This window comes from Heptranchias perlo, chromosome 4 (assembly GCF_035084215.1).
Source record: "Heptranchias perlo isolate sHepPer1 chromosome 4, sHepPer1.hap1, whole genome shotgun sequence".
Taxonomy (NCBI): Eukaryota; Metazoa; Chordata; class Chondrichthyes; order Hexanchiformes; family Hexanchidae; genus Heptranchias; species Heptranchias perlo.
Genome location: NC_090328.1, coordinates 14,194,071 through 14,482,428, shown reverse-complemented (window position 1 = coordinate 14,482,428; position 288,358 = coordinate 14,194,071). Strand labels below are relative to the sequence as shown.

Sequence of the window (288,358 nt, the reverse complement as noted above, 5' to 3'; positions counted from 1 at the left end):
AAGCTCTGCAAATTTTGCCTTTTTAAGTATATATCCAATTCCCTTTTGAAAGTTACCATTGAATCTGCTTCCATCACCCTTTTAGGCAGCGCATTCCAGATCGTAAGAACTCGCTGCATAAAAATAATTTCTCCTCCTCTCCCCTCTTGTTCTGGAGCCAGAGAGACATGGGTTCAACTCCAGTCCAGGCTGGCAAGATGAAAGTCTCCTCTCTCCAATGGCCATAAAGGCCCAAAGTGAAATGAATTTGATGTTGTTTTATGGTAAGTTCTAGTAGATACAAATTTACAGCGCAGAGCTGCCGATGATTTATGATTAAATGGGCTATGCCAGAATAGGAAATGGAACATTCAAACCGGTACAGTACGGATTGTGTTATCGGGGTTAAATAGCACAAGCTTTATTCTGTATTCTAACTTCTGCTAAACCTGATCTGCGAGGTCTTAGTGCTGACGTTTTGTTATAGATATGGAAAAAGGATCCATTCCCCAGCACTGACATCCTTCAGCTTATGAACAGAAATACATATCATCAAAAATTGCATTCATTAATCATGTTCCAACAATGCAGTTTTTTTAAAGATTGCTTCATTTTACAATCAATGAAAAAAATGCACTGGGAAAGTGAGGGTTGGGTAATGAACCACATGACATATGTTATACTTGCCATGTAATTTAAATAAGTCATCATTTAAAATGGTGTAAAGTTGGTCTGGGAGCTATTAAATAGGACTGAAAGATACAAAGCAAACAATTGCCTGGAAATATGATTGTTTTCATTAGCCCACCGAGATCCTATTTCCTTTTTAGCTTTATAGTTTCCGTCATATTTTTATAATAATATTATAAAGTAGTATTAAGGACGGCTGAACGCTGAGCTGTAACGTTCAGGAAGATCCCAGGTTTGATTCCCAGTCTGTGCTGCATTCGCTGACCTCAGTCAGAGTGACAGTACCGTTCGTTCAATTGGTCACTGCACTCTATGAATGGGGAGCATCGGCAAGATTTATACAACTGGTTGCTATCCAGCGACCCCTTCTGCAAGTGCCTTCATGTGGGTGTTGAGTGCAAACAAATAGCCTGTCAATGGTCACACATGGAGAGTGGCCATTGTGGCAAGATCCTGAAGGGTGGCAGTGCCAGTGGAACCAGCAAGGAGATGTTAAAGAGAGGAGGGAGAGGAGATGACAAGGGCAATAGAAGGAAGGAGAAAAGAAACTTTAAGCAAAAAAATCAATCCTGCGATTTGCTTTACCACAGAAATCCTAACAGAGACTTCAAATATTTAAAGTGATAAAGAATCCTGTGCTGCTTAATGCTAATTAACCTAACACAACAGGCCCAAAAATTACTTAAAATAAGAAGGGTGAGCTCAACAACACTCTCCGTTGTTAGTGGCGAAATCGAGGGGCAAGTTCCGGCATTCGCACAGGCGCAATGAAACGCGGAAATTCGGAACTTGCTCCTCCTGGTTTACCAGCAATATGACAGCTTCGAATTAAAGGGATATCGCCGGCTGCAATCAGTAGAATCAATGAACCAGCGCCAACTTGGAAATATATCGTCGTTCCTTTATCGTCACTGGGTCAAAATCCTGGAACTCCCTACCTAACAGCACTGTGGGAGAACTTCACCACACAGACTGCAGCAATTCAAGAAGGCGTCTCACCACCATCTTCTCAAGAGCAATTAGGGATGGGCAATAAATGTTGGCCTTGCCAGCGACGCCCACATCCCATGAACGAATTTTAAAAAACTTGCTGATCTGGCCAGCTGGAATGTAACTAATATCACCACAAAACAGGTATGCTTAAAAATACCAGTTCTAAACTAAGTTTTAACAGCACGGTAAGTCTTAATGACTGCCAAACAACTAAAAATGATCTTCTAAAAATGTGGAGTCCCATTACTCATTATTTTAATTGTTTTTGGTCAAATTAAAAAAATGTTTTTTTCTTTTCCCTTCTCTTTTATTTAATTCGATTATTTCTTACCCTCTCTTTTTTTCACTGTCTATAATTGTTTTTACAAATGATTTTGGTGTTGTACTTTTACTTGCTGGATTTTATGTTGCAGCTTGCAGAAACTGTTCGCAGCATGTTAAAAATGTTGCAATCTGATTGATCGAAGGGAGAGTGAGATCCTTTCTCTTCTCCCATGGGTCCTAGCTTCGCTGGAGCTAACGCTGGGCTCTCCTCCGCTTCCCATTCGAGGAAGCACACCCAGTAAAGACCGCGGTAAGTTAGTGGGTTAGTATAAGTCTATGGAACGGCCAGTGCTGTTGTTCGCCATTCCGAGCAATTTCTGGGCGAACATGTTTTAGACTTTATCAAAAATTCTAATGGCTGCAATTTTTATTTTAATTTGCTCTTGGGACACTGGTAACTCAATGTTTTTTTTAATGACAACCCAACAGATTTCATGGATGTAATTCCTGGTGCTAATCCACAAATTACCAGATTTTAAAAATTCAAATTTATAACTTGTCACAATGGGATGTGGACTTGCAACATCTGGGTTATTAACCCAATATTAGAGCCGCTAAAAAAGAACTTGCATTTATATAGCACTTATCACAACCTCATTGTAGCCATTGAAGTACTTTTGAAGTGTAGTCACTGTTCTAATGTAGGAAACACAGCAGCTAATTTGCACACAGCAAGGTCCTACAAACAGCAATGAGATAATGACCAGATAATCCGATTTTTGTAAGTGATGTTGGTTGAGGAATAAATATTGGCCAGGACACCGGGGAGAACCCCCCTGCTCTCCTTCAAAATAGTGCCATGGGATCTTTTACATCCCGCTGAGTGGGCAGACGGGGCCTCGGCTTAACGTCTCATCCGAAAGACGGCACCAACTCTAAATAAGCCTTCTGCTATTATTCTAAATACCATCCCCTGAACTGACTACACTACATCAGTATTTAGACAAGTATACAAATGTGAGTATCAAGCTATTATTCACAGGAAGTGTCGATCTGCTCACCCTCTGTCACAAATAATTACATTCAAGAAGTTGTTCTGTCAGAACCAAGATTTATAATTGACTAGAACATTTTGTAACAGAAGAAAGTAACTAACCAGTGCATACCAGGACAGCTATTTATTTTCCCGACAGCAGTAAATTTTTACATACCCTACTTCTTCTATGTTGAGATATTAAGCCATCACATTCTAGTTGAATAGTAATATTTTTATATGCAAAAGAAAGGCTTTACTGCCAAATGCACTTACTCTGATATAAGTGTTATTGCTATTACATTGCACTTCAGTATCTAAGAAGGAATCTTATGTTTGCAGATCACCATACTGAGATGCAGAATGTTCTGGCGAGAGTTCAAAGCGAATTGCACAGAAATTCAGGGCTGGATTTTACTGTGAGGATTAGCGTGTTTGCATTTTCCCCACTGTCGGTAGCCTTATTTTAATAAATGAAAATGACTGATTGTGTTTCAGTAGAAGTCCAAATCCACCCAATTCAGCAACAAGTCATCAATGAATGTTGCAAAGCTATGTGGCCAGATGATTAGTGTAAGGGAGATTAATAGCACTCAAAGGAAACTGGACAAATTAAGTGGATGGGATAAGGAATGGGACATGGATTGTAATGTGGATAAACACAAGGCAATGTGCATTGAAACAGGAAATCTGAAACATAGCGCACAATGAATGGGTCCTATTTTGGGTTGTCCATTAGCAAAGGTGGAAAAGGAAAAGGATTTGGGTGTAATTATTGATCATTCACTGCAAGTACCCAGTCAAGGTGAACTGTTATCAACAAGTCTAATCAAGGATTGGAATCACGTCAAGTATTTTCTTTTCAAAACATATTATTTGAATCCTTGTATAAGTCAATGCCAGATTTCTCATTATTGCTTATATTGGGGGAAGATTTCCTCTGTGCAGAATGCGTTAAAAAAGAAATTGGAAACATATTCTTCGGAAATACCTTTACAATTTTGAAGGTTGTGGGTTCAAGCCCACTCCGGAGACTTGAGCATGAAATCCATGCTGACACTCCAGTGCAGTAATAAGGGAGTGCTGCACTGCCGGAGGTGCTGTCTTTTCAGATTAGACGTTAAACCGAGGCCCCGTCTGCCCTCTCAGATGGACATCAAAGATCCCATGGCACTATCTCAAAGAAAAGCAGGGGAGTTCTCACCGGTGTCCTGGCCAATATTTATCCCTCAACCAACATCACTAAAAAACAGAATATCTGATCATTAAAACATTGCTGTTTGTGGGGCCTTGCTGTACGCAAATTGGCTGCCGCGTTTCCTACATGTGACTACCCTTCAAAAAAGTACTTAATCGGATGTAAAGAACTTTAGGACGTCCTGAGGTTGTAAAAGGTGCTGTATAAATGCAAGTCTTTTCTTTTTAAGTAGATAATGTAACTTAGAAAGAAAGAACTTGACTTTGTATAGCACCTTATCATGTCCATCAGAAACGTTCCAAGGCACTTCACATACAGTGAATTACTTTGAAGTGAGGCGAATCTTATGTCAGCAAATGCAGAAGCCTATTCGCACACAGCAGAGCCCCACAAACAGCAATCAGGTGAAAGGCCAATTAATCTATTTGATGGACTGCAATTATAGAACTAGAGTGTAAACTAAAAAGTCTCTTGTGAGGTCCAATTTCTATTGCTCCATTTGTCCTGTAATTCGGAGGTCAAAACTGAACACAGTACACCTGATGAGGTCTCACCAAGGCCAAGTACAACATCAACATCATCTCCCTTACTTATAAGTCGCATCTCTAGAAATACATCCCAAAATTTTTATTGCTTTCTCTCACAGATCAAGTATGACAGGGTGTAGCAACAGTAAAGGATGAAGATTAGGATTTTGGATCCGGAGAAGGACACAGAATCCTTGAAGCAAAATATATTGAATTACTTGAGTTCAAAGGGAATTGCAATGTGGCAGGTAATTTTGGCTTGGCAGACAAATCAAGACTGATATTTGTCAGAAACTCCAGAGAGATTCTGATTTGCCATCTGTTATCAACACAGCTTTATCATAACAGTGAAAGTGATATGAGCCAACGTTTACTTTATTGACTCCATGCAGGATACTGGAATCAGTCAGTCCACACTGTATACCCAGCAGAGCATAGCTTTGTGGGTGAAAAATGGCAATGCATATCTTTCCCTAGAATTTGTTGGAAGCTGGAACAAACACAACAAAAATGTTTTTTTATTAATTTAATGTCCACCCCTAGTTGCTCTGAGAAGGTGGTGGTGAGTCTTTTCCTAGAACAGCTGGCAATCCTTATGCTGAAGGTGCTCCCATGATGTTGTAGGGAATTGCAGAATTTTGATCCAGTGGACGATGAACAAACTACAATATATTTCCAAGTCATGATGGTGTGTGGCCTGGAGGGGAACTTGGAGGTGATGGTGCTGCCATGACATTGCTGCTCGTCCTTCTTGGAGGTAGGGATTGCGGGGCTGGGAGGTGCTGTCAAAGTAGGCTTGGATATTCCCTATGGTCTATTGATTAGTTACATATAAAACTATGAGTAGCTTCCTCAAATCAGTTTATCACAGCCAGAGAATATATAATTCAATTGCGATCTCGGTGGTTTTTTTCTCGTTAGCCATACTCATCCACTTTTGTTTTTTTTACTTACTCGGTAGCTGCCCATAGTGAGGAGGAAACCATCCCCACAGTCACCAAATGAAACAGAAGATGACCTGGATTGTTTTCAGTTTCCACCAGAAGGTCAGTCTTTTACAAAACTCCTTCGACAACATAGAGAGACCAGAATTAATCACAAGGAGACCAGAATCCATCAGAGACCAGAAACAATCACAGACAATAATCAGTCACAGAGAGACCAGAATCAGAGAGAAACCAGAATCAGTCACAGAGAGACAAGAATCAGTCACATAGAGACCAGAATCAGTCACAGAGAGACCAGAATCAGTCACAGAGAGACCAGGATCAGTCACAGAGAGATCAGAATTGGTCACAGAGAGACCAGAATTGCAGAGAGACCACAATCAGTCACAAAGAGATCAGAATCAGTCACAGAGAGACCAGAATCAATCACAGAGAGACCAGAATCAATCACAGAGAGACCAGAATCAGTCACAGAGAGACCAGAATCAGTCACAGAGAGACCAGAATCAGTCACAGAGAGACCAGAATCAGTCACAGAGAGACCAGAATCAGTCACAGAGAGACCAGAATCAATAACAGAGAGACCAGAATCAATCACAGAGCGACCAGAATCAGTCACAGAGAGACCAGAATCAATCACAGAGAGACCAGAATCAGTCACAGAGAGACCAGAATCAGTCACAGAGAGACCAGAATCAATCACAGAGAGACCAGAATCAGTCACAGAGAGACCAGAATCAGTCATAGAGAGACCAGAGTCAGTCACAGGGACCAGAGTCAGTCACAAAGAGACCAGAATCAGAGAGAATCCAGAATCAGTCACAGAGAGACCAGAATCAGTCACAGAGAGACCAGAATCAGGCACAGGGAGACCAGAATCAGTCACAGAGACCAGAATCAGTCACAGAGAGACCAGAATCAGTCACAGAGAGACCAGAATCAGTCACAGAGAGACCAGAATCAGTCACAGAGAGACCAGAATCAGTCACAGAGAGACCAGAATCAGTCACAGAGAGACCAGAATCAGTCATAGAGATACCAAATTCAGTCACAGAGACTAGAATCAGTCACAGAGACCAGAATCAGTCATAGAGAGACCAGAATCAGAGAGAAACCAGAATCAGTCACAGAGAGACCAGAATCAGTCACAGAGAGACCAGAATCAGTCACAGAGAGACCAGAATCAGTCACAGAGAGACCAGAATCAGTCACAGAGAGACCAGAATCAGTCACAGAGACCAGAATCAGTCACAGAGAGACCAGTATCAGTCACAGAGAGACCAGAATCAGTCACAGAGACCAGAATCAATCACAGAGAGACCAGAATCAGTCACAGAGAGACCAGAATCAGTCACAGAGACCAGAATCAATCACAGAGAGACCAGAATCAGTCACAGAGAGACCAGAATCAATCACAGAGAGACCAGAATCAGTCACAGAGAGACCAGGTTCAGTCACAGAGAGACCAGAATCAGTCACAGAGATAGAGTCATAGTGTCATAGAGTCATACAGCACGGATAGAGGCCCTTCGGCCCATCGTGTCCGCGCCGGCCATCAGCCCTGTCTACTCTAATCCCATATTCCAGCATTTGGTCCGTAGCCTTGTATGCTATGGCATTTCAAGTGCTCATCCAAATGCTTCTTGAATGTTGTGAGGGTTCCTGCCTCCACAACCCTTTCAGGCAGTGAGTTCCAGACTCCAACCACCCTCTGGGTGAAAAAGTTCTTTCTCAAATCCCCTCTAAACCTCCCGCCTTTTACCTTGAATCTATGTCCCCTTGTTATAGAACCCTCAACGAAGGGCAAAAGCTCCTTAGTATCCATCCTATCTGTGCCCCTCATAATTTTGTACACCTCAATCATGTCCCCCCTCAGCCTCCTCTGCTCCAAGGAAAACAAACCCAATTTTCCCAGTCTCTCTTCATAGCTGAAGCGCTCCAGCCCTGGTAACATCCTGGTGAATCTCCTCTGCACCCTCTCCAAAGCGATCACATCCTTCCTGTAGTGTGGCGACCAGAACTGCACACAGTACTCCAGCTGTGGCCTAACCAGTGTTTTATACAGCTCCATCATAACCTCCTTGCTCTTATATTCTATGCCTCGGCTAATAAAGGCAAGTATCCCATATGCCTTCTTTACCACCTTATCTACCTGTTCCGCCGCCTTCAGGGATCTGTGAACTTGCACACCAAGATCCCTCTGACCCTCTGTCTTGCCTAGGGTCCTCCCATTCATTGTGTATTCCCTTGCCTTGTTAGTCCCTCCAAAGTGCATCACCTCGCACTTTTCCGGGTTAAATTCCATTTGCCACTGTTCTGCCCATCTGACCAACCCATCTATATCGTCCTGCAGACTGAGGCTATCCTCCTCACTATTTACCACCCTACCAATCTTTGTATCATCAGCGAACTTACTGATCATACCTTTTACATTCATATCCAAGTCATTAATGTAGACCACAAACAGCAAGGGACCCAGCACCGATCCCTGTGGTACCCCACTGGCCACAGGCTTCCAGTCACAAAAACAACCTTCGACCATCACCCTCTGCCTTCTGCCACTAAGCCAGTTTTGTATCCAAAGTGCCAAGGCACCCTGGACTCCATGGGCTCGTACCTTCTTGACCAGTCTCCTGTGCGGGACTTTATCGAAGGCCTTACTGAAATCCATGTATACCACATCCACTGCGTTACCCTCATCCACACGCCTAGTCACCCCCTCAAAAAATTCAATCAAATTAGTCAGACATGATCTTCCCTTGACAAAGCCATGTTGACTATCCCTGATTAATCCTTGCTTCTCCAAGTGGAGACTAATTTTGTCCTTCAGAATTTTTTCCAATAATTTTCCTACCACTGATGTTAGGCTCACTGGCCTGTAGTTCCCCGGTTTTTCCCTACTCCCATTCTTGAATAATGGTATTACATTAGCGGTTCTCCAGTCCTCTGGCACATCCCCTGTGGCCAGAGAGGTTCTGAATATATGTGTTAGAGCCCCCGCAATCTCCTCCTTTGCCTCACACAGTAGCCTGGGATACATTTCGTCCGGGCCTGGGGATTTATCCATTTTTAGGCCTGCTAAAACCGCCAATACCTCCTCCCACTCGATGTTAATATGTTCGAGTATATCACAGTCCCCCTGCCGTATTTCTATGTCTACATCGTCCTTCGCCATAGTGAAAACAGATGCAAAAAATTCATTTAGAACCCCTCCTACATCTTCCGGCTCCACACACAGATTGCCATTTTTGTCCCTAATGGGCCCTATTTTTTCCCTAGTCATCCTCTTACCCTTAATATACTTATAAAACATCTTAGGATTTTCCTTTATTTTGCTCGCCAGTGTTATTTCATGGCCCCTCCTTGATCTCCTAATTTCTTTTTTAAGTATCCCCCTGCACTTTTTGTACTCCTCTAGGGCTTCCTCCGTCCTTAGCCTTTTGTATCTGCCAAAAGCCCTCCTTTTTTTCCTAATCCATTCTCGTATATCCCCTGACATCCAAGGTTCCCTGGAGAATCAATCATAGAGAGACCAGAATCAGTCACAGAGAGACCAGGTTCAGTCACAGAGAGACCAGAATCAGTCACAGAGAGACCAGAATCAATCACAGAGAGACCAATATCGGTCACAGGGAGACTAGAAACAGAGAAAGACAAATTAGGAAAGCAAAGAGAGGCCATAAAAAACTGTCAAGTAAAATTAAGGAAAATCCAAAAGTGTTTTTTAAATACAAGAGGATAACTAAGGAAAGAGTAGGGCCTGTAAGAGACCAAAAAGGTAACCTATGTGTGGAGGCGGAAGATGTGGGTATGGTTCTTAATGAATAATTTGCGTCTGTCTTCACAAAAGAGGGGGACAATGCAGAGACTGTAGTTAAGGAGGAGTGTGAAATATTGGATAGGGTAAACATAGTGAGAGAGGGAGTATTAAGGAAATTAGCATCTTTGAAGGTAGATTAATTGCCAGGCCCGGATTAAATATATCCCAGGCTGCTAAGAGAAGCAAGGAAGGAAATAACGGAGGCTCTGACCATCATTTTCCGATCCTCTCTGGCTACAGGCGTGGTGTCGGAGGATTGGAGGACTGCTAACGTTGTACCGTTGTTTAAAAAGGGAGAAAGAGATGGATCGAGTAATTATAGGCCAGTCAGTCTAACCTTGGTGGTGGGCAAATCGGTGGTGGGGAATTGATTCTGAGGGACAGCATAAATCGTCATTTAGAAAAGCACGGGTTAATCAAGGACAGTCAGCATGGATTTGTTAAGAGAAAGTCATGCCTGACTAACTTGATTGAATTTTTTGAGCAGGTAACAAGGAGGGTCGACGAGGGTAACGCGTTTGAGGTAGTGTACATGGATTTTAGCAAGGCTTTTGACAAGGTCCCACACGGCAGGCTGGTCAAAAAAGTAAAAGCCCATGGGATCCAAGGGAAAGTAGCTTGTTGGATCCAAAATTGGCTCAGTGGCAGGAAGCAAAGGGTAATGGTTGACGAGTGTTTTTGCGACTGGAAGGCTGTTTCCAGTGGGGTCCCGCAAGGCTCAGTACTGGGTCCCTTGCTTTTTGTGGTATATATCAATGATTTGGACATGAATATGGGGGGTTGATCAAGACGTTTGCAGATGATACAAAAATTGGCTGTGTGGTTGATAGTGAGGAGGAAAGCTGTAGACTGCAGGAAGATATCAATGGACTGGTCAGGTGAGCAGAAAAGTGGCAAATGGAATTCAATCCAGAGAAGTGTGAGGTAATGCATTTGGGGAGGGCAAACAAGGCAAGGGAGTACACAATAAATGGAAGGATACTGAGAGGTGTAGAGGAACCAAGGGACCTTGGAGTGCATGTCCACAGATCACTGAAGGTAGCAGGACAGGTAGATAAGATGGTTAAAAAGGCATACAGGATACTTCCTTTATTAGCCGAGGCATAGAATATAAGAGCAGGGAGGTTATACTAGAACTTTATAAAACATTGGTTAGGCCACAGCTTGAGTACTGCATACAGTTCTGATCACCACATTACAGGAAAGATGTGATTGCATTAGAGAGGGTACAGAGGAGATTTATGAGGATGTTGCCAGGGCTGGAGAATTTTAGCAATGCAAAAAATTGGATCGGCTGGGGTTGTTTCCTTTGGAACAAAGAAGGCTGAGTTGAGATTTAATTGAGGTATATAAAATTATGACGGGACTAGGCAGAATGGATAGGAAGGACCTATTTCCCTTAGCAGAGGGGTCAGTGACCAGGGAGCATAGATTTAAAGTAATTGGTGGAAGGATTAGAGGGGAGCTGAGGAGAATTTTTTTCACCCAGAGGGTGATGGGAGTCTGGAACTCACTGCCTGAAAGGGTGGTAGAGGCAGAAACCCTCAACTTATTTAAAAAGTACTTGGATGAGCACCTGAAGTGCAGTAAGCTACAGGACTACGGACCAAGTGCTGGAAAGTGGGATTAAGCTGGATGGCTCTTTTCCGGCTGGCATGGACACGATGGGCCGAATGGCCTCTTTCTGTGCCGTAACTTTCTATGATTCTATGACAGAGACCAAAATCAGTCACAGAGAGACCAGAATCAGTCACAGAGAGACCAGTTTAAGTATCAATTACATTTATCCCATCAAACCCAATTCATAACTTACAGAAGAGGAACTGTATAAAACGCTGGTAAGGCCACAGCTGGATAATTGTGCCAGTTCTGGTCATCACATTACCAGAAGAACGTAATTGCTCTGAAGAGAGTGCAGAGAAGATTTACAAGAATGTTGCCAGGGCTTGAAAATTGCATCTACGAGGAGAGATTGGATAGGCTGGGGTTGTTTTCCTTGGAGCAGAGGAGGCTGAGGGGAGACTTGATTGAGGTGTACAAAATTATGAGGGGCCTAGATAGAGTAGACAGGAAGTACCCTATTGGAGAGTTCAACAACTAGAGGACATAGATTTAAGCTGACTGGTGGAAGGGTTAGAGGGGACATGAGGAAAAACATTTTTACCCAGAGGGTGGTGGGTGTATGGAATTCACTGCCCGAATTGGTGGTAGAGGCAGGGACCCTCAACTGCTTTTAAAAGTACCTGGACGTGCACCTAAAGTGCTGTAAGCTGCAGGGCAACGGATCGGATGCTGGAAGGTGGGATTAGAATGGGCACCTAGTTGTTCTTCGAGCCGGCACGGACACGATGGGCTGAATGGCCCCCTTCTGTGCTGTATCTTTTCTATGGTTCTATGGTTCTAAGAGCAAAACAATGGCAGTAGCAATGTTTGAAATAAAATGAGAGATTATCCAATTTCCCTTGTCATTATTGTGTTTTTTGCCAACTTTCTTTGTCCTTCTCTCTTGCAGGCATTGACCTCTGTTGGGGTCAGCTCCTTCCAGCACCTCATCCAGGTGGCCATTCTGCACGTGTGAACCTAAGCAGCAAGCATTGACCAGTTATTTTACCATGGAGGACGTCGCAACCAAGTCCGATCTTGTCCTCACCAGGCAGCCACACACATGCACTCCAGGTGTACGTGAATAGTGATCCGGAGTGGAAACCATAGCTGATTTTTTTTCCCCTCTCTAGCCACCTGAGATCAGTTAATTAAGCATAAACCAGGGTCTGAGGGAGTGCTGCACTGCCTTTCAGATGAGATGTTAAACCGAGGCCCCGTCTGCCTCTCAGGTGGATGTTAAAGATCCCATGGCACTAGAAGAAGAGCAAGGGAATTCTTCCCAGTGTCCTGGCTAATATTTATCCCTTAACCAACATCACTAAAACAGGTTATCTGGTCATTATCGCATTGCTGTTTGTGGAACCTTGCTGTGCGCAAATTAGCTGCCGCATTTCCTACATTACAACAGTGACTACACTTCAAAACTACTTCATTGGCTGTAAAGTGCTTTGGGACATCCTGAGGTCATGAAAGGCGCTATAGAATTACAAATTCATTATTTCTTTCACCAACAGGGATCAAGACACCTTTCACACGTAATTTTAATCTACATTAGCTGATCTCCCATAATATTGCAAATGGTACGTCGTTGGAGAATATCGTCACTCTCATACTTATCTCTGATGTCTTTATGTTGCTGTTTCCCTCTGACTCTTCACTTCTTAATTAATTTTCTATCTCTCTCACTCCCCTCTTCTTTTCGCTTCTCTCTCTCTCTTTTTATTTAGCTTCTTTCCTCTCAAAGGGGAGGTGGGGGATGTTCTGGTCCGTTGGGGAATGGAGCCACTAACAACTGCAGGCTGCATTTGTGATGGGGGTTTTGGGAAAAATGAACCATTTGGCAGCTCCCTTTCCCATTGCTGCAAATCACACACGTTCACCCCCCGCCAACTCCCTCGATCCCATTGCATCTCCTACCCCTTCATCTTCCTACTACCTATTCCCTGACCTACCACATTCTTATTTCTATCACTACCTTGCCTTTTCCTCTTTGAACAACGTGCTCAACCACTGTATCCTCCCCTCCTCCTTGCTCCGCTGTCACTCACCTCACCCTCAATCATCCATTCACCTACTCCCCCCCCCCCACTCAATTCCCCCAAGTGCAAGGGTTGGAGACTTGAGTCCCCTCACTCTCAACCAGTTTCCCTCCTCCCCCCTTTCTCCTACCTTCCCTTACTATCTGTTTCCCTTAAAGTAGCTTTGTTTGCTTTTACAATTCAATTTTGTTTTAAAGAAATAAAAGTAGAATGAGGAAAAAAATGACCTGTCTGCCTCCGTCTCTATTTATATGTGTGAGTCTCTCCTCTGTCCAAGAATCTGTACTGGGGCCTTAGCTTTTCACCAAAGTTGTTAATGAATTGAATGAATAGACAGTTGTATATCAAAGTTTGCAGATAACACTAAGTTAGGAGGCACAGTAAGTTAACATAAGAACATAAGAAATAGGAGCAGGAGTAGACCATACGGCCCCTCGAGCCTGTTCCGCCATTCAATAAGACCATGGCTGATCTCCTACCTCAATTCCACTTTCCCGCCCTATCCCCATATCCCTTGATTCCTTTAGTGTCCAAATATCCATTGATCTCAGCCTTGAATATATTAAACGACAGAGCACCCACAGCCCTCTGGGGTAAAGAATTCCAAAGATTCACAACCCTCTGAGTGAAGAAATTTTCTCTCATCTCGGTCCTAAATGGCCGACCCCTCATCTTGAGACTATGACCTCTAGTTCTAGACTCTTCAGCCAGGGGAACAGCCTCTCAGCATTTACCCTGTCAAGCCCTCTAATAATTTTATACGTTTCAATGAGATCATCTCTCATTCTTCTGAACTCCAGAGAATATAGGCCCAATATACTCAACCTCTCCTCATAAGACAACCCTCTCATCCCAGGAATCAATCTTATGAAACTTTGCTGTATATACTTGCTAGGAAGGATAGACTTGCCTCAAAGGCAAGTCTATCAAACAGACTAATGGAATGCTGGTGTTTGTCTCAACAGGGCTGGAATAAAAGGAAGCCTTGGTCAGACCCTGTCTAGAGTACTTGCTCAGTTTTGGTCACTGAACCTCAGGAAAGATATATTGTCCTTGGAGGGGTACAGCGCATATTCACCAGAATGATACCAGGGCTTAAAGGGTTAAATTATGAGGACAGGTTGCATAAATTCGATTTGTAGTCCCTTGAGTTTGTGAGGGGTGATCTAATCGAGGTCTTTAAAATGATAAAGGGATTTGATAGGATAGATACAGAGAAACTATTTCCTCTGATGGAGGAATACAGAACAAGAGCTGAATTAGAGCTAGGCTGTTTAGCAATGAAATCAGGAAGCACTTTTTCACACAAAGGCTAGTGGAAATCTGGAATTTAAATTTTGTTAGCCACAAAATGGTGCCTGAATCCCGGGAGCACTAATTTGTAAAATCTACCTATCATCTCGACCTCTTAGCATTTTAAACACTTGGATCATGTGCTTCCATTCTCCATTGAAAACAAATTCAGTTTTGTGAGCGTCTGTTCATAACGTAGAGAGCTAAGTTCCAAAATCATCCCTGTTGCTTTTCTCTGAACATCTGATCGACCTTTTGAAGGTAAGTTCCCACGGCACTATTTCGAAAAAGATCAGGGAATTTTCCCTGGTGCCCTGGCCAACATTTTCCCCTCAACCAATATCATCAAAACAGATTGTCTGATCGTTGACACATTAAAACAGTGATTAATTTTCAAAATGTAGTTCATTAGCTGTAAAGAGCTTTGAGACATCTTGTGGTCGTGAAAGGCGCTATATAAATTCAATGGATAGACTGGAGAAGCTGGGGTTGTTCTCCTTAGAGCAGAGAAGGTTAAGAGGAGATTTAATAAAAGTGTTCAAAATCACGAAGGGTTTAGATAAAGTAAATAAAGAGAAACTGTTCTCATTGGTGGAAGGGTCAAGAACCAGAGGGTACAGATTTAAGGTGATTGGTGAGATGAGGGAAAAGTTTTTTACGCAGCCAGTAGTTGTGATCTGGAATGCGCTGCCTGAAAGGGTGGTGGAAGCAGATTCAATCGTGGCTTTCAAAAAGGAATTGGATAAATATTTGAAGGGAAATAATTTGCAGGGCCATGGGCAAAGAACAGGGGAATGGGACTAACTGGATTGCTCTTACAAAGAGCCGGCACGGGATCGATGGGCCGAATGTCCTCCTTCTGTGCTGTAATCATTCTATGATTCTACGATTCTATGATTCGAAGTATTTCTGTCTTTCTTGAAGTTGTCCAAAACTTGTGTATAACGGTATTTACTGAACCATTCTGCTGGAATGCCGTGACCAGTAATTCAGCTCCAGAAAACCCAGCAATTCAATGCCTTAACATCTAGGGCAGTGCTGACCAGACAGTCCCATCAGTGTTCTGTGCTGGCAGGTTTCAGTTGGTGCAGAAATATCCCTGTGCACAGCTGTGGGGGCCCCGAAGCCTTGCTTCTTGCCAACTTGTGCTAAAATCTCCTGATTTATATAAGTGGGTGTGCCTAATAGGAACAGAGTGCAGATTTCTCTGTCATTTGGTTGGCAATCTCTTAAGCATGTGATGGGTTCCCATGTGTGTCAGACTCCAAAATATTATCAAAAATTATAGAGCCCAGGAAAGAAAGAACGTTCATTTATATGGCGCCTACCATGACCTCAGGATGTCCCAAAGCGCTTTACAGCCAATTAAGTACTTTTGAAATGTAGTCACTGTTGTAATGTAGGAAACATAGCAGCCAATTTGCGCACAGCAAACTCCCACAAACAGCAATGTGATAATGACCAGATAATCTGTTTTAGTGATATTGATTGAGAGATAAACATTGGCCAGAACGCTGGGGAGAACTCCCCTGCTTTCCTTCGAAATAGTGCCATGGGATCTTTTACATCCACCTGAGAGGGCAGATGGGACTTCAGCTTAACATCTCATCTGAAAGGCGGCACCTTCACCACTAAAGTCAACCTAGATTGTGTGCGCAAGTCTCTGGAGTGGGATGTGAACTCTCAAACCCTCTGACTCAGAGGTGAGAGTGCTACCCGCTGAGCCACAGCTTATACCAAGGGGAAAGGTATATCACTGAAGCAGATACTCTGCTGTCAGACAGAACGATCCTTATGGACCCTGCCCAACAACTTGCATTTATATAGCGCCTTTAATGTAGTAAAACGTCACAAAGCACTTCACAGAAAGCGTAATCAGACAAGAATTGACACCAAGCCAAAGAAGGAGATATTAGGAGGGGTGACTAAAAGCTTGGTCAATGAGGTAGGTTTTAAGGAGGGTCTTAAAGGAGCATAGAGAGAGGTGGAGAGGTGGCCCACTAGCTAGCACTGAGTTCCCTGTGATTGTGCTGTGCAAGATGGTTTATTTTAAAACTTTTCCCTGCTGAATTTTGTTGCATTCTTCAATGAAGGGCAAAACTCTGTGGCAACAGCTTTATGACCAACAAGATGCTTCCAACTTGGCATGTCCTTAGAAAAGCCCCTTGATTGTTGATTACCTTCAATGTTAGGTTTCCATCCCAGATTTTATCAGACAAGAAAGGAGGCACTTTATATTAAAATACGTTCCTCCACACTGACGTTCCTCATTAAAGAACTTACACCAGACATGGGGGATGGGGGCAGGGGACTGGTTGGTGGATGTGTTCTGGAGTGCAGGTTATTCAATGGAGTTTATTCAGCAGTTATTTTGGCCACACAAATAGTATAGATTGCAAAAATAAACTTTTTATATAGATTTTTCAGCATGTAGTAATGTGGGATAAGTCAACCTTACTAATCATCAAATAACAAAATGTCTGCAAACTTCCACTGGTTATGAAAAACTTTGCCTTTGCTGCAAAGGTCACCCTCCAGTTGACAAGGTAATCTATCTCCCATTTCTCTTGCCAACCTCAGCCTTCATTTTTATATTGATAATACTATTTAATGTTGTCCCTCACATATCAAATTAACCATGGATTTGACTGAGAGATAATTGTCGGGTTGTTAAGAGCAATTTCCAATTAGTAATGTAAATAGCAGGTATACATGATGGAAAATTCTAATCTACAACACTTAAACTTTGATTAATGAGACCCTTCCAAATACAAGTGATTAAGTTTGGGAGGACTCTGTTTAAACCATATGTTTCACTAAATAGTAGCAGGCCTTTTTGTATCACACGCAGACACAGAGCCATTTAACATCACGAGCTGCGCACTGCTTGCCTCTTACAGACCGAGTCCGGCAAAGAAACAATAAAAATGTTTGGAAGCAAAAATTTACTTCAAGTGGTGACAAGAGAAATGTTGTAAACCCCATCAACAGAGAAAAAAGCGGGAACATTACTGGGGTTGTTCTCCTTAGAGCAGACAAGGTTAAGGGGAGATTTAATAGAGGTGTTCAAAATCATGAGGGGTTTTGATAGAGTAAATACGGGGAAGCTGTTTCCACTGGCCGGTGGTTCGCTAAACAGAGGACACAGATTTAAGGTCATTGGCAAAAGAACAGGAGGGAGTCGAAGCCAAGTCCCATTCCCGGACTAGCAATGGGGGCACCACATATGCCGGCCAGCAGGCCCGTGCATTTCTTCTTATGGCCACGACAGCCTGCCGGTAGATTCCCAGGCCGGGGCGGAGGAAACTCCCAGCTGGTGAGGCCCCTCTCTTGCCACACGTCCCGCTGATACGGGAGACCTTGTTTAGGGGCGACAGGTATTCCCACAGAAACTGGTAGGGAAGGCCGGGATCCGGTGAATCCGGCCCTTGTGCCTCAGTCCCGCCAGACTTACAATGGGAATGCTCCAACAGGGTCCTGGATTTTTGGGCGCCTCTATTTTTAGGCTAATGTTTAAATATTAATCGTGGGGTGTTGTGAGCCACTGCAAGAAAACAAATCAAAATAATTAAGTTGAGAAGCAGTGGGGCAACATGGTGGTGTATGCACTGGAACACAAACACTCAGAATATAAATTCAACCTCCCAGGCACATGGTCACAAGGTTTGGACGAGGGCCCTTATCAACTTGCCAGAATACCAACCCTACCATCTTCCCATTCCTATACACCTAAACAGGCAGACAACACTTGGGTTTAATCTGAAGAATGACATCTCAGCCAGTCCCTCCGAACTGCATTGCAATGTCAGCCTGCACTTAAATCCTGGTATTGGGGGCTGAAACCCACAACCATCTGACCCAGTGTGTTAGCAACTGAGCCAAGTTCAAACTTTTGTTTCTGATCTGAGCCAAATTGGGCAGTGAGACGCCAGTGGGGGGTATATTGGATTAGGCCGGAAATCGGGCGCGGGTACCGCGATCCGTGACTAACCCGCGCCCGGTGCTTCTTGCGCGGGCAGGACGAGACATTCGTCCGGCCTGAACACTTACCTGCAAGCAGCATTAAAAAAATCAAGCCTGACACCAGGATTCGAGGACATGGGCACTTTCCACCAGCAGGGGGAGCCTGAATCTCTTATAGGGAGGCTGTCTCTCTGACAGGCAGCCAAAATCTCTTAAAGGTAGCCTGTACCTGTTATTTGATGAAAATAACAATCTGCTTTCTGCACGGAGTCTGAATGGAGATCGGACGTCGCACATGTAAAGCACAGGTGCAGGTCCCGTCCCTATGTTTACAAACTGATGAGTTGTGTTAAAACATTGAATAAAGGTTGCGCACTACTAAATCCCACATCCTCCAATCTGCACGCCAGACCTCACCAATCTGCCGATATGAGTTGGTACCAGGCCTGCGAGAGTGTGTGAACCAAGGTTCTCTGATGATGCACTAGAGGCCTTGGTGGAGAGGTGGACAGGAAGAGGGACATCCTATATCCGCAGTGAGTGGAGGGAGGAGGGGGCAATAGGCCCTCCAGACATATGCCCAAAAGACAGTGGGAGGCAGCGGGGGACGAAGTCAATGCCAGGCACACAGCACCATGAATATGGACGCAGTGCAGGAAGACGTTCAATGCTTTGAAACGAGTGGGCAAGGTGAGTGAGGTCAACTGTCAGGTGACATCACCTACCAACTGCACCACTGGCCGCATCCACTGCTCCACGCACTACACATCACCCACATACCAACAAACTCTTTCCATCAGTACTCGACTCTGCCAATCAGGTGCCTCCTCTCACCCTTACACATTACCACTGTTGCAAGCTGCCCACTCACAACTCACAGGCCACACACACTGGCAGCTATTCAACCATGGGCACATAACCCAGACACACGTCCCGCTTTCTTGCAGGAGAAGGTGGCGCATAACAGGAGGCAGCAAGTGGCAGTGGCATTTAGCCCCTCGAGCCTGTTCCGACATTCAAGGAGAACATGGTGGACCTGTGACCTCAGTCCATATACCCGCCTTAGCCCCATATCCCTTAATGCCCTTGGTTCACAGAAATCTATCAATCTATCAATCTCAGATTTAGAATTCACAATTGAGCTAGCATCAACTGCCATTTGCAGAAGAGCGTTCCAAACTTCTCCCACCCTTTTGCGTGTAGAAGCATTTCCTAACTTCACTCCTACACGTAGGCTATGTCCTCTTGTCCTAGTATTCAAGTATAGGAGATCTCCAAAAACAGTTACAAATGCATCAGCAGCCAGAAGCAACTAACCTGTAAATCCTGCATGGTCCCTTTAAATAGCGCTGGTGAGGGATCCTCTAGGCACTATATGACACGTTCAGATGGTTGCACGCTGATTGTATGGATTTTCTCCTTATTTTACACGCTGCCAGCGTTCGTTATTTGTGCATGCGCTACTACCTTTACCAAGATGGCGTCCGGCACACGTTACGCTAAAAACATGTGTGCGCAGCCAAGAGGCCATCTTGGCACTCCAGAAGGCTGCGTAGCGCCAAAACGACGGGCACTAAACAGCCCAATTTCTAGCCCCAGGTGATCCCCATACAAGGAGAAGGGGAAAAATCAGATGCAGCATTATTGCTGGATTCTTATTACCTACTTCTTGGTTGGTAGCGAAAGTGGGCATTTGCGGCGGCCTATCATAAGCAGTCTTTGCTCTCGGTGCCAAAAAAATGGGACCCAGACATGATCAACAATCGATCATAGGTGAAAAATTCAAGATGGGCATCTTTCATTGTCTTCAGAAGAAAACTGAATTGTAAATTGTCATGTTTTTATTTTGTACATTTCATTTTTGAAAACAAATCTAGGGAGGAAAGACTTCCATTTATATAGCACATTTCACACCTTCAGGATGTCCCAAAGTGCTTTACAGCCAATGACGTGCTTTTGAAGTGTAATAATGTAAAAAACGTAGCAGCCAATTCGCACACAGCAAGGCCCCACAAACAGCAATGTGATAATGACCATATAATCTGTTTTAGTGATGTTGGTTGAAGGATAAATGTTGGCCAGGCCATCAGGAAGAACTCCACTGCTTTTCTTCAAATAATGCTGTGGGATCTTTCACATCCGTCTGCGTGGTCAGACGGGGCCGCAGTTCAACATCCCATCCAAAAGATGGCACCTTTGACATTGCAGTACCCCCTCAATACTGCACTGGAGTGTCAGCCTAGATTTTGTGCTCAAGTCTTTGGAGTGGGACTATGAACCCTCAAGCTGCTGACTCGGAGGCTAGAGTGCTGCCACTGAGCCATGGCTTATACTCGATTTAGTGGACAACATTCAGGTTTGAGCTCACAAGTAGCACGTAACATTTGTGCTACATAAGTGCCAGAAAATGGCCAGCACCAACAAAAAAGCTCAGCCACCTTCCTCTGACCTTCAGTGGCACCAACTTCACTGAGTCCCTCACCATCAACATCCTGGGGGGAGGGGTACCACTGACCAGGAGGAGACTGGGGCAACCGAGCACCATCTCTATTGGTTTAATTAAAATAGAGGCTCCTCCTTCTCTGCAAATGCCACATTTAATAACAAGGCTAACGACATCATCAGACAAGGTTAAACCTCAAAAAGACAATCAGCTGCCTGACATTGAGCATCAGTAATGAGCTGCCCAGACAGAGGAGTGAGATGTGACTGAGGAGGCAGAGAGAAGGTGTAGTCAAGGTCTCTGGAGAAGAAGCAAGACCTCAAGTGGGACTCGAGTGGGAGAGCAGGGAAGAGAAGGACAAAAGGGATAGAGGAAGAAGTTGTTCCTGAAAGGCGGCTGCACTGCATTGCTTTTTTTGGAATTTGCGGACATACTCTGTCTGTTGGAGGTGGACGTTTCTTTATTGTTCTGGCCCACAAGAGGCTGAAGAAGGGGGAGGAAGGAACTAACCTGTAGAAGGATTACCTTCTGCTGGTTGCTGCTGCTGCCACAGCGAGGTAGACCAAAGAGGGGAGTTCAAAAATAACAACTGGATCAACCATACCAACATCATGACTACAGGAGCAGAGTAGTTCCTGACCCCTCAAAGCCTCTTCCCCATCTCCAAGGCTTAAGTCATAAGTATGATGGAATGCTCACCATATCAGAACAATACGCAAGAAGCTTGACACCACAAAAGACAGAGCAGTGTGCTTTATTGACACCCTTGCCACTCGACTGAATATCCATCTTCTCCACTGCTGACACGGTGTAGCTGTAGTATGTACTTTCTCCAGTGCTTCTGTGTTGTCAAATGTAAGGAGTCTTACAACACCAGATTATAGTCCAACAGCTTTATTTGGAATCACAAGCTTTCGGAGCTTTCCTCCTTCATCAGGTGTGTGTAGGATTCCGTAAATGCACAGCATATATAGTCAGAGAACAATGCCTGGTGATTACAGATAATCTTTCCAACTGCCCGTTATCACACCTCGATTACGCTCCTGTAAAGTGCCTTGGGATGCTTTACTATGTTAAAGGATTATAGAAAAGCAAGTTGTTGTTGTTGTTGGCTCTACGGGATGAACTGCAGCAACTCTCCAAGCTTATTTCAACAGCACTTCCCAGCTCAGCGACCTCTGCCAATGAGAGAGACAAAAGCCAGCAATGTCATGGGAACACCATCACCTCCAAATTCCATTCTAAGTCATGCACCAAAATGGCTGGAGTGGAGTCCCCACTTCCAAGTCCCCAGTCACCATCATCCCTCTCCCAGACCAGTGCAACATCATTCCCACCACTCTGCTGGACAGCAGGTTGGTGAGCAGATGTGCCACGTTGTAAAGCCATGGATAAGGTATCTGCCAGCCTGTTTAAGGCGACAGACATATTGGCATCCAGAGTCTGCACGGCCATTGTCACGGCCTGCATGGACTTACTTGTGATCCGTGCTTGAAGCTCAGTGGAGGCTGCCAATCTCTCCATCGCAGACATTCTCACACTTACCTGCATCAACAATCCACTAGCAATGGAGTTGGACTCCTCCATCCTCTCCGCTGTTGTGGAGAGCTTGTGTGACGCGTTTTCCAGTACCTCGCAAAGGTGCAGTTGTACCTCTATCATTCTCCTTCTCAATGATAGCCCCCGGGGTTCAGCATCTGTGTCCAGCTGAGCAGATTGGAAAGGAGTGCGCCCCCCAACGCAGACTCTCCACAGCTGCCACCAATGTCTGCTCATGCTCGCTTGTGAGTGGTGAATCACCAGGTGACAACCCAACTAACTGTCTAATAGGACCCACTGAAGTGCACAGTTACATCATTGATAAAATCAATTCATCATGTGTGTGAAAGATTTTAAAATTCTGTCACCAGCCATCTGCAGGTTGCCAGTCTCTCCATCTCTGACCGATAGGCGTGTGACGGTCCCACTTATTTCCATTGCCCACTCCTCCACATCTATCAGCTCCATTATGTGTGGTGGACCACCTCCAGTTCTGGTCCTCCACCCAATGTTTTGCGCTCTCTTCTCCTACAAGAGGACAAACAACAGACCTGTGAGTGACTGAAGGTGATGTATTCACCCTATGAATGCATTGCTTTCGGTGTGGCTGACCGTGAAAGAGATACATCAGAGGGTGACTATTAGACAGATACATCACATTGCATCAGGATTGGGGTGAGTGTCAGCGGTAAATGGGCAGTTGAGGAAGGGCATAGACAGTGAAGGATGGTTGCTGCTACAGAAACTTAAGTGGGTATGAGGAGTGATGTGAAGGAGTGGGCACGCCAACACAGAATGAGAAGGGGTATGTGTTGCACAACACAGGATGTGGGTGAATCAGTAAATGTACTCACTTTTCCTGACCTGGTCAGGTCATTAAAATGCTTCCAAGACATGGACACTGTACTCCTTCTGCTCACCTCCTCTGCCACCTCCAGCCACGCCTTCATGGTAGCAGAAGCAGGTTTCTTCCTCATATCAACTGGGTACAGCACCTCCCTCCTGCTTCACACACCAGCCAGTAGAACCTCAAGGGATGCGTTGGTGAACCTGGGTCCCCCTTTGCTCTATGCCCTTCCATCTCGATGTTTCATCCTTTCTCCTTCAAAATCTATTTTTGCATTAAGTAGTGGAGTTCACATCATGTCATGCGAGTGTGCAGCCTGCCCACTGTGCAGCTTGGAGATACGGAACTGGAAGTAAAATTAAGTGCCTTCAATTGAGTTGCGATCGCTCAATCTGACATGCTAAAATTATTTCCGGGTTTCCCGTGCGATTATTTACCCACTCGCTGAGTTCCTGCCACCGTGCTACAATCACGGCCCTGATCACTATCTAGGGACTCCTGGAGTGCATGCTTTTGGCTGCCTGGTGAGGACAGGATCAGGCTTGGTTATGATGTTCCTCATAGAATCATAGAATCGTTACAGCATAGAAGGAGCCATTCAGCCCATCGAGCCCATGCCGGCTCTTTGTAAGAGCAATCCAATTAGTCCCATTCCCCCGCTCTTTCCCTGTAGCCCTGCAATTTTTTTCCTTTCAAGTACTTATACAATTTCTTTTTGAAAGCCACGATCGAACCTGCTTCCACCAACCTTTCAGGCAGCGCATTCTAGATCATAACTACTCGCTGCGTAAAAAAGATTTCCCTCATGGTAAAATAGCTGGTCAATGTTCACTGTCTAGGTTCACATGTGCAGAATGGCCAGTTGCATGAGGTGCTGGAGGGAGCTGACCCCAGCAGAGGCCAATGCCTTCAAGAGAGAAGGAGAAAGAAAGTAGGCAAAAAATAAAATGAGGAAATGGGAAAAATGGAGAATCGCTAATTTTATTTCAAACATTGCTACTGCCATTGTTTTGGTCTTCTGTAAATTATGAATCAAGTTTGTTAGGGTTAACTGTAATTGATGTTTACACTGGTCAGTCTGTGACTGATTCTGGTTTCTCTGTGATTGATTCTGGTCTCTCTGTGACTGATTCTAATCTCTCTCTGACTGATTCTGGTCTCTCTGTGACTGATTCTAATCTCTCTCTGACTGATTCTGGTCTCTCTGTGACTGATTCTAATCTCTCTCTGACTGATTCTGGTCTCTCTCTGACTGATTCTGGTCTCTCTGTGACTGATTTTAATCTCTCTGTGACTGATTCTGGTCTCTCTATGACTGATTCTAATCTCTCTCTGACTGATTCTGGTCTCTCTCTGACTGATTCTGGTCTCTCTGTGATTGATTCTAATCTCTCTGTGACTGATTCTGGTCTCTCTGTGACTGATTCTGGTCTCTCTGTGACTGATTCCAATCTCTCTCTGACTGATTCCAATCTCTCTCTGACTGATTCTGGTCTCTCTCTGACTGATTCAGGTCTCTCTGTGACTGATTCTGGTCTCTCTGCGAGTGATTCTAATCTCTCTCTGACTGATTCTGGTCTCTCTGTGACTGATTCTAATCTCTCTCTGACTGATTCTAATCTCTCCCTGACTGATTCTGGTCTCTCTCTGACTGATTCTGGTCTCTCTCTCTGACTGATTCTGGTCTATGTGACTTACATGGTCTTTTTGTGACTGTCCTCTAAGGATTTTTGACTGTGAAAACTTAAAACAATTCAAGACATCTCCTGTAACATTAGGTGACTGGGGATGATTTCCTCTCGTTACTATGGGCAGCTACAGCATAAGTAAATGAATAAAGATTTCCTCCGGTCTATAATTCTGGTGAAATCATAAATGCAGTCCTAAAGAACAGGTTTACAATTTCACTAGAAATGCTGACCAGAGGAAATCGACCTATATTTGTTTACGCTCTCACCACACAGTGACTTGAACAAGCCTTCCCCACTAACTCGAAAGAAGAAAGACTTGCATTTATACAGCACCTTTCATGACCAATGAAGTACTTTAAAAGTGTAGTCACTGCTGTAATATAGTTACAGTCAATTTTATATTTTTTATTTATTCATGGGATGTGGGCGTCGCTGGCAAGGCCAGCATTTATTGCCCATCCCTAATTGCCCTTGAGAAGGTGGTGGTGAGCCGCCTTCTTGAACCACTGCAGTCCATGTGGTGAAGGTTCTCCCACAGTGCTGTTAGGTAGGGAGTTCCAGGATTTTGACCCAGCAACGATGAAGGAACGGCGATATATTTCCAAGTTGGGATGGTGTGTGACTTGGAGGGAAATGTGCAGGTGGTGTTGTTCCCATGTGCCTGCTGCCCTTATCCTTCTAGGTGGTAGAGGTCGCGGGTTTGGGAGGTGCTGTCAAAGAAGCCGTGGTGAGTTGCTGCAGTGCATCCTGTAGATGGTACACACTGCACCGTTGGTGAAGGGAGTGAATGTTTAGGGTGGTGGATGGGGTACCAATCAAGCGGGCTGCTTTGTCCTGGATGGTGTCGAGCTTCTTGAGTGTTGTTGGAGCTGCACTCATCCAGGCAAATGGAGCGTATTCCATTACACCCCTGACTTGTACCTTGTAGATGGTGGAAAGGCTTTGGAGAGTGAGGAGGTGAGTCACTCACCGCAGAATACCCAGCCTCTGACCTGCTCTTGTAGACACAGTATTGTATGTGGTTGGTTCAGTTAAGTTTCTGGTGAATGGTGACCTCGAGGATGTTGATGGTGGGGGATTTGGTGATGGTTTTTGCCATTGAATGTTAAGGGGAGGTGGTTAGACCCTCTACTTGTTGGAGATGGTCATTACCTGGCACAAATGTCCATTTGCACCTAGCAAGGTCCCACCAACAGCAATGTAATCTGATAATCTGTTTTGAGCAATGTTGGTTGAGGGATAAATATTAGTCAGAACACTAGGGAAAACCTCCCCTGTTCTTTGAAATAGTGCCAAAGGATCTGTCACCAGAGGCCTAGGTTTAACATCTCATCTGAAGGATGGCACCTCCCACAATACTGCACTAGAGTGTCAGCCTAGATTTTGTGCTTAAAGGCTCTGGAGTGGGACTTGATCCCACAACCATTTGGACTGCAGTAGGCGAGAGTGCTACCCGCTGAGCCACAGCTGTCGCTACTACTTAAATTTGTCCGGGTGCAGCGCATGGACAAAGCAGACATGTGTGGTGATGAGGTGATTAGTGCTTTACAGGTGTGCTTAACAAAACAGCGCAGTTTGAAATAACAAGGGGGGAAAAAAATCAAATAAAACTCCCAAAGAACAAATCGGTTTTATAATATGGGCGTGACTGTTTTCATATTCAATCCGTGAAGTCATTTTCTTGCACTCCACTTTCCTCTTTAATTACCTATGCCATCAGGAAAGAAGTTTTGACATTTGCATTAAGCTGCCTAATTCAGCCTGTGATTTCAGCAACATGTTGGACATCGCTTTTCTAATGCTCGCATTTGATTTAAGTCATGAAAGAGAATGAAACATAAAAATAAATCATTTTGCTATTCCAAGTACCTGTCGCTCCATTTCTGCTTATGTAACCTTTAACACCTTTCTCTCGAGTAATTGATCAGAGCGGTTCTGGCAGTGATTTGTATCGCAGCTTGATATTACCTCTAAACACACATGGTCCGTTGCTATCATCGATCACGTTACATCATTTCGGCAAGAAACGTTAGTTATCGTAAGGAATGCAGTTTCTGGACTTCTATAGTTAATAACAGTCCTCCTTTACACTGAACATTGAACGCTTTTCCTAACTGTGTGCAACAACAGGCTTTAACTAGTCAAAGGCACTTAAATGAATGCTGATGGCGAAGAGGCCATAATAATCCCAGGGTTTAATTTATTCGTATCGTATTTACATCGTCAGGCTTAGCTCATATGTGCACATCACATACACTGAGAAAACTTGGCACAGGCTAGAGATTACTTTCTTTCCTAGCAAGTATAAATTAAACACACCAAAACCCAGTTATCAGTTGGATTTTGGATACACAATACAAATTCTATTTAGTTCAAAACTCTTTGCAATTACATAGAATTTACAGCACAGAAACAGACTTTTTGGACCAACTGTGCCGGTGTTTATGCTCCACGCGATCCTCCTCTCATCTTACTTCATCTAACTCTATCAGCATATCATTGAATTTAAGCCAATAGATTTGAACTGACTTGTAAAGGTTCAGTACTGCAAACTGGCTACTCCCAACCAACGCTATCGAACAATTATACAAAACATCTGTGTTTACTTACAGAAATCTGCCCACATAATTGAAATAGAGTTCACCAGTCAAATATTGTGGAGCTCGATGCTGTTAACACACAGCTATCAAATTATGTCAAGCTGATATGCTGTTTATCAGGATATTGCCTCACCCATGGTCTGCTACTGATACATGCACAGGAAATATGCAACTGAATTCCGTATAGATACTTCAGAGCTGTCAACAGAAGGGAAATGTTATGAGTGAGATTCATGACCACAGCGATTCAGACAGATTGCAGGTCCATTTAAACGTGCTTCTTTTTCAGAGTGAGATATATTAGAGTATATATGTGATGGATCTAGGGTCTGCCTTGCATCACTTCATAAGAAATTCTGGGCGAGAATTTCTGTTCCTTCTCGGGGTCCAAGTCAAACCTAGAGTCATCAGCAGGGCCAGTAGTTGTCATGGTAAAAATTGCAACAGAGTGAGATGGGCCCTTCTTCAGCCCATTCCCTCCACTCCGACGTCAGGTTGAGAGAGTGTCTGCGGGGGAGGGAGGAGGAATTTTCCTGGCTCCCCCTGGAAATCCCACCACATCATTGAATCATACAGCACAGAAGGGGGCCATTCGGCCCATTGTGCCTACGCCGGCTCTTTGAAAGAGCTATCCAATTAGTCCCGCTCCCCTGCTCTTTCCCCATAACCCTGCAATTTTTCCCCTTCAAGTATTTATCCAATTCCCTTTTGAAAAGTTACTATTGAATCTGCTTCCACCGCCCTTTCGGGCAGTGCATTCCGGATCGTAACAACCCACCGTGTAAAAAAAATTTCCCCTCATTGCCCCCCTGGATTTCTTGGCAATTATCTCATATCTGTGTCCTCTGACCCCCCTGCCAGTATTTTAAATGCTAATATAATCTGAACTTGCTGATGTCAGACAGTTCGGCGAGCCACATTTCGTAGGCATAGGCTACACCTAGGATAAACCCCAACCGGTTCCTTGAAGAGTTAAAGATCAGTCTGGTTCTTGTCAAGGTTTCGATCCCAGTGTTCTTACAAACCCATCATCAAGTTTAGGATTCTCCAAAGCAAGGTACTGAAAAATCTACACCTGTAGAATTTATGTTTGCCTCATACAAAGAGTATACTCTCACCTCATTGGGACACCCTTCACTTATCAAGACAAGAGAGCTTGGATGCAGGCTGGCAGAGCCAAGGGTTAGTGACTCCCAAGTGTGTACAAGGGCATAATGCTGGGAATTTAGCTAGATAAAATTGCGCAGTTCACCAGTACTGATCACTAATAAACTCCCTGCTGCTTCTCCTGCCAGGACCCCACCCCCTACCCATGAAGGGCTGGCACAAGCAGAGGGCCGAATGGCCTCTTTCTGTGCTGTAATTTCTACAGTTCTCCAATTCAAGACTCTTTCTTCTAGTTTTGAAATGCTAGGGATTGGATTGAGGGAATCTTGAGGCAGAGATTCATCTACTTCACTGCTGGCTACAGATCTGCTCCACCTTGGCCTAGAAAGGAACATTTTCCACCTAGTATGTGAATGACATCCCCCTCCTCCCCATCAGCAGTAGAACATAAACTAAAAAGGGGGAATATAAACAATTGTATCAAATACATAATAATTACACATAATGGAAACTGTAAAATTGTCCTATTGGAACATACCAGGGCTGATAAGGCAAGTCTGCTTCTCAAAACAATTGTATGATTTTTTCTTATTTTCTGGCAATACAAAGGTTGTACAGTTGGTAGTGAGTGAAGACCGATATAATGTAAACAGAAGGATTTCACAGTTTGTTCTGAAATTAAATGAGAAATTGAAAGGCAGCCAATATAAATGTCTTGAAGGAAAACAAAAGCACGCGAAACGGTTGACTATTTAATGCCCATCACCTTCTCTTTTTCTTTGTATTTCTGTGAGGTTCCAAACACTTTAGGTTTGAAGTAAACTTTTCTTATTATCAAGACTGATCGCTCCAATTAGAACTGGAACCAGCAGAGAGTGGCAAGACGAGAGATGCATATAAATACTTTAGACCTCCATCCCAGGAACGTAAAGAGTTTAGTGACATGCTCCACATTCAGCTAATTAGGGTGAAAATTAGCTTTAATGCCTGTGGAAAGTTGCTGGGCACAACTGAGCCCGTGGACAGTGCCAAATTTGCCTTTTATTGCATTAAGCGCTTAAGTAGTGAATTTTGCAAAATGCTAAGAATTTAGGCTACTCTTGGAAGTCTTTCCCAACCTCTCAAAAAAAAAGCACTCTGTGTTCTTGTTTTTTTTAATGCAACAGAGATTAAAATAGTATTTTAATCTTTTGCAGCTATAAATACAGCTGTGTCGCTGACAGAATTGATGTTACAACTTGGCGAAGTTGGACATGTTATTTTCTTTTATTTTTTTTTGTTTGCTGTTGCCGCAGCATTTCCTTAATAATTTTACGATGTACAAATGTTCATATGAACTCACATAAACCAACTCTGAACTACAGGGAATTAAATATTGTGATGTACCTCAGAACACTGTAATTTTGGATGATTTGCATTACCTGCATAGAAATACATAGAAGGATACATCACGGAAACAGACCATTCGGCCCATCCAATCTGTGTCGGCGTTTACCTTTCACACAAGCAAATAGTCCTAATCACATTTTCCCACCCTTAACCCCTTTCCCTTCACCCACTAAAGTTAAACTAAGGTTAAACCCAATATAACCTTGAAACAAATGGCATAAAATGCTGGAAACTCACAGCAAGTCAGGTAGCCTCTGTAAAGAAAGGAAAATGTTAATATTTCAGGAATGTTGACGTAATTTCTACCTCAATCACTAATCCTGGAAGTGAATTCCACAGCCTCGCAACTCTCTGTGTGAAGAAGTTTCTCGTGACCTCTTTTAAATCTCTTACGTTTAATCTTGTGTCTATGACCACTTGTTCTTGGCTCCTCAACTACTGGAAACAGTCTGGCTCTATTTACCCTGTCTCGTTCTTTTATAAATATAAACACACCTATTGTATCGCCCCCACAATCAAGTATTTCTTCATATTTTTATTTTCTTGTGAATCTGTGTTGTACCCTGTGTAAAGCCCCAATATTCTTCCTATAATGTATCTCCTTCCCTCACACAGTATTCTAACTGAGGTCCTTTTAAGGTTTTATAGCGGCTTACCATTAACTTTTGACTTTTATATTCTACGCCACTTGATAAAAGCTATATCTTACGTGAAAGCCCGTATCCTGTGTGCAAATAAGTTCCTCCTCCCAACCCTCAGCAAAGAACAGTTTGTTTTCTGAAGTTGTCTATATTTCTGAGTTTGTAAACCCGTTGGGGTAGAAATTCGAACATGCCCACTCAGGGGGATCAGCCCCTGCGTCTGAATGGTATGTGTGAGGCGCCCCGGGCCTCATTTCCATGAAACGGGCAAGCTGGGGAGAGAAAGAGGCAACTTACCCAACCAACTGTGGTCGAAGATCAGGCTGCTGGAACGCTAGCAGCAGCCCTTGGGTAAGTGAGTGGGGCGGGGAGTGGGGGGGACAAGACCAGGGTGAGTGTGTAGAGTGAGATAGAAGAAGGTATGAAGAAACCTTGCGTGACGTCTCCTCCAGCGTTGCCACTGGCTACAGCGATGACTCGGCCCCTGCCCGTGATATGGGGAGAGGAGATGCAGGCAGCCTTTGACTTCTCTGGTCACCGTCTGCTGCCTCATGTTCTGCGCGATCTTCTCCTGCAAGGAGAACAGATAGGCGTTTCTGTGGCCGCAAATGTGACTCCAGGATGGTATGTTGCCACCCTGGTGCTAGGGTCAAGGATGTCGCGGAGCGGCTGCAGGACATTCTGGAGTGGATGACCTCACATTTGTCTACATTGAATTCCATTAGCCACAGTTTTGCCCATTCACCTAATCTAACTTCAATGGGATGAGAGAGAGACTGTCCACAGTAAACTGGGCAAATCTGTTATTGGGTAAAACGACTGATGATCAGTGGGAAATGTTTAAAGAAACATTTAACGTGATACAGAATCGGTTTATACCCCTGAGGGGCAAGAACTCTACTTGCCAAAAAAAACAGCCATGGACAACTAAAGAGGTAAGGGACAGTATAAGACATAAGGAAAGGGCATACAAAAAGGCAAAAATGGCACAGATCCTGGCGAATGGGAAAGATACAAAGATCAACAAAGGGTCACAAAACAGATAGTAAGAGCTACAAAAAGAGAGTATGAAAAGAAACTTGCAAGGGATATCAAAACCAATATGAAGAACTTTTATAGTTACATTAAGAAAAAGAGGGTGGTCAGGAGCAGTGTTGGCCCCTTAAAAACTGAAAGTGGGGATATTGTCATTGACAATGGGGAAAAGGCGGACATGTTGAACAATTACTTTGCGTCAGTATTTACAGTAGAAAAAGAGGATAGCATGCCGGAAATCCCAAGAAAACTAATATTGAATCAGGGACAGGGACTCTATAAGATTAACATAAGTAAAGCAACAGTAATGAAGAAAATAATAGCACCAAACAGTGACATTCCCAGGACCAGATGGTTTCCATCCCAGGGTTTAAAGGAAGTAGGTGAGCACATTGCAGATGCCCTACCTGTAATCTTTCAAAGTTCTCTAGATTCAAGAACTGTCCCTCTGGATTGGAAAATTGCACATGTCACTCCGCTTTTTAAGAAAGGAGAGAGAGGGAAACCAGGAAATTATAGACCAGTTAGCCTAACATCTGTTATGGAGAAAATCCTGGAGTCTATAATTAAGGTTGACTGAACACCTCGAGAATTTTCAGTTAATCAGAGAGAGCCAGCATGGATTTGTGAAAGGTAGGTCGTGCCTGACAAACCTGATTGAATTTTTTGAAGAGATGACTAAAGTAGTGGACAGGGGAATGTCAATGGATGTTATTTATATGAACTTCCAGAAGGCATTTGATAACGTCCCACATAAGAGACTGTTAGCTAAGATAGAAGCCCATGGAATCGAGGGAAAAGTATGGATTTGGTTAGGAAGTTGGCTGAGCAAAAGGCGACAGAGAATAGGGATAATGGGTAGGTACTCACATTGGCAGGATGTGACTAGTGGTGTCCCGCAGGGATCTGTCTTGGGGCCTCAATTATTCACAATATCTATTAACGACTTAGATGAAGGCATAGAAAGTCTCATATCTAAGTTTGCCGATGACACAAAGATTGGTGGCATTGTAAGCAATGTAGATGAAAACATAAAATTACAAAGCGATATTGATAGATTAGGTGAATGGGCAAAACTGTAGCAAATGAAATTCAATGTAGACAAATGTGAGGTCATCCACTTTGGATGAAAAAAGGATAGAACAGGCTACTTTCTAAATGGTAAAAAGTTAAAAACAGTGGATGTCCAAAGGGACTTAGGGGTTGAGGTACATAAATCATTGAAGTGTCATGAACAGGTGCAGAAAATAATCAATAAGGCTAATGGAATGCTGGCCTTTATATCTAGAGGACTGGAGTACAAGGGGGCAGAAGTTATGCTGCAGCTATGCAAAACCCTGGTTAGACCGCACCTGGAGTACTGTGAGCAGTTCTGGGCACCGCAACTTCGGAAGGACATATTGGCCTTGGAGGGAGTACAGCGTAGGTTTACTAGAATGATACCCGGACTTCAAGGATTAAGTTACGAGGCGAGATTACACAAATTGGGGTTGTATTCTCTGGAGTTTCGAAGGTTAAGGGGTGATCTGATCAAAGTTTATAAGATATTAAGGGGAACAGATAGGGTGGATAGAGAGAAACTATTTCCACTGGTTGGGGATTCTAGGAGTAGGGGGCACAGTCTAAAAATTAGAGCCAGACCTTTCAGGAGCGAGATTAGAAAACATTTCTACACACAAAGGGTTGTAGAAGTTTGGAACTCTCTTCCGCAAACGGCAATTGATACTAGCTCAATTGCTAAATTTAAATGTGAGACAGATAGCTTTTTGGCAACCAAAGGTATTAAGGAATATGGGCCAAAGGCAGGTATATGGAGCTAGATCACAGATCAGCCATGATCTTATCAAATGGCGGAGCAGGCACGAGGGGCTGAATGGCCCACTCCTGTTCCTATGTTCCTATGTTCCTAGAAAGAAGGGAGCGTGTTAGTGACAGCCTAGTGAGCTGTTTTGAGCACATGCCTGTCATGGTCGAATAGTGCAGATGTTGCACGTAAGATGTGTGTTGTGGAGAAGTGAGGGCTGCAATAGTGTTGAGAGTAGGAGGTGCAGAGTGTGTGAGTAGGAGGAGATAAAGATGGAGTGGAGTGTGGTGCAGTGATTGTAGAAAGTGAAGAGAAGCTGGGGAGGGTTGTGAGTAGTGAGGATGCAGTTAGTACAGGTGTGAGGAGAGAGTAATTGAGGTGAGAGGTAGGATTCTTACCTTGACAATGCTGCTGAGGTCATTAAACTTTTTTCAGCATTGCAGATATCCTAGGAGATAAGATCCTGGCATTGACCTCCTCTACAACCTTTTCCCACTGGCAATGGTGGTGTTGCCTAGATGGTTTGCTGCCCCACCCCGGGAGGAACAGGATCTCCCTCCTCTGTGCACCGCCTGGACCAGGGCCTCCAAAGCAACATTGGACAACCTGCTCTTGCAGCCATTTTTCTCCTTCACCAGAGGAAAATAGTTTCTCAGTATCTACGCTATCGAATTCTTTTAACGTTTTAAACACCTCGATCAGATCACCCTGCAAGCTTTATACACAAGGGAATACGAGCCAAGTTTCTGCAAGCTGTCCTATTAATTTAACCCGCCAAGCCCCAGTATCATTCTGGGGCAGGGAAGTGTCCTGGCCAATAATTGTCCCTCAGGTAATACCACTGGTCATTCGTCTCATCTGTCGTGGGATCTTGATGCATGGAAAGTAGCCATCCTGTTTGCAGTCATTAACAATTTAATTGTATGTTAAATGATTTGAGAGATCTGGTAAGGTGTTACGTACTTTCTTTATAACCAAGTTCAGAGAAGGTTGCTGATTATCTTTCTAATAGAAACTCTCACTTGAGAATGACTTCACAGTTCAAATCAGTTCGGTTACACATTTGCCATAGGAACTGAAGCCAATCTGCTGTTCAAATAACCCATTCAGCGTCAAGTTCTTATCCGGAAAAATAGCACAGGACATTTATCTCCAGGGAAACAGTGTAAGGAAGAGGCTAAACGGCTTTAATTCAGTGAAGGCATAGTGAGCAGGCAGTAGCCAGTAGAACTTCTGTCTCACTGTGCACTGTACTTGTAGGCTAGTTTTATTAAATTCATAACACAAAAATCTAATTACAAAGGATATTCAACTTTGGCCAGTAATTTGCCAGAGCCTTAAATTAATTATTGAAGTAGTTTTAAGGTAATTGGCCAAAAAGCCAGGGGGGAGATGAGGAGAATTTTTTTCACGCAGCGAGTTGTTATGACCTGGAATGCGCTGTCTGAAAGGGCGGTGGAAGCAGATTCAGTAGTAACTTTCAAAAGGGAATTGGATAAATACTTAAAAAGGAAAAATTTGCAGGGCTATGGGGAAAGACTTGGGGAGTGGGACTAATTGGATAGCTCTTTCAGAGAGCCGGCATAGGCACTATGGGCTGAATGGCCTCCTTCTGTGCTGTATGAGTCTATGATTCTATGATTCTTGTGAGATTTTATTAAGATTGAAACTACAATAGGCTAAAAAAATCCACAACACTTAAATGTACCTGTACTTGTAAAGTCTATGCTCTGGTATCTTAATCCCCCAGTGTGACCAAGGCCCTGATTTTAAAAGGGGGGGGGTTTGGTGCTCGCGAGCCTCGAAGCAGGTGGCAAATCCGGGGAGTCCGAGGACATGGAGGCCCCCTCCCGATCTGAATGGACCGGCCTCATTACTGCAACTTTCATCGGATCTACTACCTGGCCAGCAGGCAGGAGCGGAAAATCGCAGACAGGAGGCCTCAGCCAGGTATCCACGGGATTAAGCTTACTTAATAACATCTTTAATGTCCCTCAGTCATGTCATTAATTCCCACATGTGTAACCACCACTGGATTTTCTACCAGTCCTAATACTAATTTGTCTATTGATATTTCTAGCCATTGTTCCTGGTAGGCAAATTACAAGGAGGCAGGATTTGGTATGGGCTGGCAGCTGTAATGGGAGTTGACCAGGATGCACGCCAACATTTCAAGAATATACAACACAGAGGGGGTCGAATTGGGCCATTTAGCACCTGTTTTGTAGGCACTATGCGGACACCCAAGTCCAGAAAATGGCGTCCGAGATGCGCACGGACACTTCCGACATGAAGTGCGCAGGACACGTTCTTGGGAAAGGCGTTTGCGCACGCGCACCTAACGACCACCGGCAGCATGTAGAGTAGGGAGATTATGATGTGAATCAGTGTGCAACGCTGATTTGAAGCAACTGGTGGAATTTTGGAACTCTCCACTCCAGCCAGCTGAACACGATGTTAAACGGCACGAAGGACCGTCCACCAGCGTTTTTTAAAGGGATCATGAAATACACACAGGTGAGTTGCTGGATTATTTATTCTGGCTGCTGGTGCAAATGTACGTGTTTTTGGAAGTTTCCTATACTTGTATAAAGTTTCAATATTCTATAGAGAGTGGCCTGGCTGGTTTTGCAGTACTTTTAGTGGCATTTAAAATATAAGGCTGAAAAAAGCTGCTTCCGGAGATGGGTGGCCTGTTAGGACTTCCTCTGGGAATTGAACATGACTGGGAGAATGAAGAGAGGCCATACAGAACAGGACAAGCTGCTAGAAGAGGGAGGAGGAGGAGGAGGATGCACAGGACACTCAGCAGGAGGCCATATCCACGGAGGGTCTTCAGGAACTAATTCTCTTACCTCAACTTAAGCAACGAGCAGTGCATCAGATGCATTCGGTTCACAAAAGAGGTTGTGACTGAAATTTGTCAACTGCTGCAGCCACAACTGCAGCCTCAAAGTAGGGCAAGGACAGGACTGCCTGTGGTTGTCAAGGTAAACGTGGTGCTTAATTTTTATGCTTCTGGCTCCTTTCAGATTGTTGCTGGTGATATATCTCGCAGTTTGCAGTGCTGCTGTATAAGGGAGGTCACTGAAGCTCTTTACGCAATGAGAAACAGATTCACTTCATTCCCTCTTGCCAGAGACAAGCAGGAGGAGTGAGCATGAGGGTTTGCTCGCATTGAAGGCTTCCCCATGGTGCAGGGTGCCATCGACTGCACACATATTGCCATGCGTGTTTCTCATCTGAACGCGACCATATTCATGAACAGAAAGGGATTCCACTCCTTCAATGTGCAGCTAGTGGGCGACCACACGCAGCGCATCATGCAGGTCAATGCCCGCTATCCTGGCAGCAGTCATGATTCCTTCATTCTGCGGCAGTTCTCTGTTCCACCTGTATTTCAACCAGCATGACAAGTCAAAGGCTGGCTACTGGGTGACAAGGGATATCCCCTCATGACATGGCTCACGACTTCAGTCGGGAACACATGCACACGTGCATAGCAGACCTACAACGAGAGCCACACTGCCACAGGAACATCATTGAGCACACCATAGGCATCCCCAAACAACGCTTCCACTGCCTGGACCAGACTGGAGGAGCGCTGCAGTACTCAGCTGAACGGGTATCAAAGTTTGTCGTTGTAGGAGTGGGACCAGCTACCGAGAGCAGAGTGGGGATAAAAGGAGTGAGAGCGGAGGCCCGAGAGCAGGGCGGGGATATAAAGGAGTGGGACCAGTGATCGAGAGCAGGGCCGGGATACAAAGGAGAGGGATCAGTGACCGAGAGCAGGGCGGGGATATAAAGGAGAGGGACCGGTGACCGAGAGCAGAGCAGGGATATAAAGGAGTGGGAGCAGTGACCGAGAGAAGGGCGGGGATATAAAGGAGTGGAACCAGTGACCGAGAGCAGGGCGGGGATATAAAGGAGAGGGACCAGCGACCGAGAGCAGAGTAGGGATATAAAGGAGTGCAACCAGTGACTGAGAGCAGGACGGGGATATAAAGGAGAGGGAACAGTGACCGAGAGCAGAGCAGGGATAAAAGGAGAGGGATAAGTGACCGAGAGCAGAGCGGGGATATAAAGGAGTGGGACCAGTGATCGAGAGCAGGGCGGGGATATAAAGGAGAGGGAGCAGTGACCGAGAGCAGGGCGGGGATATAAAGGAGAGGGACCAGTGACCGAGAGCGGGGCGGGGATATAAAGGAGAGGGACCAGTGACCGAGAGCAGGGCGGGGATATAAAGGAGAGGGACCAGTGACCGAGAGTAGGGCGGGGATATAAAGGAGAGGGACCAGTGACCGAGAGTAGGGCGGGGATATAAAGGAGAGGGACCAGTGACCGAGAGCAGGGCGGGGATATAAAGGAGAGGGACCAATGACCGAGAGCAGGGTGGGGATATAAAGGAGAGGGACCAGTGACCGAGAGCAGGGCGGGGATATAAAGGAGAGGGACCAGTGACCGAGAGCAGGGCCGGGATATAAAGGAGAGGGAGCAGTGACCGAGAGCAGGGCGGGGATATAAAGGAGAGGGACAAGTGACCGAGAGCAGAGCAGGGATAAAAAGGAGAGGGACCAGTGACCGAGAGTAGGGCGGGGATATAAAGGAGAGGGAGCAGTGACCGAGAGTAGGGCGGGGATAAAAAGGAGAGGGACCAGTGACCGAGAGTAGGGCGGGGATATAAAGGAGAGGGACCAGTGACCGAGAGCAGGGCGGGGATATAAAGGAGAGGGACCAGTGACCGAGAGCAGAGCAGGGATAAAAAGGAGAGGGACCAGTGACCGAGAGCAGAGCAGGGATATAAAGGAGTGGGACCAGAGATCGAGAGCAGAGCGGGGATATAAAGGAGAGGGACCGGTGACTGAGAGCAGAGCGGGGATATAAAGGAGAGGGACCAGCGATCGAGAGCAGGGCGGGGATATAAAGGAGAGGGACCAGCGACCGAGAGCAGAGCAGGGATATAAAGGAGAGGGACCAGTGACTGAGAGCAGAGCGGGGATATAAAGGAGAGGGACCAGTGACCGAGAGCAGGGCGGGGATATAAAGGAGAGGGACCAGTGACTGAGAGCGGGGCGGGGATATAAAGGTGAGGGACCAGTGACCGAGAACAGGGCGGGGATATAAAGGAGAGGGACCAGTGACTGAGAGCAGAGCGGGGATATAAAGGAGAGGGAGCAGTGACCGAGAGCAGGGCGGGGATATAAAGGAGAGGGACCGGTGACCGAGAGCAGGGCGGGGATATAAAGGAGAGGGACCGGTGACCGAGAGCAGGGCGGGGATATAAAGGAGAGGGACCAGTGACCGAGAGCGGGGCGGGGATATAAAGGAGAGGGACCGGTGACCGAGAGCAGGGCGGGGGTATAAAGGAGAGGGACCGGTGACCGAGAGCAGGGCGGGGGTATAAAGGAGTGGGATCAGTGACCGAGAGCAGGGTGGGGATATAAAGGAGAGGGAGCAGTGACCGAGAGCAGGGCGGGGATATAAAGGAGAGTGACCGGTGACCGAGAGCAGGGCGGGGATATAAAGGAGAGGGACCAGTGACCGAGAGCAGGGCGGGGATATAAAGGAGAGGGACCAGTGACCGAGAGCTGGGCGGGGATATAAAGGAGAGGGACCAGTGACCGAGAGTAGGGCGGGGATATAAAGGAGAGGGAGCAGTGACCGAGAGTAGGGCGGGGATAAAAAGGAGAGGGACCAGTGACCGAGAGTAGGGCGGGGATATAAAGGAGAGGGACCAGTGACCGAGAGCAGGGCAGGGATATAAAGGAGAGGGACCAGTGACCGAGAGCAGAGCAGGGATAAAAAGGAGAGGGACCAGTGACCGAGAGCAGAGCAGGGATATAAAGGAGAGGGACCAGAGATCGAGAGCAGAGCGGGGATATAAAGGAGAGGGACCGGTGACTGAGAGCAGAGCGGGGATATAAAGGAGAGGGACCAGCGATCGAGAGCAGGGCGGGGATATAAAGGAGAGGGACCAGCGACCGAGAGCAGAGCAGGGATATAAAGGAGAGGGACCAGTGACTGAGAGCAGAGCGGGGATATAAAGGAGAGGGACCAGTGACCGAGAGCAGGGCGGGGATATAAAGGAGAGGGACCAGTGACTGAGAGCGGGGCGGGGATATAAAGGTGAGGGACCAGTGACCGAGAACAGGGCGGGGATATAAAGGAGAGGGACCAGTGACTGAGAGCAGAGCGGGGATATAAAGGAGAGGGAGAAGTGACCGAGAGCAGGGCGGGGATATAAAGGAGAGGGACCGGTGACCGAGAGCAGGGCGGGGATATAAAGGAGAGGGACCGGTGACCGAGAGCAGGGCGGGGATATAAAGGAGAGGGACCAGTGACCGAGAGCGGGGCGGGGATATAAAGGAGAGGGACCGGTGACCGAGAGCAGGGCGGGGGTATAAAGGAGAGGGAGCAGTGACCGAGAGCAGGGCGGGGGTATAAAGGAGTGGGATCAGTGACCGAGAGCAGGGTGGGGATATAAAGGAGAGGGAGCAGTGACCGAGAGCAGGGCGGGGATATAAAGGAGAGTGACCGGTGACCGAGAGCAGGGCGGGGATATAAAGGAGAGGGACCAGTGAACGAGAGCAGGGCGGGGATATAAAGGAGAGGGACCAGTGACCGAGAGCAGGGCGGGGATATAAAGGAGAGGGACCAGTGACTGAGAGCAGAGCGGGGATATAAAGGACAGGAACCAGTGACCGAGAGCAGAGCGGGGATATAAAGGAGAGAGACCAGTGACTGAGAGCAGAGCGGGGATATAAAGGAGAGGGAGCAGTGACCGAGAGCGGGGCGGGGATATAAAGGAGAGGGATCAGTGACCGAGAGCAGGGCGGGGATATAAAGGAGACGGACCAGTGACTGAGAGCAGAGCGGGGATATAAAGGAGAGGGAGCAGTGACCGAGAGCAGGGCGGGGATATAAAGGAGAGGGATCAGTGACCGAGAGCAGGGCGGGGATATAAAGGAGAGGGACCAGTGACCGAGAGCAGAGCAGGGATAAAAGGAGAGGGACAAGTGACCGAGAGCAGAGCGGGGATACAAAGGAGAGGGACCGGTGACCGAGAACAGGGCGGGGATATAAAGGAGAGGGAACAGTGATCGAGAGCAGGGCGGGGATATAAAGGAGAGGGACCAGCTACCGAGAGCAGGGCGGGGATATAAAGGAGAGGGACCAGTGACCGAGAGCAGGGCGGGGATATAAAGGAGAGGGACCAGTGACCGAGAGCAGGGCGGGGATATAAAGGAGAGGGACCAGTGACCGAGAGCGGGGCGGGGATATAAAGGAGTGGGACCAGTGATCGAGAGCAGGGCGGGGATATAAAGGAGAGGGACCAGTGAGCGAGAGCAGAGCGGGGATATAAAGGAGAGGGAGCAGTGACCGAGAGCAGGGCGGGGATATAAAGGAGAGGGACCAGCGACCGAGAGCAGAGCAGGGATATAAAGGAGTGGGACCAGAGATCGAGAGCAGAGCGGGGATATAAAGGAGAGGGACCGGTGACTGAGAGCAGAGCGGGGATATAAAGGAGAGGGACCAGCGATCGAGAGCAGGGCGGGGATATAAAGGAGAGGGACCAGCGACCGAGAGCAGAGCAGGGATATAAAGGAGAGGGACCGGTGACTGAGAGCAGAGCGGGGATATAAAGGAGAGGGACCAGCGATCGAGAGCAGGGCGGGGATATAAAGGAGAGGGACCAGTGACTGAGAGCAGAGCGGGGATATAAAGGAGAGGGACCAGTGACCGAGAGCAGGGCGGGGATATAAAGGAGAGGGACCAGTGACTGAGAGCAGAGCGGGGATATAAAGGAGAGGGACCAGTGACCGAGAACAGGGCGGGGATATAAAGGAGAGGGACCAGTGACTGAGAGCAGAGCGGGGATATAAAGGAGAGGGAGCAGTGACCGAGAGCAGGGCGGGGATATAAAGGAGAGGGAGCAGTGACCGAGAGCAGGGTGGGGATATAAAGGAGAGGGAGCAGTGACCGAGAGCAGGGCGGGGATATAAAGGAGTGGGAGCAGTGACCGAGAGAAGGGCGGGGATATAAAGGAGTGGAACCAGTGACCGAGAGCAGGGCGGGGATATAAAGGAGAGGGACCAGCGACCGAGAGCAGAGTAGGGATATAAAGGAGTGCAACCAGTGACTGAGAGCAGGACGGGGATATAAAGGAGAGGGAACAGTCACCGAGAGCAGAGCAGGGATAAAAGGAGAGGGATAAGTGACCGAGAGCAGAGCGGGGATATAAAGGAGTGGGACCAGTGATCGAGAGCAGGGCGGGGATATAAAGGAGAGGGAGCAGTGACCGAGAGCAGGGCGGGGATATAAAGGAGAGGGACCAGTGACCGAGAGCGGGGCGGGGATATAAAGGAGAGGGACCAGTGACCGAGAGCAGGGCGGGGATATAAAGGAGAGGGACCAGTGACCGAGAGCAGGGCGGGGATATAAAGGAGAGGGAGCAGTGACCAAGAGCAGGGCAGGGATATAAAGGAGTGGGACCAGCTACCGAGAGCAGAGTGGGGATAAAAGGAGTGAGAGCGGAGGCCCGAGAGCAGGGCGGGGATATAAAGGAGTGGGACCAGTGATCGAGAGCAGGGCCGGGATACAAAGGAGAGGGATCAGTGACCGAGAGCAGGGCGGGGATATAAAGGAGAGGGGCCGGTGACCGAGAGCAGAGCAGGGATATAAAGGAGTGGGAGCAGTGACCGAGAGAAGGGCGGGGATATAAAGGAGTGGAACCAGTGACCGAGAGCAGGGCGGGGATATAAAGGAGAGGGACCAGCGACCGAGAGCAGAGTAGGGATATAAAGGAGTGCAACCAGTGACTGAGAGCAGGACGGGGATATAAAGGAGAGGGAACAGTGACCGAGAGCAGAGCAGGGATAAAAGGAGAGGGATAAGTGACCGAGAGCAGAGCGGGGATATAAAGGAGTGGGACCAGTGATCGAGAGCAGGGCGGGGATATAAAGGAGAGGGAGCAGTGACCGAGAGCAGGGCGGGGATATAAAGGAGAGGGACCAGTGACCGAGAGCGGGGCGGGGATATAAAGGAGAGGGACCAGTGACCGAGAGCAGGGCGGGGATATAAAGGAGAGGGACCAGTGACCGAGAGTAGGGCGGGGATATAAAGGAGAGGGACCAGTGACCGAGAGTAGGGCGGGGATATAAAGGAGAGGGACCAGTGACCGAGAGCAGGGCGGGGATATAAAGGAGAGGGACCAATGACCGAGAGCAGGGTGGGGATATAAAGGAGAGGGACCAGTGACCGAGAGCAGGGCGGGGATATAAAGGAGAGGGACCAGTGACCGAGAGCAGGGCCGGGATATAAAGGAGAGGGAGCAGTGACCGAGAGCAGGGCGGGGATATAAAGGAGAGGGACAAGTGACCGAGAGCAGAGCAGGGATAAAAAGGAGAGGGACCAGTGACCGAGAGTAGGGCGGGGATATAAAGGAGAGGGAGCAGTGACCGAGAGTAGGGCGGGGATAAAAAGGAGAGGGACCAGTGACCGAGAGTAGGGCGGGGATATAAAGGAGAGGGACCAGTGACCGAGAGCAGGGCGGGGATATAAAGGAGAGGGACCAGTGACCGAGAGCAGAGCAGGGATAAAAAGGAGAGGGACCAGTGACCGAGAGCAGAGCAGGGATATAAAGGAGTGGGACCAGAGATCGAGAGCAGAGCGGGGATATAAAGGAGAGGGACCGGTGACTGAGAGCAGAGCGGGGATATAAAGGAGAGGGACCAGCGATCGAGAGCAGGGCGGGGATATAAAGGAGAGGGACCAGCGACCGAGAGCAGAGCAGGGATATAAAGGAGAGGGACCAGTGACTGAGAGCAGAGCGGGGATATAAAGGAGAGGGACCAGTGACCGAGAGCAGGGCGGGGATATAAAGGAGAGGGACCAGTGACTGAGAGCGGGGCGGGGATATAAAGGTGAGGGACCAGTGACCGAGAACAGGGCGGGGATATAAAGGAGAGGGACCAGTGACTGAGAGCAGAGCGGGGATATAAAGGAGAGGGAGCAGTGACCGAGAGCAGGGCGGGGATATAAAGGAGAGGGACCGGTGACCGAGAGCAGGGCGGGGATATAAAGGAGAGGGACCGGTGACCGAGAGCAGGGCGGGGATATAAAGGAGAGGGACCAGTGACCGAGAGCGGGGCGGGGATATAAAGGAGAGGGACCGGTGACCGAGAGCAGGGCGGGGGTATAAAGGAGAGGGAGCAGTGACCGAGAGCAGGGCGGGGGTATAAAGGAGTGGGATCAGTGACCGAGAGCAGGGTGGGGATATAAAGGAGAGGGAGCAGTGACCGAGAGCAGGGCGGGGATATAAAGGAGAGTGACCGGTGACCGAGAGCAGGGCGGGGATATAAAGGAGAGGGACCAGTGACCGAGAGCAGGGCGGGGATATAAAGGAGAGGGACCAGTGACCGAGAGCTGGGCGGGGATATAAAGGAGAGGGACCAGTGACCGAGAGTAGGGCGGGGATATAAAGGAGAGGGAGCAGTGACCGAGAGTAGGGCGGGGATAAAAAGGAGAGGGACCAGTGACCGAGAGTAGGGCGGGGATATAAAGGAGAGGGACCAGTGACCGAGAGCAGGGCGGGGATATAAAGGAGAGGGACCAGTGACCGAGAGCAGAGCAGGGATAAAAAGGAGAGGGACCAGTGACCGAGAGCAGAGCAGGGATATAAAGGAGAGGGACCAGAGATCGAGAGCAGAGCGGGGATATAAAGGAGAGGGACCGGTGACTGAGAGCAGAGCGGGGATATAAAGGAGAGGGACCAGCGATCGAGAGCAGGGCGGGGATATAAAGGAGAGGGACCAGCGACCGAGAGCAGAGCAGGGATATAAAGGAGAGGGACCAGTGACTGAGAGCAGAGCGGGGATATAAAGGAGAGGGACCAGTGACCGAGAGCAGGGCGGGGATATAAAGGAGAGGGACCAGTGACTGAGAGCGGGGCGGGGATATAAAGGTGAGGGACCAGTGACCGAGAACAGGGCGGGGATATAAAGGAGAGGGACCAGTGACTGAGAGCAGAGCGGGGATATAAAGGAGAGGGAGAAGTGACCGAGAGCAGGGCGGGGATATAAAGGAGAGGGACCGGTGACCGAGAGCAGGGCGGGGATATAAAGGAGAGGGACCGGTGACCGAGAGCAGGGCGGGGATATAAAGGAGAGGGACCAGTGACCGAGAGCGGGGCGGGGATATAAAGGAGAGGGACCGGTGACCGAGAGCAGGGCGGGGGTATAAAGGAGAGGGAGCAGTGACCGAGAGCAGGGCGGGGGTATAAAGGAGTGGGATCAGTGACCGAGAGCAGGGTGGGGATATAAAGGAGAGGGAGCAGTGACCGAGAGCAGGGCGGGGATATAAAGGAGAGTGACCGGTGACCGAGAGCAGGGCGGGGATATAAAGGAGAGGGACCAGTGACCGAGAGCAGGGCGGGGATATAAAGGAGAGGGACCAGTGACCGAGAGCAGGGCGGGGATATAAAGGAGAGGGACCAGTGACTGAGAGCAGAGCGGGGATATAAAGGACAGGGACCAGTGACCGAGAGCAGAGCGGGGATATAAAGGAGAGAGACCAGTGACTGAGAGCAGAGCGGGGATATAAAGGAGAGGGAGCAGTGACCGAGAGCGGGGCGGGGATATAAAGGAGAGGGATCAGTGACCGAGAGCAGGGCGGGGATATAAAGGAGAGGGACCAGTGACTGAGAGCAGAGCGGGGATATAAAGGAGAGGGAGCAGTGACCGAGAGCAGGGCGGGGATATAAAGGAGAGGGATCAGTGACCGAGAGCAGGGCGGGGATATAAAGGAGAGGGAACAGTGACCGAGAGCAGAGCAGGGATAAAAGGAGAGGGACAAGTGACCGAGAGCAGAGCGGGGATACAAAGGAGAGGGACCGGTGACCGAGAACAGGGCGGGGATATAAAGGAGAGGGAACAGTGATCGAGAGCAGGGCGGGGATATAAAGGAGAGGGACCAGCTACCGAGAGCAGGGCGGGGATATAAAGGAGAGGGACCAGTGACCGAGAGCAGGGCGGGGATATAAAGGAGAGGGACCAGTGACCGAGAGCAGGGCGGGGATATAAAGGAGAGGGACCAGTGACCGAGAGCGGGGCGGGGATATAAAGGAGTGGGACCAGTGATCGAGAGCAGGGCGGGGATATAAAGGAGAGGGACCAGTGAGCGAGAGCAGAGCGGGGATATAAAGGAGAGGGAGCAGTGACCGAGAGCAGGGCGGGGATATAAAGGAGAGGGACCAGCGACCGAGAGCAGAGCAGGGATATAAAGGAGTGGGACCAGAGATCGAGAGCAGAGCGGGGATATAAAGGAGAGGGACCGGTGACTGAGAGCAGAGCGGGGATATAAAGGAGAGGGACCAGCGATCGAGAGCAGGGCGGGGATATAAAGGAGAGGGACCAGCGACCGAGAGCAGAGCAGGGATATAAAGGAGAGGGACCGGTGACTGAGAGCAGAGCGGGGATATAAAGGAGAGGGACCAGCGATCGAGAGCAGGGCGGGGATATAAAGGAGAGGGACCAGTGACTGAGAGCAGAGCGGGGATATAAAGGAGAGGGACCAGCGATCGAGAGCAGGGCGGGGATATAAAGGAGAGGGACCAGTGACTGAGAGCAGAGCGGGGATATAAAGGAGATGGACCAGTGACCGAGAGCAGGGCGGGGATATAAAGGAGAGGGACCAGTGACTGAGAGCAGAGCGGGGATATAAAGGAGAGGGACCAGTGACCGAGAACAGGGCGGGGATATAAAGGAGAGGGACCAGTGACTGAGAGCAGAGCGGGGATATAAAGGAGAGGGAGCAGTGACCGAGAGCAGGGCGGGGATATAAAGGAGAGGGAGCAGTGACCGAGAGCAGGGTGGGGATATAAAGGAGAGGGAGCAGTGACCGAGAGCAGGGCGGGGATATAAAGGAGAGGGACCGGTGACCGAGAGCAGGGCGGGGATATAAAGGAGAGGGACCGGTGACCGAGAGCAGGGCGGGTATAAAAAGGAGAGGGACCAGTGACCGAGAGCGGGGCGGGGATATAAAGGAGAGGGACCGGTGACCGAGAGCAGGGCGGGGATATAAAGGAGAGGGATCAGTGACCGAGAGCAGGGTGGGGATATAAAGGAGAGGGAGCAGTGACCGAGAGCAGGGCGGGGATATAAAGGAGAGGGACCAGTGACCGAGAGCAGGGCGGGGATATAAAGGAGAGTGACCGGTGACCGAGAGCAGGGCGGGGATATAAAGGAGAGGGACCAGTGACCGAGAGCGGGGCGGGGATATAAAGGAGAGGGACCAGTGACCGAGAGCAGGGCGGGGATATAAAGGAGGGGGACCAGTGACTGAGAGCAGAGCGGGGATATAAAGGACAGGGACCAGTGACCGAGAGCAGAGCAGGGATAAAAAGGAGAGGGATCAGTGACCGAGAGCAGGGCGGGGATATAAAGGAGAGGGAGCAGTGACCGAGAGCAGGGCGGGGATATAAAGGAGAGGGATCAGTGACCGAGAGCAGGGCGGGGATATAAAGGAGAGGGAGCAGTGACCGAGAGCAGAGCGGGGATATAAAGGAGCGGGATCAGTGACCGAGAGCAGGGCGGGGATATAAAGGAGAGGGAGCAGTGACCGAGAGCAGGGGGGGATATAAAGGAGAGGGACCAGCGACCGAGAGCAGAGCAGGGATATAAAGGAGTGGGACCAGAGATCGAGAGCAGAGCGGGGATATAAAGGAGAGGGACCGGTGACTGAGAGCAGAGCGGGGATATAAAGGAGAGGGACCAGTGACCGAGAGCAGAGCGGGGATATAAAGGAGAGGGACCAGTGACCGAGAGCAGGGCGGGGATATAAAGGAGAGGGACCAGTGACTGAGAGCAGAGCGGGGATATAAAGGAGAGGGACCAGTGACCGAGAACAGGGCGGGGATATAAAGGAGAGGGACCAGTGACTGAGAGCAGAGCGGGGATATAAAGGAGAGGGAGCAGTGACCGAGAGCAGGGCGGGGATATAAAGGAGAGGGATCAGTGACCGAGAGCAGGGCGGGGATATAAAGGAGAGGGAGCAGTGACCGAGAGCAGGGCGGGGATATAAAGGAGAGGGACCAGCGATCGAGAGCAGGGCGGGGATATAAAGGAGAGGGACCAGCGACCGAGAGCAGAGCAGGGATATAAAGGAGAGGGACCAGTGACTGAGAGCAGAGCGGGGATATAAAGGAGAGGGACCAGTGACCGAGAGCAGGGCGGGGATATAAAGGAGAGGGACCAGTGACTGAGAGCGGGGCGGGGATATAAAGGTGAGGGACCAGTGACCGAGAACAGGGCGGGGATATAAAGGAGAGGGACCAGTGACTGAGAGCAGAGCGGGGATATAAAGGAGAGGGAGCAGTGACCGAGAGCAGGGCGGGGATATAAAGGAGAGGGACCGGTGACCGAGAGCAGGGCGGGGATATAAAGGAGAGGGACCGGTGACCGAGAGCAGGGCGGGGATATAAAGGAGAGGGACCAGTGACCGAGAGCGGGGCGGGGATATAAAGGAGAGGGACCGGTGACCGAGAGCAGGGCGGGGGTATAAAGGAGAGGGAGCAGTGACCGAGAGCAGGGCGGGGGTATAAAGGAGTGGGATCAGTGACCGAGAGCAGGGTGGGGATATAAAGGAGAGGGAGCAGTGACCGAGAGCAGGGCGGGGATATAAAGGAGAGTGACCGGTGACCGAGAGCAGGGCGGGGATATAAAGGAGAGGGACCAGTGACCGAGAGCAGGGCGGGGATATAAAGGAGAGGGACCAGTGACCGAGAGCTGGGCGGGGATATAAAGGAGAGGGACCAGTGACCGAGAGTAGGGCGGGGATATAAAGGAGAGGGAGCAGTGACCGAGAGTAGGGCGGGGATAAAAAGGAGAGGGACCAGTGACCGAGAGTAGGGCGGGGATATAAAGGAGAGGGACCAGTGACCGAGAGCAGGGCGGGGATATAAAGGAGAGGGACCAGTGACCGAGAGCAGAGCAGGGATAAAAAGGAGAGGGACCAGTGACCGAGAGCAGAGCAGGGATATAAAGGAGAGGGACCAGAGATCGAGAGCAGAGCGGGGATATAAAGGAGAGGGACCGGTGACTGAGAGCAGAGCGGGGATATAAAGGAGAGGGACCAGCGATCGAGAGCAGGGCGGGGATATAAAGGAGAGGGACCAGCGACCGAGAGCAGAGCAGGGATATAAAGGAGAGGGACCAGTGACTGAGAGCAGAGCGGGGATATAAAGGAGAGGGACCAGTGACCGAGAGCAGGGCGGGGATATAAAGGAGAGGGACCAGTGACTGAGAGCGGGGCGGGGATATAAAGGTGAGGGACCAGTGACCGAGAACAGGGCGGGGATATAAAGGAGAGGGACCAGTGACTGAGAGCAGAGCGGGGATATAAAGGAGAGGGAGAAGTGACCGAGAGCAGGGCGGGGATATAAAGGAGAGGGACCGGTGACCGAGAGCAGGGCGGGGATATAAAGGAGAGGGACCGGTGACCGAGAGCAGGGCGGGGATATAAAGGAGAGGGACCAGTGACCGAGAGCGGGGCGGGGATATAAAGGAGAGGGACCGGTGACCGAGAGCAGGGCGGGGGTATAAAGGAGAGGGAGCAGTGACCGAGAGCAGGGCGGGGGTATAAAGGAGTGGGATCAGTGACCGAGAGCAGGGTGGGGATATTAAGGAGAGGGAGCAGTGACCGAGAGCAGGGCGGGGATATAAAGGAGAGTGACCGGTAACCGAGAGCAGGGCGGGGATATAAAGGAGAGGGACCAGTGACCGAGAGCAGGGCGGGGATATAAAGGAGAGGGACCAGTGACCGAGAGCAGGGCGGGGATATAAAGGAGAGGGACCAGTGACTGAGAGCAGAGCGGGGATATAAAGGACAGGGACCAGTGACCGAGAGCAGAGCGGGGATATAAAGGAGAGAGACCAGTGACTGAGAGCAGAGCGGGGATATAAAGGAGAGGGAGCAGTGACCGAGAGCAGGGCGGGGATATAAAGGAGAGGGATCAGTGACCGAGAGCAGGGCGGGGATATAAAGGAGAGGGACCAGTGACTGAGAGCAGAGCGGGGATATAAAGGAGAGGGAGCAGTGACCGAGAGCAGGGCGGGGATATAAAGGAGAGGGATCAGTGACCGAGAGCAGGGCGGGGATATAAAGGAGAGGGACCAGTGACCGAGAGCAGAGCAGGGATAAAAGGAGAGGGACAAGTGACCGAGAGCAGAGCGGGGATACAAAGGAGAGGGACCGGTGACCGAGAACAGGGCGGGGATATAAAGGAGAGGGAACAGTGATCGAGAGCAGGGCGGGGATATAAAGGAGAGGGACCAGCTACCGAGAGCAGGGCGGGGATATAAAGGAGAGGGACCAGTGACCGAGAGCAGAGCGGGGATATAAAGGAGAGGGACCAGCGATCGAGAGCAGAGCGGGGATATAAAGGAGAGGGACCAGTGACCGAGAGCAGGGCGGGGATATAAAGGAGAGGGACCAGTGACCGAGAGCAGGGCGGGGATATAAAGGAGAGGGACCAGTGACCGAGAGCGGGGCGGGGATATAAAGGAGTGGGACCAGTGATCGAGAGCAGGGCGGGGATATAAAGGAGAGGGACCAGTGAGCGAGAGCAGAGCGGGGATATAAAGGAGAGGGAGCAGTGACCGAGAGCAGGGCGGGGATATAAAGGAGAGGGACCAGCGACCGAGAGCAGAGCAGGGATATAAAGGAGTGGGACCAGAGATCGAGAGCAGAGCGGGGATATAAAGGAGAGGGACCGGTGACTGAGAGCAGAGCGGGGATATAAAGGAGAGGGACCAGCGATCGAGAGCAGGGCGGGGATATAAAGGAGAGGGACCAGCGACCGAGAGCAGAGCAGGGATATAAAGGAGAGGGACCGGTGACTGAGAGCAGAGCGGGGATATAAAGGAGAGGGACCAGCGATCGAGAGCAGGGCGGGGATATAAAGGAGAGGGACCAGTGACTGAGAGCAGAGCGGGGATATAAAGGAGAGGGACCAGTGACCGAGAGCAGGGCGGGGATATAAAGGAGAGGGACCAGTGACTGAGAGCAGAGCGGGGATATAAAGGAGAGGGACCAGTGACCGAGAACAGGGCGGGGATATAAAGGAGAGGGACCAGTGACTGAGAGCAGAGCGGGGATATAAAGGAGAGGGAGCAGTGACCGAGAGCAGGGCGGGGATATAAAGGAGAGGGAGCAGTGACCGAGAGCAGGGTGGGGATATAAAGGAGAGGGAGCAGTGACCGAGAGCAGGGCGGGGATATAAAGGAGAGGGACCGGTGACCGAGAGCAGGGCGGGGATATAAAGGAGAGGGACCGGTGACCGAGAGCAGGGCGGGTATAAAAAGGAGAGGGACCAGTGACCGAGAGCGGGGCGGGGATATAAAGGAGAGGGACCGGTGACCGAGAGCAGGGCGGGGATATAAAGGAGAGGGATCAGTGACCGAGAGCAGGGTGGGGATATAAAGGAGAGGGAGCAGTGACCGAGAGCAGGGCGGGGATATAAAGGAGAGGGACCAGTGACCGAGAGCAGGGCGGGGATATAAAGGAGAGTGACCGGTGACCGAGAGCAGGGCGGGGATATAAAGGAGAGGGACCAGTGACCGAGAGCGGGGCGGGGATATAAAGGAGAGGGACCAGTGACCGAGAGCAGGGCGGGGATATAAAGGAGGGGGACCAGTGACTGAGAGCAGAGCGGGGATATAAAGGACAGGGACCAGTGACCGAGAGCAGAGCAGGGATAAAAAGGAGAGGGATCAGTGACCGAGAGCAGGGCGGGGATATAAAGGAGAGGGAGCAGTGACCGAGAGCAGGGCGGGGATATAAAGGAGAGGGATCAGTGACCGAGAGCAGGGCGGGGATATAAAGGAGAGGGAGCAGTGACCGAGAGCAGAGCGGGGATATAAAGGAGCGGGATCAGTGACCGAGAGCAGGGCGGGGATATAAAGGAGAGGGAGCAGTGACCGAGAGCAGGGCGGGGATATAAAGGAGAGGGACCAGCGACCGAGAGCAGAGCAGGGATATAAAGGAGTGGGACCAGAGATCGAGAGCAGAGCGGGGATATAAAGGAGAGGGACCGGTGACTGAGAGCAGAGCGGGGATATAAAGGAGAGGGACCAGTGACCGAGAGCAGAGCGGGGATATAAAGGAGAGGGACCAGTGACCGAGAGCAGGGCGGGGATATAAAGGAGAGGGACCAGTGACTGAGAGCAGAGCGGGGATATAAAGGAGAGGGACCAGTGACCGAGAACAGGGCGGGGATATAAAGGAGAGGGACCAGTGACTGAGAGCAGAGCGGGGATATAAAGGAGAGGGAGCAGTGACCGAGAGCAGGGCGGGGATATAAAGGAGAGGGATCAGTGACCGAGAGCAGGGCGGGGATATAAAGGAGAGGGAGCAGTGACCGAGAGCAGGGCGGGGATATAAAGGAGAGGGAGCAGTGACCGAGAGCAGGGCGGGGATATAAAGGAGAGGGACCAGTGACGGAGAGCAGAGCAGGGATAAAAAGGAGAGGGACCAGTGACCGAGAGCAGGGCGGGGATATAAAGGAGAGGGACCAGTGACTGAGAGCAGAGCGGGGATATAAAGGAGAGGGAGCAGTGACCGAGAGCAGGGCGGGGATATAAAGGAGAGAGACCAGTGACCGAGAGCAGAGCAGGGATAAAAAGGAGAGGGACCAGTGACCGAGAGCAGGGCGGGGATATAAAGGAGAGGGACCAGTGACTGAGAGCAGAGCGGGGATATAAAGGAGAGGGAGCAGTGACCGAGAGCAGGGCGGGGATATAAAGGAGAGGGATCAGTGACCAAGAGCAGGGCGTGGATATAAAGGAGAGGGACCAGTGACCGAGAGCAGAGCAGGGATAAAAGGAGAGGGACAAGTGACCGAGAGCAGAGCGGGGATATAAAGGAGAGGGACCGGTGACCGAGAACAGGGCGGGGATATTATGGAGAGGGAACAGTGATCGAGAGCAGGGCGGGGATATAAAGGAGAGGGACCAGTGACCGAGAGCAGAGCGGGGATATAAAGGAGAGGGACCAGCGATCGAGAGCAGAGCGGGGATATAAAGGAGAGGGACCAGTGACCGAGAGCAGGGCGGGGATATAAAGGAGAGGGACCAGTGACCGAGAGTAGGGCGGGGATATAAAGGAGAGGGACCAGTGACCGAGAGCGGGGCGGGGATATAAATGAGTGGGATCAGTGATCGCGAGCAGGGCGGGGATATAAAGGAGAGGGACCAGTGAGCGAGAGCAGAGCGGGGATATAAAGGAGAGGGACCAGTGACCGAGAGCAGGGCGGGGATATAAAGGAGAGGGACCAGTGACCGAGAGCAGAGCGGGGATATAAAGGAGAGGGACCAGTGACCGAGAGCAGGGCGGGGATATAAAGGAGAGGGACCAATGACCGAGAGCAGGGTGGGGATATAAAGGAGAGGGACCAGTGACCGAGAGCAGGGCGGGGATATAAAGGAGAGGGACCAATGACTGAGAGCAGAGCGGGGATATAAAGGAGAGGGACCAGTGACCGAGAACAGGGCGGGGATATAAAGGAGAGGGACCAGTGACTGAGAGCAGAGCGGGGATATAAAGGAGAGGGAGCAGTGACCGAGAGCAGGGCGGAGATATAAAGGAGAGGGATCAGTGACCGAGAGCAGGGCGGGGATATAAAGGAGAGGGAGCAGTGACCGAGAGCAGGGCGGGGATATAAAGGAGAGGGAGCAGTGACCGAGAGCAGGGCGGGGATATAAAGGAGAGGGACCAGTGACCGAGAGCAGGGCGGGGATATAAAGGAGAGGGACCGGTGACCGAGAGCAGAGCGGGGATATAAAGGAGAGGGACCAGTGACCGAGAGCGGGGCGGGGATATAAAGGAGAGGGACCAGTGACCGAGAGCAGGGCGGGGATATAAAGGAGAGGGACCAGTGACCGAGAGCAGAGCGGGGATATAAAGGAGAGGGACCAGTGACCGAGAGCAGGGCGGGGATATAAAGGAGAGGGACCAGTGACCGAGAGCAGAGCAGGGATAAAAAGGAGAGGGACCAGTGACCGAGAGCAGGGCGGGGGTATAAAGGAGAGGGACCAGTGACTGAGAGCAGAGCGGGGATATAAAGGAGAGGGAGCAGTGACCGAGAGCAGGGCGGGGATATAAAGGAGAGGGATCAGTGACCAAGAGCAGGGCGGGGATATAAAGGAGAGGGACCAGTGACCGAGAGCAGAGCAGGGATAAAAGGAGAGGGACAAGTGACCGAGAGCAGAGCGGGGATATAAAGGAGAGGGACCGGTGACCGAGAACAGGGCGGGGATATAAAGGAGAGGGAACAGTGATCGAGAGCAGGGCGGGGATATAAAGGAGAGGGACCAGCTACCGAGAGCAGGGCGGGGATATAAAGGAGAGGGACCAGCTACCGAGAGCAGGGCGGGGATGTAAAGGAGAGGGACCAGTGACCGAGAGCAGAGCGGGGATATAAAGGAGAGGGACCAGCGATCGAGAGCAGAGCGGGGATATAAAGGAGAGGGACCAGTGACCGAGAGCAGGGCGGGGATATAAAGGAGAGGGACCAGTGACCGAGAGTAGGGCGGGGATATAAAGGAGAGGGACCAGTGATCGAGAGCAGGGCGGGGATATAAAGGAGAGGGACCAGTGAGCGAGAGCAGAGCGGGGATATAAAGGAGAGGGACCAGTGACCGAGAGCAGGGCGGGGATATAAAGGAGAGGGACCAGTGACCGAGAGCAGAGCGGGGATATAAAGGAGAGGGACCAGTGACCGAGAGCAGGGCGGGGATATAAAGCAGAGGGACCAATGACCGAGAGCAGGGTGGGGATATAAAGGAGAGGGACCAGTGACCGAGAGCAGGGCGGGGATATAAAGGAGAGGGACCAGTGACCGAGAGCAGGGCGGGGATATAAAGGAGAGGGAGCAGTGACCAAGAGCAGGGCAGGGATATAAAGGAGAGGGATCAGTGACCGAGAGCAGGGCAGGGATATAAAGGAGAGGGACCAGTGACCGAGAGCAGAGCAGGGATAAAAAGGAGAGGGACCAGTGACCGAGAGTAGGGCGGGGATATAAAGGAGAGGGACCAGTGACCGAGAGCAGGGCGGGGATATAAAGGAGAGGGACCAGTGACCGAGAGCAGGGCGGGGATATAAAGGAGAGGGATCAGTGACCGAGAGCAGGGCGGGGATATAAAGGAGAGGGAGCAGTGACCGAGAGCAGGGCGGGGATATAAAGGAGAGGGACCAGTGACCGAGAGCAGAGCGGGGATATAAAGGAGAGGGACCAGCGATCGAGAGCAGAGCGGGGATATAAAGGAGAGGGACCAGTGACCGAGAGCAGGGCGGGGATATAAAGGAGAGGGACCAGTGACCGAGAGTAGGGCGGGGATATAAAGGAGAGGGACCAGTGACCGAGAGCGGGGCGGGGATATAAAGGAGTGGGATCAGTGATCGAGAGCAGGGCGGGGATATAAAGGAGAGGGACCAGTGAGCGAGAGCAGAGCGGGGATATAAAGGAGAGGGACCAGTGACCGAGAGCAGGGCGGGGATATAAAGGAGAGGGACCAGTGACCGAGAGCAGAGCGGGGATATAAAGGAGAGGGACCAGTGACCGAGAGCAGGGCGGGGATATAAAGGAGAGGGACCAATGACCGAGAGCAGGGTGGGGATATAAAGGAGAGGGACCAGTGACCGAGAGCAGGGCGGGGATATAAAGGAGAGGGACCAATGACTGAGAGCAGAGCGGGGATATAAAGGAGAGGGACCAGTGACCGAGAACAGGGCGGGGATATAAAGAAGAGGGACCAGTGACTGAGAGCAGAGCGGGGATATAAAGGAGAGGGAGCAGTGACCGAGAGCAGGGCGGAGATATAAAGGAGAGGGATCAGTGACCGAGAGCAGGGCGGGGATATAAAGGAGAGGGAGCAGTGACCGAGAGCAGGGCGGGGATATAAAGGAGAGGGAGCAGTGACCGAGAGCAGGGCGGGGATATAAAGGAGAGGGACCAGTGACCGAGAGCAGGGCGGGGATATAAAGGAGAGGGACCGGTGACCGAGAGCAGAGCGGGGATATAAAGGAGAGGGACCAGTGACCGAGAGCGGGGCGGGGATATAAAGGAGAGGGACCAGTGACCGAGAGCAGGGCGGGGATATAAAGGAGAGGGACCAGTGACCGAGAGCAGAGCGGGGATATAAAGGAGAGGGACCAGTGACCGAGAGCAGGGCGGGGATATAAAGGAGAGGGACCAGTGACCGAGAGCAGAGCAGGGATAAAAAGGAGAGGGACCAGTGACCGAGAGCAGGGCGGGGGTATAAAGGAGAGGGACCAGTGACTGAGAGCAGAGCGGGGATATAAAGGAGAGGGAGCAGTGACCGAGAGCAGGGCGGGGATATAAAGGAGAGGGATCAGTGACCAAGTGCAGGGCGGGGATATAAAGGAGAGGGACCAGTGACCGAGAGCAGAGCAGGGATAAAAGGAGAGGGACAAGTGACCGAGAGCAGAGCGGGGATATAAAGGAGAGGGACCGGTGACCGAGAACAGGGCGGGGATATAAAGGAGAGGGAACAGTGATCGAGAGCAGGGCGGGGATATAAAGGAGAGGGACCAGCTACCGAGAGCAGGGCGGGGATATAAAGGAGAGGGACCAGCTACCGAGAGCAGGGCGGGGATGTAAAGGAGAGGGACCAGTGACCGAGAGCAGAGCGGGGATATAAAGGAGAGGGACCAGCGATCGAGAGCAGAGCGGGGATATATAGGAGAGGGACCAGTGACCGAGAGCAGGGCGGGGATATAAAGGAGAGGGACCAGTGACCGAGAGTAGGGCGGGGATATAAAGGAGAGGGACCAGTGATCGAGAGCAGGGCGGGGATATAAAGGAGAGGGACCAGTGAGCGAGAGCAGAGCGGGGATATAAAGGAGAGGGACCAGTGACCGAGAGCAGGGCGGGGATATAAAGGAGAGGGACCAGTGACCGAGAGCAGAGCGGGGATATAAAGGAGAGGGACCAGTGACCGAGAGCAGGGCGGGGATATAAAGCAGAGGGACCAATGACCGAGAGCAGGGTGGGGATATAAAGGAGAGGGACCAGTGACCGAGAGCAGGGCGGGGATATAAAGGAGAGGGACCAGTGACCGAGAGCAGGGCGGGGATATAAAGGAGAGGGAGCAGTGACCAAGAGCAGGGCAGGGATATAAAGGAGAGGGATCAGTGACCGAGAGCAGGGCAGGGATATAAAGGAGAGGGACCAGTGACCGAGAGCAGAGCAGGGATAAAAAGGAGAGGGACCAGTGACCGAGAGTAGGGCGGGGATATAAAGGAGAGGGACCAGTGACCGAGAGCAGGGCGGGGATATAAAGGAGAGGGACCAGTGACCGAGAGCAGGGCGGGGATATAAAGGAGAGGGATCAGTGACCGAGAGCAGGGCGGGGATATAAAGGAGAGGGAGCAGTGACCGAGAGCAGGGCGGGGATATAAAGGAGAGGGATCAGTGACCGAGAGCAGGGCAGGGATATAAAGGAGAGGGACCAGTGACCGAGAGCAGAGCAGGGATAAAAAGGAGAGGGACCAGTGACCGAGAGTAGGGCGGGGATATAAAGGAGAGGGACCAGTGACCGAGAGCAGGGCGGGGATATAAAGGAGAGGGACCAGTGACCGAGAGTAGGGCGGGGATATAAAGGAGAGGGACCAGTGACCGAGAGCAGAGCAGGGATATAAAGGAGTGGGACCAGAGATCGAGAGCAGAGCGGGGATATAAAGGAGAGGGACCGGTGACTGAGAGCAGAGCGGGGATATAAAGGAGAGGGACCAGCAATCGAGAGCAGGGCGGGGATATAAAGGAGAGGGACCAGCGACCGAGAGCGGGGCGGGGATATAAAGGAGAGGGACCAGTGACCGAGAGCAGGGCGGGGATATAAAGGAGAGGGACCAGTGACCGAGAGCAGAGCGGGGATATAAAGGAGAGGGACCAGTGACCGAGAGCAGGGCGGGGATATAAAGGAGAGGGACCAGTGACCGAGAGCAGAGCAGGGATAAAAAGGAGAGGGACCAGTGACCGAGAGCAGGGCGGGGGTATAAAGGAGAGGGACCAGTGACTGAGAGCAGAGCGGGGATATAAAGGAGAGGGAGCAGTGACCGAGAGCAGGGCGGGGATATAAAGGAGAGGGATCAGTGACCAAGAGCAGGGCGGGGATATAAAGGAGAGGGACCAGTGACCGAGAGCAGAGCAGGGATAAAAGGAGAGGGACAAGTGACCGAGAGCAGAGCGGGGATATAAAGGAGAGGGACCGGTGACCGAGAACAGGGCGGGGATATAAAGGAGAGGGAACAGTGATCGAGAGCAGGGCGGGGATATAAAGGAGAGGGACCAGCTACCGAGAGCAGGGCGGGGATATAAAGGAGAGGGACCAGCTACCGAGAGCAGGGCGGGGATGTAAAGGAGAGGGACCAGTGACCGAGAGCAGAGCGGGGATATAAAGGAGAGGGACCAGCGATCGAGAGCAGAGCGGGGATATATAGGAGAGGGACCAGTGACCGAGAGCAGGGCGGGGATATAAAGGAGAGGGACCAGTGACCGAGAGTAGGGCGGGGATATAAAGGAGAGGGACCAGTGATCGAGAGCAGGGCGGGGATATAAAGGAGAGGGACCAGTGAGCGAGAGCAGAGCGGGGATATAAAGGAGAGGGACCAGTGACCGAGAGCAGGGCGGGGATATAAAGGAGAGGGACCAGTGACCGAGAGCAGAGCGGGGATATAAAGGAGAGGGACCAGTGACCGAGAGCAGGGCGGGGATATAAAGCAGAGGGACCAATGACCGAGAGCAGGGTGGGGATATAAAGGAGAGGGACCAGTGACCGAGAGCAGGGCGGGGATATAAAGGAGAGGGACCAGTGACCGAGAGCAGGGCGGGGATATAAAGGAGAGGGAGCAGTGACCAAGAGCAGGGCAGGGATATAAAGGAGAGGGATCAGTGACCGAGAGCAGGGCAGGGATATAAAGGAGAGGGACCAGTGACCGAGAGCAGAGCAGGGATAAAAAGGATAGGGACCAGTGACCGAGAGTAGGGCGGGGATATAAAGGAGAGGGACCAGTGACCGAGAGCAGGGCGGGGATATAAAGGAGAGGGACCAGTGACCGAGAGCAGGGCGGGGATATAAAGGAGAGGGATCAGTGACCGAGAGCAGGGCGGGGATATAAAGGAGAGGGAGCAGTGACCGAGAGCAGGGCGGGGATATAAAGGAGAGGGATCAGTGACCGAGAGCAGGGCAGGGATATAAAGGAGAGGGACCAGTGACCGAGAGCAGAGCAGGGATAAAAAGGAGAGGGACCAGTGACCGAGAGTAGGGCGGGGATATAAAGGAGAGGGACCAGTGACCGAGAGCAGGGCGGGGATATAAAGGAGAGGGACCAGTGACCGAGAGTAGGGCGGGGATATAAAGGAGAGGGACCAGTGACCGAGAGCAGAGCAGGGATATAAAGGAGTGGGACCAGAGATCGAGAGCAGAGCGGGGATATAAAGGAGAGGGACCGGTGACTGAGAGCAGAGCGGGGATATAAAGGAGAGGGACCAGCAATCGAGAGCAGGGCGGGGATATAAAGGAGAGGGACCAGCGACCGAGAGCAGAGCAGGGATATAAAGGAGAGGGACCGGTGACTGAGAGCAGAGCGGGGATATAAAGGAGAGGGACCAGCGATCGAGAGCAGGGCGGGGATATTAAGGAGAGGGACCAGTGACTGAGAGCAGAGCGGGGATATAAAGGAGAGGGACCAGTGACCGAGAGCAGGGCGGGGATATAAAGGAGAGGGACCAGTGACTGAGAGCAGAGCGGGGATATAAAGGAGAGGGACCAGTGACCGAGAACAGGGCGGGGATATAAAGGAGAGGGACCAGTGACTGAGAGCAGAGCGGGGATATAAAGGAGAGGGAGCAGTGACCGAGAGCAGGGCGGGGATATAAAGGAGAGGGATCAGTGACCGAGAGCATGGCGGGGATATAAAGGAGAGGGAGCAGTGACCGAGAGCAGGGCGGGGATATAAAGGAGAGGGAGCAGTGACCGAGAGCAGGGCGGGGATATAAAGGAGAGGGAGCAGTGACCGAGAGCAGGGCGGGGATATAAAGGAGAGGGACCAGTGACCGAGAGCAGGGCGGGGATATAAAGGAGAGGGACCGGTGACCGAGAGCAGGGCGGGGATATAAAGGAGAGGGACCAGTGACCGAGAGTGGGGCGGGGATATAAAGGAGAGGGACCGGTGACCGAGAGCAGGGCGGGGATATAAAGGAGAGGGATCAGTGACCGAGAGCAGGGTTGGGATATAAAGGAGAGGGAGCAGTGACCGAGAGCAGGGCGGGGATATAAAGGAGAGGGACCAGTGACCGAGAGCAGGGCGGGGATATAAAGGAGAGTGACCGGTGACCGAGAGCAGGGCGGGGATATAAAGGAGAGGGACCAGTGACCGAGAGCAGGGCGGGGATATAAAGGAGAGGGACCAGTGACCGAGAGCAGGGCGGGGCTATAAAGGAGAGGTACCAGTGACCGAGAGCAGGGCGGGGATATAAAGGAGAGGGACCAGTGACTGAGAGCAGAGCGGGGATATAAAGGACAGGGACCAGTGACCGAGAGCAGAGCAGGGATAAAAAGGAGAGGGACCAGTGACCGAGAGCAGGGCTGGGATATAAAGGAGAGGGACCAGTGACTGAGAACAGAGCGGGGATATAAAGGAGAGGGAGCAGTGACCGAGAGCAGGGCGGGGATATAAAGGAGAGGGATCAGTGACCGAGAGCAGGGCGGGGATATAAAGGAGAGGGACCAGTGACCGAGAGCAGAGCAGGGATAAAAGGAGAGGGACAAGTGACCGAGAGCAGAGCGGGGATATAAAGGAGAGGGACCGGTGACCGAGAACAGGGCGGGGATATAAAGGAGAGGGAACAGTGATCGAGAGCAGGGCGGGGATATAAAGGAGTGGGACCAGCTACCGAGAGCAGGGCGGGGATATAAAGGAGAGGGACCAGTGACCGAGAGCAGAGCGGGGATATAAAGGAGAGGGACCAGCGATCGAGAGCAGAGCGGGGATATAAAGGAGAGGGACCAGTGACCGAGAGCAGGGCGGGGATATAAAGGTGAGGGACCAGTGACCGAGAGCAGGGCGGGGATATAAAGGAGAGGGACCAATGACCGAGAGCAGGGCGGGGATATAAAGGAGAGGGACCAGTGACCGAGAGCAGGGCGGGAATATAAAGGAGAGGGACCAGTGAGCGAGAGCAGGGCGGGGATATAAAGGAGAGGGACCAGTGACCGAGAGCAGGGCGGGGATATAAAGGAGAGGGACCAGTGACCGAGAGCAGGGCGGGGATATAAAGGAGAGAGACCAGTGACCGAGAGCAGGGTGGGGATATAAAGGAGAAGGACCAGTGACCGAGAGCAGGGCGGGGATATAAAGGAGAGGGACCAGTGACCGAGAGCAGGGCGGGGATATAAAGGAGAAGGACCAGTGACCGAGAGCAGGGCGGGGATATGAAGGAGAGGGACCAGTGACCGAGAACAGGGCGGGGATATAAAGGAGAGGGACCAGTGACCGAGAGCAGGGCGGGGATATAAAGCTGAGACCAACTCAAACACAGGCAGAAGTTTGAAAGAGTGACATCAGAGGGCAGCAGGGCGGAGACTGGTTGATGTGTGATACATTGTTTGCTCTCTAAGCTCGGGGATTGGTTTAAACCAGGAACTTATAACTTGCTAATACTTTATTAAATTAATAACTTAAACTAGATAAATTAATTGGTTTAAAAAAAACTAAAAATAAAGCAAGTGAATTAATCCATTAATTAATACATAAAAACTTTAATTAAATAAATAAATAAAACAAGATTAGTTGGAGATGGGAGTGCAGATGGTATGACATAACTGCAGCATGTGGGAGTTTGTTAAAGGTGATTGGCAAAAGAACCAAAGGTGACATGAGGAAATATTTTTTACACAGTGAGTGGTTAGGATCTGGAATGGACCCTCAGAGGGAGAGGTGGAGGCAGATTCAATCATGGCCTTCAAAAGGGAACTAGATGAGTACTTAAAAGGAAAAAATTTGCAGGGCTATGGGGATAGGGCGGGGGAGTGGGACTAGCAGGTTTGCTCTTGCATCGAGCCGGCGCGGACTCGATGGGCCCAATGTCCTCCTTCTATGCTGTAACCTTTCTATGATTCTATGATCCTTGTGGAGAGCAGCATGATCCCAGGCAACCGTATCTGCAGTAAATGTCTGAAGCTCGAGGAACTTCGGCTCAGAGTCGTTGAGCTGGAGTCCGAGCTGCAGATATTGCGACGCATCAGGGAGGGGGAGAGTTACCTGGACACTTTGACCCAAGAGGCAGTCACGCTCCTTATATTAGGTAGTGGTTTAGATTTGGTCAGTGGTCAGGGACAGGAGGACTTGACTGTGAGTCAGGAAGGTATGGGAACCCCAGATGCAGTGATGGAGGAGCCTAAGCCTTTGTCCTTGTCCAACAGGTACAAAGTACTTGCTACCTGTGTGGATGATTAATGTTGCCAGAGGATTGGAGGACTGCTAAAGCTGCACTATTGTTTAAAAAGGGAGAAAAGGATAGACCGAGTAATTATACGCCAGTCAGTCTAACCTCGTTGGTGGGCAAATTATTGGAATCAACTCTGAGGGACAGGATAAACCGTCATTTAGAAAAGCACAGGTTAATCAAGGGCAGTCAGCATGGATTTGTTAAGGGAAGGTCGTGTCTGACTAACTTGATTGGATTTTTTGAGGTGGTAACGAGGAGGTTCGATGAGGGTAACACGATTGATGTAGTGTACATGGATTTTAGCAAGGCTTTTGACCAGGTCCCTCATGGCAGACTGGTCAAAAAATGCCCATAGGATCCAAGGGAAAGCGGCTAGTTGGATCCAAAATTGGCTCAGTGGCAGGAAGCAAAGGGTAATGGTCGACAGGTGTTTTTGTGACTGGAAGGCTGTTTCCAGTGGGGTTCCACAGGGCTCAGTACTAGGTCCCTTGCTTTTTGTGGTACATATTAATGTTTTGGACTTGAATGTTTGCAGATGATACAAAAATTGGCCGCGTGGTTGATAGTGAGGAGGAAAGCTGTAGACTGTAGGAAGTTATTGATGGACTCGTCAGGTGGGCAGAAAAGTGGCAAATGGAATTCAATCCGGAGAAGTGTGAGGTGATGCATTTAGGGAGGGCAAACAAGGCAAGGGAGTACACAATAAATGGGATGATAGTGAGAGGTGTAGAGAAACAGAGGGACCTTGGAGTGCATGTCCACAGATCCATGAAGGTAGCAGGACAGGTAGATAAGGTGGTTAACAAGGCATACGGGATACTTTACTTTTTTAGCTGAGGCATAGAATATAAAAGCAGGGAGGTTATGCTAGAACCTTATAAAACATTGATTAGGCCATAGCTTGAGTCCTGCGTTCAGTTCTGGTCACCACATTACAGGAAAGATGTGATTGCACTAGAGAGGGTACAGAAGAGATTTACGAGGATGTTGCCAGGGCTGGAGAATTTTAGCTATGAGAAAAGATTGGATAGGCTGGGGTTGTTTTCTTTGGAACAAAGGAGGCTGAAGGGTGATTTAATTGAGGTATATAAAATTATGACGGGACTAGAAAGACTGGATAGGGAGAACCTATTTCTCTGAGCAGAGGGCTCAGTGACCAGAGACATAGATTTAAAGTAATTGGCAGAAGGATTAGAGGGTTGCTGAGGAGAATTTTTTTTCACCTAGAGGGTGTTGGGGGTCTGGAACTCACTGTCTGAAAGAGTGGTAGAAGCAGAAACCCTCAACTCATTTAAAAAGTACATGGAAGTACTTGAAGTGCCGTAACCTACAGGGCGACGGACCAAGCGCTGGAAAGTCGGATTAAGCTGGATAGCTCTTTTTGACCAGCACGGACACGATAGGCCAAATGGCCTCTTTCTGTGCTGTAACTTTCTACGATTCTATGATGAGAACAAAGACTGCAGGGAGGATGGGCAAATTGACCATGACATCGTGGTACAGGAAGCCATTCAAGTGGGGGGAGTAAAAAGCAATGTGGTAGAATTAGGGAATAGTAGAGTCAGGGGGACAGATACTGTTTTCTGCAGCTACGAGCGGGAATCCCGAAGGCTGTGTTGCCTACCCGGTGCCAGGGTTATGGACATCTCCTCACAGCTGGAGAAGAACTTGGAGGAGGAGGGGGAGGATCTAGTTGTCATGGTCCATGTAAGAGCCAACGACATAGGTAGAACTAGGAATGAAGTTCTGCCAAGGGAGTTTGAGGAGCTCGGTTCCAAATTAAAAAGCAGAACCTCCAAGGTAATAATCTCTAGATTACTACCTTAGCCACGTGCAAATTGGTATAGGGACAAACAGTTTAGATGGTTAAGTGTGTGGCTGAAAGAGTGGTGTGGGAAGCATGGGTTTTAATTCATGGGGCACTGGCACCAGTACTGGGGGAAGATGGAGTTGTTCCGTTGAGACAGGCTCCACTTAATATTGAGCTGGGACCAGTGTCCTGGCAAATTGAATAACTAGGGCGGTGGATAGGTCTTTAAACTGATAAGAAGGGGGGAGGGTTCAGGTAAGGTTAAATTTATAACTCAAAAGAGAAAATTCAAGGCTGTAGAGTAGTGATTTGGGTAAAAACAAGTAGGATTTGTCAGGAAGGGACAGAGAGTTTAACAACAATCATGGGGGACTTTAATCTTCATATAGACTGGGCAAACCAAATAGGGCATTAGTGACTATGGTCACATCAGGGAAAAAAATTAAGAAGTTATAATTAAAGGCGCTATATCTGAATGCACGAAGCATTCCTAACAAGATTGATGAATTAATGGCACAGAGATCAATGGGTTTGATTTAGTAGCCATTAATTAGATGTGGTTGCAGGGTGAACAAGGTTAGGTACTAAATATTCCAGGGTACTTGACTTTTAGAAAAGACAGACAAAATGGAAAAGGTGTGGGGGTTGGGGGTTTAGCCCTGATAATAAAGAATGAGATAAAGACAGTAGTGAGAAAGGATCTTAGTTCAGAAAATCAGGATGTCGAATCAGTGTGGGTGGAGCTAAGAAATAACGAAGGGCAGAAAACGCTGGTGGGAGTACTTTGCAAGCCCCTAACAGTAGTTATAGTGTTGGACAGAGTATAAATCAAGAAATTAGAGGAGCATGTTAAAAGGGTAATGCAATAATCATGGGGGACTTTAATCTTCATATAGACTGGGCAAACCAAATTGGCAAAAGTAGTTTGGAGGACGAGTTCATGGAAAGCATCCGAGACGGTTTTCTAGCATGATATGCCGAGGAACCAACTAGGGAACAGGCTATTTTTGATCTAGTATTGTGTAACAGAACAGGGTTAATTAGTAATCTTATAATGAAGGATCCTCTGGGGAAGAGTGATCATAATATGATAGAAGTTCATATTGAGTTTGAGAGTGATGTAGTTAAGTCCGAAACTAGGGTCTTAAATTTAAACAAGGCCAATTATGGAGGTATGAGGGGCGAGTTGGCGAATGTAGATTGGGAAATTAGATTAAAAGATATGATGGTAAAAGATAAGCAATGGCGAACATTTAAAGAAATAATTAATCATTCTCAACGAATATACATTCCCTTGAGGAATAAAAACTCAATGGGAAAAATGATCCAACCGTGGTTAACTAGAGAAGTTAAGGATAGTATTAGCTTAAAAGAAGAGACTTACAATGTTGCCAAAACGTGTAGTAAGCCTGAGGATTGGGAGGGTTTTAGAAATCAGCAAGGGTTGACCAAGAAATTGATGAAGAGGGAGAAAATTGAATATGAGAGTAAAATAGCAAGAAATATAAAAACAGATTGTAAGAGCTTCTACAAGTATGTAAAAAGGAAGAGATTAGCGAAAGTAAACATGGGTCCCTTACAGGCAAAGACAGGAGAAATTATAATGGGGAATGAGGAAATGGCAGAAACGTTAAACAAATATTTTGTATCTATCTTCACAGTAGAAGGCACAAAAAATATACCGGAACTATGAGGAACCAAGATTCTAATGAAAGTGAGGAACTTAAAGTAATTAAGATTAGTAAAAAAAAAAGTACTGGAGAAATTAATGGGACCAAAAGCTGATAAATCCCTTGGACCTGATGGCCTTTATCCTAGGGCTTTAAAAGAGGTAGCTGCAGAGATCGGTTGGTTTTGATCTTCCAGAATTAGCTAGATTCCAGAACGGTCCCTGTGGTTTGGAAGGTAGCAAATGTAACACCGCAATTCAAGAAAGAAGGGAGAGAGAAAAAAGGAAACTATAGGCTAGTTAGCCTGATATCAGTAGTAGGGAACATGCTAGAATCTATTATTAAGGACGTAGTAGCAGGGAACTTAGAAAATCATAATATGATTAGGCAGAGTCAACACGCTTTTATGAAAGGGAAATCATACTTGACAAATCTCTTGAGTTTTTTGAGGGTCTAACTAGCAGGGTAGATAAGGAGGAACCAGTGGATGTAGTATATTTTGATTTTCAAAAGGCATTTGATAAGGTATCACACAAGAGGTTGTTACACAAGAGTAGGGCTCATGGAATTGGGGGTAATATATTAGCATGGATTGAGGATTGGTTAAAGGACAGAAAACAGAGAGTAGGAATAAACGGGTCATATTCGGCTTGGTAGGTTGTAACAAGTGGGGTGCCGCAAGAATCAGTGATTGGGCCTCAGCTGTTTACAATCTATATCATTAACTTAGATGAGGGGACCGAGTATAATGTATCCAAGTTTGTTGACGATACAAAGCTAGGTGGGAAAGTAAGCTGTGAGGAGGACGCAAAGAGGCTGAAAAGGGATATAGACAAGTTAAGTGAGTGGGCAAGAAGATGGCAGATGTGGGGAAATGTGAAATTATCCACTTTGGTAGGAAGAATAGAAAAGCAGAATATTTTTCAAAAGGTGAGAGACTAAGAAATGTTGGTATCCAAAGGGATTTGGGTGTCCTTGTACATGAATCATAGAAAGGTAACATGCAGGAACAGCAAGCAATTAGGAAGACAAGGCGGTTGGAGTATAAGAGTAAGGAGGTCTTGCTGCAATTATATTGGGCTCTGGTGAGACCACACCTCTAGTATTGTGTACAGTTTTGGTCTCCTTACCGAAGGAAGGATAATACTTGCCTTAGAGAGGGTGCAACAAAGGTTCACTAGATTGATTCCTGGGATGAGAAGGTTGTCCTATAGAAACATAGAAAATAGGAGCAAGAGTAGGCCATTCGGCCCTTTGGGCCTACTCCGCCATGGAGTGATCATGGTTGATCGTCTAACTCAGTACCCTGTTCCCGCTTTTTCCCCATATCCCTTGATCCCTTTAGCATTAAGAAATATATCTATCTCCTTCTTGAATATATTTAATGACTTGGCCTCCACTGTCTTCTGTGGTAGAGAATTCCACAGGTTTACCACCCTCTGAGTGAAGAAATTTCTCCTCATCTCGGCTCTAAATGGCATACCCCGTATCCTGAGACTGTGACCCCTGGTTCTGAACTCCCCAGCCATCGGGAACATCCTCCCTGCATCTAGTCTGTCTAGTCCTGTTAGAATTTTATATGTTTCGATAAGATCACCTCTCATTCTTCTAAACTCTAGTGAGTATAGGCCTAGTCAACCCAATCTCTCCTCATACGTCAGTCCTGCCATCCCAGGAATCAGTCTGGTAAACCTTCGTTGCACTCCCTCCATGGCAAAGATATCCTTCCTCAGATAAGGAGACCAAAACTGCACACAATACTCCAGATGTGGTCTCACCAAGGCCCCGTACAACTGCAGTAAGACATCCCTGCTCCTGTACTCAAATCCTCTTGCAATGAAGGCCAACATACCATTCGCCTTCCTAACTGTTTGCTGCACCTGAATGCTCGCTTTCAGCGACTGGTGTACAAGGACACCCAGGTCTCGTTGCACCTCCCCTTTTCCCAATCTATCACCATTCAGATAATAATCTGCCTTTCTGTTTTTACAACCAATGTGGATAACCTCACATTTATTCATGTTATAAAGCATCTGCCATGTTCTTGCCCACTCACTTAACTTGTCTAAATCACATTGGAGCCACTTTGCATCCTCCTCACAGCTCACATTCCACCTCAGCTTTGTGTCATCTGCAAACTTGGAAATGTTACATTCAGTTCCCTCATCCAAATCATTCAGATATATTGTGAATAGCTGGGGCCCAAGCACTGATCCCTGCGGTACCCCACTTGTCACTGCCTGCCACCCGGAAAAACACCCCTTTATTTCTACTCTCTGTTTCCTGCCTGTCAACCAATTCTCAATCCATGCCAGTATATTCCCCCCAATCCCATGTGCTTTAATTTTGCACACTAACTTCTTGTGTGGGACCTTATCAAAAGCCTACTGAAAATCCAAATACACCACATCCACTGGCACTCCCCTATCTATTCTACTAGTTACATCCTCAAAAAACTCCAGTAGATTTGTTAAGCATGATTTCCCTTTCATAAACCCATGCTGACTTTGTCCAATCCCGTTAATGCCTTCCAAGTGTTCTGTTATCACATCTTTTATAATAGACTCTAGCATTTTCCCCACTACTGATGTTAGGCTAACTGGTCTGTAATTCCCTGTGTTTTCTCTCCCTCCTTTTTTAAATAGTAGGGTTACATTTGCCACCCTCCAATCTGTAGGAACTGTTCCAGAGTCTATAGAATTTTGGAAGATGACCACCAATGCATTCACTATTTCCAGGGCCACTTCTTTTAATACTTTGGGATGTAGATTATCAGGCCCTGGGATTTGTCAGTCTTTGGCCCCATTAATTTCCCTAGCACTATTTTTTTTTACTAATACTGATTTCCTTCAGTTCCTCCCTCTCACTAGACACTTGGTTCCCTAACATTTCTGGGAGGTTATTTGTGTCCTCCTTTGTGAAGACAGAACCAAAGTATGTGTTTAATTGCTCTGCCATTTCTTTGTTCCCCATTATAATTTCCCCCATTTCTGACTGTAAAGGACCTACATTTGTCTTCACTAATCTTTTTCTCTTGACATATTCATAGCTTTTACAGTCAGTTTTTATGTTCCCTGCTAGTTTACTCTCATATTCTATTTCTCCCCTTTTAATCAATCTCTTTGTCCTCCTTTGCTGAATTCTAAACTGCTCCCAATCCTCAGGCTTGCCGCTTTTTCTGGCAATTTTATATGTCTCCTCTTTGGATCTAATACTATCCCTAATTTCTTTTGTAAGCCACGGTTGAGCCACCTTTCCTGTTTTATTTTTGCGCCAGACAGGAATGAATAATTGTTGTAATTCCTGCACACATTCTTTAAATATTAGCCATTGCCTATCCACCGTCATCCCTTTTAGTAAAGTTCACCAATCTATCATAGCCAACTCGCACCTCATACTTTCGTAATTTCCTTTATGAGGAGAGACTGAGTAGAATTGGCTTATATTCTCTGGAGTACAGAAGAATGAGAGGTGATCTCATTGAAATGTATAAAATTCTTAGAGGGCTTGACAGGGTAGATGCTGAGAGGCTGTTTCTCCTGGTTGGAGAGTCTAGAACTAGGGGTCATAGTCTCTAGATAAGGGGTCGGCCATTTGGGACTGAGGTGAGGAAACGTTTGTTCACTCAGAGGGTTGAGAATCTTTGGAATTCTCTACCCCAGAGGGCTGTGGATGCTCAATCGTTGAGTTTATTCAAGACTAAGATTGAGAGATTTTTGCACACTAAGGCATCAAGGGATATGGGAATAGGACAGGGAAGTGGAGTTGAGGTAGAAGATCAGCCATGATCTTATTGAATGGTGGAGCAGGCTCGAGGGGCCCTATGGCCTACTCCTGTTACTATTTTTTATGTTCTTATGTCTGCTGCATGCTGCACAACATGGCCATTATGAGGGAACAGCCCATGTCACCGCCTATCAGGCAAGAACCTGAGCAAGAGGAAAAGGCGGAGGAAGAAGTGGAGGAGGAGGAAGTGGAGGAAGAGAAGGGAGACTACAACGTTGACAGGCCCTTTCTGGCAGGGCTCTACATGATCAGATTATTAATGAGCGATACCAGTAACCTCAATGACACCTCCCCGTTCACCAAAAGTCCCCCACTCCTTACCTTTCCTCTTTCACATGACCATCAAATCGTCATCCTTATGATTACACATTGGCTCCTCTCTCAGCTCATTGCAGAAATAAAAACCACCACCAAATGCAAATTCAAATGCACATTTATAAATTAACACATGAATTATGCAAACAAACTGAGACTATTCACCCTTGTGTATTTCCTTAGTGCCTGTCTTTCATATGCCTTTGCCTTTCCTAATGCTGCTAAGAGGTGTATCCCCAGTGGTTGGAGCATGGGTGGTGGAAGGCTGCTGACCTTCAATTGAGGACTATGCAGATGGCCTTGGAGGACGACCTCGAGCAGCTCTGGGTTGAGAGGGCCTGGCTTCAGGCTGTACCATCGCGGCCTGGGCTGCAGCAGTCCAGGCTGGCTGGCTGACAGGCAACAGCAAGAGCACTGGCAGAATGGCAGGGGTGAAGGCAGGAGCCGGGGCAGGGGGGAAAGGATATTGCAGGTGCCAGCTCGCCGGAGGATGGTATCACACACTAGTTCTGCTTTAGAGGATTCAGATGATGACTTCGATGGGCCAAGCATGCTGGAATGCTGTCATCCTGAGAGAGGGCAGCAAGTTCGTCTTCCATGGTTCCACTGCCACTCTCTCAGGACGGCACCTCAGCAATCCTGGTGATCTGCTGGAGAACAGATTGCTAGACTGTTGTGTTGTCCTGGAAGCCCCTTTCCACTGTGGAACCCAGAGCCACGATAGCAGCAGTCTGAGCTCCCAATGCAGCGGTCAGACCTTTGATGGAAGATGTTTGTGCTGCAATGAAAGCTGTGACATCGGTCATCAGACACTGGATCATGGTGGGTTCCACACGTGTGCTGATTAGGTTCCATGTTGGAAAGGATAGGCTCCAAGCTCTGCGCAAAACCCTGTGCCAAGTTGGAGCTGGACTCCTCCATGCCCCTTGACATTGTGCGCAGGCTTTCTGGTAGGCTTTCCAGTGCACCAAGCATTTGGTTGTGTACGCCCATTAGCATTCTTCTGTAGCCTGGCCCATTGAAGTCATCATCTGAATCCTCTGCAGCAGAACTAGTCATCCTCTGACGAGCTGGCACCTGTGATATCCTTTCCCCCCCGCACCTGATCCTGCGCACTTGTGCCTGGTGTCTCACCGTGTGCAGATCCCTCCTCTATCCTAGCCTCTAAAGTACACGCAGTGTCAGTCTCTGAGCTGGTGGTTGCGAGTGTAAGATCGAGTGACGCTGTCTCTTCATCATCACTGTCTTCTTCCTCTGCCTCCTCTGACTGGGAAGGTTCCAGTTCTGGAATATCTGAAATGACAAAGGGACACAGGTTGAGTTGTGGTGTGGGGAGAGGAGAAAGTAAGACGACTGTGCTCACACCATCTGCAGCACGTGAGTCAGAAAAGATTTTGGGATGAGGGAGAAGTTGGAAGAGAGAAGGAGGATTAGGTATGCAGAGAGACCCTCATCATCGATACCTCCAGCACCGCCAGTGGCTTCGGCCTCAGCGATAGTCCTTCCGATGATGGCCAGCACTATCTCCTCCAGTTCTTTCTTGCTGCCTACTGTTGTGCCCCACGTTCTCCTGGAAAAAAGAGGGAAATGTGTTGTGAGTGCCCTGCAAGATGTTTGGGTGATTGAATAGCTGCCAGTGTGTGTGACCAGTGAGTTGTGGGCATATGGCTTGCAACAGTGGTAATGTGTGAGGGTGAGATGAAGTGTATGATTTGAACGGTTGAGTACTGATTGAAACAGATTGTTGGTAGGTGGGTGATGGGGGGTGTAGTGCTTTGAACAGTGTATGACGCTAGTGGTGCAGTTGGTAGGATATGCCACTTGAAACTTGAACTCACTTACCTTGACAACTCGTGTTAAATCATTGAACTTCTTCCTGCGCTGCATCCATGTTCTTGGCGCTATGCTCCTGGCATTTATCTCCTCCGTTACTTCCTCGCACTGCCTCTTGAGCATGTGTTTGGAGGGCCTCTTTCCCCCATGCGGATACAGGATGCCCCTCCTTCTCTCCACCTCTTGCACCAAGGCCTCTAGTGCATCAGCAGAGAACCTTGGTGCACGCTCTCTCGCAGGTGCAGCCATTCTTCAATATATTGCAGCACGGTTCACTTCACAATCGACTTCCACCACTTCTTGCAGCCACAGTGCACCTTTAAGAGGTGCAGGCTGCCTTTATGAAGCACGAGTCACTCGTGATATCGGGGCCCCCTGCTGATGCGGGCAACCAATTAACAATGCAGGAAGAGCTGGCTGCCGCAGCAATCATTTAAAATAGCACGCAGCACGAATGTTACGTGCTGCCTGCATTGCAACGAATGGGCTCAGGTTAATTATGTACTGCGTTCCCAGCGCCTGTTTTCAGGGGTTATCTAATATAACGCCCAAAAACGTTGCAGACTAAAGTTGCAAAATATACAAAATAAACTTTGACGAAGATATCCTTCCTGTAGAATCAACAAGAGAGTATCAACTCGTTATAAAGACAATGTCATTAAATGGCAACGGAATTTGTTTTAGTGCGGTAACAAAAACAGCTAAGAGAACAAACCAGGATGTGACCGTATGTAACAGCAAAGTGGTGGAAATTACCTGACTGGCCTGGATACAAATTTCTTAAAGGGTCAGTATCCCATGTAATTATTACCTGCGGCTGATGGGATGACAGTAATTGTTATTGGTCTATGGATGTTGAAGAGCAAAGTAAGCACTGTGCTTTAAAGCATTAGTATTAAAACATGGCTAGGGGCAATTTGCAGCCTACTTCCCATTTACCTGTGGCCCTGGTCAGACTTACTCCTCCCTGGGCCTCCTATTATGGCCTGCCTAGCTGTGGGATGTTGACCAAGTTAGGATTTATCGCTATTTCATGCCTTTTTCTTGCTGTTCAGCAAAAGAAGACAAGGGAATTCTATTAGGAGGTAGGGTTATTCCAGCTTCTACAAAGTGAAAGAGCCCTATTAAAAATAGAATTATATAACAGAACTATTGATCTATACTTTATTTCTTTTCATAGAATCATAGAGTACGGAAGGAGGCCATTCGGCCCATCGTGTCTGTGCTGGCTCTTTGAAAGAGCTATCCAATTAGTCCCATTCCCCTGCTCTTTCCCCATAGCCCTGCAATTATTTCCCCTTCAAGTATTTATCCAATTACCTTTTGAAAGTTATGAGTAAATTTGCTTCCACCACCCTTTCAGGCAGTGTATTCCAGGTCGCAACAACACGATGCATCAAAAAATTTCTCCTCATCTCCCCTCTGGTTCTTTTCCTAATTACTTTAAATCCGTGTCCTCTGGTTACCGACCCTCCTGCCAGTGGAAACCATTTCTCCTTATTTACTCTGTCAAAACCCTTCATAATTTTGAAAATTTCTATTAAATCTCCCTTAACCTTCTCTGCTCTGAGAATAATCCTAGCTTCTCTGGTCTCTCCACATGACTGAAGTCCCACATCCTTGGTACCATTCTAGCAAATCTCCTCTGCAACCTCTCCAAGATCCTAACATCCACAATACTCCAGCTGAGGCCTAACCAGTGATTTATAAAGGTTTAGCATAACTTCCTTACTTTAGTACACTATACCTCTACTTATAAAACCAAGGACCCCTTATGCTTTTTTAACAACCGTATCAACTTGTCCTGCCACCTTCAAAGATTTCTGTATGTAGACCTCCAGTCTCTGTTCCTACACCCCCATTAAAATTGTACCATTTAGTTTATATTGCCTCTCCTCATTCCTCCTTCCAAAATGCATCACTTCACACTTCTCTGTATTAAATCTCATCTGCCATGTGTCTGCCCATTTCACCAGTCTGTCTATGTCCTCCTGAAGTTTGTTACTATCCTTCACGTTATTTACTACATTCTTGAGTTTCATGTCATCCGCAAACTTGGAAATTATGTCCTGTATACCTAAGTCCAGGTCATAAGAACATAAGAAATAGGAGCAGGAGTAGGCCATACGGCCCCTCAAGCCTGCTCCACCATTAAATCAGAGCGTGGCTGATCTTTGACCTCAACTCCACTTTCCTGCCCGATCCCCATATCCCTTGATTCCCCTAGAGTTCAAAAATCTATCTATCTCAGCCTTGAATATACTCAACAAGTCAGCATGCACAGCCCACTGGGGTAGAGAATTCTAAAGATTCTCAACTCTCTGTGTGAAGAAATTCCTCCTCATCTCAGTCTTAAATGGCCGACCCCTTATCCTGCAACTATGCCCTCTAGTTCTAGACTCTCCAGCCAGGGGAAACAACCTCTCAGCATCTACCCTGTCAAGCCCCCTCAGAATCTTATATGTTTCAATGAGATCACCTCTCATTCTTCTAAACTCCAGAGAGTATAGGCCCATTCTACTCAATCTCTCCTCATTGGACACCCCTCTCATCCCAGGAATCAATCTAGTGAACCTTTGTTGCACCGCCTCTAAGGCAAGAATATCCTTCCTTAGATAAGGAGACCAAAACTGTATGCAATACTCCAGGTGAGGTCTCACCAAAGCCCTGTACAATTGTAGTAAGACTTCCTTACTCTTGTACTCCAACACCCTTGCAATAAAGACCTACATGCCATTTGCTTTCCTAAGTGCTTGCTGTACCTGCATGCTAATTTTTTGTGTTTCTTGTACGAGGACACTTAAGTCTCTCTGAACACCAACATTTAATAGTTTCTCACCATTTAAAAACATTCTACCTACCAAAGTGAATAACCTCACATTTCCCCACATTATACTCCATCTGCCACCTTCTTGCCCACTCACTTAACCTGTCTATATCCCTTTGCAGACTTTTTGTGTCTTCCTCACAGCTTACTTACCACCTAGCTTTGTATCATCAGCAAACTTGGATACATTACATTCGGTCCCTTCATCTAAGTCATTAATATAGATTGTAAATAGCTGAGGCCCAAGCACTGATCCTTGCGGCACCCCACTAGTTACAGCCTGCCAACCTGAAAATGACCCATTTATCTCTACTGTCGGTTTTCTGTCTGTTAACCAATCCTCTATCCATGCTAATATGTTACCCCAACCTCATGAGCCCTTATCTTGCGTAACAATCTTTTATGTGGCACCTTATCATTAATATATTATTAATATGTATTAAAAAGAGCAATGGCCCAATGCCTAATCCAGGGGGACACTTCTCTATAGTTCCCCCCAATCTGAAAAACAACCGTTCTCCGCTACTCTCTGCTTTCTGTCTCTTAGCCAATTTTATATCCACGCTGCCAATGCCCCTTTAATCCCATGGTCTTCAATTTTGCTAACAAGTCTATTACGTGCTACTTTAACAAACGCCTTTTGAAAGTCCGTATACACAACATCAACTGCACTACCCTCATCAATCCTCTCCGTTATTTCATCAAAGAACTCAATCAAGTTAGTCAAACATGATTTGCCTTTAACAAATCTATGCTGGCTGTCATTTATTAACCCATGTTTGCCTAAGTGACAATTAATCATGTCCCAGATTACTATATCCAAAAGTTTCCCCACTACCGATGTTAGGCTGACTGGCCTGTAGTTGCGGGTTTATCCCTCTCCTCTTTTTTGAACAGAGGTGCTCTGTCACCATCCCATATCCAAGGAGGATTGGAAGATTGTGCCCAAAGCCTTGGCTATTTCCATCCTTACTCCCCTCAGCAACCAAGGATGCATCCCATCCGTATTGGGCAATTTTTCTACTTTGAACATTGACAACCTTTTAAGTACCTCCTCTTTATCTATTTTTATCCTATCCAATTTCTCTATTACCTCCTCCTTTTCTGTGACATTGATAGCGTCCTTTTTTTTGTGAAGACAGATGAAAAATACTCATTTAGTATCTCAGCTATGCCCTCTGCCTCTACAAGATCATGTCCTTTTGGTCCCTAATCGCCCCACCCTTTCTTTGGATATCCTTTCATTATTTATATGTTTATAAAAGACTAGTGTTCCCTTTTATTTTACCCGCTAATCTATTCTCATACTCTCTTTGCCCCTCTTTTGCCTTTTTCAGTTCTCCTCTGCACTTTCTGTATTCAGATTGGTTCACTACTGCATTATGAACCTGATATTTATCATAAGCCTCCTTTTTCTGTTTCATTTTAATCTCTATACCTTTAGTCATCCAGGGAGCTCTAGCTTTGGATGTTCTTCCTTTCCCCATCGTAGGAATGTGTCTAGTCTGTACCCGAACTATCACCTCTTTGAAGGCCTCCCATTGCTCATTTACTGTTTTACCTGACAATCTTTGATTCCAATCCACCAGGGCCAGATCCCTTTTCAACTCACTGAAATTAGCCCTCCTCCAGTTGGGTACTTTTACGTTTGATCGTCCCTTGTCCTTTTCCATAACTACTCGAAATCTAATGATATTGTGATCACTGTTTCCCAAATGCTCTCCCACTGAAATAGACTCCACTTGCCCCACGTCATTCCCCAGAACTAGATCCAATATTGCTCCCCCCTTGTTGGGCTGGAAACATACTAATTAAGAAAGTTCTCTTGTACACATTTAAGGAATTCTTCCACCTCTTTGCCCTTTACGTTGTTATTTTTCCAGTCAACATTAGGATTATCACTACTCTATTGTTCCTGCATCTTTCTGAAATTTGCCTGCAAATTGGCTCTTCTATCTCCTTCCCATGATTTGATGGCCTATAGTACACACCCAGCAGCATCACAGCTCCTCTTCTGTTCCTTGACTCTACCCAAATAGATTGCCTTTGAACACTCTAAGCACATCATCTCTTTCCAGGGCCATAACAATATCTTTGATCACCTACAACTTTCATTTATATAGCACCTTTAACATAGTAAAATGTCCCAAGGCGCTTCACAGGAATGTAATCAGACAAAAAATTGACACTAAGCCAAAGGAGATATTAGGACAGGTGACTAAAAGCTCGATCACAGAGGTAGATTTTAAGGAGTATCTTAAAGGAGGAGAGAGGTAGAGAGGTTTAGGGAGGGAATTCCAGAGTTTAAGGCCTACAAGGGGGAAGGTACGGCCGCCAATGCTGGGGCGAGCGGAGTGGGAGATGCACAAGAGGCCAGAATGGGAGGAACACATAGTTCTTGGAGAGTTGACCCTACTACTACCTTTACTTGTCTTTTTCCCATTTTTCCATAGTCTATTTCCTTTTATTCCTCTATTCCATATCCCTCTTGATAAGTCTTCTGCATGCATATTATCCTCATCATTTTCTCCCTTCATTATTAGCTAATCCTGGTGGATTTTATTTTCCCAGCCCCCCCTTCTCGTCCTAGTTTAAATAGCTTGTTACTTCTCTATTTAACCATTTTGTCAGCACATTAGCACCTTTTCAAAATTTTAACATTTCTATCATATCCCCTCTCAACCTTCTCTTTTCAAGAGAGAAAAGCCCCAGGGTAGTCAATCTATTTTTATTAGAAATGCACAAAGCAATAAGCTGGATAGGCTAAATGGACCAAATATATTCACCTGCCTGAAGCTGTTTCTATGTTGCTAACCTCCCTGTTCAGAATGTAGCTCATCCTTGCGGAATAGCTCCTATCTATCCCATCTGGTTTATCCCTTTGTTTTTGAATAAGGTGTTATATTAGCAACCCTCCAGTCCTCTGGCACAGCTTTTGTCCAGATGTTTGTAAGATTGTGTTCAAAACATCTGCTATTTCCCTTTCTGACTTCCCTCTAGAATACTTAACATCAGAGCCACTGCCTTTTCCACTTTAAAGTTTTACCAATTGTTTCAGTATTACTTCCATTTCTAGTTATGCTATCTAAATGTTTCACATCCTCCTCTTGTACCCTTTCATTTCCACTGTTTGCCTAGTTTTTCACTGAGTCTAAGTTCTCATTCAGCATTTCTACCATTCCTTCATCATCCATAAGGTTTCCCTTTTCATCTCTAATCGGCCCTACCATTTCTATAACTACTTTTACTTTTTATGTTTCAAAAAAAAAGCCTTTACTACATCACTTTATGTTAACTCCAAGTCTTTCTTCATACATTCCCTTAACTTTTCTAGTCTTTTTTTTGCTTCCTCTCTATATTTCAACTTTTCTTTTGTATTATTAGTCCTGGATTTGTCATACCTCTTAACTTATTTAAATATATACATATATTTATAATATATAAATAATGATATATACACACACACACACATATATATATAAAAAAATCTACCCTAACAATCACCTGTTTTGAATGCTTCGGATTGTACACTCTTATTTGCCAGTTTTGCTTTTCAGTTTATCTAAACTGGTTCCCATTTTCTCTCCTTGAAATTGGCTTTCTTTTTACCCAAGTATCTTCACCTTTGATTGTTCCCTCCCCTTTTCAATTTTTAAATTGAACCTAATAATCTCCTGTCTCCACTATTACAATGCTCTCTTTGTCAACTTAAACTCATCAAAAACTCTGCAGCCCATATCCTACTCTGCGTTAAGTCCCGCTCACCCGTCACCCCTGTCCTTGCTGACCTCCATTGGTTTCCGATCCCTCAGCGCGTCAAATTTAAAATTCTCACCCTTGTTTAAATTCCTTCATGGCCTCATCCCCTCCCTATAACAATCTCCAGCCTACACCACCACCTCCAAAACTCTACATTCCCCCAACGCTGGTCTCTTCTGCATCCCCCTCCCTTCACCCCATCATTGGGGGCTATGCCTTCATGCATGTAGGCCCCATGTTCTGGAATTCCTTTCCTAAATGTCTATACCTCCCTTAAGACCCTTCTTATAATCCACCTCCTTGATCAAGCCCCTCCTAATGTCTCCTGCTTTGGCTCGACGTCTATATTTGCCTGATTACACCACTGTGATGTGACTTGGGATGCTTTTCTGCATTAAAGGCGCTACGCAACTGCAAGTCTTTGTTGCTGATATGGTCGCTGGTTCCTGGATGTTCCCCATCGCTTAAATTACCTGCTTGCCCCAATTTATCTCCTAAAATTAAATCCAGCAATGCCACTATCTTTTGACTATACTGATTTAAAAAGCAGTCTCTGATACACTATAAAATTCTGTCCTTTGTCACTTATGTTTACTATCCAATAATATACTGGGGTAAAGATAAAGCCACCTATTATTCCTGTATACTATTCTAAATGTTTACATAGACAATAAAGTGAAATAAAAGTTAACTGTGATCAGAGTGCACCTATTCATTTTAAACAGCGTATATTATGTTCTCAAAATCATTAACTTGTTTGCTTTGAAAAAACAGAAACTACAAGCGAGATTGCATTTATATAGCACCTTTCACGCCCTCAGGACGTCCCAAAGTATTTCACAGCCAATGAAGTAGTTTAAGTGCAGTCACTGTTGTAATTTACGAAAACGTGGCAGCCAGTTTGAGTAGACAGTAATGAGATAAATAACTAGATAGTCTGTTTTGGTGGTGTTGGTTGAGGGATAAATGTTGGCCAGGGCATCAGGAGAACTTCTCTGCTCTTCTTCAAATAGTGCGGTGCAATCTTTTATGTCCACCTGAGAGGGCAGGCAGGACCTCACTTTAACATCTCATCGGAAAGATGGCACCTTCAACAGCGCAGGACTTCCTCACTATTGCACTGACAGTGCTACCACTGAGCTAAGTTTGAAACTGGTCATTAAAAAATAAACATGGTTTTGAAACACAGAAAATAGGTGCAGGAGTAGGCCATTCGGCCCTTCAAGCCTGCTCTGCCATTCAATATGATCATGGCTGATCCTCTATCTCAATACCATATTCCCACTCTCTCCCCATACCCCTTGATGCCTTTTGTGTTTAGAAATCTATCTAGCTCCTTCTTAGTGGTCAAGGTCAATACCTCTGGATGTTATCGGGAGATTAGACCAGTGTAAAATAAGGAATTCTATTGCAAACATCAAGCAAAGAGAAGATAATCTGAAAGGGGAAAACAAAAGACAACACTCATTTGTGCAGGGTTAATCTGCAGTTCATTTCTTCTAACTGTACAATAAATCAGCACTAGATGGTGCAAAACATACACGATGGCCATAGTACAAAAAGCACGATCTACAGAAAAGGAAAGGTCATCTTTATTCATATTACACAACTTTATACTGGTTAAACATTTAATCTCTTCGCATAGCTTACATTTACGCAGACATCTGATATTGGAGCTTCTAACGGTTTGAAATTACCCGTATACATTGATATTACAAATACCTCACTCAGAAGTATTTCAGTATTGGTGAAGAAGTTGAACATACAATTAAATTAAAAGATCACAAAAATATATTCTCATTTTTATCAACAATGGATACTATAGTTTATAAAAACAAAACCATCACAATAAAGTGAGCATCACCAGTTCATCAAGGACATCAACCTGAAACGTTGACTCTTTCTCTCTCCACAGAGGCTGCCTGACCTGCTGATGTTTCCAGCTTTTTCTGTTTTTATTTCAGATTTCCTGCATCTGCAGTATATTGCTTTTGTGACAATAAAGAGCCTACTACATTAGTGTCAGCTGAACTTTCTGTACACTTCAGCAATTCTGCAGTTTCTTCAATCCTGGGGAAAAAATAAAAAGTTCAATTAATACGAATCCTCCCTCCCTCTCTCGGATTTTGCATGCTTTAGAAATATGGCCAAGTCAAATTAGTTTTTGGTCGTGAGTCAAGGTGTCGTGAGAACAAAACCAGAAGTATCTAACCATAATGGTTTATAACTATTTTTTGAACAAATATCTTCTGGGTCAGCATACATCAAATTCTGCAGTTACGGAACACTTTATTTTGTCTTGAAGGTAGTTCCAAACAGTATGTCCTTCAAATTTTATTACAGAACTGTCTTGTAAGGTGGCAGATGCTTCTCCTCATGTGCCATAAAAGGTACATGGTTCATGTGGCTGCACCATTTCACCATGCCAATCTTTTTTCTCAGGAATTGCCTCACCTCAGCCAATGTCTCACCCATAAATTTATCAGAAATTTCACTGGTCTGATACCAATCTGTTTTTCCCCCCCGAGAATCAGGTATGTTTGAAACCTGGTGGTCTAATGTCAGATTATAACAAAAAATGAATGGTGCAACAAACTTCTGTTGTACTATTTGATTTCTTCCACAGGGTGGTGCTGTGTTGAAACAGAATTGCAATATACTGCAAGGCATCAGCGAGTTGTGTTTTTTTTCCATTCGTTCATGGGATGTGGGCGTCGCTGGCAGGGCCAGTATTTATTGCCCATCCCTAATTGCCCTCGAGAAGGTGGTGGTGAGCCGCCTTCTTGAACCACTGCAGTCCGTGTGGTGAAGGCTCTCCCACAGTGCTGATCGGGAGTTCCAGGATTTTGACACAGCGACGATGAAGGAACGGCGATATATTTCCAAGTCGGGATGGTGTGTGACTTGGAGGGGAACGTGCAGGTGGTGTTGTTCCCATGTGCCTGCTGCCCTTGTCCTACTAGGTGGTAGAGGTCGCGGGTTTGGGAAGTGCTGTCGAAGAAGCCTTGGCGAGTGGCTGCAGTGCATCCTATGGATGGTACACACTGCAGCCACGGTGCACCGGTGGTGAAGGGAGTGAATATTTAGGGTGGTAGATGGGCTGCCAATCAAGCGGGCTGCTTTGTCCTGGATGGTGTCGAGCGTCTTGAGTAATGTTGGAGCTGCACTCATCCAGGCAAGTGGAGAGTATTCCATTTCACTCCTAACTTGTACTTTGTAGATGGTGGAAAGGCTTTGGGGAGTCAGGAGGTGAGTCATTCATCGTAGAACACTCAGCCTCTGACCTGCTCTTGTAGCCACAGTATGTGTGTGGCTGGTCCAGTTAAGTTTCTGGTCAATGGTGACCCCCAGAATATTGATGGTGGGGGATTCGGCGATGGTAATGCCGTTGAATGTCAAGGGGAGGTGGTTAGACTCTCTCTTGTTGGAGATTGTGTTAACTACAATGACATTTCAGTACGTGTGCTACCCAGTGGCTATAATCGAATACTACAGAAACGTGGCCAACATTGTCTTCAGGCTTCAAAGTAATTTCAGTTTATCTAAAATTGTATACACAGGAGGAAGAGCAAAAGAAAGATGCCCATTTTTGTCTGATTATGCCTCATGACATTTTTCTATGTTAAAGACACTATATAAATGCACGTTGTTGTTGATATGGTTGCTGTTTCCTGGATGCTCCCCTACCCTAGGATTACCTGGCACGTGCTGGTAACCACAGCGGGAGTTAATAGCGGTCAATACAATCAAAATGGGCTATCAGTCAAAATGGCATCTATGCAAATGACATGAGAAATTTGTAGAGTAAAACAAAAAAGTAAACTCAAAAAACTTCAATGATAACTTCTCCCCATTAGTCCTAGACCCACAGAAGAGAATTTCAAACTTGTGATAACATAACATTGATCCAAGAGATTGCACTTTTTCTACTGCGAGAAACAAGAGAGGACCTGTTGATCACAGGAAAAACTGAGGGTGCATCCCCGAAAGAGATCTTGTATACTAGAGGATTACTGCAGAAAGTGGCTGCAGGTGATTTCCCCTGCTGGAATGACAGCAATCCTCAATAGTATATGGTGGTTAAATAAATGACGAAGAATTTGATTTTAACCTGACACGCTTTTTGATAGGAAGAAAGAAAGAGGGATAAGGAAAGAAAGAGAGAAAGGAGATAGAAAGAAAGAGGGAGAAAGGGATCGGGAGAAAGAAAGAAGTTGCATTTATAAAGTCGTGAAAAGCCCCAGGATGTCCCAAAGCACTTCACATCCAATGAAGTACTTTTGAAGTGTAGTCGCTGTTGTAATGTAGGAGAAACATAGCAATTAAGGACAATGCTCTCATATTTCCGAAAGCTTTTCCTAATTTCTAATTGTAAACAAAAATGTGATAGATATTTGGAACACAATATAAAATTGGAAGCTTTCATGGAGAAAAAGGGAATGGAATACTCTCCATTTGCCTGGATGAGTGCAGCTCCAACAACACCCAGGACAAAGCAGCCTTTGGTACCCCATCCACCACCCTAAACATTCACTTCCTTCACCAACGGCGCACAGTGGCTCCAGTGTGTACCATCCACAGGAACCACTGCAGCAACTCGCCAAGGCTTCTTCGACAGCACCTCCCAAACCCACGACCTCTACCACCTAGAAGGACAAGGGCAGCAGGCACATGGGAACAACACCACCTGCACGTTCCCCAAGTCACACACCATTCCTTCATCGTCGCTGGGTCAAAATCCTGGAACTCCCTACCTCACAAGCACGGTGGGAGAACCTTCACCACATGGACTGCAGCGGTTCAAGAAGGCGACTCACCACCACCTTCTCAAGGGCAATTAAGGATGAGCAATAAATGCTGGCCTCGCCAGCAATGCCCACATCCCATGAATGAATAAAAAAGACATGAGGTGAGGTAAAATCCCATTGGTGGAGAGCTTTGGGAACCACTGGTCCAAAGTCACCTGTTCCTCACACATCATTGAAGGTTGAGAAAGTGGTTGAAAAAGTATACGGGATTCTGGGCTTCATAAATAGAGGAATAGAGTACAGAAGTATGGAAGTCATGATGAACCATTATAAAACACTGGTTTGGCCACAACTGGAGTATTGTGTCCCGTTCTGGGCACTGCATTTCAGGAAAGATGTGAAGGCCTTAGAAAGGGTGCAGAAGAGATTTACCAGAATGATTCCAGGGATGAAGGACTTTAGTTGCGTGGATAGACTGGAGTTGTTCACCTTGGAACAGAGACGGTTGTGAGGAGATTTGATAGAGGTATTCAAAATCATGAAGGGTCTAGACAGAGTAGATAAAGAGAAACTGTTCACATTGGCAGAAGGGTCAAGGACCAGAGGACATAGATTTAAGGTGATTGGCAAAAGAACCAAAGGTGACATGAGGAAAAACTTTTTTACACAGCAAGTGGTTAGGATCTGGAATGCACTGCCCGGTGGGGTTGTTGGAGGCAGATTCAATCATGGCCTTCAAAAGGGAGCTGGATAAGTACTTGAAAGGAAAAAGTTTGCAGGGCTACAGGGAAAGGGTGGGGGAGTGGGACTAGCTGGATTGCTTTTGCATAGAGCTGGCGCGGACTCGATGGACCGAATGGCTTCCTTCCGTGCTGTAATCTTTCTATGATTCTATGATTCATAATTTCAGTGACAAAAGGAAAGTACTTACATCTTGCTTATTCTTTCCACCTTATGTTTCATTGTTTCTGTCTGTAAAATACAAGATATGGCTTCAAATGGGGAAGCATAAAAATCTCTTACAAACATATGTAAATGACGGACAGGGAAAGACCAGCTCATCCATCAAGCAAAATATTGTTAATTTTCTTGTACTAACATTAACTTATACAATTAGCTTTATTTCAACATTGTCTAACATAGTTGAACTATAAATAGAGGAACGTGGGGATTACAAGTGTTAGATGTTGGTCATTTCAGGAAGGAGCCAGAGTGTCTTATGTTCAGGGGTATGCCTGCATTGCCCAATATCTAATTATATGATAGCATAACCCAGAGACGTAACAATAGGACTTCGTAGGATCCCTTGTGATCTGAACTTGATATTGAGTCTTTTCCACATGCGCATCTCCAATCTTTTTGGTGACGGACAGAGAAATACTTGGTGAGACGAGGCCATTAAGTGGCTTTACTTCATAGACAGCAAATGAAAGTACAGAATAACATTCAAAGCAAATTCCACTTAGCGCAATTTCACTTCTCTCCTCGAAAACATGGGGAAAAAATAATTAACTATATGCCTTGTCCCTTTTGAGAGCTAGCTAACTTGTTTTTGTCATTACTTTTCTTTCAGGCTATTTCTAACTGCATTTTCAGCACATTAAAAATGCAGAGGTCTCAACATTCCAACGGTATTGTACCTGAAGGTAGCACTATGAATATAATCAACCATAATTTGCTGTGGCAGGGCATCTAACGGCACCTGCCATTAGTTAGACTTGCCCTTGCTCGTTTAGGTTTTTCAAATTTTTGCGTAGCAAGTTGCTGAAAGTGCGAGCTGATAATGGCACAGTGAGGGAAACAGGGCATCTGGGACATGAATGAACAGGGGAAGCAACTGTGTAACTTCTTAACCAATCAGACTGAAGGACTGTAAAACTAACAGCACAAGGACTGAAAAGGAAATGTAAATTAGAGTGGGTGAATTCAATGTCAAATCAGGTACAGAAAGAGAAATAAAGAGAGAGAAAGAAAGATTGGATTAAGAGAGAGAAAAAAAGAAAGGAAAAGTTTAAAAAAATAATTTAAAATTTGACATTTTAAAAATCTCCAACAATTCAAAGCTGAAGGAATGAGACTCCACACTTGTAATAGTTAATTTTCATGCCAGAGGGGTTGACTGGCAGTAATTAACACTTATCACGTTGTTGAAAGGGTATTTAGACTGAAATGAATAAGACTTAATTTTCTGTGGTGAGTTGATTTCCTATCTACCGCGCAAATACAGCAACTTCACGCCGTTCAATATATTTCAACAGTCAGACAGCAAGATGCCGTTTTCGCGAAGCTAACAGCGGAGCAGCACATCTCAGACAGCAGCCTTTGGATCTCCGCGTTTAATCGCGCATCTGCCCCTCGCCTGAAGTTGCTGTAGCATTTGCGCATAAATAACGGCGAGCGCTATTAGCCTCACCATTATTTTGACAACAAATTCTGGCCCAATGTTACGTAACAAAGCCAGGAATCAGGAGAAAGCATTAACTTACCTTTGGATTCATGAAGCAGGGGAAAAAAAATTCAAGATCTATTTAAGAAAAGTAAGGAACCAAAAAAAACCAGCAAAATGCCTAGCTTCAGAAAACACAAAATCGAAAACTAGTATAACAAACCAGTTAAAAGGCAGCTAAATTCTAGAGTCAAACATGGCCTATACAAAGAGGCAAAGCTCGAATATCAAAACAGAGCTTAAGAGCTTACAATGAAAGTTGTAGAGATAACAATTTGAAGTTATTTAAAATAAAAAGTCCTCATTCCCTGCTAAAGCAAAAATATGGTGCATGTACGGCGCCTCCCATACTGAAGGAAATTATAGGCAACTGCACCCCTACAGAAACAAAGTTCCCACGATGACCCCTCCTATACATGCTGAAGCAAAAATAGTATACCAGAACCCCGCAAGCTAAAAATCTAACACCCAACTCCAACCAATCCTACAAATGAGACAGAAATCTGGCCTTCCATAAGAACATTAGAAATAGGAAGGGTAGGCCATCCAGCCCCTCGAACCTGCTCTGTCATTCAACAAGATCATGGCTGATCTTCTACCTCAACGCCATTTTCCTGCACTATCCCCTTATCCCTTGATGCCTTTAATATCTAGAATCTATCAATCTCTGTTTTAAATGTACTCAATGACTGAGCCTCCACAGCCCACTGGGGTAGAGAATTCCAAAGATTCACCATCTTCTAAGTGAAGAAATTTCTCCTCATCTCAGTCCTAAATGGCCTATCCCTTATTCCGAGACTGTAACCCCTGATTCTAAACTCCCCAGCCAGGGGAAACATCCTCCCTGCATCTACCCTGTCAAGCCCTGTAAGAATTTTGTATGTTTCAAAGAGACCACTTCTCATTCTTCTAAACTCTAGAGAATGCAGGCCTAGTCCACTCAATCTCCCCTCATACGACCAATCCAGCCATCCTAGGAATCAGTCTGGTGAACCTTCATTGCAGTCCCTCTATGGCAAGTATATCCTTTCTTAGGTAAGGAGAACAAAATTGTGCACAATAATCCAGGTGCAGTCTCACCAAGGCCCTACATATTTGCAGTAAGACCTCTTTACTCCTGTACTCAAATCCTCTTGTAATAAAGGCCAACATACCATTTGCCTTCCTAACTGCTTGCTACACCTGCATGTTAGCTTTCAGTGACTCATATACAAGGACACTCGGGTCTCTTTGAACATCAACATTTCCCAATCTCTCACCATTTAAAAAATACTCTGCATTTCTGTTTTTCCTACCAAAGTGGATAACTTCACATTTTTCCACATTATATTCCATCTGCCATAAGAACATAAGAACATAAGAAATTGGAGCAGGAGTAGGCCAATCGGCCCCTCGAGCCTGCTCCGCCATTCAATAAGATCATGGCTGATCTGATCCCAACCACAAATCTAAAGAACACAAGAAGTCGGAGCAGGACCCGGCCACATAGCCCCTGGGCCCTCTCCGCCACCCACAGGGCATTCACCGATCCGAACTCAGCTTCATGTCCAATTTCCTGCCCGCTCCCCATAACCCCTAATTCCCTTTACTTCTAGGAAACTGTCTATTTCTGTTTTAAATTTATCTAATGATGTAGCTTCCACAGCTTCCTGGGGCAGCAAATTCCACAGACCTACTACCCTCTGAGTGAAGAAGTTTCTCCTCATCTCAGTTTTGAAAGAGCAGCCCCTTATTCTAAGATTATGCCCCCTAGTTCTAGTTTCACCCATCTTTGGGAACATCCTTACTGCATCCACCCGATCAAGACCCTTCACAATCTTATATGTTTCAATAAGATCGCCTCTCATTCTTCTGAACTCCAATGAGTAGAGTCCCAATCTACTCAACCTCTCCTCATATGTCCGCCCCCTCATCCCCGGGATTAACCGAGTGAACCTTCTTTGTACTGCCTCGAGAGCAAGTATGTCTTTTCTTAAGTATGGAGACCAAAACTGTATGCAGTATTCCAGGTGCGGTCTCACCAATACCTTATATAACTGCAGCAATACCTCCTTGTTTTTATATTCTATCCCCCTAGCAATAAAAGCCAACATTCCGTTGGCTTTCTTGATCACCTGCTGCACCTGCATACCAACTTTTTGATTTTCTTGCACTAGGACCCCCAGATCCCTTTGTACTGCAGTACTTTCCAGTCTCTCGCCATTAAGAAAATAACATGTTCTTGCCCACTCACTTAGCCTGTCTATATCCCCTTGAAGCCTCTTTGCATCCTCCTCACAACTCACATTCCCACCTAGTTTTGTGTCATCAGCATTGGTTTGAGTGCGGCTGACCGTGAAAAAGATACCTCAGAGGGTGAGTATGAGACAGAGCCATGACGTTGTCTGAGGATTGGGTTGAGTGGTAGTGGTGGGGTGAGTAATGGGGAGGTGAGGGGGTGCTGAGGAAGTGCAGGTAAGTTGAGGATGAGCTTTGAGTGGGTGTGAGGAGTGATGTGGTAAGAGTAGTGTTGGCAGTGCAGAATGAGTTAGGGGGTGGGGGTGGTGATGTGGAAGACGGAATGTAGAAGAATGGTAAGTGTACTCACTTTGGCTGACCTAGTTAGTTCACTGAAGCGCTTCCTGCACTGGATCCAGGTGCTGGAGATGTTGCTGCTGCTGGTGACCTCCTCTGCCACCTCAAGCCAGGCCTTCTTGGTGGCAGAGGCAGGCCACTTCCTCCTGTCTTTTTTTTATTCGTTCACCTCCTGTCCTTTATTTTTCTTCGTTCATGGGATGTGGGCATCACTGGCAAGGCCAGTACTTATTGCCCATCTCTAATTGCCCTTGAGAAGGTGGTGATGAGCCGCCTTCTTGAACCGCTGCAGTCCGTGTGGTGAAGGTTTTCCCACTGTGCTGTTAGGAAGGCAGTTCCAGGATTTTGACCCAGCAACGATGAAGGAACGGCGATATATTTTCAAGTCGGGATGGTGTGTGACTTGGAGGGGAACGTGCAGGTGGCGTTGTTCCCATGTGCCTGCTGCCCTTGTCCTTCTAGGTGGTAGAGGTGTGTTTGGGAGGCGCTGTCGAAAAAGCCTTGGCGAGTTGCTGCAGTGCATCCTGTGGATGGTAAACACTGCAGCCACTGTGCACCGGTGGTGAAGGGAGTGAATGTTTAGGGTGGTGGATGGGATGCCAATCAAGCGGGCTGCTTTGTCCTGGATGGTGTCGAGCTTCTTGAGTGTTGTTGGAGCTGCACTCATCCAGGCAAGTGGAGAGTATTCCATCACACTCCTGACTTGTGCCTTGTAGATAGTGGAAAGGCTTTGGGGAATCAGGAGGTGAGTCACTCGCCGCAGAATACCCAGCCTCTGACCTGCTCTTGTAGCCACAGTATTTATATGGCTGGTCCAGTTAAGTTTCTGGTCAATGGTGACCCCCAGGATGTTGATAGTGGGGGATTCAGTGATGGTAATGCCATTGAATGTTAAGGGGAGGTGGTTAGACTCTCTTGTTGGAGATGGTCATTGCATGGCACTTGTCTGGCGCGAATATTACTTGCCACTTATCAGTCCAAGCCTGGATGTTGTCCAGGTCTTGCTGCATGCGGGCACGGACTGCTTCATTATCTGAGGGGTTGCGAGTAGAAGACATCCCTCCTCCTCACCCCATCAAGTAGCACCTGGAGCGAGGCATCACTAAATCTAGACGCAGTCTTTCCACTGTGCTGTTTGTGTTTTTGCTCCAGGAGCAGCCATTGGAAGACTGCCCATTTAAATGGAGCTCCTCCAGCTGACAGCCTGTGATGCGGATGCACAGTCCGCCCGCTGCGCAACTTTCGGACGGCAAACCCGGAAGCCACGTTAAGCGGCTCCAATTTACCCGCGATCGCGTGGAGAACGGACAGATTTTTTTGGGCGGTTTACCCATGCGCCCAATTGTGCCCCCCGCTGCCATCCCGCCTCCCCGCTAATATCAGGGCCAAAGAATTTGTTTAATTTCTCTGCCATTTACCTATTCCCCATTATAAATTCTCCAATCTCTGTCTCTATGGACCCACATTTGCCTTTGCCAGTCTTTTCCTTTTTATATACCTACAGAAGCTTTTACAGTCCGTTTTTATGTTTCTCGCTGGTTTACGCACATATTCTATTTTCCCTTTCTTTATTAATTTCTTGGTCCTCCTTTGCTGAATTCTAAAACGCTCCCAATCCTCAGGCTTACTACTTTTTCTAGCAACTTTATATGCCTCTTCCTTTGATTTAATACTATCTTTAATTTCTCTTGTTAGCCACGGTTGGACCACTTTTCCTGTTGGGTTTTTGTGTCTTAAAGGAACATATATTTGTTGCAAATTATGTATTAATTCTTTAAATGCTAGCCATTGCCCCTCTACCGTCATACATTTTAATGTAGTTCCCCAATCAACCACAGCCAACTTGCGCCTCATACCTTCGTAGTTTCCTTTGTTTAGATTTAAGACCCTAGTTTTGGATTGAACTACATCACTTTCAAACTTAATGAAGAATTCTATCATATTATGGTCACTCTTCCCTAAGGGCTCCTTTACAACAAGATTATTAATTAACCCTTTCTCATTGCACAATACTAGGTCTAAAATAGCCTGTTCTCTAGTTGGTTCCTCAACATAGTGATCTAGAAAACCAACTTGTATACATTCCAGGAATTTATCCTCCACAGTATTAGTACTAATTTGGTTTGCCTAATCTACATATAGATTAAAGTCCCCCACGATTACTGTATTACCCTTGTTACATGCACTTCTAATTTCCTGCTTTATACCGTGCCCTACATTACCACTACTGTTTGGTGGCCTATAAACAACTCCCATCAATGTTTTCTGCCCTTTGTGTTTCTTCGCTCCACCCAAACTGATTCTACATCTTGATCTTTTAAGCCAAGATCCTCTCTCACCATTGTACTGATCTCATCCTTTATTAACAGCGCTACCCCACCTCCTTTTCCTTTTTGCCTGTCCTTCCTAAATGTTGAATATTCAGTTGCCAGCCTTGGTCCCCTACAGCCACATCTCCGTAATGGTAATTAGATCATACCCATTTACTCCTACCCTTCTAAAGATTACTATCCTTGAGGTCCTGTTTGTTAATCTCTTTCCTATCTCCTTAAACTCTGCCTGCAGGATCTCATCCCTCTTTCTACCTATGTCGTTGGTACCGACATGGACCACGACCTCTGGCTGTTCACCCCCCCCCGGCCCCCCTCCCGAGAATGTTCTGCAGCCGCTCAGTGGCATCCTTGACCCTGGCACCAGGGAAGCAACATGCCATCCTGAAATCACGTTTGCATCTGCTCCCCTAACTATGGAATCCCCTATCACTATTGCACTCCTGACCTTTCTCCTCCTCCCCCCCCCCCCCCCCAGGTACAGCTGGGCCAGCCATGGCGCTATGGTCTTGGCTCTGGCTGCACTCCGCAGAGGGACCCTCTCCCCCACCAGTATTCAGAACTGAATACTGGTTGGAGAGCGAGATGCCCTCAGAGGACTCCTGCACTACCTGCCTGCTCCTCCTTGTCTGTCTGGCGGTCACCCAGTCCCTCTCTGCCTGCACTCTCTTAAGCTGCGGGGTGACCACCTCCTGAAACGTGCTATCCACGAAACCCGGAGCTTGAGTTCTTCCAGCTGGCGACACTTCCTGGACCTGTGGTGGTCCAGGACACAGGAAGCATCCTGGAGTTCCCACATGGCACAAGATGTGCATTCCACGGGTGTGAGCTGCCCTGCCACACCTCGATTTATTAGATTAACTAAACTTAAAGACCTAAAAAAAACACTCACTGGTAAAAAACAACCCTCACCTGCTAGCAGCCAATCAGCTCCTTCCCTTGTGCTGACGTCACTCTTAATTTTCTTACCTCGCGCCTTGAAACCCCAAACTCTTTATACTCTCCGCCTTTTATCACTGATCCTGCACTCCGCACTCTCGCTCCGCCTTTTATCACTGATACCGTGCTCCGCGCTCTCGCTCCTCCTTTTCTCGCTGATCCTGCCCTCCGCTGTCTCCTTTTATCGCTGATCCCACGCTCTGCTCTCTCTCCTCCTTTTATCGCTGATCCCACGCTCCGCTCTCTCTCTCCTCCTTTTATCGCTGATCCCATGCTCCGCTCTCTTCTCCTTTTATTGCTGATCCCGCGCTCTGCTCTCTCCTCTTTTTATCGTTAATCCCACTCTCTCTCCTCCTTTTATCGCTGATCCCGCGCGCTGCTCTCTCTCCTTTCATCGCTGATCCCCGCTCCGCTCTCTCTCTCCCCTCTCTCGCTCCTCCTTTTCTCGCTGATCCTGCGCTCCGCGCTCTCCTTTTATTGCTGATCCCACGCTCTGCTCTCTAGGAAGATAGGAACAGGAGTAGGCCATTCAGCCCCTCGTGCCTGCTCCGCCATTTGATAAGATCATGGCTGATCTGTGATCTAGCTCCATATACCTGCCTTTGGCCCATATTCCTTAATACCTTTGGTTGCCAAAAAGCTATCTGTCTCACATTTAAATTTAGCAATTGAGCTAGTATCAATTGCCGTTTGCGGAAAAGAGTTCCAAACTTCGACCACCCTTTGTGTGTAGAAATGTTTTCTAATCTCGCTCCTGAAAGGTCTGGCTCTAATTTTTAGACTGTGCCCCCTACTCCTAAAATCCCCAACCACAGGAAATAGTTTCTCTCTATCCACCCTATCCGTTCCCCTTAATATCTTATAAACTTCGATCAGATCACCCCTTAACCTATTAAACTCTAGAGAATACAACACCAATTTGTGTAATCTCGCCTCGTAACTTAACCCTTGAAGTCTGGGTATCACTCTAGTAAACCTACGCTGCACTCCCTCCAAGGCCAATATGTCCTTCCGAATGTGCGGTGCCCAGAACTGCTCACAGTACTCCAGGTGCGGTCTAACCAGGGTTTTGAATAGCTGCAGCATAACTTCTGCCCCCTTGTCCTTTAGTCCTCTAGATATAAAGGCCAGCATTCCATTAGCCTTATTGATTATTTTCTGCACCTGTTCATGACACTTCAATGATTTATGTACCTCAACCCCTAAGTCCCTTTGTACATTCACAGTTTTTAAACTTCTTACCATTTAGAAAGTACCCTGTTCTATCCTTTTTTGATCCAAAGTGGATGACCTCACATTTGTCAACATTGAATTCCATTTGCCACAGTTTTGCCCATTCACCTAATCTACCAATATCCCTTTGTAATTTTGTTTTCATCTACACTGCTTACAATGCCACCAATCTTTGTGTCATCGGCAAACTTAGATATGAGACTTTCTATGCCTTCATCTAAGTCGTTAATAATTATTGTGAATAATTGAGACCCCAAGACAGATCCCTGTGGGACTCCACTAGTCACATCCTGCCAATATCCCTACTCTCTGTCGCCTTTCGCTCAGCAAATTTCCTAACCAAGTCCGTACTTTTCCCTCGATTCCATGGGCTTCTATCTTAGCTGACAGTCTCTTATGTGGGACCTTATCAAATGCCTCTGGAAGTCCATATAAATAACATCCATTGACATTCCCCTGTCCACTGCTTTAGTCACCGCTTCAAAATATTCAATCAGGTTTGTCAGGCACGACCTACCTTTCACAAATCCATGCTGGCTCTCTCTGATTAACTGAAAATTCTCGAGGTGTTCAGTCACCCTATCCTTAATTATAGACTCCAGCAATTTCCCCACAACAGATGTTAGGCTAACTGGTCTATAATTCCCCAGTTTCCCTCTCTCTCCTTTCTTAAAAAGCGGAGTGACATGTGCAATTTTCCAATCTAGAGGGACAGTTCCTGAATCTAGAGAACTTTGAAAGATTACAGTTAGGGCATCTGCAATGTGCTCACCTACTTCCTTTAAAACCCTGGGATGGAAACCATCTGGTCCTGGGGATTTGTCACTCTTTAGTGCTATTATTTTCTTCATTACTGTTGCTTTATTTATGTTAATTTTATCGAGTCCCTGTCCCCGATTCAATATTAGTTTTCTTGGGATTCCCGGCATGCTATCCTCTTTTTCTACTGTAAATACTGATGCAAAGTAATTATTCAACATGTCCGCCATTTCCCCATTGTCAATGACAATATCCCCATTTTCAGTTTTTAAGGGACCAACACTGCTCCTGACCACCCTCTTTTTCCTAATATAACTATAAAAATTCTTTGTATTGGTTTTGATATCCCTTGCAAGTTTCTTTTCATACTCTCTTTTTGTAGCTCTTACTATGTTTTGTGACCCTTTGTTGATCTTTGTATCTTTCCCATTCGCCAGGATCTGTGCCATTTTTTGCCTTTTTGTATGCCCTTTCTCCTCCTTTTATCGCTGATCCTGCGCTCCGTTCTCTCTCTCCTTCTTTTGTCACTGATCCCACGCTCCGCTCTCTCTCTTCCTTTTATCGCTGATCCCACGCTCCGCTCTCTCTCTCTCCTCCTTTTATTGCTGATCCCACGCTCCACTCTTTTTATTGCTGATCCCACTCTCCCCTCTCTCTCTCTCCTCCTTTTATCGCTGATCCCACGCTCCATTCTCTCTCCTCTCTCGCTCCTCCTTTTATTGCTGATCCCACGCTCCGCTCTCTCTCTCCTCCTTTTCTCGCTGATCCCGCGCTCTGCTCTCTCTCTCTCTCCTCCTTCTGTCGCTCTACTCTCTCTCTTCCTTTTATTGCTGATCCCGCTCTCCCCTCTCTCACTCCTCCTTTTATTGCTGATCCCACGCTCTCTCTCTCCTCCTTTTGTCGCTGATCCCGCGCTCTCTCTCTCCTCCTTTTGTCGCTGATCCCGCGCTCTCTCTCTCCTCCTTTTGTCGCTGATCCCGCGCTCTCTCTCTCCTCCTTTTGTCGCTGATCCCGCGCTCTCTCTCTCCTCCTTTTGTCGCTGATCCCGCGCTCTCTCTCTCCTCCTTTTGTCGCTGATCCCGCGCTCTCTCTCTCCTCCTTTTGTCGCTGATCCCGCGCTCTCTCTCTCCTCCTTTTGTCGCTGATCCCGCGCTCTCTCTCTCCTCCTTTTGTCGCTGATCCCGCGCTCTCTCTCTCCTCCTTTTGTCGCTGATCCCGCGCTCTCTCTCCTCCTTTTGTCGCTGATCCCGCGCTCCGCTTTCTCTCTCCTCTTTTTATCGCTGATCCCACGCTCCATTCTCTCTCCTCTCTCGCTCCTCCTTTTATTGCTGATCCCACGCTCTGCTCTCTCTCTCCTCCTTTTATCGCTGATCCCACGCTCCGCTTTCTCTCTCCTCCTTTTATCGCTGATCCCACGCTCCGCTTTCTCTCTCCTCCTTTCATCGCTGATCCCGCGCTCCCCTCTCTCTCCTCCTTTTATTGCTGATCCCACGCTCCATTCTCTCTCTCCTTTTATCGTTGACCCCCCGCTCTGCTCTCTCTCTTCCTTTGATTGCTGATCCCATGCTCCACTCTCTCTCTCTCTCTCTCTCTTCCTTTTGTCGCTGATCCCACGCTCCATTCTCTCTCTCCTCTTTTTATCGCTGATCCCACGCTCCATTCTCTCTCTCTCCTCCTTTTATTGCTGATCCCGCGCTCCGCTCTCTCTCTCTCCTTTTATCGCTGATCCCACGCTCCATTCTCTCTCTCCTCCTTTTATCGCTGATCCCACGCTCCATTCTCTCTCTCCTCCTTTTATCGCTGATCCCACGCTCCATTCTCTCTCTCCTCCTTTTATCGCTGATCCCACGCTCCATTCTCTCTCTCCTCCTTTTATCGCTGATCCCACGCTCCATTCTCTCTCTCCTCCTTTTATCGCTGATCCCACGCTCCATTCTCTCTCTCCTCCTTTTATCGCTGATCCCACGCTCCATTCTCTCTCTCTCCTCCTTTTATCGCTGATCCCACGCTCCATTCACTCTCTCTCCTCCTTTTATCGCTGATCCCACGCTCCATTCTCTCTCTCCTCCTTTTATCGTTGATCCCGCGCTCTGCTCTCGCTCCTCCTTTTATCGCTGATCTCACGCTCCATTCTCTCTCTCTCCTCCTTTTATCGCTGATCCTACGCTCCATTCACTCTCTCTCCTCCTTTTATCGCTGATCCCACGCTCCAATCTCTCTCTCCTCCTTTTATCGCTGATCCCGCGCTCTGCTCTCTCTCTCTCTCTCACTCCTCCTTTTATCGCTGATCCCCCCTCATTAATGCAAAAAATCAGGCAACAGTACTTCCCCTCTTATCCTATCTCCCCTCCAACCTTTTTCCCCTCTCCCTTCCTCCCCCTGAGACAAAAAAAACACAACAAACCCCACCCCTGCTGATGCAAAAATAGCTCCCCAGCACCACAGGCAAAATTCAAACTCAGGACTACCCCTGCTGGCTAAGGCAAAATCCCACTTGCCTTTTCTCCTCCTCCTTTCCCCCTCCCCTCAATCTCCTCCCTGACACTCTGTCCTTTGCTTCACCCCTTATCCTCCCTCCCTCCTCCACTCCCCTCCCTTCTTCTCCATCTCTACTCCCTTTCTACACTGTTCCCTCACCCCTTCGTCATTCTCTCCTCATATCTACTTTCTCTCTGATCCAGTCCTCTCTTCTCACCCCCTCTAATCCTTTGCTCCTCTCCCCTCCAACCCTTTTCCTCCTCTTCCTTTTCTGTCTTCAACTTTTATCCCCTCTCCCCTCCCATTTCCTTCTCCTCCTCATCCCCACCCCCTTCTCCTCCTCCTCCACCCCACTCGCGTTCCCTCATCTCCACCCCACTCCCTTTCCCTCCTCATCTCCACCCCCACTCCCTTCCCCTCCTCTCCATCCCCTTCTTCTTGCCACTCCCACTCCCCTCTTCCTCTAACTTCTTTCCCACTTCATCTCTTCCATCACCCCACCCCCAGTCTTCTTCCTCCTGTCCCCATCCTCTTTCCCAATCATTCCTCCTCTCCCATCTGCTTTCTCTTCCCTCCACCACCTTGGTTCAATTATCTCCTTACCCTCTAACCCTGCTTGACCTAAAAATGTCCTTGGCCTTGACTCCCTGTGTGCAATGTCACAGGAAATCATATTTTATTTTTATCTATATGTGTGTGCATCAAACTAAGATATAAATGTTCAGTGATTTTTTTTTTGCTTCTTGTTTAAAAAGACAAGGTTGAATGAATGCCCTTGAGTTGACAAGCTGTGTTCAGAATATTTCTTAGTCTATTCACCTTGAATGTTCAGTTCATAATCTAGCATCTTAGAACTGGTTCCACTTTTGACATAAACACCCTGAATAAAAGTGCATTTAATATTAGCATGGCCTCCTGACCTTATAAAGAACTGAAGGAAATCTTTGCCAATTTTGCTTACCTTCGTGACTTCTGTCAGACATAATGAATTGATGTTCACTGCTTTGGGCGATTCGTCTGCTGATAGCAGAGAGTTGTATCCAGATGACTGATAACTAAGACTCTCTGGCGTCTCAACTCTCATCTCTTTATCTGCAAAGAAATATTCATCTTTGGTCAACCTCTGCTTTTCGGCATGCCTATGCAGGGTCAGATACCAGACATTGTGATTTACAGTGCACAGAAAAAGTAGGGCAGGCATTGTTTAGAACTGCAGACATTACTGGTTCAGCTCCAATATCGGGTCGTTTATGCCTCTTGCCAATATTTAGAGTGCAAACTCGGTTGACACCTCCTGCATAGCATTGCGAAATAGGATTACCTCCAGAATTCCAGCCTTATCGTAGTTTGAGCCAAGGATGACACTTTACAGAAGTATGAATATCTAAGTTTGTGGAGTACAGGCAAACCATAAGCACTACAATTGTGTTATAAAGCAAGAGCACAGTGACTATAATGGCACATATATCTTTCACTGTAAACCACAGCTCTTCCTACACATTGTTGTAGACATTAATGCTAAGTCTGTCTAGGATAAAATCCAATCATTCCTGCAATGACTTGTTATTAGCAAGTTATGCATTTCCTTAGTCTTCAGATACAATACAAAAGTACAAAACCATTAATAAATAATAATAAACTTTAAATTATGTATGATGAAATGCAATTAATTATAATAAAGGTGGCTCTTTTAGTGGATCAGTGATTAAATGTACCATATGGTGTGGTACTTAGCATAAAAATCTAGAAGATTCCAGGTCCATTTCTTAATCTGTACAGTGCTTGCATACCTCATCCATGGTAGCTAAGGGGAGAGTGAGGCTGTTATACTGCTTTTCATGTCATCAGCTTGGAGAGGGGGAAGGGAAGAGGAAAATTAACCAGGGTTCCTACTCCTGATTATGGCCCTAATGGAAGTGTATTTGGGGGAGCTTTGGGTAAAGACAATTAGGCTCAACTGTGACCACCCCACCACCCCCGCCCCTCTCTCCACGGACTGAGCTTTAATCTAATATATACCTGCTGTTTTTATTTTCAATACTGTGAAACAGCATGACTTGGAACTGTGAAGAATCACCAACATGTATAATGAGTAGTATTTCATCATTTTGTGTTCAGTGAAGCACATTACTTTAACTTGTAGGTACAATACATTTTTATACCCACTTTCATATTTGGTATTCCCCTTTTTTCCAATCACTATTTTCAGTCAAAGAACATGGGCAGAAAATCTGTGCCCAGACGACAGCCAACACTGCTTCTGATTTGACTTCTGGGAGATGCACAAGAGCCTCCCTTCCTATGGGAAGCCATATCCTTGACTCAGTAGCTCCTTACCTACCCCCTCCTTCTGCCCCACATGGTATGAGCCAACTTCTGAGTGTGCTGTGGGGGACAAACCCGAATTCTGCACTCCACAGTACAACATAACCCTTTGGCCATCACAGTGCTGGTTTACCTGTAGAATTACGGTGCATCATCTGATATGAGGTACATTCTTCATTGCCAATGGTGGAAACAGAAGATATATCATTCTGGAGAGATGAAAAAAATATATAGTAACTTGAAAACCATTATGGGCAAATGCCAAAATATGTTTTTCTTTTCAGCTCTTAGATGCTGAGAGGTTGTTTCCCCTGGCTGGAGAGTCTAGAACTAGGGGGGCACAGTCTCAGGATAAGGGGTCAGCCATTTAAGACTGAGATGAGGAGAAATGTCTTCACTCAGAGGGTTGTGAATCTTTAGAATTCTCTACCTCAGAGGGCTGTGGCTGCTGGGTTGTTGAATATGTTCAATAGGGATATAGACAGGTTAAGTGAGTGGGCAAGAAGGTGGCAGATGGAGTATAATGTGGGGAAATGTGAGGTTATTCACTTTGGTAGGTAGAATAGTAAAACAGAATTTTTTTAAATGTTGAGAAACTATTAAATGTTGGTGTTCAGAGAGACGGGTGTCCTCGTACAAGAAACACAAAAAGTTAGCATACAGGTACAGCAAGCAATTAGGAAAGCAAATGGCATGTTGGTCTTTATTGCAAGGGGGTTGGAGTACAAGAGTAAGGAAGTCTTACTACAATTGTACAGGGCTTTGGTGAGACCTCACCTGGAGTACTGTGTACAGTTTTGGTCTCCTTACCTAAGGAAGGATATTCTTGCCTTAGAGGCAGTGCAACAAAGTTCACTAGATTAATTCCTGGGATGAGAGGGGTGTCCTATGAGGAGAGAATGAGTAAAATGGGCCTATACTCTCTGGAGTTTAGAAGAATGAGAGGTGATTTCATTGAAACATAAAAGATTCTGAGGGATCTTAACAGGGTAGATGCTGAGAGGATGTTTCCCCTGGCTGGAGAGTCTAGAACTAGGGGTCATAGTCACAGGATAAGTGGTCGTCCATTTAAGACTGAGATGAGGAGGAATTTCTTCACACAGAGGGTTATGAATCTTTGGAATTCTCTACCCCAGAGGGCTGTGGATGCTGAGTCACCGAGTATATTCAAGGCTGAGATAGATAGATTTTTGGATTCTAGGGGAATCAAGGGATATGGGGATTGAGCTGGAAAGTGGAGTTGAGCACGAAGATCAGCCATGATCTTATCGAATGGCGGAGCAGGCTCGAGGGGCCGTATGGCCTTCTCCTGCTCCTATTTCTTATGTTCTATTACTGACCTGCTTAGTGGCAATTTTACTGAAAATTGACATTAAAGTTATGAAATTATTCATGTCTGCACAAAGCTTTATTGTGTGGTGTTTTGGAGAAAACTGCATGCTTTAGAAATTATTGGAAAGATTATGTTTTATTTTAATTATATATTTAAAAAGCATTGTGTATAGTACATGTCGCACTTTAAATATGCCCATAGAACAAAAAAAATGTCAGTTTACCAATTGGTTCCTCCACTTTACCACTTTTCATTTACTTCACAGTCTCCCATCACATAGAATCATACAGCACAGAAGGAGGCCATTCGGCCCAATGTGCCTGTGCCAGCTCTGAGAGAGCTACCAATTAGTCCCATCGTTCTCAAACATTTATCATATTTTTTGACTCACTGTGAGCAACACCACAGTGGATCCACTAGAAATTATATTCAGTCTGGAGCACACTAAATCTTGGTTTGAAAAACTGCACTAAAATGTTAAACACATAAAATCGCTTTCTCCTAATAATACTTTATTCTTTTAAATAAAATCATTCTTCATGTGCTGCTATGATATTTGTGTCAGTGTCATCGAAGTGGCTCTTAAAAATCCTCAAATAAATGGAGGCTTTGTTCTATTCCCACGAAAAGCAAAGAAATTTGTAGCAGGAATATATGAAAAACAGCAGTAACTATTTCAATGAATAATAGTAGCAGCACACAGTACTGATCTTCCTGAACAAGAGATCTGCATGATACGTACAGGATGCCTTCATTCAAAGAATAAAGATGACTGTATAAGGTAGTCAATGTAACTTTCTTCTTGGTTAATGCTTTGAGGAATGTGGAGAAGCAAAGGACTGTAACTGGATCGGTAGATATGGGGTGATGATGGTGTTAAGAATAAAAAGCAAAATGCAAACATTACAAAATGTCTAAACAGAGAACAGAGGCTGTTGAAAGATGAATCTACAATGTTTAGAAAGAGGAAAGAACAAACATGCATTTATATAGCATCCCAAAGCACTTCAATGACGCATGTTTTAAGTGTAGCCACTTGTAATGTAGGCAAAGTTAGTTTCTATACTAACATAGTGACAAGGGGAATAAGCTCTTAGTATCAGAAATATGTGCAGCAAGTGAAAATACTGGCAATATTAATATCATGGAAACTGAAAATGGACAGGAAAGGGATAAAGAGTGTTTTGCATATATACACCTATGATGCAGGCATTGTTGTTGAGTGGATACAAGGGCAGAAATTAGTAATAATAAAGGCAACAAACAGAATTTTGCAATTGACCAGTAGCTCATTCTGAACAAACAGGCATGTAAGAAACTTTGCAAGAAATTGTCATGATAATTGTGAGGGCTTTCAGTGCCTCAAAATAAAGTGCAAAGATCAGGAAAAACCAGAAAGGGTGAAAGTGCAAGTAATTTCATAAAGATATTTAGTGACTGGTTTTACAACACACATCAATCAGAATCCTAGAGCTGTTGCAATATTAGATTTAGTGTTCAGCAGTTCAGAACTTAGATTCAGGTGGACAGTTTGGTTTTAGTGATCAGTGTATAGATTATTAAAGGCTAAAGTCAAAAATTACAACACAAAGGTGTACAACTTTAGAAGAGCATGCTTTGGAGCTAGGGGGGATAAAGTGAGAAGCAGAACTAGAAAATAAAACAGATGAGAAAGGAAATTCAATAGAAATATTTAAAGACAGGGAAAGAAAATTCTCATGAAAAATGAAATATGGCAAGATCAAAAATAACATATTTTAAGCAGAGCTCTTGTTGTAGCTTAATAGGCTTACACAGGGAGCAGCTGAGCCATAGCATGGAGCTCCCAGGTTTGATTTCTGGGCTTTGCTGATCTAGCTGATCTCACCTGGCCTCATTGCCCAAGGACTAGGAAGTTTGGGGGGGCGGGGGGGGGGGGGGTTAGGCAAATCAACCAGACTTCTCACTCCTGGTCACTATCCAGTGAGCCATCTTAGAAGTGTTCACACTGGGTAAGAACAGGTTCAGGCTTAGTTGTGATGCTGTCTGTAGTCAAATAGCTAGCCTATTGTCTAGGCTCACAAACAAAGCACATCCAGAAATAAAACTCTGACTCACCTTTTTGGAATGCAGCAACAGCTGAGTTTCTAGCAGAACAACACGGCTCACCAGATTGTTCCAGTCCTTCGCATCTATAATCACTTTTCCAGCTGTCGCACATTCTAAAGCCTGCAGCTTACTCTGTACCACATCCAGTACCTGGAGCTTCTCCTGGCATTTGGCAATCTGATGCTTAAGCATTCCGATCTCTAGTGCCTGTGACTGTCAAGCAAGAAACAAATAGCTCAACTTAAAAAACATAGCAAGTTTTGATAACAATAGTTTAATTGTTGTTTATAGTAGCAATAGTTAAAACTGCATCTTCGCAACTTCTCGAAGTTCCCTCAACAAAAAATTGATACCATATTTGTGGGTCACATATACATCAGGAAGAAGATAATCTCATATTTCATTTGTGCTCCAGCTCAGATAGCTGCTACTATAATAGTACACAACTAAAATCACAGTTCTGGGTAAGAAATGGTAAGGTTAATCTACTACTACTATTACAACTACAAGAAGTTGCATTTGTACAGCCCCTTTAATATAGAAAAACATTCCATGGCGCACTAGAGGAAAAAATTGGATGCTGAGCCAAAGAATGAGATATTAGAAGAATGTCAAAACAAAAAGGTCACAGAAACCAAAAGCCTTTCACACAGAATTTCATGGAAATTATAACGTGGAAACAGGCCGATCAGCCCAACCATTCCATGTTGGTGTTTATCCTCCACGCAAATAGCAGTCCTAATCTCACGTGCCTGTCTTGTTCCCATATGCCTCTTCCCTTCAACTACTTATTCTTAAATGTTGACATATAAATTGACATTAACTACAGTAGTGCACTCCATAGCCTCACCACCCTCTGCATAAAAATGGTCCCCCTGCTCCCCTCTTTCTAGAAACAGTCTGCTTCTATCCATCCAATCCCATCCCTTCATAATTTTAAACACCTCTATCAAATCACCCCGTAATCTCCTCTGTTCTCACAAAAAAAAGCTCCAATTTTTCCAAATCTTTCTTCATATTTATAGTTCCTCACACCAGGCAGCATCCTAGTGAATCTGCACTGTACCCTCTCTTTTGCCTCAATATCCTTCCTATAGTGTACTTGCATGTGAATGGACATTCTGAAAGGAAATGCAAAACAGACAGTGATTGTTGATCCCCAACAATGTCGAAGGGATCAGTGATAGGTGGTGTGAGTGGGACAGGAAGGAGTTGAAGTTTGGCCCCAGGTGTGCTGGGTGGGAAGATTAGCGAGAGAGGAAGATGGAGCAGTTGGGGTTGCTGTAAAGAAGCAGCAGCCTTGTTGGGCTCTTCAGGGAATGATGAGAAAGGCACAGAGGTTAGCTATAGGCTTATTAAAGTGGAATTCAAGAGCAGGAAGGCAGAAAAGTAGTGATGTATTGAGGTAGGGATTTGGCAGGGCAAAGTATCTGAGATGGGATAAATGAATGATGGCATGGCTGAGTGAGGGAGGGGAGGAGGACAGATGGGGCGGAAAGAGAACAGCAACAAAAAGGGAACAGAAGTAATGGGCTCGAGTCCAGAGTGTCAGCCAAAATACACACGCAAATGGCCCTAAAGTAAATTCGTGTTACGTAGGCAAGGTAGATATTAGGCACAAAATGTCATGGTTGTAAACAGAGTTTAGGGAGGAGATGTATAAAACAATCCAAAGTTAAAGTCTTAGGCTCTGTGCTGGGATGAAGTCAATTTGTAGACAGTGTAGCTTCAGCTTGGAGTATCCACAAACCAATGACCAGGTATGAAGTCAACTGTGGCGAGGGCATGGATCCAGAAGTTGTTCAAGGGGTACAGTATCAGCAAAGGAGCTGGGAAGAGGTTGTCCAGTGGAATCAGAGAGGCATTTAGTGCAAAATGAGGATAAATGATCCAGGAACTAAGTTTAACAAATTAACTTCTTTGTGCTTACCATACTGATTTACATATAGACTGTCAACCAGAGCATTGCTGAAGCATTTGTAAAGCTTCATTTTCAGTTTTCACTGATTTTTAATTTTATTTTCCAATTAGTTTTTACCTTCTTTCACCTGAAAATCAACAGGCTTTCAACTCATCTGACCTGTCCAAATCTCATTTACTTCTGTATGTCCATTTCAATTACACTTAAAATTGCACCTGGATCATTTATCCTCATTTTGCACTAAATGCCTCTCTGATTCCACTGGACAAAGTGAATGAGAGTTTTTCTTGAGTTTCTTTTGTAATGTTGAATTGCATTCCTCCAAATTCTTACCCAGAAAATATAAATTTTTCCCACCAGAATTTAAAAATAAAAATCTCACAGTAAACATAAAATTAAATCAAAGATAACTGAGCACTCAATAATGGAACTTGAAAATGCTCAACGTCAATGTTAAATTTCAGAAGGCTGAAAAATCCTTCATACATTGTGATTTCTGAAGCGAGGAACCTACTTAACACTATTTTCAAGGTATAAGCCTTGAAATTATGACACCACGCTCCCGGTGCGGAGTCTCGCTTGACAGGAGTGCAGATTAGAGAGTCAGGCGTGGAGGTCAGCTCGCTGATTCGCTGCATTCATGATTTTCCAACCATTAAAACTGTGTAATCAGAACCAAAGTCTGCAGCATCATTGACATAATACTCTCGTTAAGGTTTTGAGGAAATTGCCTATGGATTACTTAAAGCTTTATCAACAATTTCTAATAATACTACTTACAGAACAAGTCAAAATAAGTTGTAGTAATCTTGCATAATGCACTGGTCATACTCCATCTCAAATACTCAAGTTCTGGTCACCTTCCTCAGTCTTCCCATCCTCCTACAACCTACAGGCTTTTAAAACCCAAGCTTGACACCCAAGCTTGACAAGCATGACTAACTGCCTTATCTGGTCTTTCCTCCTATTATTTTCCCCCTTGATGTTGTATCAGATTTGCCCTTCATTTACTTTGTTCAATAAAAAAAAACACTTACTTCATATGAAGTGGGTTGTTCAGTATATTCTCTAAGAACAAGAGGTTTGTCATCAATAACTTCATTTTCAGGACTGGATGAAGTGAGAATTGTTTTCATATCATCACAGGATAAATGACGTTCTACCAGAGGTTTTATCTAAAAGGAAATGGAGACATTTATTCCCCTTCACTTTCACACACACAACACACAACACACAAAACACAAAACACAAAACAAAACACACAACGGTGCTACTTCTAAAGGGCTGATCCATGGTTTGGCACTCCCAGCACTGAATGGCACTTGCAGGGAGTGCTTGTTGAGAAATCACAGGCCTGCAATGTCTGATTTTTTTTTGTTCGCTAATTTAAATGGATGGAAAAAATCAGGCACTCGGGCCCACAATTTCCTGGGCAGCACAACTTCCGCGCACCGTTCTGTGCCGGGAACGACCAACCATGAAATCTGCCCTCATGTTCTTCAGTAATATACAACTTAAATACAAATTTAAGCATTTAAAATTCAATAGTTTGCTACAGAATTAGGTTTATTTTTTTTAAATTCAGAAGAGAATTTCCACATCATAAATTATTACATTAGAAGCGTTTGACACAAAACAGTTGCATAAAGAATATCAGCTTAGTAGTATAGCATAATTTGGGGGAAAATACCATAGAGAGCACATGAAGTAACTGTGACAGATCCTTATAGATGTATACCATAAGAGACGGCACACGAACTAAGATTATCTGTATATTTAAACGCTGTGCATATAGCATGTGTCCATCATATCATGTCTTTCATAAGAGACATATTCCTTAGTCAAGAGCTTGAGGCTCAATTTACAGCTGCATTCTGATATTAAAAAAATCCTTTCCCTCTTAAGGGTGCATCCTGGGTCCCTTCCCAGGGTCCAAGTCCTTCCTTAATCAGCCCACCTGAATGTGCTCCGACCGAGTCCTTTTGTGGCATGACCGCTTCCTAAGGCGACTTGAATTTTTCTTACCCGTCCCTGACCATGAACATATTCTAACAATTCTACAACCAAAGCTGATTATCTTTAACTCAGAATACAATTTTATTGACAAATACAACTGCAACAGGTATCTGTTGTATAGTGTGTGTTTCATCAAAAACTTGCTTGGGAATCTTGTACTTACCGGATCTACCTGTAGATGGCGGTGTGATACAAGTTTTCAATGTTAAAGGGTGTCACACACTGCCTATCAGATATATCCAGCCTGCTGTCCCACAGCAGCAGCAGCTATTTGTACAGGTATGTATGTGGTCAGTTTGTTGAACTGCAGCTAATCTCTGTTGGTTTTGTGATCCATAGGCCTAGAAATTTGGTCGTGCTCCGCCTGTTTCACATGCGTAAAATAGGCACCTAAGGGTCCAATATGGCAGGCGGCACACTTATGGCACGGAATACCACTCTCCTGGGACTCCACCTCAGCTCTGCACAATAACAAAATGCAGGAGTGATGCAACGCTCTGGTACCTCCTTTCAATGCTGGTTCCCAGAATGTGTGTGTATATATATATATATATATATCTTTGCATTAAGTAAAGTTTGCCTCTCTCCAGTTAATTTGTGTGGGTTCAATATCTCTTAAATTTTTCCATGTCTTCTTTCCAATAAATGTATGTAGAAATTTAAGATATTTAAAATATTTCTTTGTAGATAAAAATTTATTAAAAAGCCTTTTATAATTTTCTCCTTTTTAAGAATCTGGTTTTTATCACTCGATTTGTACCACAAATGATTATGGAATTGTAGTGGGTAGACTGGATAAATGAAAAAATTATTTTAGTACCAAAGATATAAATATTTTCATTTTTTGGCCTGTTTTTAATGTCTGGAGATTAGCTTTGTACCCATTTGAGGTTATTTTTGCAGATTTTCCCTGTGTTTAAAGTTTCGCGTTGTGAAAATGGTGCCTGGCTGTTGCTGGGCAGATTACATTATGTTTTTGGTGCCATTCTGTCTACTGGCTGCTGCTTCCCTACCAATCCCCAGATGTTTTCTGCTGGATAAGGAACAAACCGAATCCTCTCAATTTGTGTGGTTTCAATATTTATTTTTGAAGGTTTACACTCCTGTACATAAGTGTATAAATTTAATATATTTTAAAATAATTCTTTGTAGATAAGAAAAATTTACTAAGAAACATTTTTTATATATGCTCTAAATTTTTATAATCTGCTCCTTTGTCACCCGAGTTGTGAGTGGCACAATTATGGAGTCACATTGGGTGTAGTTAATTAATTAATTTTAGTACTGAATTATGATTTCAAGCTGTGATGCAATTATCTGCCCACAACCCTACATTGCCTGAAGACTACACTTGGTCTTAATTCTCCATGTGCAACGCCACAGGAGATTAATCAGTATAATATATAGGCTGTAGCCAAGCTAATACAGAGTTTGACCTGATTTCTGACACAACAAGCAGGGCAACACCTGCTACAGTTGCAAATACCTTTGGCACTCACTATTCTCCCAGTCATTATAGAGGCAGACAGTGCTTCCAGATTTTCAGGGTTTCTATCCTTACCATAGTCACAATAAATGCATTATATAACAAAAATTAAGCACAAATTGGCAAAAAAGCCAGGGGGGGGGGGGGGGGTGGGGGGATGAGGAGATTTTTTTTTTAAACTCTGCGAGTTGTTATGAACTGGAATGCACTGCCTGAAAGGGTGGTGGAAGCGGATTCAATAGTAACTTTTAAAAGAGAAGTGGATAAATACTTAAATAGGAAAAATCTGCAGGGCCACGGGGAAAGAGCATGGGAATAGGGTTAATTGGATAGCTCTTTCAAAGAGCCAACACAGACAAGGCGGGCTGAATGGCCTCTTTCTGTGCTGTACGAGTCTATGATTCTAAATACAATTAAGTAAATTTCTACTGAAGGTTTTCAGCTACATGAGCTAATATGCCTATCTTTCTAAAACAATGCATCCTTCTAATTAATGCAAGTTATGCTATAGGAGATCTGCTAATTATATATATATTTTATCTGTATTATTTAAATCAAGATGTTTGCCCACACTTTCTGTTTGTCACTTTCACAGTATCACAATGTAAAGTAAAACAGCAACAAACATAACTGAACAGGTCGAGGATTGTAGGAATCAAAAGCAAGAAAAAGTAGAAATCTACCAGTAAGAAATTTTAAGGACTTGTATATTAAAAAAAATTGAATGACCTGTCAGGAAAACATACCAATAATAGAAATGAGCGAGTGAATCAATCAAGATCACTCAAAATACTTTTTGAAAAAAAAAATGGGTCTGCCATTTTAAACCCCCTGCCCAACTCAAACCGGTCAACTATGGGCTCAAAATAAGATTTGTAACATAAAAAGACAGTAAAAATGACATATTTCCCTATAGCATGATTAAACTAACATATAAGATTGTCCTTTATGTCTTAGAGTACCTTAATTTATGATTTTATGTTGAGGCCTTGACCTCCCTCAAAAGCCTTGGCTCGCAGTTGCAATTTTTCTCAGAGCTATTACTCTGTTAGCTGAAGAGAGTTATCAGGATGCACCAGCATGTTTTTCAGTGCAAGCGGAACTATGCCAAATCTCTTGCTGTAACAAAATTTCTGAGTTTTTGTTTTCCAAATGATTTGAAAACAAATTGGAAGACAAATTTAATAAGCTTTTTGTAGTATAAGTTTCACATTAAAACTATATTCAATTTCTGACTTTTTCATTTTACAGAGAGTCTAGCTCAGAGGGGCAGGCATCACCTGTGCTTTCTGTGGTTTATACTTATAATTCTAAAACATTTATTGTTTATATAAATATTTGATTATGTAGCCATGCTACCTACTTCATCCCTTTCCAACTCTCCTTCTTCCCAGTATAATCATATGCCAAGATCTTTTCACTCTTCAGTGCTGCCAAACCACACTACATCACCCCCTCCGATACTGCCAAAACCCAGGATCTTCTAACAACAACAACAACTTGCATTTATATAGCACCTTTAACTTAGTAAAACGGCCCAAGGCTTCACAGGAGCGTGATAAAACAAAATTTGATTCCGAGCCACAAAAGAGATATTTGGACAGGGGGACCAAAAGCTTGGTTAAAGAGGCAGATTTTAAGGAGTGTTTTAAAGGAGGAGACAGAGATAGAGAGGCGGAAAAATTTAGGGACGGAATTCCAGAACTTACGGCCTAGGCAGCTGGAAGGCACGGCTGCCAATGGTGTGGCGAAGGTAGTGGTGGTTGCACAAGAGGCCAGAGTTGGAGGAAGACAGAGTTCTTGGACGGTTGTAGAGCTGGAGGAGGTTACAGAAATAGGGAGAGGCGAGGCCATGGAGGGATTTGAACACAACGGTGAGAATTTTAAATTCGAGGAGTTGCCAGACCGAGAGCCAACGTAGGTCAACGAGCACAGGGGTGATGGGTGAACGGGTCTTGGAGCGAGTTAGGATATGGACAGCAGAGTTTTGGATGAGCTGAAGTTTACGAAGGGTGGAAGGTGGGAAGCCGGCCAAGAAAGCATTGGAATAGTAAAGCCTGGAGATAACAAAAACATGGATGAGGGTTTCCGCAGCCAATGGGCTGAGGTAGGGGTGGAGACGTGATATTACGGAGGTGGAAATAGGCGGTCTTGCTGAAGGAGAGGATATGGAGTCAGAAGCTCAGCTCATGGTCAAATATTAGTATTCCAAAATCTCCCCTCTCCACACTACTGTTAGGCCAAGAACTCCCTCCCCAATGTTACAAAACCACAACACCTCCTCCTCCTCCTCCTCCTCCTCCTCCTCCAGTGCTGCCAAAACAAAATCGTGCTCCTGTTCTACTGTAACCTCCAACTCACTGCTAGTAACACCACTGGAGATCAACTGGTAATGTAAGAAAAATGGAAATGTGTGCATGACCAATTCCACAGGAGTTCAATTTGCATTGATTTAAAAGACATCGATCACAAAGTTCTGTTTTTCAAGTTAACTAATTCGCTCAAATACCACCTGCATTCATTAGACAGGGAAAAGCTATTAGCAACTGCGCAAAACAAATCTTTTCAACAGCCATGTTATTTTCTCAGCCAACCAAATTAAATTTATAACATAATGCAAAAAGAAGATAATTCATACCAAAATTATTTATTTTAAAACTATCAAGTTGGCTATAAATTATTTTAAATCCCTCAAAATCATGTTTTTCTTCAAGATGGCTGTTTATGTTTCAGAAGCCTGGGATTGGAATTGCAATGCTGGCTCATAGGCTTAATTGTTCTGTTGGACTTTGCTGGCAGTCTCTTAAAATTGTGTCTTTTACACATGCATGGCTACTGGCCCAATTTTCCATGCATGCACGATCATTGCGTCAGACTCCTCTTGAACAATGCCATAGGAGATTTATTAGTATACTTCAATAATCTTTTTTTAAATTAAAGATAAAATACCTATTTCAAATGCAACCAATGCAACTGAACCAAACAGTGATAGATAAGATTATTGGAGGTGCTAGTATCAAACCTCATTAGAGAGAAGGCAAGGTGGTTGCGATGAAGATTAAAATCATTGAGGATGAGGAGTCACTCAGTGCAGAGATTGAGAGGGGAAAGAAGGAAGATATCTTGGCCAGAAACTTAGAGTGGGGCTTGGAAACATGGTAGACAAGGATTTTAAAGGTGAAGCAAGAGGGGTAGAACAAGGTGAGGTGCTCAAAGGAGAAAGGACCAGCGGAAGGGGAGAGACCAGGGTGCAATTTACGGATAAAAGCCACACCACCACCGTGGGAGTATGGTATAGCCAGATAGAGAGGACTCAGTAAGAGGCAAGGTATTACCACCCGTAAGCCAATTTTCACTTAAAGCCAGGATATCAATGCAATCATCCACAATGAGGTCATGGATGGCAAGGCCTTAGTTAGGCTGCAGTTGGAGTATTGTATACAGTTCTGGGCACTTTATTATGGAAAGAATATAAAAGTTTCAGCATAGATTCACTAAGCTGTCACCAGTGACAAGGAATTACAGTTATGAAGAGAGATTTAAGAAGTTATGGATTTTTATTCACAAGGACGGAGACAGATAATGAAGGGTTATAATAAAATAAATAACGGTAGATTGTTTCTACTGGTTGGTGAGACGGTAATGAGAGCGCATAAATTTAAGATAATAACAAAAAGAATTAAAGGGCAGGTTTTAAAGAGCTTCTTTACACAGAAGTCGATTAGGATTTGGAATTCTCGGCTACAAACAATTGTTGAAGCAGTCCATAAATTCTTTTAAAGGGAATTATATAGTTATAAAATTAAAAAGGATCAAGTAGGTAAGTGGATATGGATAAGGTTGCTCACGTAGTGGAAAACACAAGGATGGATTTGATGGGACAAATGACCTGTTTCTGTGCTGTAACAGTCTCTGATTCTGTAAGTAAAATACACTCGGGTACTTACTGTTATATTTGGTTCAGATGGCAAGTTATCAGGAAATAGTGTTTCATATTTTGTTCGTGATTGAACTTTTACAGGAAAACTTGAATTTTTATTTGGTTGTACCTTGACCTAAAATAAACAACAAAATAGAATTGTTTTCTAATGGTTAGTATCCTGCTATATTAAAGTTACTGTTCCACTTATAAGTAGTGACATTGTGGCATACATGCACTATATATATTTTTAACAGGGTTATACATATTATAAAGTGAATAATAATTGCAAGAGGAAAACCAAAGTATTTGTTAAATAAAGTTGTTGGCTTAGTGCGGTCTTCAACCCATCATGACCACCATTGAGGAAATGCAGAGCAATTTTTTAGCACAATGAAAATGTTGGTTATATGAAATGCATTGTAGATGTTAGTCTCTAATCTGCCACAACATGGTTATATTTAGAAACAGCCATGTAACACTTGGAGGGGAAGGAAAGTCAAAAGTTCAGGGAATACATTTTGTTCAAACTATCAATACATGCAGCAAAGCTTCACACCTCTATCTATAGAACTCTAACCCAGACACGTGATAGTCTATTGGTTGAAGGAAGTTGCGGGATACACTCCGGCTCCTCCTGGGCACAAAAGGAAATTTTAAAAGTTATATAATACTTATATTGTGAGACATTGACCTCAATTTTAACTCTCCACAGAAGCCGGGCGGGGGGATGGGGGTGGGAGTAGTTAAAATGAAGCGGGAAACTTACCCACTTCTTTCCCACCCCGATCTGACTGACTGCAATTTTAAATTGCAGGCAGCAAGGACACCCACCCCAAACTGGCGGGGTCCTCTTTAAATATGCAGAATGGACTCCAATGACATCACCATGACCTGGTGTGCTATTTTAACCTGAGGCCTGAGCGGGGGTGCAGTGTTGGCTTCCCCCCCTGACCAAACCTGTCAAAAGCTGGATAGAGGGGCCAGAAGAGGCCCAGTAAGATAAGTTTCACTTTTTTTGTTAAGTTTCTATTTTTGTCCAGGAGGAGCTGGAGTGAATCCTGCATACTTGATGGCGATTGTGTTGTCAGCCACTGGATTTTCACTTGTGAGGTAAGTGACGTACTGCCGCAGCCATAGGGTAGGGTCAGAGTAACTGCAAAGATTGCAAATTTAACCTGTGCAGTGCCACAGATGAAAATAAGCAGTTTTGCCACGTCCATCTCAGCCAACAATTTCCACTTCCTGAAGTTGTATGACTGTTACACTTAGACTATGGACATTGTTTCTTGACAGTTCAGCTGTTTAAAACAGTGAGCAGTTCAGCCATACAGACCAAGAGTGTCCCAGTTTTAATCCTCTGTCTGTGCTGAGTTAGCTAATATCAGCTAGGGTGGTGATGGAGACACTGCAATTGGCTTCAGTGCCCATTAGTTAAGGAGTGGAAAAATATAAGCCAAGGCATCTGCTCCTCATTGCCACCTGGCACCCCTACTGGAGCTATAATTGTTTACATGAAAGATATGATGCACAAAGGAAAACAGGCCAGGGTGCAAAAGGAGGAAGGACATAGTGACAAAACGACTGCAAGCACAGTATAAACTCATCTCAGCTAAGAGACGGGCCGAGCAATGGATGGATTGTAGCAACAAAGCCTTCAACTGCCTATGTCCCAAACCCAGCGCTAAAAAATGTGGCCTACAGTCCCCAGCAGCTGCATTCCCTGCCATAACACCCACCACTTCCCATTTGAAAGAAAAGAAAGCAGAGAAGTAAGAAGAGAAACATATATGTCAGTTGAAAAGAGAGAGTTACATAGGGCTCAATTTTAGGGGGCAACTGTGGGTGTGTGGGTGTATGGGGATGGGGGGGGGGGGGGGGCGGGCTCCGAAAATCGCGGAAATCCCGGCAATTAAAGCCGGCGGGATGACAGTTAAAGAGCCAAATGTAACTCATTGAGGTATTTAAGGCACTTTACCTGTGACAGATGAAGTACTTGTAACGATTTTTAACTTACCTGGGTGGCTTGCCCACCACTTCTGATTCACGCCTGGTGAAACCAGGTGTGAAGGGCCAGATCAGGGAAAAAGAAACTAAATAAATTATATAAAACACCATAGAAGGAAGTTAAAACACAAAATGAACCTAAATTTGCACTCTGCTCCGACGTCCCTCTCTAATCTCCCCCTCTTCACCCCCCGCCAATGTCCTCCCGATGTCCCCCTCTTCATACCCCGATGTCCTCCCGATTTTCCCTTCACCCCACTGATCTTCCCCTCTTCCCCCAATGTCCCCCTCATCACCTCCGATCTTCCATTCTCCCCTTGATCTTCCCCTCTCCCACCCCCCCCTCCACCCCTGATCTTCCACTCCCCCCTCCCCCTGGTCTTCCATTCCAGCGCCGGATGACGTCTCGCTCTCTCTCTTTCTCACGCCCCCCCCGCCCTGAAAGCAGCCAGCCTGTCAATCAGGCTGACTGCTAGGCGCGAAACCCAGAGAGGACGTTAATCATCAGCAATCAACGTGCGATCGTGTCGGAAACAGTAAGTTTTGTTCATGCGGGTTTGCCACACGCACCTTCACCCCCCCGCTGCCAACCCGTCACCATTGCAAAATCGACCCCATAGAGTCTACAGCACAGAAACAGGCCATTGGTCCCAACTGGTCTATGCCAGTGTTTATGCTCCATATGACGCTCTTCACACCCCTCTTCATCTAACCCCATCAGCATACACTTCTATTCCTTTCTCCCTCATGTACTTCCCCTTAAATGCTATTCACCTCAACTACTCCTTAGTTCCACATTCTTACCACTCTTTGGGTAAAAATGTTTCTCCTGAATTCCCTATTGGATTTATTAGTGACTATATTATATTTATGACCTCTAGTTCTGGTCTCCCCCACAAGTGCGAACAATTTCTCTATGTCTACCCTATCCAACCCTTTCATAATCTAATGTACATAATCAGGTCATCCCTCAACCTTCTGTTTTCTAGAGAAAAGAGCCCCAGCCTGTTCAGGCTTTCCTTATAAGCATATCCTCAGCGAGAGAGAGAAAGCGAGCAAGATAGAGACACAGACAGAAAGACATATGGAACCAGAACAGGAGAGACCGGGGTGGGGGGGGGGGGCGGTGCGATGCGATCAGCAATATGAACACAGCACAGTAAGGCAAGAAAGAAGCCACGTCATCAGAGCTACTGTGAGCAACGCCCCAGAATATACATTATAACTCTCTGAAAAGTCTTTACTTTTAAATACTTGTTAGCCAAATACCTTGTGGAGGCTGCTCAATTCCTTGTGCTTCTTTGTTACAATACTTATTATGTCACACGAAAGCTGCATCTTTCGTTCTGCAAACCCACAGTGTAGAAATTGGTCCTTTAACAGTAATGGTTTATACTGGAACTGGTCTCGTAGTATCTATAAAAAGGCATATTAACAAGAGATGGTAAATATTATACTTCAAACTGAATTATTAGTTTGCTTAACAAAAAGTTTGTGCTAAAATTAGAATTTCAGGACTTCATTCAGGTATATTTCTGCACATTGAAGTAACTAGTTTAAAATTTCTGTAGCATAAACTGGCTATTTAAGTATCTTTCAACAACAGCAACTTGCATTTATAAAGCACCTTTAACATAGTAAAACATCCCAAGGTGCTTCATAGGAACGTTATCAAACAAAATTTGACACTAAGCCACATAAGGAAATATTAGGACAGGTGACCAAAAACTTGGTCAAAGAGGCAGGTTTCAAGGAGTATCTTAAAGAGGAGAGAGAAGTGGAGAGAAGGAGAGGTTTAGGGAGGGAATTCCAGAGTTTAGGGCCTAGGCAGCTGAAGGCATGGTCGCCAATGGTGGAACATTGAAAATCAGGGATGTGCAAGAGGCCAGAATTGGAGGAGCGCAGAGATCTCAGAGGGTTGTAGGGCTGGAGGAGGTTACAGAGATAGGGAGGGACAAGGCCATAGAGGAATTTGAAAACAAGGATGAGAATTTTAAAATCGAGGCATTGCCGAACCAGGAGTGAGCACAGGGGTGATGGGTGACCGGAACTTGGTGCGAGTTAGGATATGGGCAGCAGAGTTTTGGATGAGCTCAAGTTTATGGATGGTTTAAATCGGAAGAAGGGAGGCTGGCCAGGAGAGCATTGGAATAGTCCCCCTATTAACTAGAGGTAACAAAGGCATGGATGAGGGTTTCAGCAGCAGACGAGCAGGGGCGGAGACGGACGATGTTACGGAGATGGAAATAGGGGGGCTTGGTGATGGAGCAGCTATGGGATCGGAAGCTCATCTCCGAGTCAAATAGGATGCCAAGGTTACGAACAGTCTGGTTCAACCTCAGACAGTGGCCACGGAGAGGTATGGAGTCGGTGGCTAGGGAACGGTGTTTAGGGTGGGGACCGAAGACAACGGCTTCGGTCTTCCCAATATTTAGTTGGAGAAAATTTCTGCTCATCCAGTAGTGGATGTCGGACCAACAGCGTGACAAATCAAAGGCAGTGGAGGGATTGAGAGAGGTGGTGGTGAGGTAGAGCTGGGTGTCATCAGAGTACATGTGGAATCTGACGTCGTGTTTTCAGATGGTGTCGCCGAGGGGCAGCATGTAGATGTGAAATAGGAGGGAACCAACAACAGATCCTTGGGGGCTCCAGAGGTAACTGTGTGTGAGTGGGAAGAGAAGCCATTGCAGGTTATTCTCTAGCTACAACTGGATAGATAGGAATGGAACCAGGTGAGGGCAGTTCCACCCAGCTGGTCAATGGAGGAGAGGAATTGGAGGAGGATGGTAGGGTCAACTGTGTCAAAGGCTGCAGACAGGTCAAGAAGGATGAGGAGGGAGTTTACCATGGTCACAGTCACATAGGATGTCATTTGTGACTTTGATAAGAGTCATTTCAGTGCTGTGGTAGGGGCGGAAACTTGACTGTAAGGGTTCAAACATGGAGTTGAGGGAAAGAAGAACACAAATTTGGGAGGCAACAACAGGCTCAAGGACTTGAGAGGAAAGGGAGGTTGGAGATGGGCCGATAGTTTTCCAGGACAGAGATATCAAGGGTGGGTTTTTTGAGGAGGGGGAGATGACAGCAGATTTGAAGGGGGTGGGGGAAACAGCACCCGAGGAGAGGGAACCGTTAACTATATCAGCTAACATGGGGGCCAGGAAGGGGCCATCACAAAACTCCAGGCATGAATATGCAAATGAAAACATAAGACTATAATTCTATAAGTACAATATGAATGAATCATGTCTCCTGGCATATATTTTCCATCACTAAATTTCAGCACATGCTTTGCAAATATACAGATGGGACATACACTAGAAACATATCAGTACCATTCAGATTGTTCCATTTTTTAAAAAAGAGAGACTTGGAGACAATGATTTTTCCAAGAAAAAATGTTTGATGTCAAACATCCATTCTGACAAAAACAGATTAGTTTCTGGGCATATTTAATTTATCAAAATAGCGTAGCATTTTTTTTGTTCTACAAACTTTAGATATATTGTGTAAAAATAAATGTCACATCAAAAGAAAGATCAAACACTGAAAAAAAAGTTTTTTTTAAATTGAAAAATGTTTTTCAGTTTTATCTTTGTATAGACTGTTGAATCTGCATGACATTAACATTTTGTTTTTAATTAGGAATACTCATAAAAATAATGAGCCCTTGCAATAAATATAAGCAATTACTTGTATACAGATTGCATTGGATTTAATTAAAGAAAGGACTGTAATTGAAGGATAATAAATGCAAATAGAGTCCTTTGATTGAGCCTGTAACTGAAAAAAAATAACACTTCTTTAGTTAGCCGTTGCAGACATACAATAGGATTCTGTACCAGCTCATTGGTAGGTGAGTTCAATCACCATTTAAAGCTCAAGATTCATAGCTTTATTAAATTTGCAGAAAACTCAAATAGATAGAATTCAGTGGAAATTTCATACTCACATTGCCACTAACCTTGTCTATCACAATTTATTAAAGATGATTTGGATGTGGGCATACAGAAAATGTAATATTTGCTGATTATACTAAATTCAGAATCAGAAAACTGTGAGGCAGATATATAGTAAATGCAGCTCAATATAGATAAATGTTAAGTAGTCAGACATGTTGGGAAAAAAGTACAAAAAATGAAAATACACCTTAAACGATAAAAAATTATAAATGGGAGTCAAGGAATAGATAAATCTAGGGATGCAGATACACAGAACTTTGATAGCAGGATGGCAAACAGGATCAAGCTTATTCACCAACCTCCCAGAATTTTGAAAACTTCTATTAGATCCCCCCTTAACTTTCTCTGTTCCAGTGAAAAATAGCCCAAAATTATAACCTGATAGGACTAAACTGCATCAGGCAGGCTTAGGGCATACAAGAGAGGGCTGAAGTTCCCACCTCCATTTTCCTGTGCCAGCCGCCTGTTTTTCAGGGCGGCCAGCAAATCAAAAGTGCCCCTGTAGCATTCATTTCCAGGGTTAGTGGTTGAGGCAGAAAATTTGTCAACATTCAAGATTAGATTTGATAGCTGGATGCAGGAAAAGGGGTTGAAGGACTATGGGAACAGGGTGGATAAATATGATGAGAATTATTTGCTTACGTGGAGGATAAATGCCGACACAGACTGATTGGGCTGAATGGCTTATTTCCGTGTTGCAACTTCTATGTATTAGGAATGGGAGGATACGTTTAGTGACAAAATTGAAAAACAAGCTCTATTCTTTGGAGCAGAGAAGGTTAATGGAGCCGAGCCGAGCGGAGGGAGCGTCCGATAAAAGGCGGGATTTCAGAGCGCTGAGAACAGCTGAGAGGAGCCGAGCGGAGCGGAGGGAGCGTCCGATAAAAGGCGGGATTTCAGAGCGCTGAGAACAGCTGAGAGGAGCCGAGCGGAGCGGAGGGAGCGTCCGATAAAAGGCGGGATTTCAGAGCGCTGAGAACAGCTGAGAGGAGCCGAGCGGAGCGGAGGGAGCGTCCGATAAAAGGCGGGATTTCAGAGCGCTGAGAACAGCTGAGAGGAGCCGAGCCGAGCGGAGGGAGCGTCCGATAAAAGGCGGGATTTCAGAGCGCTGAGAACAGCTGAGAGGAGCCGAGCCGAGCGGAGCTGCGACCGAGTTCGAAGTGACGTCAGGAATCAGATCGGGACGCGACACAGGGGAGGCACCTGATTGGTGAGTAGGTTCAGGTGAGTATTTCTACTTATCTACAGTAACTAAAGTAAAAGGAAAGGGAAGGTCTGCAGGTCTTATAGGAAGTAGCGTTTATTTTTTAGTGAATCAAGGTCCCTAGTGTAGTTAACATTCTCTAAATTGAGAACAATTTAAAGGAGTAAACTCCTTAAAGGGAGTGGTAAGTAGTTTTTCTTTTTTTTTTCTCTTGACATTGTAGTTGTTCTTAAGCTAATTTAAGGGTTAAGTCATGGCAGGAGATCCCAGAGCCGTGTCATGTTCCTCTTGTGGGATGTGGGAATTCAGGGCTCCTTCCTGTATCCCTGATTCCTTCACCTGCGGGAAGTGTGTCCAGCTGCAGCTATTGTTTGACCGCTTGACGGCTCTGGAGCTGCGGATGGACTCACTTTGGAGCATCCGCGATGCTGAGAAAGTCGTGGATAGCACGTTCAGTGAGTTGGTCACACCGCAGATAAAAATTACTGAGGGAGATAGTGAATGGGTGACCAACAGACAGAGGAAGAGTAGGAAGGCAGTGCAGGGGTCCCCTGCGGTCATCTCCCTCCAAAACAGGTATACCGTTTTGGATACTGTTGGGGGAGATGGCTCACCAGGGGAAGGTGGCAGTGGCCAGGTTCATGGCACCGTGGCTGGCTCTGCTGCACAGGAGGGCAGGAAAAAGAGTGGCAGAGCTATAGTGATAGGGGACTCGATTGTAAGGGGAATAGACAGGCGTTTCTGCGGACGCAACCGAGACTCCAGGATGGTATGTTGCCTCCCTGGTGCAAGGGTCAAGGATGTCTCGGAGCGGCTGCAGGACATTCTGGAGGGGGAGGGTGAACAGCCAGTTGTCGTGGTGCATATAGGCACCAACGATATAGGTAAAAAACAGGATGAGGTCCTACAAGCTGAATTTAGGGAGTTAGGAGTTAAACTAAAGAGTAGGACCTCAAAGGTAGTAATCTCAGGATTGCTACCAGTGCCACGGGTTAGTCAGAGTAGGAATGACAGGATAGCTAAGATGAATACGTGGCTTGAGAGATGGTGCAAGAGGGAGGGATTCAAATTCCTGGGCCATTGGAACCGGTTCTGGGGGAGGTGGGACCAGTACAAATTGGACGGTCTGCATCTGGGCAGGACTGGAACCAATGTCCGAGGGGGAGTGTTTGCCAGTGCTGTTGGGGAGGGTTTAAACTAATGTGGCAGGGGGATGGGAACCGATGCAGGAAGTCAGTGGGAAATAAAGTGGTGACAGAAACAAAAGGCAGTAAGGGAGAGTGTACAGAACATGACCAGACAGATGGTCTGAGAAAGCAGGGCAAAGACCAAGGGAAGTCTAGATTAAACTGCATTTATTTCAATGCATAAGTCTGATGGGCAAGGCAGATGAACTCAGGGCATGGATGGGTACATGGGACTGGGATGTTATAGCTATTACTGAAACATGGCTAAGGGAGGGGCAGGACTGGCAGCTCAATGTTCCAGGGTACAGATGCTATAGGAAAGATAGAGCAGGAGGTAAGAGAGGAGGGGGAGTTGCGTTCTTGATTAGGGAGAACATCACGGCAGTAGTGAGAGGGGATATATCCGAGGGTTCGCCCACTGAGTCTATATGGGTAGAACTGAAAAATAAGAAGGGAGAGATCACTTTGATAGGATTGTACTACAGACCCCCAAATAGTCAACGGGAAATTGAGGAGCAAATATGTAAGGAGATTACAGACAGCTGCAAGAAAAATAGGGTGGTAATAGTAGGGGACTTTAACTTTCCCAACATTGACTGGGACAGCCATAGCATTAGGGGCTTGGATGGAGAGAAATTTGTTGAGTGTATTCAGGAGGAATTTCTCATTCAGTATGTGGATGGCCCGACTAGAGAGGGGGCAAAACTTGACCTCCTCTTGGGAAATAAGGAAGGGCAGGTGACAGAAGTGTTAGTGAGGGATCACTTTGGGACCAGTGATCATAATTCCATTAGATTTAAGATAGCTATGGAGAAGGATAGGTCTGGCCCAAAAGTTAAAATTCTAAATTGGGGAAAGGCCAATTTTGATGGTATTAGACAGGAACTTTCAGAAGTTGATTGGGAGAGTCTGTTGGCAGGCAAAGGGACGTCTGGTAAGTGGGAGGCTTTCAAAAGTGTGTTAACCAGGGTTCAGGGTAAGCACATTCCTTATAAAGTGAAGGGCAAGGCTGGTAGAAGTAGGGAACCTTGGATGACTCGGGAGATTGAGGCACTAGTCAAAAATAAGAAGGAGGCATATGACATGCATAGGCAGCTGGGATCAAGTGGATCCCTTGAAGAGTATAGAGATTGCCGGAGTAGAGTTAAGAGAGAAATCAGGAGGGCAAAAAGGGGATATGAGATTGTTTTGGCAGATCAGGCAAAGGTGAATCCAAAGAGCTTCTACAAATACATAAAGGGCAAAAGGGTAACTAGGGAGAGAGTAGGGCCTCTTAAGGATCAACAAGGTCATCTATGTGCGGAACCACAAGAGATGGGTGAGATCCTGAATGAATATTTCACATCGGTATTTACGGTTGAGAAAGGCATGGATGTTAGGGAAGTTGGGGAAATAAATAGTGATGTCTTGAGGAGTGTGCATATTACAGAGAGGGAGGTGCTGGAAGTCTTAACGCGCATCAAGGTAGATAAATCTCCGGGACCTGATGAAATGTATCCCAGGACGTTATGGGAGGTTAGGGAGGAAATTGCGGGTCCCCGAGCAGAGATATTTGAATCATCCACCGCTACAGGTGAGGTGCCTGAAGATTGGAGGGTAGCAAATGTTGTGCCTTTGTTTAAGAAGGGCGGCAGGGAAAAGCCTGGGAACTACAGACCAGTGAGCCTGACATCTGTAGTGGGTAAGTTGTTAGAGGGTATTCTGAGGGACAGGATCTACAGGCATTTGGAGAGGCAGGGACTAATTAGGAACAGTCAGCATGGTTTTGTGAGAGGAAAATCATGTCTCACGAATTTGATTGAGTTTTTTGAAGGGGTAACCAAGAAGATAGATGAGGGCTGTGCAGTAGACGTGGTCTACATGGACTTCAGCAAAGCATTTGACAAGGTACCGCATGGTAGGTTGTTACATAAGGTTAAATCTCATGGGATCCAAGGTGAGGTAGCCAATTGGATACAAAATTGGCTTGACGACAGAAGACAGAGGGTGGTTGTAGAGGGTTGTTTTTCAAACTGGATGCCTGTGTCCAGCGGTGTGCCTCAGGGATCGGTGCTGGGTCCGCTGTTATTTGTTATTTATATTAATGATTTGGATGAGAATTTAGGAGGCATGGTTAGTAAGTTTGCAGATGACACCAAGATTGGTGACATTGTGGACAGTGAAGAAGGTTATCTAGGATTGCAATGGGATCTTGATAAATTGGGCCAGTGGGCCGATGAATGGCAGATGGAGTTTAATTTAGATAAATGTGAGGTGATGCATTTTGGTAGATCGAATCGGGCCAGGACCTACTCCGTTAATGGTAGGGCGTTGGGGAGTGTTATAGAATAAAGAGATCTGGGAGTACAGATTCATAGCTCCTTGAAAGTGGAGTCACAGGTGGATAGGGTGGTGAAGAAGGCATTCAGCATGCTTGGTTTCATTGGTCAGAACATTGAATGCAGGAGTTGGGATGTCTTGTTGAAGTTGTACAGGGCATTGGTGAGGCCACACTTGGAGTACTGTGTACAGTTCTGGTCACCCTATTATAGAAAGGATATTATTAAACTAGAAAGAGTGCAGAAAAGATTTACTAGGATGCTACCGGGACTTGATGGTTTGACTTACAGGGAGAGGTTAGACAGACTGGGACTTTTTTCCCTGGAGAGTAGGAGGTTAAGGGGTGATCTTATAGAAGTCTATAAAATAATGAGGGGCATAGATAAGGTCGATAGTCAAAATCTTTTCCCAAAGGTAGGGGAGTCTTTAACGAGGGGGCATAGATTTAAGGTGAGAGGGGAGAGATACAAAAGGGTCCAGAGGGGCAATTTTTTCACTCAAAGGGTGGTGAGTGTCTGGAACGAGCTGCCAGAGGCAGTAGTAGAGGCGGGTACAATTTTGTCTTTTAAAAAGCATTTGGACAGTTACATGGGTAAGATGGGTATAGAGGGATATGGGCCAAGTGCAGGCAATTGGGACTAGCTTAGTGGCATAAACTGGGCGACATGGACATGTTGGGCCGAAGGGCCTGTTTCCATGTTGTAACTTCTATGATTCTATGTGTTCAAATTTTTGAAAAGGCTTCCTGGGGTAAATAGTAAATGGATGGTGAACTGGAAACAAAGGGAAATACATTTTGAATTAGTGGGGAAGATAAGGTAGGGGGCAAAAGCAGAAAAATGGGATTAGCGTAGGTAACCCCAATATGGGGCAAGTTCCAGTAAAGGTACAATGGATTCAAATGGCCTCCCTTTTAGGTTGTATTTCTACAAGACAGCAATTCATTTTCAAATTACAAAAGTTAAGAAACTGACAAGAGACTGTTCCCTGACAATCATTTGGTAACTTATGTAAGAAATATATACCGTACAGAACAATCAAGTTTCACTGACTCACATTAGCTGCAGTCCAAAAATGACAATGTGGACCTCACTGTAAATAGTTAAAACTTTTTCTAATATTCCATTTTTATTTCCCAGGTCAATGTACGCTGTTCTGTTCATGTACTACCAACACATGCACGTAACCAACAGGGCAGAATTATTCAGGAGAAGATGATGACAACTTTCTGTAATTTTAAGTGCCCCGAGAGGAACCGTTCTGTGCCAGTGACCTTTCACAATTGAAAGTTTAAAAGCTTGTACTGGTGGCAGCACAATTTCATCATTTCATATTAAGGTAATTAATGACTCAAAGTTAAAAGCATACAGAATCTCACTAATGGAGCATGTTTTGACAAATTGGTCTGTATTACTCTGAAAAACGACTTTGCCAGTAAGGGATAAATGCAATAGCCTTTGTAAATGTATTCAACTTAAACAAGAGTCTCAAACTTGGACACTCATAAGAGCATTCTGTTCTAAAACAGCATTCATTACTAATCAAAAGAAAAACATTTGTGTTCAGTTCAACTCAAATACATATAACATTTAAGAAAGATGAAAGTGCTCTTGTCCTGTAGACGCAGATAACTTTATTGAAATCTTCAGTGCTAGTTTCTAACTAAAAGAAATATAAAATTTAAACATGGAATTGTTCTGGCCAGGCAGTACTAGTTCCAAAATAACAAATTGCTAAATTATGCCACTGTTAGAAATTCAAAAATTCTGCAGTTATAGACTGGTTGCTGACATTCCATCAACCAGCATTGAACAACTATATTCTACCGGCACAGCAGCACGCACACTAGCTTCTGCATAATTTACTATTTCTATCTATTTAATCTGCTTATTTCATTTGCAATGATAAAAAGTATGTGACATAGAACAAGGTATACAAAAAGAATCAGTGGATTCAAGAAAAATAAACAACCATTTAGTAAAGCTGTCACAAATCCTCAAATCCTCTAAAAGGACTTATTTGACTTACTGAAGTAGTTATACAGGATGTTAATGATGAAAAGGATTCATTTGCAGTCACTTTACGCTCCATATTTGACAACAGGTATTTCAGAGACATGTAAACAGGGGAAATACTTCGACAGACACAATGGCCTAACCCAGTTACTAAGTATTTTAAATCTATGAAAATAAATCAGCAACTCCTCATCAGAAATAAAAGACAATGTGCAAAAGGGAGGAGAGAGGAAAATACATACATAAAAACGATATAGAAGCATTGGAGAGGGTGCATAAAAGATTCATAAGGAAGATACCAGAACTGAGAGGATATCCTTATCAGGAAAGGCTGAACAGGCTGGGACTCTTTTCTCTAGAAAAGGGTGATCTGATAGAGGTCTTTAAGATAATGAAAGGGTTTGATAGGGTAGACGTAGAGAAAATATTTCCACTTGAAGGGGAGTCCAAAACTGGAGGTCATTGACATAAAATAGTCGCTAATAAATCCAATAGGAATTCAGGAGAAACTTTTTTTAACCAAACAGTGGTAAGAATGTGGAACATACTACCACATGGAGTAGTTGAGGCAAATAGCATAGATGCATTTATGGGGAAGCTAGATAAGCGGAGGGAAAAAGGAATAGAAGGATATGCTGATAGTATTAGATGAAGTAGGGAAGGAGGAGGCTAGTGTACAGCACATACGCCGGCATAGACCAGTTGGGCCGAATGTCCTGTTTCTGTGTTGTAGTTTCAATGTAAGTTAATATAACATATACTTAGTTCTTTATTAACCTATCTATATAATAATGTATTAAAAATCTTACATCTGTGCACACTTCCAGTCATTAAAAATTCCAATGTCCACATTTGTAACGCCATTTCTGGCAGGAGGGTATAATTACAGTACAAACAAACTTGCATAGGCAGCTTCCATTATAAATGTAAACATAGAAATTTATAATGGAAATATAAAAATAAGGACAGAATACATAATTTTAAAATGGAGACTGTATTACTTCTGCATGTCCCGGTTAAATTATCCTCCACCCTCCAATCCTGAAGACTATACTCGGTCTTGCCTCTGGTGTACAATGCCACAGGTGAAATGAGAGTTTGCTAACCCATCAGATCACTCGGTCCCAATACCTACTTCACAGTGAATTGAAGTATCAGCTTGGCTCAGTTTGTAGCATCCTTACCACTGAGTCAAAAGGTTGTGGGTTCAAGCCCCACTTCAGGAATAATCTAAGTTGCAACTCTGGTGCTACATTGGTGCAGGTGCAGTTCTTTGAGTGAGATATCAAGTTAATATCTTGTTTCCTGTGATTCAGGTGAACAGTAAAGATTTGAAGAAGGACCAACAGTCCCCTCTTGTCAAGTCCACCAAAAACAGATTAGCTGACCATGCATCTCATTGCTGTTTGTGGAAACTTGTCATGTGCAAAATAGCTGTCACATTTGTCTTGGAGATGTGATAAGACACTATATAAAAGCATTTTTTTTTGCACTTACTCAGCTTTACATAATTTAAAGGGGGTTACGTCACCTAGATTGCCATAAATCACTAAGGGATAGTTAGAGCTTATGTTGCACTCAACTTTTATCCAGTAATCTCCATTCATTAACTTCAATAATCATCATGTTCATAAATGGCTTAATTACCTTGAAATAACATAGCCCCTTCAAGACATATTGTACAAGAGAAAACTTAGAAATTTTTCATTTCCAAACTACACTAAACCATGCGTGAGAGTGAGTGTGAGTGTGAGAGAGAGTTTGAGAATGAAGGAGAATGTGAGAATGAGGGTGAGTGAGAACGAAGGTATGAGTGTGTCTCACCATTAGTAAACCTTTATGCATACATATACTACATTTGCTAGGGGGGAACACTCCCCAGTAGCTCAGTGAGTAAATGCACAGGCCAGGAATGTCCCAGGTTTAGTCCTTGATTTGGGCAAAGTGAGCTGATCTCAGCCAGGGTGGCAGTGAAGATATTATAAATGGCCACAGCATCCCCAAGCTAGGGGAGGATGGAAATAAAAATGTCAGACCTTTTGTTCCCAACTGACAAACTTACTTGACTCATGTATCGACAGAATTAGGCTCCAATTTTATGCCCTTCCTCCCCCCCTCTCCCTCTCCCCCATCCCCAGTCAAGTAGCCTGCCAACGTTCACTGTATTTTTCCTTGACTTACATTGCAGTACAATTGCACGATTGCTGCAGCCCTCCAATACCTCATCTAAGCAGGCATTCTTCATGACTCTAAACTGTAACTGTAGGCAGGCTATTTAATTATTGAGGCGTCCGAGACAACCACACTTGCTCACTTTGTAGCAGCATAGAGATGGATCGTGATCAGGAGCTGCATCCATCTCTGATTTTTCCTCTTTCCCAACCCAGGCCAGTAAAATTGGCTGAGATTAGCTAACTCTGTACAGATTGGTGACTTTCCATGTTTGTAAGATCGAGTGGGTGCATTCACCCACTGCCAATCAGGAAGCACAACACCTACTGCCTTTGGTCACGCATAACGAAAGGCTATTTTGAGAGAGGTACCAGAGATTGCGAGCCCACCACCTTCAAGAGAAGTGGGGGGAGAAAGGAAAGAAAAGAAAACTGGAGGAAAAAAATAATTCAAAGGGCACCAAAGAATAGCAGATGTAACATGCACCTGTATTTCCACATAGAATATTGTCCTGATCTCAGCACATGCTCAGGATTTCATTATCATTTAAACATGTATACAGAAGTTAATTTACAAATAGACTAAACAAATTATCTTTCTAAAATTTATTATATTTAGCACCCACAAGCTTCAGTGTTTAAGTTGGCTCACCAGCAAAAAAAAAGTTGTACCTTATAAACAGCATCAAGAAAACGCAAGTCGTTTTTTCCTGTAAGTTCTACTCCACATGCTATTAGCTGCTCGGTCACATATGTGGAATATGAGGTGAAAGCATAGCTGATGATTGGCAGAAAGGCAGCAGGATCACCCTTAGCAAGACTGCAAAAAATAAAATAAAATTGTAAGTGCATACAGTTTATATTCCGCCAGCTGACTTCCCACACTGATCTCACTGAACACAGTCAACTGCCTGGATCTAAACTGTCTGGTAATTTGCACTTCATTCAGAAATGACAATTTACATAATCAACCTGGTGCTGTAACTACATTGAGCATGAGTTTTTGTGTGCTCAAATGTGCCAAGTGATCTTGGACCTGACCGTGACAAAACGTTCAGGTCTGGAAATAAAATCTACATGTGTACTCAATAATTGCAAAATCAGATTTCTACCACTGGTGTAATTTATTATTTCTGATAAATTTATATTGGTGTCATGTAAATGTTTTCAACTGTATAACAATTGTAATTTTATGTTAGCTGAGCATTCTTCCTGACCCCATGCTATATTATATGTGCGTGTTCAAAAAATGAACACTGCAGCTATGCAGATTGGGTAGTTCAGAAGGGACAATGGTAGAATGCAACAATAATGCAGTCAGAGTGCAGTTCTGACAAAAGATCTTCGACCTGAAACGTTAACTCTGTTTCTTTCTCCACAGGTGCTGCCTCACTTGCTGAGCTTTTCCAGCATTTTCTGTTTTTATTTCAGATTTCCAGCATGTGCAGTATTTTGCTTTTGATTGGAGTAGTGCAACAATTGACCTCAGTGCCTGTAGGCTAGTGGGGGTATGAAGAAAATTAGCCAAGGTTCCCACTTGATTGTTGTTTTTTTTCCCCTTCACTCCTACTTTGTGAAGGCTCAAACTTGTGCTGTGGCACAGTTCCATAGGCACCATTCAGTATGTCTTCATGTGTGAGCCTAGAGCTGGGGTGCCTGCCATCCGTAGGCTGAATCTAGCCCACGCTGCAAATTTCATCCAGTCTATCAAGCAGCTTCTCATTCAAAAGAAAATTCCCATGCCTCTGAACTGATCTCTCCCATTCTCAGTATATGTCATGCATGAATGACGCAAGCAAATATACAGCCATCAAAAAAAAGAAAGGCCTTGAAATTGTGCCTGGATAATAGGTATGGACGTTTAACTCATTCGCCTTCAATTTCTCTCTCTATTGTTTTAGTAGATATTTTGACCCTTTTATCTTAAGCACAAATCTGCCCCACAACATAATTCCAAGGCCAAAGAATTCAAACTCAAGATACTAGAGGTTAGAGCTTTGAAGTGCACTAACACTGCATTAGAAAGGCCTTGAAATTGTGCCTGGATAATAGGTATGGACGTTTAACTCATTCGCCTTCAATTTCTTCCACTAAAAAAAGAAATTTTACATTAGGGCAGTAAACTTGAACTCAATTAGCATAGGAAGATCGTTCTGTTGAAGAAACAAAATATAAAATTTAAAGGACCATGTATATCATTAAAAAAATCTAAGTTGATATATAATTATAGCTGTATGCTTCAACTTTGACATCAACTGAAAGCAAACCTCCACACGGAACAACAATTTAACCAGAATGGATGCTACAATAAAATGGCTATACTCAGTAGTTCTGCTCTAATTTATTTTGATATTGGATATTTTGACATTTTAATATAATTGGTCCACTGCATTGGCAACAGTTGTCTTATAAACTTAGTCTAAATATCCAATTAAAATTTTACCAACTCTTTTTCTGAAAGTATTACATTTGCTACTGTGGCTGGCCTTTAGTTCAATCTGAAGATCCAGTTACTGAGCAATAAATTTCTACTCTGCAGTCATTAACTATGTGTATAAAAGCAAAATCAACTTCAAATGATGTGAACTTCAAAGGCATTAGATATTTGATGTTTAATTCTGTCTATTTTATTTGTAGTGCTGGTTAATGTAATCCTGAGCTTATTTACAAAAACTATCCTATAATTATCAGAGGCCGTAATCCTTCCCCCTCCCTCAACAAAAACATTCTGAGGCTAAGCTATGAAAGGGAAAGTTGTCAGCGAAGTTTTGGCTTTGTCTAACGTGAATGATACCAGCTGACATTTTCTTTACTAGAGCCAAACAGAAAGCATCTGCCATAAATACACTACAGGGACATCTCTATTAACAGAAACAACCAGAATCAAATGATTAACCCCCTATTGTCCAGACGGTACATCTGCTACTCCAGCTGCTAAGTGATACCACGCAACAGTAAATCAAGCAAAATATTGCGGATGCTGGAAATCTGAAATTGAAACAGAAAATGCTGGAAAGACTCAGCAAGTCAAGCAGCATCTGTGGTGAATCTGTTCTGACGAAAGGTCATCCACCTGAAATGTTAACTCTGTTTCTTTCTCCACATATACTGTCTGACTTTTCCAGAATTTTCTGTTTCTATCCCATGCAACAGTAAGATGTTTGTGAAAAAAAAATCAAAAGCTCCTCCTAGTGACTAAACGCATTACACCTTATTATTGTTGTAACAAAACCACAAAGACCTGAAAGTCCTAGATTTGATTATTTTTCTGCCCTGAATTACCAGATCTTCATTGGGACAGCTACTGCAATTCACTTCAGTGCCTCTGGGCTGGAAGGGGGGAGGGGGAAGAAATCAATCTGGGTTCCCACTCCTGATTGTCAACCAGTAAGCTCTACTGCAAAATGCATGTGTACGGACTTCAAGTGATTAAATGGTCTGCCGGCACTCGCTGTCTATACACACTACGAAGAATGGGCATCTAGATGAGGTACTGGAGGGTTGCCAGCACAAGCTGTTGCCTTCAAGAGGATGGGAAAAAACTGGGTTAAAAAATGTAACTAACTTATCTAAACCCTGGCAATGGGAAGTTCTCCTTAAGCAAATAAGGGCACCAGAATATTAAAAAAACATAGGCCATTTGACCCATGAAGCATTTCCTTTCACAAACCACATGAAATCTACCGTACCTTCGACTTTACCCCAAGGTAAAGCACCACTTCCTGCCGCAAAGATAGTTGACTAAAACTCTGTATCTATATACCTCCATTACTCAAGCCTGGCTAGTTGTTTTTCACAGATGACATTTTTAGACAAGAAAATTTGATTGGCACAAAGATCATGGAGCTCCATGGAATATTTAATCAGTTCAAACTATCCATATGACCTTCCTACCTGCTTCTAAGCACATATTTCATAAACAGAAACATAAAACAAAAGTAAATTAGCAACGATAAATTTGTACAATATATTGATTATATATCCAGTACAGGGATGGATTTCTTGAGCAGTATGTAACTGATCCTACAAGGGGGCAGGCAACCTTGGACCTGGTCCTGTGTAATGAGTCAGGATTAATTAATAATGTCCTAGTTAAGGATCCCCTTGGAACGAGCGACCACAACATGGTTGAATTCCATATCCAATTAGAGGGTGAGAAGGTTGATTCTCAAACAAGCGTACTGAGCTTGAATAAAGGAGACTATGATGGTATGAGAGCGGAATTGATTAAAGTGGACTGGGAAAATAGATTAAAGGGTAAGACGGTACATGAGCAGTGGTGTTCATTTAGGGAGTTATTTTAAAACTTTCAAAATAAATATATTCCACTGAGGAAAAAAGGGTGTAAAAGAAATGACAGCCACCCGTGGCTAAGTAAAGAAATCAAGGATAGTATCCGACTAAAAACAAGGACATATAAGGTAGCCAAACTTAGTGGGAGGATAGAAGATTGGGAATTCTTCAAAAGACAGCAAAAAGTAACTAAAGGATTGATTAAGAAAGGGAAGTTAGATTATGAAAAGAAATTAGCAAAAAATATAAAAACAGATAGCAAGAGTTTCTATAGTTATATAAAAAGAAAAAGGGTGGCTAAGGCAAACATAGGTCCCTTAGAGGATGAGACCGGGAAATTAATGGTGGGAAACATGGAGATGGCAAAAATGCTGAACAAATATTTTGTTTCAGTCTTTACAGTAGAGGACACTAAGAATATCCCAACACTGGACAAACAGGGGACTCTCGGGGGGGAGGAGCTAAATACGATTAAAATCACTCAAGAGATGGTACTCAGTAAAATAATGGGACTCAAGGCGGATAAATCCCCTGGACCTGATGGCTTCCATCCTAGGGTCTTGAGGGAAGTGGCAGTAGGGATTGTGGATGCTTTGGTGATAGTTTTCCAAAATTCCCTGGACTCAGGAGAGGTCCCGGCAGATTGGAAAACTGCTAATGTAACACCGTTATTTAAAAAGGGTAGTAGGCAGAAGGCTGGAAATTATAGGCCAGTTAGCTTAACATCTGTGGTGGGTAAAATTTTGGAGTCTATTATTAAGGAGACAGTAACGGAACATTTAGATAAGCATAATTTAATAGGACAAAGTCAGCATGGCTTTATGAAGGGGAAGTCATGTCTGACAAATTTGCTTGAGTTCTTCGAGGATATAACGTATAGGGTGGATAAAGGGGAACCAGTGGACGTAGTGTATTTAGACTTCCAGAAGGCATTCGACAAGGTGCCACATAAAAGATTATTACTTAAGATAAAAAATCACGGGATTGGGGGTAATATTCTGGCATGGGTGGAGGATTGGTTATCAAACAGGAAGCAGAGAGTTGGGATAAATGGTTCATTTTCGGACTGGCAACCAGTAACCAGTGGTGTTCCACAGGGGTCGGTGCTGGGTCCCCAACTCTTTACAATCTATATTAACGATTTAGAGGAGGGGACCGAGTGCAACATATCAAAATTTGCAGATGATACAAAGATGGGAGGGAAAGTAGAGAGTGAGGAGGACATAAAAAACCTGCAAGGGGATATAGACAGGCTGGGTGAGTGGGCGGAGATTTGGCAGATGCAATATAATATTGGAAAATGTGAGGTTATGCACTTTGGCAGGAAAAATCAGAGAGCAAGTTATTTTCTTAATGGCGAGAGACTGGAAAGTACTGCAGTACAAAGGGATCTGGGGGTCCTAGTGCAAGAAAATCAAAAAGTTGGTATGCAGGTGCAGCAGGTGATCAAGAAAGCCAACGGAATGTTGGCTTTTATTGCTAGGGGGATAGAATATAAAAACAAGGAGGTATTGCTGCAGTTATATAAGGTATTGGTGAGACCGCACCTGGAATACTGCATACAGTTTTGGTCTCCATACTTAAGAAAAGACATACTTGCTCTCGAGGCAGTACAAAGAAGGTTCACTCGGTTAATCCCGGGGATGAGGGGGCGGACATATGAGGAGAGGTTGAGTAGATTGGGACTCTACTCATTGGAGTTCAGAAGAATGAGAGGCGATCTTATTGAAACATATAAGATTGTGAAGGGTCTTGATCGGGTGGATGCAGTAAGGATGTTCCCAAAGATGGGTGAAACTAGAACTAGGGGGCATAATCTTAGAATAAGGGGCTGCTCTTTCAAAACTGAGATGAGGAGAAACTTCTTCACTCAGAGGGTGGTAGGTCTGTGGAATTTGCTGCCCCAGGAAGCTGTGGAAGCTACATCATTAGATAAATTTAAAACAGAAATAGACAGTTTCCTAGAAGTAAAGGGAATTAGGGGTTATGGGGAGCGGGCAGGAAATTGGACATGAAGCTGAGTTCGGATCGGTCAATGCCCTGTGGGTGGCGGAGAGGGCCCAGGGGCTATGTGGCCGGGTCCTGCTCCGACTTCTTGTGTTCTTTAGATTTGTGGTTGGGATCAGATCAGCCATGATCTTATTGAATGGCGGAGAAGGCTCGAGGGGCCGATTGGCCTACTCCTGCTCCAATTTCTTATGTTCTTATGTTCTTATGTACAGACACGATGGGCCGAATGGCCTCCTTCTGTGCGGTAAATTTTCTATGATTAGACCACGAATTAGAATACTATGGGCATGCCCATTATAGAAAACACAATAAAGCCACAGCATAAAGCATATTCACCAGAATGATGCTTGGGATGGAAAGCTATAGTTATGAGGAGAGATTTGGAATAATGGGACTAGCACCACTGGAACAAAGGTTTAGAAGAGATTTAATAGAGGTTTTTAAAATTATGAAGGATTTTGATAGGGTGAAAAGGGAAAGATTATTTCCTCTGGATGGGGGTGGGGAGAAGGTGTCAGTGACAAGGGTTCATCAATTTGAAATAGTCACCGAGAGAGTAAGGAAAAAGGTTGGGAGAAAATTCTTTACGCAGAGGATTATTGGTGATTTATGCTTTGCCACAGGAAGTGATTGAGGCAGAAACTACTGCACCTTTTACAGAAAAATTGGACAAATGTCATAAACAAAGTAAGACACGAGGCTATGGAAAGAGTGTGGGACAGTTGGATTTGTTTTGGATTACTCTAGCAAAGAGCCAGCACAGTTGAGATGGGCTGAATGGCTTCCTGCTCTGTTGTAAACTTCTATGCACCTATATTTAAAAAAAGGAATTAAAGATTGCAGCATGAACTGCTTCTATTGGGCGACTATTCTACATATCCACTGCCCTATTGAAAAACATTCTTTTCATATCGCTTGGGCTGATTATATTCGACAGCCCTGGGATCAGTAATTTTATATAAACTTCTTACATTTGCATTATCTGTGTCTGTCGACATTTTAAATACCTGGATTATGTCTCCTTTCAACTTTTTTCAGTTCAAAAAAATGATTTCTAAGTAAAACACACTAAATTAGTTACTATACATAACTCTTGACCAACTGGAAGTTGGACAGTTCTCAAATGGATTTTTTTTGCATGGAACTTTATCCAGCAGAAACCGCAACTTGTATTTTGTCCCTTTTTCAAATTTAGATTTTTTTTTGTTCTCATTAAGGTGAGGAATGTTAGTGCTGGAAATCTACTTTGAGTGCCTAGCATCAGCATTAAGCATTCTATGGTCTAAGAACCACCTGGTCATCATGCCATACCATGAGTGGGCCAATGACTTATCAATGGCTGGAGATTACTGAAAAGGTAGCTTGCAATGTAATCATTTTCAAGTCACAAGAATGAAGAAGTTTGAAAAATATGATAAATAGATAGAGAACAAAGTTCAGATCTCACGGAGACACAGACAGGAAATCAAGCTGGCTATTGCCATGCTCCTTTCATAAAGCGAATTATAAGATTTCCCAAGAGAGCCTTTCTGCGAAATATGTAAGATATTGCTTTATGGACTTTGATAGCGTCTGATTTCAAGTTCAAATTCCTGGTTTCGCATACAAGAATGCATCCAAATGTTTGGATTAGTACCAGGAGGACAAATTTCTTCCACTTGACACTATTGGTGGAAGGTTTCCTATAACCCATTACAAAGGCTAATAAACTTTATCTCTTTCTGTTCAATAGCCAGGCGATCAAGAGAGGCCTGGTGGATCTGTGTACAGCAAGGCAGTCTAAACTACAGCCCATGGACTATTTCTGCACCATAAGCCCCATGTTATCCCAAATCCTTATGACACTGGCAAGGCTAACATTTACTGCCCATCCATAGTTGCCCTGAATTCTTTATAGTGATTTGATACATCTGAGTAGCTTGCTAGACCACTTCTGAGGGCAGTTAAGAGTCACCCATGTTGGTGTGGGACTGGAGCCACAGATAGGCTGGACTGAGTAAAGACAGCAGTTTTCTTTCCCAAATGAACATGTGTGAACCAGTTGGGTTTTTACGACAATCTGACAGCTTCATGGTCACTTTTACTGATACCAGCTTTCTATTTCCAGATTTTTTTTTTAAAAAATGAATTCAAATTCTCAAACCGGCGTGGTGAGATCTGAACTTCTCTGGATTATTAGTCCAGGTCTCTGAATTTCTAGTGCAGTAACATAGCCACTACTTCACTTGCTTGTCATAAGGGTTACTCTTGTCAGTTTGGTAATAAAGGCATATTTTTGGAGCAAAACATAATCTGCATCTAAATCACAAAAGTTTGTGGGTTCAAGTTCCACTCCAAAGACTTGAGCACAGAATCTAGGCTGACACTTCAGTGCAGTACTGAGGGACCACTGCACTGTCGAAGGTGCCATCATTCGGATGCCACGTTAAACCGAGGCCCCGTTTGCCCTCTCAGGTGGACATAAATGATCCCACAGCACTATTTGAAGGAGAGCAAGGGAGTTCTCAGCGTGCTGGCCAAAATTTATCCCTATAACAGATTATCTGGTCATTATCGCATTGCTGTCTGTGGGATCTTGCTGTGCGCAAATTGGTTGCAATGTTTCCTGCATTGCAACAGTGACGACACTTCAAAAATGCTTCATTGGCTGTAAAGCGCTTTGGGACGTCCTGAGGTTATGAAAGGCGCTATATAAATGCAAGTTCTTTGTTTCTTTCTTTCTATATTTGATCCGAGACTGCTCAATACTAACCCTGGCTGCCTGAAATGCCAAACTGTTTCATTTCCAAGCACAAACATCACTCACATCGAAGAGCATTAAAAAAAAAATGACCCTAATTTCTTTTTTTAAAACTGCTGGCCCATTTAAACCATCACACTGATGTATTATGGTCTCTTACCCATTATAATCAATATCTCGAGGATAATTCAAGAAACGAAGTCCTTGTTCTAATTTTCGAAGGGATCCCTTCAAATCGCCAGTTGTCATCTTGGGCCTGCAACGTGAGCAACAGGGTCACTTAAATGAGCTAAAAATATGTGGGGCCATCTTACCTTATTGCAATTTATTAAAAGTTGTTCAGGAACTCAGTCACTTTAGCTAACCAGTGAACTCCACAGCTCTTCAGCAGTACTGATAAGCAAGGTGGAAATAAAAAAGATATAAAGAAAGGCGTGTGTGCGATCACATCTCAGAACATCCCAAAGCACTTCACAGTTAATTACACCGAGACTACATCACAGAAACAGGCCATTCAACTCAAATGGTCCATGCCGTTGTTTATACTCCACACGTGCCTCCTCCTTAATTCATCTAACCCTATCAGGATACCCTTCTATTTCCTTCTCCCTCAATGTGCTTATCTAGCTTCCCCATAAATGAATCTATGCTATTTGCCTCAACTACTCCTTCTGGTAGCATGTTCCACATTCTTACCACTGTTTAGATAAAGAAGTTTCTCCTGAATTCCCTATTACATTTATTAGCGACTATTTTATATTTATGACATCTAGTTTTGGACTCCCCCACAAGTGGAAACATTTTCTCTACATCTACCCTATCAAACTCTATCATTATCTTAAAGACCTCTATCAGGTCACCCCTCAGCCTTCTCTTTTCTAGAGAAAAGAGCCCCAACCTGCTCAGCCTTTCTTGATAAGTATATCCTCTCAGTTCTGGTATCATCCTTGTGAATTTCTTTGCATTCTCTCCAATGCCTCTAGCACAGTGGTTATGTTTCTGGACTTGTAATCCAGAGTCATGAGTTCAAATCCCGCCACGGCAGCTGGGGAATTTAAATTCAATTAATTTAATAAAATCTGGAATTAAAAAAAACTAGTATCAAATGGTGGCCATGAAACTACTGGATTGTCGTAAAAACCCATCTGGTTCACTAATGTCCTTTGGGCAAGGAAACCTGTCGTCTTACCTGATCTGCCTATATGTGACTCTGGACCCACAGCAATGTGATTGATTTTTAATCGCCCTCTGAAATGGCCTAGCAAGCCATTCAGTTGTACAATCTCACTACAGAAAGTCACAATAAGAATAAAACCGGATGGACTACTAGGCACCGGACACGACAAAGGCAAACCAAGCCCAGCCGACCCTGCAAAGTCCTCCTCACTAACATCTGGGGACTTGTAACTTCTACCACCTAGAAGGACAAGGACAGCAGGCAGATGGGAACACCACCCATGTTGCAAGTTCCTCTCCAAATCACACACCATCCCGACTTGGAAATATATCGCCGTTCCTTCATCGTCGCTGGGTCAAAATCCTGGAACTCCCTACCTAACAGTACTGTGGGAGCACCTTCACCACACGGACTGCAGCGGTTCGAGACGGCGGCTCACCACCACCTTCTCAAGGGCAATTAGGGATGGGCAATAAATGTTGGCCTTGACGTCCACATCCCATGAATGAATAAAAAAAAGTCCTTTGGATAGCAGTGACTGTTGTACTGCGGGAAAACACATTGGGATCTTTAGCTTCCACCTGGACCAAGAGGACAGGGAAAGGGGATCTCGGTTTTAGCATCTCACCTGAAAAGGACGGCATCTGGAGCACGCCCTGAGTACTTTGCTGGGGCACCCTAATTGCAAGCTCAAGTCCTACATAGGAGCTCCTTCCGCGAACCAAAAATGTGTCTTCTAGACACTGGGAATAACGTAACATAATAAGTGTCTTACAGATACCGGGAATAACATAATATAAGTCTTATTATATTATGATATTCCTGGTGTCTATAAGTGTCTTCTAGACACCAAGAATAACATATCACAATAATAATGAGTGTCTTCTAGACACTGGGAATAAAATTTAATAAGTGTCTTAGAGATACCAGGAATAACATAATATAAGTCTTATAGACACGAGGAATATCATAATATAAGTGACTTCTAGACACCAAGAATAACATAACACAATAATAATGTCTTCTAGACACCGAGAATAACATAACACAATAATAATGTAACCAGGAATAACAATAATATAATAATAGAAGTATCTTATAGACACCAGGAATAACATAGCATAAATGTCTTATAGACACCGGGAATAACATAATAAAATAATATAATATAATGAGCGTCTTACAGACACCAGGAATAAAATTATATAATAATAATGTCTTGGGAATAACATAATATAGTAATAATAATGTCTTATGGACACTGGGAATAAAATATAACACATGTCTTCTAGACACGAGAATAACATAACATAATAATAGATAATAATGAGTGTCTTATACACACTGGGAATAACATAATATCATACAGGAACATTGGAACAGGAGTAGGCCATTCAGCCCCTCGTGCCTGCTCCACCATTTGCTAAGATCATGGCTGATCTGTGAAATATGTGAGTGTCTTATAGAGTCAATGAGTTGGTAAAGTTCCTTTTGTTTTTGTTGCAACTTTGTTGCTTATTTTAGCATCTTTCAGTTTGATTGGACCACAAGTTTGTTTATTATATTAGTGGTGCCCTTGAAGGGGGGCACTTGTGGTGCTGACTCTTATTAGGTTACATTGGGGTGACTCAGTGTCACCCCTATTGGTCCAATTAAAATAGGACCACAGTAGTGCTCCAACCCAAGAGCAATAGAGGTAAATGGAGGAGGAAGGGACGGGGAGCGGGGTTCAAACCTAACAATAGAGGTAAATGGTGGAGGAAGGGATGGGGAGCGGGGTTCAAACCCATCAATAGAGGTAAATGGTGGAGGAAGGGATGGGGAGCGGGGTTCAAACCCATCAATAGAGGTAAATGGTGGAGGAAGGGATGGGGAGCGGGGTTCAAACCCATCAATAGAGGTAAATGGTGGAGGAAGGGATGGGGAGCGGGGTTCAAACCCATCAATAGAGGTAAATGGAGGAGGAAGGGATGGGGAGCGGGGTTCAAACCTAACAATAGAGGTAAATGGAGGAGGAAGGGATGGGGAGCGGGGTTCAAACCTAACAATAGAGGTAAATGGTGGAGGAAGGGATGGGGAGCGGGGTTCAAACCTAACAATAGAGGTAAATGGTGGAGGAAGGGACGGGGAGCGGGGTTCAAACCTATCAATAGAGGTAAATGGAGGAGGAAGGGATGGGGAGCCGGGTTCAAACCCATCAATAGAGGTAAATGGAGGAGGAAGGGACGGGGAGCGGGGTTCAAACCTAACAATAGAGGTAAATGGTGGAGGAAGGGATGGGGAGCGGGGTTCAAACCCATCAATAGAGGTAAATGGAGGAGGAAGGGATGAGGAGCGGGGTTCAAACCTATCAATAGAGGTAAATGGAGGAGGAAGGGATGGGGAGCCGGGTTCAAACCTATCAATGGAGGAGGAAGGGAACGGGAGCGGGATTCAAACCTAAGAGCAATAGAGGTAAATGGAGGAGGAAGGGATGGGGAGCGGGATTCAAACCTATCAATAGAGGTAAATGGAGGAGGAAGGGAACGGGAGCGGGATTCAAACCTATCAATAGAGGTAAATGGTGGAGGAAAGGATGGGGAGCGGGATTCAAAACTATCAATAGAGGTAAATGGAGGAGGAAGGGATGGGGAGCGGGGTTCAAACCTATCAATAGAGGTAAATGGAGGAGGAAAGGATGGGGAGCGGGGTTCAAACCTATCAATAGAGGTAAATGGAGGAGGAAGGGAACGGGAGCGGGGTTCAAACCTATCAATAGAGGTAAATGGAGGAGGAAAGGATGGGGAGCGGGATTCAAAACTATCAATAGAGGTAAATGGAGGAGGAAGGGATGGGGAGCGGGGTTCAAACCTATCAATAGAGGTAAATGGAGGAGGAAAGGATGGGGAGCGGGGTTCAAACCTATCAATAGAGGTAAATGGAGGAGGAAGGGAACGGGAGCGGGGTTCAAACCCATCAATAGAGGTAAATGGAGGAGGAAAGGATGGGGAGCCGGGTTCAAACCTATCAATAGAGGTAAATGGAGGAGGAAGGGATGGGGAGCAGGGTTCAAACCTATCAATAGAGGTAAATGGAGGAGGAAGGGAACGGGGTTCAAACCCATCAATAGAGGTAAATGGAGGAGGAAGGGATGGGGAGCGGGGTTCCAACCCATCAATAGAGGTAAATGGAGGAGGAAGGGATGGGGAGCGGGGTTCAAACCTATCAATAGAGGTAAATGGAGGAGGAAAGGATGGGGAGCGGGGTTCAAACCCATCAATAGAGGTAAATGGAGGAGGAAGGGATGGGGAGCGGGGTTCAAACCTATCAATAGAGGTAAATGGAGGAGGAAAGGAACGGGAGCGGGGTTCAAACCCATCAATAGAGGTAAATGGAGGAGGAAGGGATGGGGAGCAGGGTTCAAACCTAACAATAGAGGTAAATGGAGGAGGAAGGGATGGGGAGCGGGGTTCAAACCCATCAATAGAGGTAAATGGAGGAGGAAGGGATGGGGAGCGGGTTCAAACCCATCAATAGAGGTAAATGGAGGAGGAAGGGATGGGGAGCGGGGTTCAAACCCATCAATAGAGGTAAATGGAGGAGGAAAGGATGGGGAGCAGGGTTCAAACCCATCAATAGAGGTAAATGGAGGAGGAAGGGATGGGGAGCAGGGTTCAAACCCATCAATAGAGGTAAATGGAGGAGGAAGGGATGGGGAGCGGGGTTCAAACCTATCAATAGAGGTAAATGGAGGAGGAAAGGATGGGGAGCAGGGTTCAAACCCATCAATAGAGGTAAATGGAGGAGGAAGGGATGGGGAGCGGGGTTCAAACCTATCAATAGAGGCTAGGCGGGAGGAGAGATGGGGATGATGGGTGACCACCTGACTGATTCAGTTCTCTTTCAGGAGCTCTGCACCGTACCTGGCAAAGACAAGAGCAACAGAAGTAACATTTAAAATTTAAAACACACAACATTATAAACCTGTCAATGGAGACTCCAGCTGACAACGGTGGTGACAAACTCCCTCCTTACCTCACTTGCTGCTTTTTTCCCCTTCCCCTTCTTGACCTGGTTTGAACGTTAACGGGCTCTCTCCGTTTCTGAACGGGACTGGCAGTTACTCGCGCCGCCGTTTGAATGTGATTGACAGGTTCTTTCTCCCCCCACCCCCCGCGCGCCCGTTCTGAAGGAGGGGGTCCTCGCGCCGCCGTTTGAATGTGATTGACAGGTTCTTTCTCCCCCCACCCCCCGCGCGCCCGTTCTGAAGGAGGGGGTCCTCGCGCCACCGTTTGAATGTGATTGACAGGTTCTTTCTCCCCCCACCCCCCGCGCGCCCGTTCTGAAGGAGGGGGTCCTCGCGCCGCCGTTTGAATGTGATTGACAGGTTCTTTCTCCCCCCACCCCCCGCGCGCCCGTTCTGAAGGAGGGGGTCCTCGCGCCGCCGTTTGAATGTGATTGACAGGTTCCCTCTCGCCAACTGCCGCCTCGCGCTCCCCGTCCTCCAACAAATAAAAACCCTCTCGTTTTTCCGCCTTTCGCGCGCGGACCTGGCGTCCGGTGTCCGCTCGAGCAGCTCGTGGTTCCGCGCCGCACATTCAAGAGCCACAAAACTGCTAGGTATCCAGTTTTTTTGTGCATCTCAAAACTTGTTTAATTATCAACAGTTCGGGTTTCGTCCTCTTGTACAGTTTTTAAAAAAAAAATAAGTCGCTCCTCACGTTGTCAGGATATTTCTTTCGTTGATCGAATTTGCCCCTTCTACTTCAAAAATAGGGATATTGCTCCTGATACCACAAACTTGGAATGTATATATTATATATATATATATATATATATACATACACACACACACACACACACATTTAGCTTTATAACTGGGTAGTCACATTTATGCAGATATGCCAACCTGGAAATACAATGCAAAAGCTAACAAAGAGCTTCAGGGAAAAAGAGCTGACACAGATTCATAAAGACTTGCATTTATATAGCGCCTTTCATAACCTCAGGACATCCCAAAGCGCTTTACAGCCAACTAAGTACTTTTTTGAAGTGTAGTCACTGTTGTAATGTAGGAAACACAGCAGCCACTTTGCAAACAGCAAGTTCCCACAAACAGCAGTGTGATAATGACCAGATAATCTGTTTTAGTGATGGTGGTTGAGGGATAAATATTAGCCAGGAAACTATGGAGAATTCCCCTACTACTTCAGTACTGTACTGGAGTGTGAGCCTGGATTTTGTGCTCAAGTCCCTGGAGTGGGACTTGAACCCACAACCTTCTGACTCAGGTGAGAGTGCTACCCACTGAGCCACAGCTGCCACACAGAAGGCAGCCATTCGGCCCATCGTGCCTATACCAGCTCTTCGAAAAAGCTATCCAATTAGTCCCACTCCCCTGCTTTCCTCATAGCCCTGTAATTTTTTCCCCTTCAAGTATTTATCCAATTCCCTTTTGAAAGTTATTATTGAATCTGCTTCCACCTGAAAGCTGGCAACTCAAGACCCCTGATTTTACATATATGCCCACCATCTGAGTTTTGAGGCACCATCAGCATTGGCATCATTTGCTGATTTTTTTTTTAAAAAATCAGTGCAGACAAGGCCCCTCTTTTCTCAGTCCCTCTCCTACTGCAAATAAACCAGAACAGACCATTCTCCCCTCAACACTGCTCCTGCCACTTAATGGAAAGAATTAGGTCTCTGAATATGTAGGCAGAGATTCTCAAGACAACCAGAGTGCATGACTTCAGTATTCAGAGGCATGAATCCCACTGAGTGGTAGGAGTGGCTTTGAGGGTAGAAGGGCCTGTCCAGTGCATTAGCAGCAGCAATCGAGTAGGAGTGGGAAGGAGGGAAAAGGAAAATGGATGGCAATGAAGGAGAGGGAAAACATAAATGGATGGCAATGAAGGAGAAGCATAAGGATAAATGGATGGCAACAAAGAGGAAAGGGAACAGAACAACTTGCATTTATGTAGCACCTTTAACCGAGTAAAATATCCCAAGGCCCTTCACATGAGCATAATCAGACAAAAATTGACACCGAGCCAAAAGAATGAGACTTTAGGACAAGTGACAAAACGTTTAGTCAAAGAGGTAGGTTTAAGCAGGGTCTTAAAGGAGGAGAGAGAGGCTAAGAGGTTTGGGGAAAGAATTCCAGAGCTTAGGGCCGAGACAGCTGAAGGCACAGCCACCAATGGTGTGGCAAACGGAGTGAGGGGTGGACAAGAGGCCAGAGTTGGAGGAACACAGATTTCTCGGAAGGTTGTGGGGCTGAAGGAGGTTACAGAGATAGGGAGGGACAAGGCCATGGAGGGATTTGAAAACAAGGATAAGAATTTTAAAATCGAGGCGTCGCCTGACTGGAAGCCAATGTAGATCAGTGACCACATGGGTGATGGGTGAATGGGAGCTGGTGCAAGTTAGGATACAGGCAACAGAGTTTTGGATGAGTTCAAGTTTATGGAGGGTGGAAGATGGGAGGCCCTCCAGCCATGCATTGGAATAGTCAGGAGAGAAAAATGAAGCATAGAGGGAATGGAGCAGGAGCTGGAGCAGTTCCTTGGGGTGAAGGTGGAAGGCGAGCACCTTCATTAACTGAGGGCAAAAGGTAATGGAGAATACCAGCATTAAAGGGGTGGTGGAAGAGGTGAATTGGAGGGGAAGAGTGCAGTTTGAACTCGGGGGGGGGGGGGAGGAGCGCAAGGTTGAATTGAGGGGAGAATGGAAGAACAGTGCCAGTCTGATTTGCAAGAGTTGGGGAGAGTGTCTCTGTGAAGGCTGGGGAGTTGGATGGGGTACTATACTTCTATACTTCTCTAAAATGGGGTGTGGAGTTGAAATAGGGGAGTGACTGTTGAAGTAACTTCAGGGAAATGATGGTCTGGTTGGGGTATTGAAAATCCCAATGTCACTTTATTTTTTTCCCTTTTATTTAGTTTAAAAATCTATTAATTACATGAAGTATAAAATGCTTAAAATGAACCAGAATGCACCATTTTTATTGTGAAAGTTCAGTATTTCTAGGGGAGCATGCTACCAGCCACCCCTGCCCCCTTAGAAATGCACCACCAATTTGTGTCTTTAGTATTTGCATTTCTCCTTTCAGCCTTTCATGTACTCATGTTTTGTTTCCTTCAATATAAATGAAGCAATGTTTTACATACCTTCAGTTTAAATTACAACACCTGTGTGACTACTTGATTTCATATGTCATGGGCTTATAATCGCAGCTATTCTTCAGTTGTCATCTTCAGATGCTGTGCCAGCTGTTTGAAGCTGTTGGTCAGCGTCTGGAGGTTTCCTTGGTTGGCATAGTTTTGAAAGCAGGAACTTAGGGCCTTCAGCTGCCTAGGCCCTAAGCTCTGGAATTCCCTCCTTTAACCTCTCTGCCTCTCTACCTCCTCCTTTAAGACGCTCCTTAAAACTTACCTCTTTGACCCAGCTTTTGGTCACCTTTCCTAATATCTCCCCGTGTGGCTCGGTGTCAAATTTTATTTGATAATCACTCCAGTGAAGATCCTTGAGATGTTCTACTACATTAAAGCCGCTATATAAATGCAAGCTGTTGTTACAAACATACCCCTGAAAACTTTGTAAACCAGGTTGGATCACTCTTTAGATTTTCAATCCTCACCGCATCAAATTCCAGTGAGGATTCAGAGCAAAGTGAAATGAGGCCTCCAAGGTCTCGATTATTATGTTAAAGGTGCTATATAAATGCAAGTTGTTGTTGCTCTAAGTCCTGAATCTCTTTAGTGCTGGTGGGAAATCATTTTGCACCAATGCCAAAATTGCAGTGTAAATGCACCCTAAGGGAGCAGGGCATAATAGCAGGCAGGTCACTTTTAATCTGTAGACTGTAGGGTAATATAATTAAAATAGTTTGGTGGACCATATAACCAGAAAATATATCATTTTTTTAAAAAAAATCCAAAAGCTTGTTCAGATACAAGAGAAAGAACTTGCATTGCTGCAAGAATAGCTGCACCTTTCATGTCCTCGGGACATCCCAAACTACTTTTGAAGTTTAATCACTGTTGTTGTGCACAGCAGTCAATTTGCACACAGCAAGGTTCCACAAACAGCAAACATAAGAACATAAGAAATAGGAGCAGGAGTAGGCCACACAGCCCCTCAAGCCTGCTTCACCATTCAGTAAGATCAAGGCTGATCTTCGACCTCAATTCCACTTTCCCGCCCGATACCCATATCCCTTGATTCACCAGAGAGTCCAAAAATCTCTCAATCTCAGTCTTGAACATATTCTCTACCCTCTGGGGTAGAGAATTCAAAATATTCACGAGAGAAGAAATTCCTCCTTCTCTCAATCCTAAATGTCCGACCCCTTATCCTGAGACTATGACCCCTAGTTCCGGACTCTACAAAGAGAGGAAACAGCCTCTCAGCATCTACCCTGTCAAGCCCTCTTAGAATCTTGTGCATCAATGAGATCACCTCTCATTCTTCTAAACTCCAGAGAATACAGCAATGAGGTAAATGACCAGATAATTTGTTTTTAGTGACCCAGGTTGAGGGATAAATATTAGCCAGGACACCGGGGGAGAACTCCTCTTCGAAATAGTGCAGTGAGATTTTTGGATCCAAATTAGAGCCAGACCTTTCAGGAGCAAGATTAGAAAACATTTCTACACACAAAGGGTTGTAGAAGTTTGGAACTCTCTTCCGCAAACGGCAATTGATATTAGCTCAATTGCTAAATTTAAATGTGAGATAGATAGCTTTTTGGCAACCAAAGATATTAAGGGATGTGGGCCAAAGGCGGGTGTTATGGAGCTAGATCACAGATCAGCCATGATCTTATCAAATGGCGGAGCAGGCACGAGGGGCTGAATGGCCTACTCCTGTTCCTAACTGAGAAATGCAGACTGGGGTGGGTGGGGCCCTCAGTCTAACATCTCCTCCAAAAGGCAGCACCTCCGACAGTGCAGCGCTCCCTCAGTATGGCACTGCCAGTATCTGTTTGGAAACTTGTGCTTAAAGCCCTGGAGGGGGGGGGGGGGGGGGGGGAGGAAGGTGGGACATGAAACCACAACCTTCTGATTCTCAAGAGAGGGAGAGGAGAAAAGTGCTGCCATTAAAGATCACGTGAGCTACGAGCCCCGCCCCCTCCCTCCCTCCCTCCCAAATGGCCGTGGAGAGCGATTACGTCACTTCCACCAACAACAAACGTCCAGCGTGGTGGCGTCACCGGCTTTACGTCCGACAGCGCTTGCACGCCAAGTCGCTTAAAAAAAAAGTTAATTAGACGCAGGAGGGGGTTTAAAGTGAAAGTCTCGCCGCGGGTTTTTAATATGTTGATTTTATTTCCCCCCCTCCTCCTCCTCCTCCTCTTCTTAGTGCCGCACTCGGATGGATTTGAATGAAGACTTTTAGCAGCTGATCTATTTTGTTTTAGGTCGGTTGTAATTTCATCCTCTATCCTTTCTTCACCCGGACCCTTTTCTTTTTGTCCCTGCCTCCTCCTCCTCCTCCTCCTCCTCCGCCGCCGCTGTTATTGTTGTTTTAGGAGCCGTCGTGGAAATCGGAAAAAACTGCGGCTCCAACAGGTAGGTGGAGTCAACAAGCGCCCGCTGAGCCTACCTAACTTTGACGGCGCCTGACGTCAGGCGATTGACAGGGGGCGGCGGTCACTCAGAAGCCGCGGCGGGCGCAGCGGCAGCCAATCAGCGGGCGACCGAGTGGGAAAGGCGGGTCCTTTGTAACGCGTAGCAAGTTAGGTTGCGCAATGGGTTCGAGCAGTGGGGGTGTGAGAGGCTTTTAAATTGTTAAGGCTGTTGTTGGGGGGGATGTGAAGAGAGGGGTAAATTTAACTACAAATTGGTATTTATTTTAAAAAAAACTTCATGTGCAGCTGAAGAAACCCAACATTGCATCTCTGAACGTGCCATCTGCAAAGTTTTAGCAAGTTGATGCTGTTGCTATGATTTTGGTGAAATGTTTGGAATTGGGACTATTGGTGTTTTATCCAACTTGGGCGAGGGGGAAAAAAAACAAATGCATTGATTTTATAGAAAGAAGTGCGAAAAAAGAATATGGATACACGCAGCAGCAGCAGGCCAGTCAGTGATGGGCTTGTTTTATTTTTCAGTCTGAAGACGGGTACAAGCCCAAAATGTCAACTGTCTTCTTTCCACAGTTGATGACTGATCTGCTCTCTGTGCTTCCAGCTTTTTCTGTTTTTTGTTTTAGATTTCCAGTATTTGCAATGTCGTGCTTTTTATTTAGATTGAGTTACAGTGTATGGCCTAGCGACAGCATTTTGAGGTGTGTGTATATAACACAGGGTGGTCAGTGGTGCTGGGAGTAAATTTGAAGTGATTCTAAGAAGCACGTTAAGCCTGAATGTGATGTTTCTTGTAGTAAATAAGTCTGGTGACAAATGTTGAAACTACAATGCTGAGGTTATTTAATCCACTTCAGGAAGTCAGGGAATCATAGAAAGTTACAGCACAGAAGGAGGCCATTTGGCCCATCATGTCCATGCCAGCCGGAAAAGAGCTATCCAGCTTAATCTCACTTTCCAGCACTTGGTCTATAGCTCTGTAGCTTACAGCACTTCAAGTGCACATGCACATCCAAGTACTTCTTAAATGAGTTGAGGCTTTCTGCCTCTACCACCCTTTCAGGCAGTGAGTTCCAGACCCCCACCACCCTCTGGGTGAAAAAAAGTATCCTTAGCTCCCCTCTATTCCTTCTACCAATTACTTTAAATCTATACCCCCCCGGTCACTGACCCCTGTGCTAAGGGAAATAGGTTCTCCCTATCCACTCTATCTAGTCCTGTCATAATTTTATATACCTCCATTAAATTTCCCCTCAGCCTCCTTTTTTTCCAAAGAAAACACCCCCAGCCTATCCAATCTATTCTCATAGCTAAAATTCTCTAGCCCTGGCAACATCCTCAAATCTCCTCTGTTCCCTCTCTAGTGCAATCACATCTTTCCTGTGATGTGACCAGAACTGTATGCAGTACTCAAGCTGTGGCCTAACCAAAGTTTAGAAGTATTCTAAATATCAAAAATGATATGGTGATGTAATTGGCACACAGCACAAAAACAATGTTTAAAGGGGACTGCACAGAGTCTGGTGTAATGACCCCTTTAAACATGTGGTACCAGTTAAATATCTCATACATTAATGACCTGGACATGGGTATACAGGGTATAATTTCAAAGTTTGCAGATGACCTGAAACTTGGAAATGTAGTAAACAGTGTGAGGATATTAACAGACTTCAGGAGGACATAGACTGGTGAAATGGGCAGACAGAAGGCAGATAAAGTTTAACGCAGAGTAGTGTGAAGTGATGCATTTTGGTAGGAAGAATGAGGAGAGGTAATATAAACTAAATGGTACAATTTTAAAGGGAGCTTAGGAACAAAGAGACCTTTGAAGGTAGGACAAGTTGAGAAGGCTGTTTTTTTTTTAAAAAAAAGCACATGGGATCCTGGGCTTTATTAATAGAGGCATAGAGTACAAAAAGCAAGGAAGTTATGCTAAAACCTTTATAAAACACTTATTAGGCCTTAGCTGGAGTATTGTGTTCAATTTTGGGCACTGCACTTTAGGAAGGATATCAAAGCCTTAGAGATTTACTGGAATGTACCAGGGATGAGGGACTTCAGTTATGTGGAGAGACTGGAGAAGCTGGGATTGTTCTTCTTAGAACAGAGAAGGTTAAGAGGAGATTTGATAGAGGTGTTCAAAATCATGAAGGGCTTTGATAGAGTAAATAAGGAGAAACTGTTTCCAGTGGTAGAAGGGTCAGTAACCAGAGGACACAGATTCAAGTTGATCGGCAAAACAGCCAGAGGCGACATGAGGAAACTTTTTTTACATAGTGAGTTGTAATGACCTGGAATGCACTGGCTGAAAGGATGGTGGAAGATATAATAGTAACTTTCAAAGAGGAATTGGATAAATATTTGAAGGGAAAAAAATTACAGGGCTATGGAGAAAGTCCCATTCCTCTGCTCTAAGTGGATAGCTCTTTCAAAGATCCGGCACAGGCACGATGGGCCGAATGGCCTCCTCATGCAGAACCATACTATGATATGACAAAATTGATTATTTTACCTACCAGGGTCTACAAGTTGTTTAACTTTATATACAATGTGCTACTCATGTTTAAGTTTGAAGAAATATTTGTCTAGGTGAAGAGAAGTAAATGTAGGCTTTACCTTCTCTTCATGTACAATACTGTAGATGAACACTTTCATTAAATGCAGTGATTCAGCTGATACTGTAGTGGGTGGGGGAGGAGTGGAGATGGCCCTGTCACTGATCACTGGTGTGGGAGGTGAATTGACCTTGTCATTTTGTGAATATATAGTTTTTTGTTAATTCTCAACTACTGATGGAGTGTATTCACTTTAGACTAAACAGTTTCTCTTAGTGTGTAGTTTAACTGTTATTCGAAGGGGACAGTTTTGAACACTCTTCTCTGTAATTCTATCCTATTCTTCATTTGCTTGGTGAGGGCTGTGCACAGTCTGGCTTCTAGGCCAATCGTTAGAAAGTACCATGGCGTGCCTTTTTGCAAATTTTCCCCCTTCAATCCTTCCCACCCTGAACCCCACTCCACTCCCACCCCCAAATCCCTGGCTGGGAGCCAGCAAAACTTTCACTGGTCACGTCATTCTTTTGCATGGCTTACGTCAAGAACTGAAGTTAGACCAAAACCTGTGCTCTCCCCTGGCATTTACTGTTGGCTGCTAATATACAGTAGCAAAGTGTTTTGATAGAGTAAATAAGGAGAAACTGTTTCCAGTGGTAGAAGGGTCAGTAACCAGAGGACACAGATTTAAGTTGATCGGCAAAACAGCCAGAGGCCCAGATTTTGTTTTTTGTGTGTACATGCCACCATGTGAAGATCTGACTTCAACAGGATTCATTCTAACAAACATTTCCCAAGCAACTGTCAAAGAAATATTGTTACTCAGCTGTAAGGCACGTAACAGCACATATTATATGTAATACAGTTTGTAAACTAAGATGCATAAGAGCAAATTAGCATAATATACATAAGCTGTTTTAACATACAATATTATTCATATTCTGCTTTAACATTCTGTTTGATATACATTGCAAAGCACAAAAGTTGAGACTTTACCAATTGCAAGGCAAATGTTAGTCATTTATATATGTCCTCCTGTGACGACAGATTGCATGGTTGCGACTGTTCCTCCTGCGGGTACCTCGCCTCCATGAACAGCAGCTCCTATCAACATCGTTTCAGCTGCCTGGGAGCCACCTCTGATGTCTGTATTTTAGGAGGCAGAGGCCAGGATGGAATCATGAGCGCCAATCTACTGTAGAGTGGCGGAGACTCGTCCTTATTTCGTTGCTCCCCCCGCCCCTCCTTGGCGAATCCCTTCTGCTGGATATTGTGTGTCACAGTTTAACAACTGTATTACATACAAATATGTGCTGCTATGTGTCTTACAGTTTAGTATAAATTTAGTAAACATAGTTGCCAAAAGAGCCAGAGGCGAGATGACGAGAAATCTTTTTACTTAGTGAGTAATGATGATCTGGAATGCAATACCTGAAAGGGTGGTGGAAGCAGATTCAGTATTAACTTTCAAAAGGGAATTGGATAAATACTTGAAGGGGGAAAGTTTGCATGGCTATGGGAAAAGGCAAGGGAATGGAACTAGTTAGATAGCTCTTTCAAAGAGCTGGTACAGGCACGATGGGCCAAATGGCCTCCATTTTATGGTTTGTTTAACAAATGTTTGCTAAAATGATTCTCCTGGTTGTTCTGTGATTCCTGCTGGTTCAGTAATAGTCTGTTGGGAGTGTTTGGGCTCGTAGGCTGAATCCCAGAGCATCTTAGTCTAGGCTAAAATTCTGTCACCCTCAGTGACTTGCCCCTCCAAGTTTTGTGGTTCAATTGGCTTTGGCTTTTTAGCTTAACTAAATTGTGACTGGAAGAAAGTGGCGGAAACTGTATGAAATCAGGTCTCTTGGTGAAGCTTTAACGTGCACCATGTGATTGTGTAATGTAGTCCTGTGGAGAAAAAACGTGGTATTCTTGCATTACAGTAGAGGCCACAGTGATTCTGTAAAATGCTGTAGTGAAAAGGAGACTGGACTCTGATTGTTGCAGTGGGTTTGATGCTGTACTTTCACCTCTAGGACAGTGACTTAAACCCAGCACAGATTGATGGGATTAAAGTCTGCTTTGTTCGCTAGCTGTGAGGATCCTCTGTGAACTGAATTTGGGCAGTTTCAACCCAGTTCCTAGTAGGACTTGACTTAATTTGGGACAAATTGTCAATCTCATTGAGGAACCACAGGATAATTGGTGCGGTAAGTGGAAATTGTCACTCTAGCCCATAGTAAGCAATCTTACAACACCAGGTTATAGTCCAACTGTTGGACTATAACCTGGTGTTGTAAGATTGCTTACATTTGTCCACCCCAGTCCATCACCGGCATCTCGACATCATAGCCCAATAGTGTAAGACTATTTCGACCTGACACCAATTGGGTTATAGTGCTGATCTTTTATTTGAACATAAGCAAGGATTAATACATGCAAGTATTTAAGCGGTAATTATCCAAGAACAGGGAATTATATTGCCCCGTTGTCCTCTGGGTAGAGATCGTAACTTTGCCACTGCCTCAAATCCTGCCTGCTTCCTGCTCACTGAGCTGGCTTCTTTTTCTGCACACACTTCTCTACAACTAGGTGTTGGTTTGTGCTGGGTTCATATACACCCCTTTTAGAAACCCCACCCCTGAGTCATCAAAACTGTCGTGGTTAGCACCACCCCAACTTTAATCTCCCTTCAACAGATAATGGTCATCCTGTTTGTCTAACTAATTTAACCTGATGTTCCTTGCCAGGCATTTCAAAGGAACATGAAGTGTCTTAGACCCATCCCAGATGGTTAAATATGATCATGGGGATGGTCTATCGGCCAGTTTCTGTCCTTCCATTGTTCTGGTCAATCTCCAACATTAGCATATCTTCGAAGACATGGGATGCTTTCCACAGTCTATGTGGAATGGGGTCAATCCATCTGCTAGTTGTGGAAAAATACTGAGTCTCTTAGAAAAACATTAAATGCTGGATAGATGACTGAATAAATGCAGTAACTTAAACTAAACTTCTAATACATTTTAAAAGCCCTTATTATAAAAGATATTCCCTTACAACTAGTACCCTTCTGGGGTTAGGTCAGAGTAGACGGAGTTTCACTGTTCATTTGCAGCTGACTTGGGAGTGCTTTATTCTGACACCGCATGCCCAATGTGGTTTAATTCCTCAGTGCTAACATCCCTTATCTTTCTGAGCATAAACATTCATCACCTTGCTCCCTCAAAAAAAAATAAGGTATACTTGAAAAGGCTTATTGTTGGTTTTAGGGCCTCAGTGAAGTAGTGGTATTTTCCAAAACACCACATCTGCAAAGTTCAAAAAGGCAAAGCCAACAGTTTTTGCATGCAAATGTGCACAGACTAAATGAGCCACCAGGGATTAGTAGGTTGGATAAGCAGAGCTCACGAGCTGGATAAAGCCAGCACATTGCAGTTTGCACACCCTGGATTCAGAAGGTACAGAACAGATGGGAGTGGATTACAAAGCAATAATCTGATTGACGTGTTCAGATGACATCACAGATATCACATTCTTTGCCATATGAATGCTGAGATTGAATTATTGTCTCTCACCCTCTGCTGCCCATTTAATATTTTTATAACTTGTGATTTTTTAAAAATCAGTTACTAGTATTAACAACAATGTCAACATCTTGCATTTATACAGCACCTTTTTATATACTAAAATGTCCCAGGGTGCTTCATAGGAGACAAAATTTGACACTGAGCCACGTAAGGAGATATTAGGACAGGTGACCAAAAGCTTGGTAAAAGAGGTAGGTTTTAAAGGAAGAGAGAGAGGTTTAGGGAGGGAGTTCCAGAGCGTGGGGCTGAGGTAGCTGAAGAGGCACGGCCGCCAATGGTGGAGCGATGAAAATCGTGGCTGCGCAAGAGGCCAGAATTGGAGGAGTGCAGAGATCTTGAAGGGTTGTAGGGTTGGAAGAGGTTGCAGAGATAAGGAGGGGTGAGTCCATGGAGGGATTTGAAAACAAGGATGAGAATTTTTAAATCGAGGCGTTGCTGGACCGGAAGCCAATGTAGGTCAGCGAGCACAGGGGTGATGGGTGAATGGAACTTGGTGCGAGTTAGGATACGGGCAGCAGAGTTTTGGATGAGCTCAAGTTTGCAAAGGGTGGAAGGTGGGAGACGGGCCAGGAGAGCATTGGAATAGTTGAGTCTAGAGGTAACAAAGGCATGGATGAGGGTCTTGTAATACGATACAGAATATTGTATCCCATATGAATACAAATATTTGAAAAAGCTAGAATATTGCAACAGTATTTTGACTGTCACTGTCAAATAAGATTTTATTTTTCTCATTACTTCAGGCTTGATATTTTTATCAGGGTCAACAATCTGCAGAAAAATACACAGGTTTAATTGTGCCACCATAGGGTTTGTTTAATGAAGTAACTGGAATTGATGCATGTGATTCACACAAGTATCAGAATAGATTGACTGGGATATTCCCTCATAATAACTTGTGGGTTATTATAAGAACGTAAGAAATAGGAGCAGGACTAGGCCATACGGCCCCTCGAGCCTGCTCCACCATTCAGTAGGATCATGACTGATCTTCGTCCTCAACTCCATTTTCCTGCCTGATCCCCATATCTCGAGTCCCCAGAGTCCAAAAATCTACCTATCTCAGCCTTGAACATATTCAACAACTCACCATCCACAGCCCTCTGGGCTAGAGAATTCCAAAGATTCACAACCCTCTGTTAAACTTGCATTGATTGCGTCACAATCTTTGGCACTTGGGGTAAACATAGAAATACATAGAGGGGCACTGACTGTGTTTGAACCGCAACTCCATGTTTGAACCTTTCCAGTCGGGTTTCCACTCCTGCCATATCACTAAACAGCCCCAGTCAAAGTCACAAAGGACATCCTTTATAACTGTGACCATGATGCACTATCGCTGCTCATCCTTTTCATCCTCTCTGCAGCCTTTGACACGGTTGACCATACCGTCCTCCTCCAACTCCTCTCCTCTGTTATCCTGCTGAGTGGAACTGCCATTGCCTGATTCCACTCTTATCTATCCACTCGTAACCAGCGAATCTCCTTCAATGGCTTCTCTTCCCACCCTCTCACCATTAGCTCTGGAGTCCCCCAATGTTCTTTCCTTGGCTCCCTCCTATTTCTTATCTGCATGTTGCCCCTCGGTGACATCATCCAAAGACATGAAGTCAGGATCCATATGTATGCTGACAACACCCAGCTCTACCTCACCACCACCTCTCTCGACCCCTCCACTGGCTCTGTGTTGTCAGACTGCCTGTTCGACATTCAATCCAGATGAGCCCCAATTTCCTCCAATTAAACATTGGGATGACCGAAGCTAATGTCTTTGACCCCTGCAACAAACTCCATTCCCTCGCCACCGACTCCATCCCTCTCCCTGGCCACTGTCCCAGACTGTACACAACTTCGATGTCCTATTTGACCCTGAGCTGAACCTCCAACGCCATATCCTCGCTATCACAAAGACCACCTACTTCCACCTCCGCCCCTGCCTCAGCGTATCTGCTGCTGAGACCTTCATCCATTTCTTTGTTACCTCCAGGCTTCACTATTCCAATGCTCTCCCGGCCGGCCTCCCATCTGCTACCCTCCATAACTTGAGTTCATCCAAAACTCTGCTGCCCATATCCTAACCCACACATAATCCCCCTCACCCATGAGCCTATTGCATGCTAACCTACATTGACTCCTGGTCCATCAACAGCTTGATTTTAAAAATTTCATTGTTGTTTTCAAATCACCTCCACGGCCTCGCTCCTCCCTATCTCTAACATCCTTCAGCCCTACAACCTCAAATGGTCTTTACATCAGCAGTGAGTTGATGCTAGCCATTTCTGTCCTGAGCTCTTCTTGATATTTCATTCGTGTTAAGATTATGCTTCTTTACATCTCAAAATTGTTCTACCAGAGTGCCTTCTTCCCTGAGATGGCCAGAGCAAGGTTTATGTCGGTAGCATCTGTCATTCATTGTCTGTACATGACCATAGAATTGACATTACAGAATTTCATCTTCTGTATCTTCACAATTGGCCCTCCAGAACTCTTGCCAAGCATTTTGAAGATGCAACCTTTCCAAGGCTAAATCATGCCTCACCGCAAGTGTCTCCACTTGGAGGAATGCTTGATTAGCTAAGGCTCTTCAGCTTCAAAAAGACTTCTCGGGGAGGAACTTGCAGTGATTATATAAAATACAGAATGGGGCAGCAAAAATAAATTTCAGATTGGCAGAGCAGGTGCAGGATTGTGAAGGGCAAACTTAGAACAGTGGTTAGTATGATGAAATATGTTCCAACAGCTGCTGGAATAGGTTGAGGCTTGGACACTGGACTAATTTAAGAAACTGATGCTGTAATTGGAAGACAATAGAGTTGGTATTCTGGAAGGATAAGCGTAGATGGGCTGATAGTCCTTCTTCATCAGAGAGCCTACCTTGTTAATTGATGAAATGAACTATGTGATTATGGTTTATACTAGGGCGACAAACGAGCTGAATCAATTTTTAAAAAAAATAATGATTCAGCTTTCATTTGCCACGTAAACATAAGGAAGTAGGGCTAGATGGAGATCATCTTTCTGGTGGCTTTTGTTTGTGAATTTTCTAAAGTTCGGCTGGTATGAGTATAAATGAGCTCCACGGGAGAATTAGTGATGATGATCAGCCCTCCAGTCTTTCTATCTCCATGCTCTTTTTAAGCAGTTTCATGCGACACACCCGGGGCATGGTTTGTTGTTGCTCTAAAAAAGAGCAATTTTTATTTTTAAGATGTGTTAAAACATTTTTAAAATGAATTAGGTACCAACACACTGACAGGTCAGACCTATAAAAGGCAAGCTGACGGCAGTCATGACTTTTTTGTTTTGTGCTACCACCCTGTTTCCTTCCTGCCATCCATTTAGATGCTAATCCTGAAATATAAACAAGGCAGATTAACTATCAGGGGAGAAAGTCTTCCATATCATGAGCCATTTTCCAACGTGATTATGTAGCATAAACTCGGAACTACTTCGGTTCTGGATAATGCCATCTGCATTCTATTTACGCATGACGCTTGTTCTGTTTTGGTACGATAAATCATATGGGGCTCAGAAAATGACAGTGCAGTAGAATCGGGTGAAGTTTGATCTCCCATACCTCTAGATTATTATTCACATAATGTACTCTCCCCCGAGAAGCATTATGTTGTTAAAACATATTTTGTAGTCCGACGTGCATTGTTTCCAGCATTATTCACATCTGTCAAATTGAACATTATTTAACTATGTAAACCCATATTTTCCCACGCCTGTTAGGTGCAAAGTACTTGTTTCAACAGGAGTTAAGAACGGCATCAGGGATTGTGGTCTTTGTGTTTCTGTTATGGAAAATGTTGTAAAATATGAGCTGTAGTGTTAAACACCACTAAACATGAAATCGCTTTATGATATTATGGACTTTTACATTAGTTTCTTAGGTCTCCCTACTTTTATAGACTTTCATAGAAAGGTAATAAGTGTACATAATTAAGTGCTGAATACTACTATTCTTTTATTACTAAATTCCGCTGTAGTAATTGTTAAAAGAAATAAGAAATCAGTTTCTTTGGCTTTGACAATTATTGCCACTCTTACATTAACACTGATCGATTTTGTGTACATATCTGTGCATAAATAGCAGTATAACTTGGGAATCTGGTTGACTATCAAGTACAATAAAGTAATAGATGTGAGACCAACTGGTAGGTAGTTTTGCACTGCTTGAGACTGGGTGTAGTGTAACTTCAGGCCCGGGGCATTGCCAGATTGTAAAAAATGCTGGGCAGCTCTGGGAACTTGTACTTATTTTTCAGTTGTTTTAATGTTGGGACAGACTCAACAGTCCCACCCACGCTGTCCTAATATTAGATTTGGCTGCCCAGGGAGCTGAACTCCACACATGTGCATGTTTAGGGCTCCTTTTTTGAACAGCTCGGTGAGAAGCACAGTTGCAAAATAACATAGGTCTGCTGACTGTATATCACACTGTACAGATACCGGTGTAGTCTAACTGCAGCCTAACATGACGTTACTGGACTATTAAAATCAAAAATTAATGAAAGGATGTTTATTATTTTATTTCACTGTTTTAAAAGATGATATGGCCTATCCCAACTTATTTATTCAGAAAAAAACCTCTAGTTTCCCCCTCCCCATCACATCATTCAAAAATTTCTTAAATGATTTCAAGAGTTTTGCCTCCATTGTCATAGCCAGTAGTCCATTCCAATTGTCAGTCATTGTTTGGGTGAAGAAGAATTTCCTGGCATTGATCCTAAGTTTCAGTTTTACATAGAATTTACAGCACAGAAACAGGCCATTTGGCCCAACTGGTCTATGCTGGTGTTAATACTCCACACGAGTCTCCTCCCACCCTCTTCATCTAATCCTAACAGCATAAATTTAAATTTAAACCTTCTTCTCTCATTACGATGGTTTAATTTGAAGTATTGTTCCAGATTGCCTTCTAATCACCTACTTTCAATACTGAAAAGCCAAACTTTCTCTATTTTTTCCTCCATTCTTTGATGCTAGGGATCAGCTCCATGCCTCTTCTCTGTACCACATTTGGGGTTCATATCCTGGTGACGAAAACTCAACACAGTACTCGAGGTGTAGTCTGACCAGAGTATGACATTAAATAGTTTGAGAACTGCAAAAATATTTCTGCACCAAAATAGTTTATTCCACATATACTATACATCAAGAAATATCATGTTCTTTCTAATGTACTGTGTTAGTTTCTGGAAAATATTTTTTAATAATTGAAAAAGTTTAAAATTCTAATATTTATATGGTAATATAGATTAAATTAGCATTTTTAATAAAAGCATTTATTTGTTCTTTTTCCATTCTGGTAATAGTACTACCAATATAAATCTCACAAAGTCATACACTCTGGTTAAAAATAATCAGGTTGCTATTCTATTCCTACATAATCTACATAGTTCAACCTAGCATTATATAATGCTGTGCTTAAACATCAACTTGCACTTTTATATAGCACTTTTAACCTAGTAAAATGTCCCAAGGAGCTTCACAGGAGCGATTATCAAACAAAATTTGACACTGAGCTACATAAGGAAGTATTAGGACAGGTGACCAAAAGCTTGGTCAAAGAGGTAGGTTTTAAGGAGCGTTTTAAAGGAGGAGAGAGAGGCGGAGAGGTATAGGGAGAGAATTCCAGAGCTATAGGCCTAGGCAGCTGAAGGCATGGCCGCCAATGGTGGAGTGATTAAAATCGGCAATGCGCAAGAGGCCTGAATTGGAGGAGCGCAGATATCTGGGAGGGTTTTAGGGCTGGAGGAGGTTATAGAGATAGGGAGGGGCGAGGCCATGGTGGGATTTGAAAACAAGGATGAGAATTTTAAAATCGAGACGTTGCCAGACCGGGGATCAATGTAGGTTAGCGAGCACAGGGGTGATGGATGAACGGGACTTGTTGCGAGTTAGGATATGGGTAGCAGAGTTTTGGATGAGCTCAAGTTTATGGAGGGTGGACGATGGGAGGCTAGCCAGGAGAGCATTGGAATAGTCGATTCTAGAGGTAACAAAGGCATGAATGAGGGTTTCAGCAACATGAGCTGAGGCAGAGGTGGAGACGGGCGATGTTACGGAGGTGGAAGTAGGCGGTCTTGGTGATGGAGCGGATAAGGGGTCGGAAGCTCATCTTGGAGTGAAATAGGACACCAAGGTTGCGAACGGTCTGGTTCAGCCTCAGACAGTGGTTAGGGAGAGGGATGGAGTCGGTAGATAGGGAACAGAGTTTGTGGTGGGGATGGAAGACGATGGCTTCAGTCTTCCCAATATTTTGTTGGAAGAAATTTCTGCTCATCCAGTACTGGATGTCGGACAAGCAGCATGACAAACCAGAGGTAGTGGAGGGGACGAGCGAGGTGGTGAGGTAGAGCTGAGTGTCATCAACGTAGATGTGGAACCGGACATTGTGTTTTCGGATGATGTCGCATAGGGGTAGCATGTAGATGAGAAATAGGGGGCCAAGGATAGATCCATGGCGAACTCCAGAGTTAATGGTCCCGGAGCGGGAAGAGAAGCCATTGCAGGTGATTCTCTGGCTACGACTGGATAGATAGGAATGGAATCAGGCGAGGGCAGTCCCATCCAGCTGGACGACGGAGGAGAGGCCTTGGAGGAGGATGGTATGGTCAACCGTGTCAACGGCTGCAGACAGGTCGTGGAGGAATAGTTTACCATGGTCAGTCACAAAGGATGTAATTTGTGACTTTGATTAGGGTTGTTTCAGTGCTGTGGCAGTGCCACAGTTAAAGTTAAACGACTGAATTTTTTAAAACCTGGAATACAAGTGTTTGCATCAAACAACTGCAAAGAGTTGGTGCCTATTCACTGATTGCAATGGAAGATATCATCAGCCAGAATGATGCAGTCGGTACAGTAAGAAGCTGTTGAGCAGTTCAACAATGTTTGAGGCTCAAGTTTTTATTTTATACATGGTGAAATGCTGTAAAGCATGAATGAAATGCAGCAGGCAATTGATACATAGCAGGGTCCCATAAACGGCAATAACGAGATGAATGACTTGTTAGAAAGAAAGAAAACTTGCATTTATATAGCGCCTTTCATGACCTCAGGACGTCTCAAAGTGCTTAACAACATATGAAGTGCATTTGAAATGTAGTCACTGCTGTAATGTAGGAAATGTGGCAGCCAATTTGCACACAGCAAGGTCCCACAAACAACAATCAAATAAATGACCAGATCATCTGTTTTAGTGATGTTGGTTGAGGGATAAATGTTGGACAGGACACCGGGGAGAACTCCCATGCTTTTCTTCGAATACTGCCATGGGATCTTTTACGTCTACCTGAGAGGGCAAACGGAACCTCAGTTTAACGTCTCACCTGAAAGATGGCACCTCCAACAGTGCAGCACTCCCTCAGTTCTGCACTGAAGTGTCAGCCTGCATTATGTGCTCAAGTCTCTGGAGTAGAACTTGAATCCACAACCTTTTGACTCAGACGAGAGGGTTTTTTTTTCATTCTTGGGATGTGGGTGTCGCTGGCAATTGCCAGCATTGATTGCCTATCCCTAGTTGCCCTGAGATGGTGGTTGTGGGCTGCCCTCTTGAACCGCTGCACTAACTGTTTGATCATGTGTATGTGAGCCTTCTCTGGAATATTACTTGAGCACATTTTAAGCAAGAATGAGGGGGAAAGCAATCCCCATGCATACAGCAGAAGCAATCCAGCAGTATGTACCTGTTTGGGTTTCTAAAATTGCATGAGCAGTATTGTCATGCAAAACAACTGATATCCTTGGTCACTGCATACTGATCAGTAATTTGCTATACAGTTTTCACTCTATGTTCCGTGGTTAAAACGGAAGCATGCAAATCCTATCAGTGATCAGCAAAATGACGTGTATCTATAATCCTCATGTATTCTGAACTTTGATTTATGCCATGATGTGGCGATGCCGGTGATGGACTGGGGTTGACAATTGTAAACAATTTTACAACACCAAGTTATAGTCCAGCAATTTTTTTTTTCGAGGGTTTCATTTCCACATCGTTCACCTGAGGAAGGAGGTAGCCTCCGCAAGCTTGTGAATTTAAAATAAAATTGCTGGACTATAACTTGGTGTTGTAAAATTGTTTACAATTGATTTATGCCGTCAGTGGTCAGACCTACAGCATTAGTCTCTTTCTATTGTGTTTGTGCTTTTATGTTAACACGCTTATTTTAACCCGGTGCTGTATCGGAATGGCAATCTACTTCTTGATTCCCAGGACATTACTGTAGTTGCACAGCATTTGCATTCATATTTGAACTAAAGTAAATTCATGTTTGCCATGATTCCTCCTTGGTGTTTTGAGTGCCTAGTTATTTTCATTTTGTGTTCTTTTTCCATCACTTGGATCAACTGTATGTGTTCTCTGCAGGTCAGGGATGCACACGAATTTTGGTGGGGGTCCTTTGGGTTAAAAGAATACTTTGTAAGAGTTTTGATGTGGAGATGCCGGTGATGGACTGTGGTTGACAATTGTAAACAATTTTACAACACCAAGTTATAGTCCAGCAATTTTATTTTAAATTCACAAGCTTTCGGAGGCTTCCTCCTTCCTCAGGTGAACCTGACGAAGGAGGAAGCCTCCGAAAGCTTGTGAATTTAAAATAAAATTGCTGGACTATAACTTGGTGTTGTAAAATTGTTTACAATTGTAAGAGTTTGCTTGAGGTCTATTAGCAGTATATATTAAAGCTGCGTTAAAGATTTGCATGTAGCGCAACCTGTTGAAACGTTTGGAGAGCTGCAAAAAAGTCGAGTTAGGGACTTGGGCCTACCGTTTGGACTCCTGGGTGTAGAAATTACTCTGGGCCCATTGTTGGCCCTCGGGACTCATCTGCAAACCCGTGGCGAGCTGCAATCGCTGGTCACGCCTCCACGGGAAGCGCGACGGGAGAAACTAATTTTGGTCTGCCTGCCTCGCTGGCAGTGACCCCCAGGTAAGTCCTGGGAGTTGGGCTTGGAGCAGACAACCTGTGATTGGTGGCCGCAGAGGCTGCTGAAGAATCGTGAGCGATACCTGCCTTGCACGAATGGGTCCTTTAAAGTGTTAGGCTCCTCAGCCCACCTGCTGCTGAAACCCTCAACGATGCTTTTGTCACTTCCGGACTCAACTATTCCAGTGGTCTCCTGGCCACTCCCCATCCTCTACTCTCCGTAAACTTTAGCTCATCCAAAACTCTGCTTCCCTAACCTAGCCCTTGCGAAGTCCAGCTTACCCATCACCCCTGTCTTCTCTGACCTACATTGCCTCCCGTTCCCCCGATGCCTCAAATTTAAAATTCTCTTCCTCCACGTTTAAATACCTTCATGTCCTCGCCCTTCCTTAATTCTATTACCTCCTACACCCCCCTCCCCCTTCCCCTTCCCCCGAACTCTCCGTTCTTCCGATTCTGGCCTATTGTGCATTCAATACCTGTGACCCACCATTGGCTTCCTTGCCTTCAGCTGCCTCATTCCCACGTTCTGGAATTCCCTTCCTAAACCCCTACACCTCTGCACTTCCCTCTTTGTAACCCTCCTTAAAACCCTTCTCTGACCACAGGTCACCCCCATCCTTTTGGCTTGGCATCCTTTTTTTTTATTAAGCCTCTGAATGTTTTTTTCTACGTTAATGGTTCTATATATATGCAAGTTGTTGTTGAGGGGGTGGGTTATGAGAGAAAGGACTGAAATTACTTCTTGTAAATATTCATAAAACATAAATATTGTGTGTTGACCAACTTTTGGGAAGATTTCATGTGAACTAATACACCTTGCTGGGACTTTATTGACTATTAGTTGCTGTACAGGTGACCTTTAATATTAGTTTCACTGTAACATAAACCTGGATAGTGCAAAGGATACCATTTTTTCCTAGGTATCTTTAGATCCTCTTTTAGTATCAGGAGTTCAATTACAAAAGAACTGGAGGACACCTCTGCTGCTGATGAAGTATCCAAATCCTACCTGTCTCCTACAAAATCCTTCCTTCTGTTGTCTTTGCCATAAATAATTACTTCTTTGCATGATTTTAGAATTCCTTTTTTAAGTGGCGTATCTGCCAAACCTTCTTTTGAAGCCAACATTTCAGCTTCAGTTTCAATGAAGCCTTGAGGCTCTGAGTCTGTTGCAGCCCTATTAGTGCTATTTGTACTTTGAACCTGATATTCAGTAAGGCCTGACATTCTCTAATTGGCTTCCCAGGCAGAAGTGTACGATAGTGATGAAGTGCTATGTGGAAATTCTTAGCAGATGGGGAGAGGTATACAAATTTGCGTACTATGCATGTTAACTGGCTGCTGAGCTTAAATGTGATTTGCTACCTCTGATCATCGCAATTTCATTTGCAGGTTTATGTTGATGTAATGGGTAAACTGTTGCAATTCTCAAAGGGGAACTCGAGGTTCCAAACAATTTCTATTTAATGCAGACACATCACTCCTTCAGTATCTAGTTCCGTGCACCATCAACGATTAAAAGTTCTTGTATGCAGGAAAAATAAGCTTCCAAGTGGATGTTTTCCAAGAGAGCTCACCTTGATTACCATGGAGGGAACATTAGCAGCCCTTGTCTTCAGATCGTTAATGTCATGCTAATTGCTATTGGTTCCAGACAAATCTCACCATACTGTATTTTAACTAACCTCATTCTCCCCCTGCCCCACTCCCCCCATCACAGTGTAAGATACTAACACAAAACTCTTCTGTCTAATCGCTTGCAAAAATCTGTTTTTTAATACTCCTAATTGGACAAGTTCCCCTTAGGACAACATGGTGTTGCAGTGCTGTGGAGTGTAAGAGGCAGACGTGAGTTTGTAGCTCAAGAAACAGCAAGTTCCTGATTTTAGCAATAGTTTAGGGGAAGATCCCAGGCTAATCTCATAGAATTAGTGTCCTCATTGCCTATAAAATCATAACTTTTAAATTAACTTTTAAACCCTATTAAATTAAATGGCTCAGTCTCTGAGATGGAAGGTTGTGGGTTCAAGTCCCACTCCAGAGACTTGAGCACGTAATCTAGGCTAAAAGTTAAGTTTAGTACTAACTGAGTGCAGCACTCCATCGGAGGTGCCGTCTTTTAGGTGAGACGTTAAATTGAGGCCGCGTCTGCCCTCTCAAGTGGACGTAAAAGATATTATGGCACCATTTCGAAGAAGAGCTGGGGAATTCTCCCTGGTGTCCTGGCCAACATTTATCCCTCAACCAACATCACTAAAACAGATTATCTGGTCATTATCACATTGTCATCTGTGGGAGCTTGCTGTGCGTAAATTTCCCTCCTTCCCTCCACAGTCTTCAGGTTTTTAATATCCAAACTTGGTATCACCTGATCACTACTCCCTCAATTTACCTTGTCTTCTGTGTCACTCTTCAACCTTTTAGTAAATTTGCATCATGGGCTCTTTGACTTGGATTCTCAATTTTTTTTTATATAAAGGAAGGGAAATCAATCCAATCCACCCTATTCTTTTATTAAAGAAATTAAGCTGAAGAGTGGCCTTGGCTGGAGTCTGAGAGTAGGACACCAACCCATCCTGTTTTTGAGCAAATGGCACATAGCTTGGGTGACCTAAAGCATGAAGGTTAAAAATCAAATGTTAAAAAATTCAGAGGCAAAGGCTTCTCATAATTAGCAGTAATAAGCTGTGTGAAGTAGTAACAGAGGGTTGTTGATCTCTGAAGCACAAAGTGACTTCTCAGCAGAAAGCATTAAGTTTAGGAATTGACTGTATTTTCTACTTGAAGTGATAACAACACATTAGAGCTGGAGATTAGATTTTCCAGATTTTTTTTGCATTAAATAAAAACGATCATGGGTCTAGACTTTTAATTAGGACTACGAAAAGAAATGGATTTAGGGAATATTATGTAGTATTATTCTAAGATACATACCCCTAACCTGTTTGGGAAGTATCTTAATTTCAATAGTGTATTAAGCTAGTCATACAGACCAGAAATGTTGAATCTCGGCTCATTTATGTATATTATATTTTAAAACAAATTTCTGCAGTGTTGTACTGACATGTATTAACGAGCTCCTTGAACACAGCACAATATGAAGTTCAGTGTATGAGTTTGAACACTTTATACCATCATTGCATTGTTCAGCCTACAAGATTTATTTCCATGTATGGGTATAACAAAATACACCATTCAAATGGCAAGCAGCTTGAGGCAGAACAGTGATTCCATAGAGGAACAGCAAAACAATCAACAACAACTTCAATTAATCTGAAAGTTTTAAAATCACCAGAAGGTCATAACATTTTGAAAGAATGAGGCACAGGAGCTTTCTATTGTTGAGGAACTTGTCCCATTTCCAGATGTGCCATATGATATAATTCTATTGTCTCATGGGATAGAAGTAATCTATTTAATAGCTGGGGTGGGTCATATTTTTGATTCAAGGAGAAGCAATAATGAAATGACCAACTTGCGTAGTATTTTTGCTGCTTTGTGATGCAGGACAATTTTCCTGATCACTGCTCGCCACGAAGAAGGCATTAGGAAGGATGAAGAGACGGTCATGAAGGCCCCGATTTTAACTGAGGGGACAGTTTTGCAGCAAAAATAAGGCCCGGGGTATTTTAACTCCTGGGCCTTGTTTAAATGCCGCTGTCCAACTTCCCACCCATTTAGGGTGGGTGGGATGTGGCACAAATTTTATTGGGCTCTAATTTGCTGTAGCAGGGCATCGAACAGTGTCGGTCATTAGTTAAACTTGCCCTTGCATGTTTAGATTTTAAAATGTTTTTGGGTGGCGGGTTGCTGAAAGTGTGAGCTGATAATGTCGCAACAAGGGAAACAGGGCATCTGGGACCTGAGTGAACAGAGCAAGCAACTGTGTATCATCTTCACCGATCAGATTGAAGGATTGTGAAATCAACAGCACAAGGACTGAAAAAGAAATGTAAATTAGAGTGTGTGAATTTAATGTCAAATCAGGTACAGAAAGAGAAATAGAGAGGGAAAGGAAGATTGGATGAAGGGAGAGGGGGAAAAAAAGAGAAAGGTAAAGTAAATTTTAAAAAAAATACTTGTAAAAATTAATTTTCATGCTAGAAAGGTTGACTGGCAGTAATTAACTACGATCACGTCGTTGGAAGGGTACTTAGACTGAAATGGACAAGACTTAACTTTCTGCGACGAGTTTAGTTCATATCTACAGCACAAATACAGGAACTTCATGCCATTCAGTGCGTTTCAATGGTGAGGCAGACAGCGAGATGACATTTGCGCAAAGCTAACGGAGCGGAGCACCTCGGACAGCAACTTTTGGATATCCGCGTTTAACCATACATTTGCTCCTCGCCTGAAGTTGTTGCAGCATTTGCGCATAAGTAACAGCGAGCGCCATTAGCCTCACCGTTATTTTGACAGCAAATTCTGGCCCAATGTGTTTAATTGTCTATTTGCACCCACTTACGAAAACCTCAATAAGAACACATTGATGCAGTGAAAGAAAAATAGAAAATGCTGGAAGCACTCAGCAGGTCGGTCAGCATCTGTAGAGAGAACTGATGAGTTACGCTTTCGGGTCTTTGATGAAGGGTCCACATCCAGAACATGAACTCGTCAGGTTCTTTCTCCACAGAGGCTCCCTGACCTGCTGAGTGTTTCCAGCATTTTCTGGTTTTTGTCTCAGATTTCCAGCATTTTGCAGTTTTTGTTTTGCTTTTTGTTCATGCTGTTGCAGTGGTTATTCCAACAGACAGATCCATCAAAACAGACTTGCAACTCCATCGTTCTGCCCTTATTTGGTTTGTCCATTAATTAGATAAATTAAGGGTTGTAATCCTCTGCTGGACATACACAGTCTGTTTTCTGCCATGTGCTGTTGTGAAATTGTTGTGCGGTTACTGGAAAATGTTCTTCTAGCACAAGAAGAGCGGTCTTGTTTAGGAATCCAGTCAATATTGTATAAAGGCAAAATCTTTTTTGTAGAACAAGTCAGTACAGTCTTAAAACACACACAGGCCCTTTATCCTTTGTCCTTATCCTCATTTTCCCTACCCACAGGACTTCAAACACATTGGCCTTAAATTCTGCAGGGGTGTTCCCAGGTTTCTGCCTTTTTTTCATAAGTTCTGCCAGTCTCCCATTTTTTTTTTAACAGGAGCCCTAGAGAGCCCTGCCAAAATATCACGGGAACTTTCCCAAACCATCTTTATTGTTGGCCATTACAGGTCAAGTAAGGCAGTACTCTCTTGTGGAGCCTGGGTGTTACGTTTACTATATTCCGGTCTCATTTTAAATCTTTCTGTACTGCAGTGTTTAGTGGAGTTACAGCAGTATTTCCCACATGCTATCTTACTCTATCTCCACACCTCCTCTATGCCAACCTTTTCCAATCTTGCTCCTTTAGCGGCCTTTCATGCTGTATTCCCAGCTGCCCTCTTGGACTAGCTTCACTAGTCGATATGCTAATGCCTTGGAACAAACTGAATATTGGCTAATAGTTTTTAAACTTCAGTTTAAAAGAAATATGTATAAGAAGGAAAATATTAAATAGTACCAATAAATAAATCACTCTGAGCACGTGAGGCATTAATCCTTGGTGTGTGCTGAGTTGTCAATCTCAATGTAAGCAGCAGTGCTGTGCTACAGTTCATCTCAGTGTCTCCGACTACTCCCACTCTCCCTAGAAATAATCAGCCAGAGTTCCTGGTATTTGGTGAATCCTGCTAGGAATCTCTGTGGATGACAGGTGCTCAGCTGTGATGGTCCCTATGGTCAAGTAACATACGGACACCCCCCTGACCAGCCTCACACATCAAGAATGGCCACCTGAGATAGGTATCAGAGTAATGCCTCAACCCATGGAACCGTACTTTAGAGAGGGCGGTAAGGTTTTAAATGTGAATAGATGCAACTTTCATCAGACTCATGTGTAATTTTCAATTGTTGTCATGTGTGAAGATAGTGTCGTTGAAATCCGGGGGAAAAAATACAATTGTTACAGGTCATTATCCCATTGTCTGCCAGGTTGCGAAGACTATTAAGATTGTTTCCGTGACTTCCTCAAGGGTGATTGCTGACTTTCAAAGGCTTCTACCCCACTTCTAGCTGCTAGTCTTTAGCTTGGGCTCCATGAGGGCCACATATTCCAGATGCTGAAAGATACAACTTGAGACGACACCCAGCCGTGCCTCTCCTCCACCACTCTCAACCCCCTCGACTGCTTCTGTGTTGTCAGACTGCTTGTCCGACATCTTGTCTTGGATGAGCCGCAATTTCCTCCAGTTAAACAGCGGGAAGACTGAAGCCATCATCTTTAACCCCTGCCACAAGCCCCGTACCCTTGCCACCAATTCCATCCCTTTCCCCACCCACGCTCTCAGTTTCAACCTCTGTATCCTATTCGACCCCAAGCTGAGCTTCCAATCCCTTCTCCATTACAAATACAAATTCAACAAAAAAAAACAAACAGGGAAAAAAAACAGAGAAAAAAAAACACAGAGAGAGGCAGAAACATCCGGAAGGCAGAGAGAGCCAGCAAATGACCCATTATATTAAAAACAGACAACATTTGTTCGCTGGTGGGGTAACGTGTAGCGTGACATGAACCCAAGATCCCGGTTGAGGCCGTCCTCATGGGTGCGGAACTTGGCTATCAATTTCTGCTCGACGATTTTGCGTTGTCGTGTGTCTCGAAGGCCGCCTTGGAGTACGCTTACCCGAAGGTCGGTGGATGAATGTCCATGACTGCTGAAGTGTTCCCCGACTGGGAGGGAACCCTCCTGTTTGGCGATTGTTGCGCGGTGTCCGTTCATCCGTTGTCGCAGCGTCTGCATGGTCTCGCCAATGTACCATGCTCTGGGGCATCCTTTCCTGCAACGTATGAGGTAGACAACGTTGGCCGAGTCACAGGAGTATGAACCATGCACCTGGTGGGTGGTGTCATCTCGTGTGATGGTGGTATCTGTGTCGATGATCTGGCATGTCTTGCAGAGGTTACCGTGGCAGGGTTGTGTGGCGTCGTGGACGCTGTTCTCTTGAAAGCTGGGTAGTTTGCTGCGAACGATGGTCTGTTTGAGGTTGGGTGGCTGTTTAAAGGCGAGTAGTGGAGGTGTGGGGATGGCCATAGCGAGGTGTTTGTCCTCATTGATGACATGTTGAAGGCTGCGGAGAACATGGCGTAGTTTCTCCGCTCCGGGGAAGTACTGGACGACAAAGGGTACTCTGTTGGTTGCGTCCCGTGTTAGTCTCCTGAGGAGGTCTATGCGATTTTTTGCTGTGGCCCGTCGGAACTGTCGATCGATGAGTCGAGCGTCATATCCCGTTCTTACTAGGGCGTCTTTCAGCGTCTGTAGGTGTCCATCGCGTTCCTCCTCGTCTGAGCAGACCCTGTGTATTCGCAGGGCCTGTCCATAGGGGATGGCCTCTTTGACGTGGTTAGGGTGGAAGCTGGAAAAGTGGAGCATCGTGAGGTTGTCCGTGGGCTTGCGGTAGAGTGAGGTGCTGAGGTGCCCGTCTTTGATGGAGATTCGTGTGTCCAAGAAAGAGACTGATTCTGAGGAGTAGTCCATGGTGAGCTTGATGGTGGGATGGAACTTGTTGATGTTATCGTGTAGTCTCTTTAGTGATTCCTTGCCGTGGGTCCATAGAAAGAAAATGTCGTCGATGTATCTGGTGTATAGTGTTGGTTGGAGGTCTTGTGCAGTGAAGAAGTCCTGCTCGAACTTGTGCATGAAAATGTTGGCGTATTGGGGTGCGAATTTGGTCCCCATGGCTGTTCCGTGTGTTTGGGTAAAGAACTGGTTATCGAAGGTGAAGACATTGTGATCCAGGATGAAGCGGATGAGTTGTAGGATGGCTTCCGGAGATTGGCTGTTGTTGGTGTTGAGTATTGATGCTGTCGCAGCGATGCCGTCATCGTGGGGGATACTGGTGTATAGTGCCGAGACGTCCATCGTGGTGAGAAGTGTTCCTGGTTCAACTGGTCCGTGGGTACTGAGTTTTTGTAGGAAGTCTGTAGTGTCGCGACAGAAGCTGGGGGTTCCCTGTACGATGGGTTTCAGGATGCCCTCGATGTATCCAGAGAGGTTCTCACACAGGGTTCCGTTGCCTGATACGATGGGACGTCCGGGTGTGTTGGCTTTGTGTATCTTTGGGAGGCAGTAGAAGTCTCCCACGCGGGGATTACGTGGGATGAGAATGCGTAGGATGCTTTGAAGGTCTGGATCGAAGGTCTTGATCAGTTTGTTGAGCTGGTGGGTGTGTTCTTTGGTCGGATCTGCGGGTAACCGTCTGTAGTGTTCCTGGTTGCAGCTGACACCTCTCTGTCTGAACACGGTGATTGCCTTGGCAACGGGCAGTTGCAGGGGCAGTCTGTAAACACCATGTATTATTCAATTATGTATAAATGCGTAGGCTTCAAGGAGATCTTGAAACATTTACCTGAGGAAGGAGAAAATCTCCGAAAGCTTGTGAATTTAAAATAAAATTGCTGGACTATAACTTGGTGTTGTAAAATTGTTTACAATTGTCAACCCCAGTCCATCACCGGCATCTCCACATCATCATTACAAATACCACGTACTTCCACCTCTAACATGATACACTTCCATCCCTACCTCAGCCCATCTACTGCTGAGCTCTTGTATGCCTTTGTCCCCTACTGACTCGACTACTCCAATGCTCTCCCATCCACCACACTCCATAAACTTTAGATCGTTCACAACTCTGCTGCCCACATCCTGTCCCACTTATACATCAACCCTGTTCTTACTGTCCTACATTGGCTCCCAGTTCAATAACGCCTCAAATGTAAAATTCTCACTCTTGTGTTTAAATCCCTTCATGGCCTTGTCCCTCCCTATCTCTGTAATCTCCTCCAGCCCTACATCCCTCTTTCCCCCCCCCCCCCCCATAACTCTGCGCTCCTCCAACTCTGGCCTCTTCTGCATCCCGCACCCCCTTTGCTCTAACTTTGGCAGCCGTCTTCAGCTATTTAGGCCCTACCGCTCTGGAATTTCCTCCATAAGCCACTCTGCATCTCTACCTACCTCCCTCTCCTCCTTTTAAGACCCTCCTTAAAACCTACCTCTCACTAAGCTTTTGTCAGCCCCACTAACAGTTCTTTCTTTTGGCTCGGTGTCCATTTTTGTCTGCTTAATCCTCTGTAATACACCTGGGGGGATGTTTTTCTATGTTAAAGCGCTATATAAATGCAAGTTACTGTTATTGAGACTACATATTATCTACCAAGGATTAAAAGAAGACTTATCTGATTGAACCAAAGAAACTCTAAGCGTTGAAGGCAGCATTCTGAGAAGGATATATTAACCTTTTGTACAAATATTGCGCTCCTTGTTATTTCGTCTGTGTTTGCTTCTGCAAATCATTTTTAATTAAAAAATAAATCTTACCTGCAGTTTAGTCTGCATAAGGAGGTTATAATATTTTCTGCCTTCAAAACTGACTGGAGGCATAGTGGACCTCTTACATATTCTCCAGTAAGCAGTATATCATATTTGGGGTTGTCAGATCTGGCCTCCACTACCTCAGAATGGCACAGACTAAAGAAGTCAATTTCAGTTTGCTTACAGAAAGTGACTTCAAGTAGTTTACACAAAAATGTTATCAAAACTGCCTTCAAGAAAGGAGGGGTATAGGGAGGGAGAAACATAATGATACGTTTAACAGTTTTATTCTAATTAGTCTTTCGACCTTCCCTGCCTCTAGCTATCTCCTTTTGCTTTTTTTTCTACAACGGCCATACGGTATCTGCCCCAAGTAGTCAATCTTGAGTGAACCTAGACAGTGAGTGTCAACAACTATTTGATCTTGGAGGGCATCACAGCGGCCCAATCCCGCTCTCACCTGATGTTCACACGTTTCTACCTTTTCAAGCAGGGCCAATGACAGTGAATGGGAGTGGGAACCCAAACTGATTTCTGCACTTGCCCCAGCTCAAAATGGTGCAGAGGTCATCTGTAGCTCTTCCCCCTCCCCCCCCCCCCCCAAATCTCAGCTGAGATCAACTAACTCAGCATAGTTTGGGTTTGAATTTGGGATCTTCCTGATCTACTACTTAAAATTTACCTTTTTCTCTCTGATACATTACAACTGTAATAGATTCACAACTATAGTTCAAAAGCCACTTCCATCCCCTCCAGGTGAACATGGAGAATTTATGCCTCAGTTTTTAAACTTGTTCATCTGTAACGCCTCCATACTCATTGATGATAGATGAATGACTTGGCTTCATCAACACATTAACAAGCAATAAAAAATTAAGTGTTGTGCCCATAGGAAATTTAACTAAAGACAGGAATATCTAGTTTCCATCATTTTACATGACTGAAAGTTTTCTTGTAGTGGTCACAGAGCCAAATTATAAAGTGTTTAATTTACTGAATTTGATGCACGGTTTTAAAATACAAAAAGTACTTGCAGCAGGAACTTCCTGTTCACTGATTGTATCACCTCCTCCCAAGAGGAAGTTCGAATGGCATTTTTAAACACCTGCTTCAGCAGCACACATTCTTCTTGTATCAACAGATTTCCAATTGTGAATCTGACCCTGTTTCTTTCTCCCAGAAAAATTAATAATCATTTAGGTCACTCATAGAAAAGTTTCAAATAAACCTCTCTACTAAGTGAATTAGTGTATCAAATATCCAACTTTTTAAAAGAAAATAGAAATCCTGAGGTTTTATTTTATGGCTTTGTTGTGGTTTTCAACCTATGGGATGTCCTGCTGGGAAATGGGACCTTTTCTATTCTAAGCACCCATATCAGCATCAAACACTCCCAGTCAGATGTAGCCCAGTTAAATACAAAGCAAAGCTCCCTCTTCACAGTCCCAACCTCAGAAAGCAACCCAGACTGCTCCATTTCCCACACCAACATCTTTTTCATAAGAGTATAAACTCAGTATTTTTTTGTTTCTCTTTCCCTCTCCCTTCCCCAACTTTGCTGTAACAAATCATGGCCTTGTGTTATGGTCAGAACCATTATATTTGCTTGAAATTGGCACAGTGGGCGTGTCCACCATTTAGTATGGCACAGAAGCATACAGATCAGGAAAATCCCTGATTTCTACCCCTGGTCTGTGTCAGCCATGGCTCCAAGGTAGCATTCTCGCCTCTGGGTCAGAAGGTTGTAGGTTCTCACCCCACTCCAGACACTTGAGCACAAAATCTAGGCTGACGCTCCCAGTGCAGTACTGAGGGAGTGCTGGACTGTCGGAGGTGCCGTCTTTCAGATGAGATGTTAAACCGAGGTCCTGTCTGCCTTCTCAAGTGGATGTAAAAGATCCTATGGCACTATTTTGATATCCTGAGGTCATGAAAAGCGCAATATAAATGCAAGTCTTCTTTCTTATTCTTCAGTATCCCCAGAGCTGGAGATGGGCGAATTTGGCTAGGATTTTTATGCTTCTGATCCACTACTTGAAGTGATCATGTGTGGATGTCAGGTGAGGCCAGGAGACTATATGGTGGGCATGACATTAGAAGAAGAGATTTAAAAAGATGTAAGGACATTTAAGATAGAAAAGGGGGAGATAATTGATAAACTAATGAAACTTAGAGAGGATAAAACCCCAGGTCCAGATGGATCGCATCCGTGTAAACTAAAAGTAGTTAGGGAAGAGATAGCAGAGGCACTATTACATACCTTTTCTAATGAATTTTTACATGTAATAGTGCCAGAGGACTGGCTGATACTAATGTGATTCCTATAATTAAAAAGGGAGATAGAACCAGTCCAGGGAACTATAGACCAATTAGCTTAATGTTGGTGGTAGGAAAGATAATGGAATCCTTACTCAAAGAAACATCTAGAAACCAAAAATATAATAAAGAATAGTCAACACGGATTTCAAAAATGAAGGTCATGCTTGACCAACCTTATTGAATTCTTTGAAGAATTAACAGAAAGTGTAGACAAGGGCAATGCAGTAGATGTAATATATCTGGATTTTCAAAAGGCCTTTGATAAGGTGCCGCATAGAAGTCTCATGACTAAGGTCAGAGCATGTGTAGTCAGGGGACAAGTAGCAGAATGGATAGCAAGCTGGCTACAAAACAGAAAACAGAGAGTAGTACTCAAACTGGCAAAAGGTGGGAAGTGATGTTCCACAGGATTGGTGCGGGGATCACTATTGTTCACCATACACATAAACGATTTGGACTCAGGAAAAGGAAGTACAATTTCAAAATTTGCAGAGGACACCTAATTGGGGGGTATTGTTAATACTGAGGAGGACTGTGACAAAATACAGGAAGACATTAATAAACTTGCAGAATGGGTGTGTAATTGGCAAATGAATTTCAATGTAGATAAGAGTGAGGTGGTACATTTTGGTAGGAAGAATAAGGAGGCCACATATTCCTTGGAAAATAAGAGTCTCAATGGGGTAGAGGAACAGAGGGATTTAGGGGCACAGATACACAAATCACTAAAAGTAGCGATGCATTTTTTTAAAAAGCAAACTTAGCACTGGGGTTCATTTCTAGAGGGATAGAATCGAAAAGCAGAGAAGTTATGTTAAACTTGTACAGAACCTTGGTTAGACCATACTTGGAGTACTGTGAACAGTTCTGGTCGCCACACGATAGAAAGGATATAGAGGCACTGGAGAAGGTGCAAAAATGATTTACTAAGATGATACCAGAAATGAGAGGTTATATCTATCAGGAAAGATTGAATAGGCTGGGGCTCTTTTCTCTAGAAAAGAGAAGACTGAGGGGTGACCTGATAGAGGTCTTTAAGATTATGAAAGGGTTTGATAGGGTAGATGTAGAGAAGATGTTTCCACTTGTGGGGGAGACCAGAACTAAATATAAGATAGTCACTAATAAATCCAATAGGGAATTCAGGAGAAACTTCTTCACCCAGAGAGTGGTACAAATGTGGAACTCGCTACCACAAGGAGTAGTTGAGGTGACTAGCATAGACGCATTTAAGGGGAAGCTAGCTAAACACATGAGGGAGAAGGGAATAGAAGGATATGTTGATAGGGTTAGATGAAGAAGGGTGGGAGGAGGCTCACGCGGAGCATAAACACCGGCATAGACCTGTTGGGCCGAATGGCCTGTTTCTGTGCTGTACATTCTTTGTAATTTGGTTGCGCTGTAATGGATCCCAAGATTGAACAACTCACCAAAACTCTCTCGTTTCAGGCTCACACACAGGTACGATAGGGTAGTGGTTGTGGTACTGGACTAGTAAGAGATCATGAATATAAATCTTGGCATGGCAAGTTATGCAATTGAATTCAATAAATCTGATAGCACCAGGAAAATGACCATGAAAGTTACTGGATTGTCATAAAAACCCATCTGGTTCACTTAGTTCCTTCAGGCAAAGGGACCTTCCACCCCTACCTGGTCTGCCCTACACTTGATTCCAATCCCACATTACATGGTTGACTTTTAATGCTTTCTGAAGTGACCTAGCAAGCCACTCAGTTGTAACAAAATTCCTTCAAGAAGGCAGCCCACCACCATCTTCTCAGAAAGCTAAGGATGGACAATAAGTGAACCTTGCCAGTGTAGTCCGCTCCCAAGAGCAAATTTTAAAAATACCCGAAGAATTGTCACTTATCAGTAGATTGCCCCCAGAGGTCTAACTCTACCCAAAAATGAGTTGCACTTTCAGAAAAGGTGGGAATAAATGGAGAAAATTGGAGGAGAGGAACAAAGCAAGATTTGTTCTTGGAACTGAATTTATGACATTTCAGGAGTGAGGTACGTTAATGTAAGGTTTGCAGTAATAATCCCATTTGCTACTTCTCCAAGAGTGATTATCAGCAAACATCACACCGGAACATCACATAATACTTGCCACAGTTGCTGCATCTTTATCTTTTTCAGTGGTGCTATTGTAGCCTTTCCTTTGCACAAACTGTGTAGAAGTGAGCTTTCTTCTCTTTTCATAAATATGGATAGTAATTAGAAAAGACCATCCTGAGCCTCCAGCTCACCATGGAGGAAAATTATCTCTTGGTGTTGTGTGTAACAAAATGGTAAACCCATTCCTTATAACATACATACAGCACAGAGCAAATATTCTCCCCCCCCACCACCCCACCACCACCATCACCATCATGCACACTGCAGTTGGTTAGGGCCACTTTCTGTACCTTCACTAACCTTTTTTCTTAACCATTCTGTCCATCATGTGCTTAGCCTATATATGTCAATCCATATGCCTGCTGAATAAAGATTGCAGTGTATATGACTTGCCTTAGTTATTGTAATTTATTAGTACAATATTAGTATATGATGTAAATTCTCATTTAAGTTTGTTTATAATCCTTCAGATATTTTTGCAGTTGCACTGAGAGCTGCATACTTTGACTGCTCTGCCTGAATAGCTATTTATCAGTCTCCGAGCTTAAGATGTATACAGTGCTATACCTTTTTTGGCTTCTAGCCCTTGCACCATCATCGAACCAGTATAGTTGCTTTAGTAAACACTGCTGAACCCTCTCTCTTTCAGGAGGCGAGGTCTCCAGAGTGATGCATTGGATGAGTGCAGAGGCCTTTCCACTGTTTGGCATGTAATGTACCCCAGTGTGTTTATGGAAATGTTAGTGTTTGGTAACAGAGTGTGTTTTGTTTGGGAAAAGTGCTAATTTATAGAGTGCAGAAATCATTTGTTAAGCTATTCTCTATGATGTATTGTAGGTTACTAAGCTGCAAGCAGTCAGTGATGGTGCAGTAGCTGCGAGCTGCTGGCTAATAAACTTGGCATTTCAAATAGCAGAGTAGATGTAGAAGAAATATTTCATTGTGACTACCATACATTGTTATTTGTTATTGTTAATCACTAAACTGCTAAAGTACTAGAGTGCTTGGCGAAGATCCATTAAATTGTTCCTCATTTAATATTTTTCACTGACCCAGGCAGATGTATTGTTAATTAATGTTCTACTTGCCTTTGCATTGAAAAGGACATTGAACCTTATGGTACTGGGCTTACATTCATAATTAGTTGTTGTTACCAACATAAAACCCCATATCATATAGATCTTTGCCAATTTTTTTTACTTAGAGTACAGAGGAGTTTTCATTGTGACAAAGATTCTGTATTGCTGTTACCATTACAGAATTCCAAATTTAAAATAAAATCAATCCAGTTTAATCTTTTAGAAATGCTTTTGTAAATCACTCTCGTTAAAAAATTTGAAATTGGTAGCTGCCGGTTTTCATCCAAAAATCTTTTCATATCTACAAAGAAAGAACTTGCATTTATATAGCACTTTTCAGGACCACAGGATGTCCCAAAGCGCTTTATAGCCAATGAAGTACTTTTTGAAGTGCAGTCACTGTTGTAATGTAGGAAACGTGGCAGCCAATTTGCATACAGCAAGCTCCCACAAACAGCAATGTGATAATGACCAGATAGTTTGTTTTAATGATGTTGATTGAAGGATAAAGATTGGCTAGAATACGTGGTAATATCTTCCCTACTCTTCTTCGAAATAGTGCCATGGGGTCTTTTACATCCACCTGAGAGGCAGACGGGGCTTCAGTTTAACGTTTCATCCCAAAGACGGCATCTCTGACAGTGCAGCACTCCCTCAATACTGCACTGTGTCGGCCTAGATTTTTGTGCTCAAGCTTCTGGCGTGGGACTTGAACTCACAACCTCCTGACTCAGAGGCGACATGCTACTCACTGAGCCATGGCTGACACTTTTAATGCTCTTTTTATATGCAAATTTCAGCATTCGAGTCATATAGGGACAACTTTGACTTAATGGCTTTTAAATACAACCTTCTGTAGCTTGTATAATAAAAGAGATGTGTTTTTGACTACATTTTTACTTAATGTGAACCTGAGGAAGGAGGAAGCCTCCGAAAGCTTGTGGAATTTAAAATAAATTTGTTGGACTATAACTTGGTGTTGTAAAATTGTTTACAATTGTCAACCCCAGTCCATCACCGGCATCTCCACATCATCGATCCTATCATAGGAAGAGTAGTAGGCCACTCAGCCCCTTGAGCCTGTTCCGCCATTCAGTTAGATCATGGCTGATCTGTATCTTAACTCCATCTACCCGCCTTGGTTCCATAACCTATAATACCTTGCCCAATCTATCAATCTCAGTTTTGAAATTTTCAATTGACCTCCAACATCGACAGCTTTTTGGGGATAAGCGTTCCAGATTTCCACTACCCTGTCTGTCCTCACCCAGCATCCACATGTGTACATTTTCCAGAAGTCTTCACTGGATACCTATCAAGAGCAGGATATTGTATTGATTCCCTCCCCTCAAGTTCAGGTAACTCAACACAGATTGGGAGTCAAACGAATGTCATAGACTGTGTGGCTTTAGAACAACACTGCACAGTACATTTATCCATCAAGCAATTGTGGGAGCTCTCTTTTCAGTTTACTCACACTAATAAATAGATTCCAGTTATTCCTGATGGAGGAACTAACTTTGCAACTGAAGTCACAAATAGGTATACTAGAATACAACATCCTACCACAATAAGTAAGCCTTTAATCAGCATGTGATGGTTTTTATAATGGGGACATCCTTTGTAATCAATAGGCAGTCAGCACCCCATTCTAACTCATCCTGCTACTGTAGATTTAATGTTACACCAATATCTAAGTTAACAAACTCATAATGGTTGTTCTTGACTACAACATAACAAATATACCTCAATCAAATCACTTACTTTAGTACTGCTCTTTCCCTCTTCCCACCCCCCCCCCCCCCACCCCGGTACAGCGGAGGCAGTTTCTTTCAGTCACTACTATTTGCTGTCATCAGTGCTCTGTTTGTGTTTCACGTTTACAGATGGGTCAGGGGCTGTGGAGAGTTGCAAGGAACCAGCAGTTGCAACACAGAGGATACAGTGAGGAAGGCTACTACCTTGGGGAGCAGGATAGAAGGATCGCTGCTGCGAATCGCAAGCAGGCTCAGGTTGGGATTGACATGTACCACATTCTGAGAGTTGGAAGATCAAAGGAAGAGCACGGCTTCCCAGACCTGGAACTATTGCCCCCTGAGCTCAGCTTAACCATTCTGTCGTACCTGAATGCTACTGACCTCTGTCTGGCTTCATGTGTCTGGCAGGACTTGGCTAACGATGATGTCCTCTGGCAAGGGTAAGTGCTGTTCTGCGCTGTCACTCATGGCCCTGACCATGTGGAAACTTAAAGCTTTGTTGCTAGAAAGTGAAAGATAGCTTTGTGAAGTGCAGTACAGCAGATAGGAGTCAGCTTAATGTCTACAGTCAAAACTGAGGCAAAATCCTAGAAAAAATCTTTGTAAACCAAGAACAGGAGATATCTCAATTTTCTGAGGCGTGTCTAACTGTAACGTTAATAATCTGAGATGTAATCGGAGTATCCTAACCACCACAGATCCCAACTCTATACACATGACAACAATAGAATTTTACAACTCATAATAATTAAACCATCCCAGTCATTTTAGAGAAACTACTTTAACTTAAGAGTTGTAATCAGGGGAATAGACAGGCGTTTCTGCGGCCGCAACCGAGACTCCAGGATGGTGTGTTGCCTCCCTGGTGCAAGGATCAAGGATGTCTCGGAGCGGCTACAGAACATTTTGGAGGGGGAGGGCGAACAGCCAGCTGTCGTGGTGCACATAGGCACCAACGATATAGGTAAAAAAGGGGATGAGGTCCTAAAAGCAGAATATAGGGAGTTAGGAGGTAAATTAAAAAATAGGACCTCAAAGGTAGTAATCTCAGGATTGCTGCCAGTGCCACGTGCTAGTCAGAGTAGAAATAGGAGGATATTTCAAATGAATACGTGGCTAGAGGAATGGTGCAAGGGGGAGGGATTCAAATTCCTGGGACACTGGAAACGGTTCTGGGGGAGGTGGGACCAGTACAAACCGGACGGTCTGCACCTGGGCAGGGCCGGGACCGCTGTCCTAGGAGGAGTGTTTGCTAGTGCTGTTGGGGAGGGTTTAAACTAAAGTGGCAGGGGGTTGGGAACCTGAGCAGGGAGAGAGAGGAAAGCGTAACAGGAAGGGACAGAAGGTATGGAGTAATAGGTAAAGTGTTAAAAAAGGAAAAAGCAGGAACTAAGCGTCACAAAACAGATTTGAAAGTTCTTTATCTGAATGCACGTAGCATTCGTAATAAAATGGACGAGTTAACGGCACAAATAACTACGTATGGGTATGATCTTGTGGCCATTACAGAAACATGGCTGCAGGGTGACAACGACTGGGAATTAAATATGCCAGGGTATTTAACAATCAGGAAGGACAGGCAGGAAGGAAGGGGAGGTGGGGTGGCTATGTTAATAAAGGAAGGAATCACTGTAATACAGAGAAATGATATTGGGACAAAGCATCAAGATAATGAAACAGTTTGGGTGGAGATAAGGAATAATAAGGGAAAAAAAACATTAGTGGGCGTAGTATATAGGCCTCCTAATAGTTGCAACTCTGCTGGAAGAAGTATTAATCAGGAGATAGTCGGGGCATGTAATAAGGGAACAGCCATAATTATGGGGGATTTTAATTATCATATTAACTGGACAAATCAAATTGGGCAGAGCAGCCTTGAGGACGAGTTCATTGAGTGCATCAGGGATGGATTTCTTGAGCAGTATGTAACTGATCCTACAAGGGGGCAGGCAACCTTGGACCTGGTCCTGTGTAATGAGTCAGGATTAATTAATAATGTCCTAGTTAAGGATCCCCTTGGAACGAGCGACCACAACATGGTTGAATTCCATATCCAATTAGAGGGTGAGAAGGTTGATTCTCAAACAAGCGTACTGAGCTTGAATAAAGGAGACTATGATGGTATGAGAGCGGAATTGATTAAAGTGGACTGGGAAAATAGATTAAAGGGTAAGACGGTACATGAGCAGTGGTGTTCATTTAGGGAGTTATTTTACAACTTTCAAAATAAATATATTCCACTGAGGAAAAAAGGGTGTAAAAGAAATGACAGCCACCCGTGGCTAAGTAAAGAAATCAAGGATAGTATCCGACTAAAAACAAGGACATATAAGGTAGCCAAACTTAGTGGGAGGATAGAAGATTGGGAATTCTTCAAAAGACAGCAAAAAGTAACTAAAGGATTGATTAAGAAAGGGAAGTTAGATTATGAAAAGAAATTAGCAAAAAATATAAAAACAGATAGCAAGAGTTTCTATAGTTATATAAAAAGAAAAAGGGTGGCTAAGGCAAACATAGGTCCCTTAGAGGATGAGACCGGGAAATTAATGGTGGGAAACATGGAGATGGCAAAAATGCTGAACAAATATTTTGTTTCAGTCTTTACAGTAGAGGACACTAAGAATATCCCAACACTGGACAAACAGGGGACTCTCGGGGGGGGAGGAGCTAAATACGATTAAAATCACTCAAGAGATGGTACTCAGTAAAATAATGGGACTCAAGGCGGATAAATCCCCTGGACCTGATGGCTTCCATCCTAGGGTCTTGAGGGAAGTGGCAGTAGGGATTGTGGATGCTTTGGTGATAGTTTTCCAAAATTCCCTGGACTCAGGAGAGGTCCCGGCAGATTGGAAAACTGCTAATGTAACACCGTTATTTAAAAAGGGTAGTAGGCAGAAGGCTGGAAATTATAGGCCAGTTAGCTTAACATCTGTGGTGGGTAAAATTTTGGAGTCTATTATTAAGGAGACAGTAACGGAACATTTAGATAAGCATAATTTAATAGGACAAAGTCAGCATGGCTTTATGAAGGGGAAGTCATGTCTGACAAATTTGCTTGAGTTCTTCGAGGATATAACGTATAGGGTGGATAAAGGGGAACCAGTGGACGTAGTGTATTTAGACTTCCAGAAGGCATTCGACAAGGTGCCACATAAAAGATTATTACTTAAGATAAAAAATCACGGGATTGGGGGTAATATTCTGGCATGGGTGGAGGATTGGTTATCAAACAGGAAGCAGAGAGTTGGGATAAATGGTTCATTTTCGGACTGGCAACCAGTAACCAGTGGTGTTCCACAGGGGTCGGTGCTGGGTCCCCAACTCTTTACAATCTATATTAACGATTTGGAGGAGGGGACCGAGTGCAACATATCAAAATTTGCAGATGATACAAAGATGGGAGGGAAAGTAGAGAGTGAGGAGGACATAAAAAACCTGCAAGGGGATATAGACAGGCTGGGTGAGTGGGCGGAGATTTGGCAGATGCAATATAATATTGGAAAATGTGAGGTTATGCACTTTGGCAGGAAAAATCAGAGAGCAAGTTATTTTCTTAATGGCGAGAGACTGGAAAGTACTGCAGTACAAAGGGATCTGGGGGTCCTAGTGCAAGAAAATCAAAAAGTTGGTATGCAGGTGCAGCAGGTGATCAAGAAAGCCAACGGAATGTTGGCTTTTATTGCTAGGGGGATAGAATATAAAAACAAGGAGGTATTGCTGCAGTTATATAAGGTATTGGTGAGACCGCACCTGGAATACTGCATACAGTTTTGGTCTCCATACTTAAGAAAAGACATATTTGCTCTCGAGGCAGTACAAAGAAGGTTTACTCGGTTAATCCCGGGGATGAGGGGGCGGACATATGAGGAGAGGTTGAGTAGATTGGGACTCTACTCATTGGAGTTCAGAAGAATGAGAGGCGATCTTATTGAAACATATAAGATTGTGAAGGGTCTTGATCGGGTGGATGCAGTAAGGATGTTCCCAAAGATGGGTGAAACTAGAACTAGGGGGCATAATCTTAGAATAAGGGGCTGCTCTTTCAAAACTGAGATGAGGAGAAACTTCTTCACTCAGAGGGTGGTAGGTCTGTGGAATTTGCTGCCCCAGGAAGCTGTGGAAGCTACATCATTAGATAAATTTAAAACAGAAATAGACAGTTTCCTAGAAGTAAAGGGAATTAGGGGTTATGGGGAGCGGGCAGGAAATTGGACATGAAGCTGAGTTCGGATCGGTCAATGCCCTGTGGGTGGCGGAGAGGGCCCAGGGGCTATGTGGCCGGGTCCTGCTCCGACTTCTTGTGTTCTTTAGATTTGTGGTTGGGATCAGATCAGCCATGATCTTATTGAATGGCGGAGCAGGCTCGAGGGGCCGATTGGCCTACTCCTGCTCCAATTTCTTATGTTCTTATGTTCTTATTAACGTGCCAGTTGTAATATTATAATATCTGCCATTGAACTGTCCTCCATGCAGTTTCAGGTTAATCTTTTTCATACATCTTGGTGAAATTATCTCTACTGCCTAAAGGGTCATCATTATAGTCAGTCACATATTCAGTTACAATGCAGTAGAATTCTACTTTCCCAAACTGCTCCTACATGTTGTTGCTGTAGAAATTATGATTGAAGAAATAATCCTCTTCATAGTCAAAAGGTTCATGGATTTCAGACACAAGCACAGCAGATGCTGTATGTCTAATCAGATTTAGGCTTATAGTGCCAGCACATTTGCGGTTGTACCCCTGACAGCTCAATTAGTAATTGTCACATGGTTTGATACTTGGCCACAAAGTCTACGAAACTCCCAGGTTTCTATTCCTGGCTTATGTATAAAATGATATGGTGTCACTGTCCCTAGAGAAAATTACGGTCAGGGTTCCCAGCCTGAGTCGCTACACATTGATTCCTTGGTAAAAAGTATCAGTGTGGATGTTTAGTGAGGACAGGACTAGGCTCGGCTTTGAGTCCTCTGAAGCCAAATAGCCTCCATAAGTTCAATGATTAGTCCCAGACATGAAAAATAGCCACTATGGCATGGTGCCGGAGGAAACCACCCTCTTCTTTGATATAGTAACAACAAGAAGAACTATTTGGGGATGTAGAATTCAACAATACTGTAATTCAATATGTGACTGGCTACAAAGATTATCCCTGAAGGAGAAGGGGAGAAAATGAGAAGTAACTGCAGGAAATACAGCTACTCTGAAGAAACATGTCTTTACTAGGCTAGCTTATTGTTAACGCCAAAAGCAGTCTTTTAAAAACATAAGACAATTACCATAGAATCATAGAGGTTTACAGCACAGAAGGAGGCCACTCGACCCATTGTGCCTGTGCCGTCTTTGCTAGGGCAATCCATAAATTAATCTCGCTGCCCTGATGTTCATGACGTATTAAAAGTTATATGTCCATGTTACTGAATACTTAATGTAAAATTTCACAATCTAATTTGTGAGGGTTTCTATTTGTAATTATTTTAAACATGCAAATGAAAATTCATCCATTGAAAGTTAAGCGTTTTAAAAGTTAAAGAGCCAGATTTTGCTGTCAAAATAACGGGGAGGCTAGTGGTGCTTGGCGTTATTTATGCATAAATGGTACAGCAACTTCAGGGGAGGGGCAGATGCGTGGTTAAATGCGAATATCCAAAAGTTGCTGTCCAAGTTGCACCACTCCACCATTAGCTTTACATAAACTGCTTCCAGTGACGTACATTGAATGTCATGAAGTTGCTGTTTTTGTGCAGTAGAAACAAACTAAACTCGCCGCAGATATTTAAGCACAATTACCCTTTTAACGTGATAAGTGTTAGTGACTGCCAATCAACCTCTCTGGCACTGAAAATTAACTATTATAAGTGTGGAGTCTCATTCCTGCAGATTGTGAATTGTTTTGAGAGATTTTAAAAATGTCAAATTTTAAATTTTAAATTTTTTTTCTTGCTTTTCCTTTGTCTCTTTTTTTCTCTCTCTCAAAGCAATCTTTCTTTCCCTCTCTTTGGGCCCGATATTAGCACCAGCTATCGGGTGCGTTCCTGGTGGGGGGGGGGGGGGGCTCCAAAAATCGGGGAATCCCGAAGCGGGTCCGGAGCCCGGCTCCAACCCACCCACTTCCGGGTTCCCCACAGACGCGCCGACGTGCGCGCGCAGCCCCCGCATGTGGGACTCCCGCAGGCAATTAAAGCCGGCGGGGTGCCACTTAACAATGTTTTTCTTGCTATTTCAGGTCATTTACAGACCTGATTAAGAGAATATTTCAGGAGGGGTGAGACTGTTTCCCATACTGGGGGAAACACTCCCAGTTGAAATGGACGTGTTGCAGCTATCAGCCTGTGGCAGCTGCAAAGGTCCATTTGACAGGTGGGGGTGGGGGAGACCCTCACTCATTGCAGGAGGCCACTTTGTCACTTTGGACAAAGTTTGGCCTCCACCACCCTCCTCCTAACAATAAAATTCACCAACTTGCACACTTACCCCGGTGTCCAGACACATGTACCTACCTTGCGGACCCCCTCAGATGTACATCTTCCGGATGGGGGCCTCCATAGCTGCAGTCATGACCTCCTCGGAGGGCGAACAGCCTCGCCGGCCACACCGTCCACCTCTGACACGTGGAGCTCCACAACACAGTGCTGTGACACATCGACCTGTACAGCAGCAGGGAGGGCAACCGCAGAGAGAGATGCTTCGCAGAGGGCACTACCCTCGCCACAGGGTCCACAGACCGAGGCTCAGCTTCCTGGACCTCTCTGAGCAGCAGTGCACACGGAGGCTCAGAGTCACTCAACATGAAGTCGTGGACATCTGCAGCCTCCTTCATGCCGAGCTGCTCCCGGCTGGCCCGAGCACCATCTTACCTGTCGCTGTCAAAGTCACCACTGCCCTCAACAACTTCTCCTCCGCATCCTTCCAGGGTGCCACCGGGGACATTGCCGATGTCTCTCAGTCGTCTGCACAAAAGAGCCCTGCAAATACACTTACACCCACCCTGCAGTGACACAATGGGTGGCATCAGGTGTGGGTCTTCATTGTGATCCTCAGGAAAGGGCATTATTGCACAAACCAGACAAGATTCGCAAAGACGTGGCAGTAGTGGTGCCAATATACTATGTGATGTGAGTTGGTCAGAAATTAAATATAAGTAAAAAACCATGACAAACTCTCAAACACCCTTGTGCATCCCCTTCATGCTCATGACACGTTTGCCTTACGCTGCCTACTGCACATATGTGATGCATGCCCTGTGGCTGCAGCACAGGTAGTGGCAGGTTGAGTGAGGCTGACTGTGAAAGAGATGCATGAGAAGGTGAGTATGAGATAGAGCCATGAGATTGTATGAGGATTGGGTTGAGTGGTAGTGGCGGGATGAGTACTGGCGAGGTGTGTAAGTGCAGGTAAGATGAGGATGAGGTTTGAGTGGGTGTGAGGGGTGATGTGACAGAGTAGTGTTGGCAGTGCAGAAGGAGATGTGGGATGGGGCGGTGATGTGGCAGACGGAGTGTAGGGGAATGAGTAAGTGTAGTCACTTTGGCTGACCTACTGAGGTCATTGCAGGGCCTCCTGCACTGTATGCAGGTGGGCGATATGTTGGTGGTGCAGGTGACCTCCTCTGCCACCTCGAGCCAGGCCTTCTTGGTGGCAGAGGCAGGCCGCTTCCTCCCGCCCGCCTGGGGGGAAGATCTCTGTCCTCCCCCCTCCTCCTCCTCCCCCCCCCCCCCCCCCATCCAATTATACCTGGAGTGAGGTGTTATTAACCTGGGAGCAGCCTTCCCCCTGGGCTGCTCCATGCTGTATTTTTTCCTATTTCTTGCAGCATCAGTCAGTGGAGGACTGCCCCTTTAAATAGAGTTCCTCCAGCTGACAGACATTACTGCGCATGCGCAGCCCGCCCGACACGCAGCTCAGCAGCGGGGAACCCGGAAGACCAGGTAAGTGGATCCAATAAGGCTGCGATCGCGCGCGGGGCAGACTGATTTCACCGGGCGAGTTACCCACGCGCCCAGTCACCCCGCAGCCCTGGTAATATCGAGCCCTTTATTTCTCTTTCTGTACCTGATTTGGCATTGAATTCACCTCCTTGAATTCACCCTCCTTCTCAGTCCTTCCGCTGATAATTTCCCAATCCTTAAATCTGGTTAAGGAGATAGACTGTTGATTGCCCTGTTCACTCAGCTCCCAAATGCCTTCTTTCCCTTGCTGCGACGTTATCAGCTCGCACTGTTAGAAACTTTGTAGGCAAAAAATTTTTGAGCTGAAGGATGCAGGGGCATGTCAAACTAATGGCAGGCCACAGCAAAATCTGGCCCAACGTGTATTTGGTTTAAATAAGACTTGTGAATTCATTTTTCTAATTATGAATATCATAAAAGTGAAATTCAGAAAAATACAAAACTTCTTAAATAAAGAGTAAGCTTTATAGATAATTTGAAGAGTTTCAACAGTTTTACTTTTCTATTTTAGTATGGTACTGTTACTGTACTCAAGGATCAATGCACGATAGGTTTTTCTAAAGGAAGGCAAAATCTTCATCCACCTATAGTCCAAGATAGCATTAAAAGGAATTGAATGATGGATGTGTCAAAATATCATGCACCTCAGTTATGAATATTATTAATGATACTGTAGAGGTGGTGAAATAACAACCTTATTTATCTTGAAACCTGAGACCATTACATGGGTTTCCGTAATTTTAGATGAAGATCCATCAAATGGTTGCATCTCTATATATTAGGATTGAATATGTGTAAATTCAGACTGGAAACTCTGCTTAAACAGAACAAAAAAAGTGATGGGTAAAAAGTAAGTGTTGATAAACTTCCAACAGGCAGCATGGATTTTGTTTCAGGTTGTGCAAGTCCACCTGGGGTCACTGTTCCATATACTATAAAGACCATCCTTCAAATTTTAACTACAGGAAACTCTACATGCAACTAGATGAAGGCAGCCTTACCTTCAATGCTAATCCTCATGAGGTAATTAAATGCTACATGTCCATGTTACTGAATACAATGTAAAATTTCGTTGTGTAATCTGTGAAGGTTTCTATTTGTAATCCATAGTGCCTTTTGCACTTGAATGGAGGTAAACTAGTCAACTGCCAGAACTTTATTAGTTTATGTGTAATCTGCTAATTCTGTGAGGCTCATATAATGGCCTAGAAACTCGATGGCGCTGTGCTTGTTTTTCATGTGCAAAATGGGCACCCAAGCAGCCAATATGACGGGCGGGGTGCGCATGTGCTCATTATGCGCCAGTAGTGCGCCGCCTGCCATATTTGTGAAGACAGAAAAAGGGAAGTCCAGAGTGTTACATATTTGCATATACAAATATGTCACCTAACATTTGTTTGAGGCTCCGTTGCAAAATTGGGCTGCCCTGAACGGGCCAGCTGCAGTCAGGAAAACATGGTCTACATGCGGCCTAACCTTAAAGGGACCGCTGGAGGCCGCCACCAAAAAAGTAAATGTTTTTAAAAATACTTACCTGAATGTGGAGCCCGGAGCTGCAGGAGCTCCTGGACCCACTGCAATGCCAAAGACTGTTGCCGGCTCCCGGTCGCTCCCTCCCTCCCAATTGCTTTCACTCCTTCTCACAGGACCTATCTGTCGGCGACAGCAGCAGCCCAAAATTGAAATTTTCTTTGCCGCTGAGTTGCCTGGGGACATCCAAAAAGGCGTCTGCAGCTCGCCGGTCTCATGTAGATGAGGCCTGAGGCCCAATAACGGGTGTGCCTCGGGCCTGCTCGTTCCAGAGCAGGGATTGTTCCCTGCGGCCTCTTCGCTAGGACAATGTTCTTGGTAGAAGTAGTCTTGTATTATCAAGTTAACAATATACTTAATAATAACAATGTGCAGAAAGTGTCATTTTAAACGTGGTCTGTATTTTATAACTGAAACCACATTTCTTTTATACTATGCTTTGATTTCATTTATGCCATTTAAAGTACCATTTTCTGCTGAATAAGCATTTTACGATATAAAAATAGCAGTGTAAATGCATTTCAGCTCTTGTAATGGGATGTATAAATGGTTCATAATTTATTATATGGTTTGAGTTAAAATTATTTTTCCCCTCATTCATGAGAACATACTGAGGTTTGAGATGTGTTCATACTCTATACACAGTTTTTATGTGTATAAAGTTGTAGCTGAAGAATTATGAAAATGAGATTGATTTGATATGATTCTATATACCACTGGACAAGTTAGTTTTACAGCCAAAAGATCAAAGATGCTTAACCCTTTTTTAAAAAAATTTTTTTAGATTGGTGCCATTTGACACCTCCCCATGACTACTTTGCCACTGGCCATTATGTATTGTTCCCTCTGCAAATGAAAGTTATATGTTCTGTGTTGTAATCCTCTGCAGACATGTGCCAAGTCCCAGTGTAAAATCAGTGTTGATTAAATGAAGGCTTTCTCTATCATTATAAACCACAGTCAGTACTTAACTGTCAACCATAATTTTGTAGCTTGTTTCTGTCACACTTCCAAGAGAACCATAAAGAAGCAGCAGCTCCTTCAGGTGAGGAAAAATAAAAAGAGAAAAGTGATCATGCTGAGGTCCACCAACACAAGAAATAAAGATTGCACCATAAATCATCCCCACCCCCACAACGAACAAAGACAACACCTTTCATTATAAAGATAAAGCATGAGAAAAGTAAAACAATAGGCACCACAAAAATTGAAATGTGTATGATTTCAGTAAGCAACTTTTCTTATCTGTGGATTTGGGATTCACCAGGAGAGCCGCACTGTGACATGCAAATTTCCCTTTTGATGTGAAGAAACTGTGAATTAAGTAAAAGGGGTACTGAATAGAAGCACTAGCAATAGCTTCAAAGGCCCAATACTTGGGTGCAGAAGCAGATCCATCTCATCTTAAGCAGGGTTAACATGTTTCTGGCTTTATGTTTTTGTCCTCTACTTGGCTCCCACACCAGCCAAAGGCAGTGACCTCTATGGTTACAAAATGATGCCATGGAACCACTCAGTTAAGAAGAATTGGAACTGGGCCAGTTGGATTCATGAGCCATTAGTATGTGGGTAAACAACCCCTAAGTAGTACTTTCCAAAATGTGACAATTGCACCACTGGCGGTTTGAGGTTTACTACAGAGTGTTGTGTTGAATGAAGTGGATTTTTTTTTTACACTCCTTACTGCTGCTACTGTTGGGGCAGGACAGGAGTGGTTAGCCACTGAAAATACAGCTTCAATCTTCAACCATCAGAAAGAACTACTGCTACACATTAATGGGCTAATCTAGTGGTACGTTACTAGATGCTAAAATGCCTGTGTACGGATAATGCCCGTTAAGATGCCCTGATCATATGACACAGGACATACAGTATAAAGCTGCACAGTACATAGTAGGAATGAACAGTAAATTAATGGACTTGCACTTCAGAGTATGCCTTCATAAAATAAAATGAAAGGACACTCAGTTAAGAAATTAGCTACTTGATTGCAAAGTGCAAAGTGGCTAGAGTGGATTTACAACTCGAGCAGTGTGGTTCCTGGAACAGGGTGCTCAGATTGCTTACTGTCAGAAATTTCAACGGTGCTAACAGCTGATGCAAGAACTATTGCAATGATTTTGATTTTATCTAACTTATTTTGGGAATTCAGTTATTTATTGGAAGACTGACTTTTGTCCATCCAGCTTGAACTTTATAAATCTTGCATGCGCATGGGCTGGTGCCACCTATTATCTCTAAATATGACATTCACTAACATAGCTTTGCAACATTTAATGGAAAGGATTCAACTTACAGTTTTAGGGCAGTGGTTCATACTCCATGTTGACATCCTGATCTTTTAAAGGGTAACTTTAACCTAAAGCAAGGCCGATGCAGTAGCCAATATAGCTCCCTTCATCACATTCCTGTGATAGAAATACCAGGCCACTTGAAGACTTTTGGTTTTTCCATAGATCCAAAAATGATTTCCTTCTTATATGAGGTGTGGAACAGAGGTTATCAAAAAAAAAAAATCCTTCCCAATTATTTGAGCCCCAGTGAAACTAGAGCTACGGGTGAGTTAGTAATGAAGCAAAGGAAGGTTCAGCAAGTGTGACGTGCGTTTTGTTTTCTTTTTGCTTTTTAATACTGGGTGAAATTAAAATGGTAGAGCTGGAGTTAGCTGTAACCAGGACATATGTCTCACACATTTGATCCAGATGGTCAGATCTTTCAAGTGTTATATGCTTCACAGAGAGCTTCATATCACCACTGGTAATTTCACTCTGTTCCCCCAACATTTCTATCAGCTGAATCAGCCTGCCCAGCTTCTGACATCATCATGTTGTACCTGATTGTTTTTTTACGCACTAGAACAAAGGCAAAATACTGTGGATGCTGGAAATCTGAAATAAAAACTCAAAATGCTGGAAATACTCAACAAGTCAGGCAGCATCTGAAAGGGAGAAACAGAGTTTACATTTCAGGTTGATGATCTTTCATCAAAACTGAAAGAAGTTAGAGATTTAACAGTTTGTAAGCTTTTTTTACACTGTGGCATGATAATGACAGCCACCCAGAATACAATTTTTTTTTAAATTTATTGGTGCATAGATATTGCTGATTCCCAGTATTAAAACATTTTTTTTCAATTCAGGCTTCATCTACTCCTGACTCCCTATTCTGAAAAAAAAACTTTTTAATAAAAAATCTGACCAGGCTGGAGTGAATCTCTTTTGGGAAAAAGTAGGAAAGACATCAGCAGAATCCTGCCTGCCAACCTGCCAGATTTTGCCTGTGCTGTCTGCAAGTTGTGAAATAAACTTTTTTTTCTGGATTTTAGACACAAACAAAACAAGGTTCGTCAGACATTTCTTGATGAACATAGTGCCTCTCTGAGGAATTGAAAGGCATGCTGACGGTTGTTGTAAGCACCAGAGAGAGAGAGAGACATTGCATTTATATAGTGCTTTTCATATCTTCAGAACATCCCAAGTGCTTCAGAGCCAATGGATTACTTTTGAAGGATGGCCACTTGTTGTTTGGGTGGATGCAGCAGCCAATTTGCACAGCAAGGTTGCACAAATAACAAGGAGCTAAATGCCCAGTTAATCTATTTTGGTGGTGTTGGTTGAGTGATGAATGTCGGCCAGAATACCGGAAGAACTCCCTACCCTTCTTCGAAAAAAAACATGTATTTCTACTTATGGCCAAGTTAGAATTTTCCCATAGGAATTTATGTAACTTTATATTTCTCATCTCTGGCATTTGCCTTCCTTGGCATGATATTTTCACAGTTCCCACAATTCAGAAGCCATCATGTTCCACATAGCATTTGATCATCTTCATCTGTGCATTCTACTTGAGCAGTGGTAATGTCCTGGATGATCCTACAGAGCGACCCTCTTGGGGCCACCTACAAGGCAACTACCTAATTTGCAAGCTTTCACTAATCTTTATTATCTGGACATGACAGCTCGGGATGATGAGTGCCTCAGCTTCAATGCTGTGGTCCAAGTAGCCTTGCGTATGTAAATTCACACATCCCACCTACAACCCACTGCTCTTTTGATCTGCTCAATTTGTAAATGTTGCTAGCAATCTACTCCACCGGTTTTATGGAATGTTTATTTATCACGTTGAGAAACATTTTGGCAATTTTATAATGTTTAAGCACATATTACTGAATATGTCTTTCCTTATAGGGAATAGGCTACTTTTTTCGCAAAGGCATACTGGACAATGTTCCGAAGGAAATTGCAAAGTTTATTTTCTACACAAGAACACTAAATTGGAAGAAACTTCGAATTTATTTAGATGACAGGTAACATTCTTATAAATATATCTGATTCCAAACCAGAGGGTATTAAGAGTTAACCACGTAATGTGGAATGGGAGTCACATATAGGCCGGACTGGGTACCTGATCTGGCCTATATGTGACTCCGGTCCCACACCAACGCTGTTGACTGTTAATTGCCCTCTGAATTGGCATAGCATGCCACTTAGTTATGTCAAACCGCTACACTGCAGTAGTTCAAGAAGAAGGCCTACCACCACCTTCTCGGCAACGAGGAATGGGCAATAAATGCTGGTCTTGCCAGCGACTCCCACATCCCCAGAATGAATCTTGAGACTGATCCCTGGTATTCAAAGACTGAGTTGTGAGGAAAGACATAGAAAAACTTAAGCTCTTCAACCTTCACAGGAAGTGACAGAGAGGGGACTTTACAGTTTTATAACTTACGCACCTCTACAGAGAAAAGGTAAATCTGGGACATTAAGGCGTGCTGGACTGCCATCTTAGGTTGGAAACTGTTGGACTATAACCTGGTGTTGTAAGATTCCTTACATTTGTCCACCCCAGTCCATCACCGGCATCTCCACATCTTAGGTTTGGGCATTGTATCTCTCTGACTCACTGCAACAATCCTAAAACGTGAATTTTACGTATAAAACTGGGGTACGTACAAAATGTAATCTGTAAACTTGCTGAACTGATCCCAGGTCATGGCTTTAAAATACATTTTTTTGTGAGTCATCCCTACAGTGTTCCTTCAATTATCTTCTATATAATTCAGACTAACAAAAGAAAATCAAAGCAACAGAAAATGAGGCATAAAAACAAACCAACTGAGTGCTAAAGCTGAGCAATTGTATTTATTTTTTTAACAGCACAGAGGAAAAACATGAACATCGTGCACAATCTATTAATTAATCGTCTTTAAAGGCAGTTTTTAAAAAAATCTATATGATTGGTTAAGTTGACAGATAGCAATGCATTTCTCATGTGATTATTGGTCATATCTGTTAAGAACATAAGAACTAGGAGCAGGAGTAGGCCAATCGACCCCTCGAGCCTGCTCCGCCATTCAATAAGATCATGGCTGATCTGGTCCTAACCTCAAATCTAAATTCATGTCCAATTTCCTGCCCGCTCCCCGTAACCCCTAATTCCCTTTTACTTCTAGGAAACTGTCTATTTCCGTTTTAAATTTATTTAATGATGTAGCTTCCACAGCTTCCTGGGGCAGCAAATTCCACAGACCTACTACCCTCTGGGTGAAGAAGTTTCTCCTTATCTCAGTTTTGAGAGAGCAGCCCCTTATTCTAAGATTATGCCCCCTAGTTCTAGTTTCACCCATCCTTGGGAACATCCTTACCGCATCCACCCGATCAAGCCCTTTCACAATCTTATATGTTTCAATAAGATCGCCTCTCATTCTTCTGAACTCCAATGAGTAGAGTCCCAATCTACTCAACCTCTCCTCATATGTCCGCCCCCTCATCCCCGGGATTAACCGAGTAAACCTTCTTTGTACTGCCTCGAGAGCAAATATGTCTTTTCTTAAGTATGGAGACCAAAACTGTATGCAGTATTCCAGGTGCGGTCTCACCAATACCTTATATAACTGCAGCAATACCTCCCTGTTTTTATATTCTATCCCCCGAGCAATAAAAGCCAACATTCCGTTGGCCTTCTTGATCACCTGCTGCACCTGCATACTAACTTTTTGATCTTCTTGCACTAGGACCCTCAGATCCCTTTGTACTGCAGTACTTTCCAGTTTCTCGTCTTTAAGATAATAACTTGCTCTCTGATTTTTTTCCTGCCAAAGTGCATAACCTCACATTTTCCAATATTGTATTGCATCTGCCAAATCTCCACCCACTCACCCAGCCTGTCTATATCCCCCTGTAGGTTTTTTATGTCCTCCTCACTCTCCACTTTCCCTCCCATCTTTGTATCATCTGCAAACTTTGATACGTTACACTCGGTCCCCTCCTCCAAATCGTTAATATAGATTGTAAAGAGTTGGGGACCCAGCACCGACCCCTGCGGAACACCACTGGCCACTGGTTGCCAGTCCGAGAATAAACCATTTATCCCTACTCTCTGCTTCCTGTTAGATAACCAATCCTCCACCCATGCCAGAATATTACCCCCAATCCAGTGATTCTTTATTTTGAGCAATAATCTTTTATGTGGCACCTTGTCGAATGACTTCTGGAAGTCTAAATGCACTACGTCCACTGGTTCCCCTTTATCCACCCTGTACGTTATGTCCTCAAAGAACTCAAGCAAATTTGTCAGTCATGACTTCCCCTTCGTAAAGCCATTCTGACTTTGTCCTATTAAATTATGTTTATCCAAATGTTCTGCTACTGTCTCCTTAACAATAGATTCCAAAATTTTACCCACCACAGATGTTAGGCTAACTGGTCTATAATTTCCAGCCTTCTGCCTACTACCCAACTGTTGTTGAACAAATCTGCCTTCCATTGCCAACTTTCTTAACTTTCAAACACACAAGGTCTGATTTTTTTTTTAAATTCAACCCAATTATCAACACAAGTTGATCTATCGTTATTTACCTTTGTACCCCACCTCACCAATTTTCACTCCTGCTCTCCCCTCTTGATGGTTTCTAGTCATACTCCAGTATCTCACCCAAATGTCATTACTCTTGTGTATGTCTTGACAGTGAGTATGAATAGGGTATTTGACCCCAGAGACGTCGCAGCACACCTGATTCTGTTCTTGCCTGACCTGTGTTTTTTTTTTGTGCACGTATGTGCATGCATACGCACATGTGCACACAATGCCTGCAAGAGTTGCTGAATACCAGTTGGGAGCAGAAACCCTGGTTGATTTTCGATCTGGCATACTGAGGCCAATTATAGCATCCATCCATTGGCTATCTCAGGACCAGAAATTGAATCTGGAACCTTCCTGGTTAGCTTCTCTCCCGATTTAAAATTAATCGAGACTTTTGGTTGGTTTAGATAATCTTTTCATCCACAGATACAAGACAGGCCCCAGGAAATTACGTGTTTTGCCAGTTTTTAAGTTTTCAGTTCATATAGTGAAATGCTGAAATATTAATTACAGTAACAAAGGTATTCTAAATTAGAGTACGAAATAATGGGGGCAGAGAAGGAAAATGGGGTGAGTAAAAGTTTCTTTTAATTTAAAAAATGTTATTTGATTTTTGTCGTTTGAGTTAATATTACAGTAATAAAGCTACTTGCCATCAAATTGTGTGCCATCTCCACCAGCAACCTGCCCATCGTCACTCTTCCATTCAAATATTCCCATACACAGTCTCATCATTTCAGCTTTGGTCTTCTGCTTGGTCTTTTCCCAGCTGACACCCATTCCTCCTGAGGATATTGATCTTCAACCATACAATAAACACACTTATCTATCAATATTTCACCTTAACCAGCTCTGTTGTTGCACACAAACCACTCATCCCTTCAGAGGAGGTCATGTTGTCCTCCCAACTGATACCCAGAAGCTTCCTTGCACAGTACGTGCCAAAGGCATACAGCCTCTGGTTCTGTACCATCATCAATCCAGCTCTCGGCACCATATTGAAGTGTTGACTGGGCCCTAGCTTCATACACTCTCTCATCCCTAGCCATTGACATGTCTCTCATCTTCCAGGACGCTTTCCACTGTTCTTCAATAAACACTAACAGTTAAAGCACCTTATCACTTCATCTCTTTCTCACTTCTTCCTTTGCCTGGTTATACAACCTCTTTCAACACCTTCACCTCCTTCTGTGCTTTTATCATGTATTGGGACCATACTGTATATTTTGAGACCCTTAAAAGGTTCTAGTCTTCCTTTTATGTATGTTAAGCTCTCTGCTTTCAGTGCGTCTAATTCTCATTGCCCTGTACATGATGCAGTCCATTACAACATTGAGTAGATGCAGCTCTGAAAGTCTGTTATCTTCACTTTGAATCATTGACGTTTTTCTTTCAATCATTTCTTCACCCATATATAGCCTTCCTTCCCTCATATGTTATCTATAGCACTTTGGCTTTCTCAGCTACTACACAAAGTTTGCAAACACCATCTTTTCTTTTAAACTGACACACCTACTTAAAGTTTGCCAAAAGAATCTGCAGACTTTTTTTTGCATATTCCTGGCACTTTTCATCTCAGTGCGAGCATCTGACCAGCACATCCACATTCCCTTCTCAAGCCACACAGGCTTTACTGCAGCCTTCCATCGGTGTATCCCTGCTTTCCGTTCGGGAGCACTGTCCTTTCCTGGCCCAATAGCAGAACAGTGCCTCTGAAATTCTTACAATCCTCTCTGTCACATTTCTGGTATAATGGAGTTATTTACCTGTAGTTTCCAAACCTGATATGCTTTTTCCACACTATTTCGATGACAATGAGGAGTTATTTCACCAATGCAGCTCATGAAAGAGAAACTATTTCCTCTGGTGGGAGAGTCCAGAACAAGGGGGCATATCCTTAAAATTAGAGCTAGGCCATTCAGGGCTGATGTCAGGAAGCACTTCTTCACACAAAGGGTGGTGGAAATCTGGAACTCTGTCCCCCAAAAAGCTGTTGAGGCTGGAGATCAATTGAAAATTTCAAAACTGAGATTGATAGATTTTTCGTAGGCAGGGGTATTAAGGGTTACTGAACCAAGGCAGATAGATGGAGTCAAGATACAGATCAGCCGTGATCTAATTGAATGGCGGAACAGGCTCGAGGGGCTGAATGTCCTACTCCTGTTCCTATGTTCCTACCTTCAGTTACTTCAACAGTAATTCTGCACAAGCTTGAGATCTTTCCTTTCCCTTTGCGTTTACTGTCCCTTTTCCTTCCTCTACCTTAATTTCTCTTGCTGCGCATCTCTGTTTTGCTAACTCAGCTAGCTCTTCAGTCCTGATGCGAGCAATTGTCTGAGCTGACAGAGGTATATGATTTCATAGAATGTTCCTCTTACCGCTGTTATCCTTTGCATTTTCTAGGAGGGACGTATTAGATGAGCTTGTAACGCTGCACAATTTCAACAACCAGTTCCTGCCTAATGCACTAAGAGAGTTCTTTCAGCACATCCATGCTCCTGAAGAACGCGGCGAGTACCTGGAGACTCTAATCACCAAATTCTCGCACCGATTCTGTGCTTGTAACCCAGCCGTGACCAGAGAGCTTGGCCTGAGCCCAGGTAATAATCTCCTTTTGACCTTTTACAACCTATCTTAATCTGTAGAGCTACATCAGACTTTGCAAAGACCAGGGCCAAAGAATTTGGCTTGAATTCCTGCTGAGATTGTATAAACATGATCTCTTCAGTTAGTTACAGCTCCCGAGTGTTTTTGGAATTCGGCCCAGCAATTCATTAATGAAAGAAAAGAATGCACAAGAGTGCAGGATGCAGATGACATTTTGCAATCTCAGAAACAAGGAAAAGGCACTCAAGCTTGATGCTTTAGTTTGTTAAACTTTGCCTTATTGGAGAAACTGAGCATGATATATGTATATTTTTCCAGGACTCAGTTGAGAGTGATTAAGCTTTGTGACAATTTAATCAGCATTCATTGAATTATTTATATATATAATAAGGAAGTAGGGTAAAGCAAGTTATACTATTTTTTTATAGTGTTCAATGTATACCAATGGTGGCACAAATCATACTAAATAACCAAATGCATGGACATCTCAGATGTGTAATTTGATTCTTACTCTGTGATTACACTGCGCTACCAGTCAGTTGCCAATGCCCAAGTTGTGTTGCATACTACACTCTGCCAAGAGAGAGCTTTGCACTTGTGTGTTGGGCTCAGAACTCTCCACTTGGGGCGGAAAGCTCCCTCCAGGTAAATTTTTTATGGTTTGTGGGTACAAATGGGGAGTGTCTGCTTTGTTGTGTATACAGCATTAAAAAGATCCTGAAGTAAATTTATAAAGTGCAATTGAAAGTGCCCAACGGTTGCACTCCACACAATATCAAGCTCAACCGATATGAGGGTTTTCACGCTACTTGGTTTTAGTGTGTTCTGGAACCTGATCAGGACCTGTATCTGGAGTTATATTACTATTTGTCTGGCAATGTGCAACCAGATTCCTTCACATCAGTGCAAATGTGGCAGTAGATCAAGTTTTTTTTTTATCGTCTAAATTAAACTGCAAGTCTGAAACCCAAAGAACAGACGAATTACAATTTGTTGAATTGTTTAGAGTATAGCATTTTGCTATGAACATACTCGGTCAACTTAAAATAGTAAGTGTAAGGAATCTTACAACACCAGGTTATAGTCCAACTGTTTTATTTGAAAATCACAAGCTTTCGGAGGCTTTCTCCTTCGTCAGGTGAGCGAGTGTGGGATTCCATGGAAGGTTACCGCATTTATAATCAGAGAACAATACCTGGTGATTACAGATAATCTTTCCAACTGCCCGTTGTCAAGGCAATCAAAGTGTTCAGACAGAGTGATGTTACCTACAGGACCACCGAATACACAAACGGCCAGAACACAAAACAGAGAGAGAGAGGGAGAGAAACATCCGAAAGGAAGAGAAAGACAGAGAATGACCCGTTGTGTTAAAAACAGATAACTTTTTTTCGCTGGTGGGGTTACGTGTAGCGTGATATGAACCCAAGATCCCGGTTGAGGCCGTCCTCATGGGTGCGGAACTTGGCTATCAATTTCTGTTCGACGATTTTGCGTTGTCGTGTGTCTTGAAGGCCGCCTTGGAGAACGCTTACTCGAAGATTGGTGGCTGAATGTCCTTGACTGCTGAAGTGTTCCCCGACTGGGAGGGAACCCTCCTGTCTGGCGATTGTTGCGCGGCATTAAAATAGTAAGGAGTGAGCACCGCTGAGCAGTTAAATACGCAGGGAATATGGACTGAATTTTCTGAGGACCCAGGTCACCAACGTGGGATCTCGTACGCTGTGGGAAGCTTATTGGGGAATCGTGACTATTGCCCAGGCCTCGGAAAATTCTGCCCTTCATGTGGAAGGACTAGAAGGCAAATGTGTCACAAGCTACCAGCTCAACTAAAGTAGTAGGACTGATGTGTTGGCAACAGAGCCAAGTAGTGAAGCATTACAATAGTGTCATGTTGTATTACACGACAATATTGTAATTGCTGAGTTTTTTAAAAATTATTTATTAAACCTACGATGTCAAACATTGGGATTGCATTAATCTAAGCACTTCACTCAGTGTAAAATTGAGAAACGATGTTCAGATTCTGTACTGAACAATATTTTGAGTTTTTTTCTTTTTTCAATAAAACTTCAAAATCTCGTGTGGAACATAAACACCGGCATAGACCAATTGGGCCGAATGGCCTGTTTCTATGCTGTAAATTCTATGTAAAATCAGCCCAGAGAGTTTAAAGCCACCCTGTTTTTCATTCTATTTTACATTTTCAGTATCGCAACAGTTCAAGTCATGGTAAACGACATGGCAGATAAATACCATAATTTTTTTAAAAAGTGACAACAAAAATAGAATAAAGCTGGTTGCCATGACTCCTGATGTGTATTACGAATAGTATCACAGGTTAGAATTTTTCTTTATGGCATGAATGTTGCCTGCCAGTCGTCGGTTCAGGATATTGTCCAGGTCCTACTGTAGGCTGACATGGGCTGTTTAATACCAGAGAAGTTATGGACACTCAGGCTCATCAGCAAACAGCCCACTTCTAGCCTTATGATGGCGGGAAGATCATTGATGAAGCCTCTGAAGATGTTTTGCGCTGATGACCCAGTCCTGACGAACTCCTGCATCGATTGATGTCTTGGGGCTGCAGTGATTGGCCTCTGACAACCTCAGTTCTCTTCTTGTACGTCATGTATGGCTCCAGCCACTGGTGGGTTTTCCCCTTGACCCACATTGATCTCAGCTTTGCTAGGTGCCTTGGTACCCTCATCGAAACATATAAAATTCTAACAGGACTAAATAGACTAGATGCAGGGAGGATGTTCCCGATGGCTGGGGAGTCCAGAACCAGGGGTCACAGTCTCAGGATATGGGGTATCCATTTAGAACCGAGATAAGGAGAAATTTCTTCACTCGGAGGGTGGTGAACCTGTGGAATTCTCTACCACAGAAGGCAGTGGAGGCCAAGTCATTAGATGTATTCAAGAAGGAGATAGATATATTTCTTAATGCTAAAGGGATCAAGGGATATGGGGAAAAAGCGGGAACAAGGTACTGAGTTAGACTATCAGCCATGATCATTTTGAATGGCGGAGCAGGCCCGAAGGGCCGAATGGCCTACTCTTGCTTCTATTTTCTATGTTTACCCTATTCGATTGAGTGCTGCCTTGATGTTAAGGACAGTTGCCCTTGCCTTTCCTCTGGCATTTAGCTCGCATCCATGGCTCAGAATTTGATGCTTCTCAGGGTTCAAATGATGATAAACTGCTTTAACTTTACCCTTTAGCTTATGCCATCATCTGTGATATTACCGTGTGTCTATTTTTATGATCAGTATCAATATATTTAATGATATAAAAAATAATTGAAGAAGTATATACTTGTATTTATGTAGCACCTTATCCCGTTATTAGAAAGTCTCAAAGCACTTCACATAATGAATTACCCTAGGAGTGTGGTGACTGTTGTTATGTAGATAATTCTTATACCATAAGTCACATTTTGTACTGTTACTTAAGTTTTCTTCTAGAATTTTGATCAAGGAAAAAGTTGCACGGCTATGGGGAAAGAGCAGGAGGGTGGGGCTAATTGACTAGCTCTTTTCAGAGAGCCGGCACAGGCCAAATGGTCTCCTTCTATGCTGTTTGATTCTACGATTGTACGTTGCTGAATTCGGATGAGCTAAACCTCCCTCAGGTGTGTGTACATGTGAAGGTATATAAGGCTCAATTCCACACTTCTAGTGGGGAACAGCATTCACAGGAAGTGCATCCCAGGCACGCAGCCCATGATATTTCACCCACTAAAATGCTGAACGCAAAATCACGCACTGTGTGCCCTCGACTTTCCGCGAGACCCTCATTGCGAGCATTGCTCTCCATCCGGAGTGTGAAATCTGCCATGTAGTGTTTATTTAAAACACTTTATGACATCTCGTATGTTATGTCTTCAGCTGCCTAGTCTCTGGAATTCCCTCCCTAAACCTCTCCACCTCTCTCCACCATTTAAGTCGCTCCTCAAAACCTACCTCTTTGACCAAGCTTTTGGTCAGCTGTCCTACATCTCCTTATGTGGCTCGGTGTCAGAGTTTGTTTGATAATGCTCCTGTGAAATGTCTTGGGACGTTTTAAAACATTAAAGGTGAGTGCATAAATGCAAGTTGTTGTATAAAAGGTAGGTACTGTATAACATTAATCAGGACCAGAGTAGTCTCCTGGATTTGTTTAGATTATCTAAAGGGGTCAGAGAGGAATTTCCTAGATCTCTTTCCATAATTAGCCTGGGTTTTATCTGTTTTTTCGCCTCTCTCAGGAGATTACATGGCTTTCGGTTGGGGTGGATGGTATATATATATTGCGATGCACAAGGCATTGCAGTTGTGTGTGACAGGCTGGATGTACCAGTGGGTCTTTTTCTGTCCGTCATTGTCATATGTTCGTATGTATCACACCTTACACGCTTGAGTGACAGTAGGCAATAATTCACATCAGAGCGGAAGTACATACGAAATTGAAGGACAGGAAAAGACCAGTTGGTCCATTTAGCCTGCCCCACACTTCATGATGGTTGAGCGTCATGACTAGACACTTCCTACCTTCCTGCAGCCATGTAATCTCCAGGGAAAGGCAAAAACCCAGGACCAATAAGGGAAAAAATACTCTGGAAAATTCCTCTCCAACCCTCAGGCCATCGAAACCAGTCCAGGAGATCACAAGTGTTTCTATAAAGACTCTTACTTTCTATATGATGTGATCTCTGCCCCAGTCAAGAACCAATCCAGCGCCCTCTTGAAGGCATGCAGAGAGTCAGCACCCACCACAGCAGTATATTCCAGAGGCTCACTACTGTCTGGGAAAAGAAGAACCGCCCAACACCCAGTCTATTCCTACCCTTGCATAATTTAAACAAAAGTGACAAAAGATGTTTTTTTAAATTCTATTGAAATTAGTTAGAGTTGTTTTTAAAGTGGCGGTAAAAAAAATAACTGGAATCCTATCGATTTATTGCATTGTTAGATCTGACTTCCACTACCAATATGAACAGGTGGCATCTGTCGATTTTAAAAGGGAAGAATCTGCCTTCGTCTAAAATGCTTTTGTAAAGATCCAAATGCCCAATGTTGTCATTAGCAAGACAGCAATTCTATATAATTTGGACAATCCTATCTAATATTACATCGTTACGTAAATTGACTGCAAGTTCTGTTTCTTTTATACAGATGCTGTTTACGTACTTTGCTATTCTTTGATCCTGCTTTCGATCGATTTGAATAGTCCGCATGTGAAGAACAAGATGTCCAAGCGGGAATTCATCCGGAACACTCGTCGTGCTGCCCAGAATATCAGTGAGGATTTTGTAGGACACCTATATGACAATATCTACCTTGTTGGCCACGTAGCTGCCTAAAAGCACCATTAACAACATTGACAGAACATTAAGGTCAAACTTATAAAGTTGCACAATGAAGTATATTGACCTTTTGTAAACACGAGGATTATTTTAGTGCTGGCCATTGTAACCTCTGTGTACAATCAGATCCCTTTTGTTTCCATCTTGCCGTTGTTAGCACTTTGGTAACTGAATACCAGTTTGCGTTTTATATTATTTAGTTATCATGAGTTGCACATAGTAGTGCCAATGGTCTGAAGCAGCAGTTTGGGGAACTAGATTAATCTAAAACTGGCATAAAGTATAAGGACTACAGAAGCATTAGAAATTGATGGTTGGGTTTATGAATTAAGTGGGACTACGAACCCCCTAACCTTTTTTCTTCCTTTTTTAATGCATGTAATGTGTGTAAATATTGCAAAATAAGAGAGATTTATAATCATATAATTATTTTATTGTAAAGTATTTTAACTAAAAGATTTTTCTCTGTGCAAATTAGGTGACTATTTTCTCTTTATTGAATTTGAACTTTTATGCTATAGAAGCAAAAGAAAAAGCACTTTGTAATGCGGTCTTTGTGGTTAGAACACCAATACCTTTTCTATGGGTTGATCTCAGAACCAGATTGTAGCAACAAAATATCTATTTTCACACTTAGTATCCAGTCATGAACGAACACTATTTTAGCTGTTATCAAAACACCTTTGAAACTATTATCAACTTATGTGTGCTGGTTTAAAGGACGCATGAATGATTTACTTTGTAATTTTTATGAAATCCTGTTTAAAACTTTTTTAAAGTATCATAGAAACACATACCTTCTTTCCTCTGCTTTCTTTTCTTGTACTCTTATTTAAAAATCTACTTTGATTAAATTAGCTTTTCATTTTAGTCCTACTTTGATAGGAAGTTATCTTGAGGTATTTGACATGCTAGGAAATAGAGAGGTTAATTCGAACCAATCTTGTAGTGCTTAACCCAGTTATTATTCAAGTTGGTTCTTGTTCGATGCAGTTTTTGAAAAGATACATGTTACCAGACTCCCTAATTTTTGTGCAGTGAATAGCTGAACCATACAGGTCATAAAGAGTTCCACATTTAATGCCTGGACTGTGCTGGGTTAGCTGTTCTCCGCCACGGTGTCAGTTGAGAGCATTAAAATTGGCCTTAGTGGTCTTAAGTTAGCAAGGGGAAAATCAGCCAGAGTTCCCATGACTGGTGCAGCCCTGTGATTCTTGCAATACGTGCACCTGAATGTTGGGTGAGGACAGGATCAGACTTGGCTGTGTGTGGCCCATGCAGTCAAGTAGCCTGCCTGCAGTCACAGTCATGCCTCGCACATAAATAATGGCTGCCTGGACAGGGTACCAGAAGGTAGCCATCATTCAAGGAACCATACTTCCGCATGGAATCAGTGAAAGGTGAGACTTGTTGAAAGAAGAAGAAATTCTGTTTTTAAAAATATTTGTTATTGAGAAAAGTTGAGCTCTGGTTTCTAAAGATCACATTTTATCAGATGAGGGGTGCAGCAGAAACTCAAACAGATGTGTATCACAGAAATCCCTATATTAAAATGCCCATTGCTCCGGCATCAGTCTTTAAATGTCTTCCATTAACAACATGTGCACACAAGGCAAGATAATTCTACAGTCACTTGAAGGGAGGAAGACAAAAAGTAATTTAGGATTTTACAAGTAGTGTGGATCAGATATTTACCACCTGGATTTTAGTTCCTGCACATGTCACTGGTAAATATTCCATAGAGAAGTGATTTATGTAGTGCAGAGTTACATGATTTAAGAAAAACATATACACTCTGATTGGATTGGGGTCCAAAATGGTCTTTTTAATTGCTTCTCTATAATGGGCTGGAAATGGTCTCTGTTTTCTTTCCATGTTTCCATTTCCATAATGAGATTCCCAACATCATTCTAGCGTTCCAATGGACTCCTGAGTATTTATCATTAGTGCACTTTACAGGTTAAAGTAGATAAATTAGTGTTTTGATGACACAGTGCATCAACAGACTAATGGAAAAATGATATTTAGGGCAGTACATTTGGCTGACACACCGTACATTCGCTGGGACTTGGGTTCATATCTAGCCCAAACTAGTGGGGTGAAAGTCTTTTGATTGGCTGTATGGGTTCTATGGAAGGTGGGTTTTGGCAGCTTTAACCTAGTTCTTAGTGAGCACAGGCCTACAGCACGAAATGGCCACGATTCAGCCCACATTGAGCAATAACTTGGCAATATCACTCGGCTGTGTCAGAAAACTGACTGCAGGAATGGGGAAAACCTCACATCCGTGAGATAGGGTAGCTGTTGTAAGGTCGTGGAAAATTTTCATCAGAGCTTTATTTGTTTCTGAACTAGGAATGCTTTTTGCAAAAATTGGAGGGAAAGAATAATTTGTTTCATCAGTACCCTCACCTTGATGAGCCTAAAATGTTTTAAATTTAGATAACTTTCCCAGGTATTTTTTCAAATTCCGACAAATTCACTCTTTTGAGCTCTATCGGTATAGTACATGCTGGTCACCTCAGTGTAAGGGTTGAATTGAAAGGGCAAATGGTAGAAGATTTAAGCTGACACAACATTGTAGCCTTGAGAAGTAGCGATGGTGGAAGATGGTTGCTGTTTTGTCTGGGCAAAGCCCTACTTACCTATATAATTCCATTGGCCAAAACATTGATCTGAGAGTGCTTTGCATCAGCCATGGAGTGGGACTTTCAGGGAAGTCACTAAAACATAATTCGGGATTCATAGTGACTTGGTGCTTCAAAAGATAACAGAATATGTTCATTATGCTACTTTTTTCAAATTTTAAACTGACTGACTTCTCGCTTCAATATGAACAAATTTGTAATCAAAAAATTATCTTTTCAGTACTGTTTACAGACTCTAAAAAAAGTTAATATAAATGTTGCTGTAAATAAAATTTATTTTAGTTGAATTGTAAGTAGGTAACTGCTCTTTTGCACAGGGATTCATTGTAGAATTAGCCATTGTCTGAATATTGTGTATATAAGTTATTCTGTATTTGTCTCTGACAATTGCTGCTGTCATACATTACAGGCAGCAGCCTTCTGAAAATCTAGCCCTTGGATGCAAAATAAGAGAGGGAGGAATAAAGTGCTTTTTAGGTTGTTTTTTAAATAGAATTTTAGTTACCTTTGAATAAATTTATTTTTTAAATCTTTTGTTGATGAATGGTATATAACCTTACCATAAGGTTAGTTTTCTATTAGGAGCTGGATGAAAAAAAAACAGGGTCTATCTAGTTCACCCTCTGCATAAGAACATAAGAAATAGGAGCAGGAGTAGACCATTAGGCCCCTTGCGCCTGCTCCGCCATTCAATCAGATCATGGCTGATCTTCAACCTCAACTCCACTTTCCCGCCCGATCCCCAAATCCTTTGATTCCCCTAGAGTCCAGAAATCTATCTATCTCAGCCTTGAATATATTCAACGACTCAGCATCCACAGCCCTGTAGGGTAGAGAATTCCAAAGATTCACAACCTTCTGAATGAAGAAATTCCTCCTCATCTGAGTCTTAAATGGCCGTCCCCTTATCCTGAGACTCTGCCACCTAATTCTAGACTCTCCAGCCAGGGGAAACAACCTCTCAGCATCTACCCTGTCAAGTCCCCTCAGAATCTTATATGTTTCAATGAGATCACCTCTCATTCTTCTAAACTTGAGAGAGTATAGGCCCATTCTACTCAATCTCTCCTCTTGGGCAACCCTATCATCCCAGGAATTAATCTAGTGAAACTTTGTTGCACCGCCTCTAAGGCAAGTATATCCTTTCCTAGATAAATGGACCAAAACTGTACATCCTGGTAATCACATGATTCGACAATAATAGAGTTGTTGACTAATCATAGCAATCAATCTCTATCAATTAGTCCACAACAGACCGAGACATGACACTAGAAAAAAACCCCAGAGGCGGAAAGCTTCGGGAACCATAGGTCCAAAGTCACCTTGGTTCCTCCCAAGCATATCCTTCCACTTGATTGTCAAAATAGTGTTTTGGAGAAGCCTTTGGACAATGTTTTCCATTCTGTGCTTGCCAGCCTGTGATTTTCCACTCATTAAAATAATTTGGAGGAAAATCATGGGTTGTTGAAAACAAGCGGAGAAAGCCAGCCTTTCTGTGTGCACGACGTATAGCAAAATAGTAAATGAGTTTATAAAAGAATGCATTTACAATTTTGCTACACATGGCACACACAGGAAAACTTCCTTAACATAATTTCGACCCTCATAGGATTGGCTGTAATCGAATAGAGAAAGAACTGATCAATTTTTAAAATTTATTTTATCAATAATATAAACAGGATTTTACTCCAATCCAGTGCGTCCATCTTCCAATTACGGCACTGTTGTGCTTCATGGTAGAGAAGTAAGCTTTCTATTTTAGTTTGAAGTTTGGTAAAAGACTCTAGAATTAACTTCCAGTGTCTTAAGTTGAAGTGCAATCAACTTTAACTGAAAACTGCTGGTGAACTGAAAGATCCAAAAATTAGATGCAGCTCTTTCAAGCTACAAATTGCATTTATTGCAAATATTAAACAAAACACTTAGAACAGGGAACTCCAATCCATCATTATTTATTCCATAATCATCGTACCTGGAGTAGAAGCAGTGTGATAGGCCCAAGAATGCTGCATGTCCCGGTACCGTATTGCCCATCAGAAATAATAAACCCATTCATTTCACCACATTTCTGGGAGTTGAGTTTCCTGTTTTACAGTTTCATTTTGCTGCTATATGCAAGATTCAGGGTTCAGTAATACTGACTACAATGTAGGGAATGCATTTTTTTAAACATGCATATAAATTTTAAACTAAGTGTAACCATCTCCAGTTCTCATTTTATATTAATGCACTGAAAGCTACTGCATTCATTTTAAAACTACTGCATCTTTTTAGTAGAAAGTTTTGAGAAACTAATTGAGGTTTTTTGTTTCTTTTTACTTTTACCCTAGAAATTTCCACATGAAGTTGATTGCACATTGTATGGCTTCTTTTTTTTTTAAAAAATCCGTTTTGTCCTTACTATTAACAGAGGACCTTATTGCAACATAAAGAGATGTTCTCTGTATAGTATGTTTCTTGGTTCATATTTTTAAAAAAAAATAGATATCCAGTGTGATGTTTTATGGGTTTTACTGAAAATGATGGTGAGTTAAAAAGCAGAAAACTTCAATATGAGACCGGCTGCACAGGAAATCTGATCATCGAGTACCAACAGAATTTGCAGATTTTACTGTGTGATTAACAGTAACAGGAAAGGGGTGAAAAAGCTGACAATGTATTTGAGACATAGGCTGCAACAATTTTTATTAAATCCCATGTGTTATTTCAGAACACCATTTCTTGAAAAATCTTCTATAGACTGGAAGTTATTCATAAAATAATGTGCATACCATTAGCTTTTCGAAAAATCATGTTTATTAAAGGTGCATCAGTACCCAATCTTACATTTTTAACTAGTCTTTTGTATCAAAAAATTACTATTTTATACTCCTTTGTATCTGAGTGGCAATAAGCTATTCATGTATTTTGATATTTGATTGGAGATAGTTGTATGTTTATGGTTAGTCACAGTCTCTGAAGAAATAGATTTACTTGCATTGCAAACCCTGTTCTTATGAGCTTGAAGTAATTTTTATTTGCACCTTTTCGAAGTTGATATGAGCAATGTTGAGGAAGATTTCCTCTGTGGACTGGGTGTAGCAAAATCATAGACTTTTTCTTTATATAAATGGTTATGATCTTTGTTACAAGTATCACACCCATCGGAAACTTTCCTCCAGAGTGGAATATTTCACTTTTTGTTTCCCACCCTCCCCTTTAAAGTCTGCTGTTTTATGCCAGAGAAGATTGAAGTTGCCTGAATCTTATGAGGTATTTCAGGGTGTGTGCATTTTCAATGTGTTTGCATCCGCCTATATGTACAAACTGACCTAAAGATCTTTCACTCAAGGCGATGAATGTGTGTGTGTGTGTGTGTGTGTGTGTGGGGTGGGGGGTGGAAATGACTGAAATGATGCTTAATTTAATGGCATTAAATGTTTGTTTTTTACACCTCCTGTCAATTATGATCTGTACTTTGAAGTTTATAACTTTTATTAAAAACGTGTTAAATTGATATCATTTTGTTTTCTGTGTGATACAAAAATATCTTGCATTCAGCAGTAAAAGTCAAACCGTGTACAACTTTATAGCATTATTTCTGAATGTTTACATAGGAATTTTAATTACTTTGAACTTTTAACATTAAGAATATTGGAGAGAATTACTTTGACAAAAAGGACAATGATATTGGAACTTGTTTAGCAACTTCACTATGCAACTAGTGATTTTCTTATTTTGTGAGGTGTGTATAATCAGTATTGTGTTCCATGTTTTGTATAAAATTACTAAAAAGAAGAAATCTCTACAAAAGTGAAATTGTGATGTATTGCAGCTCAGGTCTCATTCTTCTGCATTATATTCACAGTTTTTTAACTTGCTCATTTTGAATAACTTTAAGATGCACGTTTAAAGTTTATTAGCAAAATACATTTTAGTTTAATGTACCTTCATTAGTATAGAAATTAGCACAGAATTATAATGTTTCAATAGAAAGAGAAACATTCATTGTCAAAACAAAGTGTATTAGGTTAAAAAAGGCTGGGAGTTAATTTCGGTAAATACACAAGCTATCCATCTATTAATGGCTTTCATCGGGTAATGACAGAGAAGATGCTTTATGGTTTCTTGGGTTGAATTTTATGCATTGTACTGCTGAGCACAAGTTGCACATAATTAAAGATGATCTTGAAGTGGTTTATCTCCTATCCTAGTGTATGCTTTTTTTTCTGTGTGCTATTCCAATAGCTATAATCTTGCTAATAATAATAAGAGGACATTTGAGCTCACAACAGTCCCATACAACATACAAAAACAGAGGACCACTGAAGAATGAGATACCAAATTATTCAGGAATATATGAAAGTTTTCTCAACGTAAAGTTGTTTTCTTCCCACAACACATACACATTGAAGGTCATAATTCCACCAATATTCAGTTTTTGATTTCTTTTAAACTAGGATGGGGAATTAAAAGCTGTCCCTAGTGGCTTTTAACTCCTTTTAACAGAAAGACCAACTACACTTTCTGTCTTGAGCAGGCCTATCCAATCTGTGGCACTAACCCCCAGCAATCTCGCCCTCCCAGCCAACTCAATCTTATTTACACTTGTATTATTTGTTTGTTTGTAATTCTGGGACCTGGAGATTTTTAAAATGACTGTTGTTAGACTGAATTTAAACTTTATGGCAGGCTTTATTGAAGCTTATGGTAGATACCTAGGTAGTCCTTCAATGGCAAAAGCTTGAACACCCCCATCCTAATCTAGAGTACATTGCTGCTCTAAAGCTTATCAGGAGAATTGCTTCATTTTATAGGAATAGTACCGTTTTAATCTTTACTCGTTGAAAAATATGAGATGGACCATTTGTATTGAAATGCTCAACAAATTTGCACGCTTTGCAATCAAAGTGCAAATATGTTATATGGTGTGATAGCAGTCAATCATTTTTTTGGAGAGGGGAGATAGTTGAATGTTTATAGTATATAGCAAGAAAAGTATTTCCTTGGGTACAACCCTAAATTTTCAAAATATTTATATTAAAATAATGTAGGAGTTGTCTAATTGGAGATAGCCCTACTTAACGGTTGCAAATAGTCTTGTATCTTGCGATGTACTGTCATTTGGTGCACTGTGCTTTAAATAACGTAAATTTGATTAGCAAAACTTGAGCTTCAAAATATTGATTATAGGAGGGTGGAATTTGCTTCCTGTGTGTGTGGGGGGGGGGTGGAGCAGCATAGAATCGGGAAATTACACCTGAAATTACGCCCATTCGTGTGGCCATTTTGTCTTCATACACCCAAATTTCCTGCCAATCTCGTTAACATGCCAGTGTAAAAATTCGCTAAACAAAAACGCCAGAAAAATGGCTTTGCTTCCTGCTGCGCCTAAAATTCTGGGCGGAATTTTATACCTATTTTGACCCAGCGTAATTGCAGGAAATTCCTGCGTACCGTGCGGGGCTATTCTGATAAGCCGAGATGCAACAGGACTCAGGGATCGATCTACGGGCATAAAAGATCAAGGAAATTCGTGCGTAGCATAATTACACGTTTGAACCGAAGTTTCTTCCTTTTTTTTACGGTGGGTATTCGCTTTATGCCTCGATTACACGTGTCGTTACGTTGCGCACACCAGGTCAGTTAATCATTGAATGACTCCAGCAAGCAGAAGTGTAATATTCTACTGGAGCAACTCCAGAGGCTGGAATGTGATGATTCGCGATTGAATAAATGTATCTGAGCAGTAACTTACATCTGTAGCTCTACTCGGGTGGGTTTTAGTTTTAAAAACTAGTTTACCCGGTGTGGCAGATGTCATCCCCACAACCGAACTGAACGGGTCTGGAAATACTAAATTTGATGGCTACCATATTCGTTTGTCCTACAGGTGATTCTTTAGATTAGTACCTAAACTAAATCGTTAACTATTTAGGAGAAAGGGGACTCATCGCAAATTGAACTTGCTTAGTTGGTACTGAGATGATGATCCAATAAACATAAGAGGCTTTATAAATGCTATATTATTAGTGATCAGAGAGATACACTGTAATTCTCCAGTCCATCTATACTCTTCTATCTTGATGGTCTCCTTCCATCACTTTTCATAGCTTTGCTATGTTCTATAGGCTGGGATTTAGTTGGACTCCAGCACATCTTTATGCTGAGACCCGCTCTTTGCTTTAGGAAGATCCTCCTCTTCCTTTACGGTACACGTTGCTGCCTGTTTGTAATAACTGGTGATCGTGTGGACAAGAAATTTAGTGTATTGCCTACTGACGCCCCATAACAAACTAAAGGCAACTTTATCCACTACCGGATAAACTGCAGGGTGTAACAGCTCGAAATCAGTCGAATCTCAAACCTATGCATGGATTTATATCCAAAGATTTACCTTCAGATTAATGATCACGTCTTTATCTTTAGCCCTTTATTCATCTTTATTTTTCGCACAATAAAGTAATCCGAAATTATTTTTCTTCCATTTAAAGGTTGTTACTGATTCGATTTAAATTGTCACTTGCATTCCAGAGCTCAATAACCCTTTGCCTGAGGGGGAAAAAAAGTTCCAGGGAAAACAAGGATCCAATACCAAATAATCCCAGTCACAAACTCCACAGTGAAAAATATCGACAACGAAATTATTATAATTAATCCTAAGAGTCAAAGTCCCTTCTCAAGTCATTTTTCATCATGCATTTAAAATTACATTACTGCTTTCAAACAACTTCTGGGTAATTTTTGCGGTTAATTTGACCCAGGCTCTTAAAATGTCGACGTTTTAAATGTGTTTTATTCGTGTTTTTTTTTTAAATCCCTTTTTTAATAATAAGCGATTCATCGCTTGATTGAACCTGCAATAATGTCTTCAGGGTGGTTAACATTTCAGTGAGAATGTCATCCTTAATTAGCCACGGTTGGAACACATTGGGTAGCGCTGTCTAACCTGATGGTCACCGCGCCCCTTGTGGGACTACACTGTAGCATCATGCACCGTCCTAGATTGATCACCCGCTTACATTTCATTCAAGAAGCTACCGCCTGTAATTTTAAAACTCAACTAACAAAACAGGATATGTGCATTTAATAATACTTAAGGTAAACTCTTCAGGCTTTTAAAGTTTCCTCCTCTCAAAAAAAGGCACGAGAAATACGGTTCAATATACCTTGCTGCATGTTGGCGAATTAGATTAATAAATGTGCAAAATTACAGTGCCAGTTTTGGTAACTCGACTTTACGATTATTAATGAAATAAGTTTTTGATATTATTGGTATAAAACACCTGCTTCTAAAAGTTCTGAACACAGAACTATCGTACACGGTTGCAGAGTTTCACATTAACGCATATATAATTAATTAAACATATACGTACCTTTCACCTAATCCCTCTCAAGGTCCCTACTGCCCAAGCCGAATTCGCCATTTATTCGCAGTTCTAAGAAATGCAGTGTAAAAAAATTAGAAATCTGTGTTCTCCCCCCGCCCGAAAAAGAAATTAAATAAAGAGACGATTTGTAGCAGACTCGTATTTAACCGCTTCTACTAGTTAGAGATTTGCATTTATTTAGAGCTTCATCGCACCTTGCAGAAACGAATCAATCGCCTTCAAGTACAGCGACTGCTGCTAAGTGGGCAAACTGAACGGCGTAACTTCATTTAAACCACTTCTCTTGGTTTGAAGTATATATTTTAAAAAATGATGTCAATGCGCACTTGTGTTTCAAATGTCTGAGAAAAATAACCGAGTAAGAAATATGTTTGATAAATAGAATTTATTTTTTTTAAATGAAAGTTTGCTTTCCATAAAATTGCAAGTCAGAAAGATATTTTACAAAACTCGTACATTAAAAAAAAACACACACACTCGGCCATTGCGATAGGTTGTTCGTGTCCTACTGCTGCTGTTCAATGTATTTATCATATCAATTGGAAATGCGCATTTTAAAAAATCCCAATCTATTGTCAAATTGCTGGAAGGAGGAGCCTATAATTTACCTATCGCTAATCTTCCTAATACGATGTAAACCGCGTAGGAGAAATACGGTACGTGAGAGGCGATTGTTGGGGAGTACAGAAGGTTTCCTCTCTCGAATGGCTGAGCAGTGCCAAACGAGAAGGTAAGTTTGTGGCCCAATGATTAATGAGACTTGTGTCAGACTCACACTGCAGTTTGTCAACACAAGGACTTGGGGAAATCGCGACGCCACACTGTCGCCCGAAGCTGCCTCTTTTCGGAATAAAATTAATTGCAGGCACATTATGGGTGTTTAACACATTTTACAAATAAAAGCCTGCCGCTCGTCGTAACGTGCTATCGGGAAACGTTTGAAGGCACGTTGCATTATTACAGAGATTGTTTTATTGTTGCTATCCGAATGTTGCCCAGTCAAAACAGGTGACCTTGGAATTAAACCAACTTTACTGTACTAACTCTATTAAAATAATTATATTTCAGACGTAAAAAAGAACGAATACGAGACAAATATTGGACGAGAGTGTTCAATTTACCAACAAATACGTACGCTGTGTTCCTATCAATTAGAATTTCTTGAGGATATAGTTTATGCAGTTGGTTTTATTAACTATCGTTGATCAGTGATTCCACAGTTTTTAACTCGTGTATCTCTTGCCATTGTCCCGTTCCCCATCAGTTCTCAAATAGTATAAATGGACTCATTTTACTGGGTTCCAGGCGGATTAATTGAAATTAAAATGCTCGTAATACGACGGTGGAAGCGGATTTCTCGACGAAAACTCGAGTTCCAAATCTTCGTCTTTTGCTTTTTTACTAAAATTACTTTGGCGCTAAGGAACAAATTCTAAACGGATCCTCGCTTTTAAAATATTTGGTAGAAGAGATCAGCCCTCTCTGAAGCCAAAATTACACGCAATATATTTCATGTTTGCAGCAGATTAATCTAACTCTCCAGTCTGCACACTAATGTAGCTCAGTTTAGACTGGGGTGAATTTATTTTCCTCTCTGAATGTTAAGTGGCTGAGGACACCCACACTTTATTGGGCACATTCTTGTCAATTACTACACGAAAGAAACCCCTTCTAACTGCTTCGTTTGCTGGGAAATAGAACACACATTTGATTGTGTGTTTGTGATTAAGGTTTGTGTAAAAAAAACGCGCAATGAAAGACAAAAATTTGTTTTCACCGGACTAAGTATTCGTTTTTTACACTGCTTGATCGTGTTCGAAGAGATTCTGAATTTTGTTGTGTGTGGTGACATTCCCTTCCCCCGAATCTTTGTATTAACCTCCGATTCTGCACTCATTCTCTACCTTGCGCGCAGTCAAAACAATTAAAGTCCACCAGCGAAGACCTAAAACAACACTTGCGAAACTAGTTGTCCTGTTTACCTTCTTGTCCATAACAATTACATAGCAGAATCCAGAGAGACGGCCTGGAGTAAAAAGGGGTTATTTCTCCCAAGTAAAACATATTAAGAGGATTTGATTGTCATTTCTTTGAGGCGAAACTTGAGTACATGAAGGGAAAAATATGCTTATGCAGTTGTTAGATTCCAGTATTGTATTGTGCTTCTTTTTATTGGCCAGATGCAACTCACAGAATTTTTTTATGTAAAGAATTTCCCCCTATAAACACGCACTTGCAATATGAGTATTCTGTGCTCATATTTCACTTCTCTCTGGTACCTGTTTATCAGGAGATTGAAAACAATTGCTAGTAAACCCCATCTGGAACGCATTAAACGCGTTATTGCATTATTTTACCTCTCATTAAACCAACTCAAAGAATTCGTTCACAGATGCTACAGTTAAATGGTGCAGAAGAGAAAGTGGGGTTGGGGCGTGACGTGGTTGCTTTGGAGGGTTTTTTTTTCCCATGCTGTACTTACTTCAAGTCTACAGCACAGAAACAGGCCATTCGGCCCAACTGGTCTGTGCCGGCGTTTATGCTCCGCACGAGTCTCCTCCCACTTGTTTCTGTGGGGTGGGGAGGGGGGAGTTGTTCTCTGCGAATATGCAGCTCATGGGGTGGTGTGCTGGAGAACAATTTTGGGTTTATTCACCCAACAGCATGGACTTTGTCTAATGCAGATGTGCTAACATTGGTGGATGCAGATGCTGACAGGTTAACATTCCGGCCAGAGACCCCCTCATCGTGACTGGTAGAAAGATCTACACCCGAAATATTTAACCCATCTTTGCGCGCAGATGCTACCAGACCCACCGTGCACTTCTGGCATTTACTCGGGGATGGGGAGGGAAGGTTTTACTCTCTGCCCGAGACGTTGGAGGAATGGTGACGCTGTTCTTTATCTGTGTGTTTACACCATTTCGATACTGCCACAGGAGAAATCTTTATCCAGACTGCAAATAATGGGACTGTAAAATAAAGAAAGGGAGAAATGGTTGAAAAGAAAAGTTGGAAATATTCGTCCTCTGCTGTCAACATTATTTTGGCTTTTAAAAATTATTATTTTGAGAAATATCTATGTGGATCCTCTCTTTAAAAATACTTGTAAGAGAGATCAGCCCTCTCCGAAGTCAAAATTACTTGTTATAAATTTCAGTTTTTGCGTTATATTAACAAATAAACATGCCAGTATTGGTAAGTGCTGCATGTACTACAGTGAAAGTTAGAGGCGGAATGACCTCGTAAATAACCTTATAGTTAATCGTTCACGGGGTCTGTATCACACTGTCCTTCCTGGATCACTCATATCGGCAAAAAAAATGCAGAGAACGTGAAACGGGCGGTGGGTAGAGAGAGCATGATTTAAGCTCTGGGGTGGATTGGCAGATATATCACCAGCTCGAAACAAAACAAACAGCTCCATTACCTGAAGCCTCGCAGGGGATGTTTATTTGTGCTCCACCCACTTGGCTTTTTTATATCAGGGACAAATAAATTAGATTTGTCATGTAGCCCAGAAACAGCCAGGGGATGCTGTAAGGTAAATCCCAGCCGTCAGTGTATGCGTGAAAGAAAAGCTGTGTACCTCCAACCGACAGACAGCAACCGATCCAAAGTCTTGTGAAAAATATTACTGTTTGCGGACGATCTGGGTTCCCCGTGGAGCTAGATTTTGTAAATAAAACAGTTGTATATTTCTGCTTAAACGTTTCGATTACCATCCCTCGCTGTTTTAACTAATAACCGCACTCCAATTAGTGTCATCGATTTCAATGTGTTACTATATATGAGTTAAAATCGACTTGTTAATCAAATTATGTTAATCAGAAACGGATTTTTCAACACTCCCAGTCAATATCTGGCGCACCCCTACTCCCCTCCAACTGTTATAACAGAGCGGTAAGCGTTTGCTGTTCGGTATTTCTAAAATTAAGCTTTTTTAAAAAAAAACTGCTGAAATCGGTGTTTATGAAACTTTGCGAAGCACTGCCCGTTGATTTGGATGTTGTATTCGCGTGATTGTGGTTATTCACTGAGTTACCCCGCATTTTCAGATAGGTTCACCAATTAGTTATATTCTATCACACATTCCAGAGTCTTACTGTCCGCCGCTTTCAAAACTAACTTTTGTTGACAAAGCAACTCCCGTCAAAATAACCTCACTTTCCCATTCGCTGTAAGTAACCCCCCCCCTCCCCCACCCCACGTTGCCTCTTCCTCTCCTGAAAGCACTGACTCGCTCATTGTATCGTTTCCCACTTTAATTCAGATGCTCAAGAAATGTTCAAACACGCCCGCCAGTTTTGATTCTGCCGTGTAATTTTCCATGTAAGGAGTCTTACAACACCAGGTTACAGTCCAACAGTTTTATCTGAAATCACAAGCTTTCGGAGGCTTGTGATTTCAAATAGAACTGTTGGACTATAACCTGGTGTTGTAAGACTCCTTACATTTGTCCACCCCAGTCCATCACCGGCATCTCCACATCATAACTTTCCATGGATTGGGAAATGCTCACCGGTAAAAGATGTGACACCACAATAGATACAATTAAGTTTCGTCAAATGAGTGACTTGTGTTAACTGAAATTGACACCCAAATATAATCCTTCTTTTCTGAGTGGATTAAATATGCGTGGATATGTTTCAAAGCTTAACTCCAGGTGTCACGTACACTATTAGCGTAGACGTAACTCTATTTGGCTAGAAATTTAGAATTAATTGCCAAATCTACAAAACGAAATTATATAAATAAATGTTTTACGGCTTTCATTTTTAAAATTATACATCTTTGAACCTAACGGCACTAGGGTTTAGATAATTGTAAACAATTTTACAACACCAAGTTATAGTCCAGCAATTTTATTTTAAATTCACAAGCTTTCGGAGGCTTCCCCCTTCGTCAGGTGAACGAAGGGGGAAGCCTCCGAAAGCTTGTGAATTTAAAATAAAATTGCTGGACTATAACTTGGTGTTGTAAAATTGCTGGACTATAACTTGGTGTTGTAAAATTGTTTACAATTGTCAACCCCAGTCCATCACCGGCATCTCCACATCAGGGTTTAGATAAGAAGACCTTTAACACAATTGGGGTTGGACAGATATGTGAGTGCCAGCATTAGATAAGCCTCAGAACACTGTGCCTGTGGCCATTGAAGAGCCCGAATAAGATAATTAGGGCAGATAACATATCGCCAGGGCCAATCTTCCATGTGCCAGACGTTAGCTAAATACGCAATGCATTTATAATTTCATTTGAAAGATTGGTCGAGGGAATAAACACCTTAGGTCACCGTTGTATCCAACGCTGGCTATATCTACAGATTAATAACATTCTTTGCAATGGTTTCTGTAATATCTGTAAGGCTGAAAACAACTTGTCACATTCAGTCCATTGTATGTTGGAGGACTGAATGTCGAAGGAAACTACAATAAAATATTAAACGCTCAACTCAGGTTCATACTTAAGTATATATTCAAAAACTCTCCCTTCCAGTGGGTCGCACTCTCCCTCTGAGTCAGAAGGTCGTAGGTTCAAATCCCACTCCAGGGACTTGAGCACAAAAATCCAGACTAACACTCGATAAGAACATAAGAAATAGGAGCAGGAGCAGGAGTAGGCCATACTGCCCCTGGAGCCTGCTCCGCCCTTCAATAAGATCATGACTGATCTTCAACCTCAACTCCACTTTCCTGCTCATCCTCATATCCCTTGATCCCCCTAGAGTCAAAAATCTATCTATCTCAGCCTTGAATATACTCAATGACTGAGTATCCACAGTCCTCTGGGGTAGAGAATTCCAAAGATTCACAACCCTCTGATTGAAGAAATTCCTGCTCATATCAGTTTTAAATGGCAGTACTGAGGGAGTGCTGCACTGTAGGAGGTGTCGTCTTTCTGATGAGATGTTAAACCAAGGACTGGTCTTCCCGCTCAGATGGATGTAAAAGATCACCAAAGGCACTATTTCGAAGAAGAGCAGGGGAGTTCTCCCCAGTGTCCTGGCCAATATTTATCCCTCAACCAACATCACTAAAATAACAGATTATCTGGTCATTGCTGTTTGTGGGATCTTGCTGTGCACCAATTGTCTGAGACATTTCCTACATTACAACAGTGGTTACACTTCAAAAGCACTTAATTGTCTGTAAAGGGCTGTGGGACATCATAAGGTCATGAACGGAGCTACATAAATGCAAGTTTTTCTTTCTTTCCATACTATTAACTTCAATTTTAGTTTAAGTAAATCCGAGTTCTGCATTAGTGGTCAAGGCCGGTCAGCCTAACCTCAGTGGCGGGTAAATTATCGGAATCAATTCTGAGGGACAGAATAAATTGTCACTAATCAATGGACTAATTAAGGACAGTCAGCATGGATTTGTTAAGGGGAGATCGTGTCTGACTAACTTGATTGACTTTTTCATGGCGGTGACAAGGAGGATCAATGAGGATGGCGTAATTGATATAGTCTACATGGATTTTAGCAAGGCTCTTCACATGGTCCCACATGAGAGATTGGTCAAAAAAGTAAAGGTCCATGGGATCCAAGAGAAAGTGACAAATTGGATCCAAAATTGGCTCAGTGGCAGGAAGCAAAGGGTAATGGTCGACGGGTGTCTTTGTGACTGGAAAGCTGTTTCCAGTGGGGTGCCGTAGGGCTCGGTACTAGGTCCTTTGCTTTTTGTGATATACATTAATGATTTAGACTTAAACGTAGTGGGTATGATTAAGAAATTTGTGAATGACACAAAGATAGGCCGTGTGATTGATAGTGAGGAGGAAAGCTGTAGACTGCAGGAAGATATCAATGGACTGGTCAGATGGGCAGAAAAGTGGCAAATGGAGTTCAATCCAGAGAAGTGTGAGGTAATGTATTTGGGGAGGGCAAACTAGGCAATGGAATACACAATAAATGTGAGGATACTGAGAGGTGTAGAGGAAGTGAGGGACCTTGGAGTGCATAGAAACATAGAAACATAGAAAATAGGAGCAAGAGTAGGCCAGTCAGCCCTTCGGGCCTGCTCTGCCGTTCAAAATGATCATGGCTGATCGTCTAACTCAGTACCTTGTTCCCACTTTTTCCCCATATCCCTTGATCCCTTTAGCATTAAGAAATATATCCATCTCCTTCTTGAATACATCTAATGACTTGGCCTCCACTGCCTTTTGTGGTAGAGAATTCCACAGGTTCACCACCCTCTGAGTGAAGAAATTTCTCCTCATCTTGGTTCTAAATGGCACAGCCCGTACCCTGAGACTGTGACCCCTGGTTCTGGACGCCCCAGCCATCGGGAACATCCTCCCTGCATCTAGTCTGTCTAGTCCTGTTAGAATTTTATATGCTTCGATAAGATCACCTCTCATTCTTCTAAACTCTAGTGAATATAGGCCTAGTCGATCCAATCTCTCCTCATACATCAGTCCTGTCATCCCAGGAATCAGTCTGGTAAACCTTCGTTGCACTCCCTCCATGGCAAGGACATCCGTCCTCAGATGAAGAGACCAAAACTGCACACAATACTCCAGATGTGGTCTCACCAAGGCCCTGTGTAACTGTAGTAAGACATCCCTGCACCTGTACTCAAATCCTCTTGCAATGAACGCCAACATACCATTCACCTTCCTAACTGCCTGCTGCACCTGAATGCTTGCTTTCAGTGACTGGTGTACAAGGATACCCAGGTCTCGTTGCACCTCCCCTTTTCCCAATCTATCACCATTCAGATAATAATCTGCCTTTCTGTTTTTACAACCAAAGTGGATAACCTCACATTTATCCACGTTATACTGCATCTGCCATGTTCTTGCCCACTCACCCAACTTGTGTAAATCACATTGGAGACTCTTTGCATCCTCCTTACAGCTCACATTCCACTCCAGTCTGCAAACTTGGAAATGTTACATTCAGTTCCCTCATCCAAATCATTGATATATATTGTGAATAGATGGGGCCCAAGCACTGATCCCTGCGGTACCCCACTTGTCTGCCACCCGGAAAAACACTCATTTATTCCTACTCTCTGTTTCCTGCCTGTCAACCAATTCTCAATCCATGCCAGTATATTCCCCCTACGTGCTTTAATTTTGCACACTAACCTCTTGTGTGGGACCTTATCAAAAGCCTTCTGAAAATCCAAATACACCACATCCACTGGTTCTCCCCTATCTATTCTACTAGTTACATCCTCAAAAAACTCCAGTAGATTTGTTAAGCATGATTTCCCTTTCATAAACCCATGCTGACTTTGTCCAATTCCGTTAATGCCCTCCAAGTGTTCTGTTATCACATCTTTTATAATAGACTCTAGCATTTTCCCCACCACTGATGTTAGGCTAACTGGTCTGTATTTCTCTGTTTTTTCTCTCCCTCCTTTTTTAAATAGTGGGGTTACATTTGCCACCCATCAATCTGTAGGAACTGTTCCAGAGTCTATAGAATTTTGGAAGATGATCACCAATGCATCCATTATTTCCAGGGCCACTTCCTTTAGTACTCTGGGATGTAGATTATCAGGCCCTGGGGATTTGTCAGTCTTTAGCCTCATTAATTTCCCTAGCATTATTTTTTTACTGGTTTCCTTCAGTTCCTCCCTCTCACTAGAACCTTGGTTCCCTAACATTTCTGGGAGGTTATTTGTGTCCTCCTTTGTGAAGACAGAACCAAAGTATGTGTTTAATTGTTCTGCTATTTCTTTGTTCCCCATTATAATTTCCCCCATTTCTGACTGTAAGGGACCTAGATTTGTCTTCATTAATCTTTTTCTCTTGACAAATTTATAGAAGCTTTTACAGTCAGTTTTTATGTTCCCTGCTAGTTTAATCTCATACTCTATTTTTCCCCTCTTAATCAATCTCTTTGTCCTCCTTTGCTGAATTCTAAACTGCTCCCAATCCTCAGGCTTGCCGCTTTTTCTGGCAATTTTATATGCCTCCTCTTTGGATCTAATACTATCCCTAATTTCTTTTGTAAGCCACGGTTGAGCCACCTTTCCTGTTTTATTTTTGCGCCAAACAGGGATGAATAATTGTTGTATTTCCTGCACACGTTCTTTAAATATTAACCATTGCCTATCCACCGTCATCCCTTTTAGTAAAGTTCCCCAATCTATCATAGCCAACTCGCACCTCATACTTTCGTAATTTCCTTTATTTAGATTCAGGACCCTAGTTTTGGATTCAGCTACTTCACTCTCCATCTTAATGAGGAATTCTATCATGTTATGGTCGCTCTTCCCTAAGGGACCCCGCACAACAAGATTGTTAATTAATCCTTTCTCGTTGCACAATACCCAGTCTAGGATCGCCTGTTCTCTAGTTGGTTCCTCAACATATTGATCTAGAAATCCATCACGTACACACTCCAGGAATTCCTCCCCCACAGTGTTATTGCTAATTTGGTTTGACCAATCTATATGTAGATTAAAGTCACCCATGATTATAGTTGTACCCTTCTTGCATGCGTCTCTAATTTCCTGTTTAATGCCCTCCCCTACATCTCCACTACTGTTTGGGGGCCTAGACAACCCCCACCAATGTTTTCTGCCCCTTGGTGTTTCTTAGCTCCACCCATACAGATTCCACATCGTGATTTTCCGAGCCAATATCCTTCCTCACTATTGCATTGATTTCCTCCTTTACTAACAATGCTACCCCACCTCCTTTCCCTTTTTGCCTGTCCTTCCTAAATATTGAATATCCCTGGATGTTCAGTTCCCATCCTTGGTCACCCTGCAGCCATGTCTCCGTAATCGCAACTATATCAAAACCGTTAATATCTATCTGCGCTGTTAATTAGACTTGTCTTTTAAAGATTGCTAGTCATCTTAGTTTTATTTTGCACTATGGCCCTATTAGTTTTTCGCCCTTGTTTTCTCTGCCTTCCACTATTGCTTCTTCCCTTTCTGTCTTTTGTTTCTCTCCTTGTTTCCCCCTCCTCTGCCTCCCTGCTCAGGTTCCCATCCCCCTGCCATTCTAGTTTAAACCTTCCCCAACAGGACTAGACAGCATGTCCACAGATCCCTGAAGGTAGCAGGACAGGTAGATAATATGGTTAAGAAGGCATATGGAATGCTTTCCTTTGTTAGCCAAGGCATCGAATATAAAAGCAGGGATGTTATGCTGGAATTGTATAAAACACTGGTTAGGCCACAGTTTGAGTACTGCACACAGTTGTAGTCACTACATTACAGGAAGGATGTAATTGCACTAGAGAGGGTGCAGAGGAGATTTACGAGAATGTTGCCAGGACTGGAGAATTTTAGCTATGATGACAGATTGGATAGGCTGGGGTTGTTTTCCTTGGAACAGAGGAGGCTGAGGGGTGATTTGACTGAGTTGTACAAAATTATGAGGGGCCTAGATAGAGTGGTTAGGAAGGACCTATTTCCCTTAGCGGAGGGGTCAATAACCAGCGGGCATAGATTTAAAGTAATTGGTAGAAGGATTAGAGGGGGAATGAGGGAAAAAAATCACCCAGAGGTTGTGGGGGTCTGGAACACACTGCCTGAGAGGGTAGTAGATGCAGAAACCCTCAACTCATTTAAAAAATACCTGGATGTGCACCTGAAGAACCGTGACCTGCAGGGCAACGGACCAATGCAGGAAAGTGGGATTAGGCTGGGTGGCTCGTCTCTCAGCCGGCGCGGACACGATGGGCCGAATGGCCTCCTCCTGTGCTGTAAAATTTTCTATGATTCTATGAAGGCACGAATTTATAATATCGTTCTTGTTTCAAGGTTTTTGGAATCTATCCACCCTGCCACGTTTTAGTTGTTGGCCTGTGTTTCCTTGTCTTGCTAAACATCACTGAAATTTCGAATTACATCTTGGCATCTGCTATCACCTTTAGCAAGCACATCTTCGGAGGGAATACAGGGAAAGGTGAATCTGTCGCTGGAAATTCATACTTGCAAGTTTCCTGTTGTAATAAGTCCTCATCGGTTGTAACGTGCAATGCGGTACTTATTTCCCTGCATCATATACGCCAGTTGACATTTTAATCAGACATTGCCATAACAGTTTACATTACAGAGCATGGTTTGTCTGAAGTGTAGTCACATATTCCTGTTAAATATCAACACGTAGATCACAGGACACAAGACGTGGCAAAAGAAGTGTTAATTTCCTCCATCACTCTATTCAAGTTTGCGTGGTGCAAAAAACGAAATTCTAAAAATAGTGATAGCTATTATTAATTTATCGACGAACCCCCCCCAATTCCCCTTTTCAATTTTATTTGCCTCTCTGTCGTGCCTTAAATAACTTTTCAGTGAATGGCAATCGGCATCACATACTCCAGTTGTGAACGCTCATCTACCCTAAGCTGGCAAGCCGAGCCTGAATGGCAAGGCTACCTATACCATACATATTTGAAATATAATGTACTTCACTTGTAAATATAATCACATTTAATACGTCAATGTTTAGCATCTGTCAATTTAGAAAAAATAATCACGTGTTTGGCAGTGTAATCTAAGTCATTCTACGAGACACATAATACTTCAATTAAATTCCCTTGTTTTTGTTGGCATTTCTTTCGGTGGTACTGAAATCTTATAGAACAGATTTTGGGATCAGCCGAAGGTAATAACTCGTCCATTCGCTACAATTTCAACATCAATCCTTTTATGGTAATTCATAAATTCTTGTACAATTCAAAGAGGCTCTCAAATTGCTTCTCCCTAGCCATCATAATATTGCTGAAATCATTAATGGAAAATCCAGCTTGTTTTCCTTCCGTGATTCTAGGGTCTAGGTTGTTGGACTATTTTTTAACAGTAAATTTTGAACCCACGGACTAGATTTATTTACGCTGGTCGTCTCACTAGAAAGATCACTGAATACAAACGCCAACCAGATGGCGAGATTGGAGGGAGATTTGGGATCTAGGCGTCAGAGACACTCAGCGACTCAACAATCTCCCCAAATCCAACAGCAGCCGGTGAATGAGTTGCCCCGTTTAATCATTTCCTTGACAGCAACAAACTACTGTCATACCGTCCTCTGGGTCAGCAACTGTACCAGTCTGAAGCTACACAGCCCTCTCTCTGTTTAGCCCGAAAACCCATGCAGTTAAAACAGTAAGGAATGTATTTAAAATAGACAAAGGAGCGTGGAGTGAGGATTGGTGAAAGATTTTAAGGCCAGCATGTTTAAATTTATCTTTATCTCTTTGCACTTCTACTCCACGCCCCCTATTTACAAAGCCAAAATGCTATTGGCTGTTTTCATGGCTTCAAGTACCCGCACTCACATTTTCAGGGAATTAGCTATTTAGAATCATAGAATGGTTACAGCAGAGAAGGAGGCCTTTTGGCCCATCGAGCCCATGCCGGCTGTTTGTAGGAGCAATCAAGTTAGTCCCATTCCCCCGCTCTTTCCTCGTAGCCCTGCAAATTTTTCCCTTCAAGTATTCTATTCCCTTTTTGAAAGCTACGATTGAATCTGCTTCCACCACCCTTTCAGGCAGTGCTTTCCAGATCATAACTACACCCTGCGTAAAAAAGTTTTTCCTCATGTCGCCTTTGGTTCTTTTGCCAATCACCTTAAATCTGTGTCCTCAGTGGGGTGGGGTGGGGGGGATGGGTGGGAGGGGGATGAATAGAACCATAAGACTCTCTATTCATCCGCACCCTCCGGTGTCTTTTCATTGAACGTTTGCTCCCATTCCTTGTTTTTCATCCTAAAATGTATTACCTCCCAATTCTCCGTATTAAAATCTCTGTAATCTCCACCAGCCCTACACCATTCCGAGATCTCTGCGCTCCTCCAATTCTGGTCTCTTGCGCATTCCCCGATTTTCATCACTCCACCATTGGCAGCCGTACGTTCAGCTGCCTGGGCCCTAAGCTCTGGAATTCCTCCCCTAAACCTCTCCGCCTCTCTACCTCTCTTTCCTCCTTTAAGACGCTCCTTAAAACCTGGTGTCCTAATATCTCCTTATGTGGCTCAGTGTCAATTTGATAATGCTCCTGTGAAGCGCCTTGGGATGTTTTACTACATTAAAATTCTATGTAAATGCAAGTTGTTGTTGCTGCCTGTCCATTCTGTTAGCCTGGCTATGTCTCCCAGATGTCTTTTGCCGTCCTCCTTGCTCTTTGCCGCCCGCCCCCTATTTTTGTGTTGCCAACAATGTTGATATTATGTCCAGTCCAAATTATCCATAAAACTGAGAACAAAACTGGACCCAGAAATGATGGTTGGGGTAATCACTTCGAACCCTTCTCCAATCTGAGAAATACCCATTAGCCCTAACCCTGTGTTTCCTGCTGGTCAACCAGCTTTCTATCATGCTGCTACATTTTCTCATAGCATATGCTTGAATTTTTATAACACCTTATCAAATGCCTTCTGAAAATCCATGTACAAATTCCACTTATATATTCAATCAGTTACTACTCCAAAAAATTAGAAACACAGAATCATACAGCACAGGAGCCACATAGCCACATATCCCATTTGCCGATGACACAAGGATAGGCAGCATTTTAAGCAGTGTAAAAGATGGAAGCATGAAATTATGGAGAGATATTAATAGATGAATGGGCAAAAACGTGGCAAATGGATTTCAATGTAGGCAAATGTGAGGTCGTCCACTTTGGACCTAAAAAAGATAGATCAGAGTACTTTCTAAATGGTGAAAAGCCTGAAACAGTGGAGGTCCAAAAGGACTTTAGGGGTTCGCGTACATGGATTATTAAAATATCATGGACAGGTACAGAAAATAATCAAAAAGGCTAATGGAATGCTGGCCTTTCTATCCAGGGGACTAGAATGCAAGGGGGTAGAAGTTATGCTACAGCTATTCAAAGCCCTAGTTAGACCACACCTGAAGTACTGTGTTCAGTTCTGGGCACCGCACCTTAGGAAGGATATAGAAATATAAAAACATAGAAAATAGGAGCAAGAGTAGGCCATTCGGCCCTTCGGGCCTGCTCCGCCATTCAAAATGATCATGGCTGATCGTCTAACTCAGTATCCTGTTCCTGCTTTTTCCCCATATCCCTTGATCCTTTTAGCATTAAGAAATATATCTATCTTCTTCTTGAATACATCTAATGACTTGGCCTTCACTGCCTTCTGCGATAGAGAATTCCACAGGTTCACTACCCTCCGAGTGAAGAAATTTCTCCTCATCTCAGTTCTAAATGGCATAGCCCGTATCCTGAGACTGTGACCCCTGGTCCTGGACTCCCCAGCCATCGGGAACATCCTCCCTGCATCTAGTCCTGTTAGAATTTTATATGTTTTGATGAGATCACCTCTCATTCTTCTAAACTCTAGTGAATATTGGCCTAGTCGACCCAATCTCTCCTCATACGTCAGTCCTGCCATCCCAGGAATCAGTCTGGTAAACCTTCGTTGCACTCCCTCCATGGCAAGGATATCCTTCCTCAGATAAGGAGACCAAAACTGCACACAATATTCCAGATGTGGTCTCACCAAGGCCCCATACACCTGCAGTAAGACATCCCTGCTTCTGTACTCAAATCCTCTTGCAATGAAGATCAACATACCATTCGCCTTCCTAACTGCTTGCTGCACCCGAATGCCACCCAGAAAAAGACCCGTTTATTCCTACTCTCTGTTTCCTGTCTGTCAACCAATTCTCAATCCATGCCAGTATATTCCCCCCAATCCCATGTGCTTTAATTTTGCACACTAACCTCTTGTGTGGGACCTTATCAAAAGCCTTCTGAAATAAACCACATCCACTGGTTCTCCCCTATCTATTCTACTCGTTACAGCCTTAAAAAACTCCAGTAGATTTGTTAAGCATGATTTCCCTTTCATAAACCCATGCCGACTTTGTCTAATCCCATTAATGCTTTCCAAGTGTTCTGTTATCATATCTTTTATAATAGACTCTAGCATTTTCCCCACTACTGATGTTAGGCTAACTGGTCTGTAATTCCCTGTGTTTTCTCTCCCTCCTTTTTTAAATAGTGGGGTTACATTTGCCACCCTCCAATCTGTAGGAACTGTTCCAGAGTCTATAGAATTTTGGAAGATGATCACCAATGCATCCACTACTTCCAGGGCCATTTCTTTTAGTACTCTGGGATGTAGATTATCAGGCCCTAGGGATTTGTCAGTCTTTAGCCCCATTAATTTCCCTAGCACTATTTTTTTTACTAATACTGGCTTCCTTCAGTTCCTCCCTCACACTAGACACTTGGTTCCCTAACATTCCCTCTATTTCCGCTGGTTGGGGATTCTAGGAGTAGGGGGCACAGTCTAAAAATTAGAGCCAGACCTTTCAGGAGTGAGATTAGAAAACATTTCTACACACAAAGGTTGGTAGAAGTTTGGAACTCTCTTCTGCAAACGGCAATTGATGCTAGCTCAATTGCTAAATTTAAATGTGAGATAGATAGCTTTTTGGCAACCAAAGGTATTAAGGGATACGGGCCAAAGGCAGGTATATGGAGTTGGATCACAGATCAGCCATGATCTTATCAAATGGCGGAGTAGGCTCGAGGGGCTGAATGGCCTACTCCTGTTCCTATATTCCTATGTTCCTATTTCTGGCAGGTTATTTGTGTCCTCCTTTGTGAAGACAGAACCGAAGTATGTGTTTAATTTTCTGCCATTTCTTTGTTCCCCATTATAATTTCCCCCATGTCTGACTGTAAGGGACCTACATTTGTCTTCACTAATCTTTTTCTCTTGACATATTTATAGAAGCTTTTACAGTCAGTTATTATGTTCCCTGCTAGTTTACTCTCATACTCTATTTTTCCCCTCTTAATCAATCTCTTTGTCCTCCTTTGCTGAATTCTAAACTGCTCCCAATCCTCAGGCTTGCCGCTTTTTCTGGCAATTTTATATGCCTCCTCTTTGGATCTAATACTATCCCTAATTTCTTTTGTAAGCCACGGTTGAGCCACCTTTCCTGTTTTATTTTTGCTCCAGATAGGAATGAATAATTGTTGTAATTCCTGCACACGTTCTTTAAATATTAGCCATTGCCTATCCACCGTCATCCCTTTCAGTAAAGTTCCCCAATCTATCATAGCCAACTCGCACCTCATACTTTCGTAATTTCCTTTATTTAGATTCAGGACCCTAGTTTCGGATTTGGATATATTGGTCTTGGAGGGAGTGCAGCGTAGAATTACTAGAATGATACCTGGACTCCAAGGTTAAATTACGAGGAGAGATTACACAAACTAGGTTTGTATTCTGTGGAATTTAGAAGATTAAGGGGTGATTTGATTGACATTTTCAAGATATTAATTGATACTGAGCCAAAGAAAGAGATATTAGGATGGGTGACTAAAAGCTTGGTCAAAGAGGTCAAAGAGTTTTAAGGAGGGTCTTAAAGGAGGAGAGAGAGATAGAGAGGCGAAAAGGTTTAGGGAAGGAATTCCAGAGCTTAGGGCCTAGACGACTAAAGGCACGGCCGCCAATTCTGGAGCGAATGGATTGGGGGGATGCACAAGAGGACAGAGTCCACATTTTATTATTTTCAGGTTTGTTTTGGAAAGAATCCCTGCATCAGATACAAGTGTATCAAAGATTGGGAATTCAGGTCAAATTGTAAAGGACTTTGGCCAGAGCTTCAGACTGTGACGTTACATCACCAACTCATCTATAAAATACACAAAGGATTTTGCACCAGTGGATGCTTTATCAGGTCAGGCAGCATCTGCGGAGAGAGGAAGGTAGGGTTGACGTTTCAGGTCTTACGCAGCTTGTGCTGCTGAGAGTTTCCAGCATTTTCTGTTCTTACTTCAGATTTCCAACATCTACAGTAATTTGTTTTTTTGGCACTTTTATGTTTAGTGTTGGTACAAATATTTTCATATATGTTGGTCTCCTAGGATACATTGTTGTTCTGACCACCTACACTGCAGTCCATACACAGGTTACAGATCACAAGCAAAAGCACCTTTGGCATTTTTCCTGTCCTGTAGGATCATATTGCTCATTTCCAAACTTGATATCAGAATAACAGCTTGTGCTAGTCATGCCAGTACTATGTAATACTTTACCTAAACGGTAATGTTTATTCCTTGTCTATAATCACAAGGGCAGCTTAGCAATGAATCGCTTTAATCCTTATGCTGTTATAAATGTAACAGCACAAGTGACACATGAGTGAGGTGGCATCAAAGGATGCAATACCATCTCACTGGCACTCACCAATTATTCCTGTGGCTCAGTGGGTAGCACTCTCGCCTCTGATATCAGAAAGTTATGGGTTCAATTCCCACTCCAGAGACTTGAGCACAAAATCTAGCCTAACTCTCCAGAGCAGTACTGAGGGAGTGCTATGCTGTCTTTCCCATTGCACTATTTTGAGTTCTCCCCAGTGTCCTGGCCAATATTCATCCCTCAACCAACATCACTAAAACAGATTATCTGGTCATTATCACGTTGCTGTTTGTAACCCCGCTGTGTGCACATTGGCTGCCGTGTTTCCTACATTACAACAGTAACTACACTTCAATGGCTGTAAAGTGCGGTGGGACATCCTGAGATCTTGAAAGGCACTATAGAAATACAAGTCTTTCTTTCTTTTTAAGTGGTAGTCTGGTTTCTTCTGATCTTTGGTGTGTCACTGTATATCTTAGTGTGCATACACAAAGCGGTGATCCAATTTTTGAAGGGCACAAGACTGTCCCTGTGTACGGCCTGCTTCAACTGGCTGTGTAAGCATTCAGTTTGCTGGTGCGAGTACCAGGATGATGGGATCAGACGCATGTTGATAAGTGGATTGAGTGGAGTGCGTTCACATTGATCCATTGCACATTGCTCCAGCTATATCACTTTCTGAGCCTCTGACCTGAAGCAGCACAGAGGCGCCAATTGCAGATCAATCTGTATAACCTGGTGATATGCCACGAGTTTGGCGCCAGATTAACACTGATACCGGCATAAATCCAACACCAAATTGGTAATATAACAACAATCATAAAAGAGGTATCAGGGCAGCACGTAAATCCACTCTATAAATCCACTTTTTTATTTGCTCTCTTGTATAAATCAAAAAATTAAGTTGTTTTATCTGCTGAAGTGATTTTGCTACATATTTTGAGACGAATCTTTGAACTGCCGTCTTCCTTTATTAAATTGCTTCAGGAGATTTTCCAGGTGCTTGGTGGAAGACAGGGATATTAAAAAAAAAAGGGCTTTTCTTGTTTAATACAGATAATCCAAAGTATATTTAAAAGGTAGGCTGATGTAGGCTGTCAGAGATAATATTGCTTCGCTTGGCATACACAGGCGGTGTTTAGAAAGCATTAAAAGGGTAACATCCCAGTTGTGTTCATGGTGCTGTGAACTGCTTTTGTTCTCATTTCTGATGTTCTATCAAACAGCCACAATAAGCGGCAGGTAAGAATACTGGAGCTTCATGTCACTTTCATTTTCTCAAAAGAAGTATTCAAGATAACCCACAGAGCAAGAAAATCGCAATGTGTAGGTGACCATTCATTAGTGCAGTCCCAAATTTGGTTTCCCAACTTCCATTCTGAGGGAATGGTGCTGATATATCTGTGCTGTATCCTCTTCTGTCAGAGCAATTGAATCAACTTATTGACAAACCTTACAGGTTTGAAAATAATCAGTACAATTGTGCAATGCTTTATTAAATGCCCCCAAAACTCATTCCCTGGCCTGCAGGCTGCAGTAAAAAAATTAAATTCACCGTCAGTTAAAGGATGCTGAATTCAAAATCTGTAAATCTATTTATTTTGGATGTTTTAATTTCAGCGAGAGATCGTCTGCAGAGTAAAACGATGCGGGGAGCAGCACTACATCGATAGCATGCTATTTAAATGCTTCTCATTTCAGTGGTTACTGAAGTAGGACTTCACGGTAGAGTATCGACAACACTGAAGATGGAAAACTTTGAATATATGTGCATAAAATCTCAACTTTTGCACTTCAGGATACCATGGCCTGGTAGTCGGCAGTTATGCCAAAATTTACACCCGCTCTTATGCATCGATACGGTCAGCAGGTACTTGCATCGAAATTTCCCGCCTATCTCATTAGCATATGGTGAAACGTAAAAACCACCATAAACCAGCAGAAAGCAGTGTAACCAATTGGGGCTCAAGGAAAGGGCACATATTCCTTTGCCAAGTCCCTCCTTATCTAAGAAAATAAAAATGTTAAACCATGAAGCCATCATTTATGCATATTAAGCACAGCACGGTGAAGAAAATGCAATCAAGAAACCTCTTCGATTTTTAATGTAACTAATTCTGTTTCTATAAAAATGTATTCAAAGATCCAGAAAATACAGTGCAGGTCTCAGTGAGGAGAAATCAAAAAATTGCTTAAAACGTCACAATAGAACACCAGAAATACGACTTTGGGTCCTGCTGCATCTAAAATTTTGGGTGTATATTTACACTCGTTCAAAACAGGCGTAGATGCAGGAAAGTCGGATTCTCTGGTCTTCTGAATGGAGGGGCGGGACTATGTTAATGAACAGAAGAGGGTTTCGGTGGAGGTTTCAATGAATCAGCACAAAATGATTGTGGAAATCCCAGTAGCATAAAAACGGGTCTAAGTCATTTACACCTGAATTTCCTTGATCTTTTACGCTGAAAATTGGCATAACTTCATACGTGCACACTTAAGTTCCGAGGAAATTCCAGGCCTATATTTCAAGTCACTATACTAGATCTTAATCAACTCATGAAAAGAGGTTTCTGTTTGGTGGTGTTGACAGAGGGAAGCATGTTGGCCAGACATTGAGAGAACTCACTGCCTTCTTTGGATAGTGCCATAGGTTTTTTAACAGACATCTAAATGGCTGGAATAGGCAGACAGGACCTCAGTTTAACGTCTCATCCAAACATTAGTCTCCATGAAACAAAAATCACCCTTCCAAAGGTTTTCTTATCTTTTAGTGTTGAAGCCGGATTACTTCAGAATGGTTCAAACTCTTGACAAACTGTGAAATCACAAAAAAAAAATCTTCTCTCATACATCATCTAGTTTTTTCTTTACCAGTTTAATTGTTGTGTAATTCTTTCAGAACATAGCTAAAGCTGTCTGCTATACAAAAAGAAAATGATTACCAAGAATCCCTTTCATGAGTGAGATTGAGTGATGCAGTGGGTTGGAATACAACACTCTCAGACCTGGAATCTGGTTCAGTAAGGCCAGCTTGGACTGACAGGAAGAGAGTCTCTGTAAGAGATCTAAATTTAATTAATTTGGGTGGTCTTAACCCAGTACTTAGTGCGCATGAGTCTGCAAGACAAAAATGACTATGATTTGGCATAAATTGGGACTAAGTTGACAGACAGACCCAGAAGATGTTTGTAGATAAGGAGGATGAAGAGGTTGGCTGGCAAACCAGTGACAATCTGCCCATTGCATAGGATGAAGATAGTGTAACAATTTTCACCTAAAGTGCCCAGTTTTTCATAAAACGATTGCTGGACAAAAATAAAATACCTCTGTCGATAAGTATATCATCTGAATTCTTATTGAATCTAAAGAAAAAGGTATACACACAAAGTATGTAAGCATTAAGGAGAGGTGGACAAAAGGGAATATGATAAGCTTAGGAAAGAGGTTAAAAAGACAATTAGCAGGGCAAAGTGAAAATATGAAATGAAAATATCAAAGAATATAAAAAGAAATAGTAAAGTATTCTACAGGCACTTAAGAAACAAAAAGATAACTACGATATGGATAGGAGCACTAAGGGATGAGCAGGACAAACTCACAGGAGATGATACTGAAATGGCAGGCATACTGAATAGATATGTTGCCTCAATTTTCACTGAAGAAGCTAACAAAGAGTAATTGACAGCAGTAGAAGGTCAAGAGGGATATTATAACAATTAATATAGAAAGAAAGAAAGGAGATACTAGACAAACTAGCCAAAGAGTGGGCGGATAAATGGCAAATGAAATTCAATATAGTGATGTGTGAGGTGATTCATTTTGGTAGGAGGAATAAGGAGGCCACTTATTCCTTGGAAGGTAAGAAACTAAATGGGGCAGAGGAGCAAAGAGATCCGGGAACACAAATACATAAATCACTAAAAGTAGCAACACAGATTGATAAATAGTACAAAGCACTGGAGTTAATTTTTAGAGGAAGAGAATACAAAAACAGGGAAGTAATGTTAAATTTGTGTTGGATCTTAGTTAAACCACACTTGGAGCACTGTGTGCAGTTCTGGTCTCCATGTTATTATAAGGATATTGAAGCACTGAAGAAAGTGCAGAAAAGATTTACACATATGTTACCAGAATTGAGAGGATACAACTATTAGAAAAGATTGAGCAGGCTGAGGCTCTTTTCTCTGAAAAACAGAAGACTAAGAGGATACCCGATAGAGCTCTTTAAGATTAGGATGGGGTTCGATAGAGTGGATGTGGAGAAACAGTTTCCATTTGTGGGTGAGTCCAGAACAAGGGGGAGGGGGCATAAATATAAGATAGCCACTAACAGATCAAATAAAGAATTTAGGAGGAATTTCTTTACACAGAGAGTGTTGAGCAGCCGCATGCATTGGTTGAAGCAGTTAGTTTTGATGCATTTAAGGGGAGGTTTGATGCATACTTGAGGGAGTAGGGAATAGAGGCATAAATGGTTAGGATGGGAAGAGCTAATTAGAGTGGGAGGAGGCTTGTGCGGAGTATAAACACCAGCATAGACCTGTTGGGCTGAATGGCCTGTTTCTGTTCTGTAGATTCTATGTTATTCTATGAATATGTTGACTGTTGAAAGTTTCAGCCAAATGGAAATGAAAATTGCTGAACTTTATCAGTTTCACCAGAAAATATCATCAACAGGAAATAGTCTGTTATTATTTTGTTCAATAATATTGAAGTTTCCTCATAGGTCACAACATCCAGGATAGATATGAAATTAATAAACTTTATTAACTCTGGTTCTCACTGGCTCCCTGCCATGCAATGTATAAAATTTTAAATCCTTATCCTCATCTTCAAATCCCTCCAAATCCTCACCCTGCCCTTCCTCTGCTCTGGCCTTATATTCCCTCCCACATTCTTTAGTCCTCTGACTCTAGAATTGTGTACAACCCCCTCTCTTCGCCCTGCCATTGATAGTAGACCCAGCAAATGCCTCGGCCCTATTCTCTGGAACTCCCTTCCTAAACCCCCTTGCCTCTCCTCTTCTCTTTCCCTCTTTTAAAACCTTCTCAAAACCTCAAAACCCATCTTTTCAATCAAGCTATTATTCTCTCTATGGCCCATCTCTTTATCAATTCCTTTATTTTTCTCCTTCCCACTGCCCCTTTAACACCCCCCTCCCCCTCCCCCGCCCCTCCCATGAAGTGCTTTGCAACATTTTATATGTTAAAGGCACTACATAAATGCAAGTTGTTGTCTGGTATATTTTAAGATGATTCGTGAAGTAATAATTAATTTCACGATCACTTGTCTAAGGAAAGAAAAGAAAGAACTTGCATTTATATTTTGACTGCCTCAGGACGTCCCAAAGTGCTTTACAGTCAATGCAGTACTTTAGAAGTGTTGTCACTGTTGTAATTAAACACTTTTAACTGATCATTGCTGCCTTCATAGAGCACAAGATGAACAATTGGAACCCATGCTGATTGTACGTGGAGTTGTTCATTTCTATTAATATTGCTACAGTTTAGTTATTGTGACCTTGAAATTATGCTCTGTGAATATTAGCTTAGCATGTTCACATTAAATTCATTTGTCACTATTGTAACAGTGATGTTAACCCATTTATTTTAAGAGGAAAAATAACTCCGTTAAAAAAGCAGAGAGAAAAATTTCATACGATTGGATTAAGCATTTGTGTGTTAATATTCACAAAACATAATTAAAGGCCTACAGCTTTATTTCAAATGTGTGTGTAGTAAAATGGAAACAAAATAGCTCCAAATCCAAACCCATATAAGTCATTTCCGGAGCGGACACGATGGGCCGAATGGCCTCCTTCTGTGCCGTAAATTTTCTACGATCCTACGATAAACAAATTTCTGTAACGAAAAATCTTTCAACCTCTTCTTAAAATGAGTGGAACTGCGCTTGGGTTTCTGCTTTTTTAGTTCCTATTCTCGGTTGTGGCATTTTTCAGATTTATGCTACATTCCTTCTCCAAGGGATTAAAAGTACTCAACGAGCAAACAGCAAATTGCTTCTGACTGAAAAATCCAAAAGTAACTCTTTAACTATGATCTGCTATTCCAAACAATCTTGCTGCTTGTCTTCCTCTTTCCATAGAAGTCGAATTTCTTCCTCACATAAAATATGATTTGGCCAGCATGTTTTACCCAACACAGTGATCATTTATAGTTAGAAATCTGCGCCTTGATCTTCCTTTTTTATTTTTTTTTGTTATTGTTTCTTACACAAACACTGGCCTCTAATGTACTTTGTACTGTGGTGATTTTTGTAACCAGTACTTAAAAAACAAGGAGCAAATGAAAAGAAAACAGGGTCAATTGCTCCTAAAATAGGTGCGAGTTGATGCCCTGTCTCCAGCACACTTTGTAACAAAACGTTAGATTTACATCTTTGTTACACAGCAGAATTTTGTTGGTGTGACTGATGCGTTGAGCCAGTGATGGCATTTTGAAATCTTAGCTTCTGAAAACAAGTAACCCTAGGCTGAAAATTGTTCTGTATAATGTCATGAAACGAATGCTTAATGCAGCTGTATTGATATCTTATGTCCACCATTTTAAGGGAGGTGTCAAAATGGCAGACAGGGGAGTTTGATATCAATGTATTAAGCATTCGTAAAATAACATCACGTGCGCTCTAATTTCCAGGCTTGCAGCACACAGAAATATCTTCTGGCGTCTGAGGCACAAAAATATAATCGGATGCATGAAGTCGTGCCACAGCAGAAGGATCTCCATTTTCAGGCAGCATGTCCAAAATATTAACGGCAAATTTAAATATTAATGACCTGCAACAGAATGGGTGGAGACAAAGTGTTGAGTTTCACTTTGTTGCTTAAAAACACAACAGGATTAAGAACCGAGCCACTTCTCACTACAGCTACAATCATTCTTAAGAGATAAATGGAGGAATGCTGGAAATACCACAGCAGGCCAATCACATAGCTTTCATATCATTCAACAACAAATTTAAATATTAATGATCTACAAAGAGCTGGAGGAAAAGGAAAACCGTGAATGCTGGAAATCTGAAATGAATGCAGAAAATGCGCCTTAATGATAAACAATGCTTTGATTTTCCCCAACTTATAAAGGAGAGATTGTGTTACTGATACAATGCTTTTTTAGTGTTGCTAATTTCTAAAGCAAATAGCGATGGTTGAAATCAGTAAAAAATATGGAATGCAGGATTATGTAGGTGTCAGTTGATGAAAGGAAAATGGGCGATTAAAAAGGTAGCTTAAATGTTATTTATGATGCATATATGCAGCTCCAGAAACATAACAGTATATCACCATGGCAGGAATCTTGGTATGTGCACTTCAAAGGACACAATTCTGTTGTACTCACATTAGTCCAATTTAGAATGAGTCCAGTACACTTCTGCAGAATAACAGTGAAAGATTGGGTTAACTCATGTAGCAATCTTTAATTCATTGTTAATTCAGAGTTTTACTACCTGAAATATTTTAGTTTTAGTCTCATCTGTGCACCTTGATGCTTAGGCCCGGAATTCTCTGCAATGGCGATATTGGTGACGAATGCCATAAGTTAGACCATTGCTCTCCCCGATCCTCGAGTGGCGAATTCACGCCATGATTTGCTGGAAAAATATTTAGAATACGCCACAGCGAGCATAGCGGTGGATGGAGGACGACGCGGCCAATGTCTGATACACATACAAGGTACCGGGGCCTGACGTAGAACGGAACAGCAGGTTATTTAACAGGGACACGTTTAGCAGCAATGGTTACAATCTGAGAATGTGGGGATGGGTCACAGTATGTATGGGCAGAATGTCCAGGTCGGGTTTAATTTGATTGATGAGTTTGTGCTGAAACCATATAAATCGGCTTTAAGAAGGGACCCATAGGCATAGGGTTGTCTCCTGAACTGCGTGTGATCCCTAGCCATATTTCATTCCGTGCTTAGCGCACAAGCACAATAAATATTAATATAAAAATAGTATCAGTCGAGGGAAAATCAGAACATGACTGGCTGTCAAAACACTTATTTTATCACTTACTTAAGGTTTAAGATTTCAATGAAATTCCTAGAACAAATCATAAAAATGTTATCCTCAGGCAATTTGCTGAACAATTTTCCTGATCCTGGGCCCTCCAGCGCCATTCTGTAATGGTCTAAGTGCCTGTGGTGCTCACAGTGGCCTTAATTCAACAAACTTAATCTCGCCGTTGATTTCAATTGTGGGCGGAGCTTTGATAACTAGCTGTTAAAACTTTTTCGGCGTAGGTCTCTGTGGAGCAGTGTAAGAGTCCCAACAAATTATGGCGTGGGATACGTTATGGCGTAAGTCACTCACACCATAATTTCCTGGAACTTCTGTACCATAAGAATGATGTACGCCGTAGATACGCCATTGCTATTGCGCAAGTTTTCAACAAATTCAGGCCCCCTGCCTTATTTCACTAATGGGGTAAATTTTCATCTTCACCACATGGGCAGTAACCTGGCGAAGTGGATCACATGCCCGTTATAGACTCAGTCCGATTTATTGTTCCACTGACAATCGATGGAATAAATATTGGACGGGTTTCCACCCGTGCGATAAAGACGAACAGTTACCCCACCCTCTTTGGAGGAAACGTATCCTGATTTTAGTCTAGTCGTCCATTCCCAAATTTTACTCACATTTTAGTTTTATTCTTGAGTGAAAAGTTTAGTTTGTGATTTTCATATTTTCCTTCTGGTATTTTCATGATCATTTTTTCAAAATTAATAAGGTTTCAAAAAAAAAACTGTTTCGCACAATTCACGAGAAATACTGAAAGATTATGAACTGGGGCTTGAATGACAATCGAGACTTTATTCGCCTGTTAAAGCTTTCAATGTCTGTTCCAATAAATGTTGACAATGCAAATGTGCACTCAACTCGGAAAGAAGTGGAGCAATGAGTTAATGCTGTGTTCAACTCCCAGAGGAAACTATTGTTCCATTTGCCTTTGGAAATGTGAGCACATAAAGCAAGCTCACAACATAAACCAGTTGCATGATGTATGTCCATTTACTCACATACAACATGGAACAGAAAGTGGACACTTGGTGAACACTGCATGTATTCTTAAACTTTCAACATCTCAACACTACTTTGCTCCTTGCAGGACAAGGTGGTGCCTAACAGATGGGAACAAACCCAAACAGGAGGAGGGCGCTGTAATTTGAAAGCCTTATGTCCTTTCAAACCGGCCATGCTGGACATTGTGGGGCTAGAGAACACTGCATGAGTTGGCCAGAGGGCTTCCCAAAGCCAAGGGCTAGTGTCATCCTTTTCCAGTTATCCTTTCTCTCCTTTGATGGAAAGATCAGCCCACAGATCAATCTGACATGTGGGGAAAACATTCCTCGTGAAAAATGGACTTGACAGTCATATGAGAGCCCCCAAGCTGTGTTAAATTGGAGATGAGTGATAGATGAACAACGGACAAACCATTATCATCATCATCCTTTCTCTCCTAACTCAGGCACTTACATGGACATCAGCACACCGCCACAATACATGCTCTAGTTATGTAAGCACTGTTTGAACCAGTGCTTTCTCGTTAGCATTCTAACATAAGTTCCTCTTTTGCTTCTATAATGGACCTCCAAGAATCAGTTCAGCCCACCCCAGATAGCCAACAAGCCAGCACCACAAAACAACTGTATGAAGCACTGAACCCGTACCAAGCACCAGCATAGGAGCATCCACCCCTGGTGATTTAGACGGTCAGTTTAGGGAAAGTGCACCAGGGGAGCCACAGAGCACGAGGGAAGAGAAGCATACAGTGGCGGCGGAGGAAAAGCAGGAAACCTGGTGGTCAGAGGACCAGCTCTCAACCCTTCCTCAGCCGCAAAGACTTGTTATTCAGACCACATGAGGCCTGCATTTAGAAGAAGGCTGCTTCCTGAGCATCAGTGAGGGTTTTTTCTGTCACAGAGTGTGCCCAACACCCTGCAATGTGTGTTGACAAAGGAGGAGCCCAATACCAGCATCTGTGCAGTTAAGCAGGTCTTTGAAATGCGGTCCACCGTGGAATGTGTGACAACTTCAGGGACACCTTCATTGCACCCACCAGTGACAGAGGTACTTTGAGTGGGTGAATCTCTCATGGATGCTCATATGCCTTGGGCTGCAATCTCCAAGCAGCTGACTTATTCAGTTTTAAAATCCCGGGGATCGTGATGGAGAGAACTGTTTTGTAGGACTTAATTGCCCTTATTACTGGTTGGAAGGCTGCTCCCATATAGGTCGGTTGTCATGCTGAGGCAGTGTCCAGGAAGCATGGACATGGTTAGAGCATATACAGATGGCGCTGCTGTCTCTCAAGGTGATGCAAACTACCCAGCTATGCCGCTCAAGTGATAGTTCACATGTTAGAACATGGCAGTAACCAGGCAGTCACCGCAGCAGCAGATGTAGTGGACATAGGAGTATAGGAACAGGAGTAGGCCATTCAGCCCCTCGAGCCTGTTCCGCCATTCAATTAGATCATGGCTGATCTGCATCTTAACTCCATCTACCTGCTTTGGTTCTATAACCCTTAATACCCTTGCCTAACAAAAATCTATCAATCTCAGTTTTGAAATTTTCAATAGACCCCCAGCCTGAACAGCTTTTTGGGGGAGAGAGTTCCTGATATCCACTACCCTTTGTGTGAAGAAGTGCTTCCTGACATCACCCCTGAACAGCCTAGCTCTAATTTTAAGGGTATTCCCCCTTGTTCTGGACTCTCCCACCAGAGGAAATAATTTCTCCCTACCTACCTTATCATGCTGTGATAGTTGATTTAGTGCAGAGGTCAATGTTGCTGAAGGTATATAGTCCCACTGCATCAATCCCGTGTGGAGAGCACTGTTAACTTATTGATGGATGTTCCACTTAGCTAAAGGTCTCATTTATGACAGCCTAGCGTATGATTCTTACTGCCTGCAAAGAGGTTTCAGCAGAGCAATCTTCTGGCTCATTGTATAGGTTTTGGTCTGCCATTGGCTGCAGATGGGTCCCCTTCTCTTATACCTGGTCCATTTTTAGGCCTCACTGGATGAAAACATTGTGCAGCCTACAGCAAACTACAGGGTTGTATTATAAGATTGTCCTTGATCTGTCCAGGCATATGAAACATTACTTCTAGGTGCCTATAGTATGTTTGATAATGATACTGGCAGCTGTATGGGTGCAGTTGGGTCTGTTGTTAGGGGCTACACAACACTGTCACGTGTTGAAGGTTGTATCGGTCTCCTAGGAGCCATCCTTTCATTTTGCCTCCTCCTTCAAATAGCCCAGGAAAAGAGGGTTGCCCTTAAAATGGTGGAGCAAAAAGATTTCCAGATGCACAAGAATCCAGAATTGGAGGAACTTGGTGTTCTCAGAGAGTTGTAGGGCCGGAGATGATTACAGAGATAGTGAGGGGTGAGACCATGAAGGGATTTGAACCTGAGGACGAGAATTTTAAATTTGAGGCGTTGGGTGATCGGGAGCCAATGCTGATCAGAAAGCACAGGGGTGATGGGTGAGTCGGACTTTGTGCGGATACGATATGAGCGGCAGAATTTTGAATGAGCTGAAGTTTATGGAGGGTGGAGGATGAGAGGCCAGCGAGGAGAGCATTGGAATAGTCAACTCTGGAGGTCGATGAGGCTTTCAGCAGCAGATGGGCTGAGGGAGGGGTGGAGACAGGCGATATTACGGAGGTGGAAGTCAGTAGTCTTTGTGATGGAGACACTATGGGGTCGGAAGACCAGTTTAGGGTCAAATAGAAGGCCAAGGTTGCAAACAGTCTGGTTCAACCTGACTTTTACTCCGCCTCTCTCTCCTCCTTTAAGATGCTCCTTAAAACCTACCTCTTTGACCAAGCTTCTGGTCACCTGTCCTATTATGTGTCTTTGTGTCAAATTTTGCTTGATAACGCTCCTGTGACGTTTTACTACCTTTAAAGGTGTGATATAAATGCAAGTTATTTTGTTATCAAGCTGAAACATTAACTCTGTTTCTCTCTCCACAGATGCTGCTTGACCTGCTGAGCATTTCCAGCATTTTCTGTTTTTATTTCAGATTTCCAGGACCCGCAGCATTTTGCTTTTGATTTATTATTGTTGTTATTATTTATGTCACTCTTCCTATTTCCCCATGGGCTACGACTGCTTTAATACGGATTTTTCAGGCTTTCTTTCTGGTCACTACGGTAACAAAGTAACTTCCGCCATGCGAGCGTAAACAAACTGGAAACAGTTCTAAGTTACGAAACATGCCGAGGACACTGTGACTCGCAGAAAAAGAAGCCAACAATCCAAATCACACCTCACGATAGTACACTGGAGCAAATTCCTAAATATGGAAATCTTTGACTGAGGCTCCAACCTCCTCTTATCAGCTACTGCAGGGCACAGTGGCTTTAAACTCCTTGTCGGACACTCCAGGGTCGCCAGGTTAACAAGATTTCATTGGGTCAGTGCCCAAAGTCTTCCATATCAGTCACTCCGGCTTTCTAGATCAACATACAATGCTTCTCAGGTCAGTACTTGAGATTTTGAGTGATCTCCCCCCACCCCTGACATTTTATTTCTGATAGAATATTTTCAGCCGTGTCGAACTCATTGCATCACCAATTTTATTCTCATAAGGAGTAAAATCACACAATATTTTCAATCTTGTACAGTCTTAGCTCAAGGAGCCTGGGACTGAAGCTTTAAGATCAAGTCCTGCTGCTGGCCCACTTCCATTAAACGTCCTGGTCGGTTAGCCTAGTGCAAAAACAAACGCGGTTACACAATTCCAGCAAAAGTCAGCGTTGGAATAGTTAACCATTAATAGCAGCTCAAAGCTTTTGTAATGGTGATAAATGGCACGTTTGTTACAATATGGATGTAAACGATCCCACGGCACTATTCTAAGGAGAGCGGGGATTTCTCCCCAGTGTCCTGGCCAATATTTATCCCTCAACCAACACCTAAAAACAGATTATCTGGTCATTATCACATTACTGTTTGTGGGAGCTTGCTGTGTGCAAATTGGCTGCCGCGTTTCCTACATTACGACAGCGACTACACTTCAAAAGTACTTAATTGGCTGTAAAGCGCTTTGGGACGTCCTGAGGTTGTGAAAGGCGCTACGTAAATGCAAGTCTTTCTTTCTTATATTGACATTTAAATGTAACAATGAGTTTGACAGAACACATTCAGAACCAAACGTAGAGTATTTACATTGACAGTACGTTGAGGAAACTCAGTCTGAGGGGGGTGCGATTTCTTCTGCGATTCCGCCTGATTATTGGCAGGATCATGGGGGCAACAGTGGGAAAACGGGGTGGTGCGGTCTACCCCAGCCGCACGGCCACAACTGTGATTTTGCTCCTCCCGCCCCTGCAGGGACTGTCACTGCCTGTGCTTTCCCTACCTGCCGCGTGCAAATGGCAATGGGGAGGGGGATTAGGGCCAGAGTCTCCTGTGGATTTTCCTTCTTTCCATCCATGTTAGCACTACTCCCTGAGGTCAACATTGGGAAGGTAGTGGTGGGCCCTGGGAAGAGTTGGTCACGTCTCTGAAGTGCCTCCATGGGTCGGGACGGCAGCGGATATGGAGGGATGGGTGGAGGACCTGTCCCAATGGAAATTTGCCCTGAGAGGACTCTCCCTCTGCCCCCCACCAAAATCTCAAGGTATTTTACTATTTTCAGATACAATGTACAACAAAGGAAAAGGAGTAGGCCATTCAGACTATCAAACCCATTTCATGATTCAATTAGATCATGGCTGATCTGTGCCTCAACCTCATTTACGCGCCTTTGACCCATAGCCCCGGATACCCTTACCTTACAAAAATCTACGGATCTCAGTCTTGAAAGCTTCAATTGGCCCAGCCTTTTTGGGGAGAGAGCTCCAGATTTCCGCTACCCTTTGTGTGAAGAAATGCTTCCTGACTTCACCCCTGGATGGCCTGGCTCCTAATTTTACGATTATGCCCTCTTGTTCTAGAAATATTGGAGCCGCCCTCAAAGAGTTAATAAAAGCTTTCCGTCCATAGAGATTATAAGCAGCACATGATGATGGTCCCAAGTAAGATCTGGCTGTCTTGTGCGGCCATTAAGGATGCAAGGTTTAGCAGTCATGATATTTGTTTATCAAGTCAGAAGTGCAATATTGGAGGGAGCTGCCAACAAGATCTTGGATCAAGCACCAGTTGTACGACATACGCGGTCTCCCAGCACTCTGAAAATGAGTCAGTTCCTCTGGCCTTCGGACTAAAATAATATTCAGTGGCTCCAGCCTCAAGCCTGTTTAATGCATCTGTCCAGAAGCCATAATTACTCGGTCAAACATTACCCGGCCAGCATCCAGCAGTCAGACTTATTTCTTAACTCTTTGGGTTTTTTTTAGTGCCGTTTGATCTGTGGGTGAAATGTTCGAGGGGATGGCAATGGTGGGGGGGGGAGTGGTTGGAGAACTCAAGATGGAACGACGTTTTAGGAACATTTAATTTAAAGTGTTTATCGTGGAATTGAAACAAGACAACAATACATTTTGCCTCAGTCAGACTTGGGATGGGGTGGGTGGGGGGAGGAATAGAATTATAAGGGTTACAGTCTGCGACCTTCCCAGGTTATTTTATACAATGCCAGATTTGATCTGTGCGGCGTTTATAATGTCATATTGGTAGCCACGCCTCATAAGTAAACGAATTATCAAATTTTATGGTACATTTGTATTGTAGCCGCATGGAAAATTAAATTCTATTTAGCGACTGATGCATGCCTATGCTTACCAGCCCAGCTTTTCGCTGCCACCGGATTGAGGCTACAAGTGTTTGAGGTGGGTGTTCGTCACAATCCCTTATTACTCTGATTACTACTGGCTGATGAGTTATCCATCTTGTAGTTACAGCAGGTCAAAGCCTGGGCATTTCCCACAGGCTCCCACAAGGCCATCCCGACCCTACTGACAAAGTGCAGGTTAGGCGTCCACTTAACTCCGGAGAGAGAGAGAGAGAGAAAAAAATGAAATTCCAACCATCTATCCACATTATTGGCTCCAGCTTTTTTTTTTGTTGCTGAGGTGAGTTACAGCTTCTTAAGTACCACGTCTCAGGGCACATAAATCAGGAGATTTCGCCTAGGTTTTACCTTTCATTATAAATTGACCTAGCTCTTGAACTCAATGATTTGGTGCAAATCCCAAGCAAACAGGTTGGGTGTTGAAGAATCTGCTGACTTCAGACTTAAGTACGTCCTGCATCCAATCCTGCAGCTAAGAACGCCAGTAATTGATGATGTGAACTTTGCTGATGGCGCTCATAGTAAGTATGACACTAAAAAGGTGAATGATGACAGACAGACTCCAAATGTAGATTCACTTCTCAACTCAATAAAAGGAAATACTCGATTTATTCCAGTATAAACCAGCTATCTCTGTAACCTCCTCCAACTCCTTCGTGAGCTCTGCGTTCCTACAATTCTGGCCTCTTGCACTTCCCCGATTTCCTTCACCCCACCATTGGCGGCCGTGCCTTCAGCTGCCTAGGCTGTAATCTCTGGAATTCCCTCCCTAAACCTCTCCGCCTCTCTGTCTCTCCCTCCTCCTTAAAATCTACCTCTTTAACCAAGCTTTTGGTCACCTGTCCTAATATCTCCTTATGTGGCTCGGTGTCAAATTTTGTCTGATGACGCTCCTGTGAAGCGCCTTGGGACCTATTACTACGTTAAAGGCGCTATATAAATGCAAGTTGTTGTTGTAGAAATGTATGTCCCTGCTAAAGATGTAGGGGAGGGGGGTCACGTTAATAGGAGATCATAACCTCCCCCAGATATCCTGCGTGGCTGATTCCCCTCCTAGGGAAGCCATTTCATGAAAGACAGTGAGTCCAAAAGTATCACCATCCCCGTCCATTCCCATCAGCGATTGCAGTCAGTTTTGGGTTCTTCCTCCAGCACTGTGATATTTAAATGTCAGCTTCTGATTCGAAATAAGGGACTGCCCAAGGGGATAAATACAGGGAGAGGAGATTTAGAATGAGCAGTGTGAACTGCTGGACTGATGCCGGGAGGAATAGCCGCCATTTAAATAGCAGAGCGCTGAAGGAGCAGGGCTGTGGCTGGTAGAGATGGGCTGGGTGAAATAAGAAAGAACAGAGGGAAAATGTGTTTGTGGGTAACACGAAAGTGGGAGCTTTGGCGGAGAGAGGTGAGGTGAGAGTGACTGCCCTTGACATCAAGGCAGCATTTGACCGAGTGTGGCACCAAGGAGCCCGAGTAAAATTGAAGTCAATGGGAATCAGGGGGAACTCTCCAGTGGCTGGAGTCATACCTAGCACAAAGGAAGATGGTAGTGGTTGTTGGAGGCCAAGCATCTCAGCCCCAGGGCATTGCTGTAGGAGTTCCTCAGGGCAGTGTCCTAGGCCCAACCATCTTCAGCTGCTTCATCAATGACCTTCCCTCCATCATAAGGTCAGAAATGGGGATGTTCGCTGATGACTGCACAGTGTTCAGTTCCATTCGCAACCCCTCAGATAATGAAGCAGTCCGAGCCCGCATGCAGCAAGACCTGGACAACATCCAGGCTTGGGCTGATAAGTGGCAAGTAACATTCGCGCCAGATAAGTGCCAGGCAATGACCATCTCCAACAAGAGAGAGTCTAACCACCTCCCCTTGACATTCAACGGCATTACCATCGCCGAATCTCCCACCATCAACATCCTGGGGGTCACCATTGACCAGAAACTTAACTGGACCAGCCATATAAATACTGTGGCTACGAGAGCAGGTCAGAGGCTGGGTATTCTGCAGCGAGTGACTCACCTCCTGACTCCCCAAAGCCTTTCCACCATCTACAAGGCACAAGTCAGGAGTGTGATGGAATACTCTCCACTTGCCTGGATGAGTGCAGCTCCAACAACACTCAAGAAGCTCGACACCATCCAAGATAAAGCAGCCCGCTTGATTGGCACCCCATCCACCACCCTAAACATTCACTCCCTTCACCACCGGCGCACTGTGGCTGCAGTGTGCACCATCCACAGGATGCACTGCAGCAACTCGCCAAGGCTTCTTCGACAGCACCTCCCAAACCCGCGACCTCTACCACCTAGAAGGACAAGGGCAGCAGGCGCATGGGAACAACACCACCTGCACGTTCCCCTCCAAGTCATACACCATCCCGACTTGGAAATATATCGCCGTTCCTTCATTGTCGCTGGGTCAAAATCCTGGAACTCCCTTCCTAACAGCACTGTGGGAGAACCGTCACCACACGGACTGCAGCGGTTCAAGAAGGCGGCTCACCACCACCTTCTCGAGGGCAATTAGGGATGGGCAATAAATGCCGGCCTTGCCAGCGACGCCCACATCCCGTGAACGAATAAAAAAAAAACGCTGACCCACAGCCGTGGCTCAGTGGGTGGCACCCTCGTCTCTGAGTCAGAAGGCTGTGGGTTCAAGTCCCACTCTAGAGACTTGAGCACAACATCTAGGCTGACACTCCCAGTGCAGTACTGAGGGAGGGCTGCACTCTCGGGGGTGCCGCCTTTCGGATGAGATGTTAAACCGCGACCCCATCTGCCCTCTCAGGTGGATGTAAAATATCCCATGCCACTATTCGAAGAAGAGCAGGGCAGTTCTCCCTGGTGTCCTGGACCAAAATTAATCCCTCAACCAGTACCTAAAACAGATGATCTGGTCATTTATTTCATTGCTGTTTGTGGGAGCTTGCTGTGCACAAATTGACTGCAGCCTTTTCCTACATTAGTGACTACACTTCAAATGTTGGCTGTAAAATCACTTTGGGACATCCTGAGGTTGTGAAAGCTGCTGTATATATGCAATTCTCTCATTTGATGGAAGAGTAATGGATTGTTTTCAGTTCAGTCTTTGGGGGTAGTCGTTTTATATGATTAGGGATCCTATTAATGGCAATACAGCTTGGGACAAAAACACATTCAAAGACCATTCTAAAAGGGAATTTTTGCTTTTTGCCCATGTCTAGGTATAAATTGTCTTGATATAAAACACTTTCTAGAGTTCTTTGACCATTGCCATTTAGAACAGATACATTTGAGTAAGTGGGTCATCAACCATAAATGTGGGAAAACAGCTCCATTTTATCACTGGGACAATTGTTGGAGGTAACTTTTGCAGGGCTATGGGGAAAGGGCAGGGGAATGGGACTAATTGGATAGCTCTTTCAAAGAACTGGCATAGGCACAATGGGCCGAATGGCCTCCTTCAGTGCTGTATCATTCTATGATTCTATGAACTTTTGACCATACCAATGTTTCACCTACTTCAGCAAACTGAAGCTGCTCTGTGAAAACACTCGAACAAGCGGCAGCTCAGAGTCTGACTGGAGCAGATGCCAGACGTTGTTTATTTAATGGTAATCGACTTAGTAAATTTAGAACTTACTAGAATTAATTATGATAAATTTACTGTCTAAAGGGGAATAGAGAGCACCGCTCTTGGTCAGGACCGCTGCACAGCGGAAAAGGGCTAAAGTAACTCTTTAATTGCTTAATTAGGTCTTTCGACCTAGCAATACACCAATACACTTATGATCACCTTTGTGCAATTTTGTGCAATGCATTAAAATCATGACAAGCAACCGATGAAGAAATGGATCTTCACGTGAATGCAAACTTTCCCGAGGATTTACAATAGATTTCCTTACCGGGAGGAGAGAAATGAAAGAATCCAGTGAACTGCAGACAATGGAAAGGTCAACAAGTGCAGTGAAAGTAAGTAGGACAAAGTGAGTAACTGGTGTAAAACAATACAATCAAAAGGTAGCGTAACTTGACAGAAATGTCATAAAAGGCATTTCAATTCATACCTTTTAGCTCTTTGGTGATCCTCTTATTCCTGTGCAATGGATGTGCCACTGGTTCTGCAAGCAACTCATAAACAACTAATATTTTGTGAAATGGAAGTTTTTTTTAAACATTATTTTAGTTGTAAACTTTAGAGTTACCTCTGGAGTTCACAGAGCATCTCCAGCAATGGTTTCTCTTTCCACCCTCACCATTACCTCTGGAGTACCCTTAGGATTTATCCTTGGCTCCGTCTTCCTCCTCATCAACATGCTGCCCATCAGCTGCAGGCATGGGGTTAACTTCTACATGTAGGCTGATGACACCCAGCTCTACCTCTTCACCAATGTAAGAGAAATTATGTTTTAGATACTTCTCCCCACAGGTATCTTATGTTCAGCACCTGAGAAATGAGAAGCACTAACACAGGATTGTTTCTTTTTTACTCAAGTTTATTATAACCCAAACCCAGATATAAACAAACACAACCTTCAAGTAGGGAATGTGACTTGACCATGGAGGGGGAACAGGCCTCGTAGTGGAAAGAGAAACGTTCTTCACCGGTGTTCCTTGACGTCTTTTCTTCAGGCCCCCTGACCGTGGGTTGCACCCCTTCTCCAGGCAACACACAATCTTATAGTGATGCTCTTCTAATCACAAATTCTTTAGCTTTAGACTGATTGGTCAAAGCCCTTTCACCTCTTCCTATCCGCTCACGTGGAGCTGACCCCAGACCATTGTCTCGTTACGGCTTTAAAGGTGTCTGACTAATATGCGGAATCTGCAGCAGTATCCTGATAAGGCTCTTTTTAGATACTGCTCATGTTCATTCTGTTTCTGCAGTCTCAACAAGGTCTTTTATGACCACCTGTGGAGAGGACCTGTTAGACTTTCTACTGAACAAATCCTTATTAATTTTGCTGCTGATCTAGATTTCAATTCCTGATTCCTTCACCGCCTCTCTCGACCTCCCTATTGCCTCCATTGCGACTGGCAATCGCTGTGGATGGTCTTGTCTCCCATTATAGGAGACAATGTCCTCGCGAGGCTCACTGGTCTGCTGGAGCACAGAATGATGCGGCTGTTTGAGCAACTGCAGGGAAGTCCTCAATCTTGCCCCTAATGAGTCTAAGATTACTCTCACCCGAGAGTCCCAAAGCTGTAATATGAACTGTAGTGTGAGCATCCATGTGAGATGCATACACTGTTGCCCACTTTTGAGGTTACTGCAGCAGGTTGCCACAGTGGCTGACATTTTCTGCAGTGATGTTGGAGTAATCCTCACAAACCCGGATCTCCAGCACCTAGAAGGACAAGGGCAGCTTCTTCTCCAAGTTTCCCTCCAAGTCATTCCAGCTTGGACATTTATCGACATTCCTTCATCGTCGCTGGGTCAAAATCCTGGAACTCGCCACCTAACAGTACCGTGGGAGACCTTCACCACACGGACTGCAGTCATTCAAGAAGGTGTCTCACCACCACCTTCTCAACGGCAATCCGGGATGGGCAATAAATACCGGCCTTGCCAGCGACGCCCATATCCCAAGAATGAGTGAGAAAACAAATCTGTAATCGATTACCTTATTTAAGTCATTCAGGTTGCTTGAGATGCTGAAAACAGATCAGATGCTGTCCTGGGTCCTCCATGGAGCCAAATGAAGTGGATATGCCATGCACATAACCCAGCTCAAGTGGGTGCACTGAGAGACTTGTTTCGCCCAACATGTCTAGAGAGGGTTTGCAGCTGGGTCTCCTTTTAGCACTTTCAAGCCTCTTGGAAGTCTCCTGTGGAGTAAACCTCTCACTAATTGCACTGTTACCTTCACTGAGTGAAGCCTGCTGTGCGTCCCTATGCTGTGATTCCATGCTGCTAAAGTGTATGCGATAGGGGTGAACGCTCCTCCTGCTGCTGTTCCTGTTGTCCCTGGGATCCACCAGCAACTGGACTAATGGATGCTTCACCTGGGAAGAGAGCACGCAGGACAACAGAGATCATGTTAATATTACTGTGCAGTCATGGCAGTGCATAACGTCTAAATGTTTTTTTTACATAGATATTACTTAGAATTCACAGCACAGAAACAGGCCATTTGGCCCAACAGGTCTATGCCGGTGTTTATGCTCCACACGAGCCTCCTCCCACCCCTCTTCATCTAACCCTATCAGCATATCCTTCTATTCCTTTCTCGCTCATGTGTTTATCTAACTTCCCCTTAAATGCATCTATGCTATTCCCCTCAACTACTCCTTGTGGTAGCGAATTCCACATTCTAACCATCTTAGCAGCTTGGACCCTATGATACTTGCCATAGACGTGCTACACTCAGGACATGACACGTTTACAGGCCCACACATAACATCACTGGGTTGTGTGGCTCCCCTCAGGGTACTTATTCCTAGAAGGATCTTGCGGCTGATAAACTCTAGTAGGCAGGCCTCCCAATACAACGGGTCCCACTCTTCTGCTAGAGCTGTCCCCCTCCAACATCCTGGGCCTCTTCCACGCACCGAACACCCTTAAGGGCTGGCTCCTCAAGGACAAGGGATACCCCCTGCACACGTGGCTCATGACACCTCTGAGGAACCCCATCAGCGAGCAACAGCGGCGATACGATTACAGCCGCATCGCCACCAGGTCTATAATTGAACATGTGATAGGGTTGCTGAAGATGCGATTTCGGTGCCTCGATCATTCTGAGGGAGCGCTTCAATACGCACCAGCGGGAGTGGGTCACATTACTGTAGTGTGTTGTGTCCTGCACAACATGGTGCAACAGAGAGGGGTACCGGTTGAGGAGGCCCCATGCCCTCATCCACCATCCACATCTGCCATCCACATTGAGGAGGAGCAGGAGCAGGAGCAGGAGGAGGAGGAGGACGAACCCATCGGCAGAGCAGTGACTCACCTGGCTGATCGTGAGACCAGGGAGTCACTCATATGTGAACAGTTCTCGTAAGATCAGAAAGTGGGAAGAGTCCAGTCCTCACACCACCCGGAAAGACCAGCACCAACACCAGCCCCTCCCCCACCCCCTGCACGAAAACAGTCCTGCAACTACACATACACCCACTGTAAAGTGACCCACTGGGTGGCATCAAGTGTCGCCGTTCATGGTGAAGCACATGAAAGGGCACTATCACAGAAGCCAGTCAAGAATGGGCAAGACGTGGCAATAGTGGTGAGAATGATAACATTTAATGTGACTTTAACAGAAACCAAATACAAATGAAAAACATGACAGTCTGTCAGACACCCTTGTGCATACCCTTCGTGATCACAAATCCTTAGCCTTTCTACGTGGTGCATCCCCTGTGGCTGCAGCAGAGGTAGTGGCAGGTTGCTTATGTTCATGTCCTGACTGCTTAGATGATTGGGCCTACGCCCTATGAGTTTTGGAGCCCGTGAGGGCCCCTCCAAAGACTGCTCCACGTGCACCTATGCAGGGGCTGACTCGGCCACCTGGAGAGAAGGCAGCGTTGCAGGTACTGGTTGAGAGGGGGGCAACGGGTGAGACGTGGGAGCGCTTTGAGTGGCGTCCCACTTCCATGTCCCCTTTCGCCATCGTCCCTCTACTGGGCCAGGGCCATATCACTCCTGCCACCCTGCTGGAGAACAGTTTGGAGGACATGTGTGATGCCTTGTAAGGCCAGTTGTAAAATTTCTGTCCGTCTGTTTAAGGCGGCAGAATGTTGTTCACTGTGAGTCTGAACGGCCGTTGTCAGGGCCTAAATGTATTTGTGAGCCGTGCTTGAAACTCAACGGAGGCTAGCCTTCTCTCCATCGCAGACATTCCCAAACTTACCTGTGACACTATCTCAGACATTCCCGCACTTACCTGCGACACTATCTCAGACATTCCCGCACTTACCTGCGACACTATCTCAGACATTCCCGCACTTACCTGCGACACTATCTCAGACATTCCCGCACTTACCTGCGACACTATCTCAGACATTCCCGCACTTACCTGTGACACTATCTCAGACATTCCCGCACTTACCTGCGACACTATCTCAGACATTCCCGCACTTACCTGCGACACTATCTCAGACATTCTCGCACTTACCTGCGACACTATCTCAGACATTCCCGCACTTACCTGCGACACTATCTCAGACATTCCCGCACTTACCTGCGACACTATCTCAGACATTCCCGCACTTACCTGCGACACTATCTCAGACATTTCCGCAGTTACGTGCGACACTATCTCAGACATTTCCGCAGTTACGTGCGACACTATCTCAGACATTTCCGCAGTTACGTGCGACACTATCTCAGACATTTCCGCAGTTACGTGCGACACTATCTCAGACATTCCCGCACTTACCTGCGACACTATCTCAGACATTTCCGCAGTTACGTGCGACACTATCTCAGACATTTCCGCAGTTACGTGCGACACTATCTCAGACATTTCCGCAGTTACGTGCGACACTATCTCAGACATTTCCGCACTTACCTGCGACACTATCTCAGACATTTCCGCAGTTACGTGCGACACTATCTCAGACAGTTGCTCAGGTGCCTCTGACACTATCTCAGACATTCCCGCACTTACCTGTGACACTATCTCAGACATTTCCGCAGTTACCTGCGACACTATCTCAGACATTCCCGCACTTACCTGCGACACTATCTCAGACATTTCCGCAGTTACGTGCGACACTATCTCAGACATTTCCGCAGTTACGTGCGACACCATCTCAGACATTTCCGCAGTTACGTGCGACACTATCTCAGACATTCCCGCACTTACCTGCGACACTATCTCAGACATTTCCGCAGTTACGTGCGACACTATCTCAGACATTCCCGCAGTTACGTGCGACACTATCTCAGACATTTCCGCAGTTACCTGCGACACTATCTCAGACATTCCCGCAGTTACGTGCGACACTATCTCAGACAGTTGCTCAGGTGCCTCTGACACTATCTCAGACATTCCCGCACTTACCTGCGACACTATCTCAGACATTTCCGCAGTTACCTGCGACACTATCTCAGACATTTCCGCAGTTACGTGCGACACTATCTCAGACATTTCCGCAGTTACGTGCGACACTATCTCAGAGATTCCCTCTCGCACCTGTGCCACTATTCCACTAATGCAGGAGTTAGACTGCTCCATCCTCTGGGCTATTGTGGAGAGTGCGTGTGTCACCTGTTCCAGCACCTCGCAAATGTGCTGCTGTCATTCTCCTTTTGAAGGATGGCCCCGGGGTTCAGCATCTGTGCCCAGTTGAGCAGAGCCTGGAGAGGAGTGCGCCCACCGACGCGCACTCTCCACAGCTGCCTCTGCCACCAGTGTCTGCATGTGCTCACTTATGTGTGGTGACTCACCAGGTGCCAACCCAACTAACTAACTACTAGGATCCACCGAGGTGTGAGTATCTGCGCTGGTGGATGGCTCGCTAAGATGTGACGGTGCGCCCTCTGCGGAATCGCCCTCTGCTATCAAAGGTCCTCTGAGGAATCGCCCTCTGCTATCAAAGCAGTCGTTGAAGGGCCTGTAAGAGAACAGAAGGCAATATTAAGCATCATCACAGATATGTCTTGTTGCGATGAGCATACTGAGGTGTTCAACATGCCAAGCATTGTTAACATCAATTCATATTGTGTGTGATGAATGTTAAAGTTGTGTCACCAGACGTTTGTGGGGTGCCAGTCTCGGCATCCCTGACAGACAGGCACTTGAGGGTTCGGCTGATCTCCAGGGCCTCCTCCTCCGCCTCTGTGAGGACCACTATTTGTTGTGGCCCCCCCTCCAGTCCTCACTCTCTCACATGCATTTTGTGCTCTCTTCTCCTAGAAGGGGAGAAAGTACAGACGTGTGAGTGAGTGAGGGTGAAGTGGTCAGCCGATGAATGCAGTGGTTTGCGTGAGGCTGACCGTGAAAGAGATGCATCAGAGGGTGAGTATGAGACAGAGACATCACATTGGATGAGGATTGGGGTGAGTGGTAGTGGTAGGGTCACAAATGGGGAGGTGAGGAAGTGCTCAGGGAGTGCAGGTAAGTTGAGGATGAGCCTTAAGTGGGTGTGAGGAGTGATGTGATGGAGTAGTCTTGGCAGTGCAGAATGAGTTGAGGGGGTGGGGGCGGTGATGTGCAACACGGAATGCAGGAGAATCAGTAAGTGTACTCACTTTTGCTGACCTAGTTGGGTCATTGAAACGCTTCCTGCACTGGATCCAGGTGTGGGAGATGTTGCTGCTGCTGGTGACCTCCTCTGCCACCTCGAGTCAGGCCTTCTTGGTGGCAGAGGCAGGGCGATTCCTCCTGTTGGTCGGGTAAAATAGTTCTCTCCACCACCTCACCCCGGCCAGTAGCAGCTGAAGTGAGGCTTCGCTGAATCTTGGAGCAGCCTTGCCCCTGTGCTGCCCCATTGGGTCTTCTTGGTCTTTGCTGCAGCAAAATCCATTGGAGCAATGGCCCTTTAAATAGAGCCGCTCCAGCTGACAGCCTGTCATGCGGGTTTAAGGGCCACCAAATAAGTTGCGATGGCGTGGGGAACTGTAAGTTTTTATTGGTTGGGTTTGCCGCATACCCATTGACCCCACCCCCCACCCCACCCTCCTGCCATCCGCCGCCCTTTTAAAAATGATCCCATAGTGTGGGACTAGAATTGGTGTCAGCTGTGGCTCAATGGGTAGCACTCTCACCAAGGTTGTGGGTTCACGTCCCACTGCAGGGACTTTGAGCACATAATCTGGTCTGACACTCCAGTGCAGCACTGAGAGAGTGCTGCACTGTCAGAGGTGCTGTCTTTTAGATGAGATGTTAAACGGGGGCCCATCTGCCCTCTCACGTGGATGTAAAAGATCCCATGGCACTATTCGAAGAAGAGCAAGGGAGTTCTCCCCGTTGTCCTGGCCAATAATTATCCCTCAACCAATATCACTAAAACAGATTATCTGGTCATTATCAGACGTTTGCTGTTTGTGGGGTCTTGCTGTGCACAAATTGGTTGCCGTGTTTCCCACATTACAACAATGACTACACTTCAAAAGTACTTCATTGGCTGTAAAGCGCTTTGAGACTTCCTGAGATTGTGAAAGGCGCTATATAAATGCAAGTCTTTCTTTTCTCTTTTAGAATTATGTGTAAACCAGACCTGGTAGGGAACAAATTCTTTTCCTTGAAGGATATTAGTGAACCATTTGGGTGTTTAACAACAATCCGGCAGCTTTCGTGGTCACTTTACTGGTGCTAGCCCACAAATTAGCAGATTTATTGAATTAAATTTCACAGTGACCTCTCGGTTGCTAGTCTAGTACCATATTCACCAGGCCTGTGTACTCCCAGGTCAAAGGTGATGCAGGTTAAAATAAGACCTAGTACTCTCCACAAACCCTATACTATCCCTTCATCGCAACCTTACTGCACCAGTGCAATGCTTCTCATGCATTTGTTACCTCCAGACTCAACTATTCCAATGATCTCCTGGTCGGCCTCCTATCTTCCATTCTCTGTAAATTTCAGCTGATCCAAAACTCTGCTGCCCGTATCCTAACTCGCACCAAGTCCCCTGTACTTGCTGACCTACATTGGCTCCCGCTCCAGCAATACCTCGAATTTAAAATTCTCATCCTTTTGTTCAAATCCCTCCATGGGATCACCCCTCCCTAGCTCTATAACCTCCGCCAGCCCTACAACCCACGAAATCTCCAATTCCGGCCTCTTGTGCATCCCCGATTTCCTTTGCCCCACCATTGACGACCGTGTCTTTAGCTGCCTAGGCCCTAAGCTCTGGAAATCCCTCCTTAAACCTCTCCACCTCTCTCTCCTCCTTTAAGACGTCCTTTAAAACTTTGATCAAGCTTTTGATCATCTGTCCTAATGGCCCAGAATTTGCTGTAGCAGGGCAATGAATGGTGCCCACCATTAGTTAGACTTGCCCTTGTCCATTTAATCTCCATGATATTTTGAGCTGGAAGTAGCTGAAAGTGTGAGCTGAGGGAAACTGGGCATCCAGGACCTGAGTGAACAGGGCAAGTAACTGTGTATCTCCTTAAACAAGCAGATTGAAGGATTGTGAAATTAACAGCGCAATGACTGAGGAGGAAGTAGAAGATAGAGTGGGTGAATTTAATGTCAAATCAGGTACAGAAAAAGAAATAAAGAGAGGGAAAGAAAGATTGGATTAAGAGAGCAAGATAAAAGAGACAGAAAAAAGTTTTTAAAAATTAAAATTTAAAATTTTTAAAAAAATCTCCAATAACAATTAAAACCTGAAGAAATGAGACGCCATGCTGGTAATAGTTAATTTTCAGTGTTAGAGAGATTGACTGGAAGTATTTAACACTTATCACGCTGTTAAAAGGGTACTTAGACTGAAATGGACAAGCCCTAACTTTCTGCGACGAGTTTAGTTCGTATCTACTGCACAAATACAGCAACTTCACGCCGTTCAATGCATTTCAATGGTGAGGGAGACAGCGAGATGATGTTTTCATGAAGCTAATGGCGGAACAACGCATCTCGGACAGCAACTTTCGGATTTTGCGCGTTAAACTCCGCATTTGCCCTCGCCTGAAGTTGCTGTGCAATTTGTGCGGAAATAACGGTGAGCGTCGTTAGCCTCACCCTTATTTTGACAGGGAATTCTGGGCCATTATCTCCTTACGTGGCTCGGTGTCAAATTTTGTCTGATAACGATCCTGTGAAGCGCCTTGGGACGTTTTACTATGTTAAAGGCACTATATAAATGCAAGTTGTTGTTGTTATCCTTTTGATCTGCCCAAGGTCAACTAATAATTTAATGGCAATTAGAGCTGAATTTGTGTATTGAATGCATGTACACTGTTGAAACTAGACAATCACATTTCACAAGACCTTTACAGCTGGCAAAGAGACAAATTTCATTCCATCAGTCGACTAGATATCAAACCCAGTTTCCAGTCCGCAACACATTGCATCACCCAATCCTTTAAATTTCATTTCTAACTACTATTTAACGAAAGACATGTTTCTTCTCAATGTTATTAAAGTTTATTTTAAAGGCGGAAGGTCATGAGGGTAAAAAGTTTTGCTGTGCACTTTTCCTTTTTTATATAAATACACATGATAAAGTGAGACCGCGATAATGCCATTGGCACTGCGATGATGTAACCGCGTCTGCCACTACTAATTTATGGCTTTTATCTTGGTTTTAATAAAAACAAAGATTAAGAAAAAATAAATTGTTGAAAAGCTTTTGGATTGACTACGATGCCAACTTGGTGCTAGAGTCAACCCAGGCAGTGTAAGAGTGGAGGACGAAACAATTAACTGTGTGCACAGAACTAGAAGGCAGGATTTTTAGACACAGCGACGAGCGCAGCAGTTTTCGGGGCTTTTTTTCTGCACACTGTAAGTGATCACGTGGAAGTGAGTTCGAAGTTTGCATTTAAGTAATAGTTGCGTTTAAATAATATTTGCATTTAAGTAATACTTGCGTTTAAATAATACTTGTGTTTAAGTATAGAAGATTAAACGGTGATCTAATTGAAGGGTTTAAGATGATTAAAGGATTTGATAGGGTAGATAGAGAGAAACTATTTCCTCTGGTGGGGGAGTCCAGAACAAGGAGGCATAATCTTAAAATTAGAGCTAGGCCGTTCAGGGGTGATGTCAGGAAGCACTTTTTCACACAAAGAGTAGTGGAAATCTGAAACTCTCTCCCCCAAAAAGCTGTTGAGGTTGGGGGTCAATTGGAAATGACAAAACTGAGACTGGTAGATTTTTGTTAGGTAAGGGTATTAAGGGTTAAGGAACGAAGGCAGGTAAATGCAGTTAAGATTTGGATCAGCCATGATCTAATTGAATGGCACAACAGGCTCGAGGGGCTGAATGGCCTACTCCTGTTCCTATGTTTACATATTAAAGTGAATAATGTCATATGTATATAAGTAATATGAAAAATATGCTTCTAGTTTTCAGGTTTGCCAAGTTTGCCCCAGTCTGATTGGAAACAGGCTTTCTCTGGGCATTAGACACTCAGTATTTACCTAATGACAATCGGCCTTATATTTAGCACATCAGTAGGAACAAGGCCTTGCCATCTGGGAAAGTAATTCTGGGTCTCGGCCCAGGCTATTTTCTGCATGGTTCTAGGATCCGATTATTTAAATATTTACTGCCAATCGATTTGAAAGGCTGTTGAAACCTCTCTCTGAGTTTGTTTCAAAACTGCTCTGTAACTTAATACAGAAAATCAGGAATAGCAACTGCTTGCTGCCCTAACCTGTCTCAAATAAAACAGCGGCAGGACCCACTAAACCCTGGGATGGAAAGAAAATTATGGGATACTTGGCACCTGAAGCCAATGTGACAGTAAGCTAAGCCTGCATCCTAAGATAACCCCAATGCTTGTCAGTAAGGCCTATTCCTGGGATTCATTCCTGTGTGTTGTCTCACAGAGTAGATCTTAAAATTACATTATGGCATAATTTCAGCAAAAATCAAAAGCTGAACTTTCAACCCCATATGTTCTCCTTCACCAAGACCACCTACTTCTACCTTCATGATATTGCGCCTCAGCCCATCTTCTGCTGAAACCCTCATTGTTACCTCCAGACTCAACTATTCCACTGCTCTCCTGGTCCGCCTCCCACCTTCCACCCTCCATAAACTTCAGCTCGTACAAAACTCAACTGCCCATGTCCTAACTCGCAACAAGTCCCGTTCACCCATCGTCCTTGTTCTCACTGAATTACATTGGCTCCCAGTGCCTCGAATTTAAAATTTTCATCCTTGTGTTCAAATCTCTCCATGGCCTCGCCCCTCCCTATCTCTGCAACGTCCTCCAGCCTTACAACCCTCCGAGATCTCTGCGCTCCTCCAATTCTTGCCTCTTGCACATCCCGATTTTCAACGTTCCACCTATGGTGGCTGGGCCTTCAGCTGCCTCGGCCCTAAACTAGAGAATTCCCTCCCTAAACCTCTCCGCCTCTCTACTTCTCCTCCTTTAAGACGCTCTTTAAAACCTACCTCTTTGACCAAGCTTTTGGCCACCTGTCCTAACATCTCCTCATGTTGCTTGGTGTTAAATTTTGTTGGATAACGCTCCTGTGAGATGCCTTGGGACGTTTTACTACATTAAAGGCGCTATATAAATGCAAGTTTTTGTTGTTGAAGAAGAGCCCATGGCACTATTTTGAAAAAGAGCTGGGGAAGTTCTCCTGATATCCTGGCTAACATTTATTCCTCATCCAACAGCACTAAAAAAACAGACTCTGGGGTGAGAGTCCTACCACAGAGCCAAGGTTGACACATACATCCTGCCAGTGCTGGTGCTGTTGTATCTCTCAGCTCCTCAGTCTGTACTGCAGAGAAACTCCTACGCTCCAAACAACTTTGCTTCCCAAATTACTGTGAGTTTTGCTATCTCAACTATAAATAGTAATAGGAAATCAAAGTATTAAACAAATATAAGGACAGAATGTTTGGCTTTAAAATGGGGACAAAATGACGTCTGGGACGCCCTGGTCCAACTCTGCCCCGCCCTCTAACCCTGCTTCACCTGAAGACAGGACTTGAACTCGACTCCCCCGGGGGTAACTTTGACTTTGAGAATGTAAAACGGGCAATATCGGATCAGCCGCCCGTTATACATCTCTCCCGATTTTCAGTTCCTTTCACTTCGACGTAAATGAAAATCGGGAGAGATGCAAAATGGGCGGCTGATCCGATATCGGCTGTTTTACACTCTCGCCCTAAGTCAAAATGACTCCCCCCACCCCCTCCGGCCACCCCCGTGCACAAAATCATGGGAGATTGACTAGTATGTATATAGAATCTTGTGTCTAGCATCATTCATCACAATTCGGAAGTCAGACTTTAAGGTATGAAAAGTATTTAAAAAAAAGAAATACAGCCATTTCATGCTGACTTCTTTTAAGCTGGAGCTGGGTATTTACAAGCACCTGAACAATTTGCAGACTTCTCTCACCCCCTCGATTAACCTCTCATTGATCCCGGGACTTGAAGTGATCAGAATTTGCGCTCTTAAAGGGACAGGAAGGCTCAAGCAGAGCTTTATCTTTGCAGCAGAATCGTACATCGCATGGTATAATGGTCCTGTCCAGTTGAAACAGCATGTCGTACAACTTGCCTGCAAGCAACGTAATGGAAGATCCACTATATTTTACAAAATAGAAGACTGTACAAAGGGGAGGAGGTTATGCTTCAGATGTACAGAGCCTTGGTCAGACCACTTCTGGAGTATTGCATTCAGTTTTGGGCACCGCACCTCAGGAAGGATGTATTGGCTTTGGAGGGGGTGCAGCCCAGATTCACCAGAATGATACTGGGGCTTAGACAGTTTAATTATGAGGATAGGTTGCATAGACTAGGCTTGTATTCCCTGCAGTATAGGAGATTGAGGGGTTGTCTGATCGAGGTGTTTAAAATGTTAAAAGGATTTGATAGGGTAGACACTGAGAAACTATTTCCTCTGGTGCTGGAATCAAGAACAAGAGGACATAATCTTAACATCAGAGCTAGGCCATTTAGGAGGGAAATCAAGAAGCAGTTTTTCACACAAAGGGTAGTGGAAATTTGGAATTCTCTCCCCCAGAAGACTGTGGATACTGGGACAATTGGCGTTTTCAACTCTGAGATTGATAGATTTTTGTTAGGTAACGGTATCAAGGCGTATGGAGCAAAGGCAGGAAATTGGAGTTGAGGAATAGATCAGCCATGATCTAAACGAATGGCGGATCAGGCCCGAGTGGCTGAATGGCCTACTCAGGGTTTAGTGGGTCCCGCCACGGGTGATTCTGCAATCTGCAGCTTCCAATAGGGAGCAGTGCTCACAGGACATGCATCTCATGAAATCATGGCCGTGCTTTTCCAACCATGAAGAGAGAATCAAGGACTGCCCACCTGCGATTTCTTGAGATGCGCTCCCTGTGAACACCACTCCTCGCTGGGAGCACCAGATTTCACAATCACCCTTATTGTGCATTTTTTTTTATTCGTTCACGGGATGTGGGCGTCGCTGGCGAGGCCAGCATTTATTGCCCATCCCTAATAAAGGGATGAGCTCGACTGAGCTGATGGCATTCAACTCTGGGCCAGAAGGTAATGAGTTTGACTCCATACTAAGAGGGTTAAGGTATAATCTAAGCTGACACCACGGCACAGTATTGAGGGAGTCCTGCATTGGTAAAGGTGTCGTTCCTTGGATGAGTATAGAAGATTAAGGGGTGATCTAATTGAGGTGTTTAAGATGATTAAAGGAGTTGATAAGAATGTGAGAACATAGGAAATAAGAGCAGAAGTAGGCCATACGGCCCCTCGAGCCTGCTCCACCATTCAATAAGATCATGGCTGATCTTCTACCTCAACTCCACTTTCCCGGCCTATATTCCCGCCCGCCCCTCCTATTGATGGGGTAGATAGAGGGAAACTATTTCCTCAGGTGGGGGAGTTCAGAACAAAGGAGGCATTACCTTACAATTAGAGCTAGCCCATTCAGGAACGATGTTAGGAAGCACTTTTTCACACAAAGGGCAGTGGAAATCTGGAACTCTCTCCCCAAAAAAGCTGTTGAGGCTGGGGGTCAATTGTAAATGTCAAAACTGAGATTGATAGATTTTTGTTAGGCAAGGGTATTAAGGGTTATGGAACAAAATTTGGAGTTAAGACAGAGATTAGCTATGATCTAATTGAATGGCGGAACAGGCTCGAGGGGCTGAATGGTCTACTCCTGTTCCTATATCCCTATGTTCCTATGAAACGTTAATCCAAGGTTCGCTCTGCTTGTCCTGGTGGTTCAGGTGGACTTTATAGATCCCGTGATTATTGGAAGAAGCATGTGGAATTCTCCTGGTGTCCTCAACACCATTCCTTCCTCAACTAATACCAGCAAAACTACCAATTTAATTCATCATTCATCTAATTCCTAATTGTGGGATCTTGCAGTGAGAAAAATAGCTGACACGATGGCCTACACAACAACAGTTACTGCTTTGCATTGTATGTGAAGGGCTAAGAGGTGTTTCTGAGAGATCCTTGTGTTCAAATGCCTCCATGGCCTCCCTCCTCCCTATCTCTGTAACCTCCTCCAGCCCTACAACCCTCCGAGATCTCTGCGCTCCTCCAATCCTGCCCACTTGCACACCCCCGATTTTAACCGCTCCACCATTGGCAGCCGTGCCTTCAGCTGCCTAGGCCCTAAGCTCTGGAATTCCCTCCCGAAACCTCGTCATCTCTCCACCCCTCACTCCTCCTTTAAGATGCTCCTTAAAACCTTTCTGTTTGACCAAGCTTTTGGTCACCTGTCCTAATATCTCCTTACGTGTCTCGGTGTCAAATTTTGTTTGATAATCGTCTCCTGTGACGTGCCTTGGGACATTTTACTACGTTAAAGGTGCTATATAAATGCAAGTAGTAGTAGTAGTAAGTAGTAAGTAGTAGTAGTAGTAGTAGTTGTAGTTGTTGTTGTTGTAGATTGTTGTTGTATTAGGACGTTATAATAATGCAAGGCTTTCTTTAAACAAAATGACGTGGAAGGAGTTCTAAAACCCCATGTTCTTCACAATTTCTCTATGGCGTTCTGCAAAATTGTGGGAAATATCTGCCTTTTCGTAATAAATCGTCTGATCTGCATTTTAAAAAAAAACGGGAATATGGATAGAGCTACTGAACAGATGACACAAATAGAGCAGATCTAGAGTTTCCTGAACTGCATGTGCAGACTCTGTGTACATGTTCTGTGTCACAAGAAGTCAGGTTTGCCCTGTCACCCGGACTCCATTTATTCTGCTTAGTTTCACAAAAGAGTTCCAAAAACCAAGACAACCAAGTCTAGTAGCTGCGTATTCACAAATCAGTGCCAGACAACAGAGAAGGGGCTGCATTCCCGCTGCACTGCTCAGATGCACACAGTTTGTTAATTAGCACCAAAAAACTTGTGTTCTTTTCTCAGCCCCTGCGCCTCTGTGCTGCTAATATCACACTTAAAAAATGTACTATTGCAACGAATTGCAGATGTACTTTCCACATAGAGAGGAGGAGATTTTCACCTTGAAGTTACTCTATGCGATACATGAGCGTATGAATGTTCAATGCATCGATATAAAATTCCTTTTATTTTAATGTTACATAAACGGGTTAACAACTCAGTTAACGTAGCAGACAAAGGAATTTCATTCAAAGGCGTTAAACACTTCAAACTAGCATTGGGAACATAAAAACAAGAGTAGGCCATTCAGCCCCTTGAGCCTGTTCCACCATTCAATTGGGAGGATACTGAGAGGTGTAAAGGAACAAAGGGAACATAGGAACAGGAGTAGGCCATTCAGCCCCTCGGACCTTGGAGTGCATGTCCACAGATCCCTGAAGGTAGCAGGACAGGTTTTATGCTTTTTAAAGGTGGTTAAAAAGGCATACAGGATACTTTCCTTTATTAGCCGAAGCATAGAACGTAAGAGCTGGGAGGTTATGCTAGAACTGTGTAAAACACTAGTTAGGCCACAGCTTAAGTACTGCACACAGGAAAGATGTGATTGCACTAGAGAGGGTTCAGAGGAGATTTACGAGGATGTTGCCAGGACTGGAGAATTTTAGCTATGAGGAAAGATTGGATAGGCTGGGGTTGTTTTCTTTGGAATAGAGGAGGCTGAGGCGAGATTTAACCGAGGTATATAAAATTATGAGGGGCCTGGATAGCGTGGATAGAAAGGACCTATTTCCCTTAGCAGAGAGGTCAATAACCAAGGGGGCACAGATTTAAAGCAATTGGTAGAAGGATTATAGGGGAGCCGAGGAGAAATTTTTTCACCCAGATGGTGGTGGGGGTCTGAAACTCACTGCCTGAAAGGGTGGTAGAGGCAGAAACCCTCATCACATTTAAAAAGTACTTGGATATGCATTTGAAGTGACGTAACCTACAAGGCAACGGACCAAGTGCTGGTAAGTGGGATTAGGCTGGATAGCTCTTTTTCGGCCGGCACATAAACGATGGGCCGAATGGCCTCCTTCTGTGCCGTAAATTTCTATGATTTTATGATTCAGTTAGATCATGGCTGATCTGTATCTTAACTCCACCTACCCGCCTTGGCTCCATAACCCTTAATACCCTTGCCTAACAAAAATCTATCAATCTCAGTTTTGAAATTTTCAATTGACCCCCAGCCTCAACATCTTTTTGGGGGAGAGAGTTCCAGATTTCCACTACCCCTTGTGTGAAGAAGTGCTTCCTGTCTTCATCTCTGAATGGCCCAGCTCTAATTTTAAGGTTATGCCCCTTTGTTGCACAACATAATTTCAAGGCCTTTATTTCCATTCAGACAATACTGGCAGAAGATATTAAAAACTGAGCGCGGTTTACTTCGTGAGGCAGAGTCCTGTTTCTGCAATAACTATGGGATTCTAAATGGACTGTTTTATACATCTTTATTTGCCCATCATGAGAATGCTTGAGGTAATTCACTCTCAGTCCAGTTCGTTTGCACTCTGATTTCACAGCAAGAGCTTCTCTTTGGCTCCTATTCAGGTGGAAACATTTCATTCTGGTATTGTGACATAACTTTATATTCAGTGAAGCTTTGTAATGGAGTTTGCACTTAAGCCAAGACATCTTGTTATTTGTTGTTTTGAATTCTGGAAGAAAGTGGTATTGAAAGTTCAAAGGTCAGCAGTCACATGATTGTCTTGGCATTGCTGTTACAGTGCAGCAAGTGTGCACTGCACTTTCCACTTCCTTCTTGTTCCTGATTCCTTTGCTTGTACAGCTGATTGGAAAAATACACAGCTGATCGAAGCCTAGATTTACAGTGCACTAAACCACTTCCTGCTCCCTGTCTTGATGGAGAGTTCAACTTGATTCATACATAAGACTAAGGGACTACTTCAGAATGGATATTCAGATACAACTGAACAGAACTTACTAGTAACATTAATGAATCTGCCAGGTCTAAAATCATCAGTGTCACAAGATCACAATATAATTACGCATGAGGAAGTTTATTTGGCCCATTTGGTTAGATCATCCGTCCAGAGTCCAATATCCCCTCATTGTAGCGTCCAATTGTTTATTGAATGGTTCCAGGGCTCTGCATCCACAACTCTATCTGGATGTCTATTCCACACATTGATGACTGTTTGCATGAAGAAGAACTTCCTGATATCAATCCTAAAGTTGCATTTTACTAGTTTGAACCTGACTCCCTTTGTCTTACTCCTACAGTTTGATATTAGTGCAGTTGGTTGCACTCTCTCCTCAAGGTCAGAAGATTGTGTGTTTGAGCCCCACAGCGTGATTTGAGCAAACAATTTAGGTGCTTCTTTAATGCAGCTTGGGACATTTTACTATGTAAACACACTGCTGCTCTAACACTTTCGGAGTGCTGCACTTTCAGATGTTCCACCCTTCAAATGAGATGTTAAACTGAGGCCCTATCTGCCTCCTGAGGTGGATGTTAAAAGGTTGAATTGGGAAAACAGTAGGGTTGGTACTCGGAGATCAAATGGGCTGAACTGATCCTGCAGTGTGAAATCCCCCGTACTTGGAGTTTTCTCTGTGCTGTTGGAGCATGACTCTATGAGGAATATAAGAACAGGAGTAGGCCATTCAGCCCCTCAAGCCCGCTCCGCCATGGCTGATCTGTACCTCAACCCCATTTACCCACCGTTGCTCCATATCCCTTGATACCTAACAAAAATCTACCGATCTCAGTCTTGAAAGCTCCAATTGTCCCAGCATCCCACCGCCTTTTGAGGGAGAGAATTCCAGATATTAAATACCTATTGTGTGAAAAATGTCTTCCTGATTTCCCTCCAAATGGCCTAGCTCTAATTTTAAGATTCTGTCCCCCTCGTTCTTGATTCCCCCATCAGAGGAAATAGTTTCCCTGTACCTACCCTATGTTGTGACGCTCAACATGCTGTTCACTTCTCCCTCACCCAAAATGCGATGCTGAAAATGACTAACATTCCCGAAGCTTAAGATTTATAAAGAGATTTCTGTATAAATGGTAAGTGCTGATGAGATGCATTTGGGGATCTGAGCTAAGTGGTGGGAGGGAACTGAATGACCGTAAGAACATAAGAAATAAATCCCGTTATTAACATTGCATGCTTGAGTGACCGTGTCATTTAGACATGGGGTGTACCAATTCAGCTCCATCAAACTCTTAGATTCAGTAGCTCCTCTGAGCCAGTACAAAAGTTATTCAAAAATAAAAATGATTTAAAAAAAATAAGACTTTTCCTCTTTAAAGCACACACAATCCCGACTCAAGTATAATGCTGACTCAATTCTCCTACTTTTATTGCTCAAGCTTTTGAGGCATGCAGCCAATTGCCTTCAGGAACACATTTTAGAAATTTGATCACATTTTTGGGCAAAATATGTTTTTTTTTAAGTTATATGAAGCTGTGGTTACTTGGGGCCAATTAATAGGGCTGTCCTGACTCAGTGCTAGCACTCGCACCACTGTCTATTCCAATGCTCTCCTGGTCTGCCTCCCTTCTTGCACCCTCTGTAAACTTGAGCTCATCCAAAACTCTGCTGCCCGTATCCTAACTCGCACTAAGTCCCGTTCAACCATCGCCCCTGTGCTCACTGACCTACATTGGCTCCCGGTCCGGCAATGCCTTGATTTTAAAATTCTCATCCTTGTTTTCAAATCCCTCCATGGCCTCATCCCTCCCTATCTCTGTAACCTCCTCCAGCCCTACAACCCTCTGAGATCTCTGCGCTCCTCCAATTCTGGCCTCTTGTGCATCCCCGATTTTAATCGCTCCACCATTGGTGGCCGTGCCTTCAGCTGCCTGGGCCCTAAGCTCCCTAAACCTCTCCGCCACTCTACCTCTCTCTCCTCCTTTAAAATGCTCCTTAAAACCTACCTCTTTGACCAAATTTTGTTTGATAACGCTCCTGTGAAGCGCCTTGGGACGTTTTACTATGTTAAAGGCGCTATATAAATGCAAGTTGTTGTTGTTGGTACGATTGTATGATTTCATTTAAAAGAAAAAGAAAGACTTGTATTTATAAACATGCCTTCTCTTGTCTCTCAAAAGTCTCGTACAGTGAGTTACTTTGAAGTGCCAGTGCCTGTTCTTATGTAGCCAGCCAGGGCAGCTATTTCGTGAAACAAAAGTTGTGCCGTACATTTTAAATCAGGGGTGCAAAGGTAAATTTAGAACTTATGTCAGGAACTGGGTTTTTTTTCAATGCAAAGAGTGAAGCGGTAGTGCAAATTTTTCCTTGTCAAGTATTTATCCAATTCCCTTTTGAAAGTTACTATTGAATCTGCTTCCACCTCCCTTTCAGACAGCGCATTCCAGATCATAACAACTTCACGCCATTTGCTGGTGTAATCTCAGTGTTTGCTGTGAGGAGGTTGCACATGCACTAAAATTAACTCAGATCACAGCGTAAAAGTGGAACATGGAGCGGCCGTATTCTACATGTAAGTGCAACTATAATGTGTGCTTTTCAGCAATAACCACCGCAGAGGCTGCAGGTTCCCATCTGAGGAACAGCAGAACGCTTTCTGTCAACCCGGGAGCTTAAGAGGATATTTCATTACTAAGTTTAACTGGGATGGAAAAAATAAAGGATTTATTGGAAATGGTGGGATCTCAGTCTCAGGATACGGGGTGTGCCATTCAGAACCGAGATGAGGAGAAATTTCTTCACTCAGAGGGTGGTGAACCTGTGGAATTCTCTACCACAGAAGGCAGTGGAGGCCAAGTCATTAGATGTATTCGAGAAGGAGATAGATATATTTCTTAATGCTAAAGGGATCAAGGAACATGGGGAAAAAGCGGGTACAGGGTACTGAGTTAGATGATCAGCCATGATCATTTTGAATGGTGGAGCAGGCCCGTAGGGCCAAATGGCCTACTCTTGCTCCTATTTTCTATGATTCTATGTTTGCAATGATTTAATTTTAAGGATTGATTGGAAATTGATCTCACAATGATCTAATTTTAAGGGTTTATTTGAAATTGATCTTGCAATGACCTAATTTTAAGGGTTTATTGGAACTTGATCTCGCAATGACCTAATTTTAAGGGTTTATTTGAAATTGATCTCGCAATTACCTAATTTTAAGGGTTTATTTGAAATTGATCTCGCAATGACCTAATTTTAAGGGTTTATTAGAAATTGATCTCGCAATGATCTAATTTTAAGGGTTTATGTGAAATTGATCTCGCAATGACCTAATTTTAAGGGTTTATTGGAACTTGATCTCGCAATGATCTAATTTTAAGGGTTTATTAGAAATTGATCTCGCAATGATCTAATTTTAAGGGTTTATTTGAAATTGATCTCGCAATGATCTAATTTTAAGGGTTTATTGGAAATTGATCTCGCAATGATCTAATTTTAAGGGTTTATTGGAAATTGATCTCGCAACGATCTAATTTTAAGGGTTTATTTGAAATCGATCTTGCAATGATCTAATGTTACAAGATTTTTTTCAATCGTTTAAGAATTGGAACACACTACAGGAGACCTCACAGTTCTGCTTGTTGTGATAACGTCGGTATTTTAGGGGACGGTGGGTTGAGGGGGGGGAATAAGGAAATTTGGACCAATTTAAACTATATAAAACCTCCTGCTCCCAAATCATCGCGCATATTTGCGATGCCAGCATTGACAGAAAACCCTAATCGGCGGAGGCTCAGAAACTTGTTTGTACCAGAGACAGTAATATAAAATGGGTCCTGGAAGTGTCAGACTGGTGGTTGGCCTGTAGAAAGGAGCAGGTCCTTATCACACCGTTCCCTGATACACTGCGACTGCTGTTTACGGTTCCCCCCCATTAACCCAGACATCTTATAAATAGAGGATGCCACACAGGTTCCAATGTGTCACATGCCATTTGTCTGAGAGGAGCCCAAATGGCCGACTCTATAATACATAATCAGTTATGTTGGAGCTCCTTGAGTTTGCCCCACTGGTATTCTGTTTATAAATTGCTGTTAAGAGACACAAAGCATTTCATCAGCTCTGGAGATTAAACATCAAGAGCTGCAAATGCCGTAAACCTAAAATAAAACAAACCACAACATACTTGCAATGCGCAGTAGAAATTAATATAAGTTAAGCTTGCAGGTAGACACTCACAACTTTAATGTGTCTCTTCACTTTTCAGACAATGGGGGTGATTTTAACCCCCAAGAACGGGTGGGTTGGGAGGGGGGTGGGAGTTGAAAATAGTTGTTTTTTTTGGGTCGCAACTGCAAAATTTTCGGACTTTGCATTCCCAGTGGGAAGCCTGTACTTTTACACACCCACGATCAGCCCGGAAATAAAGCCGGGTTGCAGTCGCGACCCAAAAAACAACTGTTTTCAACTCCCACCCGCCCCCAACTTGGGGCTTAAAGCCACCCCTATTGTGCTTTGCTGGCATTTACTGTTTTAACATTTAAAAAAAAATGTTAGTGAGGAGAGAGAAAAAAAAACAAAAGCTAAGTGCGCTAACTCAGCTGACGAGGATGTTATGGAGACAGAAAGGGCAGCTGATGTTGTGTGAGCTCAGTCAGTAATCTGGGTTCCTTGTGTTGGGTCCTTGTGACGAGCGAATTTTAGTAGTGACTGTATGGGGAATGGGGGCCAGCGGTTTGGGGCTGTCATTGAGGAGATCGCATCAGTTCTGTTAGCTGGCGTTAGGGTTGTGAACCCTCCAGGATTGACCTGGAGTCTCGAGGAATTGAAGATTAATCTCCAGGACACTGCTGCGGGCAGCCCAGGAGAAAAATCACAGGGGCATTAAAACAGTCATGAGTTTTTTTTTCCAACTTCTTTCAACTTTTTCATTTATTAGTTATAAAAATATTGGAGATGGTGAGGGGGGGGAGAAAGCTGTTTGACATGGGCGGGGCAATTGGAGGCAGGAGGTCATGTGATGAAACCTCCAGGAATACGTCCAGCCAGAGTTGGTAACACTAGCTGGCGTTTGGTCATGATATCAAAAAACTTTACTATCGTGTTAATTATGGGTATTGAGTTGGATTATACTGTTTAGGTGTAACTGTTTCATGGTCTCTGTATTGTCTAAATTATTTTCGCATCAGTTTGGAGTTGCCACCTGTCCATTTTTGGAGCAGGCTATCCGTTTATATTTATCATAAATGTAAACCAACGCAAAAGCCCGGTTTTCCGTTTTATCATTTAGTCTGAGTTTTTGTTGTCCAGTTTTCAGTTTATGATCTGGTAGTGTGGGGTTTACGCACAGAATATCAAAACAGAACCTACTTTGAATGGTCTCGTGGTCAAAAAACCAGCAGGGCTTGGGAATGAAGCTCAGCGACACCAGGTAGGAGAGAGGCAGCTCTGGAGTAACCGTAATCCTCGTGCATTTTGAACAGTGGAGGCCACAGGGCAGTCGATGGTTAAAAACAAATCTCATTGGCCTCTCCCCAGCCCGTGTGTTGAGTTTGGGATTGTTGAAGTCAGTTTATGGGATGAGATAGTTGTGTCTCGTGTTTCAGTTATCTTCTCCCCTTCCCTTTGAAGGGATTTTCTCTGCTTATTTTATAGCTGGGTTGATTATTCCAGCGTGCCAGTTGTCCACCTGCAACATCTGTTCACAATCGCTCTACGTTATAAGGTAGAATCACAAAGAGCGCAGCCAGTACACAAACACAATCTCTTTTTATCTCCTTAAATACATAAAACGCCTTTTGTACGACTGCCAAGGACAGACCTCTAATGTGTCAGCATCTATGATTTGAGTGCTCGGTGGTGGTTGTTTGAAAGAAAAGTTGTCAGCTTCATGTAGCTAATGTTAGCCGCCACTAGGTGGCAGGAATTCCTCCATGAGCAGGTTCAGGGTACAAGCCTGGGGTTGGCTTGTTTGGTGCATACCCGTTCATCATCTCCCCGTTCAGGGCCAGAGCAAGTCTCCTGATTTAGAAGAAGACATAATACCCGCCCCAGAGAATCACCCGCAAGGAGGAAACATAGTGCAAGGCAGAAACGAGTGCAGCTCAATCATTTGATGGCCCTTTGCCTCCCAATATGGATCGTTCATTACGTGTCAAACATTTAAATGATGAATGAATGTAAATGGATTCTCTCACAAGATAGTCAAAGCATTTAATTTTAATTGCAAAACGCATTAAAAAAAAGAAGGAAACTTTTGTTGAATATAAAATGGATATATACCTGAATAGGTAAAAATTTGTAGGGCTATGAGGAAAGAGCAAGGGAGGTGGGACTAATTGAAATAGCTTTTTCAAAGAGCCGGCAAGGCATGATGGGCTGAATGGCCTCCTTCTGTGCTGTACGATTCTATAAAGTTCATTAATATTGACCAACTTTTATCAGTGTTGACTAGAATATTGAGTAAGGAGTCTGAGTGCTATTACATAGTAACAGGCAAATTTTGGGCAAATTTACATTCGATTTGTCAGACAACTTATTTTATGTTCAGGAAGTTTTAAAATGAATTATAATTTTTTAAACGTGTCTGTCGTCAGGGAGTTTACCAGGTATTTATTTATTCACGTATTTATTTTTCCTCCTTTGCTGAACGCCTTGCGGGCGCATGATTCCACAGCTGTCAGGCAGCATCCTGTACCTTGCCCAAGTGACCACTGTTTCTTGTGCGAGCCTAAACGGTGAGTGTTGCCAGGCTATTGAACTGGAAGGGCATCGCAATGTAGCCTGATCTTGTCCTCCTCACCATGACATTCACACACCTGCACTTCCAGACAGGGGTTGCTGCATAGCATCGCTGGCTAATTTCCACCCCCCTCTTACCTCAGTGGCACTGACGCTGACTGTAGTGTCCCTTCCATTACATAGATGGTATCATCTAATTCGGAATACGCTTAAGAGAGAACTTTCATGACCTCAGGATGTTCCAAAGTGCTTTACAGCCAATGAAGTACTTTTGACGAGTAGTCATTTATTACGTAGGAAACACAGCAGCCAATTTGCGCACAGCAAGGTCCCACAAACAGCAACGAGATAACCTGTTCTAGTGATGTTGATTGAGGGATAATTATTAGCCAGGACACCAGGGGAGAACGCCCCTGCTCTTCTTCATAATAGTGCCACGGAATCTTTTACTGGTCCTGAGCGGGCAGACGTTTAACGTCTCATCCGAAAGGCAGCTCCTCTGACAGTGCAGCACTCCCTCAGTACTGTATTTTGTGCTCAAGTCTCTGGAGCAGGACTTGAATCCAAGACCTTCTGACTCAGAGAGGAGGCTGCTACCCACTGAGCGATGACGGACACCTGAAATTGTAAATTAAATCCATAAATTAAACAAAAAAAAACGGATCTAGAAAGACAAATTCATTCACAAAAGTTTGTACTGTAGCAAGTCCCACAGCTGAAGGTTCCCGCAGTTGGTTGCCGTGCCGACGCTGTGGGAGCTGGGTGTTTCAGGTACTGAAACCCCCCCAAGTCTACGTCCTTTTAATACCAATGGGTAGAACAGCCCTTGTTCTGATTTAGATGGGAAACTTTTTCAGATGATATTTAATTTTTCTGCTAGCCTGAACTCTGTCAATTGACGGACTTAGACTTACCCTGACAGTCTGCGTTGCTAAGCCACAGAGGATTTAAATTTTTTTTTTAACCCCTAAAAATTTATAAAAAGTGAACAGTAATGCAAGACGTGTTAGAATTGCCCGTGCACAGCCCCCCTCCTCCTCCTCCCCCCCCCCCCCCAACTAATGCTGGTGCATTTTCCTTTTTTGCAGAAATGAGACAAGGATTTCAGTAACAAACGGACCCAGGGGACTACAAATATCGCAGGCTTGTTATTGATGTTTAAATGTTATCTCAGTCAAATCTGCAGGGAGTTCGAGGCACTAAGTGATAATTTTAAGTGTTCTTTGCCAGTTGGGGAATGAAGCATTGGGGAATCGGATGGCCTGAGAACGGGTTAAGGAGGGTCTTGTAACCTCGATGGGGGAAGTTTCCAGACAGGCCACAGACTGTGGAACTACCTAGAACACACTGCTCCCAACACACTATCATCCTGCACACTGCTCCGAACACACCATTGTCCTGTACACTGCTCCGAACACACTTGTCCTGCACACTGCTCCCAACACACTATTGTCCTGCACACTGCTCCAAACACACTATCATCCTGATGTGGAGATGCCGGTGATGGACTGGGGTTGACAATTGTAAACAATTTTACAACACCAAGTTATAGTCCAGCAATTTTATTTTAAATTCACAAGCTTTCGGAGATTTTCTCCTTCCTCAGGCAAACATTTGCCTGAGGAAGGAGAAAATCTCCGAAAGCTTGTGAATTTAAAATAAAATTGCTGGACTATAACTTGGTGTTGTAAAATTGTTTACAACTATCATCCTGCACACTGCTCCGAACACACCATTGTCCTGCACACTGCTCCGAACACGCTTGTCCTGCACACTGCTCCGAACACGCTATCGTCCTGTACACTGCTCTGATCGCACTATTGTCCTGCACACTGCTCTGATCGCACTATTGTCCTGCACACTGCTCCCAACACACTATTGTCCTGCACACTGCTCCGAACACGCTATCGTCCTGCACACTGCTCCCAACACACTATTGTCCTGCACACTGCTCCCAACACACTATTGTCCTGCACACTGCTCCGAACACAATATTGTCCTGTACACTGCTCCCAACACACTATTGTCCTGCACACTGCTCCCAACACACTATTGTCCTGCACACTGCTCCGAACACAATATTGTCCTGTACACTGCTCCCAACACACTATTGTCCTGTACACTGCTCCAATCACACTATTGTCCTGCACACTGCTCCCAACACACAATTGCCCTGTACACTGCTCCGAACACACTATCGTCCTGTACACTGCTCCAATCACACAATTGCCCTGTACACTACTCCAAACACAATATTGCCCTGTACACTGCTCCCAACACACTATTGTCCTGCACACTGCTCCCAACACACTATTGTCCTGTACACTGCTCCCAACACACTATTGTCCTGCACACTGCTCCGAACACACTATTGCCCTGTACACTGCTCCCAACACACTATTGTCCTGCACACTGCTCCCAACACACTATTGTCCTGTACACTGCTCCCAACACACTATTGTCCTGCACACTGCTCCCAACACACTATTGTCCTGTACACTGCTCCAAACACACTATTGTCCTGTACACTGCTCCCAACACACTATTGTCCTGCACACTGCTCCCAACACACTATTGTCCTGCACACTGCTCCCAACACACTATTGTCCTGTACACTGCTCCCAACACACTATTGTCCTGCACACTGCTCCCAACACACTATTGTCCTGCACACTGCTCCCAACACACTATTGTCCTGTACACTGCTCCCAACACACTATTGTCCTGCACACTGCTCCCAACACACTATTGTCCTGTACACTGCTCCAAACACACTATTGTCCTGCACACTGCTCCCAACACACTATTGTCATGTACACTGCTCCGAACACACTATTGCCCTGTACACTGCTCCGAACACACTATTGCCCTGTACACTGCTCCGAACACACTATTGCCCTGTACACTGCTCCGAACACACTATTGCCCTGTACACTGCTCCGAACACACTATTGCCCTGTACACTGCTCCGAACACACTATTGCCCTGTACACTGCTCCGAACACACTATTATCCTGTACACTGCTCCAAACACACTATTGTCCTGCACACTGCTCCGAACACACTACTGTCCTGTACACTGCTCTGAACACACTATTGTCCTGCACACTGCTCCCAACTTACTATTGTCCTGCACACTGCTCTGATCGCACTATTGTCCTGCACACTGCTCTGAACAAACTATTGTCCTGCACACTGCTATGAATACATTATTGTCCTGCACACTGCTATGAATACATTATTGTCCTGCACACTGCTCTGATTGCACTATTGTCTTGCACACTGCTCTGAACAAACTATTGTCCTGCACAGTGCTCCAAACAGGCTGTTGTCCTGCACACTGCTCCCAACACACTATTGTCCTGCACACTGCCCCGAACACACTATTTTCCTGTACACTGCTCTGAACACACAATTGAATCATAGAATCATAGAAAGTTATGACACAGAAGGAGGCCATTCAGCCCATCGTGTCCGTGCTGGCTGAAAAAGAGCTATCCTTAATCCCACTTTCCAGCACTTGGTCCGTAGTCCTGAAGGTTGCAACACTTTAAGTGCTCATCCAAGTACTTTTTAAATGAGTTGAGGGTTTCTGCCTCTATCACCCTTTCAGGCAGTGAGTTCCAGACCCCCATCACCCTCGAGGTGAAAAAATTTCTCCTCAGCTCCCCTCTAATCCTTCTACCAATTAATTTAAATCTATGTCACCTGGTCACTGACCCCTCTGCTAAGGGAAATAGGTCCTCCCTATCCACTCTATCTAGTCCCGTCATAATTTTATACACCTCAATTAAATCTCCCCTCAGCCTCCTTTGTTCCAAAGAAAACAACCCCAGCCTATCCAATCTTTTCTCATAGCTAAAATTGTCCTGCACACTGCTTCCAACACACAATTGTCCTGCACACTGCTCTGATTGCACTATAGTCCTGCACACTGCTCCGAACACACTATTGTCCTGCACACTGCTTCCAACACACAATTGTCCTGCACACTGCTCTGATTGCACTATTGTCCTGCACACTGCTTCCAACACACAATTGTCCTGCACACTGCTCTGATTGCACTATAGTCCTGCACACTGCTCCGAACACACTATTGTCCTGCACACTGCTTCCAACACACAATTGTCCTGCACACTGCTCTGATTGCACTATTGTCCTGCACACTGCTCCGAACACACTATTGTCCTGCGCACTGCTGCCAACACAACGATGCTCCATCACAGCTGCAGCAAGACTTGCATTTATATAGCGCCTTTCATGACCTCAGGATGTCCCAAAATGCTTCACAGCCAATGAAGTACTGTTGAAGTGTAGTCACTGTTGTAATGTAGGAAACGCAGCAGGAAATTTGCGCACAGCAAGATCCCACAAACAGCAATGACATCACGAGCAAATTATCTGTTTTTTCACTGATGTTGGTTGAGGGTAAAAAAAAATTTCAGGACACCGGGCAGCACTGCCCTGCTGTTCTTCCAATAGTGCCATGCGATCTTTTATGTCCACCTGAGAGGGCAGACGCTCGAAAGACGGCACCTCCGACAGTGCAGCGTTCCCTCAGTTCCACAGATGCTCTCTACCTGCTGTAACAGAAACCTGCAGCAATGTGATTCTTTGCTAATACTAGCCCAAGGCATAAAATATTAAATTAACGGGCATATTGGGGGGTATGCAAATGTTTGGCCAGCCACATTGACACACCCTCCCTTGCTCTTTTGAACGAGGGACTGTTACATGGGTGACGAGGGAGCCTCCTTTGAATAAAAGCTGTGAAGTGAAAAAAACAAAAACTCTGCGGTCTGGTTTCATGAGCTGGGTCTTTGTAGTTGCTGCAAACATAACCTCACACTGCATTCCTTTGCAATGATTAGTGTCGATTGCGTGTTTTGATCCTTCTCTCCCCCACTGCCCCCACCCCAGCACAACCGAGGAATGCGTTACATATAATAAGGGCAGGAATCAGCAGCGTGTGTTCCTGCCGATACTCTTTGAGGTAGTGATGTATACGAGCAGTTGTCGTTTACCCACAACGCTGATAGGAACCACCAGCTTTGTGCTCAGTTACCCATGTACTTTTTAAAGACATTTTTAAAGAATCCGAACCCCCACCCGCCTTATTTTATTTATTAGACCAGCTCCTGTGGCCTTGCCGACTGCCGATGTTCTGGTGTAACCCCCTCTTTTCAGAGATGTACGGCATGCCCAGTGCCTCCCCCCCCTCCTCCTCCTCCTCCTCCTCCTCCATCCCTGGCAACAGGTAGACAAATCTCCGTGAAATGTTTCGGCTCGTACGGTTTTACTGAAGAACCCTACGATTCCTTGCACTTACGAGAGTGTCGAACTTGGACTTACGTAAGGATATAGGAATGGGCATTGCTGTCAATCTGGCCTAACCCAAATTTCACAACATACCACACTATACTCCAAGGATTTGCCCAGGCATTTTGTCTCTGTTGGCCTCATAGGGATCTACCCTCGAGCACCAGGGCCAAATATAATGTTTACAACTACGTCCCCAATAATCAGCCTAGATTAACTTTAATATGCCTGAAATTGCTCATGATAACTGATCTTGGTGTTCTGATTTAGGATTTAACCAATTATGAGGCAACAGCGCCAAAAGCAATCCTCGCCAAGTCTACAGGCCCACAAAATGAAAACAGGGATAAACTAAAGAGTAAGAAATATAAGCGTAAATAGAACTGAGTTGCCTGGGCTTCAAGGCCCGGATTGCCAGGGGGCTGCAGTTTGGACATCCTTGCAATGTGTCAGCCTTGGTATACTGGTAGCAGCACGCTCCCCTTCTGAGTCAGAAGGTTATGGGTTCAAATCCCACTCCAGGGACTTGAGCCCATAATCCAGGCTGGCAATTCAACGCAGTACTGAGGGAGTCCTACCCTGCTGGAGGTGCCGTCTTTTGGATGAGAGGTTAAACCGAGGCCCCCATCTGCCCTCTCAGGTGGATGTTTCACTGGGAGTCCTCCCCTGTGTCCTGGCCAATATTTATCCCTCAGCCAACATCACTAAAAATTGGATTATCTGGTCCTTATCACATTGCGGGACCTTGCTGTGTGCAAATTGGCTGTGAAGTACTTGTTGAAATGTAGTCACTGTTGTAATGTAGAAAAGAAAGGAATGTAAGAGAGGAAGGCAGGGTTACGGTTTCAGTTCGATGATCTTTCATCAGCACTTTACGTAACCGTTTTTCTCTGTCTTAAATCTGCCGACAGTATCTGCCTTCATTGTGTGATGTTACGATAGAACATTGCGTGGAATATTCCTCTGTCCGGTGTTTTAATGGTGGCGTTAACCTATTTATTTTAAGGGGAATAAAACCTCCACTAAATAGTGGACAAAGGGATTTTATATGAATGCGTTAATCATCCGTACACCCGGTGTCACATAGAAGAATTCCAAGGCTGTATTGTCGGTGTTGAAACGGGAAAGGAATTGGGTTTTAAACAACTACGAAGCAATCGCTGCTGGGAGATGCTCATAACCATTGTATAAAAAAGGTGAAGATCGCTTTCCGTAAGAGTCACTGGAGAAGACGAGTGCCGAGAATTTCCAGCGGCGGAGGGGATTTCTACCATTGGTCCGGTGTAAGATTGGTGGGTAATCGGCCGATTACGCCATTTCTAGGGGAAATCCGCCACTCTTCTGTCAAAGTTATGGATCAGGGAACTCCCCTCCCCTCCCCTTCCCGTCACCACCATGGAAATTCTACCCGATTTAAAAAATAATTCAAGTCAAGCTCCTGTGGGTTAGTCAGAAGGAACGGCGGCCAAAATCGTCTGCTTCTTTTCTTCATTCGCTGGATGTGAGCATCGCTGGCAGGACTAGTGTTTATTGCTCATCCCTAGGTGCTCTGAGAATGTGGTGACGCAACTGAGGGGCTTGCTAAACCACTTCAGAGGGCAGTCAAGAGTCAACTACGTTGGTGTGGGACTGGGGTCACGTTTAGGTCAGACCCGGTAAGGACGGGAGGTTTCCTTCCCCACTGGACATTAGTGAAACTATTGCGTTTTTACGGCAATCCAACAGCTTCATGGTCACTTTTTACTGACTTTCTCCAGACTTTTTAAACTGAATTCAAATTCTCATACTGGGAGTTGAACTCATGCTCTCTGGATTACTTGCTCGATAACGTCACCGCTATGCTAACGTGCCCTGCTATCAGTCCTTCTGTGTTCTCCAACCCACAATTTTCCTTTAAAAGGAGGCTGTTGAGCGGAGAAGTGGACAAACCCCACCCAGTTTATCTTTTGAGCTGTGTTTGCTGTAACAGGCTGAGTGAGATTACAGCACCACACCTGGAGGGAGTAAGAATAACAGCTGTTCCAGCGATATTTATTTTGTTTGGAGGTTACAGAGCCATCCTCTGGAAGTGGTAAGAATAGCAGGCACTGCCGTTACCATTTACAGCATTACCCATTTTGATAAATGTTAGCCATCCATTTCAATGGATTGGTGTCACAATCGAGACAAACCATGGGTCATGGATCTTAATGTATAATATAGATATTTCTAATTTCGCATTTATATGAATCATATTCCAATAATACTGAACCTTATTCTAACAATTCTCACAGTTTTGACGAAAGGTCTTCGACCTGAAACGTTAACTCCGTTTCTTTCTCCGCAGACGCTGCCTCACTTGCTGAGCTTTTCCAGCATTTTCTGTCTTTATTTCAGATTTCCAGCATCCGCAGTATTTTGCTTTTGTCTTATTATAACAAAAACTGGACTGTAACATTGTTCCAAATACATGAGGAAGTACACTACTCGAGAATCTCAGGGTTTAAAACGCGAGGGAAAAAAAGTGTCATTCATTTAAATTAAAATATACAAAAAATAGATTTTTGTCTAAAAATAAAAAGTGTCTTCTAAATGCCCTGTGAATAGTTTTATTTGAAATGTAGGCATTCACTTGTATGATCCTCTGATGAATCAACTGTTCTTCTCAACAAATTGGAAATATGCTCCTAAAAATATAAAAGTTTATAATTTCACAAAACATTTGCTTTGCGTGTGTCATATATCACATGTTGTCAGTCTCAAAGTGCTTCACTGTAAATCGCTCTCAAGTTCATGTCTATCATTGAACTCCTACTTATGTCTCTCCACCAAATATTTATGGATCGTTAAATATTTTCTACATTACAGCATTATAATATCAAAGGGCAGGTTACTCATGGCGTAGAAAATTAATTGGAAATCTTTTAGCTTATTAAGGAAGATTGATTGTGCGTACGTTCTGAATGCTGCTGACATTTTTAAAGGGTTGTTATCTTCACAAAAAAGCTTTTGGCAATTTTTTTTTTCTCTCTGGAGGGGTCCAAAAGGGCCCTGTGCCATTTCATCTCGATGGTGTTATGCACGAATCAGCACAATGAAGTGTTTCAGTGCGGTTTGCGTTCCTGTGTCGAGCACTTGCAAACAGAGAGGAGGTGTGCCAAACACTTTCCATGCCACTTTAGCTCTAGTCCCAGATGATGTCCTGTGGCTACAAAAAAAAAACAACAGCAAAAGCATCTTGCATTTTCTCAGTGCCCCTCATGGAGAGGAATGTCTCCTAGCAACTATTGGTGGATGACGGTATTTACATAACAAGTGGAACTGACCCCATAACATGAATGGCAAAAGTCACAGACTGTCCAATTGGGCTGACAAGTTGTATGCTCTGGTGCTGAGCAATATCATTAGTGGCACAGTGGCTAGCACTCTCGCCTCTGAGTCAGAAGGTTGTGGATTTAAGTCCCACTCCGGAGATTTGAGCACAAGATCTAGGCCGACACTTCAGCGCAGTACTGAGGGAGTGCTGCACTGTCGGAGGTGCCGACTTTTGGATGAGATGTTAAACCAAGGCCCTGTCTGACCTCTTAGGTGGACGTATGAGATCCCATGGCACTATTTCGAAGAAGAGCAGGGGAGTTCTCCCTGGTGTTCTGGCCAATATTTATCCCTCAACCAACATCACTAAAACAGATTATCTGGTCATTATCACATTGTTGTTTGTGAGACCTTACTGGGTGCAAATTGACTGCCTCGTTTCCTACATTGACTACACTTTAAAAGTACTTCATTGGGGTGTTATGAAAGGCCCTACATAAATGCAAGTCTTTCTTTTATATTTTATATATAGTTTGGGGGCACACATCTATGGAGGTGGAGTAGAATCTGACACAATCCAGTGTTGCAGTCCGATGATCTCTGTAGCTATGACATGTTGCTAAGGGTCCTTTTGACTTTGGTAATGCATTTTAATTACCAAAATAATATAATAAATAAAACTTCCTAATTGGAACCAGCATCCTTTTTTAATGAAATTATATTTTCAGCAGTTAAGATTTTGGAAGTTCATCTGGATCGCTTCTTTTTTCCCCACGATCCCACATTCCAGGGCAAAGATTCTGACCCAGATGTGGTGACCATTTTCTGGTTAGAATTCGAGATTCCATCTTTCTGGTTTCTTTTTCTGAATTGTGCGGAAAGCTGCTCTTTAATGCTTGTTTGGAACGGTTGCTATTTTCCTGTTGGTTTTTTTTGAGGTTTGAAAGTCTTGTGAAGGAGAAAAGTGCTATCGTCAAATAACCCCCAAAATAATTCCTGCCAGCAATTTTCAGAATGGGCTGGTTTAAGAAGCTCATGACGATATAACTACAGAATTGTCTAGGGGAAACCTCTTGGAGGTTGGTCCCAGAAGATCACGAGGGAATTTAAAAAAAAAATCTATTAGTAGTTTAAGTAAAAAATATTTTTTTTAAAGAATGAATAGTGTGGGTACGGTAGCATAGTGGTCATGTTACTGGACTAGTAATCCAGAGATTCAAGACTAATAATCCAGTAGAATGTGAGTTCAAATTCCACCATGAGAATTTGAATTCCATTTTTTCCATGATCTAATTGAATGGCAGAACACGTTTGAGGGGCTGAATGGCCTACGCCTGTTCCTATGTTCTTTCAAGAAGCTGTGCCTCACGCAACTTAAAGACAATGATGGCGCGATATTGATCCATTCTCAAGACCGAGGGTCAGCCACTTTATATTTTGGCAGTGTTTTAAGGTACAGTAGATCACTTTTGTTTGCCAAGCTACGCAAGTGTAAGTCCTTTTGCTAACGTCATCCAAAAATGTTAAAAATTGAGTGTAATTCTTTTTGAAAAAAAAAATTCCTGTCTCCTCAAAGTCCTGGCTAGTATCTCCAAATTCAGTTCAATTTCTGAGAAGCAGTTCATGAGCCTGCGTGTGAATTATGTCAGTGATTTTCGTGGGCCTTTACACCCTTTATGTGACTAAATGTATATCAAAATAACCTCAAACTTTCTGGGGAGACTTGGCTAAAGCAAAGTTCACATCACGAAGAACTAATCTGTTACTTTCGGACTTCGTTGCAAATTTGCTACTATATTCCATGCACCGCTTAAGTCAAAAAATATGGACTTTAAATCAAGGATAAACTGAATGTCAACTGGTTATCTTTCTCACCAAATATCAGTGAAAGAATTCTCATGATTTTTTTCCCCCAATTGATATTTAGTTTCTTCCGTACATTTGTTAGGCTCCTAAGAAGAAATGTGAAAATCTGGTTAATTTTTGATGTGCACTTTTTGCAGAGTCACACATAAATGGAGCATGCAATTTCCTGATAATAACTGATAAATTAAACCCAGAAAATATAAAGCAAAAAAGAAATTATGCTGGTCCCAATATTAAATTCAATGCAAGTTCTGAAGTAACGAGAAATAAAACTGAAGCGATCCCTTTAATTCATATTTTCAGAGTTCCTGTTCATCCTCTAAGTTCTGTACTTTAGTTTGATACTTTAGCAGTTTGCTAGAGCTATGCATTGGCTTCCATCACGAGTCATCGAACAGACTGATCGCTTAGTAAATACTCTGCGGTCTGAATGCAAAAAGCTTTGCACAAAATACTTCGTGCTCAGAAGTTAATTTTCACAAAGTGTTCTCTTCACAGTCATGTAATGAGGTGATGCAATAAACTTCCAGTTTCTGTGCGTATCCAGCTAAAGATTTGTGCAATAATTGTTGGGGAAGAAATTCCACAGTTCTATACTGCACAGCTTAAATAGGATTAAATGTACCGCACACTCTTTAAACATCCTCTAATTTAACAATACAGGTTTTTTTTGTGATCTAAACATTTAAGGTTTTGAAAACATGAAAGAGTGCTGGGATTTCAGTTCTTTTGAAGTTTATGCCTCCGTCTGTGTGTTTTAGTACAAATTACCAACAAACCTCTTTGTACTAACCCCCCTCTTTACAATGCCTGGCCACCCAACAGCTGAAGCCAAGTTCTGGGCAGCCAATTCTTTATGGAAGCTGAGTTGAGCACCGACACAACAAATGGATCTGCCCATATCTTTTTTACTTGGGTTACAGAACAACAGTATGTCCTGTCCTTGTCCCAAGAGGCCTATTAGAAGATACTAGAGTCTGGTGCAGTTGAAAATAAAAGGCCTGAGAGTTAGGCCAAAACACCCTCAGGTCAATTGTGTTTGTTTTTCTCAAAGGCGATCATTTTGTTTATCATTTATTTTTTTTTAACCCCCAAAAATATGCCGGTATTTTTTTAATCGGGCAGGAGCATCAAAGCTTGCCAACTTCTGACACGAAAAACATACGATTTTAAATCTGTTTGGAAACAAATAGATTGTGGACAGCTGTCACTATCTGAGGTAAAATGATGACTTAATGTTGATTAAGCAAGTAAGCCTTTGAAGTGACTGTGTCAGGAGCCCACAGTTTGTCTGAGCTGATCACTATCAGTCTCCCTCTAATGGGTCACTTGGTGCCATGGGCTCTGTTCTCCGAGCCAGTTAAGGTAGATACAGGAGTAGCTTTAAAAAGGCCTTCCCATTCACAGGCCTTAGATGTCTTTTCCTTTACTGAGTTTAATATCTGAGAATAAGCAGATGCAGCTCTCTCTTTTCGGTGGTCAACTACAAAGGGGGCAAAGCTTGCCTTTTTTTTTCTCCTTGACCGCAGTAATATTTCTCTCAGAGAGAAAGAAAAGAACGATTGCTTTATGCTACCGGGCCAAAAAAAGGAAAAACAAACAATTATTTTTTTTCTTTCAACGGTTGGTTTTAACTGAGAGAAATGAAATAATTGCTAATATTGTTTTATTTAATAACACAAACGTTCCGAGTCAATTTTCCTCAAGAGTGCAAAGCAATTTCCTCCTCTTTTTTTTTTCTGGCACGATGGTTATTATTAGAGAGGTTGCCCGATGCAGAAATCTGTAACACGCCCAGCTCCAGAGGTCCTGCAGCTTTCAGTGTTTCCTCTGTGGGCTAAAACTTTCCCTAGAGCTTTCCTTCGACAAAAAAAAAATCCTTTCAGAAAAAAAAAACGCAGCTAACACATGTTACACAGAGTGCAGCTAATGTTCTGCCAAAGCAGAATAAACTCAAGAATTCTCTTAAAACTTGCCTCAGCCAACGGACACGGACCATTTATAAATCGATTAGTAATCGGATATTGAAATTAATGACTGCCCATGTCTGATTTTGCAAGTGCCTAATTTTACCTTCGAATATTATCAGGTCTTGCTGCTTATTTCTGTACATGCGCTCCTCTAAGGTTGAATGATACCTGGAACTGTGTTATGGTAATCTGGGAGCCAATTTCAAATAGACTGATTTTGACTCGTGGCACTGGGAGTTATATTTCAGAATGTCAGCATTTCGGACGTTCTTAAGCGATGCTAAACGATTACCCCTATTGTTGTAGCTTTAGGGTTAGAGAGAAGATCATCCACATCTCAGATCCTGTTTCCCGTCAGTTGTCTAAAATCCATACTCAGGCAGTTAAGATTCAAGTTGTCAAGTTTTCATTTTCACTTTTCGAAAAAAAAAATGAATGGATTTTCTTTGTCCAGTTTCTGGCGTTTTTTGTTCAGCTCTTCAGACTTCCCATAATTCTAAGCATTTCCTGTTTGTGCCACTATATTTAGGTCAAAGGGTACTTCATCAACTAAAACAAAACTTTATTGTTGTGGCAGAATTGATAAACGATGTTTTATCACTGAAATATTTACAGCAAAGCCGCATTTCTGGTTAGCTTCATTTTTAATTGAAAAAATTAAGAGAGATGAGAGATTCGTCAAGACTTTAAAAAAAAATTAAACATTAAACAGTACAGATCGCAGCAGGTTTTATTAACACGAATTAGCATTGATTAAAACTATTAAAAAAAAATAAAGATTTGGTCAAAGCCATAAAAGTCTGATCATTTTATTGATCATGAATTTATTTAACCAATCCTTAGCTTGTTTGGCCCATTCTCAAAGACACTTTAGTAAATGAGATGCACTTCATGTCACAGAGTATTTTAAACAGGCTAATACCTCGATTCAAATAATGGATAAAGTAATTTCATAAGAATTGCTCAGCATTTGTCTGCTACTATTTGACGAGCTCAGTTTGAAGGTATTGGCGTCTGTTCACGAGATCTCAGTGTCTTGAAGTTAATAAGAAGATGGTTTTAAAATGCAGCCGATCTTTTGACTCTGGGGTACATTCAGTGAAGTCCGTGTACCGAATGCTTAATGCGCTCGTTCTAGTTTCCTCAGTGGGCTATTTTTAGGCAGCTATTAATTTAATTTAAATTTTATTTTAATTTAATTTTAAATGGGTTAACAACTGCCTAAAACTCACGCACAGAGCAAGGCAGTCACGGTGTTGAGCATTCGTGTATTAACTGCTCCGATTGAAAATATTCTCCTTGAAACTATCCACAGTCCAACAGCCAGAACACAGGGCCACGATATACCTTCATCTTTACGGATTTTGGTTTCGTACCCACCAAGCAACGTAAGAGGGAAATCTGAGCAGCAGTTGATTCTTGTCAAAATCAGAAAGTCTCATCATGAGAGCGTCTTTTAAAAATTAAATAGTTGCGAAACTTTGTGTTTAAAAGACATAGTCTATGGTGCCCATATCAGTCAATTAGTTGGATATCTCCGACAATTGTCGACAATATTGGTCAATCAATTTGGAAAGCTGAATTAACAAGCACGAGGGATGCCAAATCACCTCTGGGTTCACGCCGGTCAGTTATTAACGGTGATTCAGTCTCCTAATAGTCGGGTTCAGTTATTTCTTCGGGCCAGTATCACAAAATCATCAGAAAGGGACAGAATAGAACAAAGCATATTAATAAGTTACGAGGCGAGATTACACAAATTGGGGTTGTATTCTCTAGAGTTTTGAAGGTTAAGGGGTGATCTGATCGAAGTTTATAAGATATTAAGGGGAACAGATAGGGTGGATAGAGAGAAACTATTTCGGCTGGTTGGGGATTCTAGGAGTAGGGGGCACAGTCTAAAAATTAGAGCCAGACCTTTCAGGAGCGAGATTAGAAAACATTTCTACACACAAAGGGTGGTAGGAGTTTGGAACTCTTTTCCGCAAACGGCAATTGATACTAGCTCAATTGCTAAATTTAAATGTGAGATAGATAGCTTTTTGGCAACCAAAGGTATTAAGGGATATGGGCCAAAGGCAGGTATATGGAGTTAGATCACAGATCAGCCATGATCTTATCAAATGTCGGAGCAGGCACGAGGGGCTGAATGGCCTACTCCTGTTCCTATGTTCCTATGTTCCTAATAAAAAGAAAAAAAACCCCACAAGTGTTGGAAATCTTTGGAAACACACAAGGTCTGGAGAGAGAAGAGACAGGTTGATGTTACAGGTGGGATTCGCTCAGTTTCAGTTCCAGAAGTCTTCAGATGCTGATAGACCTGCTGCGTATTTCTAGCATTTTCTGTTTTTATTGGGACATGTCAGTGTTCCTCATACTTTACTTACAACTGTTTGGGTTAGATCTAGACCTAGTGCGATGGCGTAAACCGAGTTATTAGTGAATCGGCAGCCCTGTTTTACATCTCTCTCAATTTTCATTTCCATTGGAGTCAATGAAAATTAAAAGGGGGAAAGCTGTGAAACGAGCTGCCGATTCACTATCACCTGTTTTACACCATCGCACAAAGTCTAGATCTACCCCTTTGACTTTTAAAAGGACTGGCTCTTCAAATCAGAAATTTATCTTTCCTGTACAATTACAAGTTGTGGGGATAAACTTCTTGTACGCAATGAATAAGAGAGAGAGAGCCGCCTGCCACAGCATGGCAAATTTCTAAAAAGCAAAACCTCCAGTAGCAGTTTGGCAGATCACTCCAGATGACAGTAATCTTTTTTGTTCCTTTCTCATTGCAGTCAGTGATACTGAAGGAAAGCACGGGAGAGAATTAGCTCAGTGCTGTTGGGAATTTATGGGGTGAAATTGCCCTCAGCTGTAGCTGTAATGTGCACGTCGCAGTGCTCTTGTGAAATTCCTACGCTTGCTATTTTAATGCCTGCGTTAACCTGTTCACTTTAAAGCCAGTGCACTGCTAGGCTACATAACAAAAGTAAATTCACTGAATGATGATAGTGAGAGGATGAATGCGAGTTTTTCTTTTCATAGAAACATAGATTCATACAGCACCAGAAGGAGGCCATTCGGCCCATAGTGCCCGTGCCGGCTCTTTGGAAAGAGCTATCCAATTAGTCACACCTTTTCCCCATAGCCCTGCAAGTATTTATTCAATTGCCTTTTGAAAGTTACTATTGAATCTGCTTCCACCACCCTTTCAGGCAGTGAATTCAAGATCATAACAATTCACTGTGTAAAAATACTTCTCCTCATCTCCCCTCTGGTTCTTTTGCCAATTATCTCAAATCTGTGTGCTCTGGTTACCGACCCTCCTGCCAGTGGAAACAGTTTCTCCTTATTTACTCTATGAAAATCCCTCATAATTTTGAATGCCTCTTTTAAATTTCCCCTTAACCTTCTTTGCTCTATGTATAAAGCCAAGGATCCCTTATGCTTTTTTTTAAAACAGCCTTATCAACTTGTCTTGTCACCTTTGGAGATTTGTGTAAGTAAACCCCAGGGTCTCTATTATACAATTTGTTATAAATACGATTGAGAGCAATTTCACCCCATTAGAAATGAAGGTAGAGGAAACCTGAAAGAAAACGTTTATTAATGTCCCTTAATATAAATTGCAGAATAGTAATGGTATTGTGTTTGACAGAGAACAAAGAACTGGATAAAATCAATTAAAATCTGTAACAACAGACATCGGCAGTCACAGGTATTTTATAAACTTTTGGAACAAATTACTGGCACTTAGTACGAATGTGTTGTTGTTTCACAATCTCCCATTAAACTGAGGTCTTAGAATTAGTTCTCGCCTCAATGGTACATAAAAGGCAATGAGCCATTATATTGCTTCTTTGTGTTTCCACAGACTCAACGTGGGGCTAAATACACTGGCAAAAGGCTCTCGCAAAGTGGAAGGCTTTGTTCTTAAGTCACTTATTCCAGCTGGGCGTTCATAAAAAAAAGGAAAGTATTCATTTGGATCAGGCCACTGGCACTTTTATTTGGTTAGCCAACCAAATGACTTCAATTGAACGGCACTATTTAGAAGATGAACCTCAGAATCCTCTTAGCCCGTCAAGGAGTTTGGAGTATTGGTGCAATCTGCTTGTCATCAATAGCTGTGGTTTCAAACTCAGTGGCAGCTTTTCCTCCTCTTGTCTATAGAAACATAGGAACAGGAGTAGGCCATTTAGCCCCTCGAGCTGCACTATTCGTCCATTAATCCCATTGACTGTTCCAATGCTTGCCTGGCTGGCCTCTCATCTTCCACCCTCCATAAACTTGAGCTCATCCAAACCTCTGCTGCCCCGTATCCTAACTCGGACCAAGTCCCATTCACCCATCACCCCTGTGCTCACTGATCAGCATTGGCTCCCGGTCCGACATCGCCTCGATTTTAAAATTCTCATCCTTGTTTTCAAATCCCTCCATGGCCTCACCCCTCCCTATCTCTGTAAGCTCCTCCAGCCCTACGACCCTCTGAGATCTCTGCGCTCCTCCAATTCTGGCCTCTTGCGCATCCCCAATTTTAATCGCTCCACCATTGGCGAATGTGCTTTCAGCTGCCTAGGCCCTAAGCTCTGGAATTCCCTCCCTAAACCTCTCTACCTCTCTTTCCTCCTTTAAAATGCTCCTTAAAATCTACCTCTTTGACCAAGCTTTTGGTCACCTGTCCTAATATCTCCTTATGTGGCTCGGTGTCAAATTTTGTTTGATAATTGCTCCTGTGAAACGCCTCGGGATGTTATATAAATGCAAGTTGTTGTTAAACTAAAATTAAAAAAAATCTTACAAAATATTAATCAATAAATATCCTCAATTCCCCAAACAAGAAATCATTGACCAAACAATTTTATAAAATACATGCATAAAGATGATGATTTATTTCAACAGGGTACCAATTACACATTGTACAAAAGTTAATGCTGCAACAATGAACAAGGCAATGATGCTCAGATGTTCAAGCCCTGCTCCTAAGACTTGAGCACAAAATCCAGGCCGACACTCCAGTGCAGTACTGAGGGAGTGCAGCACTGCCGGAGGTTCCAACTTTTGGATGAGATGTTAAACCGAGGCCCCGTTTGCCCTCTCAGGCGGACGTAAAAGATCCCATGGTGCTATTTCGAAGAAGAGCC

At 44.0% G+C, this 288,358-nt stretch overlaps 2 protein-coding genes and 2 long non-coding RNA genes across 12 annotated transcripts; 2 read left to right on the top strand and 2 right to left on the bottom strand.

Annotated features, from left to right (window-relative positions):
* Positions 1-21,532: 21,532 nt before the first annotated feature.
* LOC137320427 (uncharacterized) lies at positions 21,533-30,388 on the bottom strand. 2 transcript variants are annotated; one of them, XR_010962516.1, is made up of 4 exons: positions 30,274-30,388; positions 23,188-23,526; positions 22,702-22,861; positions 21,533-21,972 (listed from the first exon to the last, which is right to left on the bottom strand). It is a non-coding gene; the product is annotated as an uncharacterized lncRNA (long non-coding RNA). The 2 variants fall into 2 exon arrangements; XR_010962515.1 differs by having other exon boundaries at positions 21,533-22,861.
* Positions 30,389-79,542: 49,154 nt separating this feature from the next.
* On the bottom strand, positions 79,543-145,108 carry cep44 (centrosomal protein 44). 4 transcript variants are annotated; one of them, XM_067982498.1, is made up of 11 exons: positions 145,088-145,108; positions 134,636-134,731; positions 126,105-126,252; positions 113,844-113,990; positions 110,596-110,703; positions 104,184-104,321; positions 101,235-101,438; positions 97,938-98,013; positions 96,441-96,571; positions 83,652-83,692; positions 79,543-80,042 (listed from the first exon to the last, which is right to left on the bottom strand). In XM_067982498.1, exons 2-11 carry the CDS (start codon positions 134,722-134,724, stop codon positions 79,928-79,930), a joined length of 1,197 nt encoding a protein of 398 aa, XP_067838599.1. In that variant the 5' UTR covers positions 134,725-134,731; positions 145,088-145,108; the 3' UTR covers positions 79,543-79,927. The 4 variants fall into 4 exon arrangements, with proteins under 4 accessions (XP_067838599.1, XP_067838598.1, XP_067838596.1 ...); XM_067982497.1 differs by lacking the exon at positions 145,088-145,108 and adding an exon at positions 140,182-140,204; XM_067982495.1 differs by lacking the exon at positions 145,088-145,108 and adding an exon at positions 139,616-139,806.
* Positions 82,856-208,095, top strand: fbxo8 (F-box protein 8). 5 transcript variants are annotated; one of them, XM_067982501.1, is made up of 9 exons: positions 82,856-82,881; positions 105,502-105,662; positions 117,310-117,760; positions 122,386-122,584; positions 177,105-177,415; positions 185,822-185,948; positions 190,643-190,761; positions 195,720-195,916; positions 201,082-208,095. In XM_067982501.1, exons 5-9 carry the CDS (start codon positions 177,105-177,107, stop codon positions 201,267-201,269), a joined length of 942 nt encoding a protein of 313 aa, XP_067838602.1. In that variant the 5' UTR covers positions 82,856-82,881; positions 105,502-105,662; positions 117,310-117,760; positions 122,386-122,584; the 3' UTR covers positions 201,270-208,095. The 5 variants fall into 5 exon arrangements, with proteins under 5 accessions (XP_067838602.1, XP_067838603.1, XP_067838600.1 ...); XM_067982502.1 differs by lacking the exons at positions 82,856-82,881; positions 105,502-105,662 and adding an exon at positions 111,492-111,680 and having other exon boundaries at positions 117,310-117,746; XM_067982499.1 differs by lacking the exons at positions 82,856-82,881; positions 105,502-105,662 and adding an exon at positions 111,492-111,680.
* A 50,331-nt stretch (positions 208,096-258,426) lies between these two features.
* On the top strand, positions 258,427-288,058 carry LOC137320426 (uncharacterized). Its single transcript, XR_010962514.1, has 2 exons — positions 258,427-258,547; positions 287,089-288,058. It is a non-coding gene; the product is annotated as an uncharacterized lncRNA (long non-coding RNA).
* Positions 288,059-288,358: the final 300 nt, after the last annotated feature.

What these genes read in the sequence shown, in the direction of transcription:
- cep44 (XM_067982498.1), bottom strand. Translation starts at nt 134,724, where the DNA reads ATGACAACTGGCGATTTGAAGGGATCCCTTCGAAAATTAGAACAAGGA. An exon ending in CGAGATATTGATTATAATGG is followed by an intron (nt 126,253 to 134,635) that starts GTAAGAGACCAT and finishes TATTTTTTGCAG; the next exon opens with TCTTGCTAAGGGTGATCCTG. An exon ending in GTGGAAAGAATAAGCAAGAT is followed by an intron (nt 80,043 to 83,651) that starts GTAAGTACTTTC and finishes TTTTTTCCCCAG; the next exon opens with GATTGAAGAAACTGCAGAAT.
- fbxo8 (XM_067982501.1), top strand. Translation starts at nt 177,105, where the DNA reads ATGGGTCAGGGGCTGTGGAGAGTTGCAAGGAACCAGCAGTTGCAACAC. An exon ending in TCAATGCTAATCCTCATGAG is followed by an intron (nt 185,949 to 190,642) that starts GTAATTAAATGC and finishes CTTTCCTTATAG; the next exon opens with GGAATAGGCTACTTTTTTCG. An exon ending in AGAGCTTGGCCTGAGCCCAG is followed by an intron (nt 195,917 to 201,081) that starts GTAATAATCTCC and finishes TCTTTTATACAG; the next exon opens with ATGCTGTTTACGTACTTTGC.